A 288,358-nucleotide genomic window follows, 5' to 3' on the forward strand; every position below is an offset into this window, starting at 1 on the left:
AAAATGGTGAAGTGGATGGCGTAGGCGATGTGAGGTACGCCTGAGGCCTTTTCTGACGTCATTATGCATCGATCCAAAGGGGGGGGGGGGGGGGGGGGCGGCTCACTCTCGTGGCCACCTGTTTTGGCAAAAAATAAATGAAATCAGCAGGAACATTTGTGATGTAATTATGTTGACTTCAGTTTCCGACTGTTCCGTGTAGGCCGTTGTTGAGCCCCGGAGAACGGAACCCTCACACCAGCAAGGCCAGCACCGAGCGGGGCAGAGTCCATTCAGCTCCGACAAAGGCCCTCTCCGCGTCCACGGTGACTAACCATCACTTGGCACAGTCATAAAATGTCGACCCCGAGGCGATGGCACGGTGCCCAAACCTTTGACGTGGTGAAGGCCGTCTTCTTGCACTCTTAATCAGCGAAGGCACTTACAGAAAGGGCAAGGATCCAGCAGGGGGCGTCCGGAAGCCGCGCACTGCGCCTGGGAAAGGCGGAGGAGTGAAGCTAATCTGCGCAGTGCACTGTAGTTCGCACGAGGCACCGGCGCCAGTCCCGCTGCAGGAGCGCTCCGAAAACCCAGTTAAAAGATCTGCCGCTTTACGACTTGGGTAAGTCAGTGCTACAAAACTATTATTCCTTAGTTTACGTTACAGGAATTGCTTTCAAGTTGGAGAGTCCGCTCGCTCCGCAGAACTGAAGCCGGTTATTCTGCAAGACGCCGTAGGGAGGATGCTGTGTGCGACTGGACCGTTCCACAGAAGTAACGTCGCAGGACCAGGGGCGAGGAGCGCCCGGCAACCACGTTTGCTGCGTTAGCGGATCTTTAAAACTTTGCGCTTGCCAAGTAGAGTGGGTTTAGATGCTGTACATTGCTCAGTATCTAGCACAGTACTGTAGGATAATGCGCGTGTTGTGTAGCGTTTTGGCTGTAGAGTGGGCCCCCGAATTACATCCAGCCACGGTGCAGGGAAACAATACAGGTGAAGGCTTTGTGACGGGCATACTCTGCCACACGGACATCAGGTGTGGTTCTGTATTAATTAAGGCACCATTGTTCAATTGTAGTGAGCACCCGTGACGTACCAATACCATTTGAGCCTTATTATATTCTCCACTTCTTTTATCTTCTCACGCCCATCTCTTGGCATCTTTCTCACATCCTGTCGTTTCTGGTTGCCATGTCACCTGGGTATTTTTCGTTTATCTTTCGTCACTGCACTCACCCCCCAGTTTCCGCTATGTCTGTCCTCGTGTAACCACAGTCCTTACCATCCTCATTGTGCCTCAGTGTCTCATCCTCTCACCTCCATTCATGGGCGTAGGAAGTGTGGGGGACGCGGGGGATGTATCCCCCCCAGATTTTGGAGGGTGGGGGACACGGGGGACGAAGGTGGGGGGGACAAGGGGACACAATTTCCCCTCCCACATCTATTATTCAGAGGGCCATTAGCGCACAAAAGCGCTACTTATGATAGCCCTATACTGACCATCCTCCAATCTGATGGTAACAGAATGAAGGTGAGTCCGGAGGCCCTCTGCCCTTTTGTTTGTCCTGTTCACAGCTGTGGGCATTAAGGGTGCTCATAAGAACAAAGGGCATGAGGAGGAGAAAAGAGTTTTGGATGATTACTGCCTTGAAGAGGAGCACTGCAGGATGCCTTCAAGAGGAGCTGCAAGACAATGAGGAAGATCTAAAGAGAGAACAGAGTCCCACTCACCCTGATGCCTGCAGGCTAGAAAGGAGACACTGTGAAGCACAATTTTTGTATTTGCCTAAGATCACACCAGTTGGTGAAACAGTGAAGTCGAGATTGAGCCCAGATTTTACCTTTTCATACAACAATTTAGCTATTAGAAGGGTATATTTTTCTAACATTTATGTTTAATGTTTTGTTTTCTAGGTAATGAAGCGCTTGATTACAGCGTGGCTAACAGGGAGAAGCCATATTTCATTTTGGGCCGTTATGCCTAGCGTTATTATTTATGTTGTTGTTATCGTTACATACTTCAGCATATTGAAGTATATTATCTTTTCTCTATCTTTTCTTCACTGTACTCTGAAACAATCTACCCTATGCCACTGCACTCTACACCACTTTTCTCCACTCTGTTCAACTCTACGCCACTGCAATCTATGCTGTACCACTCCACTCTACACCACGCCACTTCAATCTATGCTATTCCACTCTAACCATTGTACACTACGCCCCTGTACTCTGCCAGTGCACTGTTCGCCACTTTACTCAAAACCAATGCACTCTATCCCACTGCACTCTATGCCAATCTACTCTGCACCACAGCACTCTATTCCACTGCTTTCAATGCCACTGTACTCTGCGCCATAGCACTCTATGCCACTGCACTCTGTCACTCTACAATACACCACTGTACTCTGCGACCCTCTAATCTGCAACATTGCACTTTCTGCCACTGAACTCCACGCCACTCTACTCTGCACCACTGCACTCAATGCCACTGTGCTCTGTCCCACTGCACTCTTTTCTGCACCACTGCACTCTAATCTACTCTACACCACTCCACTGTAGGGCACTTCACTCTACTTTGAAATCAGCTCCTCTATGCCACTGCAATCTACACAACTCTACTCTATGCAATGCCAGTCTAATCTATCCTGCACCACGCCAATGTACCCTGCACCACTCCAATCTGCTCTGCACCGCTCTATGCTACTGCACTCTACATCACTATGCTCCACTCTGCAACAATCTACCCTTCACCACTATACTGTACTCAGCAGCAATCTACTCCATGCCACTGCACTCTATGCCACTCTATTCTACTCTGCACCACTGTACTCTACGCCACTCTTCTCTACTCTGCATCACTCTACATCACTGCACTCTACACCAATGTATTCTATGCCACTCTACTCAACAGCACTGCCCTTTATGACACTCTACTCTGCAACACTGCACTCTGCCACTGAACTATACTCCTCTACTCTGCACCACGGCACTCTACTCTGCACCGCTCAACTATATGCCACTCTACTGCACTCTACATCAGTGTACTATATACCACTACACTCTATGCCACTCTACTCTGCATCACTGCACTCCACCACTGCACTCTACACCAGTCTACTCTACCTTTCACCACTCCACTCTACCATGCAACGCATCACTCTATGACACAGCACTCTGAACCACTGCAATCTATGCTGTGCCACTCCACTCTGCTCCCCTCTACTCTTCACCACTCTATGCTACTGGACTGTACGCTAAACCAGTGCAGTATTCGCCAATGCAATGTATATACCACTACACTCTACACCAATCTACTTTGCACCACTGTACTCTATGCCACTTCACTCTAGACCACCCAACTCCACTCTATGACACTTCACTCTGACATTACACTCCATGATACTAGACTCCGACACTCTATTCCATTAAACTCTAACACTTTCTCCACTCTGTAACTCCCTACACAACTCCCTATACGCCACTCCATTCCACTGTATGCCACTTCAATCTACAATACTCTACTCAACGCCACTACACAACCCTCTATGCCACTCCACTATACAACAATGTACTATGTTCACTGTAACACTCTACCCAACTTTCTCTATGCCACTTCACATAACTTACCTTCACTCTACTCCAGTTCACTCTTCCTTATGCCTTTTCACTCTACGACACTCTGCCACTCCACTCTATGACACTCTATTACACTGTGACACTGCTCCACTCTACTACTACTTTATGGCATTGGCGCTTGATTAGAGATTGAGATCTCCATTGATTGCCTTCTCACTCATATGAGAAGTGAGTCCGATTTATCTTCGTCGTTTTGGTTACAAGCACTCTGTAACCCTTTTAACTCAAGCTTAACGAAAGCTTAGGATGATCCTGATACTTGTCTAGGGGATCGAAATATCGTCGGCCAAAGTACCTTGACTTGAATTTGTGATATTGTACATAAGTTGGCATAAGCATAGGTACTATGAGCTAATGACTTCTTGATTCACTATTTGAGTCATTCATTTAAAAGTCGTTGTATAAAAGCTTGTAAATCGTTATTGTGGATGCTAACCTTGTTGGAAAGTAGCCTCTTTCTAGCTTGGTTGCCCCCACATTTGGCCTGTTTGCCAGTGTGTTTGAGTGTGTCTACTGGGATCCTGCTAATCAGGACCCCAGTAGTTATGCTCTCTCCCTTAAATTATGGTTGTTGCATACTGGTAACCCAGTATTTCACCCAAAATTGGCATACTGGTGCCCCCTTATAAGTCCCTAGTATATGGTACTTAGGTACCCAGGGCATTGGGGTTCCAGGAGATCCCTATGGGCTGCAGCATTTCTTTTGCCACCCATATGGAGCCCATGCAAAGGCTTCTACAGGACTGCCATTGCAGCCTGCGTGAAAAGGTGCATGCACCCTTTCACTGCCAGTTACACTGCACCAGGTCACTTATAAGTCACCCCTATAGCAGGCCCTCCAGCCCTGAGGGCAGGGTGCAGAGTAACTGTGTGTGAGGACACCCCTGCACTAGCATGGGTGCCCCCATGACCTCCAGGACCATTTTCCCAGACTTCCTGAGTGCGGGGATGCTATTTTACACGTGTACTTGAAATAGGTGACTACCTGTAAAGAAATGGCTCCCTGTTGCAGTTACCCCCCACTTTTTGCCTGATACTGATGCTGACTTGACTGAGAAGAGTGCTGGGACCCTGCTAACCAGGCCCCAGCACCAGTGTTCCTTCACCTAAAATGTACCTTTGTATCCACAATTGGCAGACCCTGGCATCCAGATAAGTCCCTTGTAACTGGTACTTCTAGTACCAAGGGCCCTGATGCCAAGGAAGGTCTCTAAGGGCTGCAGCATGTCTTATGCCACCCTGGAGACCTCTCACTCAGCACAGACACACTGCTTGCCAGCTTGTGTGTGCTAGTGAGGACAAAACGAGTAAGTCGACATGGCACTCCCCTCAGGGTGCCATGCCAGCCTCTCACTGCCTATGCAGTATAGGTAAGCCACCCCTCTAGCAGGCCTTACAGCCCTAAGGCAGGGTGCACTATACCATAGGTGAGGGTACCAGTGCATGAGCATGGTACCCCTACAGTGTCTAAACAAAACCTTAGACATTGTAAGTGCAGGGTAGCCATAAGAGTATATGGTCTGGGAGTTTGTCAAACACGAACTCCACAGCACCATAATGGCTACACTGAAAACTGGGAAGTTTGGTATCAAACTTCTCAGCACAATAAATGCACACTGATGCCAGTGTACATTTTATTGTAAAAGACACCACAGAGGGCACCTTAGAGGTGCCCCCTGAAACTTAACCGACTATCTGTGTAGGCTGACTAGTTTTAGCAGCCTGCCACAAACCGAGACATGTTGCTGGCCCCATGGGGAGAGTGCCTTTGTCACTCTGAGGCCAGTAACAAAGCCTGCACTGGGTGGAGATGCTAACACCTCTCCCAGGCAGGAATTGTCACACCTGGCGGTGAGCCTCAAAGGCTCACCTCCTTTGTGCCAACCCAGCAGGACACTCCAGCTAGTGGAGTTGCCCGCCCCCTCCGGCCAGGCCCCACTTTTGGCGGCAAGGCCGGAGAAAATAATGAGAAAAACAAGGAGGAGTCACTGGCCAGTCAGGACAGCCCCTAAGGTGTCCTGAGCTGAAGTGACTCTAACTTTTAGAAATCCTCCATCTTGCAGATGGAGGATTCCCCCAATAGGGTTAGGATTGTGACCCCCTCCCCTTGGGAGGAGGCACAGAGAGGGTGTACCCACCCTCAGGGCTAGTAGCCATTGGCTACTAACCCCCCAGACCTAAACACGCCCTTAAATTTAGTATTTAAGGGCTACCCTGAACCCTAGAAAATTAGATTCCTGCAACTACAAGAAGAAGGACTGCCTAGCTGAAAACCCCTGCAGAGGAAGACCAGAAGACGACAACTGCCTTGGCTCCAGAAACTCACCGGCCTGTCTCCTGCCTTCCAAAGATCCTGCTCCAGCGACGCCTTCCAAAGGGACCAGCGACCTCGACATCCTCTGAGGACTGCCCCTGCTTCGAAAAGACAAGAAACTCCCGAGGACAGCGGACCTGCTCCAAGAAAAGCTGCAACTTTGTTTCCAGCAGCTTTAAAGAACCCTGCAAGCTCCCCGCAAGAAGCGTGAGACTTGCAACACTGCACCCGGCGACCCCGACTCGGCTGGTGGCGATCCAACACCTCAGGAGGGACCCCAGGACTACTCTGATACTGTGAGTACCAAAACCTGTCCCCCCTGAGCCCCCACAGCGCCGCCTGCAGAGGGAATCCCGAGGCTTCCCCTGACCGCGACTCTTTGAACCTAAAGTCCCGACGCCTGGGAGAGACCCTGCACCCGCAGCCCCCAGGACCTGAAGGACCGGACTTTCACTGGAGAAGTGACCCCCAGGAGTCCCTCTCCCATGCTCAAGTGGAGGTTTCCCCGAGGAATCCCCCCCCTGGCCTGCCTGCAGCGCTGAAGAGATCCCGAGATCTCTCATAGACTAACATTGCGAACCCGACGCCTGTTCCTACACGGCACCCGGCCGCCCCCGCGCTGCTGAGGGTGAAATTTCTGTGTGGACTTGTGTCCCCCCCCGGTGCCCTACAAAACCCCCCTGGTCTGCCCTCCGAAGACGCGGGTACTTACCTGCAAGCAGACCGGAACCGGGGCACCCCCTTCTCTCCATTCTAGCCTATGTGTTTTGGGCACCACTTTGAACTCTGCACCTGACCGGCCCTGAGCTGCTGGTGTGGTGACTTTGGGGTTGCTCTGAACCCCCAACGGTGGGCTACCTTGGACCAAGAACTGAACCCTGTAAGTGTCTTACTTACCTGGTAAAACTAACAAAAACTTACCTCCCCCAGGAACTGTGAAAATTGCACTAAGTGTCCACTTTTAAAACAGCTATTTGTCAATAACTTGAAAAGTATACATGCAATTTTTATGATTTGAAGTTCCTAAAGTACTTACCTGCAATACCTTTCGAATGAGATATTACATGTAGAATTTGAACCTGTGGTTCTTAAAATAAACTAAGAAAAGATATTTTTCTATATAAAAACCTATTGGCTGGATTTGTCTCTGAGTGTGTGTACCTCATTTATTGTCTATGTGTATGTACAACAAATGCTTAACACTACTCCTTGGATAAGCCTACTGCTCGACCACACTACCACAAAATAGAGCATTAGTATTATCTCTTTTTACCACTATTTTACCTCTAAGGGGAACCCTTGGACTCTGTGCATGCTATTCCTTACTTTGAAATAGCACATACAGAGCCAACTTCCTACATTGGTGGATCAGCGGTGGGGTACAAGACTTTGCATTTGCTGGACTACTCAGCCAATACCTGATCACACGACAAATTCCAAAATTGTCATTAGAAATTGATTTTTGCAATTTGAAAAGTTTTCTAAATTCTTAAAAGACCTGCTAGGGCCTTGTGTTAGATCCTGTTTAGCATTTCTTTTAGAGTTTAAAAGTTTGTAAAAGTTTGAATTAGATTCTAGAACCAGTTGTAGATTCTTAAAAAGTATTCCAACTTTTAGAAGCAAAATGTCTAGCACAGATGTGACTGTGGTGGAACTCGACACCACACCTTACCTCCATCTTAAGGTGAGGGAGCTAAGGTCACTCTGTAAAATAAAGAAAATAACAATGGGCCCCAAACCTACCAAAATACAGCTCCAGGAGCTTTTGGCAGAGTTTGAAAAGGCCAACCCCTCTGAGGGTGGCAACTCAGAGGAAGAGGATAGTGACTTGGAGGAAAATTCCCCCCTACCAGTCCTATCTAGGGAGGACAGGGTCCCTCAAACCCTGACTCCTAAAATAATAGTCAGAGATGCTGGTTCCCTCACAGGAGAGACCAACACCTCTGAAATCACTGAGGATAGCCCCAGTGAAGAGGACATCCAGTTAGCCAGGATGGCCAAAAGATTGGCTTTGGAAAGACAGATCCTAGCCATAGAGAGGGAAAGACAAGAGATGGGCCTAGGACCCATCAATGGTGGCAGCAACTTAAATAGGGTCAGAGATTCTCCTGACATCCTAAAAATCCCCAAAGGGATTGTAACAAAATATGAAGATGGTGATGACATCACCAAATGGTTCACAGCTTTTGAGAGGGCTTGTGTAACCAGAAAAGTGAACAGATCTCACTGGGTGCTCTCCTTTGGGAAATGTTCACTGGAAAGTGTAGGGATAGACTCCTCACACTCTCTGGAAAAGATGCAGAATCTTATGACCTCATGAAGGGTACCCTGATTGAGGGCTTTGGATTCTCCACTGAGGAGTATAGAATTAGATTCAGGGGGGCTCAAAAATCCTCGAGCCAGACCTGGGTTGATTTTGTAGACTACTCCGTAAAAACACTAGATGGTTGGTTAACTGGAAATGAAGTGTGTGACTATGTTGGGCTTTATAATTTGTTTATGAAAGAACACATTTTAAGTAACTGCTTCAATGAAAAGTTGCATCAGTATCTGGTAGACCTAGGTCCAATTTCTCCCCAAGAATTGGGAAAGAAGGCAGACCACTGGGTCAAGACTAGGGTAACCAAAACTTCCACTGGGGGTGACCAAAAGAAAGGGGTTACAAAAACTCCCCAGGAGAAAGTGGGTGACACTAGAAACAAAGAAAAAGAGTCCTCTGTAGGCCCCCAAAAACCAGAACAGGTGGGTGGGCCCCAAGACACAACCCAAAACAAAGGTGGGTACCAGGGTAAGAACTGGGATGCCACTAAGGCATGGTGCCACAACTGTAAACAGTCTGGGCACCACACCAAGGACACTTCTTGTCCCAAAAACAAACCCCAGAACAAAATTCCAGGGGTAACCAGAGTAGCCATGGGAGATGACTCCTCAGATGAGGAGGTCTTCATAGCCTTCAACTGGAAACAGGGCCCAACAGGTGAGTTGGAGATTCCAGAGGGAAGTAGACACTTCCACCACCTACTGGTGAATGGAATCCCAACCACTGCCCTGAGAGACACTTGTGCCAGTCACACTATTGTGCATGACAGGCTGGTGCTCTCAAACCAGTACATCCCAGGTGAGACTGCCAGGGTAAGAGTTAGCCTAGACAGGGTCACTAAGAGGCCTGTGGCTTTAGTGCCCATAGAAGTGGGTGGCACTCTTAGCTGGAGAAGGGTAGTAGTCAGTACAGACCTCCCCCTTGATTGTCTCCTTGGAAATGACTACCCAGAGGTTAGTCAGAGCCCAAGAGAGGAACTGGTCCAGTGCCAGTCCTCTCCCAAGGATTCTGGAAGTCCTGCCTCTGCAGTAAATGCAAGCAGGCCCCAGAAGAAGAAGAAAAGAAAACAGAGTAGGAAGGGTGGACAACCTTTAGCCAAGGTTACAGCAAGCCAAGGAGATTCTGCTCCAGTAGGGGAGAACTCCAAAAATGGCCCTGATAAAGTCCAACCTGACCCACAAGAAGTCCTGGCTAGTCAGGCAACTGTTAAACCTGAGTGGGTGGCTCCTCAGCTAACAGTAGAAAGAGTGGAAGAAGGGTGTTTACTACAAGATGTGGTAACCCCCCACTCTAATACAGCAGACAGGCAACCTGAACCCAAAGAGGCCTGTAACTTAGCCCCTTCCCTTTTAGGTGAAGAGCTAAAGGTGTGGTTCTGGGCACTGACAGCTGTCAGTGGCCTCTGCTGGGTGTTAGCCTTTATGGCTGCACTATCCTTAGCATGGTGGTCTGACCCCATGCCAAATAGCAAGTTAGGCCCCCTGACCCTATTGGTCATGGTGGGGTTACTCCAGCTCTGGGTAACCTCTCTGGGTAAGCTAGGGGTAACCCTGGCCAAGATAAGGTTAGCAGAGGTGGATACCTCTAAGACCAAAATAGAAAGAATGGGTGGAGACATTGAAGAGGCAGACAAGAGGCAATTCAGACTAGGTCCTATCACTGTGGAAGTAGGTCAGTTCCCCAAAGGGAATGACCTGAACAGAAGGATGTAAGGCAGAGTAGGCCCTGCAACTAACCAGCCTATTTCTCCTACTCTTCCTCGCCTGACAGACTAGGAAGACTCTCCCAGCTTGGGCTGAGTCTCCTGGCCTGTGGGCTGGGGGGGGCTTGTGTAAAGAAATGGCTCCCTGTTGCAGTTACCCCCCACTTTTTGCCTGATACTGATGCTGACTTGACTGAGAAGAGTGCTGGGACCCTGCTAACCAGGCCCCAGCACCAGTGTTCCTTCACCTAAAATGTACCTTTGTATCCACAATTGGCAGACCCTGGCATCCAGATAAGTCCCTTGTAACTGGTACTTCTAGTACCAAGGGCCCTGATGCCAAGGAAGGTCTCTAAGGGCTGCAGCATGTCTTATGCCACCCTGGAGACCTCTCACTCAGCACAGACACACTGCTTGCCAGCTTGTGTGTGCTAGTGAGGACAAAACGAGTAAGTCGACATGGCACTCCCCTCAGGGTGCCATGCCAGCCTCTCACTGCCTATGCAGTATAGGTAAGCCACCCCTCTAGCAGGCCTTACAGCCCTAAGGCAGGGTGCACTATACCATAGGTGAGGGTACCAGTGCATGAGCATGGTACCCCTACAGTGTCTAAACAAAACCTTAGACATTGTAAGTGCAGGGTAGCCATAAGAGTATATGGTCTGGGAGTTTGTCAAACACGAACTCCACAGCACCATAATGGCTACACTGAAAACTGGGAAGTTTGGTATCAAACTTCTCAGCACAATAAATGCACACTGATGCCAGTGTACATTTTATTGTAAAAGACACCACAGAGGGCACCTTAGAGGTGCCCCCTGAAACTTAACCGACTATCTGTGTAGGCTGACTAGTTTTAGCAGCCTGCCACAAACCGAGACATGTTGCTGGCCCCATGGGGAGAGTGCCTTTGTCACTCTGAGGCCAGTAACAAAGCCTGCACTGGGTGGAGATGCTAACACCTCTCCCAGGCAGGAATTGTCACACCTGGCGGTGAGCCTCAAAGGCTCACCTCCTTTGTGCCAACCCAGCAGGACACTCCAGCTAGTGGAGTTGCCCGCCCCCTCCGGCCAGGCCCCACTTTTGGCGGCAAGGCCGGAGAAAATAATGAGAAAAACAAGGAGGAGTCACTGGCCAGTCAGGACAGCCCCTAAGGTGTCCTGAGCTGAAGTGACTCTAACTTTTAGAAATCCTCCATCTTGCAGATGGAGGATTCCCCCAATAGGGTTAGGATTGTGACCCCCTCCCCTTGGGAGGAGGCACAGAGAGGGTGTACCCACCCTCAGGGCTAGTAGCCATTGGCTACTAACCCCCCAGACCTAAACACGCCCTTAAATTTAGTATTTAAGGGCTACCCTGAACCCTAGAAAATTAGATTCCTGCAACTACAAGAAGAAGGACTGCCTAGCTGAAAACCCCTGCAGAGGAAGACCAGAAGACGACAACTGCCTTGGCTCCAGAAACTCACCGGCCTGTCTCCTGCCTTCCAAAGATCCTGCTCCAGCGACGCCTTCCAAAGGGACCAGCGACCTCGACATCCTCTGAGGACTGCCCCTGCTTCGAAAAGACAAGAAACTCCCGAGGACAGCGGACCTGCTCCAAGAAAAGCTGCAACTTTGTTTCCAGCAGCTTTAAAGAACCCTGCAAGCTCCCCGCAAGAAGCGTGAGACTTGCAACACTGCACCCGGCGACCCCGACTCGGCTGGTGGCGATCCAACACCTCAGGAGGGACCCCAGGACTACTCTGATACTGTGAGTACCAAAACCTGTCCCCCCTGAGCCCCCACAGCGCCGCCTGCAGAGGGAATCCCGAGGCTTCCCCTGACCGCGACTCTTTGAACCTAAAGTCCCGACGCCTGGGAGAGACCCTGCACCCGCAGCCCCCAGGACCTGAAGGACCGGACTTTCACTGGAGAAGTGACCCCCAGGAGTCCCTCTCCCTTGCCCAAGTGGAGGTTTCCCCGAGGAATCCCCCCCCTGGCCTGCCTGCAGCGCTGAAGAGATCCCGAGATCTCTCATAGACTAACATTGCGAACCCGACGCCTGTTCCTACACGGCACCCGGCCGCCCCCGCGCTGCTGAGGGTGAAATTTCTGTGTGGACTTGTGTCCCCCCCCCGGTGCCCTACAAAACCCCCCTGGTCTGCCCTCCGAAGACGCGGGTACTTACCTGCAAGCAGACCGGAACCGGGGCACCCCCTTCTCTCCATTCTAGCCTATGTGTTTTGGGCACCACTTTGAACTCTGCACCTGACCGGCCCTGAGCTGCTGGTGTGGTGACTTTGGGGTTGCTCTGAACCCCCAATGGTGGGCTACCTTGGACCAAGAACTGAACCCTGTAAGTGTCTTACTTACCTGGTAAAACTAACAAAAACTTACCTCCCCCAGGAACTGTGAAAATTGCACTAAGTGTCCACTTTTAAAACAGCTATTTGTCAATAACTTGAAAAGTATACATGCAATTTTTATGATTTGAAGTTCCTAAAGTACTTACCTGCAATACCTTTCGAATGAGATATTACATGTAGAATTTGAACCTGTGGTTCTTAAAATAAACTAAGAAAAGATATTTTTCTATATAAAAACCTATTGGCTGGATTTGTCTCTGAGTGTGTGTACCTCATTTATTGTCTATGTGTATGTACAACAAATGCTTAACACTACTCCTTGGATAAGCCTACTGCTCGACCACACTACCACAAAATAGAGCATTAGTATTATCTCTTTTTACCACTATTTTACCTCTAAGGGGAACCCTTGGACTCTGTGCATGCTATTCCTTACTTTGAAATAGCACATACAGAGCCAACTTCCTACACTACCTATTCCCAGCTACATAATGGTAACTCCAAACATAGGTATGTTTAGTATCAAACATGTTGGAATCATAACCCAAGGCTTTTGCAAGCATTGGTTGTATGATTTCATGCACTCTGGGGGCTCCTTAGAGCAGTGTTCCCCAACCCCCGGGCCGCGGACCGGTGCCGGTCCGTGGATCAATCGGCACCGGGCCGCCCCACTGTGGCGGGCGGTAAATGTTTGATAATTTTTCCGTGGCCCGCTTGTCACACAATGGGACAAGCGGGCCACGGAAAAATTATCAAACATTTACCGGTCCGCGGCGATAAAAAGGTTGGACAACACTGCCTTAGAGGACCCCCAGTATTGCCATTCCAGCCTTCTGAGGTTTTCCAGGCAGGCCCAGCTGCTGCCACCTCTCAGACAGGTTTCTGCCCTCATGTTGCTTGAGAAGTTCAAGCCCATGAAGGCAGAACAAAGGATTTCCTTTGGGAGAGGGGTGTTACACCCTCACCCTTTGGAAATAGGAGTTACAGGCTTGGGAGGCGTAGCTTCCTTCCCCAGGCCACTGGTAACGCTTTGAAGGGCACATTTGGTGCCCTCCTTGCATAATCCAGTCTACACCGGTTCAGGTACCCCCAGGCCCTGCTCTGGCACAAAACTGGACAAAGGAAAGGGGAGTGACCACTCCCCTGTCCATCACCACCCCAGGTGTGGTGCTCAGAGCTCCTCCAGAGGATCCCTGTGTTTTGCCATCTTGGATTCCAAGTTGGCAGCGAACTCTGGGAGCATCTGAGTGGCCAGTGCCAGCAGGTGGTGTCAGAGCCGTCCCCTGATAGGTGCTTACCTGTTTAGCTGACCATTCCCCATTTCATGGCTATTTAGGGTCTCTCCTTTGGGAGGTTCTTCAGATTCAGATTGCAAGACTCCAGCAGGAATCCTCTGCATCCTTTACTTCACCTTCTCACTGAAGAAACTGCATCTGGACCCTCCAGAAACTCCACAAACTGAAACAACAAAGCAAAGACAACTTCTGCAACATTTTATCTTCAGCTCTTGCCAGCAAATGCAACTGTTTCCCGGTCGTGCATCCTCAGAGGACAGCCTGTCTTCAGCCTGCACCAGAAGAATGGACGAATCTCCCTTTGAGTGAAGGGGTCACTCCCCTGCTTCAGCAGGCACCTCTCTGCAATGATGACCATCTGCTTGGGTCCCCTCTCCTGTTGAGTTGCATGGATCCTACATCACAGGTGGTGGACTGAAGTGGTCCCAATGGTCCTGACGTCCTACTGTCCAACTTTGGTAGAGGTAAGAGCTTGCCTTCCCACGCAAACAGTAACCCTGTTCACCACGTGTTTTTCAGTTGCCAAGGCTTGTTGGCATCCTTCTATGAAATTCTTTGTGCACAATGTAACTCTGACCCCCAGCACTCCTTCATGCAATGCACAGCTTCTTGAGTGGTTCTCTGGCGGTGTGGGATCCTTTGTTTTTGTGCTGCATGGGCCTCCTTTTGCAACTCCTTTGTCCCTGTGCTGGAGGACTCCTGTGTGCATTGGCTGGTCTTCTGCGGGCTCTCTGAGTTGCTGAGAGCACCTTCCTCCTCCTGGGTAGAGTCAACCAGGTCCCTCCTGGTCCCAGGCAGTGCAATTTTCCGCTAATCGTGAGCTTTGCGTGTGCCAAGGTTTGTTGGCGGAATCCAGCGACGCAAACCAGACTGCAATCATCCATCCGGTGTGGGTTATCATCTGCACCAACCAGGAACCCGCATTCCATCTTCTTGGGTGCAGTAGTGACTGTTGTTCTTTTGCACCTTGATTCAGGTTAGCAGGGGCTCCTGTCCTCCCTGGACTCTTCAGTGCTTCTTGGACCTAATCCCATTCTTCCACAGGTCTTTAGGTCCAGGAATCCACCCTTTGTGTCTTGAAGTATCTTCTGGTTCTTGCATTATCTTTTTTCTCGTGTTCTTCTGTGTTCTAGGAAAGTTACTGTGATTTACTCCTGGTTTCCTGGGCTCTGAGGTGGGTTCTATTACTTACCTTTGGTGTTTTCTAATACTCCCAGCGCCCCTCTACACACCACACTTGCCTAGGTGGGAAACCAACATTCGCATTCTACTTTCTTAGTATATGGTTTGTGTTTCCCCTAGGCCCATTTCTAACCATTGTGAGTTTCACTAATTGCACTGTTTTCTAACTGTTTTTATTGCTATTGCTGCATACTAGTGTATATAATTGGTGTATTACTTACCTCCTAACGGAGTATAGTCTCTATAGTATTTTTGGCATTTGTGTCACTAAAATAAAGTACCTTTATTTTTGTAACACTGAGTATTTTCTTTCATGTGTGTGAGTGCTGTGTGACTACAGTGGTATTGCATGAGCTTTGCATGTCTCCAAGATAAGCCTTGGCTACAGCTACCCCTAGAGAACCTGGCTTCTAGACACTGCCTACATTTCACTAATAAGGGATAACTGGACCTGGTATAAGGTGTAAGTACCATAGGTACACAATACAAACCAGGCCAGCCTCCTCTAAACCACTGTACTATAGAGGTTACTTTTTACATTTTTCTTGTAATTGGTGACATTGGGTCATCCAGATAACTTGTGTAATGCCCGAATACCAGTCTTTCTTGATTTCCCCTGTTGATGTTTTCCCACTACATTTGATCTTTTATATTTTGATTGAATAAATATATGAAACATTCCATTTGCATACTACTTTAATATCATTGTTTATGGGAGTGGTGTTGCATTTTAATCAAGGGACCCCTGTTCCTTTAAAGTTAGTTTACTGCTCCATTTCAGGACACTCTACTTACTCCATGACACTACGCCACACCAGTCGATGACACATCATTCTCCTTTATGCCATTAACTTTGAGCCATGCTGAATAGTAGTCTCACTAGGGTACAGCATGGCTAAAACACATTGGCAAAGGCAATAGAACTTGCACAGGTGAGACCTATTGGCTTTGCCAATGCTTGTTTATAATGTATGATCTTCAAGGTGACTTGCAATATCCTTATGTATGCCAGGGGTATTTTACTCCATATAATACATGGTCACACCTACAACTTTCCCACAAACCACTTAAAACCTTAGTGCATAGCTTCTGTCATTCCAAGCTATTAAAGTAGAGCAGAAGAAAGAAAAGCAACATTCAATTTTTTGCTTTAAACAGCTGCATTAATTATGCTCTGTGACCTGATCTGCCTTTTACCTTGGCTGCTAGCTCTGGCAGAAGGCAGTGTAATGTCAGAACTCGACTGTAATAACCCTATCATAGTCATTTTCCGATGTCTTTTCTTTATAATCAGTGAATGTCTTTTCTTTATACGCAGTGACTTGGTGCATCACAAACAGCCATTTCTAAAGAAATTAGTGACTGCAGTTTATACAGAGATTAGAGAATCCATGTTTATAGCCTGTAGCTCCAAGAGCTTCTTCAGTTGAAATGCTCCTAGTTATGACTGATGTGGAGCTGAGCTGCCCAAGATCACACACAGGAGTAGAAGTGTTATTAGAACTATGGTTTCCGAGCACAGTTTACAACTATTGTACCTAATCGCTATTGATCTCTCCAGTGCGGTTCCAATTGGCATGAGGCGAAGAGCATGGTGGGTGTGGGGCGCAAAGGGTATGTTCTTCCTTTTTACCCTCCTACCTTGATTCGCTTGGTGCATGAAGATGCAAGGTTAGTCAACATGTTATTTTCACATTTGAGCTAATTACTTTGTGAATGTAAATAACAATTAAAGATACTTTCAGACTGTGAAAACATGCCTTCCTTTCTCCCTATTTCACTTCCAATATATATGATTGTGTATATTTATCGGAGCCTGCAGGTCGTAAACACTGAGCGATTTGTATAGGGTTGATTGAAAGTCCCCAAGGCTGTCGCTGTCCCCCCCAGAAATGTATTGTCTCCTACGCCCCTGCCTCCATTTGTACCTTATCCCTCATCACTCCTCCATCTCTAGCTCGCATTTTGTATCTCACTTAGTAATCTCATCACTCGGGTTTCTGTGCTAATTTTCTCACCTACTGTCCGCGCACGGCTCCCCCTTCCCCTTTCCTCCACTCCCTATCTACAGCGAACCTCTGAATCTACCGATGACCCTCAGTGGTGTAACAATGATACTATGGGTCCCTATACAGGCCTCCTGTCTGCTGGCTGGGTAATACAATACGGCCAAACTGTGGGGTTCGTTGAGCCTCGGTATCACTGCTCCTGCTGCACTATTTGTAGATACTCCTGTGTATCCCGCTGCCACGTTTCTCCAGTACCCCTCTTACACCCGCCTATCATTCTCTCGCCCTGCATCTTTCTTTCGTTTCTCAGTGTTGGAAATAAGAAAAATGTAGTATAGGTCTCAGAAATTGGGAGTAGGGTCTGGTAGCATAACAGACACGCAGGAGGTGCTGCACCACCAGGAGGAGAGTCATGCCCGTCAGCTATGTATTATTAATTTTTGAAATAAATTCTGCTATCAAATACATTGACAAGGACAAGTGTGAAATGAATGCTCTTCTGGCTTACTTAATAGGCCAGAGAATGTATTTTAAGACAGCTTCAGGTTGAAGGCACCTGTTCCAGAGATACAAATGGAAAGACAAAGCATTTCACGGTAAGAGTTTGGTAAGGCTAATCGGGTGGTTGAAGCACTTGCTGGTGACATTTGTGTGTAGCACCCGGTCACAGGTTTGAATCATCATAAACACCTGTTAGGGTTAAGTGCCTGCTGCACAGAGATGCATTGTGTTAAAGGTAGCTAACGGTAAAGTGTTGTCTGCAGAGTTCCTTCTGTAACCTACAAGTTAAAATCCAGTGATCCCTGCACTCAGTGCAAGCAGCTGCGTGTAACGTACAAGGCACTGAATTCTTAAAGGTTTTAAACTCATCTTTCTTTATTCTGAACCGATGCAGATGAAATGGATTCCGTTGGAATTTGAAAAACAAGTATATTACCAAGTGTCAAAAAATTGATTTGTATAGTGCGTCACATAAATGGTTAGAATACATGGGATTCTGTAATCCCTGTATAAACCTCAGTCACTCATTTCTTTATAATCGTCGACTTGTGATGCACCAAGTAACTGATTATAAAGAAAATATGTTAGAATTCGACTAATAAAAGGTTATTACAGCCGAGTTCTGAGCCTATACCTGCGCCAGAGCCAGCAGCCGAGGTGAAAGGCAGGTCAGGCCCCGGAGCATAGCTGAAGCAGCTGTTTAGCAACGAACAAGGGAATGTTGCTTTTCTTTCTTCTTCTCTATTTTAATATCTTACAGTGACAAGCAGAGAGAACATGTTAATTGTTTGCACTCCTTAGAGAAAAGCTAGAATCTTTCTGCATGTTTCTACACGTTGTGACCTACTGCAGATTTGTTTTGTCAAAAAATGACTTGTATTGAACTGTTTCCACTATCTGTTTGCAACAAATATCAAATAGGTTTTGATGTGTTTGCTTTTGCACTAGAGATTTTATTTTTATTTTTCATGTTTGCAAACATGCTCGCTCTTTAGTATGAAAGATCTACTCTTCAAAGTTTTAAGTGGTTTGTGGGGAAGGTGATGATCGGACCATGGATTATATGGGATAAAGTGCTCCCTGGTTTATATACTAAGGCTATTGCAAGTCACCTCAGAGTTCCATAACCTTATAAAGGAACTCAGCCTTCAACCTTATTCCTCTATATGATTATGGAACTCCTGGGTGACTTGCAGTAACCTTATATTGTACGGCAGGGCGTACTTTATTATGGTGAGAACACACAGGGATAGCTTACACTCCTTCACAACACAAATAGACCTATCTATCTGAAGCCGATACAGTGCTTAAGAATTTCGGGAGCACAACCAAAGTACACAAATATGAGTTTATCACTTGGCAGCATGTGAATTGACATGCTGATTGTATCCTCGTTTCACCTTGTGAGCGGCTCACTCTGGTGGCAAGTTGTGAATATCCAGGTGAGCTCTTTTCATATTCTAACTGCTCCTATCTAATCTACAGTCTAACCGAAAACAATTACTGATTGTTGTTTAAATGAGGCTTTGGCAGTCACTTGAGCTGCAAAGGATAATGAGAGCCGTCCACTTCCTCTTGCGGGCTGCTGTTTAGCACACATTGAATGTGTGCAGGTGCTGCTGCATGTGGCCTCGGTTCAGCACACTGCATCGTGACACAGTATGGCTGATTGCGCTGGGGCCCCTTTAGAACTTGGTTCTTATTTAGAATTAGGTGTCAGGACTAGAATGTAGTGCAGTGGTTCCCAATCTTTTGACTTCTGTGGAGCCCCACTTTATCATTACTGGAACCAGGTGATCCCCACTGAATCATTTGGAATCCGGTGACACTCCCCCATATCTCATTACTGGAAGCCAGGGACCCAGGTCTAAACATAATCAATGATTTGAACCGCAAACAATACACAAAAAAATACAGAAACAAGCATTCATCAAACACATACACAAATTATAACACATTTGATTTACTTTGCAAACAAAATACAAAATATTTGTTTAAATTTTAATAGGAAGGTTGGAGCTTTCCTAATTTCAATTGAAGCCACACATTGTCCATACTATATTCTGTTTGATGCACCTACAATGCTCCCACAAATCAATCTGAGGATAGTTGTTTAATCTTTTAGCTCCAATTTCAAATTCCTTGACATTTACAGTACGTTTTACAATTTTCAATTGTACATTTAATCACTTCATTTATATGCACTTTATTAATTTGTTGTTAATATTAGTTAATTTTCCAAGCAGTCACAGACCCCACTGAGGCTTTGCAGACCCCCAGGGATCCCCGGACCACAGGTTGGGAACTCCTGATCTAGCTGGTTCCTATTCTTCATTCTCCATTTGTTCTACCTGTGCACTCTTCTCACTCCAGCACTTTCTTTCACTCTCTCTCACCTCTGACTATGTCCTTTAACCTCCCTCTCTTCCAGTCCTCAACTTTACATTCACCCACCTTTACTTCTAGTTATTTCCTCTGTTATTTATAACCGTCCACCTCCATCTGTCCAATCTCTGTTTTATTTATAACTCTCCCTCTCTTTCACAACCTTTGGATTTCTTGATGTCCGACTGTGAGTTAACTCCATTCTTTTCACCTTGTAGAGTAACCCACGTTCTCTATATAACAGTTGCGGGAACCTGCTAGAAAGGGAAAAGAGGGTATGGCAGTGAGAAAGAGAGACTCCTTCCAACAAACTGGGTGTTGGAAGACCTGGACTGGACTCTCAAAGTTAAGGAATGGTACAGTTTCACAGTAGTGAGGCATGGCACACAGTTTATCTATCGAGATAGACAGAACCCAGTAACTATGTGGTGATAAACAAGGGTTTCATAATTACTAAAGATTCGCAGAAGATACATGGAATGCTTACCCTGTGACTCAAGGAGCTACACTGTAACTAGACCCCAGGCAGACCAGGAACATTGCCCGAGACCTGAAGTAGGGAAAAGCCCTGTGGCACCTGGAAACCACATTGAGCTAGATTTACAGATAGAGGTAAAAAATAGAACACTAAGGGAACAAACAAAGGTAAGAACAACAATGGTGTGAGATCGATATACAGGTGCAAACTGGTATGACAAGTGAAGGTGTTCAAACAACCAATTTGGACAGACCATAGTCTATATGTCAGATGAACCTTTCTAGGGCTCTGCCCCACCAGAATTTGAGGTCAAATACTGGCCCTGTAGTAGCTAGGGCAGCTTGTCTTGGACCCAACCCAGACAGTCTCTGTGCTGCATGACTGTAGTTTCCATTGCCCCATCCTCCACCTTCTCCACCTATGATGTTAGGATGTTTTCCCAGAGACCAGGCACTCTCTCATCTGCATCAGTCCCTTTTAGGTGATCTCTCTCTCTTATCTAGTTCTGCTTTCGTGTGACCTCTCTCTCCCAGTCTTCCACTGCCATAAAGGTCCTGTGTTAGCTCTACCTTTTCTAGTTTTCCTTTCAGCGAACCTTGTTTCATCTCACTCTTCCACTCTCATTTTCTCACCTTCATCTTTTCCAATGTTGTGCTTGTTGTTGCATTTCTCACTGTCTCAGCTCTCTCCTGCCTGGTTTTTCTCTCATTCTTATGAGATTCTCTTCCAGTTTCCCTCTCGTTTTAATGCTCCTTGCTTTCTGTATGCAATGTTTACCTCTTTCATAGTCTCCCATTTGTTGCTACCTGTTTTTCTGTCCCCCACCTCATATCAGTTCACCTACACCTCTTACAGGTTTCATCGAATTTCTGTCTTGTAGTTTCCTAGTAGCCCCCACCTTTATCTCTTTCATTCTTCCCTCTTTATCTCCTCCATTTTCCCTCTTGCGTATCAATATTCGTCATACTCCCACATCTCTTATCACTCATAGTTTTTCCATTTATCTCTTTCATTCTTCCCTCTTTATCTCCTCCATTTTCCCTCTTGCATATCAATATTCGTCATACTCCCACATCTCTTATCACTCATAGTTTTTCCAACATCTCAGTGTCTAATTTTCTCACAACCATCTTTCACAGTTTCACTCTCACACTTTCGATTTTCCTCTCACCGCCCCCCATAATTCACTCAACTTCAGGTTCTTTCTCCCCTCCACTTTTTCTCACTTGTCTCTGTATTTCCTTCTCCTCTCGCCCACGTAACTGTTATTTCTTCTTTGTTTCTTCACCCTGTTGTCTCACTATATATCTCCACTGTTCCTAGTCTGTCCCAGCCTAACACTGGAAAGCACGAGTTTCATGCTATGGAAAAAAATATCAACAGCCAATTCAACAGGGGGGACCATGAAAGGTGCATGATCTCAAGTCAATGCTTGGGAACACCCAGAGGTGTGGAAAAAATGCACCAAAATACCTGGTTATTGGCATAATAATCACCATTTTGTGCTAAAACTTGCAATTTCCATTATAAAAATAGAGTTTCAACAAAAAAGATAATATACGGAAAATAATTCTATAAATGGAGCCAATAAAGACTGTGCTCAGCAAGTATTGGCTGCCTGAGGTGGGTGGGGCCTATGGTGAGGCCCTAAGGACAACTTCCCTTGTGCAGTGCAAATGTTGGCTGACCACGGCGGGGTGGTCACAGAGCCAGGCTATCTGCAGCCTTGCACATTGCTGAAGGCCATGAGCAGCAGGGCATCACCGTCTGCAGGACCGTCTGTGACCTGTGTCCAACCCCAACTGTGCACTGCTGAATTTGCCACTTATGGTTAGGAACACACGCAACAAACACCACAACTTGTGCCGTCTGCCATGCCCAAAACAACAATGTGCTGACCGCTTAGAAACAAAAAAAGAGCCAAGACAAAAGCGTGTTGGGAGTTATGGTGTGTGTTGTGTGTTACTAACCATAATTGGTGGATTTTTTTCAAACATATATATGTGTGTGTACTTACATACACAGATCTTATAGATAAGAGTTGAGCTGATGTTAAAAAATTCAAGCTGCATGATTGACTGAGGGGGCTTTTTTCAGAACGCACGCTCTGATTACACGACTCAGGGACATGCTCCACTCTCCTGAAAATGTTTTAAAAAAAGGACCAAAGGGGGCAGAGTAAGTATACACTGACCCCATAGGCCTTGTGGGGACCCAAGATGCTATAGTTATTAATTTTTTTGTGTTTGGCAAGGTCTCACAGGACTCGCTGATTTTTTTTTAAAATGTAGGAAGCCACATTTATTTGTATTACCCCCTCCCCACAACTGTTTACATTTAAACAATTATGGGAAGGGGGGCCTGGTGAGGCCCTCTTCCCAAACCAGCTTGTGCCCCATTATTGTTTCTGAGACTGCACCCCACTGACAGAATGATTTACTTGATGCGTCTGATGCTCCCCCTTACCTGTGTCAGGGGATGGAGTATCGCACTGGCTGCACAATACCCTGCCCACCTTCATGTACGCAGGGAAATCATTGATTTGCTCCCTCCAGTCAAGAAGAAATTAATTGTTGTCAGTGCCTTCACGGACTAGGAGGACAGCGACCACATGCAGAGAGTTGGTAGGCCAACAGAGGTCTAAGGGGGGTGCCCGCAGCGGCCACCAACAATGAAGTAAGCTGTGGGTGTTTCGAGAGGCATGGGGCACCCAAAAATAAAATCAAGGGATGCAGCGCAAAAAGAAATAATCAATGAGCAGCAGGAGTTTTTCATTTTTGTATTCACTGAACTCGGCAAGGAGTATCCCTTAATGAGCTTAGTGTGATTATTTGCATTTTTTCCTGCTTTGCGGTGCCCCAGTTTGGGTAGGGCCGCCACCAACATGTTACAAAAGTGTTGTGGGCACTGCAGGGAGTGCAGCCTCCCAGTAATCATTTATTAAAAGTAGCCATATGTTTCCCGGGGTGTATACAACATGACCCCAGATATAGTTTGTGGTGTTTTTAAGTATTCCCAGAGCTGGAGCTTTTGTTCTTCAGCTAACAATTGCAGGGATTCCTCGTGGTTAGTATTATGGTTGCAATATGTGGACTAAGAAGAAAAGAAAAAACTCTGACAGTGCTTAATGCTGTTTAGAAAAAGCATACTTAATTCATCATCATAAATGTATATTTCGGAAAACATTTTCCATAAAACATACATCAAGTAATATATACACAACCGTAAAACCCAGATAAACATGACAATCAGTTCTCAAATAAAAACAGATTTTAAAAAACAGTTAATTATCAAGGCACACACTTTTCTTAAAAGCCACCCTTAGAAACCTAGTCATGTAAAAACAAATATGTTCAGTAGATAACATTTGTAAGAACATAAGGGTGGCGGGCCTTGCTTGCGTAAAATTCATGCCCTTAAAAAGAGGAAATATACATTTGTGACATAATTCACCATACAAATAACAAAGTAAGATCTAATGAAGCGTATTTTGATACAAGAGGTTTTCCCAACAATAAGGGGGAAGGTTCTCCACCACAGACCACCCTTTAGGTAATGCAAGTAGTTGATGAATCAGCCTGAGGTGAATTCAAGTTAAAAGACAGCAATGATAACAATTATTAACTAAAACAAGTATGGCTTACTATACAACTCTTTTTTTAAGGGTAAAAAACACACGCACAGAACCTTTGTGCAATTCATGGGCCACCCTGATAGATTTCCTACCAGTGAGGACATATGTCTTAGTCCAGGCTATATCAAGTTTTGTAATAGAGTTGGGAGCCGTAAACAATTCAAGTCGCTCAAAGGCATGGGAACCCACTCAAACATAGTTTAGCCAAATTATTTTCTTCACATAAGATCCTGAAGGAAATGCCAGTTATACTCAATAACTAGGCTAATCCAGATTGAAAGCCATTTCAGGAGAGGTCGAAAGGCAATTAATTGAGCTATATAGCTCTTCCTTACCTCTTCGTGAACAATAAAGGAATACGTGTCAGTTGGCAAGGCCAACAAGCATTTCCAAAAAAGATTCTCTACCTCCTGAAGCACTGATCATTCTACATACAGCCAGAGTTCGCTGCCATATAAGGCAGCAGACCCACATTTAGTGTCATAAATCTCAGTAAGGTCTGATTCAGTTTGTTCCCAAGCCTGGCAGCGAAATCAAAAAGTGTTTCTATTGTTCTCCTAAAGAGGGACTGTAGGAAGTTGGCTCTGTATATACTATCTCAAAGTAAGAGATAGTGTGCACAGAGTCCAAGGGTTCCCATTAGAGGTAAGATAGTGGCAAAATTAGATAATTCTAATGCTCTATTTTGTGGTAGTGTGGTCGAGCAGTAGGCTTACCAGAGGGTAGTGTTAAGCATTTGTTGTACACACACAGGCAATAAATGAGGAACACTCACTCAAATACTTGACTCCAGGCCAATAGTTTTTATGTAGAAAACTACCTTTTTCTTAATTTATTTTTTGAACCACAAGTTCAAGATTTGAAGTAAATACATAAAATGCAAGGTACTCCACACAGGTAAGTTAGGAACTTTGAATTAGATCAATAGCATACACAGTTTTAGTAAAAATGGCAATAAGCTATTTTAAAAAGTGGACACAGTTCAAAAATCAACAGTTCCTAGGGAGGTAAGGAATGGTTATTTTGTCAGGTAAGTAAGACACTTACAAGTCTAAGTTCCTGGGCAAAGGCAGCCCACAGTTGGGGGTTCAAGGCAACCCCAGAGTTACCACACCAGCAGCTCAGGGCCGGTCAGATGCAGAGGTCAAAGAGGTGCCCAAAACACATAGTTGCCTATGAAGAACAGGGGTGCTCCAATTCCAGTCTGCCAGCAGACTTACCAGGGAGTTTTGTTGAGCACTGGGGGGGGGGAACAAGTAGGCACACAAAACACACCCTCAGCGGCACAGGGGCGGCCGGGTGCAGTGTGCAAAGCAGACGTCGGGTTTTGTATTAGAATTAATGGAGGGACCTGGGGGTCACTGTAGCGGTGCAGGCAGGGAACAGGGGGGCTTCTCGGGCCAGCCACCGACTGGGCTAGGCAGAGGGTCGCCTGTTGGTCACTCCTGCACTGAGGTTCGGTTCCTTCTGGTCCTGGGGGCTGCTGGTGCAGTGCTTGGTCCAGGCATTGGGTTCCTTGTTACAGGCAGTCGCTGTCAGGGGGAGCCTCTGGATTCTCTCTGCATGCGTCGCTGTGGTGATCATCTCGGGCTACTCACGAGGTCGCAGTCGCCTGTGAGACCTCCCTGTGGCGTTAGTTCTCTGGAGCTCGAGCCGGGGGCGTCGGGTGCAGAGGGTAAAGTCTCACGCTTCCGGCGGGAAGAGTGAGTTCTTTGAATATTGCAAGAAAATGGCAAAGTTGTTGCTGTTTTTGAACAGAGCCGCTGTTCACAGGAGTTTCTTGGTCCTTTAGTTCAGGGCAGTCCTCTGAGGCTTCAGAGATCGCTGGTCTCTGTCGGATGCGTCGCTGTTGCAGTTTTCTTTGAGTCAGGAGACAGGCCGGTAGGGCTGGGGCCAAATCAGTTGTCGTCTCTGTCGTCTGTGCAGGGCTTTCAGGTCAGCAGTCCTTCTTGTTTCAGGTTGCAGGAATCTGATTTTCTGGGTTCTCGGTGCCCCTAAATACTAAATTTAGGGGTGTGTTTAGGTCTGGGGGCAGTAGCCAAAGGCTACTGTCCTGGAGGGTGGCTACACTCTCTTTGTGCCTCCTCCCTGGGGGTGGGGTGTGGGGGGGGGGGGGCTCATCCTTAATCCGATTGGGGAAATCCTCCAATCTCAAGATGGAGGATTTCTAAAGGCAGGGGTCACCTCAGTGCAGGACACCTTAGGGGCTGTCCTGACTGGTGGGTGACTCCTCCTTGTTTTTCTCATTATCTCCTTCAGCCTTGCCGCCAAAAGGGGGCATCTCCACTAGCTGGGATGCCCTGGGGTATTGTAACAAAAAGCATGAGCCTTTGAGGCTCACCGCCAGGTGATACAGTTCCTGCAGGGGGAGATGAGAAGCACCTCCACCCAGTACAGGCTTTGTTCCTGGCCACAGAGTGACAAAGGCACTCTACCTATGTGGTCAGCAACTCATCTGGTTGTGGCAGGCTGGCAGAAACTGGTCAGCCTAGCACTAGGAGTCGGACTGGCATTCAGGGGGCATCTCTAAGATGCCCTCTGGGTCTATTTTACAATAAATTCCAGACTGGCATCAGTGTGCATTTATTGTGCTGAGAAGTTTGATACCAAACTTCCCAGATTTCAGTGTAGCCATTATGGAACTGTGGAGTTTGTGTTTGACCAAATCCTACACCATATACTCTTTATGGCTACCCTGCACTTTCAATGTCTAAGGTTTTGCTTAGACACTGTAGGGGCATAGTGTTCATGCACATATGCCCTCACCTGTGGTATAGTGCACCCTGCCTTAGGGCTGTAAGGCCTGCTAGAGGGGTGACTTACCTATGCCACAGGCAGTGTGAGGTTGGCATGGCACTCTGAGGGGAGTGCCATGTCAACTTAGTCATTTTCTCCCCACCAGCACACCCAAGCTGTGAGGCAGTGTGCATGTGCTGAGTGAAGGGTCCCCAGGGTGGCATAAGACATGCTTCAGCACTTAGAGACCTTTCCTGGCATCAGGGCCCTTGGTACCAGGGGTACCATATACAAGGGACTTATCTGGGTGTCAGGTCTGTGCTAATTGTGGAAGGATAGGTACAGTTTAGGGAAAGAACACTGGTGCTGAGCCTGGTTAGCAGGGTCCCAGGACACTTTCAATTATAACTGACATCAGCAAAAGGCAAAAAGTCAGGGGGTAACCATGCCAAGGAGGCATTTCCTTACAGGGACCCTTTGGCCAACATCAAGGGAGTCCATGATCCTTTCTGATTCAACAGGACACTGATATATCAAAAAGAGGAGGCCCTAGAGATTTCCACCCTACAATACATTGTTTTCCACTCTTCGTGGACTTTGAGCCCATGACCATAACATGTGACTTTGCCAAAGTAGTTGATAAGTCGAGAGAGGCCATGACACTCACAAAGGTGTCTAACAAACGTGAAAGACCCAGAGCAGTCCCAGCTTGAAGGACTGTGTTGTCTGCGTAAAGGAAAATTGGGATAAATCTCTTTCCCATGCAAGGTAAATCTAAACTTTCCCAAAGCAAATGGCCTTTGAGTTGGTTGACATACAGTGTAAATAAGAATGGGCCTAACCCCCTTGATTAATAGAAATGAGGTCCGTACAGTTCCCATTCCCAATGTACTATAAACATGCAGCATGTTCAGGTGCAAGTCGGCCAAGAAATTAGTGATGTCAGCATCAGTTCTTAAGGCTATCATCAAGGGCCATAGCTTATTCCTATTCACGCTGTCAAATGATGATGTAAGGCCCATAGACAGCAAGTGGGTGCTACCAGGCCTAGCTACAGGTAATGTATTGATAATTAAATATAAATTCAAAGTCTGATCAGTAGTACTTTTCACCTGCTTAGGACCATATTGAATAGCAGTAAGAATCTGACTCTGCTTTGACCACTCTTAGAGACGAGTCAAGATAAACCTACTTAAGTCAAAGGTTTATTGACAAACATAGTGCTCGTTATTAACAATGAATGTCTTTGAATATGGTCTTGGATTCTGTTGATTTTAATGTCGAATCATAACATTATTGCTGTTTAGTTAGGATGTCGACCCCTTGACAAAGCTGTTGGAAATGGCCCTTTCTGCAGGGTTACGCCCAAACATTTTGCCTTTCTCCTACCATTCTTCTGACTCTCTTTTTGTTGGCTTTAGGACTTTAGGCACTTTACAACTGCTAAACAGCCCTAAAGTGTATGTACTCTCTCCCCTAAACAGCCAACACGTGTTTCGTCACAACTGCACTCGGTCGGCACCCCGAATACACTGTTCTCGCCGGACTACTGATATGGGCGTATTATGGCCTGTACATTTGATTACTTTTTACATCTAGGACCTGGTTGTCATTAGTAAAACTGTTGGATTAAAGTACTCCAGGTCCTTGTGGTGTATGAACACAAGCCGTTACATCTAACGGATTTGACACTCTGTGGATACGGGGGTGACCATTTGATGCCTTGAGAATTGTTGAATTTCGGCCTTGATAAAGTCACGTTGTGACGAAACACATGTTGGCTGTCAAGTATGAACCATCTTTATTGAAGAACTATACAAAAAACATTAATAGAATTGGAATTTTTAAATATATGAACACTTGTCAAAGCAGAATGCATCTGTTTGATATACATTTGAATTCTGGACTCTTTTCGACTGTATTGTGTGCGTTGGTTGTAATATGTAAAAAATATTGTGTATTAAAGAGTACATATCTCTACCTGTGGGGGGCAGGGTAGACAACCATACGGCACCACCGGCAGAATATTTGGATATAAAGTTACCTACCTTGAGCACTTCGGGACACTTATGGAGGTGCATGTTTGCCATTGCCACCCGTTAGTACAGGACATCTTAATTTGTCCCCCTGTTTACAGGAAGTGGCCAGCTGGATGACTAATTGTAAGCTTAAGCTCAATGAGGATAAGACCGAGGTCATGGTACTAGGCAATATATCAGTAGGAAGAACTACGTTTCCCTCTTGATTGTTTGGTAGGCCTCCCTCCTCCCAAAGAGGTAATAAAGAGTCTGGGTGTCTGGCCGGATTCCAGCCTGACTATGGAGCACCAAGCTATTAAACTGTCTGCCAGTTGTTTTGGCATTCTAAGACTCCTAAGAAAGGTGCTGGACCTACTACCTTTTCTAGTGAGAAGACTTATAGTCCAGCGTCTGGTCATATCACACCTGGATTATGGTAACGTCCTCTATCTTGGTTCTCCTCGATTTGTGCTGATAAAGTTTCAAACCATCCAGAATGTGGCTGCTAGACTTCTTAAGAATCTACCAAGGACTCAATTTGCCAAGCGGGCCTTGAAAGATCTCAGCTGGCTGCCAGTAGAGCAGCAGATTCAATTTAAAGCGCTCTGTATTTTGCACAGGTCATATCACAACACTGGCCCTACCTTAATGAAACCATTGGCTACCCCCTACATCCCAGGCAGAGCATGCAGATCTTCTACGGCTCACCTGATGCAAGTGTCTAAAGTGAGACGAGTCCAATGGGGAGGCCCATCCTTCTCTTATCAAGCCCTAGACTTTGGAACTCTCTTCCACTGGAGATATGTTTGCTGTCTAATAAACTGTCTTTTCGTAAGGCTGTTAAATGTGGCTCCATCCTCTGTAACATCTTGTCAGTCCCCTTGTCTTTGGTTTCTCTCTTTAGCGCTGGGAGGCATCTGGGTAGCCATGCGCTTTATAAGTACTAAAAGAATAGAATAGAATGCAACCTCTTCCTTACTAAGGAGTTGTAATAACGACCTTTGTGGTAAGCAAGCATCTTCCTGTTCCGATCTGTCCATGTGAGGCGCTTTAAAAAGACTTGTGCATATTACTGTAGATATAGTCTGTCCTACAAATTTGGTACAAATTTGGGGCTTCGGTGTGAGTGCCTTGCTATACTAATCCCCGGTTACTGATGCCAGTGGTACCAATAATGGTGGGGGCTTTATCATGGATTACAAGTAAGACTCTGAGGATCCCCTTAGAAATGAGGAATTGCGGGTAAATCAATGATTCCTTCATCCGTTACCCCAGTAATTCTTCAGTTTTACTCAAAAGTTGTAACTGCTTTCAGCAGTTCAAAACTCCATGTTAAACAGAACGGATCTACGGCTTTCCAGTGTCACTCGTATTTCAGAACAGGAATAGTTTGGGACAGGCAACTGCTGTTACCGGCCCCACTAGAATTAAGATGGACCATATAATCGAGGCTTGGGCGTTTAGTTTCTGTTCAGAATCCAGGGGCCTGTAGGTGAGGTGTTATAATTTAGGAAGGAGCATTACCTGAGCATTACCTTAGCCAAAGAAGATCTGGAGGCAAGCACTGGCAGACCGTCTGAGTCCAGGTTTTGAAATGCTACTCCTAAATGTGATATTTTTTAAGAGTAGCATTGGTTGACCACCACCTCAGCCAGTAGAAGTTCTAGGTTCCAACATTGGCAGCCACTTGGAGCCTGCTGATTAAAATGGTAATTTGCTGCCAATGGTCCCGTTTCAAGTATGAGACCTTCAGTCAGTAGTGGTTTGTAGCCAATGCTGAGAACTTTGAGGCTGTCATTTTGTAGCCCTTACTTGCACTGCTAAAAGCAAAAGTTCGCTTTCCCGAAAACTGCAGGATCTTGGCTAAAAGTGATTACTGACTGAAGGTGACATACCTCATGTCGCCCACTGGGCAGCTACGTGGGGCCAAGCACTGTGAGACCCTCTGAACCTAGTGTTTGAGATGCTACTTTTGGAAGTAGTCTCTCATAGGGAGCACCATTGGTTGGCCATCAACTCAGCCAGTAGAAACCTTGGATTCAAGCAATGACAGTCCCTCTGAATCCAGTGTATAAAATGCTACTTTTGGAAGTCTTTTGTTTTAGGGAGCAGAATTAGTAGGCAGTCCTGCCAAGTTTCCCATGTCCATATGCGATGTGCTGCTCCAGTCTAGTTTTTTTTCTTTGCATTCTGGCACTTGTTTATCCATTATAAAACAGTATGCAAGCCCCAGGATCCACAGCATATAATCAGGGATTAAATAGCTCATCGCTTATGGACCAGGGAAACTTGCCAGCTATGAGCTGGCTATCACCATGGCCAGGAGAGGCCCTGGATCCAAGCTCCGACAGTCCCTCGAAGTCGGCTGTTTGAAATGCTACTTTAGTAAATGTATTGTTTTAGGATGCACAATTAGTGGCCGTCGTCCGAGTTAGGAGACCCCCCTGGATCAAAGCACTGAGTCCAGTGTTTGAAACGGTGCTTTTGGAAGTGTCTTTTAAGGAGCATTTTTAGTTGGCCATCACAGTTGGCCTTCATTTCAGCCAGTTGAAGCCCTGGGTCCACGTGTGCGGAGCCCAGTGTTTGAACTGCTTCTCGAGCAGTTGTTATCTTTTAGGAGCCGGGGTGCGCTGGCTACGTTTCGCCCACAGAGGCGCTCAGATCTAAACACAGCAGCCGATCAGCGGATGGCAGAGCTTCTCAGGAACAAAGGAAACCGCAGGAGGATTTATCGTGTGTTACTTTTGGCAGTCTTGGCTCTTGGACCATACACACGCCACAATTGCGTAAACCTAGTGAACAAAGAAACGAACTGTCTGGACAGGATGTCGGCTTGTGTGTAATATTTACATTCTCTTTCTTGCGGGCTCTGATATATGTTGTAAGACATATTCCCGTCACCTGCGCTTTCAGAAGCTAAATCTGTTTCCCGCAAGGCCTCTTTTTTTCCCCTCTTTCAACCAAGATAGCGCCCTCTGCCCCTGTCCACGGTGGTCCTAGAAGCCCAACCCAGCCGTTGGAGAAACCGGAATGGAATGTTCGGTGGGACGGCGGCTGAACTCCAGACCGTTTTGGAAACACAAGTAGGCTGACTCGGCCCTTTTTTTCTTATAAAGTAGAAGCATATATATCTAAACTTCCTGCTCTGCTACCCTGCCCCCACCCTCAGGACAATTGCAGCCAGGCCCTGTTCCTGGGTCCTAAGGATGACGTCATGGTTGTCACAGAGGTGGCAGGAAGCGTGAGGTGGGGCCTTCGTATGTAGTATTGTGTTCCTGTATTTATATAGCGCTTCATATCCAAGCGAGAGCTGGTAGCACGGTACTCTGGTCCAGCCAACTCACTTATTCACGTAGCCAGCGAGAAGCTGGCCTAGGACTTGGTACCAGTAAACTGGGTGGATGGATATCGTGGCAGTATGCTGGTAAGTGGCCGGGCAAACACTATTTCTCTACGCATTCGCTTTTATGACTGGTCTCTATTAAGTGTTCCCGTATTTTTTTTACCGTTTGCATACCGCCCGCGTGTACACAAACTCCAATAATCCCACAGTCCCCTCACGCACTCTTGGCAGTATCTTTGAAGACAAGTTTTATCCCATTGGAGACAGTTACAAAGACCAGGGGCGGATTCACGAAAACATATATTCATTTCCGTGTAGAGGTAGTTTTATGTTGTTTTCGCTGTTCACAAAAGTTTCCTACACCTCAAGGACTGCGCCAGTCGCAGCTTTCCAGGCGCACTTTGGCCGTGTCTTTATAAAAACACACAGTTGCAGTTGGGCTATCATTGCGCACTGTTTAGTGGCACCTTATTTGTGCAGTGACACAATATATTTGATTAAAACATTCTCTACTTTTCCCACCTGAGTAAAACCTTACACGCCTACAAAGTATGGGTGTCCACTCTGGAAATACATTAACTGAAGCCCTTGCTTAGACCAAATCACTGACCATTTCCAGAGTGCAAAAGCGTCAGAACAATCTTTGTGAATGGCAACAAACTGACATCTTCTTTTAAGTCTCAGCACTTCTTGAACCTCGATCTCTCTACCCCTTGCGTGAAATTTACTCTAGCATTACGCTTGCGTGGGGGTAATGGTAGCGTATACGAGACCCATGTATTTTTATGCCTGTTGTACAGCAGGGCAGCTGCTGTGCAGCATGGTTGAAATCTTTTTTTTTTAACTCTAAGACGCAGTCAGCGCTGTCCGCATCATAGTGCCGTTTTAATTTCCTTCCAACCAAGCGGCACAGCAGCCGCGTTGCTATACAATATGGCAAAAAACAGAAGAAATTGACAAACCTAATAGATCTTGCATTGGCGAGACCTGCTGTCTTTGCCAGTGTTTGCCCATAAGTGTGAAGAGAGATTCCAAATTAACCTCTAACTCTATACCATGAAGGTGCTCAGGTGCATCCTGGACTCCGTCTTACTCTATGCTGATGGTGAATATTTACCATCTCTGTCGTTTCATTGTAGGGTATAGGAAGTCAAAGACCATGTATGAACCTGAGACAGACGTCTGTTGGGTACCCCAAGAGTGGCGTATAGAAGCTGCTGTTTTCCTATCACCACTGATTAATGAATCAGAAAAATAATCTTGTAACCCGATCTCTCAAATAATAGGCCAAAGGCTTACACATTTCTGACTAAATTCACTTACTCTGGAACAACACGTTTCTAGTTGTCTGAGGGCACTGCAGCAGGAAAGTGCTGTCACGTTGCTTTGGCATCACATGACTGACACTGAAATTGTCACGCTCCTTATTTTTCTGTTAATTAGAATTGAGCAGTTATTCATATTTTTTAGATGAGCGGATAGGTCAGTGCAGCTCATTTAGCAGCCACTTAGTGAGGATATGAGAGGGGGAGAAATGATCTAAGCACATGCTTTGACCTCCTAAAGAGACCTGGTGGGTTGTCTCAGTCGACTTGCAGAAGAAAATGTAATTAATTACCAGTGTATTCATTTCCTTCGAGAAGTGGAACATTGCGAGTACTTGTTGACCCTGGCTTGTCTCTAGTCAGGCTCAGGGCTGGGGTGGTGCCCAATAGGTGAAACCAGTGACTGCAGTGCTTTAAACGGAATATTAGAAGTGTAGGTACTCACTGTGTAAAGCACCTGTTTGCTTCTCAGAAGTCCCTGTACTCTCCCATTACACGCATTGCAGAAGTGCTGGTACTCTCCCATTACACGCATTGCAGAAGTGCTGGTACTCTCCTTATCAAATTCACAGTACCGGACAGTAATTGCCCATTTAAAGCAGGGAGTGACTGGCAGGCAGCTGAACATCAGGCCAGCGCCTGGTGAAAACACTGGCAGGACACCTCGCTGTGGCTTTAACAGTGGAATGGATTGTTTCCACGATGTAACATGTTATATGATTCTAATGATTAATGAAACGTGGACTAATACGTTAATGATTCATGAAAACGACACCTAATGCACGAAGATCATTGTAAAAGTCTTCCCAGGTAGTAAATTACCCAGATTACTGAATTCAAAAAAACGATATGAAGTGGCCAGAGTTGACCGTTATATAGCACTTTTTTATTTACTTTCAACCGCTCTACACAGCAGCCGCGCTGCTGTAAAGGGCAAAAAACAAACATTGACAAAGTCAACAGATCTCCTCAGGGGGAGCTATTGCCTTTGTCAATGGTTGTTTCCCTCAGTGTATAGTAACTGCCTTCCTGACAGACAAAAAAAGCCAACTTCAGCCAACTTCTGAGAGCAAGATGCAATTTTCATAAACGTTCTCGGAAGGAGGGGGTCATGACAGATTGGGGGGACATGATTTAGAGATGAGGGTGTGCTGCACACCTTTATGCTGATGTTCTCTTTTGTGCAAAACAAAAAAATAATAAAATGGATGGGCTTGAAAAGATCGTGTGTGTCAAATCTAAAGAAGGTGAAACCAAAATCCTCTCAAAGCTGTCGGTAGCAAGACTGGCAAAATGAAACCAGCTACCATTGACCAATAAAAACAAAATAAATGAGTGACTATGAAGAAAACCAATGGTAAGTAAAGGGTGGGCTTGAAGCCTTATTTTAAGCTGTTTGTTTTTTCAGAACAACAGGTCTCACAAGTAACAGCATTTTTACTGACTCAGGCCAAACCTAAGAAGCGACCTGTTTTTACCTCCTGAAGCAGTTTTGTCTGGGTGGTATTCTGATTTACTTCTGACTTGCTGCCTTGATTACGTTTCCATAGTTTTGTTAGCTTTTCCTACTATGAGCAGAAGCCCTCTTTGGTGTGTTTCTGATTTTTTTTTTTATGTAGACCATAATTTCTGCAGGTCAAACATTACGGAAAATAGGGCAGAGGAGAAGGCTTGCAAAATACTATGAGATACGCAGGACAACTCACAAGCGTGTTTGTGTTTTTTCCTCTGTCTCCCAACCCCCCTCCAGTATCCCTCTCTCCCTCTCCCTCCAGCTCCACTTTCCCCTCTCCCATTTTCATTTCTGACCACCCGCACAGTGTAATATTTAGGAATTTGGGGGCCACGGGGTAACAAGTATTGTGGGGCCTCTGTTCAAAACAACTTTGACTTTTAGTACGCTTTTCTATTCAAGCCTCATGATGTCACACAGTATTAACTTACATTTCAAGGGCTATGCTAGAGAAATAGAAGTGAGATAGAGAAAATGTTTACTTTCACAGAGGCCCCAGGGAAGGTGGGAGGCCCTGGGCAATTTCCTACTTTGCCCATGCTTTAAAAAGTCTCTACAGCCATATGCAAGTGAGAATTGCTATGAACTGGCATGTTTCCAGGCAGTGTATTTATTTTAAGTGTTTTGTAAATGCGTAGGAAGCAGCATCGCACCTTAGTTTCATGGCCCTATGCCTTCGACCCCACAAGTGCGATATCAGAAGATGTATAGGTGAGGCATGGCTCTGTGGATCAGAGAAGTGGCCTTGCAGTGTTGAGTGGGAGTGATGAGGTCGGGCTTGTATTTAGGGCTTCTGAGCCAAAAGTAGTGTGTTGTGTTTGCTGCTTTCTCTTTTGATGGTAGCCAGTGAGTCTCTTAGAACAGTGGTTACCAACCTTTTGACTTCTGTGGACCCCCACTTTATCATTCCTAGAACCCAGGGACCCCCAGCTAATCATTATTGTAATCCGGGGAACCCCCACAGAGACATTACTGAAAGCTGGGGATCCAATCTGTTGATATTATTTAATTTTCGAAGCTATCGCAGACCCCCCGAAGAGGCTTCGCGGACCCCCAGGGGTCCCCGGACCACAGGTTGGAAACCACTGTCTTAGAAGATCAGTCTCATCTGTTCCATCTGTTGGCATTTGTGATTAATCTGGTTGTAATGTTTGCGTGCTAAAAATGTATCTGGTTGTAAAGTTTGCATGATAAAACAATATAGGGTTCAAACAATAATGTGTGGAAATCAGGTTTGCAGATGTTTATAATTTGCACATTACTAGGTAAAAGTGTTTTAATTTGTTTTGATCGTGTTAAAATCTTTGTTTTCATCAACGCTTCAAAATGTTTAAAAAGTGCTTTCCTAACTACTGAAATATATTTTGAAATATTTTTACAGTTCATTTACAAGCTATTTAAATGTGTAAAAGAGAAAAAATCACATCCTTCAAAATTTCATTTTACACTGCCTGTACCCACCCCCACTCACGACTGTCAGTGCCGTTCACTTTACTTTTCTTTCTCTGACTGAAAAGTTAGAGGATCTTGCAGACACCAATCTCCATTATAAAATAAGCAGTATTTTTATAAGAAGACATAAGCTGACTTTACTGTTTTTAGCACAGCAAATGTGACAAGATAAAAACAAGATTTATAGGCACCTTTATTGTTACTTCACTTTCAGAACACCTGTTCTTTGTCAGGAACTCTCTCCAGACTTGGCCAGTGTGCCTTGAAAATAGCGCGCCCTGAAAAAATCTTACTCACCATAGCATGAATAGGCCCGAGTTATACGTTTTATCGCACATATATACCACAATTAGAAATAACAAATCATGCCACCTTCTAAAAGCGGCATCCATATAGTTGCAATACTATTTTGCATTTAGAAAAAAATAACCAATGTATATCAGTTTAATGTTACAGTACGGGCACTTTGTGGCAGGCAAGTATAATAAGTAGAATAGATACAGAAACCCATTTGAGTTTTAATGCACATCGCAGGAAAATATGATTCTCATTGGTGCACATTAAAGGTATTATTGGCTTAGAATTATTATGACCGGAATGTAGTTTAAACGTACAAGGATGAGTAAACAAAAATATGAGGGATAATTTGTAAAAAGAATAAAAGCATTGGCAAAGAAAAGTACAGTACTAGTCCACCACCCCTGACAATACTGTTACTCACGGTGCAGGAGAGCAGATGGCTGAAGTGTACTGACCCTTTGCACTATGCTGCATGCTGTGATGGATAAAGCCAAATGGAATGACTGTTGAACAGACCAGTAGAGGAAGATGCCTGACACACAGCTCCATTATGTATGTATATTGTCTGTATTTTTATTTCTGATTTTTCTTTAATAATATGGGGTTGAAGAGACAGCTAAAGCTGCTCCTAGGACAGGCCTTAACATGAGAGGCATGCTGCTTGGCGCGAGTGTGGCCACATCACTCATTCAAAAAATATTTGATGGGCGTCAGGGGACTGCTGCCTGTAAATGGCGGCTCTATCCTTAGGGGTAACCAGGGTTGGACCGACTGGCTTATTGGGCAGTGCCTGACGGGCTTGTCTGACAGTTCCATGTTTGGGCTGGTTTTTGGCTGTTTGTGGGTCTGTTGTTTATGGTCTACTGGGCCAGTTTTTACTGTTGAATTCCCTGATAATACTTTAAACATTGCCTGCAACAAGATCAAATCCATGCAGTCTTCCATACCTTGCAAATCATTTATACAGCACTTCTGTACAAGCTATAACTATCCCTGTGAGAAAACATGGGCCACTTGTTTAGCAATCTGATTTGCCAATGGGGCCACTTTTATTTTGGTGCCTGGGTCTGTTTTGTGTCACAGTCCGACCCTGGCTGCTACTGGTGCTCAGCATTGGGCGTGATTGACCTGTGTGCATAGTAGCATATTTACCGGTTAGAGCTTAAAATGGAAATTGTAAAGGTTACAGGTAACAAGCTTCGTCTGCCTACGTTCACTAGAGACCCGCATTAAAACTGAGAAGCATGGACGAGATGGAGCTGGGTGTCATTGGCAGAGGTACAGAAACTGGCAGAGAGTCCACCATGTTGTCACATAGAGGTTATGTGTACAAACTGCGTGATACAGGCAGGAGTCTGGGGCTCAGAGGTATTTCACCTGATGAAAGTGTAGGCACCAAAGAAATCTTGCCAAGGGTGGATTTGTCTGTTTTAAAGATAAGACAAATACCAGATGAACTCCTGTGAAATCTGTAGCCAATGAATATCAGTTCAGTGACGGGGGCTCCATGAAAACAAGCAAGAAGCCAGTCAAGGAAAACAATCCAACTTTGAACCACATTTCTAAGGATACAGTGACAGCAAAGCTCCAACTCCATAGCATAGTTCATATCACCATTCCTTCCATCCAGTAGCATAGCAAGGATGCCATTGGCACTGGTGCAAGCAAGGAAAATGTCCCCTTATTTGCTGTTGGGGTAGTAAAATACAGCAATTAACATGGTTCAATTGGCCATTCAAGGCTTTTGGCCCTGGTGCACTGCATTAATGGTATCTGTGACCCTCCTTCCGTCAGTCTATAATCCATCCTTCCACCCATCCACTCATCCACCAGTTCTTCTGTCTATCTGCCCATCAATCCTCCCATTCATCCACCAATCCATTCATTTTCCCTCCATCAATCCATCCATCCATCCATCCTTCTGTCTGTCCATCCATCTGAGCACTCATCTACCCAAATCCGTTGAAGACCGAGTGTCTTGATTCGTGGATGCCTTGTGAACTTATTGCTGTGACTGGTACCTTAAGACTGCTGATGTGAGTGAGAGGAGGTGCAGTGAAACCAGTTCGCTGCTCTTGTCCCGCTCGGATTTAGAGGAAGTAGCTTGTAAATACCAGACCTGCGTGACGAAGTCCAGACAAATAAGATAAATAACAGTGGTGAGTGATGCAGACCAGACAGCCTTTGTCCTTCAGTTTATGTAAACGTGTTCTGCGGCCTGGACAAAATGCCTCCAGCCAGGAAGGTGATAAAGCCAGGTGTGCCACGCACTCCCCGCCAGAGGGCGGTGCAGTGCTCTGAACCTGTGTTCATGCTCTGAGAGCGCGAGCTTTGCACTTGGAGGGGGCAGTTTCAGGCGCCCCTTTAACAGCATATGTGCAGGGGTGTATTGGACTTTATGGAATTGGAGCTTTCATGAAATAGAATTGTAAAAAAGGCAGCTACTCCCTCCACCAGAGTACATGTCTTGTACTGAGAATTGTTGGTACTCACTCTCTACTAAACGTTCTCCTCTCTGAGAATTGTAGGTGATTTCCACTTCAAATTAAAGGAGTGGGGGTCGCTCCGTACCTGACAATTTAAAGCATGGAATGGGGAGATTTCGGGACAGGTCAGTGCATTTAAACAGAGGAGTCTGATAAAAAGCAATCACGTCCTGGGAAACAGGGAACTCGCCCTAGAGGCTCATACCGCGGAAGGTCTGATTATGCAGAGACATAGTCAGTCAAATGCCAAGTTATGCTGCAAGCCGTGAATAGTTCGAACCCAACCTTGCCTACCCCTCAAAGCACGATACAGATTCATAATGGGCGATTCCAAGACCTTCCTTCGCTTGCAACCGCGCCTGTGTCTACAGTCCATCGCCATTGCTCCGGTTCTTTGACCTATTTCAGGGTCCAGCAGTGGACTGTCCTACACAGGCCACTGACCCATAGTGGGACAGCCTGTGGGACAGTAAATCCTAATCGCTCACCTCATGAGCTCATGCCCCTACGCAGAAATGGCCTCTGCGGTTGGTCTCTGTATTGATGCCTGATTGTCTTCTTGTCAGTGTGCATCAGCGCCTTCTGGTTTCATGGACTCTGCATGAGTACCTGTGTGCCTGTAAGCGCATTGGTAAAATGACTCTCCTAGCGTTGTTTTGAGCCATTTTGTGCACAGGTAAAGATACTCGAAGAATACTGCTGCTTTGGTAGGAACGGGGGAAGAGGAGTTGAAATCTGATGACACTCAGTAAAAGTACAAAGTCCTTGCAGCTAAAGGAGTAATCTGAAACAAAATTGTATCAGATGCAGTGCAGATCAGCGTTATATGTCTCATTTTCTGTTCAGATTCGCTTTAAGGCATGGAGGAAGTGGAACATTTGCCAGATCCCCTACCTTACAAGGACCCTCCTGGTAAAGTGATCTGGACAGTCGGAAATCCAAGTAATAACTGTGCAAAAGAAACAGATCTTTTTTTTTTTTTTTTTTTTTTTTTTTAATCTGGTACCTAGAGATTTACAGAAGGTAGTGCCATGCCCGGCCCACCCAGCTCGAATGTTTGCACTCTAAGAGGCAACTGGTGACAAATCGTAAAATAAATTTTCTATTTCATGACACATCACTTACTCCACCTCACCACTTCTAGCTCACTCCTCTCTCTTTCCTGCGTTGGCTCTCTTTATGAAACGTCCTTGTTGGACCTCACAGCCTTGGGGTGCTCATCCCCTAACTTTTTGCCTGCCTCCCTCCACTTTTCTGACACTGTTTTTGCTGGTTTTAGGACTCTGCGCACTTTATCACTGCTAACCAGTGCTGAAGTGCATATGCTCTCTCCATTAAACGTGGTAACATTGGTTCATACCCAATTGGCATATTTGATCTACTTGTAAGACCCTAGTAAAGTGCCCTACATTGCCCTGGGCCTGTAGATTGAATGCTACTAGAGGGCCTGCAGCATTGGTTGTACCACCCACATAAGTAGCCGTCTACCCATGTCTCAAGCCTGCCATTGCAAGGCCTGTGTGTGCAGTTTCACTGCCACTTCGATTTGGCATTTAAAAGTACTTGCCAAGCCCTAAACTCCCCTTTTTCTACATATGTCACCCCTAAGGTAGGCTCCAGGTAACTTATAGGGCAGGCTGCTATGTAGGTAGAAGTCAGGACATTTACATGTGTGTTTTATATGTCCTGGTGGTGGAAAACACCTACATTCGTTTCCCACTACTGTGAGGCCTACTCCTTTCATTAGGGCTACCCTCATATACTGGTTGAGTGGTAGATTCTGATCAGAAAGGAATAATCAGGCCATATTTAGTATGGCCAGAGTAGTAATACAAAATCCTTCTTATTAGTGAGGTTTGACTTTATATTACTATTTCAGAAAAGCCACTTTTAGAGCGTGAGCATTTTTCTGCACTTAAAATCCACCTGTGCCTTACGGCCTGGCTCCAATTCATGTCTGGGCTGGCTGACAGCTCCCGTGTGCATTTCACCCAGACAACTACAAACATAGGATACTCAGTCACACCTGCACTCATCTGCATACCAATTGGGTCTTCCTGAGCTGGGAGGGTGGAGGGCCTGACACTTACATTTCAAAGGCGAGTGGCCTGCCCTCACACAGTGGAGTGCCAAACCCCCTACTGGGACCCTGGTAGACAGGCTTGTACTGAAAGGGGACCTTGTGCATTTCAAAACCACTCTTTGAAGTCTCCCCCACTTCAAAGGCATTTATGGGTATATAAACAGGGTCCCTGACCCCACCAAATCAGACACTTCTGGACCTGAACCAGCAACCTGTCAAGAGGAACTGCCTGGCTGCCCGAAGGACTCATCTGGACTGCTTTGCTGTGAAGGACTGCTGCCCTGCTGTTGCCATTCCGCCCTCTGACTTTGCTGAGAAGTGCTCTCCAAGGGCTTGGATTGAGCTTTCCTCTTGTTTTCTGAAGTCTCTGGGCTAAAAAGACTTAGGTTGTCATTATGACCCTGGCGGTTTTCCGAACGCTAGGGTAAATGTGGTGGTATCACCGCCAACAGGCTGGTGGTGAGGACCACCACATTATGAGTGTGGCGGGTTGGCCTCTGCCAATCCGCCACATTTCCACCCATACCGCCATGGCGGTATGAACCGCCGGGCTGGAGATGTTCATCTCCGATCCGGCCATCCACAGAGGACCGCCGGCGGTATTAGGAGCCGGCCCACTACCATGGTTTCCACGGCGGTAGCACCGCCATGAAAACCATGGCGGTAGGGCTAGCGGTGACAAGGAATTCCTTCCCTGTCACCAGTAGATGCCCCCCCCAGCAAGCACCTGCCCCCGCACATACAGTCACAGCACCTCCCACGCCCCCACTCACATGGCACCCCCCACCTCCCTGCATACTTGCAAACAGACACCCACACGCACCACGGATACACCCACTCACATACACTTCCAGACACGCATCCACTCACACTCATCCATACACGCATTCACTCACATTCATCCATCCACGCATTCACTTACACATACTCACACACATTCAGGCACACATACCCACAAATATTCAAACACGCATCCTCACATGCATACACACTGACATGCAGGCACGCACTCACTTCAAGGTTCATACACACATTCACTCACACTCATATAACCACGCATACACCACAACACTCACAGTCGCATTCACACATGCGCAGAAACATGCATAAGCACACGCAGACATCACACACTAAGACACGCGCACACAACACCCACCCCCTCGACTGTCGGATGCCCGACTTACCTTGTCCAGCGAGGAGGTCGTCCGGCAGGGAACGGGCAGGGGTGCTGCCACCGCCGGCAGCGCCCTGCCATGCCGTATTAATGGTCTTAATACGGCTGGCGCCGTCCTTCTTGTGGGGCGGTGCAGGTGGTGGCAACGCCAGTGCGCCACCGCACGCCAGCATGGCTACTGCCGGATATCTGCCCAGAGTGTGGCAAAAATCTAGCAGTGCCCATTATATGGCAGACGGAAGACCTCCAGCACTAGCTGTCTTCTGGTGCCCGTGGCTTTCCTTGGAAAGGAAATCCTTGTGCGCCAAAAATCAACGCACAGCCTGCCGTAAATGACGCACAGCCCGCCCTGCAACAAGAAAATCGCAGGACAGCCGAACCGGAACAACGCAGCCCAACTTCCAGAGTGAAGATCGACACAGAGCCTGCTTTGCGACCAGAAATTCGACGCACAGCCATACTGGATTGACGCACAACCGAGCCAGAACTACATAGCCCAACACCTGTAATTTCTTCCCGCATGCCGAGGATTTTCCCTGCATCATCCCTGGGTGCCAAAAGATCCCCCCACATCGCAGTAAGGAACCAAGACTGCGCACTGGAAATCTATGCAAAGCTCCCTGCAGCGTGGAAAGAAATGACTCACCGTCTGTGCCACGTTGGAAAATCCAACACCGACCTTATTTTTCCACACATCTCCTCCTCTGCGGTCTCTGTGTGGTAATTTTGATGCAAACCAGGCACTTTGTGCAAACAAGAGACAACTGTTGATTTCTAAGATTTAAGACTCTTCTTAATCATGCAAAAGTGATATTTCAACTAGTGCTAAAATAATCTTTATAGTTTTGACCTTAATTTAACCAGCTAAGTATCTTATATTTTTCTAAACCTGTGTGGTGTATTTTTGTGGTGTATTCACTGTGTTACTGTATGGTTTATTGCACAAATGCTTTACACATTGCCTTCTAAGTTAAGCCAGACTGCTCAGTGCCAAGCTACCAGAGAGTAGGCGCAGGATAATTTGGATTGTGTGTGATTTACCCTGACTAGGATTGTGGTCCCGATTTGGACAAAGGTGGATACCTCTGCCAACTAGAGAGCCCATTTCTAAAATTCCTCACCTTGGGAATTTTCCTCTCATCTGAAATCCACAGGTAGGTCGAATAAAAAGCAAAATAGGATTCCACCACTCTCAACCTGAGAAATTGCGCAGATCTCCAAGTGCCTTTTGGACTCATTTAAGAGGAACCGATCCCCCAACTTATCCAGATGCACCCCAAGTTTCCAGATCCATCAGTGACATCGCCGCAGATAGTGGCTTTCAACGAAGCCATGCTGCAAATATTTGGCACACCTCTGGCTCCCTTTAGCATGCCTTCAAGCCCGATGACCTGATTAGGCTTCCAGTCAGATTACCAGCAGTGGATCCATCCTCAAAGATGTCACTGCCTCTTCACCTCACTGCAGAGTCTGCTGTGACCTCCGGGGTCAATGTCTAACACAACTCTAATCCCAGAGCCAAGACCCAAGCTGATCCCTGCCATATCAACATAGGCCCTGACACTGCCAGAGGTGGACCCAATTATTTTGTCTGACTCCGAAACTAATCAGACTCAACTCCTACTAAAATTACTTTGTGCATGAGCTCAGTGCTACCTGTCCAACCTCATTCAGACTCAGACAGGATGTTGTTGCTACAAGAAGTCAGCCAAATACACTCCACATTATTTTTGACCAGATTCTGAAAAAAGCCAAAATAGCATTGATGGGGGATAACAAAGGAGACGACAGGGATGATGCATCCCACTATTCTGACAGCAAAAACCTTGTTATGTATTTAAAAGAGGCCAGTGGTTAAGACTGTTCCCCTGACACTGGGTTGTATTCCTCAGTCCCTAAACAGAAGAAGCTTAAGATACATCTTGCTTTGCCTGCTGGTAAATAGGCAAGTGTCTAGATGCCACAAACCTACCATAGGTGACCCTGTCTTCATCATTCACCATCCCATGTCTGAGTGATCCAGGCATCTATGAGTAGAGTGAACCTGAACTCGTACCTTGTGACTCCTCAACCAGTCTTGCTCTTTGATTTGTCAATTTCAGCTGTTTCCTTAGATGATATTTGCATGCATTGTGGGACATTTTCAGAGAGATCTTGTCTAAGTCCCCAGTGAATTTTGCTCAGATCATTTAGGATAGCCAGGATGCTGCAAAATACGTCATCTGTTCAGGACTTGATACTACTGATTGCTTGGGCAGGGTAGTCGGTACCAACATGATGCCTCAGCGCCACGTGTGGATTAGATCCACTGTGTTTTTCCGGTGATGCTCAGGCATCATTAATGGATATGCCATTTGACCTCACCCATCTCTTTGGAGACAAAGCAGACTTGACATCGGAGCAATTTAAAGAAAGCAAGGCCACAGTTTGTTCACCCGACTTTACTGCTTATGGTGTTGCCAGAGGTGGGAAGCTAAGGGCTCCATTGCCACCGCGAACAGTAGTGGTGATAGAGGACACCCTTGTTGGGTGCCTCTAAAGATTGGAAAGGTTTCCATGACATAACCATTTATGCGCAGCCTCGCTGGTGGCTGTGAGTAGAGTAGCCGAATGAGACAAATGTTGGGGCTGATGCCCAGCCGGGACAACAGCGCAAAAAGTAAGGGCCATTCTAATGTATCGAATGCTTTAGCAGCATCTAAAAAAACAGTGTGGTGCGATGGGCCGGGTCCACTGCCTGAGTCACAGCAAAATAGTGTGCAAACTGTAGGATGTGGAACCCACAGGGACGAACCCAGATTGGTTTGGCAGAATAATGGTGGGTAACAATGGTAGTAGCCTGGAAGCGAGCAACTTCTCAAAGATTTTGTTATCTAGATTTATGAAGGATATCGGTCTATAGGAGTCACAGCTGCTAGGATCTTTGCCAGGTTTAAGTATGGGCACAGTAAGCGCTTCTCACAACGACGGTGGCAGCACCCCTCTTTCAATGGATTCTGCTTACATCTCAAGAAGAGGCGGGGCTAAGAGCTCTGGAGATTCTTTGTAAAATGTCACTGTGAGGTCATTAAGGCCCAGGGTCTTGACTCCGGGAAGATCCAGTATGACCTGAATTATATCCTCTATTGAGAAGGGGGAATCTAAGTTTTGTCTGTGCTCATCTTCCAACCCACAGGAGGCATAGTCAGTGTACTGCGCAGTGTCAAGAGTGCTTGTGGAGGAATATAACGAGGGGTAACAGTTTTTCATGGTACAGAGCACCTCTGGTATTCCTGCCCAGCGAGCACCCTCATTCTCTCCGAGCTCCACAATATAATCGTTGGCCCAGGGCTTACGCAGTAGAGAAGCAAACATTTTACCTGATCTATCCCCCTCCCCATAGCGTCTAGCTCATGGCTCTTTTCCTAAGAAGCACACCTCTCAAAGGCTTTGCGTCCTGCAGCTCATAAAATCTCACCTCCAAGTCATGCAACGGCCCAGCAGGAAGGTGCTAGGTAAATGCCCGTTGTGCGTGACAAGGCATACATAACTCTAATAATACTGGGGAGTGGTCCGAGAGTGTACGCGAGAAATGTCTGACCTTGGCTGTGCAGAGCTCTACGTCCCTGATACCTATCCACATATCAATGCGAGACCAGCTGTTGTGTTGATTCATGTACCCTCTCTTAAGTTACCATGCTGCGCAGGCCATAAATCCACCAGCCTTTGCTCAGATGTAATAGTGTTTAGTAGTCTTGCAGCGCATGGGTGCCTGGGTCTGGTGCTACTACTGCGATCTAAGTCCAGGTTCAGGACGACATTGAAATCGCCGCCCCAAAGCAATGTGCTAGGTCCTAACGAGTCAGCAAGGCACCACATCTCCTTGAAAAATTCTGGACTGTCACTATTGGGGCCATACACTCACAGCAACCGGAAAGGTCGGTCCAGTAGAACTCCTGAGAGCATAACATATATCCCTGATGGATCACAGATGACTTTTTTTAGTGCGCCAAGGCAAGCCCTTACGGATAACGATAGCGACTCCCCAGGTGTAGCAGGAATGTGGAGCAGCATAGCAGTCCTCCATCCACCCACATGCAAGCGCGTCGCAGAATCACCTGCATGATGAACCTCCTGAAGCATACAGATGTCAATAGCGTGGCTGCATCGATATCTGTCACATCTTGCGCTTATTATTCAGTCCCCTGACATTCCTGACAAGCATTTCAATGTAAAGGAGGTAACGCATGGCATTCTTGATTCTTAGTGTTTTTCTGTCACCGCAACTTCTAAGTATCGTAGGCACAGAGTGCATGGTAGCACTGAAAGAGGGTTTGGGGGAGGGTAAGGATAGATCCAATGTAGTAACAGTGTCAAACCTATCTGGAGAACCCAACATTCCTCCCATGACCCACGTCAGCCCCCCAGTTGGGCCAAACAGTCATTCCCCACCCAACAAGAACCCACAACAATCCCCAGGACACAGACTCATCCTTAGGGGTGCAGGAGAGGCCAGCTCACCCCACCCTCAAGGGGATGCGTGGGCAGGAGAGATCAAATGAGAAAGAGGCAAGAAGCCATCCGTCGGCCAGCCCGGCTTATAATTCAGCCTTGAATCAACATCACATGTTGTGGGCAGCAAGACCTCTGTTCATTGTTCAGTCATTGTCGCTGAGGCGGCCGCCTGCATCAGCATCTCAAGCCGAAGTCCCTCCGGCAGCTTTCTTAGGGAGGGTGAGTACAAACTGTGTGGCTGATTTGGGGTCTGTGAAAAAATGAAGCTTGCCATTAAGTTGGATCCTCAGCTTAGTGGGATATATCAGGAAATATTTAGCATCGGTTTGGCTGAGCGAGCGTTTAACAGGTAGAAAATCTCCCTGCATTGCCTGGACTGCTGGAGTGTAGTCTGAAAAAATCGTAAGCTTGTTGTTCTAGTAGATCAGTGGGTGCTGCTCCCAAGCCAACCGCAGCACCACATCTCGATTGCGGTAGTTCAAAAGTCAGGCAATGATGGGCCTGGCTGGTGCTCCTGGAGGGGGCCTCTGGCCCAGCGATCTGTGCACCCATTCCACCACCATTACTGAAGAGAGTGCATCAGGGAACAACAACTTCAATGTATCTTCCACAAAATCTTCTATCCAGCCCATGGAGGGGATTCGGGCACTCTCAGGATGCAGAGATTATTTCTCCGGGAGAGAGCTTCAAGATCTTCGTTTTTATTACGGATGACCTCTAATACCTTTTTCATCTGTACAAGTCGCTCCTCGGAGGCGTGCTGGCCATCCTCCAAATCAGATGTGTGGTGCTCGAGTCGTTCAAGCCTCGAATCATGATCATCCACTCTGTCCTTAAGTTGATCCATACGATCAGTAAGGTGGTCTAATTTGGTGTTAATGCCCACTAGGCTTTGCTTTAGATCTATGAACATGGCCTTGAGCAAAGAGGACTGCTTTGCCTCTTCTTATGAGTCAGACACATCCTCCTCCGGCCCCACTCTGTCGAGAGCTCTTGACTTTTTTTGAGGGTCAAAAGACAATTTAGACTGTTTCTGTTCAGATTTTCCCATTTTGTTCAAACCAAAATTGTGCAACGTTCATCAAGGATAATGTCTATAATCTCATTACTCTGACTTGGGATGTCGTGAGCTTCAGGTCAGAGTGACAACCTTCTGACCTGCTTGATCTGCTAGAGGAAGGAGGTCCCGACCCCCACAAACCTTCAATGAATATTGAAAGCAGTCAATCCAGCCACCCTTCCGCCCCCGCACTCCCACTAAAGATAGGCCCCAGAGGTACATGGGGAAACCGGTCCAACTGGTGCACTTTTGCTGCCTCGCCTCATTCAGACCCAGCCTGCGGGGCCACGCGGAACCAAGTCCAGCTTCCTGTTGGGCCAACAGAGGCTGAAACCGATACCAACCAACAGTTCCAGATGACAACATGCTGGCACCTGTACCCTGGGTCCACCCAGAAATCGCGCAGCCGAGTCGGGGAGCAGAGGCAATGCCACCTTTCAGCCAGTAAGACCAAAGGCGCTCTTGGTATGGTCCTCAACTCGATGCAAGGCCTGCAGTCCAATTGAGCCCTCGTCCTACAACAGTTTACAGATTTGCTCATAAAATTATAGGGCCTTCCGCATGTGGCTGGGCCTGATGATGGGAGCAGCCGCCACCTCCCCAGGATGTGAGGAGGTCTCTGTTCTTACTGGGGGCGACCCTCTCCAGGCAGCAACCAGCCACCCCCCTTCTTGTCTCCTGCAGTGCCTACCTCCCCCAAGGCACCCACAGGCCACAGCAATCTGCCGGGCCGCAGTCCGCATCTGACCCCATGGGGAAATGTTCACCTCTGGTGATCCCACACAGGGGGTCCTCCCCGGTTTACTCAGCTTCCGGCTCTGTCTCCACCTATTCCAGCGCAGTGCGGCGAGACAGTCACTTGCTGTGCCTCCTTTCCTCTGCCCCTCGGTCTGCAGTCTCGGGCGCAGAGGGCCTCAGCTCTACTTCTCTCTCATTCACTCCTCTTCGGGGCACAGCAGAGCCCCCTCCAGTGATCTCCAGGCCGGGCCTCAACTCTCTGGCCGTCTCCAAGCAGGCCCCCTCTGCCACAGGCTCCCCATACACTGTCAAGGCCCGTGGCCCTCTCGCTGTGCGGCCCTCAGCACATTGTCGATGTGTCCCGGCAAGGGGACCGGAGAGACCCACAGTCCGCCTGATCACCGCCAAGCCGACCAAGGTTAGGCACTGATCATTCCCAGGTGCCGATGACTCTAGAATGTAAGGGCGTAGCAGGATTACTTTCTCCTGGCCTGCAGAGCCCCGTAAATTGGCACTCATCTTGCAGTCAGGCCAAGCCAAGCCCCCAAGTCCCAGTGGGCTTATCAGCAAGGGAACCTGTCAGATTCCATCCAGGCTTCAGAGGAGAGTGGAAAAGACATACAGTGATGGTTACTTGACCGCAGTTGAATGGGCGGCAGATGCCTTCTTCCTACCCCACCTAGAGCTGATGGTGGTGACAGACACATTACTTCTAAGTTGGGGAGGTCACCTAAGCGAGGGATAGATAAGAGGCGTTGGTCTCTGGCAGGACTGGCTACACTTCATCTTGTTGGAGTAGAAGGCCATTTGCTGGCATTGAAAGCCTTTCTTCCAACCATCAAATGGAGGCTGGATCAGGTTCTTACTGACAACACAAACAACATGTGGTATTACAATGAGCCGGGGGAGAGGGGTGTAGTCCTGAATCTTGTGCCAGGAGACTCTTTGTCTCTGGAGCTGGCTCAGCTTTCAGGTGATTTCTCTGGTCATGAACCACATGGTGGGATCTTTCTGTGCCAGCACGGGGGAACTCAGCATGCAACTTCTAGCAGGTCAAGAATGGTAGTTACACCCGGAGGTGCCATGTGGCTTCTTCCAGCAATGGGAAAAAACATGGCTCAAACTTGTCGCCACCATAGAGAATGCGTAATGTCAGTGCTTTGCGCAGTGGAGTTCTCAAGAAGTCTCTCCTTTGGAGGTGCATTCCACCTGAAGTAGAGCTTGAGACTCCTGTATGCCTTCCCATATTTGCCTCTTCTGCCCAGAGTTCTGAAAAAGATCAGGACCAACCGGACCCACTTCAACCTATTGGCTCCACATTGTGCAGGAGAGTGTGGTACTCAGAACATTTTGAAAAGAGCACATGTTCTCCCATCAGCCTGCCTCTTTGGGACGATGTTCTGTCACAGCAGCAGAGCAGGGTCTTGCCCATTACCTGCATAATCTCAATTTCCAAGCATGTAGATTGAGTGGCAACAGTTGACTGTGTTCGACCTTCCTCCAAAATTTTTGAACGTCATTCTTGCAGCCAAGCATCCATCTACAAAATCTGCTGTGCAGTGGGATAGGCATATATTCTGGTGCAGTTTCCTTAACGGTGACTCATTACAGGGAAGCTGTTAGATGTCTTGCTTTTGTGTTATCTTTAGTGCAGCAGATACTTGCAGTGAGCACTGTTAAAGGTTGTCAGCTTTTTCTACTTTTGTGCATTTACCCGACCAACTGCCCTTGTTTTAAAACAATATATATTATGCATTTAAAGCACAATGGCACAAATATCAAACAGTGCCACACCATGTTACACAGACGGTATAATAGACCACATCATATGTCATGTAGGTGCAATACTAAACAGTACGTCTCATTTTATACTCCAGTGTTCATGAGATTACACACAAGATAAATTCTGAGTGGTTAACAGGAATGTGGTAAGGGCGGCCCATATATTCTCAGGACATGAGGATTCTGGCAGTTCTTCAGCATACAAGTATAGTTGCTCTTTACAGTAGGACATGTACTTGAGCCATTCATGTTTTGTAGGCGTTACTCCTTTGCCTCAGCAACTCACAAACCTTCTCTTAACTAAGCAGCGCTACAGTCATACGTCTGTATGTTGTGGGTTGCAGGTTTTATACCAAACCAAGAAGACATAACTATGGGCAGCATTCAACAAGCTCCAGGGTCATGCCAGACAAAGCCCCTTTGATCTGCACCCAGTATTGGGCAAGACCACACCAGGTGCATTAAGTTAACATCTGGTGCACAGTATTGTACAAACCCAGCCTTGTCCCGCAAGCAAAGCTTATACAATTTAAAAGGGGTCTGATACATTTGATAAAGATATTTAAAGTGTATTAACCTTACTTGTTTAAGTTACCTGTTGTGATGCATTTTCTTAAAGTTTTAATACTTATGTTTCCACCTAATCACCTTGTTGTACCTCAGTGGGTCATTAGTAGGGTTCTAACATTACTTATGTTTACCTATTCTGAGGCACTGCACAACTGTCCTTTGCATCATCTTAGTATCAAAACAGTCTTTCTCACTGCAATAACTTCACCTTATTTGCATGAGTGATCTTCAGGCTTTGACAGACCAATCCCCCACACCACCCTTCTTTCAGACAAATCTGTGTCCATACCAGAGCAGTGTTCCTGCTAAAGGTTGTTACTCCCTTTAACAGTGGACAATCCATTACTCTTCTGACATACTTTGCTCCACCTTATATCCCAAAAAGGGAAAAGAGACTCCATTTTTTGGACATCAAAAGAGAGTTGAGCTTTTACAATCGTTCAAAGGCCCATCAGGAGGACAATCAGGTCCTTTGGGGTTCTCTGAAGCAAAGAAAGACAACATGGTGCAGAAGCGGATCATATCATGATGGATCATTCTCTATATTGAGATCTGCTATACAATGGCTAAGAATCATCCTCCGAAAGATCTGACGGCTCATTCCACCAGAGTAAAGGCAGCGACTACTGCATTGAGAAGCGGAGTGCCTGTCCTGGATATCTGCCAGGCTGCTACATAGGTATCAGTTTACACATTCATAAAGTACTATTGCCTTGACTTTCAGGTCCACTAGAATGAGCATTTCGCCTGTTTGGTCCTTCAAAGCTTTTTGGTCTGAGACATTCCACAGACCCACGACCTTGAGAGTTACAGCTTTGGTATCACAAGGTGAGGAATTTGTGGTTAGAAGTATCCATCAGAAGAACAGGTTACTCACCTTTGGTAATGCTCTTTCTGATTAATACTTTATCTAACCACAGATTACTCTACTCCCTGATCTGTGGAATGATCTCTTTTTCCATGCAAGGAAAGGTCTCAATCTAGAGATTTGCACACTGTCACATTTAATCAGTTACTAAGCTTCATGTTTGCGGGCGCACAGTCAAGAACAAAACTGACTTCATCAAGCATGATTGACACATATGTGGTTCCAGTGTCATTTCTAAGGAGGGATGAAGCTAACGCAGAACTGCACAGCGTCACCTACAGGTGCCCTAGGCCAGTGGTAACAATAAGCTCCTGATCCAATCTGGCACCCAGATGTATTTGCAAGGTGAGGACTCTGCAGTTAGATAGAGTATCCGCCAGAAAGGTCTTGATAACACACTCTCCTGGCACAATCTGGAATCTGAAGGTAAGTAACTTATTTGTCTTGCCCAGGACCCAAAAAAACTATAAATGGGACTGAGTCTATTAAAAAAAAAAAAAAGTTTATAAGGAAAGTAATTTGCTTTAGAGTCTGTCACTCACGATTAATTGTCTATATAGACCAAAATGCTCACATGAAACAAACACATAAGGCCTGACATTATAAGAGGCACAAAAACACCCCCAATACAAATTCTATCCGGGCACAGCCTCGTTTTTATTTGGCACCACATTATAAGTTTGTGATGTATAATGGGAAAAATGTGGGCAGACAGATTTTGATTCTTACTTTGTGTATTGTATTAACCCTTCTGCACAGTTTTCTCCAAGTTGAAATTGCAATCTGAAAAATCACAAGCGAGCTGAATTAGTGTTCATCTCATAATTGGTGAAAATGTATAAAACTGGTGCATAAAACATGTATGCCCAATTGTTCCCTTTTCCCTCAAATAAGAAAGAAGAGTTAGTACATCCCTAGTTTCTCCAAACTCCGCGAGCAGGCAGTAACACGGGTATTCACCTTAGCAATCTTAAATTCCCTTCTTCCACAATACACAAATAAACCTTAGTCCAAGCTTCTACACTATGTTTCTCAAAGCATGGAATTAAAATCTCAAATGCTTTTCTCTACTTGTTTGTCCTCCAAGGTTGCCGACATTACTTACAGTTTAGCATTCAGATCACTTCTAACGCCAGATATATTCAAATAGGGAATCGTGTTCTGTTTTCTATAAACAGTTCTCAAATTTCCTTCCCACGCTCCCAGTAATTTATTTTCCTCAAGACTGAGTCATGTTTATGTTTATGAAATCAGCCAATTTGAAATTATACTCTGGCTTTTAGACTAGTGTCACATTAAACCGGGAATGCTGTCCCGTTTCCAAAAAGACTATTCACCCTTAAACAAATTATTAACTGGTCCAGGGAACAGCGGTCTTCTCTCATCTTTCTTGCAATCTTTCACGATCTGCATATTATTACAAGGCACTGAAATCCTAGCCCTTCACTGTCTGTGAGACAACGGTTGCTCGGAGTAGAAGGATATTAAATCCATTAGACAACGTATCCACATTGTTATCATCCCCATATTGATGAAGATGAACTATACTCAGTAGAGAATTTAATCACAGACTGCTTATAACTAGAGTGTAATAAAATGTGTCTTCTCTAGTGTCACAGCCACTCTGACACAGTTGACCCTAACTGGACTTGCAAATATGATTTTGAGCATCACATCATGCTCTTTGTTTATAGAATGCCAAGATAGTCCCCTGATTGGATAATTGTCTTATTAGGGGAGGTACTTCAATGCCCATGTTTAATTTCAGACCTCTGTTTACCGCTAATAATATTATTTAGTATTTCATCCTCACCCTGTCTTCTCTCTCAAACACTTTTGATCTTTGAGATAGCCTTCTGTCTTGCCGTTATTTTCAGTGTCTGTTTGCACTGTGTTGGTACCAAATGGAAACCTATTGTGGTAATTGGATGGTCGTCAAAAATTGAAAGATAACTAGTTGGCACAGTCTTTGATCCCTGCTTCATTAAAATGCGACAGAAACAATATGTTTATGACCGAGGAGTCAGAGCCATCTATGGGACACACCCTGTTTGCCACTCAACAACCAGCTTCCGGGAGGTTGGAGGCTCCATTTTATTTAGGAGAAGCATTCTGAAGCAATGTCACAATTGTTATGTCTGACGTTAGCCAAGACCTTTTGATTTTACTAAAATTATGAGTGATATACTTATTTATAGGGGGTTCAGACAGCCTTCTTCGTTATTGTGCCATTTTTCTTCTGCCCACTACAGAATAGGGTAGTGGGTGAGAGACAGCATTCTGCCCTTCCACACTGAGCACAAACACACACAAATTAGCTGCCTGCAGTGGCAGGAACTACTATGGCAATGCGTGGCAATGTGTGCTTTTTCACACCAAAAAATAATTTTGCTGTTAGCCAATGTCTTTTAAACCTTACAATGACCCAGCAGTTTTCTCCGCAGTGAAGTTTAACAAAGCCAATGACGAAACAACTATTGGCAAAGCCACAAGGTAGGCAGCCAATGCCACACCTATTGCCTTTGCCAATGCTTGTTTCTTGGTATCCACAGTATGGCAGTACCAAACCGGGTAAAAAGCAAATAATGTGGCTCACCTTTTGTTTAAAAACTCTCAGCCTATTCGGTACATCGTGTTTTTTGTTTACAAAAACAATCCTCTGCATGGGTGGGGGGAGGGGGTTGTGTTTGGAAAACAAACAAGCAAACAAATATCTATAAGCCCACAAAGGTGCTCTGACATGGGGGACCAAGTGACATTATTTTCACCACAACTGCTCCCGTCTTGTATGTCCTAACAGTTTTGATGAAAAACAGTGTCCTTATTTGGGGTGCAGTTGACCCCTCAAAACCAGGGGCCCTGGTCCTACAGCACCTGCTGTATCCCCAGCAGGGAGGTAATAGTGCAAAAACTCCCAGGTACAAAAAAATGCACCCTGTATCAGATGCGTTCTTTCATCCAATGTACTACTTGTGTAAAATATGGAAATTAACGCACACAAGTAGAATTTGAAGGCGTTTACATGTGCTGTTACCTCCAGCATGTAGTTCTAGCCAGGGCCTAGTGGTAATTACTGCACAAAAACCACTGGAGTTTGCGGTATTTGCATTCATCTCTTAATGGACACAAGTGTAAGAAGTATTTGCAATGCAATAGGTCTCACATTTGCTTGAGTTAGATCTATAGGCATTGCAAATCCATAACTGGACTTTTCTTGCCACTTGAACTGGTCAACCCTGCCTCATAATTTCGTCTTTTCCTGACATGTAAATCCAGTGACCCTGCATATAACTAAAGCACTTCCATTTACCTTCTTCCTCTAACTGCAGCAAAAAATTAAAATGTTGCCATTTAACATCATAATTTAAATATTTAAATCTATATTTAAGCAATAGTTGGACACAAAAATCAAACAGACTTAGATACAGCAGTATTGTATAAAGAAGAAGGTTGTTTTCTATAAATACACACACACAAATGGGTGTGTATAACATATATACACTCTAATCATATTAATGATATACACACACAGGTGAATATGCAGTCACAGAAAGTCTCCCGACAATGATGGCTCAAACAGATGTACAGCCACACTTCCTCTAAATGCATTAGTTGCTCATATAAAAATATACTTAATCCATTTACGCAGAATATACAGTAAATGTTATAACGCCCACCGGAATTACCCCATGAAAATGGTACAAAGGGCTTCCACAGGAATAAGACAGAAAGCATTAGGTGACATGCAAAACAGTGAAGACAGTGGAGTAACACAAGGCGATCTGAGCAGAATTACTGAAAATAAAGAAACACAACTTAGTTTGCAGGCAAGCCTCTGCACTTGCTATTGGGATGCAAAGATCCTTATGGAGTCTCCAAAAAAACAAGCCCTTGGGGAGAGTTGAGAATATGACTCCACTACCTCGAGTTGTGTAAACGTCTGAACAGAAATAGGAAAATAAGGTTGGAAAAGTATTTTCTCTTATATTGACAGAATGAAAAGTCTTGCAAGTGTTCTTGCCTCACATTTCAACAAAGCTCTAATGAAGTTAACTATAGCAGAGCAGCCTGAGAAGATTTGTGGCCCCAATAAATGAGATAAATAATGCCATTTGTGCGGATAACGGGAGGGGCCCTGGAGAGACTCCAGATGCCAGGCTGTGCAAGTTTCACATCATTGCTTCTAGGTTTAGCTACATTCTACAAGAAAGGGCGCTGGGCAGTGGTAAAATAACATTTAAAAAATGAAGCCTATGAACCACTTTTTGTTAAATATTAAATGGTGGAGCAAATGTTCCAGGAGCCATAAGAGGACAGCACAGGAATAAAGCCAAAACAGTGTCAGCAACATGGGACAAGGTGGTGCTGCAATAAAACACAGGGAACTACTAGCCTAAAACACCTAAAGTGAAAAGGCAGCAAAAAGAGTAGTACTTCACAGCAACAGATAAAGAAACCAAAGTAGAATAATACAGTAGTTTGTCACTGCTCTGAAAAAGAAAAAAGAAGGGAGAAAAAGGCAGAACTGACCACTAGCGAGCAAGAATTTTTAAAGGACCCTGCTACCAACAAATAAAATTGCTTTAAGCCATTATAAGTATTCTAAAAGTATATACAAGGTCGAACAATTATGCTTGACCTAAAAGTGGACTCAAAACCCGGGCATCTCATTTTATATTTTGAATTCAAGTCAAAATGAGCCTGAAAGGTTTATTGAAAACAACTGGCCACCCTGGATTCTCATCTTCTCTGTGTGGTAGGTGGCTTTCACCATTTATAGGGGGCGGCCTCACAGCTGAGAAGCTATTTTTAATTCTTTGGGGAATATTTATAAGCCCCATTGCTGCACTGCCCTGCACCACGGGGAAAAGGCAGAAATGCACCGTATTTACAAGCTACAGTACATTTCTGTCCTTTCCCTCAGTACTGGCAAATTACTGCCTAGTGCCAACGCTGAAACCCTTGTATCATAGTGCAAGGGTGTTTGCGTTGTCAGCAGGATTGGCTTCTTCCTGCACACAAAAAATTCAGAGAGACATTTTTTTCTGTCTTAAAGCAATGATGAGAAGATAGGATATTTCCCTCCTTGGGAGCACCCACTGCAACGCCCATGGTAAGCCTACCTTACGCAGTGTAAGGCAACGCAGTGACTTGTGCTGCGTTGCCTTACAGCATATCTACAAGGCCTTGAAAAACACTCAAAGTGGCTTTGCATGGCCTTGTATATATGGGTCTGCACTATGCACCGCCGGTGTGTCACAAAATGTGAAGTAAGGTTGTCGCATGGGGCTTCTTAATGTGCCCTTAATATATAGTGTCTACTTTGACTAATAACACTCTCCAGTCACTTCCCCATTATGTTTTTTTCTTTAACCTTAAAGCCCATATATCACACTGAGAAATCCTTCTCAAGTGTTTTCTTTTCATTTTGATTTTGACATGGCTTAAGAGAACAAGACTCCCGTCCAACCTTTTGCTTTTCACTCCAGGGTCGGACTGGGATGGAAAATAAACCAAAATAAAGTAAAAACAGCCCCCCATTCATGAACCGGGTGTGAAAAAGTGACACTAATTTACAGATCACAGCAACCTTTGATGGTCCTGACCACTGCAGTTTGGCAGTTCGACTGCCAAATTAAGGGTTTGGCGGTCAGACCACCAAAGGACCGCCAACTCCTCCGGGAACAATGTTCCCGATGGGCTGATGGTGGTCCAGGTCAGAATCAAACAGGTAGGTGCTGAACTCAGTGCAGACAATGAGCATTGCAAGGGTACTGGTGCACCCTGCGGGCGGCACCATTGCCACTGGCTCTGTTACGAGCCGGCAACACTGTTACCACCACTTCCCCGCTGGGCTGACAAGTGGAAACCTTGGTTCCCCCCTTCAGTTCAGCGGGAAAGTCGAAATGGGCCCAGTGGGTAGGTAGCCAGTATGGCAGCAACCTAGCCATCAGCAGTTCGGCGGACGGGTCATGTCGTACGCTAAACTCATAATCAGGCCCTATGTCTAATGTGTACTGTCCACTTCAGGGTGGTCTATTATTAGGAGGGTCTTTTAATTTTTGTTAATCCCTCCTCACTGCCTTGATATGCTGCTCAGGATATCCAGTGGATTGCATTTCTTGTTGGCCAACACAGGCCCCAAATGTTCATTTTTATTCTCATTTTGTAGTTTCATGCAGTAGAGAATATGCTCAACAGGCACTAATCAGTCTTCTCTTTTCAGTCAAAGATCCGTGGTATCCTGGCATTTGTAATTACATATTTCCTGTTGTAATTATTGGACCAAAAATGCCAACATAGATAGTGCTGTTAGTTAAAAAACAGGACTGGTTGAATATATCACACAAGTGGACACCGACTACCTTACAACTGTGATAGTAGAGAGGGGATTTAAGGATATAAAACCATAAAGCCATAAATGGACAGTCACACTTGTCAGTTCTTGGCATGGTTTCCTCTGTCTTTTTGCTTCTCACCTTCTGTTTTCCATCTTGTGCTGAATTTCGTTTTTTGCTGGCTTTAGGACTCTGGGTACTTTACCACTGCTGACCAGTTCTAATGTGCATGTGCTTTCTGTCTAAAATTGTATGGGTGATTGGTTTATCCATGATTGGTATATTTTATTTACTAGTAAGCAATGTTCCCTCTAATTTTTTTCCACTGTGTGCGGCAGTGTAAGGTCTCTGTGCGCTGCAGGCAAGGATACGCGTGCCAAGAAATTGACCCTTCACGCGAGCGCAGCGCATAACTACCAAGATCAGGCATTAAAAGGAGGCTTCCATTGGTTACAATGGGCCTCCGTGTGCTTTGCAGGATTAGCGTCAACATTTTTTATCCTAATCCTGCAAAGCACTGGACTAGCATATAAAATCCTGACACTAGTCCACTAACTACCGCCATGGTGCACCGTATTTTGAATATGATGCACTCATGGTGGCATTAGAGGGGGCGCTAAAGGGGGCAAGCAAAGTGGCACTGCACTGTGTGCAGCACCAATTTTTTCAAATATGCCCCATAGTTCTGTTTTTTGCAGCAGGCATATTAACCCTCTATGCTACTTTATGTTGAGTCAAAGCAGCCACTAGGCAAAACTCCCATCTCTCTCTAGCAAGAACATTAATCACAATAGGCATGTTGACATTTTAATTGTTTCTTGAAGGCTAAACGCACAAGAAAATTTTCAGCAGGTGCTTTTAAATCGCAAGTTTTGGAAGTTTTTGCTAAACACAGTGCTCCCCAGAGGTCAGGTCCCGGTGATGTTGCACCGCTCGCACCGCCAAAAGCCGGTCCTGTGTGTGATTATAGAAGGCTCCTCACAAAGGGCCATGCTTTGCAGTTCATTTACAAAAATGTGAATTCAGCACTTCAGCTAACTACCTGCAAAGTGCATATTTGACCCAGAGTAAATGGCAGTACTCGCAATGCACTTTCTCTGGTCATGGTGCAGCTGCCTTTCATCAGGATGTCTGGGCATCCACTGTGTCCTCCATTTGTGCACCTTTCCCCTGTGAGCTATTGCTGTATTAACATGGAGCAGCTGAAGTCACCGGCTTGGAGCCAGACCAGCTGCGCTTTGCAGGGCTTCTCTAATAGTCCAACACTGCCGAATCCTCCTTTGTCTTCATTTAGGCGCACGGAAAGGCGTATCAGTAATCATGCTTGTGAACAAAAGCGACCGTCCACGAAAATTATTGTCGCTTTCACAACGTGGATTCAAGGCTGGGGAGTCGTCCACTCATCACCAAAATGTGGTGTGTACCTTGCACAAATTCTAACACACCAGAATGATGACCGTAAGGTAAGTTTATTGTGCGCGTCCCCAGAGCAGCTCCACTGGCCTCTCACCAGCTGCCAACTGCTCTCCTAACTTGAACAACAATAGTTTGAATGTTCTGTATTCTACATTCCATCCCAGAACATTGGCAAGGCATATACATAACACAAGTGCCAACATTTCAATAAACCTAAAAATGTAATTTTATTTATCTAGTGCTAAATGACTTCTTGCTTGTGTAAGTCTACACGCTAATACAACCATCTTTATAGAGTACAGTTTTACTTCATAACCTCTGGTCATCTTTTAACGTTTTCCCTTTATCTGTCATAATATCTCTCAAATCCAAACTAATACGGCATATGTGTTTACACGTACATGCTTTCATTTGGAGATCTCCTCGTGCAGGGATTTCTCCTCGGGTCCTGCACTGCCGTTTTGTTTTCCTGATCTGCCGCGAAGAGAGTGACCGCGTTTTTGCGCTGTTTCGTTTTTTAAATGTAGCGCTGCCATACGGTTTCACTCTCTCGCGTGTGGCAGGCAGAAATGTGCGCGCTTGGCAAACAGGTCTGCGCGGTGGGGGAAGGGGGGGGTGCGCGCGCGCCCGCGCGCGCACCTTACAGGGAACATTGCTAGTAAGTCCCTAGTATCGTCTGCCCAGGGCCTGTAAATCAAATGCTGCTAGTGGCCCTGCAACACTGATTGTGCCACCCACATGAGTAGCCCTGTAAACATGCCTCAGACCTGTAATTGTAGTGTCTGTGTGGGCAGTTTTAAACTGACATTTCGACCTGGCCAGTGCACCCACATGTCAGGCCCAAACCTTCCCTTTTACTACATGTATTTCACCACTAAAGGAGTCCCAGTGCAGCCTCATGGCAGAGATCCGTGTATTTAAAAGGTAGAACATGTACTGGTGTTGTTTGAATGTCCTAATAGTAAAATACTGATGAATTCATTTTTCACTATTGCTAGGACTAGCCCTCCCATACTGTAACATGGGGGTTGCCTTGAAATATCCTTTATGTGTAATTTCCCATTGGGAGCAGATAGAGATTTGGAATTTGGGGTCTCTGAACTTTAAAAATACATCTTTTGGTGAAGTTGGTTTTTGAACTGAGATTTTGAAAATGTCAGTTTTAGAAAGTGGTCATTTTCTTGCTTAACCATTCTGTGACTCTGCCTGGCTGTGCAATACACCTCTGGGTCAGGATGACAGTTGGGCTGTGAATTCACTCTAGACAGTCACACAAAGGGAGCTGAGGTGTGCCCTGCATATCCTGGTGGGTTTTTCTGTGATAGAATGGTGGAAGGAGCTGACACTTGCACCTGAAGAGGACTGTGCCTGTCCTTGCACAAAGCAGTTTCCAATGCCCTGTAGTGTGTCTTGGGCCAGGTCAGGGAAAGGCAGGATCTTGTGCACTTCTCTTTGAAGTTTTCCTACTTCAAATACAGAAATGGGTATATATACTGGACCTCTGACCCCACAAATTTAGAACAGTTCTGGATCGAGGACATTCTGCCAAGATGAAGAGCTGGATGCTGTAGGAGGAACTGCCACTCTGCCTGTTGCTTTGTTGTGCTGGCCTGCTGCTTCTGTCCTAGGAAGGAGTGAAAGGACTGGACTTTGCTTTCTACATCATGCTTTCCAAGGTTCTCCAATGGCTTGAGTTGAGCTTGCCTTCTGTTAAGAAGTCTCAGGGTCATCAAGGACTTCATCTGCCAGCATCTGGGCTTCACTACTGAGAGCCCTGTCCTGCCAAATGGTGCCAAATCCAGTCTGGGCCCTTGAAGGAGATTTATGGTGCTACAAAGAGAATATCCAGGCATCGACTCACTGCTTCATTTCGAACCCACGTGTCACTGGAAGGATCTGACGCATCACCGCTGCCTGCACTGGAGCATGGTCCCCGCTTGATACAATGATCACAGTTTTCAACGCAGGCCCCAGCTTTTTGTTGCAACGTGTCAGAAGAGCCGCTGCTGCATGAGTTTAGAGCACTGCATCACTTAAGTCCATGACGCACTGCCCTGACTCTGACGCAGCATCAGCTTCATCGATGTGAGATCGTTGGATCGCGGCGTGACTTCTGCGCATCACTGACGCATCATCTCTAGGGGCCATTTTCTTTGACACTGCATCGCAGTAAGAAACCGATGCATCGTGCCACGAACGATGCATCACCTCCCCTGTGGCAGTAAGGAATCAACGCATCACCTCCCCTGCCTTGCAGTAAGGAAATGACGCATCACCTCCCCTGCAACAGTAAGGACCAAAGCATCTCTGGCTCTTTCAACGCATTACCTCTCCTGCGGCCCACATCGTTTTATTTTTTGACGCTTCTCAATGACTTTGCCTCAGTCAAACGATTCATTGATTTCAAGGAACTGCAATTGCATTTAATCTTTTAAAAGTGATATCTTTTGTGTGTGTATGTTGGATTTTTGTCGTTTGGTCTTGTTTTACTCAGATAAATATTAGCTATTTTTCTAAACTGGTATGGAGTACTTTTGTGGTGTTTTAACTGTGTTACTGTGTGTGTATGTGTGTATAAATGCTTTACACATTGCCTCTGAGATAAGCCTGACTCCTTGAGCCAAGCTACTAAGGGGGTGTGCAGGGGGTTTTCATAGCTGTGTGACTCCCTCACCCTGACTAGAGTGAAGGTCTCTACTTGGACTGGGCACAAATCACTGCCAACTAGAGACCCCATTTCTAACCAGACACAGTGGCAGCTTGTACTATTAGAAGGGAAGGGGCGGGCGAGCCTCAAACGCACACATAAACTCTCACACTCATGCATTCACACATGCACGCACACACACATCCATTCACAACACTCACTCCCATTTATTCATGCCCACACACACCAAACATTAAAAATAAAATCATACTTATCTGCACAGCTTTGACTTTGAGATCCCATGAGGGTTAGAACTGCTGCCTTCCCTCAAAGGCTGACTTCAGATTAGCCAGTGAAGGAAGTCAGCAGTCCCTTACTCGTCAGAGAATGGAATGGGGTCAGTGAAACTGCTGACCGCACCCCACACTGTGATGATTTGTCAGTGGTTGACAGTCGACCCTGGGCACTTCAGGACTTAGAACTGAAGTGCCACAGGTCTGAGGCAATCAGTCACACTCCCACTTATTATGAGGGGGAGGGCCTTGAGGTGGTTTGCCAGGCTGAAGGGTTCATGCCCACAGGCAGCTAGGAGCGCACATTTATTGCATGCCTAGCTCCTGGCTGCCTGACCTGAATATATATATATGTTTGTCAGGCTGACCTGTGCTCAGCCTTGCAGACAGACACTCTATATGGTGGCCAAAAGGTGAGGGCGTGTGACCCCCCAGCCCACTAGGATGGTCCATGGCTGAATGGACAGTTCTTGCCCTTCCCCGTCATCTCCCTGCACCATTTGTCAAAGCAATGGAGCCCTTTTGATGTCAGTGAAAACAGCACTCATTGTGGCAGTTGTCGAGTACCCAGAACCTGCTTCTAGGTTTCTGACATTCTGTCCCCCATACTACTGCTGAGTCATGTCTTCTAAGAAACCAACCAACAATGGCTTAGATCAAAACAACATTTAACATTTTGGAGAGTTTATCCACTGCATTTCCTAAAACTACTGCTAGCAGCCGTTCATTAGTACAGCCTTAGGGCCTAATTACAAGGTTGGCGGTCCACAGACCGCCAAACTCGTGGTGGCAGTCGGACTGCCTGACTGCCAGATTATGATCCTGGCAGTCGGATTGCTAGGAGACCGCTGCCATCAACAGGATCAGGAATCCTGATACATTGGCGGCGGTCGAAGTCATGGTCTGGCACTGCGATGCTGAGTTCGGCACTGCTGTACTGACCATGACCTTAGTTTCTGGTCCCAGCTGTGAAAAGGCTGGTGGAAAGGCAGTGCTGGGGGCCACAAGGGGGGCCTGCACTGCCCCGGACCATGCCATCGGCAGTGCGCCCCCCGCCAGCATTCTTGAAAGGCGCACTGTCTGCCTTCTGAGGGTGCTTGTGTGCGATGGAATTTGCTTCATAACACAATGTTTCCGCTGGTCAGCCTAGTGGAAACATTGTGATACGACAGTGGTTAGGCCGCTGGCTTGACAGATGCTTCACCACTGCTGTATTAGAATTTAGGCGGTTCAGCGGCCGAACTTCTAATCAGGCCCTTAATATTATTAACTGAGCTAAAGAACAAACAATATTCCATATGCGGACGCAGGATGCAATTATATGACAACTTTTTGATTTGTTAATTTTTATATGCCTTGAATATAGCACTTATTTATACAATGAGTATGAAAGGGATAAAAAGATATATGAAAGAGACATTATAGATAGGAAAATCTATAAAATGTTGCTCTAACAAGTATTTTTTCATTTGTTGAACGAGATGTCTCAATGACACTGAATGGGGTTCAGGATCAGGGGCGATCCAACCTCTGTAGAAAGCTGGACAAAGTATTGCATTGTCAATATAGAGAGACCGAAATATTGGAAATAAATTGTGATATGTAAATATTGTGGTGCAAGAATATTATTTACCACAACATAGTTTTTGGAGTTAACCCCTTAGCTGCTGGGCCTTTTCACCCCCAGTGCTGAGCCCTTTGTTGGCTATTTGGGGTAGTTTGCGCTTAAGCCTTCATAACTTTTTGTCCACATAAGCTAACCACGCAAAATTTGCATCCTTTTTTACCAACATCCTAGGGATTCTAATGGTACCCAGAGTTTGTGGTCTCCCCTGGAGGAGACCAAGAAAATAGCCAAAATACAGTGAAAATTTCGTTTTTTCCCCAAAAAATTGAAAAAAGGGCTGCAGAAGACGGCTTGTGGTTTTTTCCCTGAAAATGTCATCAACAAAGGGTTTCTGGTGCTGAAATCACTATCTTCCCACCTTTCAGGAACGGGCAGACTTGAATCAGAAAACCACATTTTTCAACACAAATTTGGCATTTTACTGGGACATACCCCATTTTTACTATTTTTGTTGCTTTCAGCCTCCTTCCAGTTAGTGACAGGAATGGGTGTGAAACCAATGCTGGATCCCGGAATGCCAAACATTTCTGAAAACTAGACAAAATTCTGAATTCAGCAAGGGGTCATTTGTGTAGATCCTACAAGGTTTTCCTACAGAAAATAACAGATAAAATAAAAAAATATTGAAATTGAGCTGAAAACAACAGCCATTTTTCTTTATGTTTTACTCTGTAACTTTTTCCTGCGATGTCAGATTTCCAAAAGCAATATACCGTTTTGTCTGCTGGACTCTTCTGGTTGCGGGGATATAAAGGGCTTGTAGGTTCATCAAGAACCCTAGGTACCCAGAGCCAATAAATGAGCTGCACCCTGCAGTTGGTTTTCATTCTATACTGGGTATACAGCAATTCATTTGCTGAAATATGAAGAATGAAAAATAGGTATCAAGAAAACCTTTGCATTTCCAAAATGGGCTCAAGATAAGGTTTTGAGGAGCAGTAGTTATTTGCACATCTCTGAATTCCGGGGTGCCCATACTAGCATGTGAATTGCAGGGCATTTCTCAAATAGACGTCTTTTTTACACACTCTCTTATATTTGGAAGAAAAAAATTTAGAGAAAGATAAGGGGCAATAACACTTGTTTTGCTATTCTATGTTCCCCCAAGTCTCCCGATAAAAATTATATCTCACTTGTGTGGGTAGGCCTAGCGCCCGCAACAGGAAATGCCCCAAAACACAACGTGGACACATCACATTTTTTTGACAGAAAACAGAGCTGTTTTTTGCAAAGTGCCTACCTGTAGATTTTGGCCTCTGGCTCAGCCGGCACATAGGGAAACCTACCAAACCTGTGCATTTTTTAAAACTAGAGACCTAGGGGAATCCAAGATGGGGTGACTTGTGGGGCTCTGACCAGGTTCTGTTACCCAGAATCCTTTGCAAACCTCAAAAAGTGGCTAAAAAAACAAGTTTTCCTCACATTTCGGTGACAGAAAGTTCTGGAATCTGAGAGGAGCCACAAATTTCCTTCCGCCCAGCGTTCCCCCAAGTCTCCCGATAAAAATTATACCTCACTTGTGTGGGTAGGACTAGCGCCCGTGACAGGAAATGCCCCAAAACACAACGTGGACACATCACATTTTTTCATAGAAAACAGTGCCTACCTGTGGATTTTGGCCTCTAGCTCAGCCGGCACCTGGGGAATCCTAGCAAACCAGCGCATTTTTGAAAACTAGAAACCCAGGGGAATCCAAGATGAGGTGACTTGTGGGGCTCTGACCAGGTTCTGTTACCCAGAATTCTTTGCAAACCTCAAAATGTGGCTAAAATAACACGTTTTCCTCACATTTCGGTGACAGAAAGTTCTGGAATCTGAGAGGAGCCACAAATTTCCTTCCACCCAGTGTTCCCCCAAGTCTCCAGATAAATATGATACCTCACTTGTATGGGTAGGCCTGGTGCCCGCGACAGGAATAGATCACACAACGGTCAATGTTGGTCCTTAAGTGAGGCAGCTGTTGACCCTGGGGTGATCCATTCCTGACGCAGCCACTTAGTGTAGGCACTCAAGTGGGGTAGTGTTTCTATCAGGACAGGTGAGGAGTCACTGGGTGGTAGGAATTTTGTGGATCCCAGCATATTCCTGTATTTTGTGTGACAGAAATGCGAGAAAAATAGAGTTTTTATTCACCTTTTCAGCTTTGCAGGGTATTCTGGGTAAGAAAACTTTGGGGAATCCACACAAGTCACACCTCTGTGGACTCCCCCGAATGTCTAGTTTCCAGAAATGTTTGGGTTTAGTTTGTTTCTCTATATGGCCGCCGAATCCAGGACCAAAAACACAGGTGCCTGCCTTATAAAACCAGTTTGTTTTGCCATAGATAATTTTGATGTCTCCACAATACGATTTGGGTGGTGGAATTTGGGGCTGAACTAAATTGGGGAGCTCCCAAGAGAGCACTCTCTCTCTCTCTGCTTGCCGCCGCATTCACCTGCTCTCTGGGTTGGGCTAACCCACTATTACCCAGTTGCACAAACAGCTTGCGAAGGGACAGCAGGACTGTCCTCATCACCTCCCTCATAATGTACTGGAAGAGGAGTTATCGAATGGGACTCCTCCGAATGAAAAATCACTCCCAGAGTCTGCATCATTGTCCTATCCCTCAGATGCTGTCTCAGTATCTGATATCTCAGTCTCTGATCCTATGTCAGAGCGGTCCTCTCTAACCCGAGTGCAGGCAGCAGTAATCCATCAAGATGCCATCTCTGCTATTGGCTAAACTGTTGCTCTAAAACACTAGCCTACGTAGACAGTCAGAAAATCGATGGTGTGTGTGAGATACGTGCAACAGTAGAGGCCACCTTACCTGCGCTTCTTCCCTCAATCAGCACGTTCTTTCAAGACACTCAAAAAACACCTTGTCACATACCATTCGTCAGTCTTTAGCACCTCCTGCGCCCAGTCCACCAATCATTATTGGTGCTCCCACTCCCTCCTCCTAGGATTCCCTTATTACCACCCAGCAAAAGTGCCCTTCAGCTCTCCATAGCCGCCCTCCACCCCGCACATACATTTCATTGGTATTATAGCGCAGGTAATGGCTGACTTTACTAATGTACTCAGCTATTTACATAAAATATAGATTTGCTCTTTGCATTAGGCATATAAACCTTCTGCGCTTCTTTATGGCACTAAAACTGCCACTAGACAAGTCTGACCCTTTTCCCCCCAGGGAAACCACACACATATTGACAAAAGTGATATATATATGACAACCAACCACCTGAAACTCAACTCAAGCAAAATCGAAATAATCCTCTTTGGCCCACACAAAAACACCTGGGACCCGTCATGGTGGCCCACCACGCTAGGCCCTGCACCCACCCCCGCCAACCACGCACGCAACCTCAGCATCATCCTAGACTCCTCCCTCTCGATGACCCAACAAATCAATGCTCTCACCTCCTCATGCTTCAACACACTCCGTATACTGAAAAAAACATTCAAATGGATCCCCACAGAGACCAGAAAAACTGTCACTCACGCACTCATCAGCAGCAGACTTGATTACGAAAACGCCCTCTACGCCGGCACCACTCTAAAACTCAAGCGCAAACTACACGCATCTAGAACTCAGCAGCACGACTCATCCTCGACCTCCCCGGACACGAACACATCTCCCCACACCTCAAATCCCTCCACTGGCTCCCCATTGACAAAAGGATCACCTTCAAGATCCTCATCCTTGCACACAAATCACTCCACAACACAGGCCCTGCCTACCTCAACGAGAGTCACCTTCCACACCCCTACACGAAACCTCTGCTCAGCTGACCTCTCTCTCACCTCTGCCCCCCGCATCAAACACACCACCACCGGGGGCAGATCCTTCTCCTACCTTGCACCCAAAACCTGGAACCCCCTCCCAACCCACCTTCGCAAGACCCAAAACCTACTTCTTTTCAGGAAGGGCCTCAAAACCTGGCTTTTCGAACAGTGAACCTCCCAGCCCCTTTCCCGCCCCCCACTCCCCCGCGCCTTGAGACCCTCACGGGTGAGTAGTGCGCTTTATAAATCTCTTTGATTGATTGATATATATAGATCTATCTATATATCTATATATAGTTCTATTTTTTTTTTAGTTGTTGTATGGTTCCTTGGGGGCCAAAATGGCCCCAGGGAAACCCTATAACATCTAAAAAAAACAATATTGCCCCCACAGGGGGTCACCCTGCCCACGGGCGACCCCCTGTCTTTTTATTTTATTCATTTTTATTTATTTTAGGCACCTACCTTTTTTTTTTTTTATAAAATATGCCCCCGGGCGGGGGGCGGCCCGTTTTCTGAGGAGGCCGACCCCCCCAAGTGAAATCCCTGGCGTCTAGTGGTGTTTCCTGGCCCCCGATCGCAGCACAGCTGCGATCGGGGGGCCAGGAAACCTGAAAGTGTTTCCTGGACCCCGATCGCAGCACAGCTGCGACCGGGGGCCAGGAAACACTTTCAGGAAGGCCTCGTAAGAAAGGGGAGACTCTCCCCTTTCTTACGAGGCCTTCCCAAACGTGGGGAAGGCCGTTTTCCCCATCGAAGCAGGAAGCGGCTGCAAGGCTGGTTCCTGCTTTGATGGGGAAAACACCTTTGTAACGTCAGCGCGCCTCGCGGCCCGCTGACGTCACAAAGGGTTGGGTAGGGGGCGGGGGGGACACGGAAGCTTCCGTGTCTCCCGGGGAATAGAAAAAAATAATAATAAATCCTCGGGTGCGACGCACCCGAGGATTTATTAATACCCTTCCTGGTGTCGGCCACTGGTCGTGACCCGCACCAGGGAGGGAGTGTGGGCGTCGGCCAGTGGCTGACGCCCGCACGTAAAAGGTTAATATCATTTTAAATTATATCAGTGTTTTTTAATATTGTCTTCAGTAAAACAGTGGTTAAAATGTTTTTTTAAATTATTGTAATGTGCTTTAGTAGATATAATAATAGATTGTGTTACTGTGTAAAGATCTTTTTAAACATAGCATGCACTTTTAAGTGATAGAATTGTTTATTCAATTTTTAATAGTAATTTATAGTGTTTTAGTGGGTTGTTGAGTTTGTTCGGGAATAGGATGGGGAATTAATTGAGTAATAATTAATTATGAATTACTTAATACATTTTATTAAAATATATGATTTATATTTACTATGTAAATTATATAATATTGATTAATTTTTGTTATATGGTATTTGTGGGCTGTTAGGTCTGTAGGAGTATAGAGTGGGAAGTTAATTAGGCAATAATTAATTAGCAGTTAATTATTAATTGGTAATTATGTAATTGATTTTTAATTATGTAATTTCTGGATTACTTGTTTATTTTATTTATATTTTATTTATGGGCTGCTAGGTTTGTAGAGGTCTAGGTGGGAAGTTAAATATTAATTAACAATGTATTATTAAGGGCCAGATGTAGAAAGCTGTTTGCATGGTGCAAACTGTGGAAATCGCAGTTTGTGCCATGCAAAAAGCCTTTTGCAATGCACATTCACAATTTGTGAGTCGGTACCGACTCGCAAATTGTGAATGCGACTCACAAATAGGAAGGGGTGTTCCCTTCTTATTTGCGACTCGCATCGCAATGCAGAATTGCTTTGTGACCATGAATGCGGTCGCAAAGCAATTCGCAGTTACCACCAGTGTCCCACTGGTGGTAACCCATTCGCAAAAGGGAAGGGGTCCCCATGGGACCCCTTCCCCTTTGTGAATTTTGCCAAAAAGGGTTTTTCAGAGCAGGCAGTGGTCGAATGGACCACTGCCTACTCTGAAAAACCGAAACCAAACGGTTTCGTTATTTTTTTTTATTTTGCAACTCGTTTTCCTTTAAGGAAAACGGGCTGCAAAATAAAAAATAAAAAAATGCTTTATTTAAAAAGCAGTCACAGACATGGAGGTCTGCTGACTTCAGCAGGCCACCATCCCTGTGAGTGCAGGGACTCGCTATGGGGTCGCAAAATGCGACCCACCTCATTAATATTAATGAGGTGGGTCTTTGCGACCCCATAACGAGTCGCAGGCGGTGTCTGAGACACTGTTCTGCATCAGGATTTGCGATTCTGACATTGCTACATCTGGCCCTAAGTGTTTATTATTCAAATGAATTTTAAATATGTAAACTATGGAATACTGCTTTATTGTACTTATATTTTAGTTGTGGGATGCTAGGTTTGTAGGTGTACAGGGCAGGAAGTTAATAATTAACTTAATTATTTGTAAATGTATTATTTAATTGAATTTTTAGTATGTAAAATATGAAATACTTATTTATTTTAAATATATTTAAGTTGTGGGCTGCTAGTTTTGTAGGAGTTAATTAAGTAAAAAATAATTATTTAATTGATTTTAAATATGTGAATTATTGAATACTTATGTTTTGATAATGTTTTAGGTGCAGTCTGCTAGGCTTGTAGGGGTGGTGTGGGAAGTTAATTAATAACTGAATAACAATTATTTGTTTATTGACAACTATTTAAAAGCAATTATGTTAATTACTCAAAAAGTTTTATTTTTTATATACATAAACATTTTTCATGTTAATTCATAATTTTTATGTTGAGTTTAATTATTTTTCTACATTCATGGGGTTACTCATATATATATATATAATCTGTTTGAAGTGAAGTACTTCCCCCACTCTTGCTTAGACTGTAGTAGGACCAGTGAGATTAAACCTTTTGATGTCCAACACTTTCTCTACTGTTGTTCTTTTTTTAAGTGGGAACAGTATATTTCACTCCTCCGAAATCCAATGCTTTTGCTACTGTTGCACAGACTAGAGTGGGAACAGTAATTTTTACCCCTCCTAAGTCCAGTACTTTCCCTACTATTGCTCTTTTTGGAGTGGGAATAGTTAATTTACGCTTTTGCTACTGTTGCACAGACTGATGGTAGAATGGTAAATATCACCTCCCCGAAGTGCAACACTTTCACTGCTGTTGCGCTGTTTGGAATGGGAATATAAAATTTAACCCCTCTGAAATCCAACACACTTCTTACAGTTGTTTAGACTAGAGTGGGAATAGTACATTTCAATTAACCGAAGTCCAACCATTTTTTTCTACTCTTGCTTAGAGTGGAGTAGAAATAGTAAATTTAACCCCTCCAAAATCCAACCCTTTCCCTGCTGTTGCACTGAATAGAGGAGGAATAGTAAATTGAACTCCTCCGAAGTCCAACACTTTTATTACTATTACAATGACTTGAATAGGAATAGTAACCCTAACCGTTCTGAAGTCCAACACTTTTCCTACTGTTTCATAAACTAGAGTGAAATAGTATATTCAATATTCTTAGACTCCACTAGTTTTTATAATATTAAATAAAATGATTTTATGTCACGTTATTTGTATTTATGTTTCAATTTATTTTAATGTTTAGAGTATTTTTAATAAGTGTGTTTTTGAGGTTTAAAATGCTGATTTTTTTTTTTATATATTACTATATTTTTTCTTATTGAATTGTTTCTATTAGTTTTATTGCATATATTTAGTAACATAATTAATAAAGAATCCGTCTAGCAAGGTAAGATGCACTCTAAGATGCTCACCAACAGTTTATTTACTGATAAACACCATGGAAAAGTGCACAGGAAGTGCAGACAACCCCAACGTGTTTTGGCAAACTGGTCATCTTTGTCACAGGTGGATGGTTGCCACCCCCTTACATGGTTTTAAAGATTTGTGGAAAATATACATTGAGGCTGCATATAGAAAGCAAAAACAGACTTGTTGGGAGGCATTTGAATCAACATGATAAAGCAGCTGTTTTGCAACATGGTTCAGTACCATACATGTGTTTCAATATTCAGTCACATAGCACAGCATAGAAAATATACAGTTCATGCCAAGAACATAAAAAATATTAACAGATCGTCTGCAAAACATTAAATGAATTACCAAATGTATTTAAAAAAAGAAATATTATAAAATCCCCAAAAAGAAAACTTAAAACATATATATATATATATATATATATATATATATATATATATATATATATATATATATAGATATATGTTTGCCTTTTTAAGCTAGTGGGATATCCTGGCATATACATTTCTCTATTTAATTGCAAGACTGCAAGATGTGGAGCCTGTCATTATCCAAACGTATCCTAAACAAATTTGGAATCACTCTGGTTTAGGAAATAGGGGATTTCTACAATACGGTAAATTTGATAACATGGGATTGTGTAATTCAGCAACTGGGAAACCAGAACTCTTCACTTTGTTTTAGTTTTAATCAAATTAGCAGCTTTCTAAAGAGCAACTTCATAGCAACAAATGCGCCCCCTCAGCTGCATCTTATAAATGAAACTAAATTGACAGGTGTAGGGAATTGATACCATCTGCTATGCCAGTATACTAATCAGAAATCACTACATGAGCTGCCGCAAAAAAAAAAATCTGGAAATAAATTGCAGATTCATTAGTAAGGAATGGCAGTTTCTCAGTGAGTTATGACATAGATCATTAGGAGCCGCAAATTTTAAATGTATGGCTTTCTTATCCAGGTGCTTAGCATACAAAACACCCCTTAGGCTACATCGGATGTTCCCATCCATGCTCGATCAGTGCTTTAGGCATTTTGCAATGGGGAGTGGTGGATGGGTCCATAGTTTTTTTGATAGCCCTAGCCTTCGACTATTCTGGTGTGAGGTTTTCCATGCAATCAGGCGTAGTGTTCGGATCAAGATCTCCTAAACCCCGATGTTAGTGCTGTTTAGGTCTTCGTATGAGGTGTGTCTCCTGCAAAAATACCAGCAGTATTTTATATCAATTGCTGTAACAGTGGCCCGCATTCTGGTCTTTTAGGGTTGGAAAACAGCAGAGGCTGCATCGTACCATCAATGGGTTAGCTAACTGAAAAGGTCGCAAATGTTTGAAGACGCCTTTGCTAAGAGGGCAGGGGCTGTTATGAAATTTGAGGTGATATGGATGGCCTTTTCAGACCTTTAGCTCCTGCTGCCCCTGCGCCATTTTTTCTACGTATTGTTTAGGTTTAGTGCGCCTTCTGTAAGTGCTACAGCTCTGGCTCATTTCATAGAGTAAGCGGGCAGGTTTCCTTTGGCTGGAGCTACAGATTTTCTGTGAATTCTCAGGTCTCAATTTTTCTAATTGCTAATACAAAGTTATTCGTTGAAGTTGCAGCTATTAGTATCTATGCCCAATCTTTTTCATTTTTTTTATTCTGAAATGTGTTATATTATGTTGTGGTTTGCTTTTCCAGTACTGATGCATTTTAACAATACGTTTTTTGCTGCTATTTCTAATTGCCTCACGGGGAGATGGTGTGATCCAGTTTCAGAAGAAGTTTTGCAACATGGATAATGACTGTTTTTGAAATGTTCTATATTATGTTGTGATTTGTACCTTTGGCACTGCCTGCATTTTAATATCAAAGCTTCTCCTAGCTTCACTGTTTACACTTTAAGGTCAAAGCTTCTAATGGTTCAGGGGCGATGTTCCGTTCTCATTCTAGATACTGTTTCTCATTTAGAATGTGCACTTTCAGCACTGTTACATCGTAACAATAATTTTTTTTCAGCCATTTTCAACTGTCTTGAAGGGGAGGTGGTCTGATTCTGCTTCTGATAATGTTTCATAGTGATGGTTTCTATCCTCTTAACATTGGTGATGCTGCTATTTGAGCAACTGCCCAAACATGACAATATGAAATGTGCTATATTAAGTTCTGGTTTGCAATTGTGGTACTGCTGCACTTTATTATTAGGTTTTTGTCATCCTTCTAAATGTTTTGGGGGAGATGTTTTGTGAGTGTATTTTGTCGCTTTTTCTTGCTCAACAAAAATAAACATTAAAAAAACAGTGGGGAAATCATTGGATTTCTGAGGGATTACATTTACTATTTTCACACTAGTCTGTGTAACTGTTGGGAAAACATTGGGCTTCAGAGGAGTTACATTTACTATTCCCACTCCACTCTGTACAACAGTAGGGGGAGTGTTGGACTTCAGAAGGACTTCGGCGTGATTAAAGGCATTGTGGACCTCGTAGTTTGTATAAAAGCCAAAACAAACAGATAACATGAATATAAAAAATATATTTTTGTAACAAATCATGATGGTTATAAGCACATAACAGATTATTAAGTTGAGCTGTTTGTTTTGGCTTTTATACAAACTACGAGGTACAGAATGCCTCATTATGGGCAAAACGGACTCTCCACTATTTAATGAGAATAGAAGGAGGACTCACTGACCATGCGCAGGACTCTCAATGAGTTGAAACATGTTAGTGGTGGCTGAAACATTCTAATAAAGAAATTATATTGGGAACTTTTGGAGTGCTGTGAATAACTTTTATATCTATATATATATTTAACAGTTTACATGATTATCAAGCAATTTATTAATTAGCGATTAATTATTTGTTTTTTAATTAACTTCCCACTCTAATCCACCACAAACCTAGCAGCCCACACTTAAAATATAACTAAAATAAATCTATATAACACAATTACATAATTAACAATCAATTAAATAATTATTAATACATTAATGAATGATTGTTAATTATTCCTTACTTAACTTCCCACTCTATGCCCTACAAGCCCAGCAGCCTACACCTTATATATAACTTAAAAAGACAGTTATTACACAATTTACAAAATTAATAATCAATGAAATAATTTATAAACTAATAATCAATTGTTAAATTATTTATACGTAATAAACCTTCCACCCTCTACCCCTACAGCCCTGCAGGCCAACATAATATATGACTAAAAATATAATTAATACACAATTTACATACTTAATTAATTAAAAAAGTAATAATAAATTAATAGTTAATTATTACTTAAATTCCGACCCTGTACCCCTACAAACCCAGCTACCCACTCCTAATATGTAACTTTAAAAATATAATTATTACACAAATTTCATAATTATTAATCAATTAAATAATTAATAGTACATTAATACTTAATTGTTAATTAACTATATTTCATTAACTTCCCACCCTATAGTGCTGCAAACCTAGCAACCCACTATGACACTATAAATTACTATTAGCAGTTAACTTAAGAATTATAAATCACTTAAAATTACAAACTATATTTACAAATATTAACAATTATACAATCAATATTTTTTAAACTCAATTAGCATTTACAGCACAGTACATCAGAAATATTTAAAGGACACACGACAAGCATACCACCAAATGGCACCAAAGTGAAACATTCCATCAACTCCTCCCTCATCATTCCTGCCCCACCACCCATACAGGCTACATCATTTTAGGTTTCATGTATCGCATCCAGGTTTCCATACCACTCAACCTTCTACTATTACCACCTTGCAGTAAAATGGTGCCCATTTACTCTGCTCAGGGATATTGTTCCCCCTGGGATCTCAGACATGCAGCCCACCCAAACCATCTATACCGCTGGAACCCCCAGGGTCCTCTCTCTTGAGGGCATCATCTCTCAGTCACTGGGCTCTTTGTCTTGCCAAGGGTGCCAAATCCTTTCAACCTCGTGAGGGGATCCTCTAAATCTATATGCCAGCTCCCCCAGCCACATAAACCAACTGAGATTTGATTCTCATTCCAGCAGTGTTGGCAGGACTGGGCTTCCCCACAACCTGGCTATGTCTCTCCTTGCCACCACCCAGCCTACATTGTAAAAGAGCAGAGCATACCTCTTCAAGGTTTGCTCCTCCCAGATACCCAGTGCCACAAGCTGAAGCTTAAGCTCAATATGTATCACCACCACCTCTGTTAGCTGTGACTCCAGTTGCTCCCAATACTTATGAATTTGCGGGCATTATCATAGTGTATGGAAGAGTATACCTCTCTGACCACTGCTTCTCTGGCAGAGGGCAGAGTCGCATCTCCCCAATCTGTGTAGGTGTTACCACGAACAATAACAGGGAAAGTGGGCAATGCTGCCTTGTGCCTCTCCTGATCCTTACATCCCCTGACATCACTCCATGTACCTTCTCTTAGGCAACAGAGTCTTGGTAGAGCAATTTTACCCATCCCAGAAATTAACACTAAATCCCATTTTCTCTAAAACTGCCCCACAAGTATGTTCATTCCAGAGATTCAAACACTTTCTCTACATCTAATGACAATATTATCGCAGGCTCCTGAATCATCCCACTGCACACCAAACAGCCAAATACCTGCCAGAGATTGTGGTGTGTTGCCCTGTGCGGCATAATGCCTGACTGGTGTGCCTTCCCCAGGGTGTCCACTTTGCGCAAACTCTTTTCCAGGTGGTTGAGTGTCTCCACAATCTCTGAATCTGAAATCTTCGCTTCTATGGCATCCCGGTCCTCATCACTAGGCGTGGGCATCAGGAGATCCGGGACAAAGACAGACAGACCCTCTCAATTGTCATGAGCATAGGAGCTATGCACTTCGCTCACGTGGGATACCGCCACGCGAACAGTGGCCACCGGCGTCTCCACCAGGATTCCATCACCAGCCTTTAGACCCCTTATCCATTGCTGCCCCTCATCAAGTTTCGCAAGTCAGGCCAATAACTTTGCGGCCTTGTCACCAAATTCGTATATTCGCCCCTGCCTTGCCTGAAAACATCTGGTATTACTCTTGGGTCTTCTCAACTTCAGCTGCCTGCTCTAGAGATGGGCCAGCAGTGAACGCAGTCACGGACTCAACTAATTTGTTCACTAGGGCCACACATTCTCTCTCCCTTTTCTTGCCAATGTTATGGGGTATCAGGTGGCACTGTTTCATCATCTTGCAGGCCTCCCAGTGTCCAACACCATAGGACACTGTACTCTTATTTTAATCAAAATACCTAGTAGTCTCCGTAACCAACTGTTTCCTAGTACCCCAATCCGTGAGCTCCCAGGGATCGCATCTCCAGCCTCCTCTTCATGTCCTGCCAGGCCCCTAGAATGCCATCATCAGTGGGAAGTGATCTGAGATTCCCCGTGGTAGATATTGCACTGCCCCCCAGCTGGTGCCCAAGGAGTAATAGATAATCTATTCTGGAAAGGAACCTCACAGCATTGGCTGCATACGAGAACTGTCTGTGGTCTGGGTGCTGCTCACGCCACAGGTCCGTCAAACCCATAGACCCCAGAAATATCACCAGACGTGTATCCACCTTCAGAGGTATCTGGGACTGCGTCACTCTGTCCATGTCCCCACTCACGGTCAAATTAAGTTCCCCCTTAAGCATTGTGAAGGCATCCGTTTCTGCTACCAGCCAGTCTCTCATATGCATCAGGCCATTAGTTTGCAGGTCATGTGGGACATACCAAGAAACCACTGTAAAGGGGAGCCCATTCCAAGTTTCAGAGGCCGCTGCCGTGCACCCATCCTGAAAAGCCTATGTCTTCATCACCTGTAACGGGACTGACCTGAGAAGCAGAATCCCTACTCCCCTGGACCCCCCTCAAAATTTAGCATGTACCACTAATAGAAAGAGCCCTCCCTTAAAGAATGTACATCTGTTTCCGACTGGGGGGGGAGGGGTTCCTGCAATAACACTATCAATAGGGGATATCTGGATAAGAATTGTGTTACCACAGCTCTCTTGTCACTAGTGCCCAAACCATTATCATTCCGTGAAAGGACCCTTTGGCCCACCACTTTCCATTCCTGGGATTCATGCCCTACCGGGTCACTGCACCACATTCTGAGACATTTATACCTGATAGAATAAAACGTTGCTCCCATTACTGCTGTAAAACTGTAAAACAACCTCCCCCCCACCAACAAAAAACACCCCCTTCCCCACATCCTCTCGGGTGACCTCAAAACTACCCCACCATCCCCAATGCTTGAGGTGCCTGTCGCCCTCCTCAAATAATTCGGTGAACAGTCCTGTCTGAGAAAATCATTACTGAGATCCAGGGGCAGTTGGCAAGCAGCATCCTCCAACGCGAAACAACCAATCAAGCAATTAAGTCAGCCATCATGGGCTGTCACCACAGGAAGCTCCCACCGCCTCAAATTCTTCCACAGTGGCAAAGGACCCCCTGTCTGTGGTGTTCTTGTCAGCATCATTGTTCACCTCCAAAGTTGACCACCAGTTCCACACTGACCAAGCTTGGCCACCCTGTATTTCAGCCACCCCCTTCGCCTTGTCCATTTCAGCTTTGGTCTTGGTGGGGCAGCTTCCGGCCTCTATTGCTTTCACTGTCTTGGCCTCTGTGTTGTCCAGCTGCCCCTGCTGTTTGACCCTGGGAGATCCTGCACTCGGCATCTTTTTACCTCCAGCCAGTCCCAAACTTCAGCTGCTAATCCAAAGAAATGGGAGCCCTCCTAGTCTGTGAAATGGAACTTGGCAGGAAACAACAGTGCATATTTAAGATCCAGGGGCCTCAGCTGTTTCTTAACTTCAAAATACGACTTCCTCTGCCTCTGGACCTTGGTCGTGTAATCCGGATCGATTTTTTTTATAAATATTTTACTGAGCAAAGAAAATATGCAATATATAAATAGAATACGAATGGCTTAAAATATCCCGAAACTAAAGTCAAAGTGTTCACAAACTTAATCAGTGCAGCATATTTTGACAGTAAAAAACATATCTCGTAGCAAAGTTTTTGACCAGATTCCTAAAATACAACATCAGACAAACAGATGATGCGCTGAAACCCCGAATCCTAAAATCCCACAGTTAAATAAAAGTGAACATGTGCTTACGTGAACGAGTGCTCACGTAAACATGCACGAGTGCTAGAAAAAACAATACTCAAGTGCTGGTCTGCTAGAAAAAAAGCATAGACCTAATACCACCTTAAAAACAGAGACAGACGGGGCTAGGAGGGTAAGATCGTGAAAGGTCCCGATACTGTCTGTCACTGTAATACTAAAGTGAACCTGTGTAAACGTGCCAAAAAATAATAAGAGAGAATAACACCGTGGTGCCGAAGTTTATACTATTCCACTACCACTCCGGTAGCCCTGGCAATTAATACAGCTCCATCCCCACAATTTACAAAAGATTGAGCTAGTGCCATTATGACTGAATTCTCTTTAGGACCCCCACCTTTTTAGCATATGTCTCCTCAAACCTTCTTGTTCTAGACATTTTTTTTTTTAAAGTCTTCGTATGATGAGACCCGTTTTGTATGCTGGAATTGAAGAATCTGTGACCACGCCACAGAAAGTGCAATTGACAAAAATATTTGTGCTGGTTTACTCACTTGATTGCCCTGTGTTTGTCGAACAAAACCAAATAGAACCAGCGATGGCTCCCACTCTATGCCTACTCCCGTCCCAGCTAATGGCTGAAGAAAGATAATGCAAAAGGGCTCCAGCTTTGGGCAGGAGTAAAAAAATATTAAACTGCGCACCTCTTACTTACACCGAAAGCACTGATCCTCTAAAGAGCTAAACATTCTCTGGAGGGCTGCAGGGGTATAATGTGCCATCCACCGAGATAAGGATGACATTCTCTTAGTTTGCTGCTCTTAAGGCTTAGTGGCCTAAAAAAGAGATCCCTTTCCGGTCATCCTCAGAAAACCGGCTTTGCGTGGCTTCACCAATCTTCTCTAGGACAGATGTCAAGTACATCCATCCATGCTCCTTGATTGCGTAACAGCCTATGCCAGTTCCCTATACCTAAAAGGTTAGACCTAAAAGGCTAGACCTAAAAAGCGCCTACAACACAGGGTGTGTTTCTAAGTGGGGATCCAAATAATGGGATCTCAAAAAAGGAACAATCTGCTGGTAACTAAAAATGAATCGCTTACATGAATCACCTCATTGTGCAGAAATCTCCTTCCAGGTCATACATTTATCATGGAGTAAAAACTGTCCTAATTCCTTTAACCCAGAGTGGTACCAAAATTTAATGTGTGATGAAGAAAGTTGCAAGCCCGCATACCTGGCCTCAGGAGTGTAAAACCTGATAAGATTTTATTAGAACGACAAACGGGTACTCCAGCCCTATATTAGCTTATTTCTGTTTTTTGGTAATGTCGGGATCTTGATGTAGATGAAGACCAAAGGCCTTGAACCGGCCACCTGCATTATTACGCCTAAAAAAAATGTGTTAAACATTGCTCCTTCAGCTAATGTTCTGACCCGAATATCTAAAAGAGCTGCCTCATAGTAGGTCTGCACATGGGTGAGGGCCAGCCCGCCCTGTGCGGTCTCTAGCTGAAGCACTGAATACTTCACCGTAGGTGTTCTACGTTTCCATACAAACTGTCTAAGCATTGTGTCAAGATCGCTAAAAAATCTCTTAATTGTTTTAATGGGAATATTCAAAAATAAAAATAGTTAAAGTGGGAGAAAGGACCGCAGCTTTAAAAGCCTCCCACACAGAAAAAATTGAGGCAGTGCCACGGTTTAACTAAAAGCAGTCCCGCATAAACTGCAGCATATTGGCAAGCCATGCCTCATCAGATAATAAAGACCGATCCAACTGCCAACTAGGCCTCGCATTCCTTGATTCAGCTACCTTAAACATAATGGAGGCCACGGAGTGGTTGGAGAAAGAATTGGCCCATATGTAATAACCGAGCCTCTCAATACAGCGGGTAACCAAAAAAAACATTGATGCGGGACGCAGTGTGATATAGTTCTGAAAAACAAGTAAATTGAGTGATATTGGGATGATCACACCTCCAAGCATCAAATAGAACAAAATCATGCTTAATTACATCTGGGACCTTTTTGTATTTGGTTTAAGTTGTTTTTGCGACTTTTTCGAGGTGTCCAAGGCAAAATTCTGGATAAAATTAAAGTCTCCCGCCAAAACCAGGGGCCCAATAGCTCCCTTAGCAAACTTGTAAATCTGTGATAATGGGTCTGGGTCATCAGACAATGGACCATTAACTTGAACCTTCAACCATAGCCACTTACCCTTGGACGTGCTAGTCAAGGCCTTTCCCCAAAAGGATTCTCACCTCCTTTACTGCCAGACCTGCAGAAAAAAGGTTTACGCATATTTTTTAGGAATATGAATTTTTTGGCTGTTAGTCTTAAGATGAGTTTCCTGTAGGAATATAACATGTGGACGGAAAGCCTCTAAGCAGGTTAACACTTGCTCATATTTCCGTCTGTTTGAAATAACCGTTTATAGTACAAGATATACATCTAATTTCACATCCTATTACAAATAGCGTCCTGTTTTTAAAAAGCGACCTTGCACTGATCTTTGCTCAGTAACACAAACCTATACTCAAATCTGTTCTTTTTATAGTATGTGAACCCCGCCCCCCCACAAATCCACCCAAACTTGAAATAACAAAGAAAGAACATAAAACACAAAACAAAAAACCCTAGCAGGAGGAGAATTACTCACATTACCCCTCCTACAATATAACACCTTGAACTGAGTGCCACGGCTTGCACCCTGTGGCGACTGTGACCCCCCTCATGCCATAGAAATACATTTTGAAGGGGGGGGGGAATCCGACCAGTGAACTTTAAACAAATTAGCCAAGCTAAATCTCTAAGCAAAGCTAAACTAAATTAAACACAAGTCAGCATCAAATCTTCTGATTAGCACCTTAAGGTCACACATTGGTCAATCTCAAAGTGTGTGCTGAAACTTCTATACCTCCGCAATGCTGATGAAATGCGAAGGTTGCCCCCTGGCCAAAATCCGAGAATTAAAATATATGCAATTAATAACCCAACCAGACAAACAGAAGCATGATTTAGTAGGTAATCATAAGTCATAGGTAGCCATAAGTTCTGAAAACCTCTGATTGATACCTTAAGTTACCCACTGGGCACATTGAAAACCTCATGCAGAAGCTGCTGTGTCTCTGTGACATTGGTAAAAAAATGTAAATGTCCCCCAGCCAAGACCATTAGTTTGGAATGTTGCACGATTGATGCTTGCAATCCCCAGGCCTTAAATGAGTGCATCAGTTTCAAAAAGTGTTTTCTTCTGCAGGCTACTGAAGCAGGCATATCATAAAACATGCGACATTAGGGGATCTCTGATGTGAAAAATTGTTTGCGATGGATAGCCTCTGCCAACACCTTTTCTTTGATCCGATAGTTCATGAAATTCACCAAAATACTCAAAATAGTGCACAAGAACTTCTCTCCAGGAGAGAATTGGGGCAGCACACAATGGGACTTTGTTATCGATAAATCCCCAGAATAATCAGGAAGGACCTGGGATCTGATGAAGGAATCGACCCACTGAACAACTTGCTGGCCCTCACAATCCTCTGGAATCCTGCAATACGCAAATTGGAACGTCAAGAATGGTTTTCATGCTCCTCAAGCTTGACCTAGAGAGACAAATTCTGCTTCTCAAGCTGGATGACATGCTTTTAGATAGATGAAACTTGGCCTTCAAGTTGCAACACTCTGGCCTCCGCCTCCTTGAGATTTTCCGTAAACAGGGACTTTGTCTCCTTGATTTTTGCAAGCCTCACATGCAGAGAAGCCACTTCAATGACCTGTGATGCCTTGAGATTCCTAATCTCATTGTGTATCATATTGAGCAAACTTTTGGATAGTTTGCATAGTTACTACCTTTTCCGAAGAGGGTTGAAGCTGCACCTCCTGCTGGTCACACCCCATGATGGTAGGCGCAGACACCTGAAGGATTGTAGCCTGAGGACCAGTCAGCTGTGTCTGTAATACGATGGGGCTTGAGGTAGAGGCTGATTCTATCTGGAGGGTAGCTGGTTGCATGGGTTCTGTATCACCAGAACTCATTTCCCCCTTGAAGAACAGGGGATAGTCTTCAGCCTTACCAGCCTGACTAGCCTCGCTGGTAGTTGGTGATCCAGAAGCTAAGAGAGAAGGAGAACCAGCTGACTCTCTAGGGGTGTTAAAGGAGTCTGTACTTTTAACCTTTGCCTCTGCCATCAAGGAATCCTGCATTGGTCCCACTGGGGAGCCCATCCCCTGCACTGCAGCTCTGGCACCTTCCCTCACCTCCTGATGACCCGATCGCTGAAGGACATCTTCAGGACTAGAAGGATTAGAGGGCATCTTGGTCTTCTTACAAGAGTGTGGGCTATGATTTGCTCTTGTAACAAGCTGCTCTGCCAAATTATTGTTTCCTTGGATCAGGGTGGAAGAATCCAGTCTTTCTGCAGTGCCCTCACACATAAAGGGGGTCATTACGAGTGTGGCGGTCTCAAGACCACTAGATTACAGCCCTTAGACTGCCAGGGAACTGCCAGCTCTGCCAGGATCATGGATCCTGGTGGCTTGGCGCTGGCAGAGACTGTAATCTGCAGATTACTACTTGGTTCTCTGCCAGACTTTTTGTGGCAGTAACACCGCCATAAAAAGGCTGGCTGAGAACTGGTGCAGGGGGCCACAAGGGTGCCCTGCACAGCCCATGCACTCGGCATGGGCAGTGCAGGGGCCATCCTGCCCAGCACCCTCGCAATGTTCACTGTCTGCTTTGCAGACAGTGAACATTGCGAGAGCTCTGCTGCACCATGCTGGCTACAGCATTGTAGATGGCTCGATGACGGTTATTAAACCTGTTTCCCTCTAGGCCGGCGGTGGAAACTCAGGTTTCCGCCGGCCGACCTAGCCAGAAACCCATAATGACTCCGGCGGTGAGATCGACGCGTAGGCAGTGGCCACCCTGTTGGGAGTTTGGCGGACGGACTTTCCTGTCCGCTAAACTCGAAATGAGGCCCACAGTGTTTCCTCATTCCTTCTTTTAAAAAAAAAATATATATTTCTCTTTTTTCCTTTCCCCCCCAGCTCCAGTCAAAAGGCAGCAAATATCATAACAGGGGATGCTGGGCTGCAGCAAGCTGTAGAAAGCCCCATAGATGGGAAAATAAAGTGATACAGGTGATAACTTAGGCAGTAAGGGACAGACGGCAGGCATGTCCTCAGGAAGTTAACCAAACTCATTCAGCTACAGTCACCAATTAATTAATACTGGACAAAAGGAGCAAGAGGGAGTTCAGCAACGCAGTGTCTCTTCCATCCACCATAAGCATCCATGATAAGTTCAGCCGTTGCTCCTCTACGCCTTGTTGCACCTCAGTTAAAGCCAGAAAGTAAATGAATGAATAGCCTGAGTATGCCAGAGATGTCTAACTCTCCACAAATGTTTTAGGGAATCCCCAGCATCCAGTACCATAGAGGAATAACTGAATAGGTCCAGGCATTACTGCCAGGAGACTTTCAGCGCGCTTCAAATATTAAGCTCCTTCAGTGCGACCTTCCATGTGCTTCAGGGACTTCAAGACTGCAGAAACCAGAGTGGAGCAGAGCCAAGACAAATTAGGCTGCCCTGCCTGCATTGCCCCTGTTGCCTGCCGCCTCTCACTTGCCTTTTACCTTGTGGCTCATATCTCCTCCAGCGTGCCTCCAAACTCCAAACTCCGATCTCCTGCCTCATACAGCCATTTTCTCTGTTGATAGCCCACCAATGCAGCAGAGGCAAGTCTCTTTGCAGCCTATTAGTGCATCCCACAGTGTCTTCAATCGTGCGCGGCTCAGGCATTCTAGCCCAGAAGCTGTCAATGCATGTCTCGGGGAGAGTACCAGTTACCGCCTCAGCAGTGGAACATGCAGGATCCGCCAACTGCTGGCCCAGGACCATCGATCCAGATAGATGTTGAACAGTCCACCATCTAGCTGTCAAGGCCATTGAACCCTTGCCACCTGCAGGATGTGGTTCCAGTCTCGGAAATTCAGGAGCTGCGCCACAATGGCCCGCGAGGAGGCACCTGGGACCGAGGGCCATCCCGGCACCCTGTGCCTCCTTTCCGCAGTAAACCGCCTTGATGGTTTTCCTTCCGCCACGCCCAACCAGTCTTCAACATACAATGCAGTGAACAGGCCCTCTGCCCATTCCAGAACCCCCACCAGGCAAATGTTGCTTCAGCGATAGCGACCTTCCAGGTCATTCAGTTTCAACTCCATAGATTATACAAACAATAATAACACATAAAATTAATATATGAACTACAACACATAAAGATAATTGTATAATTATATTTTTATGACTATAATATTAAAAACGATAATAACACTGATATTCTTGACAACGATATTACTACACATTAAAAGTCGGTATTCTCAACAGAGATATTTCTGCATCACAATATGTTTGTATCACAATGTTTTTTTCCTGTTTTTTCTGTAACTTGATATTTAAAACTCAATATTTTGTCCAAATAGTATGCTAGGCAAAGTATTTCAGTTTAAAAGGAGACATGTAGCTTAAAGAGAAATTGAAAAAGCACCACTCTCAGCTTCCCTCTTTTGTACTAACTGTTGAAAGTGTGTTTCTACAAGTCATTTTACAAGGTTGTTACACAAATATGATTTATTATCAAGTGTTTCTAACAATATATTCAAAATAAAGAAGGAAGAATAGAATGAGAAAATAAACTTTATAGTAAAACATCCAAATATTGTTATCTTTATCGTTGTAATTCTTTTAAAAATGTGCATATGGTACTTTTTGAAGTCATGCATATTTTATGAAAAATTCTACATTTTACACCACTGGGAGCCATTGGTATGCCATTGTCACTGACAAACCAAATTTTCAAAGGTGCAAGTTATCTAATGTCAGCTAGAAATGCAAGCATCTCAGTGCATTAAAAATCAGTGCTTATAATATGACTACATCTGAAGCAATTTTGATCCATTTCGGCTTTTAAAGCCAAAGGTGTTGTATTGTGAATAAACCCACTATATGTTACACTCCACAGTAATTAAATATAAATTCCAAACAAAGGGGCATATTTAAAAGGTCCTTGTGCCACCTTAGCGTAATTTTCTTTACGTTAAGGCAGTGCTAAGGTGGCCTTTTTCCATGCCATGTTTACAAAGTGGTGCAATGCATGTATTGCAGTACTTTGTAACCCCTTGCGCCACACTATGCCTGTGCCAGGCATAATGTATGCAAGGTGGTGTTCCGGTGCTAGGAGGCCCGCAAAAATGGCACATATTATAAATATGGTGCAAACATGGTGTTGTTAGGTGCTAGTGGGCGGGCGCAGAAAAAGTGGCGCAAAAGCTCTGATGCACCACTTTTTCTTAAATATGGGCCAAAGTTTATTACTAGGAGCCTGTACAGTGCGAGTATACTGTATTTGCAGGTGACCGCCTGAGGACGGAGAAATGGGGGTGGTGTGGGTCCAGTGAAGGTGCAATAAAACAATTATCTTGTACACAGATGTATACAAAATTGCCAACTCATTTCTTGCTCGTAACATTATATCAATGTCTACGGGAATCATCGTAGCACGTTTTACAACGTATAAAGTAATCTACTATCAAAATGATGTTATGAGAAAGCAGGCAGGCATGGGCATGTGTAGAAAAGGAGGAAGCAACATGTTCAAACACAGTTGCGGCGTGCGGAAGGGGCGGGGTGGCGCGCAGGGGAAGATGAAATTTTGTTTAATTTTTTTTTTAAATAAACACTTACCTTGCTTGCCGCCACCGCACCGCTCCATCCGCTTCTGTGCTGCAGGCACAGGCTCCCCACCTGCCCTGTGGCCAATCCTGCTGCCTCTCAGAGCAGCATCAGGATTGGCTGGGAGTGCCGAGCTAGGGTGCTCCCAGGCAGACTGTGCATGCTCTCTCCAGCCCGGCAACTGTGTTGCTAGGCTAGAGAGAGCCTACTGCGCATGTGTGTTTGTCCGGCCTGAGACGGCCAGCCAAATGTACATGTGCACTGAGGGGGAGTGCACAGCACTCACTACTTGTCACCCCTGTGGGCCCACCCCTTTACAAGAAAACAATAATAAACACAGTTTTGTCGCTGCCACTGCTGGCGGGGGCAACACTCCTCCGCCCTAATGGAGGAGTTGCCCCTGTTCAAACACATTTTTGGTTTAACGTAAGCATCACATGACCAGTCTGCAGACGTCAACCCCAACAGATGGATCCCCATTCCCTGTGTGCTCAGATGATAGTTTTCAGTTCACCTTCTAAAAGAGCAGTGTGGGTCACAGTCTCCATTTTAAACTAAGAAGGCAAAAAAGGCATAGCTTGTTGTGGTTGATTCAGGTCAGGCAGAGCAACTGACCTCCCCACAACTTTAAATGTAAGTTAATTAAAATCATTACAAATCTTTGAAGGTGGGTTCAGCTGGAGGGGGACAGCAGCTTTCATATCTGCTGTGGTTTTGGGAACTGGTTGAACTGTTCACACTTGAACCAGAAGCAAGACTGACTAGTCACAATCAGGGCTTTATGTGGACCAGGTCGCAGACCTGGTAGTAGTTCAAAAAGGATATTGAAACAAGTCCTTTTGGGACCCTATATTCATGACCTTAACTTCAAAGGCAGAAATATCTATTTTTGAACAATGAATGTAAACATCTTTAATGTAATCCCTGTCATCAATTTTGTTCATCTTTATATTTAACATGTTTGATTTTATGTTGCATTCCCTAAGAGTGTAACCTAGTTCCAGGATTCTGTGCTTTTGTATTTCTTTTCGTGTAGGCTACTTCTCTTGCATATTGCATACTTTGAACTGCTTCGCCTCTAGGTGTTTATAGGGCCATGACTGACAGCTCTGGATTTGAAGCTAAAGGAAGTGTGAACCTATCACAGTGCCCGTCGGTGGATCGAAATGGTGTTCAGAATAGATAATCATCCAATTCTTGCATACATGCCAACGTTTTAGTAAAGGAAAGTGGGAGATTTGGAAATTATGAGAATCCATTTTCCCCTTTGCTTCTTGTTGAAGCAGAGGCAATTGTAGGCAGGAGACAGTTAAAATCAAGCCATTTTTGCTACTAACATCAGGAGTCTCCTGCCTAAATCGGGTCTGTTGGAATGAATGTTCTTGGCCTCTCTGAAGAGCGCAGAGAGACTTGGTCACGTATTCCAGTTTCTATTGTAATCCTGTACAATTGTGTAGCGGTGCATAGCTGTCAAGAAAGTCGAAAGTAAAACAAAACACAGTGCTTATAGGTGAGTGGGTTTGTTGTGTATTTAGGGAGTGGTGAAGTGAAGAATATGTCAGTAAGTGCTTTCAGGAGAGTATGAAAAGAGGGCGCTGAAGAGGAAAGATATGAGGTGTAAGATATGCAGATGGACAATATTTTAACAGTAAAAGGGTGCACATATCTAACATAGAGTGAGCAGAACAGAAGTGAAAGACACTCTGAAGACCACTACCCTTTCCACCGGCCTCAATAATGTTTAATTCACAGTCTCAAAATTTCAGAATTGAAACATTTTCTAAATTATTTACAACAAAATTATGGTTGTTACTCATTTATCTTAAACACCTAACAACAATTAACGAAGCCAATAGTCTTGGATGGTTTTAGGTGTATGTTGGTTGTATTTTAGCTGGATACAATAACAGAAAGCTCAGAGAGGCACAAAAATACCATGTATCGGGTGGCATACTACAGAAATCACAGAAATATAGTTTACGTCTATAATGCATGCCCTTAATTACACAGGCAATGCCATTTTTAGAGACCCCCTACTTTTTTCATCCCACTTAAAGCTCTGGTCACAGTCAATAAATGTGTCCTTGCAATCCATTATACTCACCCGCACGCTTCTCCAGGGCTGCCTTTGAGAACGAGAGACGTGATCTCTCTGATTACCCACAGTGAAGGGTGGCCCCATCCAAATCTTTTGTTTTGGGACTGTGTCAGTTTCTTCAGCCAACACTCTAACCTCACCTTGATACTCAACTCCTTTAGTGCACATCTTTGCCCTGTATATGCCAAGCGAATGTTCATTATCTACACTGAGCCGGCCCACTCTCAACCAACCAAAAGCTGCTAGTGGTCTAGCAGGCAGGAATAGTAAAGTGTTATTTGGAGCCTTGGAATATGTTGTGGCATATGGAGCATTTGAAGTAGTCAAGGTACAACTCCCACTGGCATGAGTGACAGCATTTGAATTGATTCAATTTCTTCACAATCCTGCCTCACCTCTGCCCCTCACCAACATGAGGCCCTTGCTCTTGCAGCAAGGTGCCCTGCAAGATTCTTGTTTCCTTGGGTCAGAGCGGAAGAATCCAGGCTTTCTGCAGTGCCCTGAGACATAAAGGGGGTCTCAAGACCGCTACATTACAGCCACTGTGGTTAGACTGCTAGAGAACGTCCAGCTCTGCCAGGATCACGGATCCTGGCGGTGGCGGAGATCGTAATCCGCAAATTACTACTTTTTTCTCTGCCAGCCTTTTCGTGGCAGTAACACGGCCATGAAAAGGATGGTGGAGAACAGGCGGAGGGGGGGAACAGGTCCAATGCACTGTGCATCTGGCCTGATCTGTGCACGTGAGCAGTTCTTGGCCTGCCACTCCTTTCAGTAACAGTGCTGATGCTGTATTACAATTACAACGAGAAATTAAAAAATAAGCACCCGCATGCCAAAAATACTGGTCCACCACCTAATCAAAACTGACCCATAACACCCTAAAAACAGTTACTCAGCTGGTACTGCCAGATAGGCCAGTCCAACCCATTAAACTCAGCCATCCTCTCTGCCTTAGCCACTTAAACGGCCGCATGGTGCCTTTCTGCCAAATCTACATTTTTTATATCAGAGACTTCCCTCAGTTTCTTAGTTTGAGGAGTGAAATCCTATGGTCCTAAATTATTGCCAGGGCTCAGTCCCATGCCGAACTGATCAGTGTGGTTTCATTTTTTTTGTTTCTTGGTCTTGGCCAAACTGCTTTTATGCATATTGGATCACTAGATGCTCTCATAGGTAGGTCCACTCAGGAAGAACAGTGGATAATGAGGCTCTACGTGCGGAAGCGGAGGAGGAATGTGAATGTCTAGTTGCAGGCACTACCACCCCATGTGGGAGCAACTGGAGCTGCTTGCCCTGGGCTACAATCTAAACTGGGCACCACAGTTCAGCTCACAAGAGATCTAGGAAAACAAGGCCTGAAAGTGATAATATGATGTTAGAATTAGCAAACGATGTTTTGCAGGACCGGCCTGTTGAAGCAAATTTGTGGGTTCTTCATGGCCGAGTTGCACTGCCATGTGTCACTGTTGCTTCTGTTTTAAATGAATAGTATTGTGTGCCTTGCTCCACAAAATGTGTTAGTTGCACACTGAGGTTCTTATCTTTTTAAATATTATAGATTAGCTCTGATTGACTTGCGTTGGCGGAACAGTGTCAGGGATACATTAAAGAAGTGGAATAGGAAGGTCTATGTCAGCGCTGAGGTGCTATGGTAGAGCAGTTTCAGGGATGTATTAATGGAGTTGCATGGGCTACTTCATGGCAGATTTGTGGTGCATTACAAGCGCGGTGTGTGGGTCTCCGATGCTGAATTGCAAATGAACTACATCTCGGGAACTAGGTACACTCGCCGAGCAGTCTATAGGCATTAGTAATCTTTTGAGTATCGAGGAGCAGGTGCCTATGAGATGGCCAGGGCCATGTGAGCAGTGCAGGAGAGGGCAGCAGTGTGGGAAAGGGAAAGTAGTGGTAAGTGGAAGAGAAAGGGAGGCACGGGGTACAGACAGTGTTCAATGTAAAGTATGCATAAAATAGACAGAGTCCCAGGATAGATGTAAGTCATGGGGGGGGGGAGGAAACGGGTGTGGAAAAGGGGGGATGTCTGGGGATTATGGACAGGGGAAAAAATGAAGACTTAAATAATAAGTGTAAACAATTAAAAAAACCACCCTCATCTGGCACAGTATTGGTTGTGGGGACTTTTTCCTTCAGATATCACAAGGCCTGTGACAGCCCTAGGTGCCGGTGCCACATATGCCCTTTGACTTATTTTGCTTTCGATGCGATTCAACGGGTCGGACTGGTTTATGGGGCAGTCTAACAGTGCCCGAAGGGCTGGCCCAAGAGGTCAGCGTGTGGGCCTTTTTTCTGGGTATTTGTGAGCTTGTTTTATTGCCTGGTGGCTTGGGTCTTACGGTAAATTTCGCTGGTGTTATCACAAACAAGGCAGCTGCATCAAGGTGTCCCACACGAGGGCTCCAAATGGCAACAAACTGCCCCAAAAAATGTCCTGGTTGCTAGCGGAAAGGAAGTGCCAAAGAAGGAAAACGGACCTTTTGCCCGGGGCTTCGGAAATCCTTGCAGTAGAGGTACGTATAATGCTATCTCATTAGTCAGACAAAAAAGGGTGTGAGAAAGGAAAGCCAAGTCTATCGATGAGGAGGGGCGGGAGGAAGGGGAGGTAGGAGGTCTGAGGGCGGGGCCGCCCCCTGCTCTGACTTCCCTTTAGCTGACTTTTCAGGGCTGAGCCAACCCTTCCTCTTCAGAGAAAGATCTCTCAGGTGTGCGAACTGGAGGCGGAAGAACCGAGATGAAGAATTTACAAAGGTAGGCGACATTTCTTATTGCGTGCTGAGTAAAAATGCTTCTGCATTGCCGAGGGTGGGCTTTTGATCTGGATGTGAATATTTCCATTTATTCGTAGTGTTGATATTATGTGGCGTTCCTTTTTCATGTTAAGATTTTCGAAGTACTGCCACTCTTATCCAAGTTGATTTTCGGTATGCTTTACAGGTACCGAACTCAAGATGACAACTCTTTCCAGTAGAAACTTTACCCATACAATACTAAACAAAGTTCGGATCAACAATTCTAAAAGACATCCCTGAGGAAAGGGAGGGTGAACAACCAAAAGTGAAAAATATACGAATATATTTACTTACACAAAATGTAAAATTGAAAGACAAAGAAGTAGGAAGAAGGCGAACGGGAAAGGAAATGTTTTAGGAACGACAGTCGTTGCTGAAAAGGGATGATTTTAGTTAATCTGGGAACTGGAGAAGTTGAGCGATATTTAGAGGTGCAGAGGGGGGAGGGGGGGGGGGGGGGGGGGAGAGGTGCCCGCAGTTTCCAGGTCTGAGTTCTGCGAAGCCTGGCTCGGCCTTTCATCCATTAAACTGCTAGCTCTACATTTCATCCTCCGGGCGTCTATAAACCGAAAGCATGCATTTGGGGGATATTGTACAGCACTGTGGCGAGGCAATGGGTCCTGTAGCGAGCGCTATGTTAGTTAGTAATACCTGCGACTAGCTGAAAATGTTCCTCACATGCGGTTGTGTACTCAAACGGAGGGCGTGCTGGAAGCTAAACCCGCTGCTACCAGAATTAATGTATGACGTGACGTGGTATTCAGGGCAAGGGTCGCATTGAGCTCAGTCTAGTGCGCACCTCGCAAGACCCACCATCTCGTTGTGTGTATGTGGATGATCATGAGAGAGGAGCTCAGACTTGGTGCCCATATGATACCAGGCCTTTCAGCAGACATGTGCAGTGCTAATTGCAGAGCGGGTGCGCGGACCCTCAGTCTCGTGTTTTTCATTTTCCAGTTGCATCTCTGGTCCGCACAGATGTTGCCGCAGTATATCGTGGTTGGATTGAAAACCATTCAAACGATCTAAATTTAGAATGTAAAAAGCCGGGTTACAAGTTCCAGAATACAGTTTTGTGTTTTGAAATGCCAGGGCTGGTCGAAGGTCGCCTGCGGTTTTATATCCACTTAAAATCCTTCATATCGGCACATGGTGAGGGCGCACCCAGTGCAGCTGGCTCACCTCGAGCCCGTCTGGGCGAAACAAGCTCCAGCACGTGCATCTCATGGCGTATGAGCAGCCCACTACTTCCGGTGCAGCCAAGGAGAGCGCGTGCACGGGTGAGGGAGCCTCCTTCACCCCACCACCACTCCCCGATGACGGTGGGTGAATCAACTACGGTGCCTGCCGCCCCCTGACAGGACCCGCAGGCGGTGGTGGTGCCGGTAATTCATTAACCCCTTATGTTTGCGTTCTGTGCTAATAGATTATAAGGACAAAAATATATACTGCTCCATATAATGGATGCCCCACCCTGTGCGTGTGCTTTCCATAACACACACATTGCCTGTAAGCCAGGGTTCAGTGACCCCACCCCGCCATCCACTCCCTTTTCCTCGAATTTATGTTCTTCCTGTGCCTGCTGACCACAAGGAGCAAAGCGTATAAAACCTATGACCTCATAGAATTGTCTTTAGACTCTTGCACTAAATTTCCACATGTCCAGGAAAAGCTGTTTGTGTATTTTCTGTTACACGTTGCACAGGACATTTTCCATATTTTTATTTCACATAACATACAAGTATTGCGGTATTTTCATCCTTCTTAGAAGGAGATGCTTTAGGAGGGCTGTAGGATCTGTAGTTTGAGAAGGGGCGGTGTTGGAGGAGAATGGCATTTTAAAGGTAAGGAGTACTTTAAGGATATAAAACGTACTTTAAAGTTTGGAGAACAGAGTGGATCACGGGGGGTCGTTTTTAAAACGGCAGGGTAGTGTGTGAATTTTGGTGATGAAGTGTGAGAATAGAGGGTTGTCTGAAGTAGGAGTAGTTTAAAGGTGTTGGATAGTTTGTGTACGATAGGTCAATATAAGGTAGAGGTAGTAGGAGAATGTAGCAGTTTGACTGTTGAAGGGTTCATTAGAATTGTATATAGTAAGTGATGTAGCACATTCTACATTCAATACACTTGTGAGGAGATCTACCAAGATTCACGCAATGCGACGATGCCCAATACTCTCCAAAGCACAACCAAAATTAGCATAGCATTGTATTTGCTGCGCTTTGTGCTACAATGCTGGCATCTGCCACAAAAAGTCAAACAACTCTGTTATCCTTAACAATAAATATGAATTTACATTGGTAAAGAGGCAGAGCAAGTAATGCATTGCATGAGTTTTGTAACCGGAGTAAACCCTCGAATACACTTCTTTCATACAGACGTCGACTAAGGGTAACTAGAGTACAGTGTGTATTTTTGCAAATATTTCACCTAACGCGTTTTGAAATATATGGAATTTCCCATTGTCTGTTTGTACTGCGCTGCACTGGAGTGCATGAATTTAGTTTAGTTGAAATGGCTTTGCTTGGAATTCTAGGCCTGTCAGTTGGTTCCTACCCCACTACACCCACTTTGCAAGAATTCTGAGGGATTTTGTGTTACGTGACTAGAATCAGATTACTCAGCATTATGTTGCATATATTGCAATTTACGGAAAAACAAAAAAGTAAGATGAGGGAGGTTGAATTCCAATATCAGCGAATGAGATCAATTTTAAAAATCATTGTATATTTAAAGGGAAGTGGCAAGGGGGATAGAAGCTGGCACGGTGACATCGAAGATTTGCTTAGGTAAGATGGGTCATGTTGAATGTGGGTTAATTGGATAGTGGGGAACTGAGTGTTGGAGTAGTAGATAGAAGGTAGGGAAAGTTTGAAATATTTAGAGGGCAGGAGGGATGGTTTCAAAATGTAGGGTTGTTTGGGTGTTGGAGAAGACGTTGGAAGGGAATCATTTACAACTGCAGGTAATTTCAGCATTGGAGGGGTAGTTTGTATGAAGGTGGGATAGTCTTTAGGAGGGGTGAGTCTTTGCTAGAAGGTAGTTAGAAAGTGAGGATAATTTGATTGTACGCAGAGTTGTTTGACAATAGGGAGTATTTTGAGGGAGGGGTAGTGTAAAAGTATGTGCAGCATGAAGATTGGGTAGTTTTAGTGTAGGAGACCCTCGGAAATAGCCCTTTCTGCAGGGTTATCCCCGAATGTTTTGCCTTCCTCCTCCTATTTTCTGACCCTCTTTATGTTGGCTTAAGGACTTTGGGCACATTACAGCTGCTAATCAGTGATAAGGTGCATGTGCTCTCTCCCCTAAAACTTGGTATGTTTGGCTTACACCTGTTTGGCATATTTATTTTACCCATTAGTCCATTGTAAATTAGTGTATCATATACTCAGGGTCTGTAAATTAAATGTTACTAGTAGGCCTCCAGAACTGATTGTGCCATCCCAGGAGTAGCCTTTCAAACCTGTCTCAGGGCTGCCACTGCAGTGCCAGCGTGCAAAGTTTACTGCCACATTGACTTGTCATTTTAAACTATTTGACAAGGCCTAAACACCCCTTTTACTACACCTACGTCACCCCTAAGGTAGATCCTAGGTAGCCCATTGGACAGGGTGCTGTGCAGGTAAAAGATAGGACATGTACTTTTATGTTTTCCATGTCCTGGTAGTAACAAACAGCCTATTTTTGTTTTTTATTGATGAGGGGCGCTTCTCTCATAGGCTAGCATTGGCAGTCCCCTTATATACTCTTAAGTGGTAATTTCTGATCTGAAAGGAGTAATATTGGCATGTTTGAAATGGTAGTGAGAAATTCTTGCTTACTGGTTTAGTTGGATTTTACATTACTATTTTAAAAATGCACTTTTAGAAAGTAAGCATTTCTTTGTGCTTAAAACTCTGCTTTGCAGCCTCATTCAAATTCACGTCTAGGGCAGAGGGACAGCTAATCTTTGTGCATACTTTCAGGACAGTCACAACACAGGAAAGGCTGGGTGTGACAGGAGAGGCATCTGTATCCATCTGCATACTGACAGTCTTCCTGAGCTGGGAGAGCTCGTTCACACCTTACCTGTCAATGGTCTGTGTCCTGCCATCACACAAAGGGCTGATTTACCCCCAACTGATGCCTGGAGCCAGGGTTAGGTTGAAAGGAATTGTGTTACACTTGAAAGGGTTCCTTTGAAGTCACTCCTTAAGTACAGGGGCTCTGACCCATGTTTGGAGAGCACTTTTGGAACTGGATCCGAACCTCTGTCAGATGGACTGCTGCACTGCACAGAGGCCTCATCTGGTCTGCTCTTCTGCTGTGCCCTGCTGCCTGCTACTTGTTGTGTGGCCTAAAAGACCCATTGGATTGCTTTTCTGCTTGTTGCCCTGCTGCCAGCTGCTCCCTGACTCTGTTCTGCGTGGATACTGTGGTACTACTAGGAGGGATCAACATTAGGACTGCTGGTCTGGGTGTGCTGGTCTCCCTGCCTACCTTGTGTTTCCCCTAGTGTTCTCCCAGGGACCAGCATGGGGTTAAGGTCCCTTTGTGGCTCCCTAATTCACTGTGTGCCCCAGCGCATTGCCCGGAGACTAAAATGTGCTTTTGAGACTAGTGCATGGTGAGCGCTGTTCATGATAGTTTTTGTGATCAGGGTCGGCTTTTTGAGGACTGTAGCACCCACATCCACGTTTAACAGGGGTGCACTCTTTACTGTTACTCAGCACAAGTTATCTTGTTTTCACTAGCAATTGGTAAGCACTCCATTCTTGTTTTGCACAAGTGCGCGCGCCACTATTTCCAACTCATGTCCAGGGTTTCAACCCTCCCCCGGGAGCAGTTTCAAATGGGACACCGTGTTGCCCCCCCTTCCGCTGAGGGGAAACGTGACATGCAGGCTTAGGGGGAGAGGTGCCGGCATGATGCACCACCTCCCCGAACAGCATCTCTTGGCTGGGGGTCCGAATCCCCCCTCAGTGAAGCTCCTCCTAACACGGTGAACGTGGAGAGCACGTCTCACACAGTGTCAGGCGCAGAGGATGGGTCATCGTCCCTGTGCCCCCCGGAGCGGGAGGAAGAGACCAGTGCCAGCCATGGACCGCCAAAGCTGCTCCAACCACTGGAGACCAGCTCTGTATGGTCCGCCTGTTTCTCTACTGCTGTAACTGCCAGGCAAAGAAACAGCCATCAGACCCCTCTCCCTTCCCCCTCTTTCCCCCGGGCCTTGTCAGAACCGTCATGTGCACCCTCATGGGCAGCCCCATATTGGTTTTTCATTCCTCCTCACCAGTTGCCAGGAGTACTTGGATGAATCTCTGATTGGGATCACGTTCCCGGTGCTCACACTCCTCGCACCACTTCTGGAGTATTGGCTTAACCTTGATTCAGCCACCCGGGGACATTATTTTTCACGCAGGAGCCCGAAGATATTCCCCCTACTGCAGTCTCCGTGTACACACCCTCCCCTTCCATTTTGACATACCTTGTGGGTGGGCATCCCTCACTACCAGGTGACGCGACAGAGGTTCAGATCGGGCTACTTCTGAATATGTATGTAATAGGTCTGCAGGTGCTGCTGTGCCCTACGTTTATAAGCCTCATTACCATATAAAGTTTAATAGGTCGCAGGAGCACTGCACCCTATGTGTTTATTGAGATATATGGTGATTCATATATTTTCTTGCTGTAACCTAACTTTTGCATTTCATGCTCTGATACTACGAGATATGTGATGTATGATATTGTGAGTCTTGCACTGCCATGAGCATGAGGGCTGACCGGTTTGCATAATGTGCACAGTATTTATGAAAAATGTCATTTTGGTCTATAAGTGCAATATACAATATATTGTTATATAATAGTGTGTGGAGTCTCTTTTGTGGTGTATTTATTGTTTACTGGTGTGATTGTGTTTCGTGAAAGCTTTACACATTGCCTCTGGGGATAAGCCTGACTTCTCTGTGTCAGGCTACCAAGGGGGTGAGTACAGGTTATCTTTGGTGTGTAACTTACTTGCCCTGACCAGACTGGTGGGTTCTGCCTGGCTTAGGTGCATACCCTAGCCAACCAGAATCCCCATTTCTAACAGAGACTTGGTTTTGGTGTTTAATGCAGTTTGTTTGAGAAAGGGTAGCTTCAAAGGGGAGGGGTTGTTTGAAAATAGAAGTGCAAGCTTGAAGGTAAGAGTGGACAGTGTGAGGATAGATTGGGTTATCTGAGGGATGGGATAGTTTAAGGGCAGCACCAGGTGAAAGCGCATTAGCCATGGCTGTGTCTTCCTGCTTTTTTTAACGGGTTTTAGCCACGCTGCAAAGCATCCCGCTGCTCTACCACATGGCTACAAAACATCGCCAATAGCTCTCATAGGTGAGACCTATTGGTTTTGTCAATGCCTGTTTTTCATTACTGTGTCAGTTCAGCAAATTAGGTCTGTGCTGAAGTGGGCACTTACCGCTAGAGCGTGAATGTGGCAAACAACACCTGTGTGTTCTTAGGAACACTCGCATGAAAAGAGCGGGGCGGTATGAAGGTGCAAAGACCTTGACATCATTTCAGCTGCCATCAAGAGATTTTTATGAGTAGAGACAGATACTTTGATATTAGGTTTCACATTCAATTACGTTGCTTTCTAAACTTTCAGGAATATTTAAATTAGGCTACTCGGGTGCTGTTTTTTAAGTATTAAATTGAGAAACATTACTAAACATTTCCACTGTTCCTTTCGCAGATTCCTTAGATTATCCCCTCCTAGTTCACCTTTCCTCCCCACAGAAATGTGAAAATATTTCTGCAGATTTTCACATCTTTTTTGCAAACATAGGACTGGGACAGACTGTCTCTGATGATCCGCGGGTCAGATTCACCTTGTAGCCTGGGTAGGTAAAACTGCATTTTTCACATTCTACTGCATTCTCTGGCCTGACACTCCAGTTTTTTGAAATGCTTACGGAGCCCAGACAGCCTTTAGGAGCTCTCACACTACTATACTATCATGGCCTTAGCCGATAGACAGTACGTTGGTTTTGAATGCTTTCTGCTGGGCAGGAGAGAACAGTAGAATAGTTACACTGCTCTCCCCTGCGATGGGGGAAGAGTTTCAGGTTATGTGCAGCTCCTGCGGCTGAGGCAGTGGGTTGACTTTCACTGCCCTCTTATGGGGACTGGGTAGACTGTAAGGCTTCCACTGCTCTTTGGGGAGGCGTTAGTGGGGAAGTGGTATGGCTTTTAGTGATCGAGTAGGTGGGCTTTGCTGCTCCCTTGAGTGGGTTGCGGGCGTTGCTTGGTTTCCTCTGCTCTGTCCTTGGGGTTGAAGAAATGACTTCCTGCTCTCTTGTTGATTAGGGAGGAGGTGATGCCTTCCATCTCCCTATCGCTTGGGGGGTAGAGGGGGGAACACATTTTCTCGTAGGGGGGTGGGGGGTAGCTATCACACAGTGCTTAATTTGCAAATAAAAAGGTGCCGGTGCTCAAAGTCCTTCTCTTAAACCCGACGCTGCTGCAATTAAATATGTGAACATGGAATACTGAGGCGACGTAATCCTGAAGCCATCTCGGGCCCCTTTAATCCATATAAAGCCCCTTCAGCTCACTCTTGCAGCTTTCTGCTTTCTCCCTTTGTGACGCTTTTTCGTTTGTTCCCTTCATCCATCTTTCTCAAACGTGTCTTTGCTCGCAGCAAATGCTTGAGGCAGAAGAATAAGCCACGGCCCGCAAAAATAAGTGCCGGTGCTCAGCACCGGACACAACAAGCACAAATTAAGCACTGCTATCACATCTCTTTCCTGAAAGGGGGTTACATTCTTCCACCACTGCTCTCTCCTGTTGGGAAGCGGAGATGTTGTTCATCTGTCCAGAAGGTAGGAAAGATAGCTTCCACTGCTGTCTTATGGCGGGGGGGGGGGGGGGGGGGGGGGGGGGGGCGGGTGGAGCTGGCTTCTACTTATTACCCCTGGAGGCAAGGGGATGGCGCCCACTGCTCTTTATTTTTTTGGGGTGAGGGCAAGGGGGTGATGTCCACTGTTCTGTCCTGGCTGCTGGGAGAGACGGCTTCCACTGTTTTCTCCTGGGGAAGGGGTATATGTCACTGCTCAGTGCTGCGTCCTGAGGGAGGTGAGATGGCTTCCACTGTTCTCTTGGGAAGTGAGATGACTTCTAGTGCTCCCTTCTTGGAGGAGGGCTGCAGGGAACGTCATCCACTGCTCTGTCCTCGAGAGATGCGAGATGGCTTACATTGTTCTTCCACAAAGTGGGGTGCCTTCCTCTGCTCTCCTGGGAGAGGGGTGGGATAACTTCCACTGCTATCTCCCGAGGGCTTTGTGAGTTGGAAGGCTTCCACAGGTCTCTGTGCAAAGGAGCTAGGCGCACATGAACTAGCAGAGCCGATGTGCTTAGATGACATGTACCAGCAGTATACAGGAGGCAGGTGCACATAGTCAGGTGGTGTTGAGCTAGATGGTGGCTTAAGGACAGTCTCTAGCGCTTGAAACACATAGACAGGCTGTGCACGCAGCAGAAGCGTGAGCCATGCAAAGTGTGATGAGTTAGGAGCGCATTCTGGAGAGAGCATAGGAGGCGCTTTGAGCACCTGAGCAAACAGTGTGAAGAATGTGATGCACATGAACAAATAATGGATGATGTTGTTTTTGGGTAACTGTTACCAGGCTTTCCCTGGGTTTGGATTTGGAACAGACAGTACCATGCGAGAGGAGTAGCAAACTAAAGAGAATAATCCGTAACAGTAACCCAGAAACTTTGCTTCTGTTATGGAACACTGTCAGAAAACACTGCTTTGATTCACTAGAAGAGCAGACAATCTTTGTTTCTAAACGTTTCACACCCTGTCACTTCCAGACAATTGTGGACAGAAAAAGAATGCTCTGTGATCCCCACTCTGAGATCGTTCCCTTCCACCATTTTCATCTTCACAAATTGCTTTCCTCATAGATTCCTTTAGTAACACATTTTTTTTAAGTGCTTCCAATTCGGCTTGAGCCAACCATGCCTTCCTCTCCAATATCTCCCTATCCTTATTCTCTTTTTTATATCCTTTATACAACTATCTTTATTACTCTGTTACTTAAAAAAATGATCTGTTTTTATAGTCCATGGTACTAACTGTTCCACACATGTTAATTAACTTTTATCCAGGTACTTCTCTTGCGCACTGCTTGATTCAGTTTGCATAAGTGCATATGCATTTTCACCAGGCCTCTAGCACTGTAACGCTTGTATGTCCTTACTAACGAATGTGGCTTACTTTTTGGACTTTTATCATCAAAATCGTCTATGATATGTTTCTAGCTATGCTGGGCTGCAAAAAAAACATAGGTTAAGACTTACTCATTTTGTGTGTATGCATAGTATTAACAGTCTGTTTAAGATCTAATCGTCGGCCCTTATTTTCAAAGAATACTGTAATCTGTTTCATTGATATTTTTTCATTGTTTTTGTTGCAACGTGTGTGCGTTGTTCCTTGTTATTAATGCACAAATTGTTTTCCAGTATGTTTATTTATATGTCCTTTAGAAAGCTGGCCTGGTGTGTGGTGGGTACCTAAGGTACTTAAACCTTATACCAGTCCTAGGTCTCCCGGCTTAATGAAGTGTAGGCAGTGTCTAGAATCCAGGCTCTCTAGAGGTAGCTGTGGATGAGCAACCAAGGCTTATCTAGGAGACATGCAAACTCATACAATACCACTGTAGTCTCACAACACTTAAACACATGAAAGAAACACTCAGTTGTACAAAAATAAATCTACTTTATTTTTGGTCACACTATACCACAAAATACTAGAAGGGCAACCCACCAATAGTAGGTAAGTAATACGGCTAATATATACACTAGTAGACAGCAATAGGCATAGAAAAGGTTTAAAAAAACAGTGCAAATGCAGCTAGACAATAGTGACCCCAGGGGGAGCACAAACCATATACTAAAAAAATGGAATGCGAACACAGGGCCCCCCACCTAGGTAAGTGGAATGTGTAGATGGGAGCTGGGAGTACTAGAAAACCACAGAAGTAAGTAACACAGTACCCCCAGCGACAAGGAAAGCAGTAGTAAATCACTGAAATTTCCCCAAACCGCATAAAAGGAAGAAAAAGAAGAAAATAAAACACCCAGACAAGACTGCAAGAAACCAGCGGTGGATTCCTGAAGAGGAAGACCTGTAAAGAGAGGGGACCAAGTCCAAGAGTCACAGTGAAGTCCAGGAGGAGTAGGAGCTACTACCCACCCAGCTGTACTTGCAGGAGTTGGTCGACGGTGATGAAGATCAGGACAGCACTGCAGCCCTGGAGCCAGAGAAGAGATCCTGAAGAATGCAGAAGATGTCCTACGTTGGAATGAAGATTGCAGATGGGTATCAGTACAGGAATTCCACTGACAAGCCTTGGCAAAGGCAAACTAGTGGTTAGTGGAAAAGTGGTGTTGCTGGAGACCAGCCAGGAGGGGGAGTCAGATGGGACCCTCAGCGACACAGAAAGTCCACAGGAGCGGAGGCAGCATCCACAGAAAGGAATCTCACGCCGCAGGAGAACCAAGCAGAAGGCTGTGCGTCGCAGGAAGGAGTGCTTGGAACTGGAGCTACATGTCACCTGAAGATCCCTTGGAGGAGATGCAAACAAACCTTGGCAGCTACAAGAGAAGCAGTGCACAGGGGAACTGTCTTGCATGGGAAGGCAAGGGCTTACCTCCACCACAGTTGGACAGCTGGCAGAGAGGACCAAGAGGACTACTCCGGACCCCCATGCAGGATCCACGCAGCTCAAGATGAGGGGAGATCCAAGCAGCCGGTCATCATTGCAGCAGGTGCATGCGGATGCAGAGGAGTAACTCCTTCACTCCAAGGGAGATTCCATCTTTCTTCTAGTGCAGTCGGAAGACACACCGCCCTCAGGGGATGCACACCAAGTGAAAATGTTGCAGTTGCTGGCAGGAGCCCTGGAAACAATGTTGCAGAAGAGGTCTTCTTCTTGGAAGCAGATTGTGGTGTCATGTAGGGTCCAGTCACAATTCTGGAGGCCAGAAGTCGAAGTGCAGGTTGCAGAGGAATCCTGCTGGAATCTTGCAAGCCAAATCTGAAGATCCACCCAAGAGAGAGACCCTCAATAGCCCCGAAAGGGGGATTGGTCACCTAACTAGGTAAACACCTATCAGGAGGGGGTTCTGACGTCACCTGCCTGGCCTGGCCACTCAGATGCTCCCAGAGGTCCCTGCTAACCTTGGATTCAAGGTGGCAGAACCCAGGGACCCTCTGGAGGAGCTCTGAGCACCTCCCCTGGGGTGGTGATGGACAGGATAGTGGTCACTCCCCTTTCCATTGTTCAGTTTTGCACCAGCGTAGGGACTCACGGTCCCTGAACCGGTGTGGACTGGTTTATGCACAGAGGGCACCATATGTGCCCTTCAAAACATACCAGTGGCTTGGGAAGGCTACCCCTCCCAAGCCAGTCACACCAATTTCCAAAGACAGAGAGTGTAACCCCCCTCTCTCAAAGAAAATTATTTGTTCTTCCTTCCTGAGCTTGATCAGATCAAGCAGCAGGAGGGCAGCACCTGTCTCAGGGATGGCAGCACCTTGGGCTGCCCGGAAAACACTGGAAGACTGATGGAAGCAATGCTGGGGGTTTTCTAAAGAGCCCCCAGAGTGCATGGAATCATACTTCTAATACTGGCAACAGTATTTGTGTATGATTCCAGTAAGTTTGATACCAAATATGCCCAGGTTCAGAGTTACCATTATGTACCTTCATTTAGGTAGTGACCTAAGTTCAGTACATGTGTAAAATGGCATCCTCGCACTCACGAAGCCCAGGAAAATGGATCTGAAGTTAGTGGGGGCACCTTTGCTAGTGCATGGGTGCCCTCACACACAGGTACTTGAACACTGCCCTCTGGGCGACTTAAAGTGACCTGGTGCAGTGACCTGTAGTGAAAAGGGTGCATGCACCCTTGCAGGTCTGTAGAAGGGTTTGTATGGGCTCCCCATGGGTGGCATAATACAAGCTGCAGCCCATGGGTATCCCCTGGTGCACCAGTGCTCTGGGTACCTAGTTACCATATACTAGGGACTTACAGGGGGGCAACTTTAGCAACACAAAAGGATGGTGAACGGCCTAGCAGTTTGGGCTGGACTGTTCCCATGGGGACAGGGTCAAGACTGATTTACATATGGCTGGGTCCAAACTGGGGTGACGTGGCGAGCAAAATAATGATGGATTAAACCCAGATCTGTGACTGGGGTGAGTGTTTAAAAAGTTTCAACACTCCGTTCATCATTTTATTTTGTTTTGTGATGTAACTTACATGGGGGCACCAGAGTGCCAAATGTGGGGTGTAAAACCAATTTAGAAGGGAGAGAGCATAATCACTGGGGTCCTAGTTAGCAGGATCATAGTGAACACAGTCATAAACACTGACAGCAGGCAAAAAATGGGGGGTAACCATGTCAAGAAAGAGGGTACTTTCCTATATGTCCCTTATAAGAGCCTCACTACAAATACTGATGAAACAGCATGATTTTGATGTGGAAATGCTGGAGCCTCTCTTAGCAGAGCTCTGTAGTCATGTAAGAAAAGACTCCGAATGTTTCACACACTTTTCCATATTTTATTTTGAAAGAAAACAATTCTTCAAAAAGGCCTGCTTGGCTTCTGTTGCCTCAGATCAATGGGTGCTAAACTAAATACAGCTGTGAACCCGGAGCTGCTTCCAAAAATCTATACATAGCCGAAGAAACCAGTGGAAGATGGCCTATGTGTTTTTGCAATTTCAGACGGTTTTAAATTTCAAATATCTGTAAAACGTGTTTTGAATCTTTTATTGCACAAAATGCTGCTGTCTAAAACCCCAGATTTCACAAGGATGCGTGCAACGTGGAATATTTAATTGTTTTCTGAGAGATATGGATTTCATCATCATAATGACAGACCCAAAATGACTCTGCAGTGCTTCAGCCCGACAGAGCTACTGGGGTTAAACAGCATTTAGTTGGTAAGCGCTAGTGTTCAACAGGTGCCTGGTTCAGACCCTTTGATCAGATGCCAGGAGTAGAAGGGTAATAAATGCTGTAGTGTTGACCATTTTTATGAAGCTTTTTGACACTAAGGTCGACTCATAGAGTGAGTTGGAAAGATGAAGAGTGGAAAGGAGGGACATGGAACGAGGAGGTTCCCCAAAACACATATTTCTTGCGGGTGGAGTGGCAGTGTCCGGTTTTGGATATCTGATTGATGGGTACGAAAAAGGCGACGGGCAGACGTGGAGGAAGGGGCAGACACTGGTGGTGGCGGGAGCTGGGTAACTGAAGGAGGAAAGAACCCGTTAATACGTGGGAGTGTATGAACAAGTGCATAGATTATGGGTATCTATAAACCAAAATTGTATTATCTGATGGCTGTTTGGTGGCACATTTACAAGCCCGCAGTTTCCGGCGCGCTCGTATTCTGCTGCCTTAAGGAGCGTCTTTTTTTTTTATCGCCCATGCTCTCCTCAGGTAGACCGCGCACGTCACAGGACGAGCCGCAGATAAACGGTGACCCCGGGGGGATCTCCTGATGACTGAGACCTGGTGGGCCGGGATTATAATTTAATCTGCCGCCCTGTCCTTCTCGGGCTAATCCCTCACGGCATACCCAGACTCTGGGCCGGCGAGTATCGACCTTCCGTCACTCTCCAAGATACAACCTCGCCCCCTGGGAGGGCTCCGGGCACAGGGTGGAAACGCCGAGTACGTGGAGTCAGGTCGAGACTCATAGGTAGCGGAAAAGTTACTTCATAGTTGTAGATTTTATTCACCGCTAACCGAACTGCATTACTGTTTTTCACTATTGTGTTGGCTTCAGGAATGTACGTAGTACTGTGCGCCATCTGAGGGACAAGCGTAGTAATTTTGGAATGTCAAGGGAGTTGGGGATGATTTTTACTTTCACATGATTTTCTTAGTTTGGAGAGGGATTTGTAATTGTTCTCAGAGAGATCCGATGTTACAGTTTGCGATGATGGTTGGTATCGGGTGGATTGTTTTGAAATACGACAAACTTCTCTAGGCTAGGCTCTTTGGCTGTGCCACTGTGCTGTAACAGTGGCTTGTGTGGGTGGCCAAGGGTATAGAGGTGACCCTTAATCAGTGCTTCATTTGTGCTTGTTATTTCCGATGCTGAGAACTGGCACTTATTTTTGAGGGCCGTGGTTTATTCTTCAGCCTCAAGCATTTGCTGCCGGCAAAAGACAGATATGGCAAAGACGGAGGAGGAGAAAAACGAAAAAGCGTCACTAAGGGAGAAAGCTGCCAGAGTGAGTTGAAGGGGCAGCGAGTGGCTGTGAATGGATTGAAGAGGCCGAGATGGCTTCTCCGAGATGGCTTCAGTATTCCGTGTTCACACATTTAAAACACAGCAGCCGTGTGTTTCCGTTGGGCACCGGCACCTTTTTATTTACACATTACACTGCCCTTAGTGCGTCCGGCCGTTTGACTCCCTGTCCTGCTGGGGCCCCTTCACCCCACTAATTAAACCACCAGTTCCCCCTGGGGTATCAAGTGCCACTTTTCAGTTTTTTTTAAAATAATAAACAGACCAGCCGAACCACCTCCAAGTTTCTAAAACCCATTTGGGCCCATAAAGTTTCTTTGACGTTATTGTTATGAGGCAGTGTGAGCAAGAGGCTGCACTTTTTTAAAGAGGCAGTGCAAACATTTTTCATCCTCGCAGCAAGCAAGCAAAGTTGTAAATGGGGTAGTAGCAGCACTTCTCAGAATGGCGGCTATACAGTTAACGTGACAGTACCAGCACTTCCTGTTGTTTGGATTTATTGACTGCACTTTACAGTGGTGGAGCCAGTAGACTTTTGGGGCTGGGACTGGTGCTCCTGGGGCAGTAAGCATTGGAGCCCTCTGCCTACATTTGTGTTCTTGAGTCCTGCACTTCATGGGTGGAGCCCGTGCGATTGGCACTTAAGCATAGAAGTAACAGTGGAGTCAGCGTCGATAGCACAACGTGCAAAAAGAGCTCTTTGAGGACTAGTATTGACCCATTGATTGGAATGAAGAACTTGTTTTGCAGTTTTATGCTTCTGGTTAGTGCACCTCTCACCCTGCCCTGTAAGTAGTTGACTGATTGGTTTTATATTGCCATATTACGTATCTACAAATACAATTATTATCTACGTTTTGTTATACATTAGACGCAGAACTGTCACTCGTGCAAAGAGGAAAAACATTGAACCTTAGGCTGGAGGCCCTAATAACCTTGTTTTAACAAGGCGTCAACAAACATTTCCTGCTTATTTTGGTGCTGTTCAAGGACCTACTACCACTGGATACACATTATGCACTGATTTGTCTGTTGTTGCTGGCAGTCCCAGTGCTTAATTTGTAAATAAAAACGCGCCGGTGCCCAAAGCCCTCCTCTTAAACACGCGGCTGCTGCAATTAACTGTGGAAACACGGATTACTGAGGCAGCGCAATCCTGACGCCATCTCGGGCCTCTTCAATCCATATAAAGCCACTCCCTGCCCCTTCAGCTCACAGTAGTAGCTTTTTACTTTCTCCCTTTGTGACGCTTTTTCGTTTTTCTCTTCCTCTGTCTTTCGTATATGTGTCTTTTGCTCGCAGTAAATGCTTGAGGCAGAAGAATTAACCCCTGCCCTCAATAATAAGTGACGGTGCTCAGCACTGGAACAAACAAGCACAAATTAAGCACTGGGCAGTCACCCAACATCCACACAAACGGGAAGGGGCGGGGATAGGGGGCGCTAAGGTAAACAGGTAATTTTGAATTAGGACATTTAGCACATATTTTAGATTCGGATTTGTATGCCGTAATAGTACTATTTTTACAGAGTACAGTAATAAACGGACCAAAGCCAAATGACCGCCACTTGTCATCGACAGCAGACGAAAATGCTGCCTCTGCGCCTGAAAATTCTCTTAATGTATAACTGCAGGAGAGTAATCCTTCAATAAGTTTCGAGATGTAACCTGCATCACCTTCTATATCGCTGGCTTAAACAATGGCAAGTGTTCCTTCCCAGCAGGGATTACTCTCTGATATCCTTGATCAATGTAATGGCCAATTTTAAGCTATGCCAGTGGACAGCTTCGTGAAGGGCAACCTCCACACTTGGTCAGAATGCCTCGGACAAGACACCCCTGAAAAAAGCCAGCCTGCTTTTTTTTGACTCACAGCATCAATACACTGCTCCCAGTAAATCTGCCGCTCATTGCACTACTGCACCTTATAAGGCTTTCAAAATAGAATATGTAATCTAGGGAGTGGGAAAAATAGCCTCTAATTGCTTGTCGCTGTGTGAATTCCAAAGGTCAACCTCACTGGTTCATCAGTGAAAAGCCATGGTAAGACTAAGGGCCTGATTACGTTGTTGTCAGTCTGACCATCCGACCGCCAATACGGCGGTAGGGGGGCAGCTGCCAAGCCGGAAGCCTCACCACCACAGTATTATGATCTTTCCACTGGGCTGGCCTGCGGAAACAGTGCATTGGTTGTGGCCTTGGTTCTCGGGGAGAACCGAGGCCAATGCCTTCACACAGACGGTGCCTCCAGCACCCTCAGAATATGCACTGTCTGCCATGACAGACAGTGTGCATTACAAGGCTGCTGATGGGGGCATGGGCAGTGTAGTGGTCCCCCTGTGGGCCCGTCCCTGCCATTCTGTTGGCCTTTCCATTGCGGGGACCCCACCATTGAAAGGTAAGTCTCGATCAGCACGGTGGTGCCCTGAAAAGCATGGTCACTTTCCCATTCACAGATTAGCAGCTCTGTTGACCATTGCTGGTAGCATCTCATTTACAGCTCAGTGGATGTGCTGAAAAGTGAAGGTACTAGACCCAAATGAAGTACTGGTATTTCAGAATCAGTTTCAAATATACTCCTTTTTAGGCTAACGCTACCATAGCAAGGAAATAAAAAGACAAAAATTAATTGATTTACAACGTAATGTTTTAACCGCTAGTTTATAGCATAGATATATTGAAAAATCAGTCAATTATATAATTTAATACACTGTCAGTCATAAGTAATAGTAAAACCTTTTACATAAAGTAAATGAATTTACTAAGAAACAAATATTACCCGGGTCTGAGCCTCAGTACTTACTCAATCAGAGCCAAAGCCATGTACTTATTCGTTAATAAGATGCCAGATTCAAATTTGATAGTGGTTTGCTCCGAAGAAGCAGACTGTAACAGCACAAACCTCTCAGTAGCAATTACTTCAAAGAGCCCTCCAATAATTTTTTCATTAGATCGGCCAAAAATTGGCATGTCCATATTAGGGGCCTTATTTATACTTTTTGTGCAAAACTGCACTAAGGCAGTTTTGCCCCAAAAAGTTTTGCACCAGCTTGCACCATTTTTTAGCACCAGCTGGGCACCATATTTATGGAATGGTGCAAGCCGGTGCAAAGGGTAGGCTAGCTTTTAAAAAAATGACGTTAGGCAGTTTTGAGTCAAAATAAATGAATCTGACCAGATTAGCATCATTTTTTGATGCTAAGGGGCATATTTATACTCAGTTTGCACTGAATTAGCGTCCGTTTTTTAAAAACTCTAATTCAGTGCAAAACTAACTCCATATTTATACTTTGGTGCTAGACCCGTCTAGCGCCAAATTTATGGAGTTAGTCATTTTTGGGAAGTGGAAACCTACCTTGCCTTAATAAGATGCAAGGTAGGCGTTCCCGTGCAAAAAAATGACTCTATGGCCTTAACACCATATTTTTACTCCCATGTAAAAATGGTGCGAGGGAGGAGGGGTCAAAAAATGGGGCAAAGCAAGCTTTGCCCCATTTTTTAAGACCTGGGTCAGGGCAGGGGTTAGGGGACCTGTGGGCCTATTTCCATGGTGGAACACCATGGAATAAGCCCAGAGGTGCCCTCCCCAGGCGCACCCACACCATAGGGACTGCGGAGGATGGGGGACCCTATCCCAGGTAAGTACAGGTAAGATTGCATTTACATTTTTTTTTTTTTAAGTGCCATAGGGGGCCCTGAAATGGGCATGGTAGGTTTAGCACCATAAAATGACGCTAATCTGGTTAGAGTCATTTTTTTTTTACTCTAACCTGCCTAACGTAATTTTTTGGTGCTAAACCCTCTTCTTCTATACTGACAGCCCCACCCGACTAAAGTCATTTTTTTTTACTCTAGCCTACCCTTTGCACCGACTTGCACCATTCCATAAATATGGTGCCCGGCTGGTGCACAGAAATGGTGCAAGCCGGTGCTAAACATTTTGGTGCAAAACTGAGTTAGTGCAGTTTTGCAGCAAAAAGTATAAATAAGGGCCAATATTTTGTAAGTTTGCGCCACTTTTGCGTCATAAAATGACGTTAATGCGGTGCAAAAAAAGTTTAAATCAGGGCCTTGGTGCTAGATGGGTCTAGCACCAAAGTATAAATATAGAGTTAGATTTGCACCGAATTAGAGTAAAAAAAAATGACGCTAATTCGGTGCAAACAGAGTATAAATATGCCGCAGAGTATAAATATGCCCCTAAATATGGCGTTAAGGCCATAGAGTCATTTTTTGCACGGCAACGCCTACCTTGCATCTCATTAAGGCAAAGTAGGTCTCCACTTTCAAAAAATGACTTTAACTCCATAAATTTGGTGCTAGAGGGGTCTAGCACCAAAGTATAAATATGGAGTTAGTTTTGCACCGAATTAGAGTAAAAACAAATGACACTAATTCGGTGCAAACAGAGTATAAATATGCCCCTAGATGCTTACTCCAAGCAGAGGTAACGCCCTGATATTTAAATGACGTAGCCTAAATCTAAGAAACCTGACTCGTCAATAGGCCATGGAGCCGAAGAGCTGCCATTGGGGAAGCAAGCTGCTGCATCTGTCATTCACATTGGCATACGCTGCCAGAGTAGATAAAACATCAATACCAGCAACGAGTTGTATTACCTTGATGTTATCAGTTATGGCCAATTTGTTTGCTGCTTAAAGGTAAACCACTAATGTGCCACATCTCGTTCAGTTCGTGTATGCGTACAAGACTTTAGTAACAAGGACCTAGGCCAAATAGGCAGCCAAAGAGACTGAGAAGCTCTTATTTTAGGTGATTTGCTGAAGCGTTAGCTTTCCAATGCGCAGGATAGGCTTATTTAAGATTACATTGATAGGACACCTACCAAACTCTAGCCTGATCACGGGCTGTAAAACTCCCATTCTCAAGTGAAACAGGGATCTTAAAGAGACACGTTATATGGCGTTCAACTGTTGATTACCTTCACTATTAAAGGCAATAGCTGCAGACATTAGGGTGGCATCAAATTTAATAGAGAACGCAAGCAGCAGTGTTTCAGCAGATAGCCCACTAGATCTCCAGGAAGAAGATTTTACTCTACTATCAACTGTATTAACTTTATGGTTAACCATTAACAGTTGTTTTACCCAGTTGTGCACTGGAGTAAAAGTGAAGCCTAAATTGCGATAATCTTTTACCAACTCCAGGAAAGCACCATTGATAATCCAATCAACTTTTGTTCTGTTTTTGCCATTTTTTGTGATTTCAGTCTTGCCTAAATTCGGATGTAAGAAATAGACTTACAATTATACTCCTGGTCTATCCAAGAGATGTAAACCAACTGTATTTTTCCAGTATGACTGTATCAGTCACATATATCATCAGTGTTAGTGGGTGGTTGCCAATCAAAGAGGGATAAGGTCCCAATTCAACGACGGTACCAGGTAGGTCAGCTAAATAAAGGGTGAATAAAGTTGGTGCATAACACCACTCTGTTTAAATCTCTTCATAGAATAAAATTGTTTGGTTAATGCTGGCCCTGTAACTTAGCACACCTTGACCTCCTTGTCTGACTGAAATGCTTGCAGGAGTTTTAAAAGACATGCATCAATTACTACGTTCACAGTTGTCATCTGCTTACCTTATGAAGAGAGATGCATAACCTATTGCACAGCAATATAAATTGCTGCCTGAGTTGTTTACCAATTCTGATGTGTACGTTTTATATTGTTAATGCTCCTGCCTAAAATGTGATTGGTCTACAGAGTACAGGTTGTTGGGTTCAATCATAGCATAAAGATGTTTTATTATAAGCTTAAAACATAATTTCCTTTCACAGCAAAGTTGTGCAATCAGGCGGTATATGGGAGGACACGGTTTCCAACCTTCTTTGTAGAGTGGAATGAGATGGATACCTTCTCAGGAAGATGGAATATTTTATGTTTTTTGCAATTTTTGTAATTAAGATACATCATTAAGTGTTAATAGAGCTTCTGGTCTACCAATCGGACCTGGGGCACACCAATACTTTGCCTTGTCAAATCCGTTGTGATAGCCATATATATTTAAAAATAACTTTGAATCAAATGGTGCACTGTGATTCCTAGTTTGAAGCACTGGAAGATATCCTCCGCTGCTCTGCCTTTCATAAGGGCCATCGCCACAAAGCTTACAAATTTAAGGGCCTAAAAACGAGTACAGCGTCCCATTGACTGCTGTAGCCGCGGTGGCAGTCGGACTGCCGCAACCTTGGTGGCCTGACCGTCACATTACGATACTGGGCGTCGGTCTGCCAGCACACCGCCACCACCGCCAGGATAAGAGATCCTGATGGGTTGACGGCTGTGGAAGTTGTGGTCAGCCCGTCTCTACTTTTACTGAAAGTACCATACAGTTTATGAGCATGCCTGATGGGGCAAGCTCTTCCCAACAGAGAGGCTTTTCTTTTAATGTGGTATTAGCGCTTGTCAGCAGAGCTACTTTGATTTACTGGGACAGGTAACACATCTTCTCTATGGTTTATTGTACTTTTAATGGGGCGGGAAACCCATTTACCTACAGCTCAAACAACGTAAGAACTTCACAGCAGGGCTGCCATCCCTTTATTAAAATAGTTTATAAATTTATCCTCAGGGACGCTATACTTGTAGTGGAGCAATACACCTACGAGCTAGTAGGTCTAATACACTTGTTAACAGGACAACATCAGCACTTCACCAAGTGGCATCTCAATGTTTACTAAGATAGTAGCAGTATTTCTTTGGGGTAGAGGATTCTTGGGCTCCTTTCTACACCCTCAGTACGTTAAGCTGGAGGGTTGGCTCATTGATGTGTCGCGTACACCATGAATAGCCATAGGCTCGAATCACGACAAGAATGATTGAACCTTCCATCCGTCTGAGATCTGTAAACTGAGTACCATTAAACTGATTAACATCTTTTATGTATTGTGCTGACAAACAGCAGAGGTGAACTTCGAAATGCAACCTTAACGACATTTCAAAAGCTTAAGAGCGGGCATCTCTTGATGAATAAAATCGTTTCAATTCTGATAGTCACGATCAGCGACAAGAAGAGGGGCGGGGCGTTTAGACCGCGCAAGGCTGGCTTTATGTTTTTGATATGGAGGTCGTGTTTTTCTCTCCTCCTCATTCAATATGAAACTGCCCTTGACATCGCTATTAGAACGAAACAGAGGAAGTGATAGAGAAAGTGGCAGCAGTGTGAGACGTCTGCCCATTTCCTGCCAACCAGTTATACCCAGATCATTCAGGCTTCCCAGCTTCACCCTTGCATTTTCTGCACTGGTACTGGGCACCCTAGTCTTTTTGTTGAGTTGGTTTACTATTTTTGCTAATTTTTCTTCTGCTGACATTTCCCGTGCTTTCTCTACCCTTGTGTGGAAACGCAATTACTATTCCCACTCTCGAACCTGCCTTATTTCATTTTGTAACAGCCAAAGCACTGCACTGCTCCAAACATATTGCATGACCATGTTGTTCTGCGCTGTCCTTTTTGGAAGTGAATGAGTTCCTTGTGCCTCCAACCTGCTCATTCTGTTGCAGTACCATCCTCTTTCTTCTATTCCATACTCTTACAATACATTCCGTTCTTATTTTTCTAACATCACCGTTTCCATCCCGTCTCACTATGCCATATTCTTCCCACTTTCATATTTCCCATCCTTCACATTCTCATCCACCTATCATCTCCGTCGTTATATGCTTCTGCCCTTAATGTTCTTATAGCAACCATCCTGCCCTTTTACATACCCACATTCTTCCCATATCTGCCCCCTTCCATTTCTCATATCCCCATCCTCCCAGTTCTCATATTCCCCAATCCTTCCTGTTCTCATATCGCCATCCTTTCCATTCTCACAACCTCTTATCCTTTGTTACATCCCTTATCCTTCCTGTCCTCATATGGAACTGTCCTTGCAGATCTCATATCCTCACATCTGCCCTCTTTCTCATATAGTCTGTTCTTTCCTTTCCTGTATATCCTAATCCTTGACCTTTCTCATATTTCCATCCTTCTCATTCTGATATCCCCCATCCTTCATCTTGACACCCTATCTTTCCCGTTCTTACACTCCCCAGACTAAACTTTCTCATATCTCACTATAAATCCATTTTATCATATCTACCATCATCCCTGTTCTCAAATCCGAGTCCTTCCCTTTCTCATATCTCCAGACTTTCTACTTTTCATCAATCGTTAACGTTCTGCTGTCCCCATCTTTACCCTTCTCATATTCCCCTGTTCTGCCATTCTCATTCTCTCCATCTCATGTCCCTAATCCTTCCCATTCTTATGTCCCCCACCATCCCCCTTCTCATACCCCCATCCCTTTCTTCTTAAATGCCTCTATACTTCCTGTTCTTATACTCCAATATCCTTCCATTTCTCATTCCTTCCATCCTCCCTGGTCTAATATCACACTTTTCCTGTCCTTCCCTATATGATATCCCCATCCTTCACATTCTTATATCTCCCCATCCATCCCATTGTCATTTTCCCCATCCTGCCCTTTCTCATATACTCCCATTCACTTATTCTCATAACCCCTGTCATCTCGTTCTCATATTCCCTGTCTCTCCCATTCATATATACCCCATCTGTTCCACTGAATACCCTCTGCATGCGTCCTTTCTCATATATTATGTCACTTCTATCCTTCCCTTTGTCCCATCCCATTTTGTTCCTCTTTCATATCTCATATCGTTCCATTTCACAAATCCCATCCTTTGGGTTCTCATATCCTCAGGCCTGCCAATAAAAAAAAAAAAATATCACCATGTGGAGACGGGGCGGATCTCCATGGCGAGAACTGCCTGTGAGGCACTGCTGCCCAGCCACACCCTCCACAAATCTCCTTTGCTCGCCAAGAAAAAAAAGTTTGCTTAGGCTGACACCGATGTCCTGGGGTGTATTAGAGCCTCCAAAGACGAGCTAGAAATCCACAGTGTGCATGGGTTTTCAGTGCACCTTCCCTGCCACTGTGCGATATCGGCCATTGAGAAGGGAACAAAAATCGTTTGACGCACAGCGGCATTGGATGAGTTTGCAGGTCTGCAGCCTTCCTATTCTGATCTCATCCTAGCCATCTCTTTCTTGTATCTCCTATCTGTTCAGCTCTCATATCCTCCATCAGTGGCCGAAATGGGTGTGCTCTGTGGGGCATTACTCCACCCCAGTCTACCCCACTCCACCCCAATCTACTGCAGTCCACCCAAATCTCCCCCACTCTGTTCCAATCTACCCCACTTCACTCCAATTCACTTCAATCTACCTCACTCCAATGTACCTCAATCCAATCCGCTCCACTCCAATCCACCCAACTCCACCTAATGTACAACTTCATTCCAATCTACCCAACTCCACTCAACTATACCCCAGACCAATTTAACAAACTTCACTCTAAAGCCCACTGCAATTTATCAAACTCCTCTTTACTGTTGTCTTCCCCACTTCACCACAATCTACATCACTCCTGTCTGACACAACCTGCCCAACTCCACTCCAATCTACCACACTCCAAGCTCCCCCACTCCACTCTAACCACACACCACTCTTCCCAAGGCCACCCCACTCCTTTCACTCCCATCTATCAAACTCTACTCAAATATACCCCACTCAAATCTACCCCCACCCAACCCCACCCAAATCTACCCTATTCCAGTGTACCCCTCCCCACTCCAATCTATCCCACTCCACCCAATCTACTCCACCCCACTTAACCCTTCCTCCCCAATCCACCCCACTCCAATCCAACTTATTCCAATATATCCTCTTCTAATCCACCCTGTCTATCCCACTTCACTCTAATCTACCCCACTTCACTCCAGTCTATCCCACTCCACTATTTGCCAGTCTATCTCACTCCACTTCAATTTCAGCTCCACCCCAATCTATACAACTACAGTCCAATCTACCCCACACCAATTCACCCATCTACCCCACTACAATCTATCACAGTCTACCACACTCCAATCCACTCTACCCAATTTACCCTACTCCACTTTACTGCAATTTACCACATGCCACTAAAATCGACCCACTCCAGTCAAATATAAACCACTCCACACCAATCCACCCTACTCCAATCTACCCCACTTCTCCCCAAACTACCTTACTCATTGGAGTGAAGTTTTTGCAGTAGCGTGGTAAAGAGTGGAGTGGCGAGGGGGCATAAATGGGAGGGGTGTAGAGTGGAGTGTCGTGTTGTGTCATAGAGTGAGTGACACAGAGTGAAGTGGCATGTTTTAGAGTGGAGTAATGTAGAATAGAGTGGCGTGGTGTACAGTGGAAGGGAATAGAGTTGGGAAGTGTAGGGTGGCATATCCATGGTGTGGTAGCTCACTGCCATTACAGAGAGCACACTTTCAATTGAAATGACAATTACATTTGCAACAAAATATGGTTTGACAGCACACATACGATAATGTGTGCAAATGTCATTACCGAGTGTATTGATGTATTTTGATCATATTAAAATATTTGTTTTCACCACACTTTAGGATTATCAAAAAACATGCTTCATTTGTATTAATTCTGATATATTCCTAAACATCAGCATAATTCATTTTTTTTGTGTGCTAGGAAAAAATTCATACACCCTCTGCTCTTACATGACTACTTAGCAAATTGTCACAAAAATTCTCTCATTTTGGAGTCAGAGAGAGAAAAGTAAACACCAAGTGCTCCCGGAAGGCAGAGGCTGACATGTGACCTCTGTCTTTAAATACACAGCAAATGTGACAAGATAAGAAAAATATTTAAAGGTTTGTTTACAGAAAGTGAGTTTGTGGAAGAATACAGTAAACAAGGTTTCGACAACGGGAAGGATAAACACAAGCTGGACAGCCTAAAACAAATAAAGCTTGCAAATAGAAAGCCAGACTATGTGAGTTACAAAGACAAAGCCAATTGTCAGCATTGAGCAGAATGCATTCCCAGGGAGGCATTCAGAATGCCCTCAAGAAGTTGTAAGCAAACTAAACATTTCAACCTTAAAATTGCACTTTGTACAGTTTGGGACTTAATAAAATCTAAATCTTTCGAAGTACCTTTTTTAATTTTAAATCTTTTTGAGCATTTTGTTGCACCTATGGTGTGTGCAATGCTTTATCAAATAAGGACTTGCATATTTTTAGCTCTTTATGTCACAAACTTGAACCTCGTGGAACGAAACATACACAAGTCACAATTCTCCACTGCACCGACCAGGGTTTAGTTCTGTGGTCCTCTGGTTACAGACACAGACCTCTGCAATGCATTACCTAATAGAGGTTTCATGATGTACGGTAGCTTAATCTGCATTTATTTTTCATTTAAGCCATTTAAGCTGTGCCTTATTTTAAATGTAGTTACCTGAAAGTGAAAGACTGAAAAAAGTTAAAGAACATAATTAGTTTTTGCTGTGCCTTTAGTCCCCACCTCGCACTCACTCACCCCGCCCCCATTGCCTGCAGCATTACGGTTCCCATAATTTTCTTAATGTACTTCCACCATTGTCCTATATCATCTCCTTTCTCATACCCTGCTCACCTAACTTTTCTCATACCCCTATCCTTCATTTATCTCAGTTTATTTACATTTATGTTACTGAACTTTTTGTCCTAGGGCCTGTGGTTCAGTCTAACGTTGGACTGGCCTATAAGGCAGTCAGGCAGTGCCCAACGGGCTGGTCTGACAGATCAGTGTGTGGGCAATTTTTTATGGCCAAGTTGGCTGGTTTTTAGATTGAGTCTAGACCGCGCTTGCTCTGTCACTTAGCAACCTGTTGTATATGCTTTTTGGGGTTCAATCCATCCATTGCTTTTCATTTGTTAGTGACCTTAAAAAATTCTTTGCTTTTCAGTAGTTAATATTTCTTCTTTGTCCCACCTTTTAGTCAATTGTTAACTCCCATGGAGCAGTGCCACAAGACTTGTACCATTCAACTTGTCCCATTTTATATCCTGGCTCAGGGGCTGTTTTTACATTTTTCAACAGGCACTTCCCACAAGTGTGCACATTTTGTTTCCATTGCTCAGCGCGGCACCCGCTTCACAGCTGTGTTTCCATCTTCCCTTTGAGTTGGCCCACCCTCCCAGCACAATAAATGAGCCCGGGAGGCCAGATGTTGTGCTCAAGAAAGCCTCTGACTTTTACTGAAGTTTTTATATAGTGTGAAACCGAAGGGGTTGGAGCGCTTTACACAAGGACACATTCATTTTGTATAGGGACAGGAAGTTTGCGTGATTTGCTGAGAGTCACAGGATGTTCCCCTGCTTGCTGTTTGTAGCCGTTTTCTATGGCATTTGCTCTTTTCTGATTGTTGTGGTGAACAAGATTGTGCCTACCAGCTATAGATGAGGCTCGAGTCAGGGATGTTGCACAAGACCAAGAGTTCTGCCAGCACTGTACTTTGGGCTCCTTTTAGGAAGTTGAGTGCCTGCAGCAGTCGAGCATCACCTGTTGCTATGTCCCAAAGCATGCCAATCTGCAACCAAAGCAGCTTGCTACCGACAGGATTAATCCATTCCTTGCTCTAGTGTTACAATGACTGACCAGCTCCAGGATATTGTAAACACAGCTGAATTGGAGCGACAACCATTACTCTGGGTAATGGAATTATTTGAGATTACTGATCCTGCCCCAGCCTCTCTGTGTGCATTAGAGTTTTGTGCGAGGCTTTTACAATAATAAAACAACATTATTTATTCTTGACAAATATCTTTTTTTGTTTCAATTACAAAGGTACTACGGCAAGTGGCACTTATTAGGCTTTGCAGCACTCTTACAGAGGTGTTCTGAATGTCTATCTGTTCTTTGCACACGTTGTCAAAACAACACCTTTTTAAAATGAGGTATAGAGCCATTATCATCTGACATAATGAAACATCTTAACCCCCTGGAACTTGATTTTTCTGGGACTTATTCATGGGTTCTACGAGTATTCTGAGTCTTTTAGAATTAAAGGTCTAACTTTCCTTTCCTAGTTGCCCTTGTATTGTGTAGGCCACAAATGGAAATACTCTTTTTTATTCTTAAAATCACATTTAACTTGTATTTGGAAAGCAGAAGAGGGCGTTAGCAATGAGTAAACAAAAATACTTTGCAACAATGAATGCTTCCACTTGTTGCACAGAATGCTGGATTCCTGGTTTATCTTCTACCTTATCTGTGTGTCAGAAGTTAACCACATTGTTTAGTACAGCTTGCAGATATCAGATAAACATGTTTACATTGATGACATTATTTATTTTTGCACTGGGAAGATTGAGTTTGAATCCATCTCCTCCTGCCCTGTGGCTCATTCTTCTTCTCCCACCCACCACCCTGTCCCTGTTTCTTTCCTCCCCTCCCACCCCTGTTTCTTGTCTCCCCCTCCCACCCTTGCCCCATGTTTCTTCTTTACTCCCCTCCTATCAGTCCCTGTTTCATCTACCCCCTGACAGACAAAAGTAAAGCTCTATGAGGCAGCCAGCACTGACCATTGCATAACGTTTTTTTACCAGTCCTCTTATCCACTCCCATCCCCCCACCCCTTCACATCCCTACCCAACTGCCAAATTCAATAGCTCCTCCATTGGCGAGACCGATTGGCTTCCTATGCTTTTTACTGTTGAGTTCCCTGATATTACCACCAGCATTGCATGCAGAAAGTACAAATGCATGCAATTTCCCACACCTTGCAAAATACCTATACATTGTCTTGTCTTTTCAAGTTCAAAACTGTCTAGATTTGTGAATGTGGGAGACCTTTTAGGTTGCAGCTGTCTGGTTTCCTAAATACATCTTGGGGACACTCAGAAAGCTGACCTAGGAATGCATTCTGCCCAATGGTTGCCAATTGCTTTTTGGTGTGCAACTCTTTTTTTCTTGCTTTCCATTTGCTGGCATTATTTGTTTTAGGCAGTCCAGCTTGAGTTTGTACCTTCCTTTACTCTATGCCACTACTCTCTGTGCCACTCTACTCCACTGAACTCTGACACTGTAGTCTGCAACACTTCGCTCTTCGCCACACTGAACTCTGTGCCACTCTACTCCACGCCACTGTAGTCTTCACTACTCCACTCTACGCCACTGTACTCTATGGCAATATACTACCCTGCAGCACTCTATTCTACTTTTCTCTGCACCACTACACCACTGCACTTTATGCCACTCTACTCTACGCCCCACAACTCTACTCTGCACTCTACGCCACAGCAGTCTGTCACGCAGCTCTACGCCACTTACCTCTGCATGACTCAACTCTACGTCACAGCCCTCTGCATAACTCAACTGTATGCCACTGCACTCTACACCACTGAAATCCATGCCATTCCACTCTACTCTGCTCTACTCTACTATGCAACACTCTAATCTACGCAACTGCAGTCTAAAACGCTGAATTGTACGCCACTGAATTCAGTCTCAATACACTCTACGCCTCTGTACTCTGCAAAACTCTATGCCAATGTACTCTACACCAGTCCACTCTATTTTATGCACTCCAGTGTATGCCACTCCGTGCAGCTCCACACTACTCTACTTCAATACACAGCACTCACTGCCACTGCATTCTACTCCTTTCTTCTCCATTTCACTCTGACACTCCACACCACTTTCCTCTATGCACTAATGTTTAGCCATGCTGAACAGCAGCCACAGTGGTGTACAACATTGCTAAAACCCGTTGGCAAAGCCATTAGGTCTTCCATAGGCAAGACCTCTTGGCTTTTGATTTTGCCAGTGGTTGTTTAGCTATCTGGTTTGCTAACAGGGCCACCTGTATTTTGGTGCCAAGGCCTATTTTTTTGTCCCAGTCCGACCCTGGTTCAGCCCTTGCAACTCCAGGCCTCTTATTTCCCAGCTTGCATGCATTGGCATTTCTAAAGTCACTGTTGAATTGACTCCTCAACTCAAAGTCTGAATTGGAATATTTCATGTTCTCCCGTGGGTGCCTTTTGTTAGCCACTGTGACTGTTCAACATCTGTCATCAGTGTGTTCTACTAAGGATCGAGAGTTTTGGAGTTCAGAATTCTGCTGAGCCTGATCAGGGCTTGGATGACCTGGGCTTCAGACCTCTACAGACATCTAGAGCACTTGGGGGACTCGCTTGTGAGCCAGCATCTGATGAATTCTCCGGTCATCCTTTCTTAACGTGTGGATCTAATACCTGAAAAGATAGTTCTTGCATTTAGTGGGTTACAGCTTCTTGTAGTTCCCTATGGTGGCAGAGTCAGCCCTTGCTCCAGTGCATCCTGGGCAGAATCAAAATGTGCCGCACCCGTTGCCACTGGAAAATTAATGGAGGCAGTAGGGGGTCCTTTTTACAGGTCAGTCTCTGGCTGACTACATCAAAGCAGTGACATGCCGCTGATTACAAACATACTGCATCATGCCCAACTCACCTGAATCTTCCACAGCGTAGCTCCCTAGCAGAGGCCACCCCTGAAGGGGGCCTCGAAGGCCTTTGACTAGTTCTGGCCCGCTCTCGCAGCTCCATCAAAGGGGGGTTGACCCCCCAAACTCCCTGCATGAGAGACAAATGCACCTACCGCACCAAGGTTGGCGCAAAAAGAGTTGGGCCAATAGGCACACAGGTGATTTTTGAACCCACAATGGGAGGGACATCGAATACACCCCAATAGGACGGTGGGGATCATAAGGTCATAAGCACTACCCCTTGCCATATTTTGGCTTCCACAGAAGCAGGGACAGCACAGTGCACAGGGGGTCAAGAAGATATCTGTTCACTCACCATGCCATCTGGACCTGCTTCTGCTCACCGCCATGTTCTTTTACACCAGTGCAACACAGGAGGCTGCACTGGCAGAGGACCACTGCACATACCAGTGATGCGACTCTGCCGGCAAAGAGCATCCACGCCAAAGACACTGCCTCCCCCTTCATCACTGTCACCAGGGTGGCCCAGGAGCAGAGGATTGCTGCAAGCAGCAACGCAAATTTGTGATTGCCATCATTTCATGCAGTGACCCAGAATGCTGCCAGGGCAGAGAACTGCTGAGCAAGGCAGCAATGGGAATCTGCCCCGAGGGAGGAAGCCAGCGGTCGGAGAGCAACCAAGCAGGGGATACCTGCTTCCCCCCTCTTAATGATTACTGCAGCCAGGGTCCTGGGAGCAAACAACTGCTACAGGAAGTGACACAACTCTGCTGCCCGGAAGCGTTGTCAGAGAGTCCCGGCCCTGTCCATAGCACAGTGGCGAGCCCATTAAAGGGGATGCACCTCGCGCAGCACAGGAGGCAAGAATAAACAAGTTTTGCGACACAGCAAAGGTTTTTTTTTTCAATACATGACTCTTCCCAACCTTGCCAAGGGTTTTTGAAATGCTTAAGGGGTCCCTGTTTGCAAATGTGGTGGCCCCGCCAACTGGTATAGATAAGTGGCAGAAATTGGTGCAGGCTTTTCTAATGCAAGGGTTCAACTCCTCCCACTAGTGCTAAAGTGTCATACGGTCATCTTTTCTTCAGCTACGCTTATACCAGCAATCCCATAATAATAAAAAAAAAACCACCAAACAGCTATTGCATGAAGGCCTGAGGTAGTACTAGTGTCTGAATGAGCACTGCATCATATTATCAAGGACAATTGTAGAAATAGGCCTACCTGGGAGAGCAGTTGTTGGGTGGACTAGCCTTACACCATCCCTAGTGTAAAGTGTACAGTGCACCGGGAAGAGGAAGTGCGAAGAAGAGCCGGGGATGTCCCTTTTAGGGTGATGTGACCCAGCTCCTCCCTGTGAGTACTGGGGCCAGCCCTTGCGTGCCTCGTGAACAAGACACACAGCGACCGCCTCGCTTTGAAACTACACAGCACAGACACACAGATACACAGCATGGAACACAATGACCAGCCAAATGAGATGCTACCCAGGATGAGGCTGGTGGTGGAAAAGCATGGAAAAGACTGGTTATGACTCATTCTGGGCAAGGAGATGGAAGAGGGCACTGTTAACCAGTCCTAAAGTGGGTCATTGGGTGCTTTGTGTGACTCACAGGACACGAACACTGAACCAGAGGTGGTGACAACACTGAGGTAGGGATGAGAGCAAGGCGCCAAAAAAAAGGCATCAGGAAGGGGTTTTGGGAGGCCAGACCCACCACCTCCAGCCATTCTAGCGACGGCGGGATCCAACAATGAAGATAGGGAGAAGACAACTAATAGTGAGCAAATAAATGCAATAATGAAAGAATGTTTGAAATCCTTTGCACCCATATTATTTAGTGGCACAAGGGCAGGCTCCCTCACCAGGGAACACTGACATTTTTTCCATTAGCAGGGAGGGGGCAGACTTTCATGGACAGGGCAAAAGGGTTCACCTATAGCGCCATGGGGTGGCACAATAGGTAGCTGTGCATCTACTGCGAAAAACCTGGTTGCGGGGGGCCAAGGGGTGGAGGCTTACACAAGGCTCTCATTAGGGCAACCGTCCATGATTGACAAAGCAACAGGGCTGGAAAGCCTCAGCTCCTTGGCAGTGAAAGAGAAAAATTGGAGAACATTATTTATCAACATTTCTACGCTAATAGAAATACAGCTAAAGGGTCTGGACCTGACTGTTTGCGACAAGAAGGCAGAGGATAAGCGAGAAGGGAAGAGAGTGAGGAAGGAAATTTTGACTTCTGGTTAGATGCAGGGAAGGCAAGGAGCCATTTTGCACCACCCACTTCAAGGGTATGCAGGATAAGTCCAGGTCATTTTACAAGCCCAAAGCGTTCCACAGCCGGAACACACCTAGGGATGGGGGGACAGCGGCAATTTGCTAGAAGTATGACACTGACAAGTGCACATGGGGAGCAATTTGCATGTTTAGGCATGCCTGCTCAGCCTGCAGGGGATCACCAAACCTTAGGGTGCAGGTGCAGCAAGCATCACACTGACAAAAGAGAAAAGAAAAAGGAGCACTAGTAGGGACAGGAAGGCTGGGGTGGGGCACAAGTGATGGGGAAGTTTTAGACTAGGCAGGTCCCCCATTAACACACAGCTACTCAGAAGACTAGCTAAGAATAACCCAATAGAGAAGATGCTGCCCTGCTAGTTGAGGGATTTGAGAAAGGTTTTAAAATTCCATTTCAGGATGCCATCCTGGGGAGCAGTGGGAAGAATTTTTAATCTGCCTGGGAACACCTAGAAGTGGTGCAACAAAAGATCAAAAAGGAGGGAGACCTAGGTTGCATAGAGTCCCCTATTACACCCTTTTCCCTAGGGCCTGGCAATTGCATCCCTCAGGGTAGTACCCAAGAAGGAGGTGGGGCAATTCTGATGGATACAACTACCTGTGGATTCCTCACCTCATGAATACTCCCATGGCGCCAGCATTCGACGGAAATCTTCTTACTAGTCTCTGCACGTCGACGAGGACGTCACTGTCTCGCACGCGACGCCGTCTGACGTCATACAGGCAATAAGAGGTCCTCGACGACGTGCGGACGTCAGTTCCCTTTTTTCCGTGCATTCGAAACGGTTATCTTCGAGGGAGCAACTGTTACTCTTGCGGTTACAGTGTATATCTTGCTGCGTACTCTTTCTCTGTGGAAATAATGTCGCAGAGAAAGTCTGGATTTAAGCCTTGTCGTGAGTGTGGAGGCAAGATGTCGGTGACGGATCCTCATTCCGATTGCCTTTGGTGTTTGAGCTCCGACCACGACGTCTCGACTTGTGATTCGTGTCAGCGCATGAATCCGAAGGCCATTAAAGAACGCGAGGCGAAGCTGTTTATGGCCAAGTCAAAGGAGAAGCATCACAAGAAAAAGTCTTCTCCAAGACATCGGCGTCATTGAGACTCCCTGCGCCGTAGAGAATCTCGGCGTCATTCAAGGGAGGCTCGTTCCAGGTCTCCGGATCGGCGCCGGAGGACATGGGAGGTCAGCCCCACGGTGACGCCGCATCCTTCGACGCCGTTGCTCTCTCCGACGTCTCCAACTTCGCCTGGACAGGCGTCGGTGATTGAGGTATTGGAGCCTCAGGTGTTTTCTCCGGCGCAGACGCCGAGGCCGGCGTCGCCTCCGAGTCAGGCACCCCAGTATCCGGCTTTTCCCACCCCTGGAGCCGATAGTTCCGCATTCTTGAATGCGATGTATGCCATCTTCCAACAGATGGCTCCAGGGGGTGCTCCGGCTGGGCCTTTGGCCTTTTCTTTGGGTGATCCTGCGCCTCTTCGGCCGGCACCCTTTATGCCCTTTCTCCCGTTTGGGAACGTGGGCTCGGCGCCAGTGTCGGCGCCGGTGGCCGCTCCGATGGCTTCGGAGGGATTGGCCCCAGGGATTTCCATCCCGTCGACGTCGAGATTTCGGCCTGTGACTCCGGTGGGTCCATCCGTTTCATCTGCTCTTCAGTCGGCGCCGAAGTTACCTGTGGCGCCGGATGCGGCGTCGGTGGCTTCGGAAGATCGGCGCCGATCTCCGACTTCGGCGGAGGTGTTGTCGACTCCGCGGATTGAGCAACGACTGCATTCAAGGAGGCGTGCTCTCCGGGTACTAGAGGAGCAGGAGTACCAACGAGCCCTAGAGGAAGGAGAGCTAGAGGACTCGGGTGATGGGCTGCGTGGACTGGAGTCGGCCAGTGGGCTGGACACTTCCCCTGAGTGGGACCTTTCGTCCCCGGGGGAATATACCGAGGAAGCTGCTTCCTTTCATACAGTGGTACGGAAGGCAGCTAGTTTTTTGGACCTGCCTTTGCCGGTGGTGGAGGCGAAACAAAACCTTTTGACAGAGGTGTTGCATCCGGCCTCAGCCGCGGCGGAGCCTCTATTACCTTTTAATGACGCTCTGCTGGATCCGGTTTTAGAGGTGTGGAAGAAGCCGGCATCTTCCCCAGCAGTCCACAGAGCCGTGGCCAGGAGGTATCGGACGGCTCCAACTGATCCTGGTTTCCTATCTAGGCACCCTACGCCGGAGAGCTTGGTTGTGCAGGCCTCCTGTTCGTCCAAATCAGCGCCTGGTTCTTTCCCGACGGTGCCTGGGGACAGAGACTCAAAAAAGCTAGAGGCGCAGTCGAAGAAGATTTTTTCGTCCTGCAGTCTGGCGTTAAAAGCCACTAATGCGACCTGTATCCTGGGGAGGTATATTCATGCTCTGATGGATGACATCTCCTCTTCGTTTACAGAGCTTCCCCAGGGTCTTTTGGATCTTGTCTCTGATGCCCAGGCTGCTGCGACCCAAATTATCCAGACGGGACTGGATACCACCGACTCGGTAGCCAGAGCAATGGGCACAACTGTGGTGGAAAGGAGACAGGCCTGGCTACGTAACTCGGGCTTTTCGGCAGATGTACAGTCCACATTGTTGGATCTCCCGTTTGATGGGGACAAACTGTTTGGGGCTAAGGCTGATTCGGCCTTGGAACGTTTTAAGGAGAGCAGGGCCACGGCTAAGTCGTTGGGACTCCAAGCTCCTTCTTCCACGGCCTCTTCCAGATTCTTCAGGAGGTTTCGTGGATTTGGGCGTGGCTCTTCCTCCTCTTCCTTTCGGGGAAGATATCAGCAACCTGCCTCTTCCCACCCCTATAGATCTTTTAGGGGGAGGGGTAGGGTCCGCACCAGGGGAGCCTCTCAGCAGCACTCTGCCTCTTCCTCATCCTCTGGCGGGGTGCAGCAGGGGAAGCAGCCTTAGGCTTCCACCATTTCCCACTCACTCCTCTCCTGTAGGGGGAAGATTACAGCATTTTCTCACCAAATGGGAGACTGTTACGTCGGACTCTTGGGTTCTCAGTGTTGTGGGAAAAGGCTACACCCTTCCCTTTCGGGAGTTTCCGCCCCTCATCCCGCCCCGCCCTTCGTATTGTTCACAAGAACACCTCCTGTTGCTAGAACAGGAGGTGGAAGTCCTCCTTTTAAAGGGTGCGGTGGAGTTGGTCCCGGAGCAGGAAAGGGGTCAAGGAGTTTACTCAAGGTATTTCCTGATTCCCAAGAAGGATGGTCGTTTGAGACCAATTCTGGACCTGAGGATCTTGAATTGGTTCCTCAAGCAGGAAAAGTTCAAGATGCTGACCCTAGCACAGGTGCTTTTGGCGTTGAACATGGAAGACTGGATGGTGTCTGTCGACTTGCAGGATGCTTACTTTCATATCCCGATACTCAAGTCACACAGGAAGTATCTCCGGTTTGTGGTGGGATCGCAACACTACCAGTTTGCGGTCCTTCCGTTTGGTCTTACTTCAGCACCTCGAGTCTTCACGAAGGTGATGTCGGTGGTTGCGGCAGAGCTCAGAAGGAAGGGGATAGCAGTATTCCCTTACTTGGACGATTGGTTGATCAAAGCCAAGTCCCCGGAGCTTGTGTTGCGTCATCTGCAGTCAACAACCCAGTTGTTGTTCGACCTGGGCTTTTCGGTGAACGAGCCCAAATCTCACCTGGAGCCCTCTCAGCGCCTCCTGTTCATAGGGGCAGTACTGGATACGACATTGGGTCGGGCCTTTCCTCCGCCTCAGCGGATTCAAGATATTCAGGATTTGGTTCCAATGTTTCGAAACGGAGCGGTAGTTCCAGTCCTCAAGGTCCTTCGTCTGCTCGGTCTTTTTGCCTCCTGCATTCTGTTGGTCACGCATGCTCGCTGGCACATGAGGGCTCTTCAGTGGTGCCTCCGAAGGCAGTGGTCTCAACACAGAGGGGATCTAGAGGGTACTGTCAAGATCTCCAGAGATGCTGCTGTGGATTTGAAGTGGTGGATTGCAAGCAACAATCTTTCACAAGGAAAACCGTTCCAGCAGTCGCCACCAGTGGCCACAGTCATAACGGATGCTTCCACTCTAGGGTGGGGAGCTCATCTGGGGGATCTGGAGATCAAAGGTCTTTGGTCTCCAGAGGAACAGATTTTTCACATCAATCTGTTAGAGTTACGGGCTGTACGTCTGGCTCTCAAGGCCTTCCTCCCTTCCCTTCGTGGTCAGTCGGTACAGGTCCTAACGGACAATACTACCACGATGTGGTACATAAACAAGCAGGGAGGAGTGGGGTCGTACCTTCTCTGCAGAGAAGCTCTTCGACTATGGTCCTGGGCAAAGGACCATCGGATTTGCTTGATAGCAAACCATCTGGCCGGAGTCTTGAACGTGCGTGCGGACAGTCTCAGTCGCCACTTCTCGGCAGACCACGAGTGGCGTCTCCATCCAGATCAAGTCCGTTTAATCTTCCAGAAGTGGGGGTTTCCTCGGGTAGATCTGTTCGCCACTCGAGAGAACGCGCATTGTCCGTTGTTCTGCAGCCTTCAGTATCCGATGCAGGAAGCGTTGGGGGACGCGTTTCAAATGACCTGGTGCGGCCAGTTGCTTTACGCGTTTCCTCCCATACCCTTGATTCCTCGAGTATTGAGGAAGATTCGCCAAGACCGGGCTCTAGTAATCGTAATAGCTCCGGATTGGCCAAGGAGGGTGTGGTACTCCGACCTTCTCCAACTCTCAACGTGCCCGCCGCTCCGTCTCCCTTTCAGGGCAGACCTCCTCTCGCAGTCGCAGGGGCAGGTTCTACACCCCAACCTCCAGAGTCTGCACCTACATGCCTGGAGATTGAACGGGGCAACCTGAGTTCCTTCTCTCTCCCGCCTGAGGTAGTGGATGTTATATTAGCGGCCAGGCGACACTCCACTAAATCTATCTACGCTAATAGGTGGTCTAAATTTGTTGCGTGGTGTGGAGAGAGGCAGATTGATCCTTTACATGCTCATCTATCGGACGTTTTGTCTTTTGCTCTATCTCTGGCGCAGAAAGGTTGTGCAGTGGCTACCATTAAAGGTTATTTATCGGCCTTGTCAGCCTTCATATGTCTTCCAGACCAACCATCTTTATTTAAATCCCCTATTGTTATCAGATTCTTGAAAGGTCTTCTAAATCAATATCCTCCAAAGCCATTCGTTATGCCGCAATGGGATTTGTCCTTAGTCCTGACTTTCCTTATGGGGTCCCCTTTTGAACCTATGCATTCTTGCCCCTTGAGGTATTTGGTTTTAAAAACAGTCTTCCTGATAGCTATAACATCAGCAAGGAGAGTGAGTGAGTTGCAGGCCTTATCAGTAAAACCCCCTTATACAACTTTTTATGGGGATAAGGTGGTGTTGAGGACCAAGGCTGCTTTCCTCCCGAAGGTTGTTTCACCCTTCCATTTGGCTCAGGCAATTACTTTGTCCACGTTCTATCCTCCGCCTCATCCTTCCAAAGAGGAAGAAAGACTGCACCGTCTGGACCCAAAGAGAGCGTTGAGCTTCTTTATCGATAGAACAAAGGATTTCAGGCTGGACGATCAGCTGTTTGTTGGATACGTGGGCAAGAGGAGAGGAAAGGCAGTCCACAAGAGAACACTATCCAGGTGGGTTGTTCTTTGCATTAAAATATGTTACTCTTTGGCAAAGAAGGATCCTCCTGAGGGCATTAGAGCTCATTCCACCAGAGCTAAGTCGGCCACTTCGGCCTTAGCCAGAGGTGTTCCTGTGGTCGACATCTGCAAGGCCGCAACTTGGTCGTCCCTTCACACTTTTGCAAAACATTACTGTTTAGATTCTGAGGTTAGAAGGGACGGCCATTTTGCACGGTCAGTGCTGCAGGATTTCTTGGTTTGACCATTTAGGCACCCACCGCCGGGCGTGGTACTGCTTTGGGATTCTATTCATGAGGTGAGGAATCCACAGGTAGTTGTATCCATCAGAAGAACGAGTTACTTACCTTCGGTAGCGACTTTTCTGGTGGATACATTAGCTACCTGTGGATTCCTCACGGTCCCACCCGCCTCCCCGTTGCCTTTATGGTCTTGCCAAGTAATCCTTGAGTGCGCTCCTCTTGATCTTTGAGGGTGCAATAGATGTATATATATAATATATTTATATATATATGGGTATATGTGTATATATCTTTATGTATATACTTGGTGTGTGTATATATTTTAAAAGAGAGAGTTTTATATATATATATATGTACATAAAAAGATTTACAGTTATTCATACAATGTGGTGTATTTTTACAATATAATGGATGTTGCTTTGTTCTTTCATTGCATTGCCTGGTTGTTCTCATGCACGTAAAAAATGATTGGTACTGACGTCCGCACGTCGTCGAGGACCTCTTATTGCCTGTATGACGTCAGACGGCGTCGCGTGCGAGACAGTGACGTCCTCGTCGACGTGCAGAGACTAGTAAGAAGATTTCCGTCGAATGCTGGTGCCATGGGAGTATTCATGAGGTGAGGAATCCACAGGTAGCTAATGTATCCACCAGAAAAGTCGCTACCGAAGGTAAGTAACTCGTTCTTCAGGCTCATTCATCACCTTTCCTTCCCAGAGGTGGTGTCAGTAAATGATGGGATTAGCCCAGAGGCAGCATTGGTACACAATGCCATAGACCTAGTAAAGGTAAACAGGTAGGAGTTCCCTCATGGCAAAGGCTGATATTGAGTCTGCTTTCTGACTCCTCCCAGTGCTCCCTGACAGGTTTCACCTGCTATATTTCCAATACAATGTAGAGATGTATTTTGACAAGGCAATGCCAGTAGGCTGCTCAATATCCTGCTCATACTTTGAGCATTTCAGCACATTTCTGGAATGGGCTCTACATCGGTGGCACCTGCAGGGAGGCAAACTACACTACCTTGATGACTTCTTGTTCGTGGGGCAGGTGGGGACAAAGGAATACGGGGACACACTGAATGCTTTCCAAGACCTTACCAGGGAGTTAGGGTGCCTCTAGCAGCAGACAAGACAGTGGGTCAGATCACAAAGCTAGTGTTCCTAGGAACTGAGCTGGACTCAGTGGCCTGAACATCCAGGTTACCAGAGGACAAGGTCACAGAGAAAGGGTGGTGATTGAGTCAGTGTGCAGCAAAGACAAGGCAGTTGGCAAACTCAACTTCACGGTTCGGGCCATACCAGCTGGAAGGATGTTTGCAAGACGTTTAATCAGGCTGACAGTGGGCTTGCGAGAAAAACACCACCACGTTAGGCTGGGGGTAGGAGTAAAAAGGAACTTGACCATGTGGGATTTCTTTTTGGCCCGATTCAATGGATTCCTTATATGGAAGAAAGAATGGTAACAGCCAAACAGATAGTCCTGTTCACTGATGCGACTGGCGGCCATAGTTTTGGGGCAATACTGGGAAGTGAGAGGTGCACAGGGCAGTGGCCGGGGAGATGGCATGAACTGGGCGTGACCAGGAATATCACTTTTCTCAAATTATTCCCCATAGTAGTGGCCCTGACAGTTTGGAAGGACAGGATGAAGGATATGAAAATTACACTGTGGTCTGATAACCAGGGGTTGGTGCAGGCAATAAACGGGGGTATGACCAGCTGCCCTGATATACTGAGATTGTTGAGGTGTACGGTTACGTTGCTGCTAGAGTTGAACCTTGACATTAGGTGTGGTATGGCCTGGGAGTGGAGAACTCACTGACGGATGCGCTCTCTTGTTCCCTGATGAGCAGGTTCAGAAGGCTAGTACCACACGCCGAACAAAAAATGACACCTTTTTCATAGGGACTTGTGGGAGCTGGCAAAATGGACCTATCAGTTCTCATCAAGCAGGCCCTTGCACCCTGGACCCACCACAGCAAGGTGTTACAACAAATATATGAACACACAGATGCAGGTGGGGGGGGTTGAAGTAACTGAGAGACCCAGGAGCCATGGCTAGAGCATTGGAGTGCTTCATCGAATGGGCCTACTTAAAGAAAAGTACAAAATCCTGGGCTTAAGCTCATCTAGCGGTAGTGGCCTATTTCTCTACACTGAGAACAGACAAGGACCCCACAGCCTTGCATTACATCAGGACATCCATAAAAGGGTGGAAGATCCTACAAGGTAAGAGGCAGGACACAAGGAGGCCTACAAATCTTGGCAAACTGACCCAGGTGGTGGACGCCCTTGAGGGAATGGTGGACAACCCCTCTGAGTTTACCTTGTTCAAAGCGACCTTCACTACAGCATTCTTTGGGGCATTCAGGGTAGGTGAGCTAGTAGCCCCAGTTAAGAAGGATGCAGGCTCTGTATGCCCGCAAGTGGAGGACGTCCGATCAGGAGTGGAAATGCTTGAACTGCTACTTGGGAGATCCAAAATGAACCAGACTGGCAAGTGGACATGGGTGCAACTTCACTGCATCGAGGTTCCCAGATACTACCCTGTTTGATGCCTCCTCAACTACTTGGCAGTGCGGCATACTGGGTGGGGGTGTTCTTCATGCATGATAATGGGGAACTGTTGAGCAGATTTCAGTTCACAGCGGTAATACACAGAGCCTTGGGGTAGTTGGGCCTCCCACCCTCCATATTTTGTTTCCACTTGTTTAGGATGGGGCAGCCAAAACAGCAGCGCAGCATGGGATGCCCAAGGCCGGAATTAAGGAAATGGGCAGATAATGCAAAAGCTATGTGAGGCCTCAACTGCTGTAACCAAATGGTGGGGGGCATGTTCTGAGAAAAGCTGATGGATGTGTAGTGACTTTGACAGGGGCCTGGCCCAGGTATGTTTGGGTGGTCAGGCACTTATTTATACATAGGAAGTGGGTGTGGTGGACCCACAGGGGTCTCAAACAAGCTGGGCAGCTGGAACCTATGAACATGAAGTGGTGGGGCTACTCTGGGATGAGCTTGGAACAACTTGCAGTGACACTGGGCAAACTATGAGCATCAGCTTCAAGGTACCTTGACATTTTAATTATACATTTGGCAGGCAACGACCTCATACAGTTGGGAAGAACAGACCTACATGACTTGCAGCTTAGGCTAATGGAGGTGGCGAGATCGTTTGGCATCCCCACATTAATTTGTTTGGAGATCATTCCCAGGCTCACATGGCTGGGGGCCTTATCCAACTGAGCAGTTGACAACACCAGGAGAAAGCTGAATATCGCAGTCAACAACTTTTGCAAGGCCAACGGCCTGGAAAGCAGCACATGCCCAGCATTGTACGCATCCCATGGAGTGCACCTGCCAGAGGAGGGGATGAGAGTGTTCTGGTCTAACTTATGGGTAGCCGTGGTGATGGCGGGGTGCGTATTACAAAAATATATATAATTAAAGAAATGAATGACCCCAAAAGACACAAAAGGTGAGCTGTCTGGAGACATGAGCCTCTCACACTGCATAGCAGTATGGCAGAGGACATTTGTTGGCAAGGCATTGTGCCAAAGGAAGACTTAGGTCAGTGTAAGTGGGGCTGACGGGCAGCCGAGACCCACTAGATGGATGGCCGGGCACAAAAAACTCACAGACAAGGTTGAGTTTACAGCAATAAAAAGCTACCTCCCTCACAAGAAGAAATAAACCAACAGCAACTTGATGATTCCCAAAAGCGGCATGTATGACTGTATTAACCCTGATTTATGACCTGTGAAATGTGTGTGATTTATGACCTGCCACTTTCAGATGATTTATTATACTGTCACAATGATTGATGATGTCTCAACATTCTATAACACGGTGAATTTGATTTACGGCCTGTAATATTGATTTATGACAGGGCAGTGTGGTAATGCATGCTAACTAAATGCGTCCATGTTATTCCCACAAATTAACAAGGAAACATGTCTCAGGTGATCAATGTATTTAATTGTCGATGTAAATGTGATATGATGCACATGCGTGGCCTGTAGTGGGCACGTGCAAGGGTCACAGCAGAGGCCACCCCCAAAGGTGGCCTCGAGGGCCGGTGCCATAACAACTGCCAGAGACCCGCAAGGACCAGTTTGAATGGTCCTGGGCCGCTTTGGCGGCCCTATCAAAAGGGGGGTGACCCCCCCCCATCCCCATGCACGAGAGGCGAGTGCGTCAACCACACTATGGTTGGTGCAAAAGGTTTTGGGCCAGTGGGCACGCGGTGATTTTTGAATCCTTAATGAGGGGGACATAGCATACACTCCACAAGGACAGTGGGGATTATAAAGCCCCTTGCATATTCTGCCATCCAAGGAAGCAGGGGAAGTGCGCCGATGCCAAGATTCACCCACCCACACCCAACATCAGCACCTGTTGCAGTGCTTGCAGTAAAAGGGGGAGATCTGTTTGTTAAGCATGCTCACGGCAAGGCGGTGTGCCAAAGGAAGGGGGGAGTAAGTGGAGCACGGCATTTACAGTCCACACCCGCCAGACGGACGGCCAGCCACAAAAAAACTCACACACAAGGTAACAAGCTGAGCCTAAAACAGCAGTAGAAATAAACCAACAGAAACTTGATGACCCCCAAAAGTGGAGTGTATGATTGCATTAACAACAAAAAAAGGCGTCATAAAGGACGACAAGAAGATGACAGGACTGGGTGGACAGAAGACAGCCCTGATGTATGATCTGTCAAACGCGTGTCATATATGACCTGACACTTTCAGATGATTTATGATACTGTCACAGTGATTGATGTCTCAGCGTCTTAATGCAATGCGAATTTGCTTTATGGCCCTGTCAGATTGATTCATGACCGTGCAGTGTGGTCATGCATGCAAAATAAAATGCGACCATGTTTTTCCCACAAGTTAACAAGGAAACAAGTCTCATGTGATCAACTTCTTTAATTGTTGATGTAAATGTGATGTGATGCGCGGCCTGGACTGGGCCAAGTGCCGGGGTTATCAAGCTGGTGCCAAGTTTTTGTGATTGGGAGGGCGTGTTGGTGTGTTACAGCAGGGGTTAAATGTATATGGTGGGGAACAGAAGGAGGCTGGTAGGGTGTTAAGAACAGCTATTGCAACACCTTAAAAGTGAGCAGAACAATTTTAAACTGAAACGCTGGAGCAGAGGTAAAGGGACGTTGCTGTGCACAGGACTTAATACAGAGAACTTTGTGAGCCCCTCTGAAGATTGGCGCCCTGGGCTTGGGCCCAACTCGTCCATGACAAAAGCTGGCCCTGCCTAGGAGCAATGAGAAGGGCCGTAAGAAAGACTGGCCCTGTGGGTTATTATATTGCTCAAATCACTTTCCTTCCAGGCTGCTTTGTGCATTGAATGCAGCTGGCTGTATGACACGTTCAACTTTCTACCGAGTTCATTCTTTCGTGTTCTCTATCTGCTTTCAATAAGAGTGCTGTGCACTGTCCATTAAGTGTGCATCACATGTTCCATCTTTTAGGCCGCCTCGCTCTATGAAGCAAATCACATGGTTTCGCCAACAATTGTTTCTTTAGACCTTGAGAGGTCCCCCTTATAAAATGTTGACAGTCACGAACATATCAGTAACTTCCAATTACTTCTGACTGGAGAAGCAGTGAAATCCGACCATTGTGTGTTGAATGCTATTTTCGCTTGGACAAGCATGTGCAGCCTAATGTGCTCACATGTGGGAATATCGCCACCTTGTGGCTAGGTGCGACCCCTATTGTTTAGATAAAACGGGTCTACCATTGAAACGCCATGTTTAATCCTCACTTTTAAAGTTCCAGCTTGTGTCAAGATACCATATTACACCTAAAAGTCTTACAGGGATGGGGCATGTCGCGGGGCGAACCCCAAAACGTGTTATCAGTTTTTAATGTCCCAAATAATTTTGGGGACAAATCGTGCCAGTTGGGGATTTGTAGAGATATTTGGTCAGTAAAGGAAGAAAGATTTAAACACCAGTGTCAGGGGGCTGTTTGATGGATAACGTCTCAGGGCAAGTTTTTTAAACATAAAATAACAAACGATACATTCTAAAACCTAGTAGCTTTAGTGTAAACTCAAATAGTGTCTTTTAAAGGACTTTTTTTTGGCCAGCAACAAAGACTGAAACGTGAGCTAAATTTCTAATAACTTGGGGGGCTATTAATAAAAGAAGCAAAAATACTGGCCTGCACGTACATTACCTTCTATCTAGAATTCACAAATGTTCACCAAAGTACGCATGTAAAGCTGCACCAGACGCTAATTTCTAGGTTTCCACCTACGAAGGTCATGTGACATACCCATCGGGATTCTATTCCCACCTTGCAGAGTTCGCCATAGCAGAGAACTCTGCACAGGGAGGCTAGAATCCCCTCAGCAAAGACGCTTTTTTTAAATGCAAGTAAAATAATTTCTTCTTGGAGAAAATCTTTCACCTGCACCGCCACCAGATCTGGAGTGATTCATTCCCCTTTCTGTCCTAGAAAAGCATTTACACCAGCGTTCAGGTAGAGTAAAAATCCTAACGATTTCAGTATTGAAAAGAGAATGAAAGGAGTTTGTGAAAGCCTACAAGGTTCACGCTTGTGAAAATGCCCAAACTTCCAAGGCTCACCACACCTTAGGATACCAGTTTTCCTATGCTTTCAGTGTGGTTTGAGTGTGGTTTGTGGGTGCCGAGAACTATACACTTGTGGCAGAGATTTCTGCACACTAAAATAGATTTACTTTCCAGAAATTCCTTTCTGAATTAATGGCAGGCTTAAACAGGTAAATGATTTGTAAACTTATAATTATGCCTGAATTCACAATTATAAATGAGAGCCCTGTTTTTTATTAGGGTCCAGCCTGGGAGTGCATGCGCATGGGCATGCGTTTTGTATGCAAGAAGCTATTGTGATCAGTAAAGGGCTTGGAGCCCCCCTATCGCTCACCATTTGTTGGTTTGCGTGGCACTCTTCTTTACAGCCTCGTAATTCGTCAAGGCATGTCTGTCATCATTTCCGTTCCTTGGTGTGGAGCAGGGATCAAGCAGTAATTGTTTTCAACATAATTAGTGCCCGTGCTCTGCTCCTAATGTGATCAGGGTACTATTTTGTTCTAAATTTGAGTGCCCCGCAAACAGAAGGCTTGTGACTGGCAAACACATGCCCAGCAGGCACAAAATTGCAAAGTTTAATTTTTAAAGCTAACTTTATTTTATTTGGCTAAGTCGTCTTTTCTCAGTTTCCACTTGTGTTATTTGTTTGTTTGTTTTTGCTGATGGGCGCTGTTGTCAAAACATGACAATTAACTTGTTCTAAATATGCGAATGCTTGTTAGGTCTGGCATTAGCAAAGACTTTTTGACTTTACCAAAATTATATATGTAATATATTTACTTTTAGGGCCTTTCAGCCGGGTCCCTCCACCCATTGATCTGTTATTGTGTCATTCACATTGTTCTTCTGCACAGTACACCCTACTGCATGGGGTGCTGAATTAGCCCACTTTAGCCACTGGATAACTTCACAGTGAGTGACAACATTCTGCTCTTTAACCAGAAGCACATTCTTACACAAAGTAGTTCCCTTCAGTTCCAGAGACTACTATAGAAATGCATGTTTTTTGAGACCCAAAAATATTAAGCTTTTAATTAATACTTTTTTTTATATTGCCGTGGGTATGGCAGCTCCACCATCAATAAAGTTTTACAAGAACCATGACAAAATAAAACAAGCATTGACAAAGCCAAACGACTGGCAGCCAACACCAGAACTACTGTATTGAAACAGACGTTTTACAGTTTCTTAGCACTCTAAGAGGGTGCAACAATTTTGCCACTTCAGAGCAGTGTCACTGACAGATAATAATTTCACGAATCAAAACATTAATCAATGTATTGGCATTGGAAGGGTGAAGGTTGAGTGAAATTTACTGGGATTATAATCTTTCACTTCAGTTCACACATCTCTGAAGCAAGTCTATAAATCACTGAGCTTTTTTACTGGCTGTATTGCCAGGTTGTGGTTTCCTTTTGAAGGCTTGAATTTAGAGCACTAGACCCTCATTCTGAATAGCCTGTAATTCCAGGTTTAGCCAGTAACAGGAGGTACTTGCCAGACTGGAAATTCTGAGGAATTGAGTAGTGTCATCTGTAGTATTACGTCACATGAAATAGCGGATGGTTCTGAATTAAAATTCACAGGGTCAAACCATAAGGAATGTGTTCCTGAAAAATGTCTTAGAATTTCCCAATTACATGCAGAACCTGGTTGAAAAAGCATTTCCATTTTCCCCCCTTTCCATTGCGAATAAATTGTGATCCCACAGTAATTCTGCATTTTACAGTTACAAGCAGTTGCGGTAATTTCACAACAGAATTAGTGAATCAGCGGTCCTTCAACTTCCAACTAAGAAGGCTCTCTGATCTCCATAGTTTTACCAGCTCTGGTTTCTTCTCTTAGTTTAGAATATGATGCTTTTTGGATGTTGTTAAAGCAGTAAGATTTTATTTAGTGATACAGTGGGAATTTTTGAAAGCCCAATAAAAGGGGGTAAGTCCTCTTTGTCAGCTTTGGACCATTGGATTAAAGACACAATCATATTTGTTTATAGAAATGCAGGGTGTAACCTCCGAGCAGATGTTAAGGTTTGACTTCAAGAGGGGTAGCTGCTTCATGCACAGAATGGGGTGATGTCCCAATCTCAGACATTTGTGCAGCAGCTACTTGGCAAATCCTTTCACGTTTGTGAGTCGCTAGAGGTGAAATTTACCCACAGTTCTCAGTTGCTGTTTGGTACAAGTGTGTTGCATCCTGTGGTGTACCCTAATTTCTTCTTCTCGCAGGTTTATGTAGTATGGATTTGAAAAGATTTTGAAGCAGATAGTAACAAATTATGAAGCATGATTCCTGTTTTCTGCATGTTTTTCTTCAAATAAATTATTTGATTTGGCATTCCTGCAGTAGTTAGGAACTGAACAAGGAGCGTCAAAAATCAAAATCCCTTTCCCCCACCCAATACTTTAAGAGGAAGACACAGAGAGCTTGATGTAATCAGGATATTTCTAGAGCAAGGCTTTCCAACCTTTTCTATAGTGAGAGCTACTTCTGATCAATGAAAATAGTCCCGAGCTACTAATGACTTATCATTGTTAAAGTAGTGACCACAATAGATATGACCACAATAGTGACCACACCTTGCAGGATCATAGTAGTGACCACCCAAGTGTATATAGCAAATTAAACTATACTTACGTATATATACTTTCCTTCATAATGTTGAGGTTGTCAATATTCGGAATACCTAAATATATTATGATAGAATACCGACCACCCCAACGCAGAAGACAGGGCTACCAACATAAAAAGCCTCCATGTGATGAATGAAATATCAACAGCAACAAGTGGCCAGTGGCACAAACAGCTAACATACTAACAGCTATATAACTCCCGAACACACATGAATTATCATTCAAATAGCAGCTTTACATTGAAATACGTTTTTTAATTTGTATAAATTTTTTTCAAATATCAGGATACCACTCTCTCAAATTACACAATTTTCAATCAAATATACCCCTTTTCCTTTTAAGCAAAAACACTCCAAGAACATCTGTGTTTTTAACACCCTATATGCCTGAAAGAGTGGGGCTTGCAAAATGACAAATTTCCATGTCACTTTGTAAATAGAGAGGGGAGGACAGGTGATTATATTTCAAAGCCTGAAGGTTGTCACAGTGTCGAATTTTCCATATTGTTGACTTGACAGTAAAGCTAAAACAATAAGAGGTGGGCAAGCCATAGAATTAATGGGACTGGCCAAGTCAGAGCTGAGACAGGGGACCAGCTTCACCTTAAGAGCAAAAACACATGCTGAGCCGGCAACAAATGTCACACGGTCCATACATTTTTCACTTTCATTCTGCCTCCATGTGGCTAACTGCCTTGTCTTTCTTGTTCGATGTTTCCGATTTCTCGCTCCTCCTCCTTTTCTGCTTCTCCCGCTGCCTCTCTTTCTTCTTCTCTCACTCTTTCTTCTTTTTCTAGCTGGCAGCGTCGGCTGACCCTTCCGTGACTCTGGGCAAATCACAGGGACGCAGAGGCCCGTTTACTTTCTTTCCCCGCTTCTGCCTTCGCGACCTCCTGAGACCATGCTTAGTATGGGCGGTGCCGGTGGTCCTTAATGGCAACCCAGGTGCAGCAGTGCCCTTATTGCTGCTAATGAAAGCCCCTCACTGATGGTGTCTCAGTTACATGTCACTGCAGGCAATGCGTGCAGCGAAAACGTGTCCAAATATGGTGCTCGGCGTTGTTATGCCCCTTTTCCCTTCAATAGTTAATAAGCAGACCTAATGTTTTTCCAAACATATACGCCTGAGGAAACGTATTGTCTCATAACCGCAAGGGTGTCATGTTAAGTGATTCACCCTGTCTGAGCCCACGGGCTCCCTGCATGAGCAGGGACAGGTTTTTTAGATGAATTTAATAATTTGGAAATGAATTAAGAAGAATTTTGGCTGAATGGATAGAAATCCTGTCCCTGGGCTGCGTCTGCTCTTGTTGTAGGCTTGGTTTTGCACCGTCTTACCTTTTCCTGGTGTACAGGAAAGTTGAAGGGTTGAATCAGGACACAACGCCCTGGCGTGTAGGGGTGAGGGGTCGCTACCGTAACGTTGGGGGTGCAGGTGAGGTGCAATGTAAGAGTTATGTGTACAAGCGTACTGCGATAGCATGTTGCTGTGGGTGAGCAGATAGGTGAATCGGCCGAGCTGTGTTTTGGCCTCTGAACAAGAGGTGAGGCAGATCACATATTAGATGCTTTTAAATAGTTGACTGTGGCACCTTAGCGCTGCTCCTGTGTAATAGCAGCAGGTGGTGTGTATGTTAAGACAAGGGTAAATTGGCAGAGCTTTGCTATTTGAGGATTGGCCGCGCCTGTGTGCGCCTCCGTGCGTGCGACATGTGTCTATAATGGTGTCTGCCTTTCCGTACGTCTTGCTGCACTGGGCGAACCCAGCAGCAGTGCCAGAGAGCCCGGAGAAAGTATGTTCCCATGGCCCGACCTTACGCCTATTTGTAACAATTTACTTGACGCCTGATAATTCTTATCCGAATGTTCAAATCCTGCTTGTACACCTACGGCAGGTAAACCACAGAGAAAACGTGTGTGTAGATAATCATAAAAGTTGCATAACTGAGTTTAAACGCTTTGGTCTTGTCCTTCTCTTTTCAGTCACCAGGCCCAGGCGATTTGCGATATCTAGGGAGTCGTGATATCTAAAAGGTCGCGTGACGTCGAAGCTGCCGTAGGACGTGGAGGCAGTTGCGTGATGTCAAAGGAGTCGTGTGACGTCTACAGAGTCGTGATGTTGAAGTAGTCGCTTGACGTCGACGCAGCTGAGGGATGTTGAAGTAATCGCTTCACGCTGTACGATGAGGAAGAAGGCTGGAAGTGAGTGCAACGGGAAGGGCCCCCTTCCAAAGGCCAGGGTCGTCACCAAGTTTACAGAGGTATGTGCCCGTGGCATGTGGATTCATAGGATCACAGAGTCGGCCTGTGCCTGAACCAATTTCTTGGTATTCTCAGTTCAGATTTCATACTGCCCTTCGCTCAAAACCACCATCGCAGCTGGAAGAAATGAAATCCTGAATGGCAGTCTCAGTTCAGTATAGCTGACAAGTATAGAATAGGCGCGGAGTCACGCTTCGCCTTCTGTCCTATGATTAGAGGGACTGGTGCATCTGAAAGGCCAATCAGTACTGCTGTTGAACCGCGTGCTACTTGCAGGGCGGTACAGCCGCTGCATTGTCAGACGCCTTTTATTAGGTCCATATGGTATAACCGAGTCAGACAAGTCAGGTGTTCCAGGCGAGTTCAGGTCCACGCTGGGCCGCATTATTAGGCCAACAGTTACAGCTTTGTAGGAGGCTTTTTAGATATGTATTTAGCGGCCTGATTTAGCGAAAGGTGGCAACAGGCATCAAACAAGCATTGGCAAAGCCAATAGCTCTCACCTATGCGAGAGCCACTGGCTGTGCCATTGTGTTTTAACTTCCAGCTGCTATTCAGCATGGCTAATAGTGACGTAAAGGGAATTGGAGTGTAAATGTAAAATGTAAATTAGCACTTGTATAGCGCACTACTCACCCGTTAGGGTCTCAAGGCGCTGTACTCATACCGCTATGGAACCCCTCCTGGCTTTTCCCTGTGAGGCGCCCACTCCTGAGCACCCCCAGGGTGAAGCCAGGCATCCAAGCGCTGTTGGGGCCGTTGTGGAGATTAAGCAAGCTATTGCCCAGAGTTGCAGAGTGGGACCCATGAATTAGATTAGGCACCGAGGCGAGAGTTATCTGGTCAAGGGGAATTGAGCCCAAGACCTGCCGAAGCGGGACTTGAACCCTGGTCTTGAGCCAGATCTCTGCTTCAGGGTCTGCCGCTCTAACCATTGAGCCACACTTCTCCACGAGTGGAGTGGCGAAGAGTGGCGCAGAGTTGAAAGAGTTGAGGGGAGTGGAGTACAGTGGTGTAGAGTGGAGTGGCACAGAATGGAGTGGCATGGAGTGTCAGAATGGAGTATCATAGAAAGGAATGGTGTAGAGTGGAGTAGCGTAGACTGGATTCACAGAGTAAAGTTGAGATGAGTGTCGTAGAGTGAAGGAGAATGGAGTGGCGTAGAGTGTCAGAGGAGAGTGTTATGGAGTGGCATAGGGTGAGGTGTGTAGAGGGGAGTAGAGATGGAGTAGAGTGTTATGGAGTGGCTTAAAGTAAAGTGGCATAGATAAACTGGTATACAGTATCATAGACTAATGAAGTATAGTTGTGGAGTGGCATAGAGTGGAGTAGTGTCATAGATTGTGATGGGGTGGCATAGAGTGGAGTAGCGTGTAGAGTGGAGCAGTGTAGAGTGGCGTGGAATGGGATAGAGTGGAGTGTGGGTGAGTAGAGTGTCTTGTACTGTCAGAATGCAGTAGTGATGTGTAGTATAGTAGAGTAAAATGGCGTAGAGTCTAGTAAAGTGGCATGGACTTTCGTAGAGTGGCATAGAGTGGAGTAGTGTTGTAGAGTGAACTAGGGTGTCAGATTGGCATGGGTTAGAATGGTGTATAGTGGATCAGAGTGGAGTGGTGTAGAGGGGAGTTAAGTGGAGTGGCGTAGTGTCGTAATGATTTCTGGGAGTTTTAATGTTGGCTTGTTACAATTAGACTAACCCAGTGATTTGTAAAAGCGAAGCACATGACTGAAACATGGCGTCAGTTGAGTAGCAAGGATGTGATGACCCGGGGGCAAGCAAGAAAAAGGGCAATTTTGACTGCTTTTGGGGACTGTGCTGCCGCAGGTCCACCCAAAAACAGCAGACCTGTTCTTCTCACTAGTTAAGCTTGCCTAGTTAGTGTATATCCTAAGTGGTTTGGAGACACCCTCCGCATAACCAGGATCCAGAGCGGAAGCAGCCATATTGGATGAAGGAATCTCCAGCCTACCTTAGGTAATAGTTCTACCATGGTGAGTGGCAAAGTTAACGCCAGGAAACATTATTATGAAAATGTTAGTGGATGTTCAGGAAAATAAACGTTTGATGCCTTTAACATACTAGAATATTCCAAATGCCACATTGGGGACATTACTATATACCCTCACTTCGAGGACTTCCATACACCAACATCTGTTAGCCTGCTTGCGGCTTAGATTGAGGGTCAGTGGAGATTTTCCACCAAAAGGAGAGGAAATCCAAAACACTAACAGACTACCCTAAATATCACAGATTTCTAACCTCTGCCTTGGAGTAGGTTGAAAGCCCACTATTGGGTGGGAAGGGAACCTACAAACCAACCTCAAAATCGGGCTGAAAGTGGCCAAATGATGTGGATGGACTCTTGTTTGCGTGTTATTTTCAGCTTCTATTTTGTATTTATTTTTATGATTCAACCCTGCCAGCGAGATGTAGTCATAGCTTTTGCGTCTTAAAAGATCCCAGTGTTGGAGAGTTGGAATCCAGTGCGTCACAAATTTGTACACCTTTATGGGTCTTGTAGTGGTAATTTACATACTTGTCATGGAGCTATAATCTGATTACTTTAAAGTCCTGGCATTTGTTCACTTATGATACCGCTTTTTAGGCAGACTGGTCCTTGACTCCTGGCCGGAATATCTCTGCAGTGTTTACGTGTTCCTGGTGTATTTTACTGCAACCTTCCAGCTTGTGCGAGTACTTAATTGTCAACAGAACTATGGTGAAGTGTGTACACCTTCAGGAATCCGAAGTCCTGCGACCCCTGATGACAGGCTGCGCAGGAGGCAATTGCAAGAATGTGAGAAAGAACAGAATGTTTCTTGCTTTAGAGCAGACCAGAGGGCAACTATTAACCGAACGAGCGTGTTATTAGCCTGCATATTATAACAAGTTCAGAGTGCTTGGAAATCCGGACAAAAGCGCTGTCACTTCTATATGCTCTGCAGTCTGTCCTCATCCATTGCGAGGTTTTCAACCCGTGTCTGAGACAGAGAAGTGCTAGTCACCAAATTCACACCATGTGCCAAGCTTGAGTGGAGCCTGGCTTGGTCCTAAGAGCCCAATTGCGGGCCATTTAAAGACAAATTATGTGAGTGTGCAACAGGTGACACGATAAGGATCAATTCATTTCAAAATGTATTTATTTTTTGACATTTCTTAGTGTTTCTAAGTATTTTTTTAACACATACGATTAGATTGCTGCATAATGTTCTAGTTGGTAAAATGTCTAATTTATATAACAAATAGAAATATGTATTTAAGATTTCCCTGAGGAATTGTCACAAATGATACAAGAGGCAGCTTTATTTCATTGTGAAATTAAAGATAGGAGCCAGGATGAGTAAAACGTTTTGCTCAAGATCTCACGTTTTTAGGTCGAGCCTAGGCAGTGCGCATGTGCTGTCTCTAGAGATGTTGTAATCTACATCTGTGGGCTTGCACCACGCCCATCTCACGCCCCCATCACTTATATTCATTCCTTAGTCTGCCTTTCAAAATTTCCTTAATTTCGTAGGTAAATGCTTTTACTTGTCTCGCATTTAGGCTGCTTTGTTACCACCTTGGAGACTGACCCAAGTATATGGATTATTGCACGATTGCCCATGTACATTAATGTGGCACACTACTTTTTCCTTTTGCCTCGCTGCTTCGCTCTGCAAGGCCGTATGTTGTTTCTTCCTCTTCCTTGTTTTGGGCATGTAGCTGTTTCTTTGTTGTGTCTGCACACAAAGGCTGCAAGCAGGAGGAGGATTCCTTATTTTTATTTTTTTATTTTTTAAAGTTTCATATAGCGCAAAATCAGTCAAAGGAGCGCTTTACATGAGTACGTGAAGTTACATACATCGCAAACTCGATCTGAGGAGCGCTTTATATGACTAGCACTGACAAGTTTAGCAGTTGAAAAATATACAAACTGGAGTTTTTAAATCATAAAAAACACAGAAATCCTCAGGAAAAAAACAGACATCCTCAACGTGGCTCTCTCGCCACAGCAGGAGAGCCTATATTACAATATTCACTGTACTATGGAAACTCGCCCCGTAATACTCTTTTTGTGTAGGTCCTCTCTTGGTCACCACAGTAGGTTGGGGGATCCCAAAATAGTAACCTTTCCCGTCATTCAATGTCTTTAAGTTCTCTCATAGTCTGAACGTTTGTTTTACAGCTGGGAGTAATTTGTATTTTAAGGGCCTTGTTTGTAATAGTATTGCCTTAGGCTGCTTCCTGTCACTTGAGATATCTCACTGCGGTATGAAGTCACACTGCATCAGCTATGCAGCACCCAAGTGTCGCCTCATAACTCCCCAGAAGTCTCTCTGTGCACGTCCATTATGCCTCGCTGAGATCACAGCCAGTGTCCTGAATCGGGCTATCAGCTTCCCCTGCTCAGGGACTCCCCGCCCAGGCACTACCCTCCTTGTCAGGCTAATGTATCCATGTGAAGCACAGTACCTCTCAGGGTATTTGGGGCCCGAGAGTGACCCACGGAGGACAAGGCAGATGAGAGACGGGGCAACAGGCAATCAAAGTATGTCCATGGGTGGTGGTGGAGGGAAGGGCACCACCAGGCCCTCTCCAAACTCAGCAGCCTCTCCACTCTTGAAGATAGGGCCGTTCCTAAAGTCTCTGTACTCCCTCAGGTCCACAGAACGTTGGCCCGGGCCGGCGCACCCTCATCTCCATTCTCAAGATCCAATTTTGCCACGCCGAAATGCCCCAGGACTACCCCTCCAGGTCCGTGGCACGGCTCTCTCCCCTCTCCACCCGGCAACACCATCCAGTGTGTAGTCAAGTCTCTGCCTCAGGCACCCACTGTGCCTCAAAGGCTCGCCGAGGCTCATCTCCTTCACCCTCACCTCCGTAGACCTCCTCTTCTCCGCATATACCCGTTTGGTGAGGTGGGTAACGTTGCAGCAGGCCCCTTGGTCTTGGCCACCTTGTCACACAGTGGCAACCTCCCTCAGTGTAGTCCGCTCACTCGCGTCTCGCACTAGCAGGGGATAGGGAGTCCGAAACAAGTTACAAGCAGGATGAGCGATCTGCAATCACCCGGGGAACTCAGGCGTCGCAGATTAACATTGTAAAGGGCGGATTATTGGCTGGATAATTAGAGCATTTGAGTTAGGAACATAAGGCCAGATGTAGCAAAAAAGCAAATTGCAACTTGCAATTTGCGAGTCCGTGCAACTCGCAAATTGCAAGTCGCAATTCGCTATGCAGAAAGGTGTCTCAGACACCTTCTGCAACTCGCAATGGGGTCGCAAAGACCCACCTCATTAATATTAATGAGGTGGGTCGCAGTTTGCGACCCCATTGCGAGTATGGGCACTCACGGGGATGGTGGCCTGCTGGAGACAGCAGACCACCATGTCCGTGACTGCATTTTAATAAAGCAGTTTTTTTTTTCTATCTGCAGCCCGTTTTCCTTAAAGGAAAACGAGCTGCACTTAGAAAAAATACCGAAACCTTTTGTTTCGGTATTTTTCAGAGCAGGCAGTGGTCTATAGGACCACTACCTGCTCTGAAAAATTATTTTTGTTTCCATTCACAAAGGGGAAGGGGTCCTATGGGGACCCCTTCCCATTTGCGACTGGGTTACCATCCACTTCAAGTGGATGGTAACTGCGATTAAGCGGTCGCAAATGAAATTGCATAGCATTGCGAGTTGCAAATACGAAGGGAACACCCCTTCCTATTTGCGAGTCGGAAATGCATTTTGCGAGTCGGATCCGAGTCGCAAAATGCATTTCTGCATAGCGGAGAGGCTTTTGCACCTCGCAAATGGCGTTTTTCGCCGTTTGCGAGGCGCAAACCCTTTCCTACATCGGGCCCATGGAGCTTCCTCACATTGCAACCGTCATGGTCTGCACGAAGCCACATCCCACATCACAAAATTGTTGCTGGAATTATTCCGATTGTAGGTTGAATGATCTGTTTTATTATCATAGCCTCTCTGTAGTTTTAACCTAATATTTGTTCCCTTTAGTTGCCTCAGTGGTTGGGCAGACGAACTGTTGAGCTCAAGTCATGTCCCATCAGTAGCTAAGCTGTGCAAGCTCCCTGGCACACACCCCTTGTACATATGTACCAGAATGCTTGTGGAGGCTAGTAACTGAGTGAACTAAAGGGCAGGCTACATTAGGCAGACGTAGCTGTCTGCCGTCAGCGCTAATGAATTCCAAACTATCAAAGACAAGGAGTTTGGTGAACGGTGATATTGTGCATTCAAAACATTGTTTGTTGCAGATCAAGCGTCTACAACGTCTTTCTGATTTACAATTTCAAGCGTATGCAATAATGGTGCCACCCAGTGCCGTAACGAAACTTGAGGGGGGCCCCCACTCCGAACTCACTCAGGAGCTCTCAGGCTAGTGTAGTGTACTGAGGGGGTCATCAGGAGCTCAGATCCCGCCCCCCCTCTGGGACTATGGGGACCTTTGTTACGCCAGTGCCTACTTTGTATATTGTAGGCAAGTCTGATTCGTTGGCTTTGCAGTTTTTTCTGACCAAGGTCCCCCATTTTTTTAAATGGATTGAATGCCATGCCTTTCTTCTAGGATTTGGGTCAGTCACTGGTTACTGGTTGTATCTCTGATGGGTACTGTCACCCACCTCTTACCCGAGGCTTCTGGTGCTATTGGCACTCCATTTGAATCATCACATACCTCCTTTATGGCTTTGACACGCCAGAGGTAGCAAGGCCAAACAGTCAAGGCTTATTCCATGAGCTGATAATAAGTTTGAAATTCATATACAGTGAGAAAAGTAATTACACAAACATTCTCAATTTACAGTAACTGCTTTTATTTTACAAAAGGCTTTAGTTACAAGTAGGTAAAGCCGAGCAGTTAAAACTAAGCACAACAAGGGAAACCAAAAAGGTCCATGCATGTCCCAGAGCTAATATTTGACCCTGAAAATGTCTGTATCGCTTAGGTAATTTGAATCACGAGCACAATCATTGACAGCATGCTAAAGTTTATTGTTCTGCCTTACGGGTAGCACAGGGGACTATGCCACATAAGTTAATTGAAATTCAAGCAATTCATTTCTCACAGTGAATATCCTCAGCTATTTCTGTGGCTGCCTTGCAGTTCGTCTTGAAACTCTAAGCTCACGTTGGTTGCTCATTAGACCTGAGCTACTGCACCTGTAAGAACACTTTACTCAAGTAGTCCACAAGCTAAAACAGAACCGGATGCCAGCCCACAAGTTTAAGGGGATGCGACTGGTTATCATAAATTGAACTAGACAGTGGGGCATATTTCCAAAAAAGGCGTTGCATCAGCTATGATGCGCCACTTTTCTTGAGCTTCCCTGCACCCCCCATCACCAAGGTGGTAACATATTTACAGTACAGCCCATGGCGCACGTTAGCACAATAATGTCAACATTTTTGACGCTATTGTGGCACATTGGTTGACTAGCGCCAAACATTTATGGTGCTAGTCCAGCAATGTGTGGGGAGGCCCATTGGAAACAATGGGAGCGTCACTTTAACGCCTGCCTTGGATAAGCGTTAAAAATGACAGGAAAAATGGTGCAGTGAAACCTCATAATTTTCACTGTGCCATTTTTCTGAGCCTCTCAACAGGGCAACGCCCCCCTTGCATACATTATGCCTGGGGCAGGCATAATGTCGTGTTAGGGGATACAAAGTGGTTCAATGCTTGCATTGTGCTACTTTGTAAATCTGGCGCGGGGAAAAGGCCTTCTTGACGCTGCCTTAGCGTAAAAAACTATGACGGTAGGGCGTCTAGTTCTTTATGCATGGTTAATGGGGCATTGAGAAAGTCTGGTTTACGGTGAAGTGGCAGATTGGACAGATTTCAGAAAGATTACTAAGGCTGCAATAGGTCTGACATCCAAGTTCAGGGCATAATAGTGCAGCATTTTGTGATTGACGGTCAGTCTAAATGTTCTGAAGGACCACCCATGAAACTGGGGGCTACTCTTTGAATCAGTTCTCTCCTGGGTGGAGATGAGTAGAGCACAGTTTAGGATTTGGATCTGTCTGATCTTTAAATCACTATTTCTCTGGAACCATATGTCATAGGGTGATAGGTCAGACATTTACAGAATTATGGCCATCAGCCTCAGTCAGCAGAGCAAAGATGTGATCCTCTCTGTTATGAGAAGGGAGATAGGGGCTTCTGTAATTTCAGGCAGGTCAAAGCGAAATGCAAGCTCATTAACAGCCACATGTCTTTAATGGTGCCAACACTTTCCCAACCCTTTGGTTATGCAGGTGTTTTGTCAGTGAGGGCAGTGCCAGCTGGGCTGCAGATCCAGATAGCTGCTTGGCAGTTTTACCACTCAGTCTTCCTCTATGCAGAACTCAGCGAGTGCTTGCAGTCAGTTTAGGGCACCATTCCTCTTCTCTTTGACAGTTCATCAGCTTGTTTTCCAGGGTACATACAGCTGTAGTGCTACTCCAAGGTTCAAGAGTTGATTTCTGGAGCAAGACCACGACCGACTTCGAGATGGCTGTTCACTATCTGGAGTTGTTGCGCAGAGGGCAACAAAACATTGGACTATAATGTGGTCCAAGTGATGCCCAGTCACTGAGACTTCTTTTGGTATTCTGTGAATGAACATATTTTGTTTTAATCCAAACTTACTAGGAACAATACCTTCCAAGTCTGGGTCCGGATGGGACATCTGTTACTCCTGGCGCTGCAAAGATTCTTCGGAAGATTGAATGAATATAAAATACTGGTTCTAGGAAAAAGTAATAGCATGCCTGGTCAAATCATCAGTTAGACATAAATAGACCCTCTTTCATGGTTAGAGTTAAAGGGCCTTTGTCCTTGCACCAAAAATTCAGCCGCCACTAACCAACAGTTTGTCTATATCCTGGATAGGGGACAGACGTCATGTCAGCTATGGGTGGGTGGCACAATTTGTGTGGAACCCTGTTCATAAAAGCCTTGTGCTCCTGTCTACATAACCTTCAGACAGGGTAGGCTAGCAAGCAAAAATTGGTGAAGTGACAACATTTCTCTAGCAGTGCGAAGCCTTTTTTCACAATAAGGATGAAGGCATCTAGGGTTGTGAGCCTATGGCTCCAATGCAAAAGTGTTGACATATTTTGTGGCATCTGGCCACATTAATTTCTGGAATGGCATACAAATATGGCTCAGTCAGCTCTTTGCATTGTATTGTAGTTATAATTGAATACAGCTTCATAGCGTGATGAGTCCTGAATCACGTTTGTGGGTTGGCATCGTGCTACACCATATGAATGTGCTGGGTTGGAAGGATATTGGTTTGCTGTGTGACCTAAGGAAAAGCTTTTAGGTGTTGTCCTTGATCACCAGATTAGTGCTCTTATCCTAACATTGGTTGCTGTGCTTAAGCATGTAGCAGAGTGAAGAGGAGTTGAGGGATAGAACATCTGAGCTTTTTTTTGTTTTTATGTCTGCCTGTAAGTGTAGAGTTGTGAGTGTGACTTATGGGTGAAGTGTTTTGGTGTGGTGCTTGATGAGTAGCGTAATGCATTTCTCCTGTCGCTGCAGTCATGTAGCTGCTCTTATGTCTGGTGGACTGAAGTAGAGTGAGTGACAACTGAATATGTAGTGGTGCCTACCATCCTTGTGGTGGAAATGATTTTCCCAGTTCTCAGATGGGTTTGGAGTCCTCTGCTTTTAATACTTTCCTTGTGTGGGCAATTAGATCTGTTTATTGGTCAGTGTGGTTGTTCATCATCTATTTGGGAATACCCAGGTCTTTACTGACTTTATGAATTCTAAATTGTCACAGACATTTATTGAATTGAAATTTTACATTGCTGCATCTGTGGCGAATGGGGTTCTATCAGTGTTTCTTCTTGTGAGGAGGGCAATTAGCTGAATTGCTTCGCTAGTCTGTAGGGTTCTGTTGCGTGAGTAGCATTGGAGATTTACCTGATTGAAGCATTAACCCTTTGCATTGATAGCTCTGTAAGCCTGTGAGAGTACCTTGTCAGTCCAGTGGAAATAATTTGCTATGCCAAAACCACCACTGTGTATGAAGCGCAATACAAAAAGCAGATCATATCAATGTGTTCTTTACACGCTGACTGTCTTTGTCCCTCCAGTACGTTGGCTCCTTCCCTGTGGCAGACTTGGAACCCCAGCAGAGAGTGTGGATGGTGGAGGAGCAGATTCAGTCACTGAAGGTCAGTAGTTGAGTCAGGGGAGTTTGTGGTAAAGGGAAACAGATTTTCCACAGCTGGTTAGATGGTCAGAGTTCTGGAGGCAACACTTGCCATAAAGAATGTCTTTGGTGGAGATTCGTGTAAAACCTGACATTTCATTGCCATTGCTGGACATTCAGCTCACAGCTGAGAGGCCCAATATAATTTCCTATTCCAGTTTTACCTCTTCTCCCTCAGTCAGAGAGGCCCGGCAATAGTTCTAAATCAAGCTCCTCCTCCTTCTGAGAGGCCCTGCATCTCTTCCAATTTCAGAAATACCTCTAATTGAGATGTCATGGGATAGCATATGTCAAAACAGGCTATCCTCGTAATCCGTAAGGATGTTAGTGACCAAAAGGTTGTAACCTGTTCCAATGAGCAAAGACAAATTTTCAAGAAGACTCCCTAAGTGTAACGATAGTGAAAACCAGTAGGGCTGTTTATGAGTTACCTCATTGAAGTAGCCAATAATCTTGTCACAAGACAATATGTCAAAGTGCCAAACCGTGATAAGTCCTTACTCTGAAGTCCATCACGTTACAAAACGGCGGACATCGAATGTAGAGTAGAACTCCTCTATTGTCTTGTGACAAGATTATTGGCTACTTCAATAAGGCAACTCATAAACAATCTTCTTGACATCACTCGAGACCCTGAATATTGCAGTCTATGTTGGTGCCTTTGTGACATTACCATTAGCCTTGAGAAAGTCACATTGATGACGAAACACATCAGCTGTTGAAGATCTGTATGAGATGTAAAAAAAAAAAGATGTTTCTCACACACAGCTTTCTATGCATCCTTACTATAAATGGGATTGTCTATGACTTGCAAATTACTGACCTAATTGTGTGTGGATGGTATTTGTTGTCTAATAGTTCATATTAGTCTCTTGTAGATTAATAGACTATAAGCTCTGGTAGTAGGGCTGTCGTTATCTGACCAGCAGCAAGAAAACTGATTGTTTTGATAACAGTATTTCCCACTACACTATTTGAATTTCTCTTCTCAAATATATATTTTTTGTTTTAAAAAAGAGGCATTTCTAAATGCAAATAGAAGTATATTGTTGAATACTATAAGAGCCGATTTTCAGCCTTAACTTAACTTTGCTCCCCCTTTTCTAAAAGGAAAAAAGTAAGGAAAATGAGGGCTTGCGCTTATAGGTGAAATCACTCAAATGTTCATTGCTTCCATAAAGAATCTCAAGAAGAACTAGGATTACAAGTCACTTACTTTTCCTTCCTTCCTTGTTGATGTTGTATGAGAATCCTGTAAAAATGGACATGCAGGTCCAGCTTCAGCTGGCCATTGAAACTATTTGGACCTCATAGCTATTTTGAAAGGTCGAAACAAGACCTCCCTCAAATCTACTTTGATGTGGTTAGAATACCCAAATGACTGTTTTTTCCACTTTCCCTACCTCTGATATACTATCATAAGCATGCACTCTGTAAAGATGTACACCCGTAATCTAAACACATTTATTATTTCTTTATCTAAACATGGTTATCATAGGGCTGTACATAGGTAATAATAGAAGTCAAAAACATAATCAGTGGTTATCAGCAGATACAATTCATCATGGTAGAACGTGTTATATTTTAGCAGTGATAAAGTGTGGCGAAAGAGTGGTGGAGTATGATGAGGTGAGGAAAGCAATATTTGCTGTAGTTAAAGATCAGATTTGGGGGATTGTCCGCTTTGCTCAGTAGTTATGTTATGTACATTTTTGTAGTGCTTTCTACTATTTGTATTGTCAACTTTTGAGACCCAGGATGGGTGGAACACCCTCATAACCTATTAATGATCCCAGTCACAGTAATGCAGATATTTTATCTTCCTTTCTGTCACCAACCTAGCAGCTCTCTGTTGCTGTGGGCAGTCCCTGTTTGTAAAGCATTTCTGACAGACAGCCTAGTAAAAGAAACTCCAAACATTCTGCTAAAAATGAGAATAGAGGGTCGCTTGAGACATGGAAGTTTGAGAATTTAGGCACATCTTACATTGACAACTTTCTCCATTTCTCAAAGGACTGCCTTCGTCGGCGACCAGTCATTCTAAAGTTTAGCCTCCAAGGAGTGAAGATGTACAGTGCAGCTGGAGAGGTATGACTATCACTAGACTACTGTTTTTGGTACTCTAAATGTTTACATTATTTTCTCTTTCAGCTGACCTTGTGGAACCATTTCTGATCAATAAACCCCTGCTCTTGCTTAGAATGCAGTAGGAATAGTACATTTCACCCCTCCGAAATCCAACGCTTTCCCTACTGTTGCACAGACTGGAGTGGGAATAGTAAATTGTATCCCTCCAAAGTCCAACACTTTCCCTCATGTTGCACTGTTTGCAGTGGGAATAGTATATTTTACCCCTCCAAAATCCAATATGTTTCCTCCTGTTGTCCTGTTTAGAGTGAGAAGATTAAATGTCACTCCTACAAAGTTCAACACTTTCCCTACTGTTGTGTTGTTTGGAGTAGGATTAGTAAATTTCACCCCCTGTCCCCCTAAGTCCAGCACATTTCCTACTGTTGTACAGATTGGAGTGGGAATACTAAATTTACCTCTAGTCCAACACTTCCCCTACTATTGTTTAGACTAAAGTGGGAATAGTAAATTTCAGCCCTCTGAAGTCCAGTGCTTTCCCTACTGTTGCTTAGATTGGAAGGGGGAATAGTAAATGAAACCACTCCAAAGTCCAACACCTTCTCTGCTGTTGCACTGACTGATGAAGGAACAGCAAATAGGAAATCTAACTAGTCCCACACTTTCCCTGCTGTTGCATAAACTATAGCGAGAATAGTATTTATAATATTCTTACACTCCAATAGTTTTCATAATATGGATACATACATTTTATAGTATTGTTTTATTTTTTATACTTAATAATATTTGTTTTTATTTTTAAATATATTTTGATGTTTCTAGTATTTTTGGTAAATGCGCTTTTCTGGAGTTTTCAATTTTTAATATTTTATTCATTGGCTACATTAAGTGAGGCCTAGAGGGGTGGAAGGAGATCATGCCTGTTTGTGTGGACGAGTCTTGTCTTGAGGTTCCTTTGGAAGCCCATGAACGAGGGAGAGGTTCCGAGGTGTTGCAGGTTGGTTGTCCCGGGTCTTGGCTGTGAGGTATGAGAAGGAGCGTCCTCCAGTTCAGACCTTCTTGATGTGAGCTCTTGACTGGGACGCAGATTGAAGGTGTCTGGTGGGTTGGTCGAGGTTGAGGGAGTGGCTAAGGTACACTGGACTGGTGTTATGGAGAGGTTTGTAGGAATGGGTGAATAGCCTGAATGCACATCTTTCCTGGACTAGGAGGCAGTGGACATAGTTGAAGTGTGGAGAGATGTGGTTATTTTGTTGGCAGATCAGGGTGAGTCTGGTAGCGGCATTCTGGGTGGTTTGGAGGCAGCATAGAACATGGGCTGGAATTCCGAAGTAGAGTGCGTTTCTGTAGTCAACTCTACTTGTGATAAGGTCCTGGGAGACTTTTTGTCTGTCTGGTGTTAAGTGAGATCCACTTGAAAATCTTGCGTAGCATTCGCAGGATGTGGAATCATGATGTGGCAACTGCGTTGATCTGTCTGCTCATGGAGAAGTTGATGTCCGGGATGGCCTGTGGTTCTTGGCATGTCTGTAGGGGTGTGTGGGAGGCCAAGTTCGGAAGGCCACAAGAGGCATCCCAGGGGGAGTGGTTGTTACCGAAGTTAAGGACTTTGGTTTTGTCTTTGTTGAGCTAGAAGATGCTGAGATTATATACCACACTGGCAAGATATTTTGGGCCCCTTTGTCTCATTCATTGATACCTACTGTGGAACTGGTGTCAACCGTTGTGTTTGTATTTCACTTCCTTAACAAGGCACCGACATGCAGTAGTAGACTTGTGGCACAATACACTGTTGTGATTGGCTTGAAGGATCTCAAATTGTTGATTAGCCTGTGTGAGACCTGTTTTGGTATTTTGCATGATGATCAAAGTGGTACTCTTGTGCTGTGCTCTGCAACTGTGATTGGTAGTGGGGTGAAGACGTGTGCTTTATATAATATACAATACGAGTTAACCAGCAGGAAACTGGGGCTGGAAAACAATGACGAGGTGTGTTCTGGTTCATGACTATTAGGCCAAAAATTAACATTCTATTGCCCCTACTTCAAATATGATACAAATAAGAGTAACCCCATGAATGTATAAAAATATTGAACTCTTAATATAAAACATATTAATTAACATAAATTGTAAATGAATAAAAAACCTAAAACATGTAAACAAACATAATTACTATTCAATAAAAAAGGATTATCAATAATAAATATTTATTAATACATTATTAATTAACTTCCAATCCTACACCCCTACAAACCTAGCTGCCCACAATACAATATAAGTAAAATAAATATTTCATAATTTGAATAATTAACAATCAATAACTAATTGTTAATTATGACTTAATTAACTTCCCACCTATACCCTTACAAACCTAACAGCCTGTCAAAAAACATATAATGAAAATAGATCAGTATTACATAATCTACATAACTATCAATCATATAATGTAATAACATTTATTAAATAATCCTTAATTATTATCTAATTAACTCCCCACCCTATCCCCCCAACAAACCGAACAACCTTCTACATTATAGATTACTAATAAAAATGAAATAAAAAATCGAAATCACCTAAAATTGTAGGCCATAATTTAAAAGGGATTCATAACATTGATATAAACAATAGTAATACATAACATTAATATATCAACTGAAACACAGTAAAATAATTAAAAAAACAATATTTTTTATATTCGTGAAAACAATATTAAAACATCAATATTATTTAAAACTATAAAACTATTCAAAACCATATGACTTACCCCAAGAAATTATATTATTTTGTTAATATTTGTGCATCATAATATTTGTGTGTCTCATTTAATTTCCAATATTCTGTCTCCCGATATTTTTAACTCTGTATTTTATCCGAACAATGCACCTCCTTCAGCAGAGGTGTTGCTCAGAGCAGCCATTACACACACGGGGGCACTACAGACAGTACAGCCTTTCTGCACACAGCTTAGCTTTCAGAAGCTAAATTATTAGCATTCACAGTGGGAGCTCTGCCACTGCAGTCACTTTTATTGATGTGAAGATGTGTCATGATGTTGGATTTTCCCCATCTTTTGTTTTGCTCAACCTGTAATTGCCCTTGCTGTAGTGTTGAGGCACTCCTAAAGCCAGGAAACACTGGTGACATCATTACGATCAACCAGCCTTCCCTTAAGTTTGTCATTTTATAGAGAAAGGCTGCTTCAGCCAACACGATTTAGCATGTAATAACGTGCAAATGAATAAACATAGAGCATTACCATTTGAAGTAAAAAGGGAACCTTTGAAGTAAAAGGGATGCCAGTCTAGTGGCTGCATTACACAATTGGGAACCAGGAAAATTGTGTGATCAATCCCAGTTTCCTTGCTCGATTAACTGTTTGATTCTAGGTATTTTGCTCCATCTGTAATAACACCCTAAACCAAATATCGGGGGCACATGGCACCTGACTTGCCTCACTTGGTTTGCTAATGGCATCGTCTTCAGGGCAGAAGGTTTCGTTTCAAATTTCATCTATAGAAACTCACTTCTAATAATTGCCACTCAATATACTTATGATATGATATACTAAAGTGACACATTCCTGAGCCTTATCCTATATTTACATGATGTTCGTGGCATGATTTACATGCCAAACATTTTAATGGCTTGGCTCATGCTCCTAAAGCCAAGCCAGACCTCTTGCTCGGCTCCAGCTCAGCACTATTTGTTAATTTTTTGACTGTCCCACCTCTATGAATCAGTGCTGCTATGTCACCAAGAAAGGGTGTACCTCCCTGCGATTCCCTCAACTCACCTGGGTTACGCAACACCACTCCAAAGCAGTGGATTGCCGGTTGTTTGTCTTCTGTCTCATCTGCGTTCCTTTGCATCTCCACAGACTCAAGAAAGACAGGAGAATGCCACTGACACTCTTTCTATGTCAGTGAGGGTCACATCAGAGCCATGGGATTCCAGGCCTCGCTGACAGTTTTTCGTTCACTGAACCACTTGCACAGAATGTGGCTTAAAGAGTGTAGGGGAGAGAAGCTGCAGAGGGTGGAAGAATGCCGAGTTTTGGTGGTGTTATTGCTAGATGGGTGGTGTCTCAAGGGTGTTCTGAGATGGTGGCAAATGCTAGGAATAATTTGCCCTTTTGGGAGGGGAAGGGTGGTGAAGGTGGGTGGCAGGACACTAAGGGGGTGATTCTGACCCCGGCGGTCTTAGACCGCCGGGGCCAGGGTCGGCGGGAGCACCGCCGACAGGCCGGCGGTGCCCCGCAGGGCATTCTGACCGCGGCGGTAAAGCCGCGGTCAGACCGGCAACACTGGCGGTCTCCCGCCAGTGTACCGCTGCCCTGTTGAATCCTCCAAGGCGGCGCAGCTAGCTGCGCCGCCGAGGGGATTCCGACCCCCCCTACCGCCATCCAGGAACCGGATGGCGGTAGGGGGGGTCGCGGGGCCCCTGCAGTGCCCATGCCACTGGCATGGGCACTGCAGGGGCCCCCGTAAGAGGGCCCCTACAAGTATTTCACTGTCTGCTTGGCAGACAGTGAAATACGCGACGGGTGCAAATGCACCCGTCGCACCTTCCCACTCCGCCGGCTCGATTACGAGCCGGCATCCTCGTGGGAAGGTCGTTTTCCCCTGGGCTGGCGGGCGGCCTTTTGGCGGCCGCCCGCCAGCCCAGGGGAAAACTTGAAATACCCGCCGCGGTCTTTTGACTGCGGCGCGGTATTTTGGGGGCGGAATTCTGGCGGGCGGCCTCCGCCGCCCGCCAGAATCAGAATCACCCCCTAAGTAATTTAATTTTATTTTCAAAGCACAATTGGGGGTAGGGACTGACAAAATGAGGGTAGGGTGTGTATGGTTTCCCCCTTGTTGTCTCTTCCCCTCTGTTGTTTATCCAGAGGATCAACAGCTCAGACTCTTGGCTTGACAGTAATGGACCACATATCGACCACAGATGCTGCAAATTTACAATACTTTTCTTCACGCAAAATGAGATGTGTAGGACCTGTGGAGGGCATGGAAGGATGAGGCTGAGGATTATATTTGAGGAAAGCTGTGAAACGTTGAGGATATACCACTAATCACTTTTCAGACCTGAAGGTCCGTCATGTGGCGATGATATATGCAGCTGGGCAGGTGGATTCGGGTGTAACCTTTTGAACATTGGCAATATTGGCTTTATTTGGGGGGAAAAAGAAGAATCTTCATTGGTCTCTGTATGTTTAAAATCTAATCTAATTTTTCAAAGTGCTTAAAAATGCAACATTTTGTAATCATTTCTAAAAGTCCTTGAAGTGAACTCTAAAATGTATGTGCATTGGGTTTTAATTCCCATCAGGTTTTAGTCCTTTTTAGTAGGCACTATTATGCGACTTTTTCAAAAATTCCTTGAGTGGAACCCACAAATCCCAATACACTTAAAAGTGAGTTTTATATTCTGTCATGTTTTACCAATGATACCAGCTTTCAAAATCCATATTTTTTTATACATTTTTTTCTGAAAGATTCTTTGATAAACAGTCCCTTCACATTATCTTTAAAACCATTTTACTTTCTGTAGCAATATTACAACCCCCTTTTTAAAAAAATGTGTTAGTCCAACACATTTTAAATGCACCCTTTATCATTCTATAATGCTCTAGTCTAGAAAATGATATTAAAATGTAACCATATTTTAGTCAATGTTACTGGCCATATGCACTTTTAGAAAGCCTGCACCCTACATTCACAATTGATATTAAAGAACAACAAGCCACAAAAAGATTGCAAGTAAACCTTCTGTCATTAAACAATGGTTATTAATTTGTTAAGGAAGAGTTAGGTAGTGACTAAGGTTCAGTGTGGTCCTTGGCCAAAAAGCCAGTTGTTTGCCCCTGTAGAAACCATTGTTAGTACCCCTGCTAAAAATAACCATTAACAATAAATTATTTTGTTGCCCTTCTGTGAGTGGTTTAAATGTTTCTGTCACCTGAAGCCATGACAGAGTGGGGTTGTGTTGGATGTTTTTCTATATTTCCTCCCTTTGGGGATCATTTGACTCTTTAATGCTGTTACAGATTTTTCAAGCTGTTCTTTTACACTGCAGACTCTCCTAATGGCCCATGCACTCAAACGCATCTTCTGTACTACATGCCGACCAGCAGATCGCCAGTTTGCTTTTGTAGCTCGAAATCCACAAAGTCCACCTCAGGAGATCTTTTGTCACCTCTTCATTGGTAGCCAGCCTAGTGAGGTAGGTGACTAATGTTTCTGTATGTTTTACATGAAATCCAATATATCTTATACATTGCATTTGAGTTGCTCCAAAACATCATATTTGAGTGTGTAAATCTTGGGCTGTATCCTATCGAGGTGACTGTAATTTCATTCGACCTCGAGGCTCTGACTCGGAACAAAGAGCCAAAGTTGGAGTTAACTCCCGGTTTGCATTTCTTAAATAGCAAATTTTAAGAACTCGCTATTTAAGAAATTCAAAATGGGATGTATGGAAATTGCAAATTTTAAGAAATCGCTATTACCGATTTGCAATCTCTATTACCGAATCGCAATTAGGGAATGGGACTCCATTCATCCCTGGGGGCCTGGAGGCCCATAGGTACGAATGGTCTTGCATTACCTAATTATTGAATTCCAGTTAGGAATTCGCAAATTAGGTAGCGCAAACCCCAGGCTGCTGGGGGCCTAAGGCCCCCTTTGATGCACCCCAAAAAAATATTTGCGGGCATGTGAAGCGCACACATAGCCTAGGGGCATGTGTGCTCCACTTATCATTTTTAAAAATGCACTTATAATGCATTTTTAAAAATTGTACATGCTTACCACCAAATTGGATTCGGTGGTAATTCCATTTCCTAAAAATGCCCAGTTTGCATTTAGGAAATGCTTGATACATGTGCTTTGGAAATCGCAAATAGGAATTCCCTATTTGCGGTTTCCTATTTAGAGAATCGCAACTTGCGATTCTCTAAATGGGGTCTCAATTTTTGCGATTCCTTAAAATTGCACAGCAAATGCCTCAGGGCACTTTACCACTGACATCCAGTGCTAAAGTGCAAGTGATCCTATGTAAAATGTATGTGTAATTGGCTTTCCATGATTGGCATATTTGATTTACTAGTACATCCCTAGTACAGTGCACTAGAGGTGTTCAGTGCCTGTAAATCAAATGCTATTAGTGGACCTGCAGCACTGGTTGTGCCACCCACATCAGTAGCCCTGTAAACATGGCTCAGACCTGCCACTGCAGTGTCTGTGAGTGCAGTTTTAAACTGCCAATTCTACTTGGCAAGTGTACCCACTTGCTAGGCCTAAACCTTCCCTTTTTATACATATGTCACCAATAAGGTAGGCCCTAGGTATCCCCATGGGGAGGGTGCAGTGTACGTAAAAGGTGGGACATGCAGTTATGTGTTTTACATTTCGTAAAAGTGAAATACTGCCAAATTCGTTTTTCACTGTTGCAAGGCCTATCTGTCTCACAGGTTAATATGGGAGGTGCCTACGCATATTAATAAAGTGCAGATTCCCTTAGGGAGCAGATGGAAATATGGAGTTTAAGGTCTCTGAGCTCACAATTAAAAAATACATCTTTTAGTGAAGTTGGTTTTTAGATTGTGTGTTTGAAAATGCCACTTTTAGAAAGTAGGCATTTTCTTGCTTAAAGCATTCTGTGACTCTGCCTGTTTGTGGATTCCCTGCCTGGGTCAGTTTGACAGTTGGGCTGTTTGCACCTCTCTCTAGACAGTGACACAACAGGAGCTGGGGTGTAGTCTGCATATCCTGGTGAGCCATTTGTGCTAGGAGGGAGGGAAGGAGTGGTCATGTACACCTGAAACGGCTGTGCCTGCCCTCACACAATGCAGTCTCCAATCCTCTGGTGTGTGCCGGGGCCTGGCATGGGCAAGGCAGGATCTTACAAACAAGAGAGACTTTCCTTTGAAGTAGGCCTACTTCAAAGGCAGAAAGGGGTATAATAGCACCCCAAACCCCTGAAGATTAGATCACTTCTGGCATCAAGAGGAACCTCTGCCTAGGAGAAGGGCTGAAGAGCTGAGGAGAAGTGCTGCAAGTCTGTGACTGTGCTTTGTTGGGCTGTTCTGCAGTTGCTGCTTCTGCCTGTGAAAGAGGACAAAGACTGGACTTTGTGGTATATTCCTGCTTGAGAAGAATCTCCAAGGGCTTGGACAGAGCTTGCCCCCTGTTCCGAAGTCTCAGGGCCATCAAGGACTTCCCCTACCAGCACCTGGACTCTCTGCTGAGACTCCTGCACTGACAAGTGGTACCCTATCCAGTCCCTGGGCCTTTGAAAGGAGAAGCTGGTGAAAATCCAAGAAAACTGACTTCAGACGACTCTGGGCCGAAGCAGCTGCCGAATCCCATGACGCCGCCTGCAACCGACTCTGTGGTCCTCGCTGGAGTGCGATGACCCTCCCAGGCCCGACACCGCCACAGCCCCACCGAAGTCCACGACTCCGTGGAAGTCACCACACCACATCGTGACTGCCGGAAATCGACTCCGCCTGAAGTGCGTGGATTCAACACTTTGCACTGATGCCTCCTCACTTCCACCGCTCCGTAGCAAGGACCCGATGCCTCTTTGTGACGCATCAGCTCCTTTGCCCCGCAGCACCGGAACCGACACCACCTCGTATCCAGCAACTTGTTTTCACACTTTACTGAGGTACTGTACCTGGGGGTCTGCGTGACTCCATACCCGGCGCCTTTGGGGGTCAGATTGTTGGGAACGACTCTGTTACAACCCCGTGTTATCACGTCATCTTAGCATTTTGTGTTTCTAAGTGCTGTTTTTTTAGTTTAATCTTGAAAAATTCATAACTTGACTTGTGTATGTCGGTTTTTTGTCATTTTGGTCTTATTTTGTGTAAATAAATATTGGCTATTCTTCTAAACCTGTGTGAAGTCATTTTGTGCTGTTTTTACTATATTACTGTGTGTTTGGTTAAAATACTTTACACCTGGTCTCTGAAGGTAATCCTGCCTGCTCGTGCCAAGCTACCAAGGGGGTGAGTGGGGGTTAGCTGAGGGTGATTCTCCTTTACCCTGACTAGAGTGAGGGTCCTTGCTTGGACAGGGGGTAACCTGACTGCCAACCAAAGACCCCATTTCTAACAGAAATGCTTCTCCCGCTAATTAAAAAAAACAAAAAAAAACTTCCCTGCAGGTCCACCCATCCCTCTCCCTCACCTTTCACCCCACACTTTGGGCACCACATACATTTACTACTTGTGCAGAGCATGTGATAAATGTATGCCGTAAAACCAAATAGAATAGGGTATTCTTTGGGGCTCCACCTAGTAATTCCCCATTCCATGTACCTTTACTCTACTTGTGCGATTGTACTGTGCGGAAACAGTAAAACCACCACAGTACAGTGCAACTTGCATTTAGGGCCTTATTAGGTTTTTTAATTTGTACTCCAATTTTTGTATCTAGTTTGTTCCTTCTCAGGCACTTTTGCTTTTCTTTGGATGGCCTTTTTTCTGATGTTGTTAGACCTCACTTTAAATAGTCTTCCTTTTTTAGCATCATTACCAGGTAGTATTTTGAGGAGCTAGGATCTGCCTCACTGGTTAGCTCATATTATGAGGAACTCATTATGAACTTTTTTTTAGTTGGTAGATTTTGGGTCACTTGTTTGTTTGCTTTTGGAGGAGTGCTTATTGGCTGCATATAATTAGAAGTATCAGGATCCACATCACAGATTAATTATATTGCATAGAGTTGGTGCTTTCATCATTGGTTGGTTGTTTTTCTATAACTTTTCCTCATCCTCTATTGTAGGTTGATAGGAGTGTATGAATTTTGTCTAAGTGATTTGTGTTTACAGGATTCAACATCTGCATAGTTCATTGGTTGACTTAGTATCAGGTTTGGCAGTTGTGTAATATATGACTCTGATGCATTTGCAGGGTTGATTAGCTGTCAAATTATCCTTATCCTAAGTGATGGTTTGAACGAATATCCAATGCATGCATTGTCCTTTAACAAGCCTGCTTGTACATTTTATTGCATTAGAATTACATTATTGAGTGTCTAGACGTTTCTATCTTCTACATCAGCTTGATGAGAGTTTTTTAGTGTTATTTCTGTTACATGGGTTTTGGACCTTTCTCTAGTTGATTTATGTTTTGCATCAGTGTTTGTTTTTCAACTAAAACAGTATCTCTGTCCTGCCTTGTTAAGGTCCAAGTCATGAACCTGTTGCTGTGCCGCACCTTCCAGCTCCATTATCTCTCCACCCACCGTGAGGAGCAGGAAAAAACATTGAAGAAGCTACCCAAAGTAGAGCCATTCAAGGCTCCAGTAATTGTTCGAGAGCCGCTAGACCCAGAAACAATCTCACCTAACGTCAATGCACTGATCTCCTTTCGCAGGCTCCCATTTACAGGTGATGTGAATCACTTTGAGATCAAGGTAAGAAGGCTCTCCTATGTTTTTTCTCATATATTTATTTTCTTTAGTCTCATTTAACATTTCAGAAGCCCTATCATCAACATCACTTTGAGGTCTAAATATTACCCAATGGAGTAGGACTGTGGGTACCCCTAGTTCAGCCACCTGTTTCTAATGGATGCATCTCAATTTAGATAGACAGAATACTTAAGCCCGTAGGCAGCTTTAAAGGCGAACACTAGTCTTTTAAAGCCCCAAATCATTATCCAGCAAACTTGATTTATAGACGTCAATTTAGATATTTATGGGTTTGTTTACTATGTGTAGATTTCAAAGTAATAGTATTCATAACTGATCTTTTAACAAAGGCTAAAATACTGAGGTCTCAAGGGCTTGATAACCGCTTTTAGTATTACTCAAGCTCTACTGAACTTATTTTATCGACTCGAATGAATAGGAAGATAAGTCAGGAAGATGAAACGTATCCAAATACAGTAAGTGACCTGCAGGGTCTAACAATCACTGGCATCAACCAAGAGCTAAAGAACAAATCCTACCTTTCTATGAGGCATTGCTTTGGAATTGTGTCACTGAGATAGCGGTGGATTTTAAGTTCTGGAAACAGATCCTGGACACAGCTTGTATATGTCTGAAGGTAGTATGCCTTGACTCTGAAGGGCAGAGCTTTCAGACTGTTTCACACATTCACAGTGAGTCTAATTGGGTTGTATAATGGAATAACGACTGCCTTAACCATGAATTCCTTTACAACGACTTTGGAACAACGTGTGCGTCTTTACAATGAAAGCCGTCACAGCAACTTTCTTTTACCATGAATATGCCTTTACCATGAAAATGTAAGTATTTTACAGGTGATTATAAACCCTTTTAAAATAAATGTGTATATGCATAATGGGTTTATATTTACCTTTAAAATACTTATCTTTTTGTGCTAAAGGCATGCATGGTAAAGACAGACGTGTGGTAAAAAATATTATAGGTAAGCATTAATCATATATATTACCTACTGGTAGTTATAGTTAGAACCATGTTTCCATAGGAAAAGCGTGTTTTGACTTGCCTATATCTTTGGCGCCGATTGATGGATCTTCACAAAATGTTCCCATGTAAGTGTGCAGGTAATTCTTGTTGTGCATGGACATTTTTGTGTGAAACCTGTCAAACAGGGGCTGAGAAAAAAGGAGGAAGGTCAAAAAAGTGCATTTCCATGTTAATTCCCTAGAGTTTTGAACCCAACTACAGCCCGAACCACTGAACAGAATTACACCAAAGTTCGCAGAAAGCTAGAGTTTGTTTCACAGATGGTGTTTTTTGTTATTTGGTGTCAATCCATTCAGTAGTTTTCGAGATATTAAAGGAAAAATAAATTTGTATAAGGCAGGGGTTCCTTCATGGTGTTTTCACAATTATTGTGGCAAATTCACAAATGCACACAACAACAGAAATGCTGTGATTGGCTGGCTGCAACTTGAGCAGAAATTTGCAGCTGCCATTTTAGGTAACCGGACACGGTCCCCAGGGATGAAAATTAAAATCAAAAGTACTATAATGGGTCACGGTAGAGGTACCCTGACCACAGGGCTGGAATATAGAGGTCTTTGATGGACCCCTGATGTGTTTAATATTTTGAAAATCATTTTTTTTTATCCACATGCAATATTCGTGAATTGATCACAACCGTCAGCGCAGCCCCACCCTTCGTATACCCGCTCAGAGACTCACATATCCACTTTCAGACCCACTCAGGCACCCCTCACAGACCCCCTCAGCGACTCATTCACACACTCACAGACCCACTCAGACACTGGCATACCCACTCACAGACTCATTCTCCCACTCACAGACCCACTCAGACACTTACAAACCCACTGAGACACTCACACACCTAGTCACAGACCCACTCAGTCATGCACCCACTCACACATCTACTCAGTCTCAGGTGCCCACTCACAGACCCACTCAGAGACCCATGCACCTAATCACAGGCCCACTGAGGTACTCACACACACACAGACCCACTCAGAGACTTATGCATGCAGGTTTGGGTGGTTATAGGGGGTTGGCCACAAGGCCTGGCTGGTGGTTGCACTAACATATAGTAATTCATATTACTTTACATTTACAAAAACATAGAAATTCACTGAAAAAAACAAAGGTTACAGGAATGTTATAGTTAGGAAATAGAATTAAAATAATACAAATTCACTTAAAAAAAAACAAAGGTTACAGGAACGTTATAGTTAGGATTTGAATTTACTCGCACAAAACCATAGATATTCATCATTTATAGTTACGGTTAGTTCAAGTAACTATAACTCGTGCCCCAAAGGTAATTATAACTTGAGCCTTCGCCATGCACTGCTAATTACCCCATATATTACATCACTCATGAAATTTTTGATAACATCATTGATAATATCAATGTAACATTTGCCGTAAAATTATTTAGCAGAAAACTGTGCATGGCAGGGGTGTGAGTTATAGTTATCTTGGGGCACGTGGAGACAGGGCCAGAGAGCGGAAACTCGCCCCGAAACTGGTTTTACCTTTCACGTGTTGTCCCCAGGTAGCCACACAGGGAGAGTCGTGCCATCTTAAAGGAGGCAAGAATGTGGCATTCTGGGTTAGCCAGATGCCTCACATCACAGGAACTTTGTCACTAGGTAGGAGAGAACCCAGTAACCCATCGGCTAGTGACCACATGGTCCCCTAAGGGTATTGTTCTGGAATAATCATGGCACCCCTGGCACGTTGTCCCTCAGCACTCACTGGACTTGGAAACTCCACAACAAGGAGACCACACTCTGAACCCGTTGGAAGCGCACAAAGTGAGTCTGCAACTGCTGCACTTTGGTCTAGTGGAATTTGGACCCTGTTCTGAATGCCTAGCTTGTGGAAACACTGATGCTCGTCCCCAGTTCAAAGCAGTCTCTCGAGGGGTCAGTTGACTGGCCCCCAAAACAGCACTGGGGACATTAAAGCTGAAAGAGACAAGACACCTCTGGTAGCCTCGCAGGAGTCTTGCCACTACAGGACACCGGGCTTCCCCAAGGACAATTCAGAGATAGCCAAAAGATGCACCCGTGTCTGCTGGACTTGTGAGTGTTGATTGTGACTGCGTTCATCACCAAAGACGGACACCAGCCTCCACCAAAGAAATGCCCTGTGACTGCTGTGTTACAAAAGCGTAGGGTCTGCATCAGCAGTCCTTGGAACCCTGCATAGGGGACTTTGTGGGACCCCGAATTCTATGGACAAAGTCACCACCACTCACTTGTGGACCAAGGACTCAACCGGACTTCACCCCCATAGTCCGCACAGCATCAGTATCAGGTTTGAGTTTGCATTCCTCAGCATCAGGACCATTCCATTATCGTCTATGGTGGTCATCCTGTAAAGTTTGGATCTTGCTCAAAAACACTCTGGTGGCTAGGTAATTGTTCAAAGTATCCTCTCTGGCCCCCGGTTCTTCAGGACTTGGTCGCCCAACTCGGGCCGGAGTTGCTGAACTAACTTTTCAAGCTTCTAAAGCTTTTGTTGATCAATGCTTGTTTGCGGGTGATGCTAAAGTTATTTATTCCTTTGAAATTATATATCTCTGGAACTCTTGGTGGATTTTGAAAATAAAGGCGGTCATTCTGACTTTCCCGCTGGGTCGGCGGGCGACCCCCAGAAGGCCGCCGGCCCAGTGGGAAAGCCCCTTCAACAATGAAGCCGGCTCCGAATGGAGCCGGCGGAGTTGAAGGGGTGCGACGGGTGCAGTGACACCCGTCGCGATTTTCAGTGTCTGCTAGGCGGTTTTTACCGCCAGGACCAGGATGGCGGGAAGGGGGTCGGAATCCCCATGGCGGTGCTGCGAGCAGCGCCGCCATGGAGGATTCTTTGGGGCAGGGGTAAACCGGCGGGAAACCGCCGGTTGCCCTTTTCTGACCGCGGCTTTACCGCCGCGGTCAGAATTGCCCATGAAGCACCGCCAGCCTGTTGGCAGTGCTTCCTCCGTCCCCGGCCCTGGCGGTCCATGACCGCCAGGGTCGGAATGAGGCCCAAAGTCTCTAAAGATTCATAAAAATTGAATCTATTTTTCTAACCTGGTGTCTTGTTTATTCCGTGTCCTGTGACTTTCTTATTCTGTTGTTTGGTATAGTTAAATGCTTTACACTTTTTTTTCTTTACTAAGCCTTACTGCTTGCAGCCAGAGCTACCTAAGGTTGACCTTAAGTAAGTAAACATACCTGACTGGACCCAAGATGGTATTTGTGAGTGTACTGCACAGTAGGGCTACACAGCCATACCATATAGAACACTCCAAATCCTTACAAGATTTAAACAGGACAGCAGGGTTTTTACATTTTTGGATAGAGGTACTGGTTTTGTCAGGGCAGCAGGACCAAATAAAGGGTCACATAGCTCTTTCTGTGTCACTTCTTCCATCAGCAGCGTCTTAGGCTTGTATTTGCAGTGCCGTGCATGTATTCTATATTGTTTTCTCCTTTTGTATGTTTAATGGTCAGTAGGATCTGGTCAGTGATTGGGCAGTTTGCCTTTGTATGTACTTGATTAAATATCATTTGTCCGTCAAGCCAACTCGAGAGTTCTGAACTTTACTCGTGGCGACTTAAGCAGTTTACGACAAATAGTACCTCTGTTTTAGTGTAATTGAGGCAGATGTCTTCTTTGTCCCGAAATATTAGTTAACTGATAGTTAATTTCTTGTTTATGTGTATCCTTGCCCATTAAAACATACTAAAGAAGAGGCAATAATGACATTTAATCGTGGTCAAAACATCCTTGTTGTACAAATAAAAACGTAACAGAAGACCACGTCTGTTCCGCTACTTTATGGTGAACACAATTACCTCAAACTGTTGAGAGTTCCTAAAATTGGGTTTATATTCACACTCGATCCTCCTTTCTCCAAAATGCCTTATTTAATTAGAAAATTTGAAGTTGGCTCTTTCTTTCACTTTCACATGTGGCCTGGAGCAGGTGAAATATTGTCTGGGGGAGGCAGGTAGCATGATTATGGGCCTGCTGTAGTCTTAGAAAAAGATTATTTGGGAGGCTGATGTAGAGGCGATTGCAGTAGTCAATGCAGGATGTCACCACTGCGAGTATGATGTCAATTTTCTGTGTGAGGTGAAGGAGGAGAAGGACACCTCGATACTGGCAGATACGGTGGAAGGCAGATATAGAGACAGTGTTTTATTGACGTATGGAAAGACTGTTGTCAAGTAGCACACCCAGTCCAGGGTAAAGGAAGAGTGTCGGAGTTGTTGGTGATAAAAATCATTAACAGTCCATAAAGTTTCCTATAGTAATGTCACGGACGTCATTTAGGGGTCACCAGGGATCGCAGCTGCAACCCCTGGCTTGCCCCTTGCGACCCCTGGTACTGCTTTCGTGACCCTTGGCCTCAGAGGTGGCAAAGTCAGTGCCAGGAACACAGTGACAGCCCGTTCTTATAGATGTCGTTTGGAGCTCCACTCTCTTTGTTTCTCTGTGTTTTTTATTACACTAATATTGAATAATGGTTCATTATTCAATAATAGTGTAATAAAAAGTGGGGTACAATTAGCTGGAATATGACCTTCCCTGATAGCTAGGGTAAGTAAAAATGCTTTCGAATGCATGTGGTGTGCGTGGTTACGGGTGAATGTGTGTTTTCATCAGAGAAAGAGCGTGTCTTAGTGTGAATGCATGTGTTTGTGTAAGCATGTGCGTGTGAGTGAAACTGAAGTTCAAAGGGCGTGTGATGTCACTTCTGCTACACCTGGCATTTTGGTGAATTGATGTACTTGGACATCTAGACCTCGGCCATATCCCGCTGTGTCTATGCTTTAGACACAAAGTGGATGGCAGATCAATAGATGACCTGCCGACGTTCCTTTTCCCTCATCTTGCTTGCATTGTCTCTTCCTTATCTAACTTCCAGGTCTATGAACTGCCAACCACAATCTAATCCTACCTTTACAAGAAGCTAGTAAAATGCCCAATACCATTCTTTGTCATTTTATTGGGTCGCCTTTTGACTTTTTCCGCTTCTTAGGCTGTATACCATGTGCCTACCTTTTGTTATGGTTTAGGTCTAGTGACCCTACATTTTTGTGGACGCTGCTCTAATTAATCCTAAACCGAAGGGGTCTGCACCTTCCTAGGTAGTTTGCAGCGCTTAACAGAAAACAGAAAGAAATAAAAGGTTTTCAGAAATATATTCCATACTTCAGGATGAAATTTACAGTAAAACCCCATCCCTATGTAATCATAAGCAATTGGTTACATTCCTTTGTTTCTGTCTCTTTTTTAAATGCTTTGTTTTACAGTTTTTTCAGTGCGTCTTAATCTGAGCTGGTATTCTGTCTTGTGTTGAATTAGCCTAGACAGTGTTCCATTTTTTGAGACATTTTTTTGATTGTTGCTGCATCTTCTGTATGGACACAACAAAGTTTAATAATGTTTGAATGGTGGTGAGTAAAAACTTTGGAGTCACCTTTTACTAGGAGGAGTGTTTCTGCAGATTATTAGAATAGATTACGGAAGCCAACGTAGTTTACTTTCTTGATGAGTCTAAACATAGGTTTGTGTGGGTAATACTTGCTGGTGAGAAGGAATGTGTTAGAGACTTGGTTCATATTTTCGAGCGTGATCAGGCTGTGATTTGTCGAGGTGAGCAGTAAATCAGTGCTTAATTTGTAAATAAAAACGTGCTGGTTCCCAAAGCTCTCCACTCAAACAAGCGGCTGCAGTAATTAAATGTGCAAGCACAGAATACTGAGGCAGAGTAATCCTGACGCCATCTCGGTCCTCTTCAATCCATTTAAAGCCACTCCCTGCTACTTCAGCTCACTCTTGTAGCTTTTTGCTTTCTCCCTTTGTGACACTTTTTCTTTTTTACTCTTCCTCTGTGTTGCCTATAATGTGTCTTTTGCTCGCAGTAAATTCTTGAGACAGAAAAATAAGTGTCGGCCCTCAAAAAAAAGTGCCGGAGCCCACACCGGAAACCATCGGCTCAATTTGAGCACTGCAGTAAATAAATATTTAGAGGAAAAAATATGATGTTAATTCAGTGGAGTTGGGACACTTGTACCGTGAATTGTACCTGGGAAAGCGATTTGTTTTGGTAAGTCTAAGGAGTTGCTAAAAAATAATGTGCATTTAGTAGTGCACAACACCAGTGTTTAACGCTGCAGCATGAGGACAAGAGCCACAGGGGGTCTGAGCAGCACTGTTGAGAACACATTGATGCAGCATTTTGTTCTTCTTGTGCACTCTTAGCAGTAGATATTGCAACGGTCAGGTCCATTCTCTCAGATAACTGTGGAGTTAGGAGAGCTCAGCATTCCCATTGTGATGATACAAGCAGTAAAACCCCAGTTTTGAGGAGAATCCTGTGACAGCAGCCATCATTACTATAATTTGTATTATTATTTGGTAGCTTTATAAAACGTGAAACTTCCCCAAAGTCGTTAGACTACTTCACAGTTAAAGGAATTACAGAAGTACAATAATAGGGCATCAATAAACATACGTACATAGAATCACTGCAGGTGAAAGAAATATTTACAAGTATTAGAGTACTGCGTAGTAAATGGTCAACTTTACATGTAAGTCACTGTAATGATGCACCAAGACGTAGCTTTACAAGAGATCATTGCAGCTACAAAACATATTTACAAGTGAGCAGTAAAAAACAAGGAGATGAGTTCACAATAAGGAAAACGTACAAAGGAAAGGTGGGAGCAGGGAAAATACTTTAAAAGTTGTGGTAAGAGAACTTATATAAGGAGTGAGTTATAAAATTCATACAAAAATACTGAAAATGAAGACAAGGGCAACGACTGAGTAAGAAGAAAAAAAATTGTAGAGAGCAAGAGCATTGGTCTTGGGAATAGAGAGAGAAAGCAAACGATAGAGAATAAGCAACGGTAAAGAGAAACAGAAGCTACATTAAGAAAGAGTAGCGAACACAGCAGTATTCAGATCAGAGTCCTTGAGCTGATTCGGGGAGGCTTTACGTACACAGAGCAGTTTACTTTCTTCATGTCAGGTGACAATGGCACAGGTGTTTCTCCTCATTTGAGTTTGGTCCCAACCCTCTTTCGCAGGACGATGCCCTTGGTCCAGCCTTTCGCTAGGCCGTTCCACAGAACCTCTGCTTGAAGTCAAAAGTGAACTTGAATATTTTACAATATTGCTCGTAGAGGCAGCTGGTGTTTTTAAACAGTGGCAGCTGATAATGGCAGCAGTATGGGGGAGTGAAAGCAATGTATTTACCCCTGGCTATTGCATTTGTGGGGTTGTTGCTTCTGTCAAGTCACAAGTCGACCTGCCCAAATGGTTTGTTCACATGAGTTAAGCACAAATAGCCCTCTCCTCTTACGTTGAAGGTTTTGTTAATCTGAACAGGACACACAACTACTTGGCTACAGTGAGCTGAGCACGAAATAAGCAAGGAATGAGCAGCTCAGGCATATGCAGGGAGGTAGAGAACTACCTAAAGGCCTATACTATCTAACATACCTTTCATGGGTCTAACATGTACTCGGTGCTCCCAACCTCAATCCCTCATGTACACCACACCATGTTATACACACACCTCACACTGTAAGGGAAGTGAGGAGTCCAGTCATGACACACTTTAGAGATTAACCAGAAGCCAGTAGGCAGCCATTCCAACTTGGGGTGCCATTAAAATGCCTGTACTCTACAACATTCATTGAATTGCCACCAACCATCAGTCGTGCCATGACCTTGGCATGGGGGTGGTAGTCACTCGTGTTAAAAGTCATCTCACTTTAGGTGACCAGAGGCAGTGTGCTTGGGCACAACCTGTACTAAAACATCTAGAGCATTTGCCAGGAGAGTCATTGCACAACTTTCTGTGCAGAATAAAATCTGAGACAAATGTTGAAATGAGGAGGCTAAGTAGGGAATTACTGTGCCTTTGATTTTCAACCCACAGATGTTAACAATTTATGTTTAATGGCCGAATTTTAAAACAGTTTATAGTCTCTTTGCTGGCATTCTCAGTCAGCTGACTGACCTTCTTCAGGGAAGGTTATAAAGCTTTAATTTTCACAAGGCCCTCGGCACGTTGTATTTTTAGTTCTGTGTTGATGACACATGAGATATTTATCCTCATCAGAAATCTCTGGGAGGATGATTTCCCCTCACTGTGATTACTAGTAAGCGTAATAACGTGTAATAGATTATTCATTTGGTAATGTGGAATGTGGCTTTAATAAAATCGCAGTAGTGGACCTCTCTGAAAAGACTTCTGCTGATCGCCCCAGGTAGCTGTAGCTGACGTCTTCCCGTTCTCAGTGGTTCAGCAGAGTAAAACACACTTGGAATGTAACTTAAATCTCTGTTTCTGTTTATTCCTCAGTGCTATGTAAAAAATTCCAAAAGCATATATTTTTGCAGGGGGACTCCTGCTTCAACAGTGTGCATGTGAAAGGATAATACCAATGCATACATTAAAGTCCTCCATCAAGAGAATTTTGTGTACCATTGTTTGAACACATAGGACAAAGTTGAGGATTTCAATGCAGAAAGTGGTACAGCAGTTGACCCCTGCTATAATGGGAGCAAAACGATGTATTGCGATGATTGTCATGCTTATAACCTGAGTGGAAGAAAGAGGTGTTAAAGAAAAGTGGTGTCCACATAGACCTTAAGGTCTGTTAAAGTGATTAAAATGTCTATACCAGTGTTGGAAGTACAAGTTGTGGGGTCTTGAAGGCCTGTTTGGTTATTTAATGCATGATAGCGATAAGTGTTCAGAAAGAAGACCACTTCTGACAGTGTGTCACTGCAGTGTTTGGGATTTGATGTTTATCAGGAAGATAAGGCTTGTACACAGCCACATTGTAAAATCTTCCTCCGGTAGGATGTTAGGGAAAAAGTGACATCTTGATACTTGCCAATTCATTAGCTTTTTATTCTCAACCTTATTGGAATACAGTGTCATCCCTTGAAAATCCTTGATGATGTTAATATTATCCACCATGGGTAACATCCTTCTGAGGAAACCCACAGAAGTGAGCATTAGCAGGAAAGCAAGTCCTTTCTTTTCTGGTTCTCATTTTAGGAAGAAAAGACAGAGCGATACAGCAGGAATAGCACCAGTGACTCAGCACAAGAAAATCCTTTCGGCTCCCTCAACTTGGTGCGGAAAAAGGCAATCCGCAGCAAGGTCCTCCGTTCAGGCGCCTACCGTTGTCACAGCTTTGAAACCCAACAACATTATGATGGAGACGTTTGTAAGTAACTATGTGTATATACTGAGAACCCTGTCATGCTTCTGTGAGTTCTTTTAGGCTCAGTGCATTGCTCTTGCCTTTACGCTGTAAGGAGAGAGATGTGAACAATGCACTGGTACTGTGCCCAATCTTCCATACTTCTGCTGTGAAGGCTGTCATCAACACACTTTACTACCATGCAAATTATTTTCTACATAAATCAACTGATGTTTAAACGATTATTATAACTTTTTTACCACCACATCTGTTCCCTCGCCAGAGGTGGGGCAAGAAGGGGAGAAGCTGTGAAAAAGGCAAACCGATCAATTTATCCTGTTCCCTTTCTGAACAATACCATTTATTGACTGAACCAGTACAATTTATTTCTGATGGTGAACAGTGTATTACTCCTTCAATTCAGCAGACACTGCCATCACTCTACAAGCATATGTAGGCAGTACCTCCCAGTGCGGTCACAAAGCAGGTTGAAGTTCTTAATCCCATCAGAATAAAACCCAGAGAAAAGCAGTTGTGCTGGCATAACAATAGACAGTCCTCGGTCATGAGCATCAGTGTGCACAGTGCTAGTGCGCAGGTTCTATTGTTCATCCAGTGCAAAGTGCCTTCATCAGGTGTTCTTCTATCTAGAAACTGGATGGTACGTAACATACCACAACATCCAAAGACCATAAACACAGGATATGCATGGCAAACACTCCTTTGTTCTGGTGCAAAATCTGTAGGTGTGATCTGCAGTTCCTCTGGGGAACACACACCATCTGTATCATTAGGAAAAAGCTACCCAGATAACAGCTGTGGATCATGCAACACTAACTCTGAGTCACAGGCATACTTATTGAACCTGATCATTCTGCACTATTGCCCACCGGTGCCATGCAAAAGATCTACCAGATCATTTCTGGTATCTGTATAAGTAGGACCCTGCACCCATTCTATGCTGTTCCTCGAACTTCTCATACACAGATCTAACAGCTTTCTCATGACCAGGAGGATGTGACATTAGTGTGCCTTGCCCTTGTGGTGCAGGTCATGGAAGAGGGAATCACAGCGTTGATAGTGGCAGCTTAAATCTGGGCATGTGCCTGGGCCAATGGGGTGAATAGTGGTGGGGTCATCTCTGCATTGCTGACTTCAGCAGTTAACATGTCTCCACAGAGCTGCACAAGCTTGAAAATCTCCTTGAGTAGGCTGGCAAAATGCCATGTATATGCAGCAGGGGACAAGACAGAAAAACCCAAATGGTATCTTGCTCTTTTTTTGCATTACCAGAAGAGTACTTATGCCAGAATACATGTGCAGTCTCCCTAGCCCCGTTTGCATGGGTGAGCACCATATACCATCTGCTGCACATGGTACACTTCTCCACCAAGTTAATTTGTTGTGCAGACTGGACAAACCAGGTGAATAATGGATCGCATGTGCAATCCTGGAATAAGCCAGAACACCTTCATGATCTGCGGTCAAACATGACGTCAGAAAAATCCAAACCAAATTTAGCTATGTCTATAACCACAACAGAATAACTGCTGTCTGTCCACTATTCTATGTTTTTTTGTCATTGAAACCCCACACTTTGTACTGCGGTAGTACAGAGTTAGACAACATTCCCAAAGTAACATAGTAAATACTAATAAATACAAATATTGTCTCTGAAGTCAGACTTAAAGAGTGCACCTCTTACCGCTTACTAAATTCTGAGTCTGAGCAGTCTGTTTTTGTTCCTGGTTACGATGCCACAAGATCTGGATTGGTTTTTATGTCTCTTTTTTTCCCTACAGACCGACCAAGTTGGGTGACCCCTGCTGTAGGAGCCTGCAGCTGTGGCAGTACAGCCCACCTGCCAGAGAGTGAAGCTGCACTCAGTGAAGCCGTCTGGTCTTTTGCCGGTATCCGCAGGTTAGTTTCAGAAGACCTTTTATCACATGCACTAATGTGGCAAAACGTAGATCGGAAGTGGGGGGCTTGCTCCCTGGGAAGTTGAAGAATAACTAGAGAGTTGGGATTGAGGTCAATCTTAGTCTCTGTTTTTTGTGAAGGGTATGCACAGACTTGAGTCCCATTCTCACTGCATTGAACCTAAGCAAATACCGAACTGATGAGGGCCAGCAAGGTTGAAAGCTATCAGGTATTTATTCTAATCCAATGTAGGCGGGACTGATCCTGACATTTCCTGGACTGTTCATGTCGGAACAGGAGCAAGGCTATTTGCATATGGCTGGTCCCTGTCTGGGCTAGTATAGTTGGTAAAATAATAATGGTCTGGAATTTGTATGGAGTAATTATCAGGGGTTGAGATTAATTCAAGACTTCCACCCACCACCCTAAATCTTTAACCATATTCTTGTATTTGTTGTGGGCTACCCCAGTGAAAGCAGGTAAAGAAACTGGCAGCAAGATAGGAGCTTGCCTGCATTTCAGAAATGTCTCGATAATACATTGTTTACAGAGCATGATGGAAGAAAAAGACACCCTTTCACCCCTGAAGTCTTTTGCTGATGCAAGCAAAATAGTTCATTTTATTACAATCACATTATTCAATGCTTTAAACAACAAACTAGGAGCCTACTTCATTGAGCCTGCTCTACTAGAAATAGAATTGTGGATCAGCTGCCTATCTAGCTGTAATTTACAGTTCATGTGTGTACCGAATAAGTACTCCCTATACCTCCCAGAGTGGGTTTTCCCCCACAAAGTGTCTTCCTGGTCTTTCAGGTGATTGAAAGACATACATTAGAACAATTATTAAGGCATGGCTGACAAAGGTTCAAGTTTGTTTGGACTAAAACTAGGCCCAATGAATATAAATATCTCCTGTTATTCTGTAATAGAGCATACACCTTGTTGATTTACAATTAGAGTACTGGGAATTTGGATTTGAACAGAAGAGTGTAGTATATGATGAACAAAGTCCAGTTCCAAGTACATTATATTCTAAAGTGAACCCATAATATACCTTACCCAGTGCAATGGGGCTAAGATGCTCAGTCCTCTTTGAGATGACTCTAAATGATGCTCAAATATATCTCCAATATAAAGCATAAGAGACATCTTGATGGAACCGTCATCAAGTCCCATAGGGAGATACTGCAAGAATACACAGAATGGGATACCATGCACTGTGAAAACATAAAAAATGTATTATTGATTAAAACGTTAGCTGCACATGTGATAGTTTATAAATCATGTATTGTTTAGATTAGGATTAACCGAGACTGACTTCAAAATATCTTTTTCATAGCAAGACAATTTACTTCTCAGAAGGCAGAAAACATAAGAATTTTATTTTGTTGGAGAACCCCTTTAGCACTTAGATTGGACACCCTTATTTTAGCATTAGGCCCGTGGCCTGAGTCTCTCACATTCATGTACAATTTTATTAGTTTTCCTATTTTTTTTTTTTAGCAAAGTCTGCTTTTAGCTAGTTGTGTTTATTTTTTTAAGTTCACGCTCACATTTTATTAGCCAATATACAACATGTACGCTGTGCCTTATCCAAGGTTGCCTTGTACGGTACATGATATGCCAACTCGTATTGCCAGCCCAGAAGCCAGTTCCTATCCACAAGACAAGTCATTACATCGGGACTGTTCTCTGAACGCTGTATGGGTTATTGCATGAATAACACATAGGCCTAAGGAGGGTAGATGACATTCCTGTCATGACCGTCCTGGTACACGTAAAACACTACAAACAGCATTGCTGATCCTGGCGCACTCCAGACAACAGACTAACCCCTGCTATCCTATTCAGGTATGGGGTCAGGGTTACTCACTTAGATCAGTACAGGCAGAAAGGTTGCAACCACTATGCTCTTAGATCTAGACATAGGGTTTCAGCATGAATCTTTAGGCTTTCTAGAATCATGCAAAATGGTGTGGTTGTTTATCTTCTTTAACTCGGTTGTAATTATGAGTTCGATGGCATCTGTCGCTGTAGATACACATGTTGTGCATTGCCCGCCATCTGGTGTTGGGTCGGAGTGTTACAAGTTGTTTTTCTTCGAAGAAGTCTTTCGAGTCACGGGACCGAGGGACTCCTCCTCCTTGTCTCCATTGCGCATGGGCGTCGACTCCATCTTCGATTGTTTTCTTCCCGCCATCGGGTTCGGACGTGTTCCTTTCGCTCCGGGTTTCGGAACGGAAAGTTAGCTAAATATCGGAAAAATTACGTCGGTATTGTTGCGTTCGGGATCGGCTTAGATAGAATCAACACCGAATCGAAGAGTGAAGAGCTCCGGTACCCTTTGGGGTAGTTTTCGATCTCCCGTCGGGGCCTGGTCGGCCCGACCGCATGTAAAACAACGCTGATGGAACAGACCCCGTTCCGTTTCTGTCCTAAATGCCACAACAAATACCCGTATACAGACCAACATTTGGTCTGTAACCTGTGCCTGTCGCCTGAGCACAGTGAAGAGACTTGCGAGGCCTGTCGTGCGTTCCGGTCCCGAAAAACACTCTGTGACCGTCGAGCCAGAAGACTGCAGATGGCGTCCACGCCGACAGCTCACCGAGAGTTCGAGGAACAAGAGGAAGAAGAAACCTTCTCGATCCATGAATCGGACTCCGAGGAATTCGACGACCAAAAAACTGTGAGTAAGACGTCGAAGCCAGCACACAAGAAAAGTGACAAGGCCCAGGGGACGCCACTGCCACCAGGCCATGGCTCGACCCATAAATTTGGTGACCGACCATCGGCACCGAAAAAGGGCGAAATAGTGCCGAGATCGTCCGACTCCGGTCGAGACACCGGCACGCAGCCTTCTCGGGACCGAGAAAGTGCTGCTGAAAAACATCGACGCCGAGATAGCGGAGCCGAAACTGCTCGACGCAGAGACAGAGGCACCGAGGAAGATCGACGCCGAGAGGGTTCGACTCCGAAAAAGAAGAAGGTCACCTCGGAGCCGAAAAAGAGTACAGACAGGGTTTTGGTGCCAAAACGACCCGCAACCGACCCAACTACCGGTTCCTATACAGAGGAGCAATCACTGTCCTCTCAGATGCGAAAGCATAGATTTGAGGAAGAGTTGCAATCCACCGAAGTGGACCACACTCAGAAACGTATTTTTATACAGGAAGGAACAGGGAAAATAAGCACCCTTCCCCCTATTAGGAGAAAAAGGAGACTGGAGTTTCAGTCAGACCAAGCACCACAAACAAAAATGGTGAAAAAGGTAACTCCGCCACCTGTAACTAACGTTTCACTGGCACAAACTCCATCACATTCCCCGGCTCACACCACCATGAGCCAAGGTGACCAGGACCAAGACGCTTGGGACTTATACGACGCCCCAGTGTCGGACAACAGTCCAGAGGCGTATCCTACAAAGCCCTCACCACCGGAAGATAGCACAGCATACTCACAAGTGGTGGCTAGAGCAGCAGAGTTCCACAACGTGTCCCTACACTCGGAACCAGTCGAGGATGACTTCTTATTCAACACCCTCTCCTCCACCCATAGCTCCTACCAAAGCCTGCCTATGCTCCCAGGAATGCTTCGGCACGCAAAGGAAATCTTCAAGGAGCCGGTCAAGAGTAGAGCAATAACACCAAGGGTGGAAAAGAAATATAAAGCACCTCCCACAGTTTTCAGCACCTCACAGCTGCCACCAGATTCCGTCGTAGTAGGAGCAGCTCGCAAGAGAGCCAACTCCCACACATCTGGGGATGCACCACCCCCAGATAAAGAGAGCTGCAAGTTCGATGCAGCCGGAAAGAGAATCGCAGTACAAGCTGCAAACCAGTGGCGCATCGCTAACTCTCAAGCACTACTTGCGCGCTATGACAGAGCCCATTGAGACGAGATGCAACACCTCATTGAGCATCTACCCAAAGAGCTACAAAAAGGGGCGAAACAGGTGGTTGAGGAAGGACAGAACATATCTAATAATCAGATACGCTCCTCTATGGATGCAGCGGACACAGCTGCAAGAACAATTAACACATCTGTGACTATAAGAAGGCACGCATGGCTACGAACGTCTGGTTTTAAACCAGAGATACAGCAGGCAGTGCTCAATATGCCATTCAATGAGAAACAACTGTTCGGACCAGAAGTGGACACGGCAATTGAGAAACTCAAAAAGGACACTGACACTGCTAAAGCCATGGGCGCACTCTACTCCCCGCAGAGCAGAGGCACTTACAGCACCTTCCGCAAAACAACCTTTAGAGGGGGGTTTCGGGGTCAGGCCACACAAGCCAGCACCTCACAGGCAACACCGTCCAGCTACCAGGGACAGTACCAAAGGGGAGGCTTTTGGGGCCAATACAGAGGACAATTCCCTAGGAATAGGGGAAAATTTCAAAGCCCCAAAACCCCTACAACCAAACAGTGACTCACATGTCACTCATCCCCTCCACACAACACCAGTGGGGGGAAGAATAGGTCAGTATTACCAAGCATGGGAGGAAATAACTACAGACACTTGGGTCTTAGCAATTATTCAACATGGTTATTGCATAGAATTTCTACAAATCCCTCCAAACATACCACCAAAAGCACAGAATTTATCAAAACAACATTCAGACCTTCTGGAAATAGAAGTTCAAGCATTATTGCAAAAGAACGCAATAGAACTAGTACCAAAGACACAAATAAACACAGGAGTTTATTCACTGTACTTCCTAATACCAAAAAAGGACAAAACACTGAGACCAATCCTAGACCTCAGAACACTAAACACCTACATCAAATCAGAACACTTTCACATGGTCACGCTACAAGAAGTGTTACCATTGCTAAAGCAACAGGACTACATGACAACCTTAGATCTCAAAGACGCGTATTTCCACATACCAATACATCAGTCGCACAGGAAATACCTCAGGTTTGTATTCAAAGGAATACATTACCAATTCAAAGTATTGCCGTTTGGTTTAACAACCGCACCAAGAGTCTTTACAAAATGTCTAGCAGTAGTGGCTGCACACATCAGAAGGCAGCAGATACACGTATTCCCGTATCTAGACGACTGGCTAATCAAGACCAACTCACTGACAAGGTGCTCACACCACACAAATCAGGTCATACAAAACCTCTACAAACTCGGTTTCACCATCAACTATGCAAAATCACACATTCTGCCGTGCAAAGTACAACAATACCTAGGAGCCATAATAGACACATCAAAGGGGTTAGCCACTCCAAGTCCACAAAGAATTCAAAATTTCAACAAAATCATACAACGCATGTATCCAACACAAAGAATACAGGCAAAAATGATATTACAACTCCTAAGCATGATGTCCTCATGCATAGCCATTGTCCCGAACGCAAGACTGCACATGAGGCCCTTACAACAGTGCCTAGCATCACAATGGTCACAACACAGGGTCACCTTCTAGATCTGGTGTTGATAGACCGCCAAACATACCTCTCGCTTCTATGGTGGAACAGTATAAATTTCCAAGACCCAGTGCCACAATACGTAATAACAACAGATGCTTCCATGACGGGGTGGGGAGCACACCTCGATCAACACAGCATACAAGGACAATGGGACGTACATCAAACAAAACTGCACATAAATCACCTAGAACTGCTAGCAGTTTTTCAAGCACTAAAAGTATTCCAACCAATCATAACTCACAAATACATTCTTGTCAAAACAGACAACATGACAACAATGTATTATCTAAACAAACAGGGGGGGACACACTCAACGCAGCTGAGCCTTCTAGCACAAAAGATATGGCGATGGGCAATTCACAACCACATTCGCCTAATAGCACAGTTTATTCCAGGGATCCAGAATCAACTTGCAGACAATCTCTCTCGAGATCACCAACAAGTCCACGAATGGGAAATTCACCCCCAAATTCTAAACACTTACTTCGAACTCTGGGGAACACCTCAAATAGACTTATTTGCAACAAAAGAGAACGCAAAATGCCAAAACTTCGCATCCAGATACCCACACAGGCAGTCCCAAGGCAATGCCCTATGGATAAACTGGTTAGGGATATTTGCATACGCTTTTCCCCCTCTCCCTCTCCTTCCATATCTAGTAAACAAATTGAGTCAAAACAAACTCAAACTCATACTGATTGCACCAACATGGGAAAGGCAACCCTGGTACACAACACTGCTAGACCTATCAGTAGTACCCCACATCAAATTGCCCAACTGGCCAGATCTGTTAACACAACACAAACAACAGATCAGGCATCCCGATCCAGCATCGCTGAATCTAGCAATCTGGCTCCTGAAATCCTAGAATTCGGACACTTAGACCTTACACAAGAATGTATGGAAGTCATAAAGCAAGCTAGAAGACCATCCACTAGGCACTGCTATGCAAGCAAATGGAAAAGGTTTGTTTGCTACTGCCATCATAATCAAATCCAACCATTACACGCATCTCCAAAGGATGTAGTGGGTTACTTGCTACACTTACAAAAATCAAACCTAGCTTTCTCTTCCATTAAAATACACCTTGCGGCAATATCTGCATACCTGCAGATTACCTATTCAACTTCACTATTTAGGATACCGGTCATTAAAGCATTTATGGAAGGCCTTAAAAGAATTATACCACCAAGGACACCACCCGTTCCTTCGTGGAACCTCAATGTTGTCTTAACAAGACTCATGGGTCCACCTTTTGAACCCATGCACTCTTGCGCAATACAGTTCCTAACCTGGAAAGTTGCATTTCTCATCGCCATCACATCTCTACGGAGAGTAAGCGAAATTCAAGCGTTTACAATACAAGAACCTTTTATCCAAATACACAAAAATAAGGTAGTCCTAAGGACCAATCCTAAATTTTTACCAAAGGTTATTTCACCGTTCCACCTAAATCAAACTGTAGAACTACCAGTGTTCTTCCCACAGCCAGATTCCGTAGCTGAGAGGGCACTACATACATTAGATGTCAAAAGAGCACTAATGTACTACATTGACAGAACAAAAAACATCAGAAAGACTAAACAACTATTTATTGCATTCCAAAAACCTCATGCAGGAAACCCAATATCAAAACAAGGTATAGCCAGATGGATAGTTAAGTGCATCCAAATCTGCTACCTTAAAGCAAAAAGACAGCTGCCCATTACACCAAGGGCACACTCAACCAGAAAGAAAGGCGCTACCATGGCCTTTCTAGGAAATATTCCAATGCACAAAATATGTAAGGCAGCCACATGGTCTACGCCTCACACGTTCACCAAGCACTACTGTGTAGACGTGCTATCCGCACAACAAGCCACAGTGGGTCAAGCCGTCTTAAGAACCTTATTTCAAAATACTTCCACTCCTACAGGCTGAGCCACCGCTTTTGGGGAGATAACTGCTTACTAGTCTATGCACAACATGTGTATCTACAGCGACAGATGCCATCGAACTGAAAATGTCACTTACCCAGTGTACATCTGTTCGTGGCATCAGTCGCTGAAGATTCACATGTGCCCACCCGCCTCCCCGGGAGCCTGTAGCCGTTCGGAAGTTAGCTTAAGCTTTGTACATTTGTAAATATATTATTTAAACCTTAAATAGGTACATACTTATTCACTCCATTGCATGGGCACTATTTCTACAACACAACTCCTACCTCACCCTCTGCGGGGAAAACAATCGAAGATGGAGTCGACGCCCATGCGCAATGGAGACAAGGAGGAGGAGTCCCTCGGTCCCGTGACTCGAAAGACTTCTTCGAAGAAAAACAACTTGTAACACTCCGACCCAACACCAGATGGCGGGCTATGCACAACATGTGAATCTTCAGCGACTGATGCCACGAACAGATGTACACTGGGTAAGTGACATTTTAATTACATTACTATGTTTCATTTGCCTTATTCGTACAGGCCATGTGTTTTACACAAGGATGCAATTGCTTCAATAAATGCATTGAAATCCAGATTGCATCTTGTGTCCTGCCTTGTCTTGTGTAAGTAACTGAGTGAAAGGGGTATGATTTGTTTCCACAACTTCCCTGAGGAGTCAGAATGTCATGTTTAGCTTGCCACAAATCACGAAAACCAGAAAGGGAGCACCCTGCCTCACACTGGTTAAGCACATGCGGGCCAGTGAGTGGTACATAAACCTGAGAATACATTTGGAAGCATTTGCAGCAACCCCACAGACAAAGCTGCTCTCAGCTGATGAAGTGCTGAACCCAGAAACACGTCACCAGAGATTTACAGCACTTGCTGCACCTACTAAGTTGAAAAACTACAGTTTACTTTATGGATAAAAAATTAACTTTGACTGCATTTACTGTGATGCATTGGGGTGGACTGCAGGCTGGAGTGTGAGGCAGGGTGCTCCCTTTCTGGTTTTCGTTGCCACAAATCACCTCCTCCTTGATTTGGGGTTTGGTGGGGCAACGGCTGCTAGCCAGGAATTAGTCCGACAGCTTCCAAACAGTGTGGGGTGGACTGAGTCGCCCACATTCAGAGGTGCTGCAGCCCTAAATATGCAATCTAATTATTATGATAATAGGAATCGCACAACAATTCAAACCAGGAAACATATTCTCCTGTGTCCTTTCTAAAAGTTTTTATCAGAAGCTGGAAGGATCCTCCACAATTTGAATGTTCACAAAGCCCTAAAGTTTTACTCTGGTTTTATAAAACCTTTCCAGTCTTGAATAGGTTTTTTGTTATCATTAGGGCCCTAATCCAGCCAAAACGTCTTCTAAAGACCTCACTGAGCAGTCTATTGTATCATAGACCATTATACTGTCAGTGGCAACCCACATGCAGTATACAGAAACGTGACAGATGTAATGATTGAATTAATCTCAGCCACTAGTAATCACCCAGGCTGCATCCCAGTCCATTGTTATTTTGCTGTAGATGGTGCCCAAACTTGGGTATACCTGTCCCACTTAAAGCAAAACACTAGTAGGGGTCTCCAACATTTTCTATAATAAGAGCTACTTATATTCAGTGAAAATCATCACAAGCTACTAATATTATTAGAGTTGGTTTAGTGACCACATCAGACAACATGACATTAATGGCCAATATATACAAGATTACAAGGATTAATTATCTCACTTTATCAGCATGGTTGTCAACAGTAATGTAAAAAAAAACGTTGTCAATATGGAATGGGTAATACATATTCTCAGCACCAAGGTAATAATATTCGTAACATGTCTCTCCAGCACTGAATGATTTATCACTCAAATATCAGTTTTAAGTATATTTTGTAAATTGAGTCATTTTTCCCAAACATCAGTTTATGAGTTCTGAAAATGCACACATTTTTGTCTCAAAACACACTTTTTCAATTTAGTTATGCATATATTCATTCAGCTAAGAAAACTTCTAATTTAGTAGGCTGGGCTCACAGGAGATCCACTTACAGGTATGTGGAGAGGTACAAGTATCTCACAAGCTACTTGTTGGAAAAGCCTGCACTAAAGTATATAAAAAAGTGATGGATTAAATGTTTGATTAAATCTCAGCCACCAGTAATCACTCGGGCTGCACCCCAGTCCATCAATATTTTGCATGTCATGCAACCTCAGTTTGGACCCAGCCATATGCAAATCATTCTTGACCCTGCTCCAGGGGGACCAGTCAGGCTTGAACTGTCAGGCAAGGTCCTCCCTGAACTTAGATACAAGCAGCCCAAAATGCTTGCCCCTGCACAAACCCTCTTTTTACACATGGATTGTAATTGCGAATACCTTAGTGATTAACGCACCAACCACAATTTTCCCCAGGTTAATACCAGCAGGCCAAACCGGCTGAAGATTATTAGGTTAAAAATATATTCTGGTATGTGTAGGACTTTGTGTGGATAACACCAAATTCTGCATACAGTTCTTCATTTTTTAGAGGAAAGCTTGCACTTTGTGCTTCTTTCCTGCTGGAACTACTGTAATATTCAAGGGTTCAGGATTGACAATGTTGTCAAAGCGCTAAAAAACACTTTGAGTAGATCCTTGTATTTTCTCTGATCTCTGCATCCCCTTATGGATTTCAAGATTATTTGAAATCTTCCCACAAAAAAAAGGTTAAAGGGGCTGTGAAAGAAAAGTAAGTGCAGGTTATTTATTACCTTGACAACACTTATGCAGTTAGATTCACACAGTGCTACTTCCTCCATTCGCTCATGGAAAGAAAAGAGGCTTAGATATGGAAGTGTGTGGGTGGGTTCAGGGTGACAAGCCACTTGCAGTGATCCCAGATTTGTAATTGCCACTGGTTGCACACTGCACAGAGATAAATGTGCCCTCCCTGTCAATAAGGGACATTTCACAAGTCTCGAGGAGGAGAAGGAAGAAGGGCTTAGCATTCAACAGTGATTACACACTCCTGACGGGGTGTTTAAGGCTTTCATTTAGTGCAGAAGAGCATCCAGTGCATAGAAAGAAGAATGATTTATGTTGTTTCTTTCCTCCACAGAGATTCAGGAATCTTGCTGCTGGGGAAAGATGCTATAGGTGCCTTCTTGATGCAGGCAGTATCCGGTTCCACAAACAAATGGACATTAACTATTAGGACCCAGTGTGGAGTTGTTCCTTATCAGATCCTTCAGACGAGTCATGGAACATACTGCTTTGAGGTGAGAGTGACACAAGTGTGGATGGCTTAGGGAAGTTGAAAGGAATGTGTGGATGGGGCAAGGAGAAATGTAGTACACTTTGTGTGAACTTAAGTGGTGAGATGGTTGAATAAAGTAGATGAGGGTGTCTGAGGTGAGAAAATGCATGTGTTCTGCTGAGTAAAGTGAGGATGAACAAGCTGAGAGGTGGAGGGAAATTGGGTGAGGCAAGATGAGGTTGAAGGGAAAGTCCGACTGATGTGAAGAAGGTGTGCAGGGAGGTCAAGGTAGAAGGAAAGGTTAGGTGGATTAAATGACGTTGAGGGAAAGCGTAAATGACTGGATGAGTGCGAATATACAAGGAATGTGTAGGTGAAGTTGGGGAAGTGTTAGTGAGGCCAAGAGAGGTAATGCAGTGAAAGTGCTAAAGAGGCATGGTGTTTGACAAAGTAGAAGGAAAGTGTAGGTGAAGCTCAAGTAAGGGGGTGGTGAAAATAAAGTGTATTGAGGTGGGCTGGATAAAGTGGAAGAAAGGTGTGTGAGGCAGGCTGAGCATTCAGAGGAAGCCACTGTTGCAGCTTTGATTTTCTGTCTGCCTCTTCAGATATAGTGATTTGTTCCTGACAGGAAACTGGTGTACTGTTGTGACTACCCTGCATGTGATGCAGCTTAAAGATGAACTGATATAGACTTGAAATGGGACCAAGTGTTGGGCAATCAGGGCTGGAGGGATGTGGTCTCTAATTCTGAGGTTTTCATCTGGGGTGAAGGGTTTGACTTTTCACAGAAGTAATAGCTTGAACCATGATGTTAGGTCTGTCTTAGTGCAGTGGGTCCTAAGTTAGAAGTTGCACTTGAGGATGAAGCTGTGCAATTTGGTGGTTGTGGTAAGTTGTGTAAATCTAACTTCATATCAATGCGCCATTCTTGTATTTGGGTTTTCCTGGTGTTGCTGGCTTGGAGATGAATTTGTATTTTAGTTGGATGTAATTTCAGGTACATGTCTAAAGCCTAAGGATGTTGTTGATGGTGAAATCAGATAGAATTGATTGTCATCTGCTTTTTGCTGAATTTTAATTCTGGGGTTGGAGAGCTTCAGTCTGGGTAGGTTGTTGAACAGATTAAAGATGGCCTAGGAGATGGAGACCCATTAAATTCTACAGGTGACTGGAAGCCCTTGAAAACCTTACCCTGAGGTAGGAGAAGAAATAGCAGAGAACTGTTATGAAGTTTGTGTTCTTTGCTATGATGTTAGGCAGGGCACTGTGCAATGGTGTGGATTGCCGCTGAGAGATATGAACCCTGCTGGCCGAGATCTCCCTATGCTAAAAGTATAGGAAAAAGTAAACCGTTTATTAAACTTGAAAAAAATTGAAAACATATTTTATGTTAAATATTAATGTAAATGAATTTTATAGATATTTTTAACTGTAGAACAAAAATTTTAAAAACATGCTAGAGTAGTAACTTTATTTTGAATTAAATGTGCAATACATTCAAATATGTTAAATTAAAATTATTTTCTGAAGATTATATTAAAAATAATCCCACCAAAAGTAAAAAAATAAAATAATATATATTAAAAATATTGAAAAAGTGATGTATATAATTAATTAAAAGTCATTTGATTATAGTTTCACAAAAATACATGTTACATTATTGAAGTTGAATAATGTTGTTACAGTATTATAAAATAAATGTTTTATTTTTAGATTTGTTTCACATTTAATTACACTTATTTATATTTTTAACTAGTTTAAATAATTTAATGTAACATTATTTCATATGCTGTTTTAATTTAAATCCCTATCTCCATTATTGTCAGTAGGAGGGTGTTTTAGTGGCTATGGTTGGCTTGACTAACTCTAGGTCTGAGATGGAGTACGGTTACTTCTCTTTTTGGTACTTTCTTGGTTTAAGTAACTTTAGAAGTGCAGCTTATGCACGGACATGGGTCTACTCTTTTGTGGGTGGGTTAATGCCTCCTACCTTCCTCTCTAAACCCATTCTTACTCCTCACTAAGCCCCTCCCATTTAGGAGCAAGTATGCCTTTTTCTAGCTGCTCCCCCTGGTCCCTCACACATTTACTACTAAATAAGTCATAAACATGTGAGGATTTGGCAACATTGAGATCTGGTCTTGTGTGTGTGGTTGATACTCTAAATAATGTTTTTTTTGTTTTGTTTTTTTCTCCTTGTCTCATCCTCCTTCTGTCCCCCTGTCATATGCAACTTACCCAGTATATCTTATTTTCTCATCTCTTTCCCTCTATCCTTTCCCATCAAAACCCACACACATCAATCTCCAACTTCCTGGGGTGCTTTCTTCTCCAGCTACCCCCCATCACCCCTGCTTCTGTGCCTAGTTTTGTGTCAGACACCAGATATGACATGAAAGGCAAACATTTGGGTCATGCATAAAACGAGTAAATAAATGTAAGACTGCAGTAAGCTAGTGACAGAGGAAAGGAAGGAGGCATTCGTGAAGCATATTTCGATTCTTTAAAAGCTCTCTTAGCCTTACATTATATGAAAGGGACTCCTCAAGATGAGAAAAAAATGACTGAGCGATTAACCAGTGTTTGGCCATGGCATGTAATATTATTTTTTTCTTTTGCCCGTTTTTAGCATTTGAACGAGGAGTTTGCTAGCCTGGCCTCTCTCGTGGCCCATCACTCTGGGAAGGAGAGTGGACTCTTTCAAAGCCTTGTTTCTGGGCGCCTCAATCCCTCTTACGAGGATCAGGATTTGTTGGGCTGGAGCTGGACTCAAAGGACAAACCTCCAGGATAAACAGAAAATCATCCAGGAACAGGTGGCACCAACAGAACTGGCCAGCTAATGAAGTGGGGCCCTGTCCCCCTGGAAAAAGGCAGGACATCTTAGTGGATGCCAGGTGTATGATTGAAATGTTCAACACAGTGTCCTCTGAGCTCAAATGTCTACAGAAGACACTTTTGAGGATTTTGTACCTGAAGTCAATGTGTCACCTGTAATGAGGTGATCTATTGCTGTTACTATCCAGCAAAATGTACAAGACCTATCAAGAGTGGTGTCAGCGCTGATGTGACTGAAAGGGAATTTGTGTCATTGCATAGGGCATGCTGGAGCATGCCACAATAGCAGATTAAATGACTATGATTTCAGTGACCTTTAAGGCATTTGTGACCAACTGTTCATTAACTCTGTTACTAGCACCCACTCAGACGAATCCGCTCCCTTCTACAACATACTCAAGGGAACAGAGGTACATCTCTTAGCTGTGTTCTTTAAAAGAGTTACTTTAGGAACATACAGAATTTTAGCGGTTCATGAAATGACTAAAGGAACGCTAAAAATGTAGGATAATCCTATGTTTTGGAAGGTTCACAGTAGCCACCTTATGAAGGTATGTGTTTGCAGGAAGAAGATTATTTTTTGCTGTGAACATAAAAAGAACTTTGCTGTGTTGCAAGAAGTTCTTGCGCTTTGCAATGAGGGTCTCATTCCACCGGAGGGACTTGAAATAATGTTCTGAATTTTGAAGTTAAGACTGGATGCTCTTTATCAGGAGCTGTAGAAAGATGATCTGTATCAAGTGGCTATGAAAAGATTATCTGTAGCAGATACATTAAATGGTTTAAATAGGTGAACAGTGGAAGAGTGATATGTATTATTAAGATGCAGAAAGGTGCTCTACATATGGGGTACTGTGGAAAGAGGTTTTGTAATGTTGAACTGTGAAAAAAGATGTATTGTGGAACTGCCGATAGATGTATTGTTTTGTGGCCGTGTGAAAAGAGTTCCTGTGCTGGAGATGTTGGAAAGGAGGTTTGTGTCGAGAGTACTGCGGAACCTGCTGTCCATCAGAAGGGCTATGAGAAGAGGTTATGGGCCGCAGTGCTGTGATAAAGTAATTAGTATTGTGAGACAATGGAAACGTTTTTCCACAGCAAGGAGGTCTGGTTGATCTGTATTATGTAACTTTAGAAATTAATGTTTTTTTCAAGGGGATGTCCTTTAGACAATGGTTGCTTCAGTGAGGATAATTGCTGGGATTTTTAAGTGCTCATCTCACGGTTCTTTGGATTACTGGATGGCAGGTGTTGGCAAAGGTTTCCAGTAGTGTAACACAGCTTTCAGTTGTGTACCACTGGCTCAATGGTGAAGCATCCTCTTGTTAAACACGTGAGTTGAGATTCAAAACTGTTTGGCTAAAGGCCTTCATAGTTAAGCAGCCAAGTGAATAAGGCACTTCTTTAGTTGTCCTGATCAATGATCCACCTCCATTTGGTGTGTGGCATTAGCAAGAAACATGACAACCCAATTGAACTCTTTAAAATGGAGATTTCCTCATAGGCCTATCTACCAATGGCTGGAACTTTACTACTATCAAGAATCGCAATGGCTTTCGGTCACTAGGTCACTTTATCCACATTCTGGGATACCTTAGCATCTTTATTTTTCTCTTCCTTTGTGCTCATGTGGAAATGTGTTCTTGCACGTTGGATATGTCCTTGTACGTTGCTTTAAATGAAAGCAGGCATCCCACCGAGCAGGAGTTTCTGCTTTAGGAATATAGATTTTCCTTTCTACTTTAAATGAAAATCTGGATTGTCAGACACGGAGGTGAGTGCTTTGCTTATCATTCTTTAATTGCCAACGGACAGCAGCAAAACCACAAACACCACTGAACGACCAGAAACTGTTGAAGAGCTGTCAGTAAAACAACAAAGACAGAACAGTCTCAGCCAGTCCTTTACTCCATGAGCCCTACTCCATGAGTCCTGCAGCACCACTTCTATCTTTGCTGATGACCACAAACCCACCTTTTTCCTTTTAATGAACACACTGAACAATCTTTGGAAGCTTCTCAAGCATACATTTTCCTGCCTGATGTTTTGGACCCACTCAGAAGATCTCATCTGGGTGAAACATAGGAGGCTCCTGTTCAGGCTAATCTCCATGTGTTCCATTTTGTGTGCTGCTTCGCACCTTCTTGGTGCGATCAAGAGGCCTCCGTGGTCTGAGGACTCTGAGTCTAATGCTTGGCAGGTAAAGGGACAAATCATTCTCAAGATGCACCCTCCGTCTGACCAGAAACCCTCCTGGAAGCAAGGCATCACATCCTCGCGGGAGGAATTGGGCTGGTGCACTGGGTGCATTTCCTCCTTAGCCAAAGGCGAGAGTTGGAAGCTTACTCTGTTGTTCATTAAGGCTCTTTGTAGCTTTTCAAAAGGCGATTCACCCTCTTCCTGGACTTCTCCCTTCCAGGCTATGTGGCATCTGTGAGAGCTTGTACGGTTGCAATTCAGTAGATTACTCCTTTTTTGTGGGTCTGAAGGCTCCATGTAACTAGAATTCTCAGGCCTTTCCTGTGATCTATCCTGACCTTGTGCAAATGTACTGGAAGCACTACTACTTTTTTTGGACTGGCTCAATAGATGTCAATATCACTGTAACAATCTCACCTTTGGGAAAACTGTCTCTGGCATCATGACGCATCAGCCCTTGAACACAGGTTCATTTTCAGGGGTTAGCAGCAGCCTAAACACCTTCAGGCAGCTCATGCACTGTTCACCTCAGCGGGATATGTCTAGGGCCTCCTGCCTGCTGAGGCACTTTACCCTAAGTCACCTTGTATTTGTATGCAGGACAGTGGGCCCTCAGAGCAAGGTTGGGTGAAGCCTTGTGGATCTCTGAATGCATTGTGCAGCTGTCTGAAGTTTCCCTTTATTTCTGTGTGCTGACAGAAAAGTAAGGATAGAGGGGCCTTCAACTGGTCACAGCAGGCACACACTCCAACATGCACCACTCCTTCGCTTCAATTTGCATTCATTGACAGGTGAACAGTTGGCCCATGGTCTCTATCACAGTCCCATTTCCCGAGCCACTAGCTATTGTGCAGCACCAGGCACCTGAATACCCCTTCAGTCCCTAAGGGGGAGAAGGTGGGGATGAGAGTGGAAAGGCAGATAAGTGAAATGCACTGGCAATTAGGAATAAATGAATAGAACTAAGGCCCATATGTATACTTTTTGACGCAAACCAGCACTGGCTTGCGCCAAAAATATTACCGCCATTCCTATGCGCCATGTGGGCACCTTATTTAAGGAATGACGATAGCTGGCGCTGCGGACTGGTCAGAGTAAAAAAAAAATGACTCCAACCAGGCAGCGCAAGCGTAGGGGAAAATGGGGGTTGCGCGTCAAAAAATGAGGCAAGTCAGGTTTGAGGTCAAAATCATGGCAGGATAGGAGTCATGCCCCCTTGCCCAATGGCCATGCCCAGGAGACTTCTGTCCCCTGGGCATGGTCATTGGGCACAGTGGCATGTAGGGGGGGCCCAAATTAGGCCCCCCCAAGCCACTTTAAAAAAATAAAAAAACATACTTACCTCTACTTACCTGGGATGGGTCCCACCATCCATGGGTGTCCTCCAGGGGTGGGCGAGGGTGGCAGGGGGTGTCCCTGGGGACAGGGAAGGGCACCTGTTGACTGCTTCCATGGTCAGAGACCATGGAAGTGAGCCCACAGGTCCCTTAACGCCTGCCCTGACCCATGCGTTAAAAAACGGCGCACATCAGGCTGTGCGCCGTTTTTTAAGGCCCGTCCCCTCCTGTGCGTCAAAATGACGCAGGAGTATAAATAAGGCGCACAGGCCTTAGTCATTTTTTGGGCGGGAACGCCTACCTTGCATGTCATTAACGCAAGGCAGTTTCCCGCATCCAAAAAATGACACACACAGAGGAATTTTGACATCCGTGGGCTCGGGCGTCAAAGTTTAAATATGGGGCAGGGTTTGCGCTGAATGTGCGTCAACATTTTTGACGCACATTTGGCGCAGAGTATATATATGCCCCTAAATTTGTAAATCACACTACTATTCAGAAACTAAGGGGCAGATTTAAGAGCCCCTTGCACCATCTAAACGACACAGCATCATTTTTTCCGATAACTGTGGCATTAGAAGGCCATAAACGCTGTGCCAGATTTACAAAGTGGCACAATGCATGACACCACCTGGTAAACCTTTGCACTACATCATGCGTAATGTATGCAAAGGGGGCAGAAAAAATGTCACAAAAAAAAATCTAAGAATTTTCTTTGCGTCATTTTTTTGGACACTTTTAACACTTGCTCAGAGCAGGCATTAAAAGGAGGCTTCCATTGATTTCAGTGGGCCTCTGGGTGCTTTGAGGGATAAGTGTACAAAAAATTGACCCTAATCCTGCAAAGCACCGAACTAGTGTAAAAAATTCTGATGCTAGTTCCCTAACTACAGCTATGGTGCGTCGTATATTAAATACGGCGCACACATGGTGGCATTAGGTGGGCGCTAAGAGGTGCAAGAACAGTGGTGCTGCACTAGATGCAACGCCACTTTCATAAATCTGTCCCTGAGTATATTAGCACTATGAGTCTCATTTTGGACTTGGAAGAGGCAGATCCACATCCTAAATCAGCTGGTTTCCTGGCCTTCCAAATCCACAGTTCCTCCCCTGACCATTTACTGGTGAGGGAACTGCCATGCTTCTGGCAGCAAAGCCTCTGCCAGATCGGCCCTCAGTACCCATTGACGCTGAAACCTGTTTGCCACAAAACCACTGGGTTATATTAGTAGAAGTTCCAACACCTATTTAGCCCAGGGTTTATGCAACTGGTTTTTCATGCTTAGTTCTGCGTTGTGGGGTATATTGGCACGAAAAGGCATAAGTACCACGAACAGAGCACAAAATCCTCCATGCTTGTCATGGACCTCAGTGTATCACATGAATATTTTTTTCTTAGAAACAAATCCCCAAGTGGGCCTCAACAACATGGCTGCATTCAATTTTGCCGAATAGCAGATGCACCTTCAGTAAAATGATCTTGACAAAACGATCTCACCAACACTGTAGTGACCTTTGAATTGGTTGGGTGTTCTCCTGCCAGCAGGCGGACACAAAGCTGAACGCAAGTACGGGAAACAGGTAAAATGAGGGTTTTCAGATGACTAGAAAATTATTGCTCGTCTCCCTGAGAATGGTAGTCACGGTTGTAATAATGGAATAGGCACGTCCACCATGTTGGGCCAGAAACATTATGGGGACAAGAAAATAACTGATGAAATGCTTGAACCAGAAACTGGTCTCTAAAAAAGGCATGCCTAGTACTGTATAAAGCCCAATGGTACTTTCAGAGCACATTATGCGGTGCATACTTTAACATACTGAACCAGAGACAGTCGAGAGAGATCAAGCAGGAGATAATGTGAGATCTTCTGAGCAATAGGATTATCCGAGATGCTGAGTTGTTGAATTAGATACTGTCAGGAACTAAGATATAAGGAATTACAATAAGCTTGTAACATTTCATTAGGGTTAAAGGATTGTATGTGGAACTTTAAGTAGTAAAAAATAGATAAACTTATTAATGTGATCCTTAAAAGAAGGTTTAGTGTTAAATATTGGACGCAGGTTGCATGCAGAATTGACTGGTTCCTGTGTTGTGCCAAGATGACAAAGCCATCAGTCACCTGTTCACATATTAGAGGATTTGTCAAAGATGTTGACTTCCGTCTTTTTAAAGTTTAATCTAAGAGAGTTGGCATTCATCTATATGTTAAAGGATAGCATGCAGTCGTTGAGACACCATTAAGTCAAATAATCAGGTGGGTGACATCAGATTGGCAAAAAATGTGAGGCCAAATGAGCAAACCAGAGCAACCTGTATTGTCACCTCAAACATGGCAAGGTGTAAAGCCAAGGCCAGTGGCACCCTACAAGAGAGGTCTTGTATTCTGATCTGAAGGGAGAATAAGATTGCCTGAGAGAGGCTGCTTAGAAAGGAGCCAATCCACTCTAGTGATCACTCTCACACTTCCACGTCCTAGATCCGCTTGCAGAGGATGGAGTGAGAGATCATGTCTACTGTACTGCCAACAGATCCAGGTTCTCTAAAACCATATTGAGATTAATCTAAGAGATGCTAGCTGATCCCCAATAAAGACACAAGTTTGTTGACTGCCAATGCTTTCAGTTATTCTTAGCAGGAAAACGGAGGAGGGAAATGCATCAAAATAGCTGGGTAAATGCCAGGCTTTTTGAGAAGCCAGGTAACATCCCCACAAGACACGTTTTATAAGTTGGGTTAGGCATAGACAGGTATTTTGAAGCTTAATGATTTACCTAATGCGAGGATGGCGAGGAGAAACAGTACTGATGAGCAGAGTTTTCATCAACTAAGTACTTATAAAATGTGCAAGAACAAATTATAAAAAATGTGCAAGATCAAATTGTTGACATACTAAAAAGCCTGTAATGCATGCTATGCTGTTATTCCAAACAAACCATCTTGCCGTCCCAAGTTGTTTCTCCTGCTGTCAGCAACAAAGAGGAGGTGCTGCAGGAAACATGAATCAAAGAACAGATGCCCATATGCCGAATTGTTGAAACTGTTAACTACTTCATAGTTTTTCTGACAACTCGTGCCAGGGTTACTGGGCTATGCACACCTTCAGTTTGCTACTCTCACCTAGTAACTAAAGAGGTTTAAGAATGATGCTCACTTCCATTTCTGTTGTGAAATAAGGGCACGACAGATGCTATGGGGTGCCAAATGCTGAAAGAAATGAGCCTTGAACAGGAACATAAAGTTTTTGACATTGTGTGCACTGGAGCGAAAAACATAGGATCAGCGTGTGGTTCTCATTCACTTTCACGTTATTTCCTCTACCTTGTATTTGTTAGAAGTTTATTTTAAAAATATTTTTATATGTAAAGATGTAGTGCACTTAAGAAATAAAGTTTATATTTTGCAAATAACATTCTTATTGTAGGTCTGCAGTTATTTATCAGATATACCGTTTCAAAGTTGTTGTTTGTACTTTGTGGGGAGGGTCAACATTTTGGGATTGGGTACGATTAATTGTTTGACTATATCTCTAAAACACAAAAGGATCCTTAGTCAACATGACTACGAGTAAGTTCATAATTTAAAGTAGCCTCAAACGTTCTGAAAGGAGAACCATCTAAACGTTTTCTTTTATATTTAATTGTATTGCTTTTTATACAGATCAAGGCAAAGGCAAAAACCCTGGGTGGTGATGATAGCAGTAAGCCAACAACATTTATCAGCACCCTATACTGAAGAACCATTCAAACTTAACTTACAAGTGAGCTTTGAGGGTCAGCAAGTGAAGACTATCGGGTAAGGGTCTTCATCGATGAGTGAATTCTAGCGACACATATTGTGACAAATGTTAACTTTTTATCTTCAATACTGCCAGTCTTCTTTAGTATCTCGAAAGTAACATGCTTCACTACATAATCTTTCCAAATACATAAAAGAAATGCTTAGTTATCTTCTTAGTGTCCATGCCATCTGTTTCTGTGTTTCCATTACATGATCCATTTATCTAGCTTCACGTATTGTTCTTCCACATTTTCTCTGTGTTTAGTCTTCAGGCTTGATCTTTACTATCCAGGCAGCTCAATCCACGGGGCTTTTGGGGATTTATGATTGCTTCTGACCTTTAGGGAGGGAGGTAAAATGGATTACTGGAACCAGCATAGATAAAGCTGGGATTTGTAGTCGACAGATTGGACCTATGCAGAGGTGCCTGCTATGCCTCCCTGCTCATGTAGTCTCAGCCCAGTGAATAAACGTAACCGTGTTCCTGAAACATTTAGGCCCATATTTATACTTTTTTAGTGCCGCATTTGCTCCACTTTTTGATGCAAAAACGGCGCAAACTTGCAAAATACAATTGTATTTGCAAGTTTGCGCCGCTTTTGCGTCAAAAAATGACGCCAATGCGGCGCTAAAAAAGTATAAATATGGGCCTTAGACCAATTCTACAACATCTCAGCCGATATTTTTTGGAAGCCTACAATATTCTGAGCACCAATCAATATGGTTTCTGTTCTAAGCATACCAGAGAATCTGGCATTGAGGCTATTTTGTACGATCTAATAATAATGACACACCAGGATAATACTGCTCCTGTGGTTCTCCTAGATCTGTGTGCAACGTTTTTACACAGAGCCTATGGCATTTCATACTCAAGCTATCCATCACCCACCCTACACATCCTCTTTTAAATTAGCCATGCACCATGTCCCAATGGGGTTATTTGTTCATCCATCCAGTCCTGTTTAATTTGTATGCCACTTCTTAAGCTAACCCTGTTCGATCTAATGGACTTTCCTTCATGATTTATACCAATGATACTCATATTCTGATCTTTCTGAATTCATCAATGGCTGTCTTTCTAGCTTACTTTACTTTTTGTGTATCAGAGACAGTTAAATGGATGCTGTACAACTCTTTCATAATAAACACAGAGAATTCGGAGCTTCTCATAGTGGGCAAGGGCCCTTCCACCTGGCACTCTCTCTGGAGGCCAATAGATCGAGACCCATCTCTAGCCTGTTACCCACCGATAGGAAGCTGGGTTTTTAATTTGACCATTTGCTCAATTTCTCTGTTCAAAACACTATAATCTTTTCCTCCTGTTTACACCACCTTCATTTACTCTGCAAAATCCCCGTTTTCTTGCCCCAACTGACATGACAAACAGTAATGCGGGCAGTTTTTCTTTCATGACTGGACTATTGCAACTCTTTTACTCGGGTCTCTCATCCTCTTCTATTACTAGATGGTCCAGAGTTCAAAATGCAGCCATCCAAGTTCATTTCTACCTGCCAACCAATTGCTTCTCTCTAAATACAGGGCCTTTGTTCACTGGCTCTCGATTTCTAGTCGCATTAAGTTCAAGACACTTTGGGCCCGATTTAGATGTTGGCGGGAAGGCAACTCCATCACAGCAACAACAGAGTTCCCTCACGCCAACATAGTGTTCCGCCCGCCTAATTTTATGTCAGACTGACTGTCTCCGCCATGGCCGATCTTCTCTGACGGCCCTGGGAAGTAAGAGCCATCAGAGAAATTGCCACATGTCCGCCCACCCAATTTAGATGGGCGTTCGCGTACCCATTCTTTTACTGTTCCGTACCACTAGAGGTGAGCAAGCCAACAAATTAACGGGAAGAGCCAAGCCAAAGCTGAACCAAGGGTCTGGCTTGGATCTTAGAGCTCATATATGAGCCGAGCCCTAAAAAATGTGCTATGTAAATCATACACCCAACATCACGTAAAATATAATAAAGTCTCTTCAAAATTGAAAAAAGTTTATTCATATAGCATATGGAAGCTTTGACATTTATACAGCCTATTATAGCACTGCAGCGAAAGGTACTTATTAAAAGTGGTAGTTTTTAACCATGAACCTTTAGTGAACCAAAAGGCAAGACGATTGTCATGTAAGCCATGTACTGGCCCAGGTAATTATAGAGTAACATTCCTTATGTTGAGGCTTTTTTTACCTCTTTGTGCACCTTTCGTAGTTTTTATATAGTGCAAACTTGACTCAAAGGTATTGGAATGCTTTGGTGGAGCGCTAGAGGGCCTGGGGCAAAATGGCCGCACCGTAGTGCATCTTTGCCAGCCGGGACCATCAATCTGACCATAATCCTACCATCCGCTGCCTCTTTTACAAATGGCACCACTACATCCGTGTTTAGCCATTGCGGGGCGCTGGCAGGAAGCAGTTTGTGGATCTTGTGGCACTGTGCTGCGAAGAAATCTGACCCAGTCTACTGGGCATGTGTGCGAGGCGGCGCTGTGGAGGATCGTGGGCCGAGCGGCCTGGTGAAATGGAAACCACATAGATGAGTGCCCAGAGGCAAGAGGTCGAATGAAGCAGTCTGTACTTCTGATCGACCTCTGCCAGGGGGTGTTACTCCTTTGGGGCGAATGCTGCTGAGCCCCCGTCCAGCCTGATGTGGCTGCCCTGCCAGGGAACCTCAAACAGCTCATAACGGAGAAGAGTCTCAGAGCGCGGTGGTAGACTGAAGAAGACCATTGACAGACCTGCGGTGAGTGGCTGCTGCCACGCGCGCCTGGGCATCAAGAACCCCAGGCAGCCGAGGCTGTGTGATGTGCACAGACAGTGCAAGATAAATACAGGCACCGAAACTAAGCTGATGGCTGGCCTAGTAGACGAGAGGGGCTCCACTGGCTTAGCCGAGGCCTGAAAATACACGTAAGTTGCATTTCACAAAACTCCAGGGACCATGACATATACACAGATCATGATCAAAAGCATGTGGCAGGTAAGGAGACCTGGAGGTTGAATGGACAATACCAGTGCTTATGGCGAACCTGGCAGTCTTGAGGCGCTATAGACATTTAGCGTGGCCTACTACTAACTGGAGAACATCTTGCATTGGTAACAGTGTATGTTGCTGAGGGGCTGCCCTGCCACAAAGCTCAGGCACCATAAGCAGATGCGTGGGCACTGGGCACTGGGCACTGTGGGGGTGCTGCACTGTAAGCATAAATCGATACCAACACGACCTGCGATGGAGGCGCATACAGGCAAAGCTTTGCACAGGCTTGAGAAGCCTGTGGGGTGAATTGCAGATTATATACGCCCCTACTCCTTGAACAACATAACAGGCCACTGATGCTGAGAGCTAATGTTATGAAGCTGGGGACGCAGCAGTACAAAGGATACTGAGAGCACAACGCCCAGACTGAGGCCCCAGAATACATAGTCTGAGATGCAAACTGACTTTGGGAGCAGCCAGCCTGCCCCCATACAGAACAGTGACACCAGGGTGTGGCCATGAACCTTCCCATACACTAGACAGAGAGGTGGCCCAACCCCTGCGACACAATGGGGAAGACAGACAGGAGCCAAAATCGTTTGACTTTTGAAACCAGGAACTCCTCCAAGGCATTGCAGGATGCTGCATCTGGTCATGAGCAGACACCAGTCATGCCTGGAATCCCCACTCTGGAATCTACATTACTGACGATGCAAACCACTTTCAATCCATAGATGGGAAAATATTAGCCTTCAGTCTCCATATGGATCATATGTCAACTAAATTGGACCAGCAATTGACGAGAATCACAGAGGCGAAACGGAGCTCGTCAACGGAAGGCAATTTACAGGCAATCAACATGAAATGCCTCAATATGGAAAAGGTTCTAGCAGTGATACAAGCAAATAATAAAGATCTTTAAGCGAGATAGCGCCGAAGCAATCTGCTGATAACGGGCATCCCTGAATCAACAAATACAGGAAAGATGGAGACAAATGTGGAGACAATACTGACTATAATACTTGCCATAGGGGTTCTGTCACAGCTACTTGTAGCAGAGCGAGCATGCTGCTCAGTAATGGCGCGGCCTCCCCCTGGTGCCGATCATAGCAAAGTTACTAAACCATCAGGCCAGAGACACAGGGCAATATTTATACTTTTTGACGCACAACTGCTCCAACGCAGTTGTGCGTCAAAAATGTTAACGCCGGCTAACGCCATTCCAAAGTGCCATGCGGGCGCCTTATTTATGGAATGACGTTAGCCGGCGGAGCTGACTGGTGTGCATCAAAAAAAATGACCCACACCAGGCAGCGCCGGCGTAGGGGCAAATGGAGCTTGGGCGTCAAAAAATGGGGCAAGTCGGTCTGAGGCAAAAAATCTGCCTCAACCCGATTAGCGCCATTTTTTTTTACTCCCACCCTCCATTGACATGACTCCTGTCTTAGCAAAGACAGGAGTCATGCCCCCTTGCCCAATGGCCATGCCCAGGGGACTTCTGTCCCCTGGGCATGGTCATTGGGCATAGTGGCATGTAGGGGGGCACAAATCAGGCCCCCCCTATGCCACAATAAAATGTTTAAAAAAATACTTACCTGAACTTACCTTAAATTCCCTGGGATGGGTCCCTCCATCCTTGGGCGTCCTCCTGGGGTGGGCAAGGGTGGCAGGGGGTGTCCCTGGGGGCATGGGAGGGCAACTCTGGGCTCCTTCCGAGCCCACAGGTCCCTTAACGCCTGCCCTGACCAGGTGTTAAAGAATGACGCAAAAGCGGCTAGACGTCATTTTTTTTTACCCGCCCACTCCCGTGCGCCATTTTTGCACGGGAGTTTAAATAAGGCGCACATGCCTTGGAGTCATTTTTTAGACGGGAACGCCTACCTTGCATATCATTAACGCAAGGTAGGTGTCCCGCTAAAAAGTGACGCAAACTCCAAGATCTTTGGCGCTAGACGGGTCTAACGCCAAAGTATAAATATGGAGTTAGCTTTGCGTCGGATTTGCGTAAAAAAAAACGACGCAATTCCGGCGCAAACAGAGTATAAATATGCCCCACAGTACTTTCGAATGGAGCAGGAGAAGCTATCAAGGGAACCAGATCCCATTCTACTCGGATTTTTGCAGTGGGGGCCCAGGCAGCCCGCTGCAAATTTCTGCAAGTAATAAAAGCAACTGCAAAAAGGCTGAGATACGTTACCCTCTGTGTGGACTACAAGGGAAGGCAGAGTATCTTCACCACTCCAAAAGCAGGGAAGGAATTTCTAAAAAAAAAAGCTATCTCCACACAAGCGCAAATGGGCCAAGAACAAACATGTTGAGGCGGAAGAATTGTGAAAACATGATGTGAAGAGCAGCTTTCTAAACAGCCTGGTGGAGGCTGTGTCTTCCTCAGCACTGTGGTGATGGAGATGTGAACCGCCTCTTACAGCCCACCTTCACGATGCGACTAGGAGGCTGCAATGGTGCAACACTATTTTTCCCAGCCTTTTCTGGTCACCTAGAGGACCTGGCTGCCTGGCAACACCCCCCCAACCCCGTGCGGGAGCACCCCGAATGGTTATGTTAAGTAGAACTTTGTTAGATAAGACTATCTGCTATACAGTGATATGTCATTTATCTCCTATTAAGATTGGGAATGTCTTTAGCAATGTTGAAATGCTGGAGTGGAGGGGTTTAATGTTCGGTTTGTTGCTGCACTGTGTAATTGTCAACAACACTGTTGTTAGTCATGTACACAATGCAGTGCATTGGGTTTCACCCACCACACCACAAGTGCAAATGACACTGAGATGGCCAGGCTAGGGGGGGCTGGTAAATCTTAAATCTTGGAACATACGCAAGCTTAATAACCCCTGTAAAACCAGGTTGGTTCTTAACTACTTAGGTAGGCATGATATACACATTGCAGTCCTCCAGGAGCCTCATGTAATACCAACAGCTGACCAAACGGTGGGCAACAGCTGGGCTGTATATAGACTAGCATTGCTTATTCATCATACGCCTGCGGTGTCCTAATTCGAATTAAGTGTGGGGTCTCTGTGACCAGAGGAATCTGACAGATATAATGGTATATACCTTTTGTAAATCATCCATTGTGGCACAAATTTACAGATGAAAACATTGTCACCGTTTTCTATTTAGTGCTTGTTGGATGTCCAAAATCCGAAAAATTTTCATTGTGGACCAACCATGCAGCAAAATATGGAAAATCCAATAAAGGAAAAAAGGGTAAGACGGAAACCTATGCCTTTTTGCAAAGTGCTGAAGATACTGAGTTTAGAAATAGTGGCCATTTGTATAACTCTGAATTTGGTGTTACCCCCTACTGTCATGTGATTCGGAGGGCATTTCTTGAGCAGAGCTTACATTTAGAAGCCCAAAACGGAGAGAAATTCAGTTGATAAAAGCAAATATTCTACTATTTTGTGTTCCAATACTTCTCCCGATAAAAACAGTACCCTACTTGTGTGACACGATAGGCCCTTCAACGAACACTGTGACATCAACTTTTCTCATGAACATGTACCCATTTTGGCGATGAGGGTAGCTGTGGTATTTCAGCCTAGGCGCTGCCTCCACCCAGGGAAGCCTACTACACCCTGACAGTTCTGAAAACTAGACACCCACGGAGGTCCAGGGTGGTGTGACTTGCATAGATTCCACTACATTTCCTTACCCAGAATGCCCTGCAAACTTCAAACTGTCGATAAAATTGTGCATTTTCCTCACATCTCCAATAGAAAGTTCTGGAATCTGTGAAGTACCACACAATTCCTACCAACTATCATTCCCACACTGCTCCAGCTAAAAATGGTACCCAACTTGTGTGGCTGGGCCTATGGTCGGTGAGACGTCAGGCCTCAAAAATACATGGACACATCACTTTTTTTGCCACAAAAAGTGACCCATTGTGGCAATCTAAGTGGCTGCAATAGTTGGGACTTGGCTCGGCGGCCACCCAGGAGAACATACCGTACACAGACATTTCTGAAAACTAAACTATGGTGCTGCAGCTCTCTCCTTTTGTGCTGGTGCTCAAAGAGCCTGCCTAGCACCACATGCAGCTTTGCACCATAGTGCAAAGGTGTGTGCATGATGTCTAGCATACGTTTTATAACTGAAGGTAGCTTCCAGTACAAATACTTTGCTTGAACTAACTTTAAAACATTTCCCACATCGTATGTGGTGTATTGTACAGTTAATTTACAGCTACTTTCCAGAGCAAATAAAGTTTTGTCTTGAAAAGTGAATACTATAGCAACACTTTCTGCTGGTTTTCACCACTGATTGTGACTTTACACCGGCAGAAAGTGTTTGTAAACATGGCCTAAAGTCCCTTTTATCAAGGATAGCGCAAATCTTGTTCTGATGCAAACTGCTGAGGGTTGTTGCCCACATCATTTTTGCTACATGCGAATTACCTTTACTAAAGTAGCACCTGCGTTAGACAGCCTGTTCTTCAGGTTGGTGAAACCGTGTCACATATTTCTGGTGCTATGAAGCTGTTCAGTTTGTTAACAGTTACGAGTGTAGCCTGGCTAATTTGGTCCATCATGATGCTCTGCTTGTGTGAGTGCTGGTGTGACTCTCTTCTCACCCTTGAAAGCCAGTCTTTTCTCTTATTTTATTTCTAACAGATAACATGGAAAAGATACTGCTTATGTACTTACATTGAGAAAGCGCTTGCCATAGAAAACTACTTGGATTGCACATTAGAAACACAATTACTTACAATTATTACAATATCATTTTACAATGACATTTCGGATCAGAAAACTAAAATTAAACATTGAAGTAGTGCTATTCTATACCAATAAAAAGCCCAAAATATAATCGGAGAAAAAATTAGTATAAATAAAATTACATAAAGGAAGATGCAAGCTGCAATAATTGTACTACTCTACAACTCTCCATTGTTGTATCCGCTGACAGCCAACGTCATGCTTCATCATTGACAGCACACCTCAGACATTACTGCCTTCCCAAAAGAACACCATTTCCAATATTTTATTTAAGAATGTACTCTTTATTGTTTGTATAAACAACTAAATGTAGAACAAATCATTGACGTCATAGACCATTACTCTCCCAGTCAACAAAGTGGATTTAAGTGCCCCCTAACACTTTCGTGGCCGCCCGCTGTTCAAGTTGCAGGATGTAGCACTCTGCTCTCGCCACTGTATGAAGCTTTTCAATGCAGCATTGCACACCGCAGCGCCACCACACCGACACTGCCAGTTATTAGTGGGCAGGAGCGCAGTTCCCGCCCCCTTGAATCTGCACGATGCACATTGAGAACTCTGTTGTACCAGTGCATGCCAAATGTGTGTGCCTAAAAATACGTTTAAAAAAAAATAAAGGTTTTCAAATCATAATGAGCAATAACTATAGCTATAACCTCCCAAAAACTTAAATTGACTTCTCAGCTTCCTCCCATCAACACCATAAACCTTAACGTCATAAATATTCTCTGCTTGTGTCAGGATGTGAATGCAGACGTGATAGCTTTCATGGCGCCGTCAGGGCCCAGAAACTTCCATAAGATCATACATTGCACTAGAACAAAGAAATTGCAAACTCCCTGCTGAAGGCAGCCGGGTCCTCAGTGATTGGTCAGCAAGTAGGGAGTGTCAGGGTGGTAGGGAGTTGGGCTCTTGCACATAATTGGCGGTATTCATGTTTTCACGATTACACTGTTTTGACCTACATGCTTATTAACAGCCTTCCTTTTTAAGCAAAGCGCTAAAGAGAACTACTTTGTGTCACTTTATTTGTTATGGGGTAGTATTGGCTCATATGATGTGGGGGCAGTTTCCGCCCCGCAGTGCTTGCTTTGCATCTTTTTTTTTCAGGAGTTTCATGATACGCCTAGCACTGAACCCAGGAAGACTTTTGAGTCAAAAATAATTTTTACCACAGAAGGCGATGAACGCTATTGTTTACATTGTTTGCATTGTGTAAGTGCCCTCACAAAACCGAAGTTAATCTGTCAGGATAAACAAAGACTCCTCCAGGTCTGCATCCTGTCGGACACTCCAAGGCCTGTTCTGTGCTTGCCGTACAGTGTCCCGGTATAGTGAAGCATGTCTCACACATGGCCACTCACTGGTAGATCCTTGTAGCAATGCAGTTAATAAGCAGCTAGTATACAGGAATGGCGGGAGCGTGGTCCAGGTTGTCTCAAGGAGTCAGGCCTACTTTGGGAGGAGGAAGAGAAATCCATCACCTCCGCTCTGCTGATTGATTGCGTAAGTCACACAGCAGAATCCCTGACAATGAACAACCTCCTCAAGCTGCTTGATCCATGGGCTCCTGAAACTTGAAATATCAGGCCAAATTGTCCCTATGTCAGTGAAGCTTAGAAGAACACTGTCATATTCATCAACCTCCAAGCCACATCCCCGCATTAAGGACCGACATTGAAGAATGTGACGTATCAACGTATGAAATGAAGGGTGTGATTTACACTTTGGCAACTGCCTTGTTCACCAAACTCTGGCCCATATTTATACTTTTTTAGCGCCGCATTTGCGCCGCATTTTGACGCAAAATGGCGCAAACTTACAAAATACAATTGTATTTTGCAAGTTTGCACAGTTTTTGCGTAAAAAAATGACGCAAATGCGGCGCTAAAAAAGTATAAATATGGGCCTCTGTCTTCACACTCTATTTAGAGTCAGGTCAACTGTCCATCTGCAGATCCCCCACTGGCTCTAGCAACACAAACCTTACTCTGACAGTGTGATGCAGCGCTGGCTGTCAGAGTAAGGGCATCATACCACATGCCATATTTAGGGCAAAGGGTATGAAGTCCTTTTTCAGAGGAATCCCTGGTGGTGAAGAAGAGAAATATAGAAATAAGGACCCCTGGCACCCATAGAAAAAACCCCTGGATTTGTGGGTCATTATTTGTTTTTTTAAAACAAACTCCCACTTTGAGAGTTTGTTTTTGAAAAACAAAAGTTAGGTGGACAACCATAAAAAATGACAGCACCTGTCCACCAAACATTTGAGACCTTCAGAGAAACCACTGTGCCCGTGGTTCCTCTGAAGGTAAAAATATCTCCCCTGATGGACTGGAACCCAATTATGGTAGTGGATATAATGTCTCCAGCCACCCTGAGGGAGGGCGGGCTGCCTCCCAAGCCCTAAATCAGACTCAAAATACTTTCGGACACTTGTTCTTGATATAACTGTAAAACTCTTCTATTGTTGATTAAGCTATGATCTTATAACATCAAGCCTGTGCAATCAGCTCCTGCTATTTGCACAGTATGGTCCAACATTACAGTGGAGAATTTTAACATGATTCGTGCAAGGCTCTTTTTTTACTTGCTGCTCATTACCTAAGTAATACTACACTTCTTAATGGCTGTATCTCTACTATAAGCGATACGTTTTGTAAGCGTAGGACTGTGTTCCCAAATACTCTTGACCATCTCCACGTTCAGTTTTCTCCAGAGCTTGCTACAGTTAAATCTATTTATAAAAAACATGAAGGACCTGTAGGTCATAGCTACATTACTGAGTTTGAGGCTACTAACCTCGGGGGCAAAAATTACACAAACTCACTGCTTACTGTGCATGCCAGATATTAACAATTCTGCAACATCACTGATCCAAAATAATTAAGGTCTTTGCTAGCACCAATAAATTATCTAATCTGTATTGCATGAGGGTTTCCATTCCTCCTCTTGGATCTGTGTACTGAATTATCTGTTTCGTATTCACCAAAGTGGATTTGATCGGCAAAACCTTTTGCTCTAGCACTACAACTGCCTTCACCAATTCTTTCGTGGCTGGTACAGCACCAGGAGATTTAACCAAGGATAATCTGCTCTCCGCTTGGGACAGTATTGGCTTTAGTCCCTGGATTAAAGGACAGTGTTGTAGAATTTATCAGATCTCTAGGCCGCTTTAAAACTCAAGATTTTCTTCAAAGCCGGTTTGAACGTTGAACTCCCCTGCTGATCATTTTCTTTAAATTTGCTTACCTTGCTAAAAATTGAAATGATTCATTTGGAAGTGAGATCTTTCCCGTCCCTAGGGGTAAAACCACTAAACAGTCTTCATACTTGTCTTTCCTTACTAATTAGTTGCCTTCCTTTTTTGCAATCAACAGAAAATAAAGCTGTACTCTGCATGTGAACTGGTTTTTCACTTGAGTTGGGGATTAGGACATAGGCACCCATTTTGTGGGCAACAACGCACTTTATAGAACTACTTTTCATTTCATTATGTCACCATAGTATAATTTCACTGCCCTAGCCAAATGATTTCATATGACAATCAATGACCTCAATTTTACATTTCCAAGTAAACGAGCCACAATTACTCACTAACATTTGGGTGTTCGCTTTACTTTGAACTTCAACTTATTGACAGTGTACCTGAATCCAAACGAATGAAGGCTTGATGCTTCATCTTCCATTTGCCTCATCATCTTTTTTAAAAACTTATTCAACACTTCTGAACTTTGCTTTAAATATGTTGGTGTGAAAAACACTTTATTGGATGCGTTTTCTACAGCTGAAGCAATATCATCTGCTAAAATATTACTTCAGAAATTAACGCTGAACTACATTTCTTCACAGTAACTAGAGTACAATCTTTGTCCAAAAGTACTCATTACCCCATATTTAGGCCTGACAATTAGCCAATACCTTTTGTTTAACTAAAAAATACTTCACAGATCTAGGGATTTTCGCCCATCTTTTTCCGTCCATTAGTCTACTCTTGTCATTCTTGTTTTGCCTCAGCCCACCATAGTACATATCATCGGGCACAAGGTCATCCCTTTCAGCTATTTGCTTACCTGCCGGTGAGTGAGAACATACTGGTCTCTGCTCACAATACATCCTCACAAAAAGTAGTTCACCTACCTATCGGGGATACTTGTGCAGAGTGGGGATTTACATTACAAAAATATATCTTTTCACTTTTAGACACTTCTTGTTTTACTTACACAAGGGATCAGCAATGTCCCCAACATTGCTACCAGCCCACTGTAGTGTTCTGTGTCTTCATACAAAAATCATTCATAAAACAGGCACTGGCAAAGCCAAAAGTTCAACAGCCAGCATCTGACCCAGTGGGTTTGCAATGCTTGTTTTGTAATCTACCCCAACCAAAATAACCGTACTGACTACAAGCTCCGTTTTTGAATGCCACAAAGTCCATGCTTAGTCCTTCTTACCTTTAAAGAAGTCTCTTAGTTTAAACCTAAAATAAAATGTAAAACGGAACACTCAACCACAGAGCAGACCTAAGTGTTATGTGTATTTGTATAGCGCACAACTCACCCTGAAGGGTATCCTGGTGCTAAAGCAGGAGCTGTATGGGCTGAGCCAGGGCCAGCACTAGGTGAAGGGTCAGGACTTCACTTTCTTGCAGAATTCAAGAACTAAGGAGGAGGCTCGGATGTGCCAGGGACAGGTTGTTTTAAGCTTTAGGAGCGAGGTAGGAGAAGGCACAATCTGATCCGGTTCTGCGTATGGGGGTGGTGTGTGCATGTAGGCGGTGGTAGCTGGTAGGTTTGTGGAAGTTTATGGAGTTCCTAAGGTATGTGGGGTCAATGTTGTGTAAGGCTTTGTATGTTGAGCTAGTTGAAGTCTTCCAGGTGCTGGGTGGGAGGTTGAGGGTGAGCCTGGCCCCTGAGTTTTGTATGGTCTGGAGTCTTCTGGTCAGATGAGCGTTGATACCAGCATAGAGAGTGTTGCCATAGTCCAGCTTGCTGGAAATGAGGGCTTGGTTGACGGTTCTGCAAGTGTTAGTGTGAGACCATTTGAAGATCTTCTTGAGCATCTTAAGTGTGTAAAAACAGAAGATGGACAGCGAATGTGTTCACTTAGCCAGTCATGGTGAGTTGGTTGGTGATTACTGATTAGTGGTATATTGGAAACTATCTTGCCATTAAATGTTCACTTGAAAGTTAAAATCCATAGCCCCTTAAATTTGAAATTTAATTTCCATAGATTTTTACGAGATATTTTGAAAAGTACAATAACCAACAGCATGAAAGACAGTAAATGACACACACACATTGATACATATTCTTATTTTGGTTATAATGGTAGACAGCATGGTCTGCATGAAACATTGATAAATTAAATATAAACGTTGTCATGATGATATGTTCCATAATTAGCAACATATACATTTTAGATTTCTGCAAAATAGGCCTCGTGATGTGACAAATGATTGACAGCAAGCTAGTAACCATGTGGGTTTATCAAAACTGCCTTGTGGAGAGTGAGGTAGGTTCTGGTTGGAACACCTTAGTATCGTCAAGATTTGTGAACCTGGTAAATAGGGGTGATGAGATCCTTGAGGGCTTATGAAGGTGTATATGTTCACTCGTAGGAGGTGTATCATCGGTGTGCATCACCAACAAAGCAGATCAAACTAAAGGGGGTTGGGGGCTGCAGTGAGATTTTAGGAGTATGGGTCTTGGTGCAATAATTTAAGTAGCAGTTTCAGTGCACAGCCATGTGGAGGGGATGCTGCTGTTGTGGTCCAGTATCTATCTAGGGTTCACCAGACATCATTCGAGATCTTGGGATTGTTTGGGGAGTCATAATTCATGCCCACTGTGTATGATGCAATTGGAGAACGATTGCCATTCTGATCAAATGATTTACACTGCAATTCTTAATAAAAGGTCTAACAGGGCCATAACACGGGGCTAGAGATTTAGAGACGAAAGAGAAGCCCAGGGACCTAGGGAAATCATTGGAAAGTTTAAGGAAATTGTTGTGTTGAAAAGATCAGATAAATGGTTTTGAATCAAAGTCCAGTACGACTTTAGGAGGCGGCAGGTAAAGAACATGTGTTTCTGTGAGCCGCTCGACATATTGCAATTCCAACAGGTGTAACTGTCTCCAAGTTTCAATTTGTATAACCTAGCAGTTGTCTAGTGAAGGAAGTTCATGGTAAAAAATGTTGATTGTGAGAGGGAGGGTGTGATCTTAATATATAGTGCTGTCTTGCCTATTTTAGACCAATTAATATCTGTGATGTATTCAGCATTCCCAGGTTCTAGGTGACTGGACTATTTGCATTTGAGTGAAGATTTTATCGATGGGTAAAGTCTGGTTATGGTTTTATATGTTTTTGAGGCCATATGTCCTGAGGACTGCCATGCAGTCAGACGTAAGGTAACAATTGGGACTTCATCATGTTTGAATTTAGGTAGCTGGGCTTTGAATTGTAGAAATCTGTAGAAATCAAAGTTGGGCAGGTTGTATTATCTTTGAAATTCAGCAAAGGAACGTGGGCTATCATTTGTGTCGTATAAATCTCTAATAAGAGTTACACCTTTTGAAGTCCACAAGGTAATAAGACTGTCAGTAATATCAGCCTTGAGTCTGCGGTTATGCCAGACTGACCTAACGAGTTATGGATTGAATTTGGCAATATTTTATCTAATGAGTTGAGAGCCCTTGTAGTATCAGTAAATGTTTATTGAGACTTTGAGTATTGGATTTTCGACATTGTTATGATAGAGGGGGTGTTATAGTGGGACTTCAGTGAGCGTTCTATAGCAATCCAGTGTGGGTGGATGCGCAAATCGGTTAGCATTCATAGGGCCCCTTGTGTTGCTAAAAAAGCCTTTTTATATAAGTCCCCATCTGGGATACTGTAACCCCCATCTTCGAAGTTTAATCTAAGTGTTTTAAACGAAAGTCTTGCTCTTTTGCCACTCCAGAGGAAATTTGATGTTATTTTGTGTAGCGTTTTGAACAAGTTTGGAGAACACTTTATACGTAACATGGAATGTTTTCAATTTGGGTAGTCATCATTTTGAGCATTTGGAGTCTGCCCAGGATGAGGTGTGTTTGGGAGACCTGGAGGCGGGAAGGTTTTGGACATTGGAGAAGGTTTGGAATTCATTATATTTCACTGTTTCAGTTACGTCTTTGGTGAACCATATCCCCAAATATTTAAGTACTTTGGGTTGCCATTTGAGTCCAGAGTCTTCCCGGTGGGCGGGTAGGCAATATAGATTAAGAGGGAAGACCTCTGTTTTGTCTTAATTTAAAGTGTATCTAAAGACCCTGGAGAAAACGTGGATAATATTAGTGATCGCTGAAATCGTTTTCTCAATAACATCAGAAAAAGTGAGGATGTCGTCGCTATATGCATTCATTTTGAATGACTTAGTGCTGAATTGAAAGCCCATAATATCAGGTGAGGAATTAATCATTTGGAGTAAGGTGTCACTAGAAAGTAGGAACATCAGGGGAGACAGAGGAAATCTTTTTTATGTACCCTGGTGTAGGTCAAAAAAGAATTATAGTGCTCCGTTTGCACTAATATTTGCTTTGGGATTATTGTATAAAATACCCTGACCAATACGGATTACTTTCTGGACACTTGTTCAAATTTGTGCACGATTCACATTTTTTGTAAAGTGAAAAGCTGTGTTTTTAACCCCTTCTGTGCCGCGGACGTAGTGGTTACGTCCCGCGGCACAGTGCTGCTGTGCCGAGGACGTAACCAATACGTCCTCGGCACACAGCCCAGAGGGAGCGCTCTCGCTCCCTCTGTCTGCTTTCCCCCACCCCCCAAAGTCAGGGATGGAAGGGGAAGCCCTTCCCCTTCCACCCCCGACCCCCCCCACCCCCCCATAATGACGTCAGCGTGCGATCGCGCGCTGACTTCATTATGGGGTTCTCGCCGCACAGGAAGCCATTTGCTTCCTGTGCGGCGAGAAAGGAAGAGGTAAGAATCTCTTCCCGGTGGGTGGGGGGCTTTGTAGAAAGAGGCACCGGGGAAAAGGAAAGGCTTTTCCTTTCCCCCGGTGTCTCTTTGAGCATTCCTGCTGCCCGATCGCATTGCGATCGGGCAGCAGGAATGCCCACTAGACACCAGGGATTGTTTTTTTTTGTATATATTTGCCGATTTCGGCTTGCAGGGAGCGGCCCCTTGGGCAAGGGTCGCTCCCCTTTAGGAAGCAATTTCTTAGGCCATTTCTGCCCCCTTTGGGGGCAGATTGGCTACTTTTCAGCCAGATCTGCCCCCAAGGGGGGCAGAAAACACTGGATCACCAGGGATTTATATATTTTTTTGCATTTATGTGTTGGGGGGTGCCCCCTTGGGCAAGGGGCGCCCCCCCCCAAGGGGGCAGAGAACTGTTGGCCTTTTCTGCCCCCCTTGGGGGCAGATCGGCCTATTTTTTTTAGGTCCATCTGCCCCCAAGGGGGGCAGAAGCCACTTAGGCACCAGGGATTGTGTGTGTAGTGGATGGGGGGGGCGCCCCCTTGGGCAAGGGTCGCTCCCCTTTAGGAAGCAATTTCTTAGGCCATTTCTGCCCCCTTTGGGGGCAGATTGGCTACTTTTCAGCCAGATCTGCCCCCAAGGGGGGCAGAAAACACTAGATCACCAGGGATTTATAATTTTTTTTGCATTTATGTGTTGGGGGGTGCCCCCTTGGGCAAGGGGCGCCCCCCCCCCAAGGGGGCAGAGAACTGTTGGCCTTTCCTGCCCCCCTTGGGGGCAAATCGGCCTATTTTTTTTAGGTCCATCTGCCCCCAAGGGGGACAGAAGCCACTTAGGCACCAGGGATTGTGTGTGTAGTGGATGGGGGGGCGCCCCCTTGGGCAAGGGTCGCTCCCCTTTGGGGGGCATGTCTTTTAGGGCCATTTCTGCCCCCCTTGAGGGCAGATCAGCCTATTATTTTTAGGCTGATCTGCCCCAAGGGGGGCAGAAACCACTAGAACGCCAGGGATTTTTTTTTATGTGTTTATTTTTGTGGGGGTGCGTCCCCTTGGGCACGGGGCGCCCCCCCAAGGGGGGCATTGACCTGTTGGCCATTTCTGCCCCACCTGGGGGCAGATGGGCCTATTTTTGTAGGCCCACCTGCCCCCAAGGGGGGCAGAAGCCACTTAGACACCAGGGATAGTGTGTTTGTGTGTGTGTTAGTGGATGGGGGGGGGCCTTGGGCAAGGGTCGCCCCCCACTTTGGGGGCACATGTACCCAGGACATTTCTGCACCCCTTGGACACAGATCAGCCTATTATTTTTAGGCTGGTCTGCCCCCAAGGGGGGCAGAAACCACTAGAACGCCAGTTTTTTTATTTTTATTTGTTTTATTTTGTGGGGGGGGGGCGTCCCCTTGGTCACGGGGTGCCCCCCCAAGGGGGGCATTGACCTGTTGCCCATTTCTACACCCCCTGGGGACAGATGGGCCTATTTTCTTAGGCCCACCTGCCCCCAAGGGGGGCAGAAGCCACTTAGACACCAGGGATAGTGTGTGTGCGTGTTAGTGGATGGGGGGGGCCTTGGGCAAGGGTCGCCCCCCACTTTGGGGGCACATGTACCCAGGCCATTTCTGCACCCCTTGGAGACAGATCAGCCTATTATTTTTAGGCTGGTCTGCCCCCGAGGGGGGCAGAAACTACTAGAACGCCAGGGATTTTTTTTTATTTGTTTATTTTTTGGGGGGGGCGTCCCCTTGGTCACGGGGTGCCCCCCCAAGGGGGGCATTGACCTGTTGCCCATTTCTACACCCCCTGGGGGCAGATGGGCCTATTTTCTTAGGCCCACCTGCCCCCAAGGGGGGCAGAAGCCACTTAGACACCAGGGATAGTGTGTGTGTGTGTTAGTGGATGGGGGGGGGCCTTGGGCAAGGGTCGCCCCCCACTTTGGGGGCACATGTACCCAGGCCATTTCTGCACCCCTTGGAGACAGATCAGCCTATTATTTTTAGGCTGGTCTGCCCCCAAGGGGGGCAGAAACTACTAGAACGCCAGGGATTTTTTTTTATTTGTTTATTTTTGTGGGGGGGCGTCCCCTTGGTCACGGGGCGCCCCCCAAGGGAGGCATTGACCTGTTGGCCATTTCTACACCCTCTGGGGGCAGATGGGCCTATTTTGTTAGGCCCACCTGCCCCCAAGGGGGGCAGAAGCCACTTAGACACCAGGGATAGTGTGTGTGTGTGTGTGTGTTAGTGGATGGGGGGGGCCTTGGGCAAGGGTCGCCCCCCACTTTGGGGGCACATGTACCCAGGCCATTTCTGCACCCCTTGGAGACAGATCAGCCTATTATTTTTAGGCTGGTCTGCCCCCAAGGGGGCAGAAACCACTAGAACGCCAGGGATTTTTTGTATTTGTTTATTTTTGTGGGGGGGCGTCCCCTTGGTCACGGGGCGCCCCCCCCCCCAAGGGGGGCATTGACCTGTTGCCCATTTCTACACCCCCTGGGGGCAGATGGGCCTATTTTCTTAGGCCCACCTGCCCCCAAGGGGGGCAGAAGCCACTTAGACACCAGGGATAGTGTGTGTGTGTGTGTTAGTGGATAGGGGGGGCCCTTGGGCAAGGGTCGCCCCCCACGTTGGGGGCACATGTACCCAGGCCATTTCTGCACCCCTTGGAGACAGATCAGCCTATTATTTTTAGGCTGGTCTGCCCCCAAGGGGGGCAGAAACCACTAGAACGCCAGGGATTTTTTTTATTTGTTTATTTTTGTGGGGGGGGGGGCGTCCCCTTGGTCACGGGGCGCCCCCCCCAAGGGGGGCATTGACCTGTTGCCCATTTCTACACCCCCTGGGGGCAGATGGGCCTATTTTCTTAGGCCCACCTGCCCCCAAGGGGGGCAGAAGCCACTTAGACACCAGGGATAGTGTGTGTGTCTGTGTGTTAGTGGATGGGGGGGGCCTTGGGCAAGGGTGGCCCCCCACTTTGGGGGCACATGTACCCAGGCCATTTCTGCACCCCTTGGAGACAGATCAGCCTATTATTTTTAGGCTGGTCTGCCCCCAAGGGGGGCAGAAACTACTAGAACGCCAGGGATTTTTTTTTATTTGTTTATTTTTGTGGGGGGGGGGGCGTCCCCTTGGTCACGGGGCGCCCCCCCCAAGGGAGGCATTGACCTGTTGGCCATTTCTACACCCCCTGGGGGCAGATGGGCCTATTTTGTTAGGCCCACCTGCCCCCAAGGGGGGTAGAAGCCACTTAGGCACCAGGGATAGTGTTGTGTGTGTTTTTTTTTTTTTTTTTTTGAGGGCTGTCCCCTTTGGCAAGGGTCGCTCTCCATGGGGACACACTACTAAAGGTATTTTCTGGCTTCCTTGGGGTAGACAGGCCTATTTTATTAGTAGGCCCATCTGCCCCTATGGCAGAATCCACTTAGGCACCAATTTCTAAATGTTTGATGGTGGGGTGTTTGTCAACTGAAGAAGTCTTTGCATTTGTGATAAAAAATGTTTTCCTCCTTTTTGTTCTAGTTCAAAGCTTTTGCTTTATTTGCTGTGGCTCCTTGCGGTTTTGGCGGTGGTTGACCTGCAGTTTGCACAGTTGCATGGTTTAGGTAAGTAAAAACAATTTTCTCCAAAGGAGTATTGTTGCCATGCATGCATGACATGTTTGTAGGGGGTGTACTAAATACAGGATTGTGTGTGAAATTGTCCTTAGGTTTGTGCACAATGATATTTGTTTTGTCTTATTTCTAATTTGCCTTTATTTCTTTATTTTTAGTGGGATATCATTGGTGATTGCTGTGTAGTAGCTGGTGAATCAAGCTTTTTCAGGCAAGTGAGCGGTATAGTTTTTGAGTTTATAACTCTTACTAACAAAGCTACACTTTGTTACTTGTCTTACACAGTGCTGGTTGTTGGTGGTGAATTTGTCCAGTTAATTTTAGCAGGAGAGATCATGGCTAGCCGCAGGATGACCGCTCAGCAGGTGGTTGGTATGCTTTTTGAGTCACAGTCTGATCATGACTATGAGACGGACTCTGCATCTGAGGCAGAGGAGGAAGTCAGAGATTCTGGCAGTGATGTTTCTCTTGGAGGGGAATCTTCTGATGATGAAGCCACACTCAGTGCAGATGAGGGGCCTGTTTTAGAGGAGGACATTGATGTGCCAATAGTGCAGCAACCTGGGGCTGAAAGGTTTCCCGTTATAAGACCTGATGTCTGGGTTGCCCCAAACATGGAGCAGCCAGAGTTGCCTGCCTTTACTGGTCTCCCGCGGTGTAACGCCAATACAGAGAACTTTATGCCTATCAATTTCTTTGAGTTATTCATGGATGATGTGTTTTTGGAAGAGATTGTTGAGCAGACTAATTTGTATGCGGAGCAGCATTTGAGGGACAACGCTGCTAGACTTAGGCCACACTCTAGAGCTGCCCAGTGGATTCCCACAAATTTGGAGGAGTTAAAAAAGTTTTTGGGTTTGACTTTTTTGATGGGGTTGATAAGGAAGCCGTCACTGGCTTCTTATTGGTCTACTAGTCCCTTGATGGCAATAGCTATATTTCCAGCGACCAACAGTCGTAATCGGTATTTGCTTCTTCTTAGGATGCTGCATTTTGTTGACAATGCATTAGCCTTGCCACGAGATCACCCAGATTCTGACCGTCTTTTTAAGATTAGGCCTATCCTTGATCATTTTGTAGATCGGTTTTCGGAGGTCTATGTTCCAGGCAAAGAGATAAGTGTGGACGAGTCTTTGGTCCTCTTCAAGGGTCGTTTGGTTTTTAGGCAGTACATTCCTAGCAAAAGGGCACGATATGGAATTAAATTGTATATGCTGTCTGAAAGTAGGACAGGATATGTGTATAGTTTCCGTGTGTACACTGGTAGGGATTCCAATATTGACCCCCCTGGTTGTCCTCCCACTTTTGGAGTTACTGAGAAAATTGAGTGGGATCTTGGTAGACGACTGTTCAACAAAGGTCACCATTTGTATGTAGATAACTTCTACACTGGTGTGCAATTGTTCAAGGAATTGTTTAGAGTGGACACAGTTGCTTGTGGCACAATCCGTTCTAACTGGAAAGGCTATCAAAGGGAGCTTGTCTGTAAAAAAACTTGAGAGAGGACAGTGCTGTGCCTTGCGGAACGAGGAGCTGCTAGCTTTGAAATTTTCAGACAAGAGGGATGTCTACATGCTAAGTACCATCCATGATGAGAGTACTTCCCCTGTGACTGTTTGGGGCCAGGTTGCTGAAGTGCGCAAACCTGTGTGCATTTTAGATTATAATAAGCACATGGGAGGTGTAGATAGAGTTGACCAGAGGTTGGAACCTTATACTGCTATTCGTAAGTCTTACGTTTGGTATAAGAAGTTAGCACTTCACCTCTTCCACTTAGCAACCTTCAATGCTTTTATTGTGTTTAGGGATAGGGCTCCAGAGTCAAAGATGACATTTGTGAAATTTCAGGAGTCAGTGATAGAGAGCCTTATTGTGGTGGAACAGGCCAGAGTTCCTAGAGGAGCAGTGGTGGAGGATGTGGCTAGATTGAAAGATCGCCACTTTGCTGAGCACATTCCTCCCACACCCAAAAATGACTTTCCAGCTAAGAAATGTAGAGTGTGTTTTCGAAGAGGTATCCGGAGGGAGACTCGAATGTACTGCCCAGATTGTCCTTCAAAGCCTGGGCTGTGTGTCAGTGCTTGTTTTAAGAATTACCACACCCAGAAGAATTTCTGGGAACAACCATGAGTGTAAACTCATGTCTGTTTTGTATTTTCATGTGTTTAGTTTCATGGTTAGCATTTCTGTCATGTTCTTAGTTAGAGCTTTTGTGTTTGTAGTTTTGTAATTCTTTCTACTTAGTTAGGGGTTCCTCTGTTAAAAAAAAAAAAAAAAATGATGCCATTGTGGGTGGAGTGGGGCTTGGCTGAGAGTGTACATATTGACTTGCTGTTGGCTACTGCAACACACTGCCAGCCAAACACCAGTCCACACACTCCCATCAGTTGGTGTGATTGTTGTATCAGGCATGTGGGCATATGTAAGTGATGGGCCCTTGAGTGGCGCTCTCTGTCGATGTGAGTGTTGTAATGTGCTGGGCCCGTGGCTGGCGGTGTGAATGGCCTTGTGTGTGTCATGTATGAAAGTTGTGTGAATGGACTGTAAAGCGGTTGGTGCCTTGTCGCGGCTTTACAGCTCACGAGCTGTGAGTCATTGGTTCAGTTTTTTGCCTTTCAGTTACTAACAGTGCATTTCATTTTTGTGAAAGCTCTTGTTAGTAAAATTTGATCCACTGAACCATCACTCACCCTCGTGCCTAATCCAACCAGTATGTGTGGTAAAAATCACAAAACCTGCTCCGCTGTAATCAGGCGTCGCAGCACACCTGTGACACGCTAGGTGCCTCAGGTGGGACCCCGATGATGAAGCATGCCACCAACTTGGTTGGTGGGTGAGGGGTCTTTTTCACATAACCTAACTGTGTTTCTTTTCAAAATTTTAGTGTTTGGCACATCACGGACGTATGTGGGCACATCAAAACGATATATTACAAAACTACCTGTGTTTGGGGGGGAGAGGGCACCTATGTTTTTGGTCCTGTGTGCGGCCTTCATCTAGGGAAACCTACCAAACCCAGACATTTTATAAAACTAGACACCCCAAGGAGTCCAGGGAGGTGTGGCTTGCGTGGATCCCCCAACATTTTCTTACCCAGACTCCTCTGTAAACCTCAAAATGTGCTTAAAAAAGCATATTTTCCTTACTTTTCTTCGTAGGATCACCACTGCAGCACAAAATTCCTACTCCCCAGTGTTCCCCTCAGCCTCCCAAGTAAAATGACACCTCACTTATGTGGGTCCCCAAAGCAGAGTCAGTCTAAAGATGTATAAAAGAATATGTCCTTATAAACTTGCTGTGCTATCCCCTCTATCTCTACAAGTTTTGGGCCTTATTCTGTTGCAGGCACCTGGCCCACCCACACAAGTGAGGTATCATTTTTATCGGGAGACTTGGGGGAACGCTTGGTGGGAGGAAATTTGTGGCTCCACTCAGATTCCAGAACTTTCTGTCACCGAAATGTGTGGAAAATGTGCTTTTTTAGACAGAATTTGAGGTTTGCAAAGGATTCTGGGTAACAGAACCTGGTCCGAGCCACACAAGTCACCCCATCTTGGATTCCCCTAGGTCTCTAGTTTTCAGAAATGCACAGGTTTGGTAGGTTTCCCTAGGTGCCGGCTGAGCTAGAGGCCAAAATCTACAGGTAGGCACTGTTTTCAATGAAAAAATGTGATGTGTCCACGTTGCGTTTTGGGGCATATCCTGTCACGGGCGCTAGGCCTACCCACACAAGTGAGGTATCATTTTTATCGGGAGACGTGGGGGAACGCTAGGTGGAAGGAAATTCGTGGCTCCTCTCAGATTCCAGAACTTTCTGCCACAGAAATGTGAGGAACATGTGTTTTTTTTAGCCAAATTTTGAGGTTTGCAAAGGATTCTGGGTAACAGAACCTGGTCCGAGCCACACAAGTCACCCCATCTTGGATTCCCCTAGGTCTCTAGTTTTCAGAAATGCACAGGTTTGGTAGGTTTCCCTAGGTGGCGGCTGAGCTACAGGCCAAAATCTACAGGTAGGCACTTTGCAAAAAACACCTCTGTTTTCCTTCACCAATTTGGCTGTGTCCACGTTGCGCTTTGGGGCATTTCCTGTCACGGGCGCTAGGCCTACCCACACAAGTCAGGTATCATTTTTATCAGGAGACATGGGGGAACGCTGGGTGGAAGGAAATTCGTGGCTCCTCTCAGATTCCAGAACTTTCTGCCACAGAAATGTGAGGAACATGTGTTTTTTTAGCCAAATTTTGAGGTTTGCAAAGGATTCTGGGTAACAGAACCTGGTCCGAGCCACACAAGTCACCCCATCTTAGATTCCCCTAGGTCTCTACTTTTCAGAAATGCACAGGTTTGGTAGGTTTCCCCAGGTGGCGGCTGAGCTACAGGCCAAAATCTACAGGTAGGCACTTTGCAAAAAACACCTCTGTTTTCCTTCACCAATTTGGCTGTGTCCACGTTGCGCTTTGGGGCATTTCCTGTCACGGGCGCTAGGCCTACCCACACAAGCGAGGTATCATTTTTATCGAGAGACGTGGGGGAACGCTGGGTGGAAGGAAATTCGTGGCTCCTCTCAGATTCCAGAACTTTCTGCCACAGAAATGTGAGGAACATGTGTTTTTTTAGCCAAATTTTGAGGTTTGCAAAGGATTCTGGGTAACAGAACCTGGTCCGAGCCACACAAGTCACCCCATCTTGGATTCCCCTAGGTCTCTAGTTTTCAGAAATGCACAGGTTTGGTAGGTTTCCCTAGGTGGCGGCTGAGCTACAGGCCAAAATCTACAGGTAGGCACTTTGCAAAAAACACCTCTGTTTTCCTTCACCAATTTGGCTGTGTCCACGTTGCGCTTTGGGGCATTTCCTGTCACGGGCGCTAGGCCTACCCACACAAGTCAGGTATCATTTTTATCGGGAGACGTGGGGGAACGCTGGGTGGAAGGAAATTCGTGGCTCCTCTCAGATTCCAGAACTTTCAGCCACAGAAATGTGAGGAACATGTGTTTTTTTAGCTAAATTTTGAGGTTTGCAAAGGATTCTGGGTAACAGAACCTGGTCCGAGCCACACAAGTCACCCCATCTTGGATTCCCCTAGGTCTCTAGTTTTCAGAAATGCACAGGTTTTGTAGGTTTCCCTAGGTGGCGGCTGAGCTACAGGCCAAAATCTACAGGTAGGCACTTTGCAAAAAACACCTCTGTTTTCCTTCACCAATTTGGCTGTGTCCACGTTGCGCTTTGGGGCATTTCCTGTCAGGGGCACTAGGCCTACCCACACAAGTGAGGTATCATTTTTATCGGGAGACGGGGGGAACTCTGGGTGGAAGGAAATTCGTGGCTCCTCTCAGATTCCAGAACTTTCTGCCACAGAAATGTGAGGAACATGTGTTTTTTTAGCCAAATTTTGAGGTTTGCAAAGGATTCTGGGTAACAGAACCTGGTCCGAGCCACACAAGTCACCCCATCTTGGATTCCCCTAGGTCTCTAGTTTTCAGAAATGCACAGGTTTGGTAGGTTTCCCTAGGTGGCGGCTGAGCTACAGGCCAAAATCTACAGGTAGGCACTTTGCAAAAAACACCTCTGTTTTCCTTCACCAATTTGGCTGTGTCCACGTTGCGCTTTGGGGCATTTCCTGTCACGGGCGCTAGGCCTACCCACACAAGTCAGGTATCATTTTTATCGGGATACGTGGGCGAACGCTGGGTGGAAGGAAATTCGTGGCTCCTCTCAGATTCCAGAACTTTCTGCCACAGAAATGTGAGGAACATGTGTTTTTTTAGCCAAATTTTGAGGTTTACAAAGGATTCTGGGTAACAGAACCTGGTCCGAGCCACACAAGTCACCCCATCTTGGATTCCCCTAGGTCTCTAGTTTTCAGAAATGCACAGGTTTGGTAGGTTTCCCTAGGTGGCGGCTGAGCTACAGGCCAAAATCTACAGGTAGGCACTTTGCAAAAAACACCTCTGTTTTCCTTCACCAATTTGGCTGTGTCCACGTTGCGCTTTGGGGCATTTCCTGTCACGGGCGCTAGGCCTACCCACACAAGTGAGGTATCATTTTTATCGGGAGACGTGGGGGAACGCTGGGTGGAAGGAAATTCGTGGTTCCTCTCAGATTCCAGAACTTTCTGCCACAGAAATGTGAGGAACATGTGTTTTTTTAGCCAAATTTTGAGGTTTGCAAAGGATTCTGGGTAACAGAACCTGGTCCGAGCCACACAAGTCACCCCATCTTGGATTCCCCTAGGTCTCTAGTTTTCAGAAATGCACAGGTTTGGTAGGTTTCCCTAGGTGGCGGCTGAGCTACAGGCCAAAATCTACAGGTAGGCACTTTGCAAAAAACACCTCTGTTTTCCTTCACCAATTTGGCTGTGTCCACGTTGCGCATTGGGGCATTTCCTGTCACGGGCGCTAGGCCTACCCACACAAGTGAGGTATCATTTTTATCGGGAGACGTGGGGGAACGCTGGGTGGAAGGAAATTCGTGGCTCCTCTCAGATTCCAGAACTTTCTGCCACAGAAATGTAAGGAACATGTGTTTTTTTAGCCAAATTTTGAGGTTTGCAAAGGATTCTGGGTAACAGAACCTGGTCCGAGCCACACAAGTCACCCCATCTTGGATTCCCCGAGGTCTCTAGTTTTCAGAAATGCACAGGTTTGGTAGGTTTCCCTAGGTGGCGGCTGAGCTACAGGCCAAAATCTACAGGTAGGCACTTTGCAAAAAACACCTCTGTTTTCCTTCACCAATTTGGCTGTGTCCACGTTGCGCTTTGGGGCATTTCCTGTCACGGGCGCTAGGCCTACCCACACAAGTGAGGTATCATTTTTATCGGGAGACGTGGGGGAACGCTGGGTGGAAGGAAATTCGTGGCTCCTCTCAGATTCCAGAACTTTCAGCCACAGAAATGTGAGGAACATGTGTTTTTTTTAGCCAAATTTTGAGGTTTGCAAAGGATTCTGGGTAACAGAACCTGGTCCGAGCCACACAAGTCACCCCATCTTGGATTCCCCTAGGTCTCTAGTTTTCAGAAATGCAGAGGTTTGGTACGTTTCCCTAGGTGGCGGCTGAGCTAGAGGCCAAAATCTACAGGTAGGCACTTTGCAAAAAACACCTCTGTTTTCCTTCACCAATTTGACTGTGTCCACGTTGCGCTTTGGGGCGTTTCCTGTCGCGGGCGCTAGGCCTACCCACACAAGTGAGGTATCATTTTTATCGGGAGACGTGGGGAAACGCTGGGTGGAAGGAAATTCGTGGCTCCTCTCAGATTCCAGAACTTTCTGCCACAGAAATGTGAGGAACATGTGTTTTTTTAGCCAAATTTTGAGGTTTGCAAAGGATTCTGGGTAACAGAACCTGGTCCGAGCCACACAAGTCACCCCATCTTGGATTCCCCTAGGTCTCTACTTTTCAGAAATGCACAGGTTTGGTAGGTTTCCCTAGGTGGCGGCTGAGCTACAAGCCAAAATCTACAGGTAGGCACTTTGCAAAATTTCCTTCACAAATTTGGATGTGTCCACGTTGCGCTTTGGGGCGTTTTCTGTCGCGGGCGCTAGGCCTACCCACACAAGTGAGATATCATTTTTATCGGGAGACGTGGGGGAACGCTGGGTGGAAGGAAATTCGTGGCTCCTCTCAGATTCCAGAACTTTCTGCCACAGAAATGTGAGGAACATGTGTTTTTTTAGCCAAATTTTGAGGTTTGCAAAGGATTCTGGGTAACAGAACCTGGTCCGAGCCACACAAGTCACCCCATCTTGGATTCCCCTAGGTCTCTAGTTTTCAGAAATGCAGAGGTTTGGTACGTTTCCCTAGGTGGCGGCTGAGCTAGAGGCCAAAATCTACAGGTAGGCACTTTGCAAAAAACACCTCTGTTTTCCTTCACCAATTTGACTGTGTCCACGTTGCGCTTTGGGGCATTTCCTGTCACGGGCGCTAGGCCTACCCACACAAGTCAGGTATCATTTTTATCGGGAGACGTGGGGGAACGCTGGGTGGAAGGAAATTCGTGGCTCCTCTCAGATTCCAGAACTTTCTGCCACAGAAATGTGAGGAACATGTGTTTTTTTAGCCAAATTTTGAGGTTTGCAAAGAATTCTGGGTAACAGAACCTGGTCCGAGCCACACAAGTCACCCCATCTTGGATTCCCCTAGGTCTCTAGTTTTCAGAAATGCAGAGGTTTGGTAGGTTTCCCTAGGTGGCGGCTGAGCTAGAGGCCAAAATCTACAGGTAGGCACTTTGCAAAAAACACCTCTGTTTTCCTTCACCAATTTGACTGTGTCCACGTTGCGCTTTGGGGCATTTCCTGTCACGGGCGCTAGGCCTACCCACACAAGTCAGGTATCATTTTTATCGGGAGACGTGGGGGAAGGCTGGGTGGAAGGAAATTCGTGGCTCCTCTCAGATTCCAGAACTTTCTGCCACAGAAATGTGAGGAACATGTGTTTTTTTAGCCAAATTTTGAGGTTTGCAAAGAATTCTGGGTAACAGAACCTGGTCCGAGCCACACAAGTCACCCCATCTTGGATTCCCCTAGGTCTCTAGTTTTCAGAAATGCACAGGTTTGGTAGGTTTCCCTAGGTGGCGGCTGAGCTAGAGGCCAAAATCTACAGGTAGGCACTTTGCAAAAAACACCTCTGTTTTCCTTCACAAATTTGGATGTGTCCACGTTGCGCTTTGGGGCGTTTTCTGTCGCGGGCGCTAGGCCTACCCACACAAGTGAGGTATCATTTTTATCGGGAGACGTGGGGGAACGCTGGGTGGAAGGAAATTCGTGGCTCCTCTCAGATTCCAGAACTTTCTGCCACAGAAATGTGAGGAACATGTGTTTTTTTAGCCAAATTTTGAGGTTTGCAAAGGATTCTGGGTAACAGAACCTGGTCCGAGCCACACAAGTCACCCCATCTTGGATTCCCCTAGGTCTCTAGTTTTCAGAAATGCACAGGTTTGGTAGGTTTCCCTAGGTGGCGGCTGAGCTAGAGGCCAAAATCTACAGGTAGGCACTTTGCTAAAAACAGCTCTGTTTTCTGTGATGTGTCCACGTTGTGTTTTGGGGCATATCCTGTCGCGGGCGCTAGGCCTACCCACACAAGTGAGGTATCATTTTTATCGGGAGACTTGGGGGAACATAAAATAGCAAAACAAGTGTTATTGCCCCTTGTCTTTCTCTACATTTTTTCCTTCCAAATGTAAGACAGTGTGTAAAAAAGACGTCTATTTGAGAAATGCCCTGTAATTCACATGCTAGTATGGGCACCCCGGAATTCAGAGATGTGCAAATAACCACTGCTTCTCAACACCTTATCTTGTCCCCATTTTGGAAATACAAAGGTTTTCTTGATAGCTATTTTTTACTCTTTATATTTCAGCAAATGAATTGCTGTATACCCGGCATAGATTGAAAACCCACTGCAGGGTGCAGGTCATTTATTGGCTCTGGGTACCTAGAGTTCTTGATGAACCTATAAGCCCTATATATCCCCGCAACCAGAAGAGTCCAGCAGACGTAACAGTATATTGCTTTCGAAAATCTGACATTGCTGGAAAAAGTTACAGAGTAAAACGTAGAGAAAAATTTATGTTTTTTTCACCTCAATTTCAATATTTTTCTTTTTCAGTTGTTATTTTCTGTAGGAAACCCTTGTAGGATCTACACAAATTACCCCTTGCTGAATTCAGATTTTTGTCTACTTTTCAAAAATGTTGCGGTTTCTGGGATCCAGCGTTGGTTTCATGCCCATTTCTGTCACTGACTGGAAGGAGGCTGAAAGCACAAAAAATCGTAAAAATTGAGTATGTCCTGTAAAATGCCAAAATTGTGTTGAAAAATTGGGTTTTCTGATTCAAGTCTGCCTGTTCCTGAAAGCTGGGAAGCTGGTGATTTTATCACCGCAAACCCTTTGTTGATGCCCTTTTCAGGGAAAAAACCACAAGCCTTCTTCTGCAGCCCATTTTTCCAATTTTTTTGAAAAAAACGAAATTTTCACAGTTTTTTGGCTAATTTCTTGGCCTCCTTCTGGGGAACCCACAAAGTCTGGGTACCTCTAGAATCCCTAGGAAAAAAAGGACGCAAATTTGGCGTGGGTAGCTTATGTGAACAAAAAGTTATGAGGGCCTAAGCGCGAACTGCTCCAAATAGCCAAAAAAAGGCTCGGCACAGGAGGGGGAAAAGGCCTGGCAGCGAAGGGGTTAATGGTGCTAGCTTTTCGAGCACAGTACTGCCCAAATGCCAACTTTGGAATTTGCTACATTTCCCACATATCCATATCTTTGTTTTGGCAGTAGCTATAATGAGACTCCAAGGCAAAGACAAGGAGCCAGCACACATTATTGGTTTCATCCTTTAGTAACCTTACTACACTTAGCAAGTGAGGTATCACAAGGATATTTCACTGTTGTAGAAATATCAAAATGAAAGGGTAAAAGAGTTTCCATCACTGATACCTAGTCAGCTTAGTTTAGCCAGGGCCTACCTCAAAATATTGAATGAATGAACTGCCATTTGTACAGTGCAACAGCTGCTTCCAAAGGAAGTGTCTCAGCGCAAACCAAAGGTGAACATTTCCTTGGCCTACAATATTCTGGAGAGGAAGGTTTTCAGCCCCTTTTTGAACACAGCTTCCGAGTTGATGTTTCAAAGTTCGGACAACAGCTTATTCCACAGCTTTGCTGCAAGTAAGAAGGAACGAACAACCCTCATTTGCAGTCTCTGGCAACATAAAGCAGTCTCTAATTGGGAGTGCAAAGGGACCCATTTTTGTGGATTGCTCTAAACTCTAAAAGTGAACAGCAAGGCCTCAAGGTTGATCCTTTAATTGATTGGCAGTCAACGAAGTTGCTTTAGACTTGGGCAGATGGATTGCCTCCTAGTGCAGTTAAGAATCAAACGTGCAGCAGAATTCTGAACCATCTGTATTTTACCTATCAGACCAACAGATATTTTTGGCATAATCTAATCTAGAGGTCACTGGAGCATGCACAATCAATTCTTTGTATGGGATTATATGAATTTTAGCCTTTCCACATCAACATTCCAGAATCCTCAGACCCTTTCCATCATAATGTGAACCATGTCATGTTATACGATGTCTCCAACGTGACACATATGCCCCGGTACAAGTTTACATACCTACCGTCACAGCATATCCCCTCTCATTTTCTTATCTACTGCAGTGCCATAATCTTAGGGTGCCATTATCCCCTGGGAGGAACTGACATAAGCGTCACACATTTCTAAATCCACCTAACTATGTGTCCTCAACTGATTATCATCATTATCAAACAACTGCTCAAACCCTTGCCTTGCAGATCTCAGATCTTGTTCCAACTCATTGGACTGTTGACATGTGACCAACCATCATCTCTTCCCTTACAAGAAGTGCTACACCTTGCCATCACTTAGCATAACCGGTTTGCAAAAAATGTTTTCTACAATTGATGGTTGTGAAAATCGATTCTGGCTCTTTCTTATAACACCTCTTTTCACTCTTACCTTGTCACCCACTTCTATATGTACAGGCATACTCTTGTGCTTGAAGTCCTAATGCTTCTTACACACATTTTGCACCTGTGACAATCTTTCTCTCACCACTTCCAGTGACCAGTTGACCCGTTTAGCTGCCTTCAACCAACCCACATTATCTTTGGACATGTGTGTTCTAACTCACATCAACTCGAAAGGACTGGACCCTGTACTCTCTTTCTGGGTAATCATTTATGCCACACTCTTTTGATCAGTTCTTTTCTCCACGTCAGACTATTGTCACTAGCCTACTGGATGATTCCTTTTATCTCTTGGTTGAACCGCTCCACTGCACAATTACCTGTGGGGCTGTACATGGAGGTGGTTTTGTACGAAATTCCATTTCTCTGCAGGTAGGCGCAAAAACATTCTGAAGTGAACTGGAGTCCATTGTCACTCAGTATGCATTTAAGCAACCCCTCTTTCAAAAAAGACTTTGGGCCTAATTTAGATCTTGGCAGAGGGGCATACTCTGTCACAAACGTGACAGATATCCTGTCTGGCGTGTTAAAAATCCCATTATATCCTATGAGGATCATAATACGGCGGAAGGGATATCCGTTACATTTGTGACGCAGTATTCCATTACCTGAGATCTAACTCAGGCCCCTTGTCTAGAAATATAACAATATTGCTAGCTTCTGCTTTTTGCACAATCTCTAACTCGGGCCACTTGGTGAAATGATCAATCATAACTATTGTATAGACTTGTTCCCCATGTTCTGACATGGGTCTCTTTATATCAATACTCACCCACTCCCAAGGCATTCCCGGGCTAGAAATGGGATGTACTGGTGGTCTGAATATAGTATGGGTCTTGTCCAGATTTTCACCTTGTACACAATTCCTTACCTTCGTTTCAATTTCCATATCCAAACCTGCCCACCAATGCCAATTTTTAATTCTGCTATTAGTCTTGACAATACCTAAAGGTACTTCATGACATAACCCTAGGATCTTAGTTCTCAGATTCTCGGGAGGGACAACCTTACCCTTCCTTATACCCAATCCATCTTCAACAAATAATTTGTGTCTCAACTCCCAATAAGTCACTAATTCTTTCCTTACTAATTTCTTGTCCTGCCAACCCTCTGTGATCATCTTATTCTCTTCCACACAAATCTTATACCCTCCATTCTCCATTAGAATACCAGGAGATTCCTCAGTTGTGCTCACAAGGCAAAATTCCTTTTCCTGAAATGTGTTCCCACTCACTTCTCTTGAAAAGACATGCAAGTTAAATGTGGTGAAGCACTTTATAGACCTTTGATAATTAAGGCTTTTGTGAGAGGTCTATGGTCACTACGTAGAGTGACTTTTTCTCCCTAAATTTACTGTTGAAAATGTTCAAGCCCCCACACACTGGCAAGTGATTCTCATTCAATACCAGAGTATTTCTCTTCTGTGGGGGTCAATGAACAATAAGTAAATGCAATGTTATCTTCTTCGACTAATCCATTCTTTTGTGAGATGACTGCACCAGTTCCCCTACCAGTAGCATATGTGGTAACTATATTATGTAAAGTGGGATCAAAACTTTGTAATGGAGGAGCATTACAAATGTCTGCTTTTAGAGAGAGAACTGCATCTTGGCACTTTCAAATTTGTTCTTTAATTTGAGTAATTGTCTAATATGATATGTTTTTGAAGAAAAATCTCTCACACATTTGGAATAAAATTCCACTACACCTAGGAAAACACATATTGTGCCTTTATGCTTGGGTATGGGTATTTCTCAGATTGTCTCCAACAGTTTCTTTTTAGGTTTAATGCCTTTGCCAGTAACCTTATGACCCAGATATGTGACTTGTCTCTTGACAAATTTACATTTGCTGTACTCTGCTTTTTGCTCTAAAATGCTAGTACCTGTGCTAACCTCTGATCATGCTTGTCTCTGGATCTTACCATCACTAGTATGTCTTCTTGGAAAAATTGTAAATTCTTTACATCCTTGAATAACACATGTATTAGTCTTTGAAACATGGCGGCATGAGAAACCAATCCAAAAGGTACTCTTTTAAACCTATAACAACCAAAAGAAGTCACAAAAGTGCCAAAGCTCCTACTGTCAGGGTTTAATGAGACATGGTGATAGGTAGCTCTCAGATCGATAGTCGAAAATCATTCCACACCTTTGGTAAGGGCCAACATTTTATTAATCCTTGGCAGCGGGATTTGATCCACTAGAATGTTCTTGTTAAGATCACTGAGGTCTATGCATAACCTCAACTTTCCGTTGGCCTTTTTTGCCAATACTAAGGGTGCCCCCCCCGCTCCGATGATTCAATGGCTTAATAATCCCAGCACATTGTAATCTCTCTAGTTCATTCCGCACTTCAGCCTTCAAGGAAAAAGGTATGTTTCTGACTTTGTTTTCAGGGTTTTGTATTTTGTTTCAACTGTATTTTATGTCAGAACCCTTTAAGTTTTCCCATGCTTCCTGAAAATACCTTGGGAATTGTTTTAGAAATGTACTGACCAAAATCCTCCTTTGGTTGAATTATTAGCACCAGTTCAAAGCTATCAGGATTCAAAGTTATCCCTAGTTTGCCGTGGTCCATCCAACCAACACCGGTGGTCCTGTTACTGAAATATACAGTTTGCCTTGGGCTTCTCTGTTCTATGAATGTAAACAATAATTTCTTGTACCCTACCATGTCAATAGGTTCTCAAGGAAATATTGTGATTGAAATATAAGGTTGTTCCAATTCTTCTCCCAGTGGAGGTACACATTTTTCACCCCACAATTAGTTATTCACAATAGTTTAGGGTGAATCAGAATTCACTACAATTGAAATATCCACCTACCAATAAACATTTCACATACTGGTTTCTTCTTTTTTTCCCACACACACCTATATTAACATCCAGCACATACATATCTTCAACATTCAATGCACACATATTTAACTCCACATCTTCTGAAGACCTTGACAAACTTTCATTTTCTTGGTCAACCATCTTCACTCTGCCCACTGATTTTTTTCTGACAGACCTCGTACAAATGCCCCACAATCCCACATTTAGAACATTTCTGTAACTTCCACACTGATAACACCTCTTCATCAAGGAAGTTTACGTGGCAGCTTTCTTCTCCAAATCAGCCTTCTCTGAACTTTTCTTTACCAAAGACACTTGATAAGATGGTTTAGAGTTGCTTATTCTAGCCACTACAGTATCATCATTCTTATTTTTACTATCTGACTGTATGGCCTTTGCACATTTTCCTGTCAGATCTGCTCTTTTGACAATGTCAATGACATTCTGGAGAGGCAATTCACCTTTGGCCCACAAGTTATCTTGAATGTTCGTATTAGCTGCCCCATCACAATTTGGTCTCTAATTAATTCACTGTGTAGGTCTGCAAAAAGACAAGTGAGGGCGAAGTTTTTCAGTGCGGATACAAAATCCTCAATGTACTTCTGTCTAGATTGTTTTCTTTCGAAAACTTGTAAAGATACACAGCTACGCATATTGTTGGTTTGTAATAATTGTCCAAATCCTCCAACACATTTGAATATACATCCCTTTGCCTTTCCAGACTCATTTTTTTTTATGAATGCAATTATACACTTTCAGAACCCCCAGGCCTAAACAATGGAATAGTATTTTATTTTATTCTTTTTGTCAGCTGTAAGTTCCTCGTCATCTTCAAAAGTGGAAATATAATTTTTGGAGCACTTGCACCAGTCCTCCCTTTATAATGTAGGTTCTCCTGAAGCCGACAGGAATAGCTGCAGCGGATAAAGATTCCATATGTTCCCAGATGCCATAGTTTCAGCTAATGTTACAAGGTGGAAATAGAAAACCACAATGACTAACGTGCCAGAAAAAAATTGTATGCACTTAAGCCATACTGGGTGCTCTAATAGCATTGTTAAGTCACAAAATGTAAGTTTTCATTAGTATTGAACATGCAGATAAAAGGCTGTGTGAGCTAGAAAATACACACTGTACCAGCACTGAAATCACTGTTCCTATGTGTTTACCTTTGAAAGCGTACGCATTCAGCAAACGGTAAACCTACGTTGTTTGAAAGGCCCGATTCCTTTGGCCTTTATCCCTGCCATTAGTAAAGAAATCTGATTCCTTAAGCCATCCGATGATGCACACAGTAAACAAAGCAAATCCCAAACCAAAATGGCCTCTCCTCTCATGTGATGATGCGCTCAGTGATACCTACAGAGACGTGTTAGGAGATCCGACTTGCCTGTCCACAGCTTGCCTTATGGTGGCGTACGTGCGCTCCAATAGGATCCAGCACTGAGGATGGGAAGCCCATTGCAGAAACTGGTTTGAATGCTGCACTTTCTCACTGTGGTCTACAATTCATTAATCTAAAAGATTTTTTTTTCCTTTTAAAGTCGAACTCCTGCACACCAAATACATTGTTTCACAAACAGTAGATCAAAAGTATCACATGCCGAAAGTGCCTTGAATTGTAAAACAAGTGGTAAATCCTTGAAGCTACATTGCACACTGTTCACAGTGTGTCGGTAGTCGTCGCCAATTTTATAAAGATGATTCCCACGTGCATGGTGGTTTCTATCTTCTTTATTCTGTAGTATATGTTCTCCGGACACACACAAGGAGGAACAGCAAAGTAACATCTCACCCTGGTTTTCCACTAACGGCTCCTACTGCTTTCCAAATCAACATTCCAGAATCCCCAGACAGTTTACATCATAATACGAACTATCATATTATACAGTGTCTGACAGGCGACACTCATGCCCCAGGTACATGTTTACATACCTACAGTCACAAGAAATTGGAATTTACTTTACTGAGGACTGGCAAAGCCAAGAGGTTTCAGCTCTAAAAGGCCGAGCTATTGGGGGTCTGAATGTGTGTATAGTACATGTGAGCTGAACACATTTAGGTGTCTGGGTGAGGTCTGGTTGTGGGAGGATGTTCATAAAGGGGGCACAATTGAAAACTCTGGAGCTGAGGCTGGAGGCAGTGTAAGTCAGTGGAGTGGGCCTGAACAGTGTTAAGATCACATGGTTAGCCAAACACTGGCCTCTCTCCAGTGTTACCAGAATTACCAATTCGAATTTACAACAAAATCATTGTTGTTACTCATTTACATCAAACTGCTAGCAAGCACTCAGAAAGCCAATCGGTGTATGCTTCTTACAGGCAAATTGATGTTGCTGTATGATGTCTGGGTACCATAGCAGACAACTCACAAACAGGCAGGTAAATGCTGGCAAAGCAGCATGCTCTTTAATACACTCAATTGTAGTTCACATGTTCTAAGCTACAACCTTAACTCCTTAGGCCACACTAGTGTTAAAGGCACCCCTTTATTATCCCACTTAAAGCACTGTGGTCCACAATAGATCTACAAATTATGATGATAGGAAATTGGAGTCTTTTCTAAAACTTGTGGAGAAGAACAAAGGAGCAACAGCTTTGTTCCTCTGCAGTACTCAATCGGCAGTAACTCTGGGAGGGCAGGAGCACAGCAGGTGCTACACATTAGATGGGGGAGTCATGCCATTCAGGAAAAGAAAAGAGAAGGCCCCCATCTCCTTCACTATAAAACCCCAAATGGTAATTGAAGGTCCCGGGAGTGTTGGTGCCACGGTGCCCTTTTAGAAGTGAAGTTACAGTGTTTGTTCTCCGGTAAAGGTGATCCAAAAGTTGTGGTGCATTTTGTGGGCATGGCATTTGTGGACATGGCATCCCCTCAGGATGCCATGCCCACAAAATACTGCCTGTGGCATAGGCAAGTCACCCCTCTAGCAGGCCTTACAGCCCTAAGGCAGGGTGCACTATACCACAGGTGAGGGCATAGCTGCATGAGCAATATGCCCCTACAGTGTCTAAGTCTATTCTTAGACAACTGACTTGGCCCCAGCCCTATCGGCCTGTCTCCAGACTCAAATAACCTGCACAGCGATCCATCTGACAGGGACCAGCAACCTCTGAGGACTCAGAGGACTACCCTGAACCCAAAGGACCAAGAAACTCCCGAGAACAGAGGCACTGTTCAAAAATTGCAACAACTTTGCAACTTTAAAACAACTTCCAAAGAACTCTCTCTTCCCGCTGGAAGCTTGAGACTTCACACTCTGCACCGGAGGACACAGGTACTTACCTGCTAGTTGACTGGAACTGGAGCACCCCTGTTCTCCATAGGCGCCTATGAGTTTTGGTCCCTCCTTTGACCTCTGTACCTGACCGGCCCTGTGTTGCTGGTGCTGTGATTTTGGGGTTGCCTTGAACCCCCAACGGTAGGCTGCCTATGCCCAGGAGACTGACAGTGTAAGTGCTTTACTTACCTGAGAAACCTAACCAAACTTACCTCCCCCAGGAATTGTTGATTTTTGTAGTGTCCACTTTTAAAATAGCGTATTGCCATTTTAACCTTAACTGTGTGTACTACTGTTTTAAATCAAAGTTCTCTACTTACCTGTGTGAAGTACCTTGCATTTTATGTACTTACCTCAAATCCTGAATCTTGTGGTTCTAAAATAAATTAAGAAAATATATTTTTCGATATAAAAACTATTGGCCTAGAGTTAAGTCTTTGAGTGTGTGTTCCTCATTTATTGCCTGTGTGTGTACAACCAATGCTTAACACTACCCCCTGATAAGCCTACTTCTCGACCACACTACCACAAAATAGAGCATTAGTATTATCTAATTTTGCCACTATCAACCTCTAAGGGGAACCCTTGGACTCTGTGCACACTATCTCTCACTTTGAGATAGTATATACAAAGCCAACTTCCTATAATAACAAAGATTGTTATTCACATCTACCTAATCTGTTTAACATCGGCTAACCAGGGAGATGGTGCAGGATAGCTGCTTCCCAGGAATGGCATTGGCAGTGGTAAATATACATAACTATCAAAGCCAGATGAGGTGAGTTTGTTCATTAACTACTGATATGTGATGACAAATCAATTGTTTAGCATTAATGACATTGCCATCTCCTGGATTGCTGTTAACAGCTGCTTAATCAGTGCTACAAAATGCAGGGCTACCTATGTGAAGCGGAGTGTGCATTTTTAGGTTAGTAAAGAGGGATGCATTGTGGGATTCGTAGTGTTTCATGCTCAACATGCTTTACGTGTCTTTCTGAGTGCAGACGTTGGGATGATGTTAGTGGGGTGGTGTGGACATGCAGGGGAATGGGTATAGGTGGTTAGGGGAATGGGGGTCAGTGTGCGGTGGGGTGATTTGGGGAGTGATAGGAGGATGGGGATGCATGCGATACAGGTGTACTTGGTGCCAGAGGAGTATAGGTGACTTACCGGTTTCCAGTCCTCCGATGATTTCACTGAGACCCCCGGGTGCAGGATTGCTAATACCTTGTCCTCCCATGATGTAAACTCCAGGGGAGGAAGCGGGTGGGCCCACAGCCAGTCTTTATCACAGCAATTTGGTGCCTGGACGCCATGGAACGCACCTTACCCCTAAGGTCGTTTAACCCCTTCCTGATGTCCTCCCTTCTGCGATTGCTTCCCACTGAGTTCACCTTCTCGATGATCCTCCGCCGTAACTCAATTTTCCTGGCAATGAATGTCTGCTGGACCTGTGCACCAAACAGCTGTGGCTCTACCTTAACGAGTTCGTCCACCATGGCCCGCAACTCCTAATATGTGAAACGGGGGTGCTTTTGTGGGGACATAGTGATGTGTGTATTTTGTGCAAATATGTTGTGTGATGCGTGAGGGTTGTACAGGTGGCCGTGGTGAGTATGTGCAGTGCGTTCTCCAGAGTGGCTGTGAGATGTGTGGTAATTGTCGCTGCAAAGGATTGTGGGTTGTGTGGGTGTGTGTTTTATAGTGGTGTCTATGGGGGGGTGTGGCGTGTGTATGTGTATCAGGTGTGTGGTATTCGAATTGCCCAATGTGGTGTTTGTTGTAGTGGAGGTGCTATTTTGACCACGGCGGTCCGCACCACCAATAGATTACCGCCGTTGACAGACTACTGTGCTGATTTGTGGGTCATAATCTGGAGGGCGGGATGTTGTTGGCGGGGTGGTAGGATGCCTCTGTCCCGCTGTCTTTCGGCCTGGTGGTGTCGGATTTGTGGCTGTTTTCTGGCAGATTTGTTTTTGTGACTGTAATACGACAGTCAGTTTACCATGTACGCAGTGGTATTTTGGCAGGCGCTGGCACAACGGTCTTCAGAAAAGACAGCCAAACTCATAATGACCACCAATGTTTTGGAGGGGAACTAGTCCACACCTGCTCAATACAGTAGGATACAGAAGCCCTGCTGAACAGTGGCCAGGGAACAGTAGTCACAGAAGAAGGAATACTACTCAGTGGTAACCAACCATCGTCTCCCTGTGTGCCATGCAGCTGGCTTAAATTGGCAACCAAGATATTGTAAAAATGGAGGCAAGGCTAGAAGAGAGGATATGGTTACCTGTAAAAGATCAGATGGTGTCTCAAGAGAAAGAAAATGGTCCCTGTGCCAAGCTGCAGGATCTCCAGAAAGATCTATGCCCACCATCAGTGAACCACTGAGCACAGTACCGAGCGGTTGACACAAAATAGACTTCTGCTTACCCCTGGACTGGAGACAAAGTCTTGTATTCAAAGATGAACATTCCCACCAGCTAAGCCCCAGTATGCCATTAACACAGCTGCTGAAGCAGTGCTTCTCCAGCTGGCGAAAATGTTAGCAATTTGAGGATTTCCCACAGAACAGACAACAGCAAACAATACCTGCCAAGGGAAGGCATCCAACACTGATTCAGAATGCTCCATTGAACACATGCCAATAGTAAAGCTGAATGCTTTATGAGATCATTATACAAGGACAATGGGATTAGAATGGAGCAACAGTGGGCATTCTTCTAGCGTTCCAAAGCTAAAATGGGCTACATAATCAGTGAGGAATTCCTGCTGCACCATCCTGAATGCCATCAACCTCTTTACTATGAGCTACCAAGGACGCAGCAGGAGTGTAATCATCAAGCTGGTGATAAGGAGTGACATCTTTGGACATAGATGCAGATGACTGTAGCTTGATGCTCTGGGGAAGATTCAAGATGCCACTAAAGACCCACCATATGATCGTGACTGACGGAAAGTGAACCGTATTTACCTCCAGATGGGGAACTATACCATCTGTCAAAAAGAGTCACATATGACGGATCTATGCTACCCAAACACCGGATGATCAAGATCCCCTGATGACAGGAAAATGAGGTTACTACTGCTTGGGAAGGGTCACACTCCTCTAAGATCCTGGCAAAGAGGTGCAGGATATTACCAGGTCTTCCTGGGCACACATCCCACCCGAGTTGAGGAGAAGTACCAGGGAAGATTCCTGCTCTCGTGTGGATGTCTCGTGCCTGTCTCTCGTCATCTGTGTGGCATTTATCTTCTGCTCCCTCACCTTTGCCTAGTAGAATCTCACAAGAAAGTACCCTCCTCACTTCTCTTCACAGCATGAAAACATCCCATCATAACTGATGTGTGCTTCTTGGTCAGCGGGTGTATAAACATGTGAAACAACTTTCAGTTTTGCTGCAAATACTCACATCGACTCTGGGCGAGCGTGGTTAGATTCACACAGACCAATTTTGCATCAACTATTAATTCCTGGAATTTGTGGTAGATACCCCTGTCTATTACCCGAAACAAATGTGTAAATTGGGAATGCTTCTGCAAGGAGAAACTGGGTAAAGTCATAGGGTGGTATGATCGCCACCACAGAGAGAGAACTGGAAAAGAGATATTGACCGGTGTAGGTAGCAAGGATGAAAAGTATGTATATAGTGGCAGAGGATGCCTGAAGAAACATAACAAGATTTTAGGGGCGTATGAAATTATCTAGTTTCAGAATAGGGAACTTTTTGATGGTCCAGTTCAAACACATGATTTTGATATATATGAACATACTGATTATACATGTCCAAGCTGGGAAACTGTTGAAGTTATTTGCAGATGTTACATAATTGATTCTTGTACCATAGAACTGATGTTGGAAACCTAATGATTCTTAGGGACTCATTAAGAGTGGGGCGGTCCGAGGATTGCCACACTTGCGGTGATGGTTCGACCCCCGAGCCCTAGGCGGTCCGACCGCCACATTATAACCTTGGCAGGCAGATCCGCCAGGGGGTCGCCGTCACTACCAGGAACATTGTTCCCAATGGGCTGACGAAGGTCTAAGTTGTCCTCAGCCACAGCGGTGCTAAACTTAGCGCCACCGTGCTGATTACAATTCAGGTTTTCACCAGCCTGACATGGGCAGTGCAGGTGCCTCCCTGCCCAGCACCATCGGACTGCGCAAGGTTTGCTTTGTGGACAGTGTGCATCCTGATGGTGCTGGTGTGCTATGATATTGGCTTTGACTCCATTAAAGAAGCCGAGACCACTACCGTAGCACCGTTCCCGACTCTCAGCCCGACAGGAACAGCGTAACATAATGTTCCCGCACGTCACCCCGGTGGGAACATTGTAATATGCTTGGGGGGAATGCCACCGCCAATGGCGGTGGCATCCTCCCTGCAAGTTTGACGATCGGCTTATCCGACCGCCAAACTTGTAATGAGGCCCTTAGTGCTGAATGTACATTTGATCTTGCCCCATTGTTTTCATTAACAAAACAATAAAAATATATATTTTTAAACCCTCCCACTGTTACTTTAGTCAAGGCACAGAACACTAGAACCAATAAACCTAATATTTCATTGCTTCTCTTCCAAACCTCCTCCCAACTTTGATCATTTTGTTTCTGAATATTTGTAATTGCGATCAGGGAGGGTTGGGACAGCCCCAATTTATCCAAGTATGTTCAGGCTTGTGGTTTGGAGCAATAAGCAACTGCTGTAACCATTGGTTATAAGGTTGAGAGGGTATAATCAGCTGTGGTTTAGGAAGAGGTGAGTGGAGGAAGGATTACTGTTCCTGCCTTCCTGTGGACATATGTTCAGGGTCACATCTGAAACGCTATTGAGCAAGTTGGGTGGAAGCAAAGCATTAGAATGGAAAGCCGAGGTGCTAGAACAATTTTCAGAGTGGGGACGCTGGCATCAATTTTACATCATAGAAGTTATTGAAATTGTGAAAAATCCAAGGATCATTCAAGGAACGAGTATAGCAAATGAATCATGGCCACTAAGCATGAGAGTGGTAAGGGTGTGGCCTGTAGTCAGTGGTGCATTTTGGTGTACACTGATATACAAATATTACTAAAGCATGATGTGGTAGCACACTGTCATTTGCAGACAGCACATTTCCACTGAAATTTGCCCTGACACAGAGTTTTCCTGATAAAACTACATAGTGCACAAATAATAATGTTTGGAATTTGGTTTTGAACAAACGTACTATTTGCTCATCACCAAGTTAAATGCTGAAATTAGGATATACGACAGCAACTTTGTGGCTAAAGATTTTATTTGAAGATGCCAGACCAGAGGAAAGCGACGACCAGCACTTCACAATGACCAGTCATTTCAATCCCTATGGAACAATCCGCACACCATGATTCCATGGAACCATAGTGTTCTAAACCCAACACATCCTATCCCTTTAAAAATAAAAAATAGAACAGAACAAAATGAAGGAAAGAATGCTCATAAGCAAAGATGGATGAACAATGTAAACAAGTCGTTTACAAAGGAAGTAAACAATAGAACACAGTCAGGCAATAAAGGTAACATGGACAGGATTATCCAACAATATAACCTTTAAAATGGTCAGGCAAATGCCTGGAAATAATTTAACCTGCAGAACGAGAGAACCATGCAGAACGTGCAGTTTGTAAATTACCACTGGCACGGACAACTCCCATGCAATCACGCACTACATCAAACTTTTCATCTGGAACAAGTGCCACCCTGTCTTTGTTCCTGACACGACCATCACTTTTACGCACTGCATGGGACATTACACGTACAACGTACACTGGAGAAGAGTATCCCTAGAATCTCTCTTTGACACATGTCCAAGTTTTGTTTATCATCACCCAACAACTCAGCCTCACTTTCAACCCATCACCATAACCACCTTTGGCTAGATAGTCAAGCATCCCTCCATTGTTCCTCAGAAATTGCACCACTCTTCATTCCCAACACTTGATGCCTGGTACACACTACAATTTCATCCTCCATCTGACACTCATCTACATTAATCAAAGGCATTTGAGGCAGACAATCTGCTACCACATTAATTTTACCTGGCACATACTCCACACGATAGTGGTACTCTTGCAAATGGTATTGCCATTCGACAACCCTAGGCTTACTCTATCTTTAGTAGTGAATAAATCCACCAAAGGTTTGTGTGCAATATCAATGGAACACCCCAGACAAATGTTTTAAAATGCTGAGTACCCATCACAGTGCCATCATTTCCTTCTCAATGGTAAAATAGGTTAACTCTGACCCATGTAGTGCTCTAGAAGCAAATGCAATCACCTCTTCCCTACCAAATTCTCTCCTGTAACAACACAGCTCCCAGCCCATCATTACTGGTATCTGTGATGATGATGTTGTGATCAGAAGCATCAAAAAGCCGAAAAGCTTTACAGGCAGAGCGCCAACAATATTTGACTTAATTGTATCTACTGCATACTGGCACTCCTCACTTCAAACATACATGCTCCCTTTTTTAAGTAAGTCTCTTAAGAGTGCAGTCTTTTGACAAAGTGGAGAACAAACATGGACTAATATTCCACTTAACCGAAATAAGACTTAAGCTGCTCCTTGTTCTTGGGACTTGTATTTTTTTCGATGGCTTCCAAGATTTTCAACTTCAGTTCTACACCCTTGACACTAATATGGTGTACAAGGTAATGTACCCCATTTGCTGCAAACCTACACATGGCATGTGACATTAAACCACTTCCCACAACAAAGAAAGCACCTTTGTTAGACACTCATCACGTTCTCTCACATTACCTCAAAACACCAGAAAATATAGCACCCCATGTGGTCCTGGAACATCGGCGTCATTGGCATTTGAAAGACTGATGATGCTGACACCGAGCCGAAGGGCATTTGCTTGTGACAAAACACTCCAACAGGGGTGATGAATGAGGAGAGATGGCAGGAATCTTTGGTGATATGCGGCAGACCTATCAAGTGTGATAAACACAACTCCCCCCTTCAATGTGAACAGCATCTGATAATGGGTGAATGTTTGTGATCTACCCATATGTTGTGATACAAATCGTGTACACACACAACCTCAACATGTGGTCACTTTTGCGAGATAGAACGATCAAAGACAACCATTCCGAACCTTCAATAGGATCAGTAATATCAAGATCACACAACTGGTTTACTTGTTCTGAAATTAACCCCTCAAACACAATGGTGTCTTGCAGACTTTGTGGACCACAGGTTTGATATCATTCTGCAGCACAATCTTGTGCTGAAATCCATGTAACTTGAACAGATGTTTGTTAAAGGCCTTCGGAAAACAAGTGATCCACCGCTCACTGGACGATGACACACTCATGCAGTTCTCACTGACACTGACACTGAGCAAACAGGACTTCGATATAACTCAATCAGGATGATTAGAGTCCAGAATTATATCTAATTCTCCTTGATTATCCCTACTAAATTTCACCAATACTAGGCTACATATATTAGAGCTGTAATTGTTTTGTTCTTAAATTCTAACTGTCCATCAAATTCGGTTTTTGCCTTACCAAATGCAAAAATCATTACAGAGGATATTCTCAAATCAAGAGGCTGACATTTCTTAAATGCCTCTGACCCAATGATTCTAAATGGAGATCAGAATTTGCCATTACCTGTGCTATGTTACCATTCAGATGCACATCACACGTTGGAGATTTTCTCTTAATATTACATACAAAACACCACAATATTAACATCACAGTTGTTACTCTGAGCCCCAACATTAGTTACACTAAGTACAACATGACTGTTGTCTCCGCTATTGCTAGCCTCCTCTATATTGAACACAATAAGTTTGGTGATGTGACAAACACTCCCAAAATTATCTTTCATTTTGCATTTAAAACATACTTGGGATAAGGAAGGGCAGTTTTGGGCTGAAGAAGTATGTTTTTTACTGCTACATCTTAAGCACACTAAAACATTTTTCCCAAACAAATTGTCTTTTTGTCAATCCCGTTGACACTCAGATTTTGTTTTCAATGTGATCCTAGTGTCTTTTGTCGGGATCTTTCATTGCCCATTAGTAATCTCATTCCCATTCACTTGGTCAGTAGCAAAATACAACTCCTTAAAAAAGCATCCAAATTCTCTATTGCTTTTGCAAGGGTGATAGCAGTCTCAAGATCTAAGTTGTCACTAGAAAGCAACTGTTCCTGAATTTTCCTGTTAGAAGTCTTTTAAATGAGCTGATCACGAATTATCTCATCAAGCATGTCACCATAATTACAGGTGAGAGCCAAAGTTCACAAAACAGAAACTAAATTATCAATGGATTCCTCTGGTTTCTGAGATCTTAGTAAGAATTTATATGTTTTTAGTACCACATTCCTACTAGGCGAAAATCATTTGTCAAATGCCTTTACTCTTCTACGCTGTACATTGATGCTTGTTCACCATTTTCCAATTCGTGACAGGGAATTCTTAATTCTATCAATGGTAAAGTTTTTAAAATAGATCTGCCTTCAGATACTAAGCAATGTAACAATAAGGGTCATATTTAAGTAAAGTGGCGCTGCAATGTTTCTTTTCTTTTCTTGCACACCACTAACACCACTGTTAGAAATGGGGACTTTGGTTGGCAGACAGGTTACCCCCTGTCCAAGCAAGAACCCTCACTGTAGTCAGGGTAAAGGAGAATCATCCTCAGTTAACCCCCACTCACCCCCTTGGTAGCTTGGCACGAGCAGGCAGGCTTAACTTCAGAAGCAATGTGTAAAGTATTTGTACCAACACACACAATAATACAGTGAAAACATTACAAAATGGACACCACACCAGTTTAGAATAATAGGTAATATTTATCTAAATCAAACAAGACCAAAACAACAAAAATCCAAGATACACAAGTCAGGATATGAATTTTCAAAAGAATAAGAGTCTTAAACCTAAGAAAAGAGTGAGAATGCTGTTGTTACACAAAGTACCTGGTTAGCATAAAAAATAAAGCCGCACGGGCAAGTGTGTGTCGGAAAAGGGTAGCGATGTGTCGATTCCTTACTTGCAAGTGTGGTCGTTTCCTTCTCCGGTCGAGTCAGTGATGCGTCGTTTTTCTCCCCTGCAAGAGAACGATGCGTTGATTTCCAGATGGGGCACCTCGGATCCGGGCAGAGTCGGGTTGACTTGGATGCCCAGGGACGATGTGTTGAAAATTCGGTTGCACAGTATCGGAAAACCGCGCTGCGTGGGGTTTGCGTCATTATCAGCCTCTGTAGCCGGGTGTTGTGCATCGTTTCTCCAGCTGCGATGCGTCGATCTCCCAGCCGCGATGCAGGTAGAGCGTGGATCTCAGCTGGAAGGCTGGTGGCGCGTTCTGTGCGTGGATTTTCAGTTTTTGTCTGCCAACTTCACCTTTCAAGGGCCCAGGAACTGGATAGGGCACCACTTGCCAGGGCAGGAGTCTCAGCAGAGAGTCCAGGTGCTGGCAGGGGAAGTCTTTGATGGCCCTGAGACTTCAACAACAGGAGGCAATCTCAGTTCAAGCCCTTGGAGAATCCTCTCAAGCAGGATAGCCCAACAAAGTACAGTCACATGCAGGGGCAGCACTTCTCCTCAGCTCTTCTCCTTGGCAGAGGTTCCTCTCGAATCCAGAAGTGATCTAATTTTCAGGGGGTTTGGGTCCACTACTTATACCCCTTTCTGCCTTTGAAGTAGGCAAACTTCAAAAGAAAGTCTCTCTTGTTTGTAAGATCCTGCCTTGCCCAGGCCCCAGACACACACCATGGGGTTGGAGACTGCATTGTGTGAGGGCAGGCACACCCCTTTCAGGTGTGAGTGACCACTCCTCCTCCTCTCCCTCCTAGCACAGATGGCTCATCAGGCTATGAAGGCTACACCCCAGCTGCCTTTGTGTCACAGTCTGAGGAGAGTTGCAAACAGCCCAACTGTCAAACAGATCCAGACAGGGTATCCACAAACAGGCTGAGTCACAGAATGGTTTAAGCAAGAAAATGCCTACTTTCTAAAAGTGGCATTTTCAAACACACACTCTAAAAACAACCTTTACCAAAAGATGTATTTTTAAATTGTGAGTTCAGGGACCTTAAGCTCCAAATTAATTTCTAGCTGCTCCCAAATGGAATCTGCACTTAAATAATATTTGAAGGCACCCGTCATGTTAACTTATGAGAGGGATAGGCCTTGCATAGTGAAAAAAAAAGTAGCAGTATTTCACTGTTAGGACATATAAAACACATTAGTATATGTCCTACCTGCACTGCAGTGGCAGGTCTGAGCCATGTTTATAGAGCTACCCGAGGGCACCACAACCAGTGCTGCAGGCCCACTAGTAGCATTTGATTTACAGGCCATGGGCACCACTAGTGTACTGTACTAGGGACTTACTAGTAAATCAAATTGGCAATCATGAAAAGCCGATTACACATACAGTTCACAAAGGAGCGTTTGCCCTTTAGCACTGGATAAAAGGGGTAAAGTGCCCAGAGTATCAAAAACAGCAAAAACAGAGTCCAGCACACATAAACAACCTGGGAAACAGAGGCAAAAAGTTAGGGGAGACCACGCCAAGGATGACAAGTCTAACAGCCACCATGTGTGCGCTGTATTTGAAATACGTCGCACCATTGGGGAAGTTAGGGGACTAGTGTCAGAATTTTTTACGCTGGTCCCGACCTATGCAGGACATTTGAGTCATTGAGGACCATTGTAATCAATGGTGTGCCTCCTTTTAACACCTGCTCTGAGCAAGCGTTAAAAGTGCTGAAGAATATTTCTTTGTGCCATTTTTTTGGCACCCCCTTTGCACACAATATGCCTGGTGCAGGCATAATGTAGTGCATATGGATACAAAGTGACGCAATACATGCATTAATCCACTTTGTAAATATGGCATAGGGATTTTGGCCTCATTGTGCCACATTAGTGTAAAACAAATGATGCTAATGTGGCGCAAGGATGCACTGGGGGCTCTTAAACATGGCCCTAAGTCTCTCATTACAACATAGGCGGTAACTACCACCTACCGCCATGCCGACGGCCACCAACATACCGGTGCCGTGGCTACCAGCTGTCTACACGTATCATGACCGCCGACTGTATACCACCAGAATGCTGGCGGAACACCACCGACGGTCATGGCGGCGGATGGCGGTAAGGCGGCGCTGCTGACAGCAGCACCGCCACGCCAGCAAAACACCACCGACCGTATCATGACCAGTGATAAGGCCTGGTGGTATTTTGCGGACCGTCTCCAGCTGGAGGACCCCCTGCAAGCAGGTAAGTCGGGTTCTCCGACAGGAGAGGGGGGTGTTGTGTGTATGTGGGGGGGGGGTGTATGTTTTGGAATGCGTGCATGTGGGTGTGAGTTGCGTTGAATGCGTTCGTGAATGAGTGATTGTGAGTGTTGTGTGTTGTGAATGCATGTGTGTGACAAGGTATGTTGGTGTGTGTTGCGGTGTGTTGATATGTATGTGTGCATGCGTGGGTGGTGGTGGGAATGCGTGTGTGCATGTGTGTATAGGGGTGCATGCGCGGGTGTGTATATGTGCGGGGGGCAGGAGAGGAAGGGGGAGGGGGTAGAACTCGGGGGAGAGGGGCGGGGGAGACCCCCATCAGTGCCAGGGAAGGAATTCCCTGGCAGTGATAGTGCCTACTGCCATGGTTTTCGTGGCGGTAAGTTTGGCACGAAAACCATGGTGGTAGGCAGGGTCATAATCCTGAGGGTGGGATTGTGACGGCCGCCGGGCTGGAGGCCAAAGTCTCCAGCCCAGCGGCCGTTACCACCCTGGCGGTCGGTGTGTTAAAGTGGCGGTCTTTGATGGCGGTTACCGCCAGGGACAAAATCCCATTTCATTTACTGCTGGCCTGTTGGCGGTATTAACGCTGCCTTAACACCGACCGCCAGGGTTGTAATGAGGGCCAAAGTATTTTTTTCTTATTAGTGTATGTGTCACCATCCAAGACATGAGTGTAGGCCTCAAAAGCTTCCTTCCAATGTGCCGATTCTAGTGTAGGTTTGGCAGGTACTGACAAAAAATGGTTGCGGAAATGATATAACTTTCATGGGGAGGTTATGAATGGTACGGTGATATATTTATATACATTTCAAAACGTAAACATGCAATAGAAATCTCCATTGAACTGTTGAACTGTTAAAATACAAATAATGCGTGAAAACATGATAAAATGGTATGTTCAGGTGTGACATCAACCACATAGGAGGTTATGCTGCTCACACAAGGAAAACTGGCAATCTGACGATCAGGGCGGAGAAAAGCTGGAGGCAAATGACCATCTGGTCCATAGGCAGGTAATGGCTCAATCGCTCATCACCACTGAAATGAGGACATATTGCAGCAGCACACTGAAGCATTTATTTGAAGATACCGGAACAGAGGTAAGCGACCAACAGTACCTCATGACTACTCATTTGAATCCCTATGGAACTATCAGCAATCCATGATTCCATAGATCCAGGCTGTGCTAAACCCAAAAAGGTTTTCTGATTTGTTTTGATCCTTTTAAAATTTTAATTTCCATCACAATTTGGAATTTCATTTTTTTTTATTTCATCTGTCCGTTCCTAATTTCTGATATATTTTAATATATGTGATAGTTGTTTTACAGGCACTGAAATGTTGTGTGTTAGACATCCCAAGCCTTTCATTTCACACTCTCTGTACCCTAGAAAGACTGTCACATAGTTTACTTAACAAGATTCTCTGACTTTGCATCAGAGAAAGAAAAAGTGAACACCAACCTTGTTAAAAGAATAAGAAGCAATTTGTCAGAAGACACAGAGTGACATCTGACCTCTGGTCTTTGAAAGCACGGCAAATGTGACAAGAAGGAAAACATTTAAAGGCAACTTTATTATCCATTCACCTCTTGAACCTCAGTATGGTTATTTTGAGGGGTGCAGCAGCCCCTCACCACATCCTAATTACAGTGCCATGGTGGAAAGAGTGAGATTTGGAGAAAAGTATTTGAAAGGGTTGTAGAGCCTAGGCAACAGGTCGCTAGCCTGCCAACATAAGACTGCTGGTAGGCTGGGCGAGAGCCTGAGTTGGTGAAGTAGGTTTCTGGGGAGCTGGTGTCCACATTATCACCGTTCAGGTTGAGTGAGTTATGCTATGACTGGTCATGCAGGGTGAAGTCAGCTGCCAGGCAGGGTTAGAGAAATGTGTCAACTATTACAATGGTAGCAGTGGAGAGGAGAAATGCAATAAAAGATACACAGTGGAGAGAAGAGATGCAATAAGCAGTATGGCTAAAGTATGTTGTTTACTGTGGAGCAAGAAACTGCACTGATAGCATTGTGGTACTGCTCACCGAGCTGACACCCTGCTACCAAGGAGTGCAGAAAGATTGAACGGATGCAATCAACAAACAAGATTAAATGAAATTGAGAAGGGATCAAAGTATATATATGGAAATGAACGAGTCCATTATTGGAAGCACCATAATAAGCTAAAAGTAGTTTGTCTAGTGAGAAATTAATAATCCTTGATTGGCATATATTCTTTTTTCTTTAGTGGGAGGGCCTTCAGTTGAGTCACTGGTTCTAAGTGGGTAAAACATAATAAGGATGACTTTTCTCATTGAAAACCAAGAATAAAAATGTAGGTACCTGTTTTTTCTGCTGGACCTCGGTTCTTTAGCTTATTGAGGATTTGCTATTAGTTTCAAGCTCAAATGCCTTAGGGCAGGCATGGTAGGAGTTTGTGAAGCCTCTTAGGAGTTCTATGTGGGGTGGGTGAGAAGGCAGGAGATGGGCTAGGATGTCAACAGCCAAGGGATGGTGTAGTGATATTCAAAATAGATTTTATTGATGGGAGTTGCCTCTGGTGATAACGGAGGATACTTTAACAGTAAGTTCCTCTGTGGTAAGTCATATTGGGGATATGGCCCACAGCAAGAAAGATGGGTCATAGTTTATTGGAGGGTTCCCTCCATAAGAGAGAGGTGAGGGGTAGAGCACGAGGTAACTGACAGTAGAGATTTTGTAAGGAATGTTGAGGGCAGTCTGAGAGCTGTCACTCCTAGTAGGAAGGGGTGGAGTGCTATTTAGACTGTGCCTGGTAAGGATGTTCTAAGGATCTTTCAAACTACTGAAGTAACTGGTCTATATGGGCAGTAGGACTTTGAGGATGGCAAACAAATGTGATAGAGTCATTGATTAGTGTTATTGAGGAAATCAAATATAGGTCAGGTGGGGTTTGAGGAGATGGCAATAGCGAGGACTGGGAATGAGAATATATGTCCTTGCCTATCATTTCATGATGGTGTCCTTATGCAATGCAAAGTAAATCTACCACTTTGAAAAGTATTCTCAATTCCTTTATTTCTTACTTCAACCCTTCACAGTGTCTCTCTGCCCCCAATTTTTACCTCTCTGTCATTGTTTCACTATAACTTCTATTCTGTCAAATGAGCCAACTTTCATTCTTGCACCCCTTCTTCTCTCTTCCAAAGACATCTCAACCTCAGTCTATCACTTACCTCCTCTGCTGACTTATTTTATGCTTTAGAAATGTTCACTTCTTTCTCTGTGACACTCAACTCTCTCTTTTCCAGCTGTCCTTCATTGACTTTATTTTTCCAGTTTGCCTATTAAATCCACCCCCCCTCTCTCTCTTTTCTAGTCACATCTATGAGAATCCAAAGTACTGCTCCACATGCACCAACCTCACCTGGAGACACTATCTGTTAGAACACGTCTTTATAAGGTCTACCACTATTTGCATCTTGGCCTGGGAAGGAAATGTATTCTATTCCTAAAAGGATATGTCACATTTTCAAGCGTGTCTGGATGCTCCTTAGAAGCTAACTCTGTATCCACAACAAAGCTATTTCTTACAATTGTAAGTTCAGAAAGGATGGTTATTTTGTAGGAGCCCGAAAGCACCCCCAAAAAGAATGGAAAAAGTTGCCCAGTAGTATCTAGTAGTTGCACACAGAAATCATCCATTCCAATTCAAAGCTAAGGGCCTGATTTCGAGTTTGGTTGCCGCTATTGTGTCGGCGGCAGTCAGACCACCCTATTACAATGCATGCGGTTCCATAGACCAAAGGCCGCCACGGTGCTGCCGGCACAACCAGGCAGCGCAGACAGCCACGAGAAAGGCCAATGAGGCTGTCAGAGCCACTGTTACCGCCGGACAGATTACGATGTCTTCCGCCAACATGATTGTAGCAGTCCAACCACCACGTCCCAGCTGGCTGAAACTGAGGCATAAAAGGCAAGAACTCACCTGCGGGCAGAGTCACACATCTTGTGCTGCCAGGGAGATCCTTCACGTACTGCTGCTGATAGATGGAGCCCAAAATCAACGCTGCCATGGACACACTCAATGATAAGACAAAACACCTACTGATGTCCCCAAACTCAACAGCAAATCAATGTGCCACCATCATCCTGGTAGGGGGGGCAGTGCTCTGTGATCAAAGTATGATTTTGTGTGTTCAGGGACGGAGTTGAACACAATGTATGACCTAATCACAGCATCATGACACCCCCTTTAGGCAGGGCACTGACACTGCACCACTACACTCCACAAAACCAGAAGTGTGACCTTCCTAGTTTCGGGGACAGTGAAGTGTACATTACATTGTGCCACACAACAGCAAAACCACATCAATATCACGTCCTACTATTTGAACCGACACCCTCACAATGCACACATGCCATGGATTGTTGACATATTGAAGACACATGTATGGATGTGTGAATTAACCCAAACAAACACTGCTTCCATGCAAAATCCCTAAAATGGACCCACTGATATCACCCACATTGCAAGAAAATGGAAGGTAAATGGGATACACAATTTTGTGGGAGAAAATCATCCAAAGCTAACAATGTAAACAATACCTTTAGACTATGGATTGCAGCATCAGGGGGACCCCAGGAAGGATGCAGTCCTGGGACACATTTCACTTTGCACATGCCAATGACACACTATTTGCACAGGACTGGGCCTTCATGTATCACAGGGACAACCAATTGTAGAACCAAGTGCCATGCTTATGTGCTAAGTGTGTAAGTGCAAGTCAAGAAAGCAAATACAACAGCATGGATCATACATGTAGATGAAGTAGCTTGAAGCTACACACATGAAAATGGACACATGGTCAGTTGAATGTATAGGATGGTAGCACAATTGTACGCTCCCCCATGTGTGGATAAACAAAACTCTAGGTTACACATATTATACGAATGTCTAATCTACATCAGGGGGACAAAACTCCAGAGTAATGAGAATTAAAGGCCACTAGCCAGTCCATTAGAAAGACTCTGCAAAGTGCTGTGCACCAGCTTGACTCTGATCATTGCCAAAGAACCTCCACAGGAAGGGGGATTAAGTGGGCATGCAGGCACCTCGGAGATCATCCTTGGGTGGGGTTGGATTTGGGATGGGTGGATTTGGGAGGGGTGGGCTTCACTTTGGGAGAGATGGACTTAACTTTGGGAGGGGTGCTTAGCATTTGGAGGGGTGAGCTTCTTCGGGGTGGGAGAGGTATGGCTGGTTTCAGGAGGGGCAGGTCCAACAGGGGAAGACTTGAATGTGGAAGGGATGGGTGGGGATGTGGGTGGGGCCCTTTTGGTTTTGGGAGGGGGTGGAGGTCACAGGGGTAAGAGCAAGGTAAAAAAAAATGAAACTTTCTTTGTGAAAACGGTAGGGACTTAAGAAGGAATTTGGGGTTGGGAAGTTGAGGAAGTGGTTGTGTCAGCTGTGTGTGTTGATGCTGCTAGTGTGTGTGTCTCAGGTATGTTTGAGTTTAGGTGGGGTCTGTTCCGTGTGTGAGTATGGGTATTTGCATTTCTTGGGGCTGTGAGGTGCTAGGTAATGTGGAATGGTGGCTGTGTTTGTGGGTGTTGGGGTGGTGGCTGAGTCTGTGGGTGTTGGGGTGGTATCTGGGGGTATGGTGTGTGTGGTGGCTGTGTCTATGGATGTTAGGGTGATGTCTGGGGGTATGGTGTCTGTGATGTGTGAGTCTGTGGGTGTTGGGGTGGTGTCTGGGGGTGTGGTGGCTGTGTCTGTTGGTATGGTGTCTGGAGGTATGGTGTCTGTGGTCTGTGGGTGTTGGGGTGGTGTCTGTGGGTATGGTGGGTGTGGGTCAGGGGGACGTGGGTGGTATCTGTGGGAATGGTGAGTGTTGTGGTGTGTGTGAGTGACTGTTGGGTGCTTGCATGCCGGTGTGTCTTGTGGTACTTGTTTTATGTGTGCTACTCATGTGTGTGTTGAGGTGAGTGTATGCAGCTGTGTCTGTGTGCTTGGGACTGGTAGGGGAATAGGGGATTTGGATGGGGAAGAGGTAGGTCAAGAAGGGGCGATTCTGATGGGTGGAAGGCTGCCGTCATTGAGGAGGCCAGAGCCTGAAAAGATCTCTGTAGACCAGACATGGCACTATGAATGCCTTCCAGGTACGCAACCATCTGCTGGAGCTGGCTGCCCTGCACCTGGATGGCATTCAGAATGGCAGTTTGACCCATAGAGATACTCCTCAGGAGGTCAGTAGTCTCCTTACCCAGGGCAGCAGGAGTAACGGGGGCAGAGGTGAGGTGCCTGGGGGCAAAGGAGTCGCGCACCCTCTTGTGTGAGGGGGCACGCCCAACTGGGTGGGTAACAACAGGGAGGGTGGAGAAGGAACTGGGGGTGGCGGACAAGGATGGAACAGGAACAGGTCCTGATCGGGCCACCATCACTAGGGAGTGGCAGTGGAGGAAGAATCTGAAGATGATCATGTGGATCCTGTGTCTTCTGTGGCACTAACCTCAACCTCTGACAATATAGTTCCTAATACCTCCATGGTGCGCCATATCATAAATACAGTGCATGCATGGTGGCATTAGGGGGAATACAGGGGACACAAGTAAAGTAGCACTGCATTTGGCCCTTGGTTCGGCCCTGACTGCCTCTGTTTGCCTGTGCTGATATTACAAAGACAAATAGGGTCACTACATGTGCCTGATCACACTTGAATAACAGCTGTGATTAGCAAACATTACCATAATGTACAGTAGCCCCCTTAGCCACAAGCGCCAGCAAAGTAGCTGTAACATTTGCAACACCATATGCCTGCATGCTACATGAACTGTGAACAGTTGCCCACAGGACATTCAGAACCATAGACAACTCCAGTTGCATGGGTGAAGATGTGCATTCACAATACCCATGGAGCAGGTAAGAGACCTTATCACCTTGAATGGCTTGCCTGATGTAGGGTCCCTCAGTAACCTGTTGTCACAAAATAGTATGGAAATGCCAAGTTCAGTCTCATAGATCCCACACAAGATCATGAATCCAGCTAATCTTCATATACCCAATACCACATCATGTTGAAATGATGGCTGAATATTCCTGTAACTGGAAGAAGGTGACATGGAAACATCCATGACTACACACTTTTGGAGTCATCTGCAGAGTAACCCATTGTCCTGATCATGGCCTACACTGACTAAGCAAGCCCACTGACACCAGGTAGCCCAGGCTCAAGCAACATATACTGTGATATGAGCCACAATGAAACAGAACACATCACTGTGGCCTTTTGAAGGGTTAAGTCCTTGGGCCTGACTAGACAGACATATGCACATCGACTCAATGCATAGAGTCCCTACAGGCAACTACCATAATACAGACTTGACCCTAAGATTTAAGTGAAAATGAAAGGGCTGCCATGGGTGGCACAGAACGTTTCTTCCCTGTGCATGTGTGGTATGAGGCTACCCAGTGTAACCTCATACCACTTCAGGGTGGGTTTGCATTTCACGAGCAGATAGTTGCGTTGGCCAAATCCATGTTATGGACACGTGTAGACAACCATGGGGGTCACATTTGACCCTTTTGAAGTTTACAGCTGTGATGTGTAATGGTTGTAATGTATTTCCAGTCATAACTGCTTTGTCACATGATTTCGTAGCTATACATCATATATGTGGGTGTGGACACAGTGACTAATGCTCCAACTCATGTAATTTCAAAAATATGTACCATGGTAGAGGGAGAAGGTGACAACCTCCAGTATACCATCCAGTGTCAGACCTTCAAACTATGGAAGAATGTCAAATCATCAAACAGTACTTTCTGAATAGGCAAACAAGATGGACTTATGTCATCAGTTTGAGCCAGATCTGATGCCTGAAAAAACTAATCCAACACGCATACCACCCATTGTTTAACTCATGGCAGAATTACACTTTCTGGCCAAAGGGACCCTTCCGATTTACAGTAGCCATATCTAATGGTATGTCCCAACCTATGTTCAGTGGTGTGTTAAGAGACAGTGATGAAACACATTGACAGCTACATCAGGTTCCCCAGACAGGAGGATTTAGCCAGTGGGAAGCCTGTCTTCAATGGTTTTGCTTGCCTCCCACATGTGGTGGGAGCCATTGATGGCACACATGTTGCCTTGATGTCACTGCAGGCCAGTGAACAAGTCTATCGCAATATGAAGCACTTCCATTCTATAAACGGGCAAGCTGTCTGCCAGGTTCAGCCCATGTTTCCTTTGTACTGCGGAACAGCACCGTACCCCAGCTGATGTCACAACTTTAACCAGAGAGGGTCTGGTTGGTTGGTGAGTCACATCTGTCCTGATTTTGTGTGTGCAATGTCCGGTGCTACAATCAGGGAGTGAGTGACTCATTGTGGCATTTGTCTCATTCCTAAACAGGCAGCTTAGCATATCCAAACCGTCCTTGGTTATTGACGCCGCTGAGGAATCAAACTACACCAGGGGGTAATTCCACTTCAATGAGGCCCATGGAAGCCCATGGCAGGCAGTGGAGTGAGCTTCTGGGCTCCTGAAGGTCAGATTTCACTGTCTGGACAGGACTGGGGGAGCCCTCCTCTACTCACCAAGGAGAGTGTGTCAGATCACGGTGGCATGCCGAATGCTCCATAATATCGCTCTGCAGAGGAATATCCCTGTAGACAGTCCCCACAGTATAGACACTCAGGAGAGGTAAATTTGGGTTTTTGAGGTAAGTATTTATTAGTAATTTGAAATAAGAACTGATGAAAAGTCAGTACGACGTTTAGCGCCAGTTTCTTCTCTGGAGTGGTGAATATCTTCCTTCTTATCTGTGTCCCTTTTCTTCCTTTTCTCTAGGTGGCGTACCGGATCGTCCTCATCAGGTCCCGGATGTGACATACAAGAAAAAGGGAACACATACCGCTGGTGAGTGGAACGGACGCCTTATACCACGTCTTCTACTTATATGTTTTACTGGGGAAAAGGTTTAAGGAGGGGGGGGGGGTTTTATGTGTGATATAGGTGCCAGTGAGGACTTCAGGGCTTGTGTATATTCCGTACTTTACCCTTTTGTGCTCTCCCGGTGCTCTCTAAAGTGCCCTTCTCTCCTCCCTCCCCTCACCCTGCCTCCCTCCCTTCCCCAGCGTTTCTCCCCTTTTATTGTGCCCCTCGGTTTGTCCAGAAGGACCGTACCTTGTAGAGCCACGACCCTCCAGGGTCGTGGCTGGCTCTGTGGAGGTCCTCTCGTCGGTCTGGGCTGGTCTCCCCTGCTTCCGGTCGGGCGCTGTTCCTCTGGGTTCGGGTTCCGCCGCTTCCAGGCCACTGGGGTCCTCCTCCGATGTCCTTGTCGCCGTCTCTCTCTTCCTCCTTAGGTTCGCCGTCGCCGCCGTCGTTCTCCTTCCTCTCTTCCTTCCCGGCTCTCTCTCTCTCGACCGGAGCTTCCGTCTTTTGGCCGCCTGGTGGCCAATCCGGAGCCTCCTCGTCACCGGAGGTTGCCGAGGCAACCTCAGGACGCTGGCCTCGTTGCGGACGCGTTTCCAGGGGAACCTGGGAACGCGGCCGTAGCGGTTCCGTTTCTGCCGGTTCCCCGCTGTTGCCCGGGGCGGCCCGGTCACACACCCTTCCCCAAGAACTGTCCTGCTCCAGGACAGGCGAAGACAGAGGAAATCGGGACAGATAATCAGCGGGGGCCTGGTGAGATCCAGGGACGTGCCGAACCTGAAAGGAGAATGGTTGCAGTTCAAGGAACCATCGCAGTATCCTGGAGTTAGAATCTTTATGCGCAGCCAGCCACGTAAGAGGAGCGTGATCCGTGAATAGTATAAACGGCCGCCCTAGGAGATAGTACTGCAAACAGTCAATGGCCCACTTGATAGCCAAGCACTCTCTCTCTATAATTGGATAGTTACGTTCCCGGGAAAACAGTTTTCTACTGATGTAGACCACCGGATGGTCAAGCCCCTCGCTATCTGGCTGAGTCAGAACCCCTCCAAGCCCAACATCCGATGCGTCAGTGTAGAGGTGAAACGGCTTTGTAAAATCTGGGCAGTGCAGGATGGGATCGGAGGTTAAGGAAACTCTCAACTGTTCAAAACTCGCGTTTTGCGTCTCCGAAAAAGGCAAAAGTCGATTGGGATATCGTTTAGTGAGTAGGTCCGTAAGAGGTGCTGCTAAGGTGGAGTAATGTGGAATGAAGCGCCGATAATAGCCCACTAATCCTAAAAAGGAGCGTAATTCCTTTTTCGTGTGTGGAAGAGGGGCATGTAAAATGGCATCCACCTTCCCATTTTGAGGTTGTAGTGTACCCTGATTAATCCGATATCCCAAATAGGAGATGTCGGTTTTACCTATCACACATTTCTTGGGATTGGCCGTCAAACCAGCAGTTTGAAGGGCTTGGAATATTCTCTGTAGGTGTATTAAGTGGTCCTCCCATGTTTCACTAAATACGACTACATCATCTAGATATGCAGCGGAGAATGCAGGATAGGGTTTTAGAATCCTATCCATCAACCTCTGAAAGGTTGCAGGGGCTCCATGAAGCCCAAAAGGCAGTACTGTGAATTGATATAACCCGGACTGGGTAGAAAAAGCTGTTTTTTCTCTATCTGGAGGAGCTAAGGGAATCTGCCAATACCCTTTAGTTAGGTCGATAGTAGACATGTATTTTGCTTTCCCTAGTTTTTCGAGAACATCGTCCACCCTAGGGATGGGATAGGTGTCGAATAGGGAGTTTGAGTTAAGTTTGCGGAAATCTATGCAAAACCTGACGCTACCATCAGGCTTCGGTACTAGGACAACCGGTGAACACCAGGGACTAGTGGACGGTTCGATGACCCCTAGGGATAACATTGTTTTGATTTCTTCTTCGATTATGTGTTTTCTAGCTTCTGGAATACGATACGGGCGTTCTCTGGTGATCTGCCCGGAGCTTGTGCGTATATTATGGTGAATTAAAAACGTCTTTCCTGGTTTCTCTGAAAAGAGTGGTTGCCATTGTTTTAAAACCTTAAGGGCTTGTTGCTTTTGCCCTTCAGGTAAAGTATCGTCTACTATGGGTAGGGTACTTTCAGTATCGGGGTTGGTAGGGTAGAACTCGATATCTAGGGTCTTGTCGGGACACACAAACTGACCCATTTCTACGGAACGTTCAGGTTGTGCGGGGGTCTCCCATTTTTTTAGCAGGTTTACATGATATATTTGTGTTTTTATTGGACGGGAGGATATTTCGATAAGGTAGGTGACAGGGGAAACTGCTTTGATTACTCGATATGGGCCCTGCCATTTGGCCAGGAGTTTATGGTCGGAGGTGGGTCTCATTATTAGGACCTGGTCCTCGGGTTGGAAAACCCGTAGTTTACTTCCTTTGTCATAATAGGACTTTTGTGTTTGTTGGGCCTGTTCCAAGTTTGCGTGTACGTCGGTCCATAAGCTGTGTAGGTGGTTCCTCAATTTTTTCGCATATTCTAACAAAGGAGTCCCTGCTTCCTCAGCCTCGGCCTCCCAGGATTCTACCGCCATGTCTAAAAGGGAACGAGGTTGGCGTCCGAAGACCAACTCAAAGGGGCTATGCCCCGTGGATGCTTGCTCATGTGTCCGTATGGCGTACAACACTAGGGGTAACTTTTGATCCCAATCCTTCCCTGTCTCATTGATAGTCTTTCTCAGCAGGGTTTTAATGGTTCGATTATATCTTTCGACTAATCCGTCCGTTTGAGGATGGTAAACGGAGGTTCTGATCTGAGCTATCCCCAATGTTTTACACACTTGTTTCATTAAGGTGGACATAAAAGGGGTCCCCTGGTCCGTGAGGATTTCATGTGGAAACCCAAGACGAGAAAATACGTTAATCATAGCTTGGGCCACTGTCTTGGTTGTCATACTAGTCAGGGGAATGGCCTCTGGGTATCGTGTAGCATAATCTACAATGACTAAGATGTAGGTGTGTCCTTTTGACGAAGGAATCAAAGGTCCCACTAGATCCATCCCTATTCTTTTGAACGGGATATCGATGATGGGAAGGGGTAGGAGAGGCGCCTTCCTAGGCCGACTAGGTTCGGTTAACTGACAACGGGGACATTGGGCGCAATACCTACGTATGTGGGCGTACACTCCAGGCCAATAAAACCTTCTGAGCAAATATTCCTCGGTGTTTTCTCTCCCAAAGTGTCCTCCCCCTGGGTGATTATGAGCTAGTGTAAGAACATGTTCCCGATAGTGGGTAGGTACCAGAAGTTGGCGTTTACGTTCTCCCCGTCGTGTGGTAGTAACCCGATATAATAAGTTTTTTTGCACTATAAAGTAGGGACCCACCTCTTCTGTCTCCTCTGTTACTGCCGACCTCCAGGCATTGGTAAGGGAGGGGTCCTCTCTCTGTTGTTGGACAAAAGTACTAGGAACTTCATGAATTTCTGCCACTATCTCTCCATAGGTGTTGTCACCTTTCGTCTTCCGATAGTCCCCTTTTCCCTGTCGTTTCTCTCTTCGTGACAACTTTCTACGATATAGCGGACACTCAATATCACTCTCTGAAAAAGGTGCCTCTCCCCACCAATCCTTAGTTTGTTTGCTATCTCTGACGTAGTCTAATAGTTCTTGGAAGTGGATGTAGTCTGTCCCAATGATACATTCCTCGATTAACCGGGGCATTATCCCCACTGGGAGGAAGTCCTGATAGGGTCCCCACCTGATCTGGAGTACCTGTATAGGATACTGGGCCTTGTCCCCGTGTATGCAACATATAGATACCCATTGTTTCTCTTCTATATCATTATTTATCAAGTCTTTCCTAATTACTGATTGGCTGCAGCCGGAGTCAACCAGGGCATATACACTTTTCCCGTCCACTTGTATCATCATTTTAAATTTTAGGGCGCCCTTCCCAGTACATAACACCCTTCGCCTTGTCATCCCTATCTCCATTGGTTCTCCCATTTCTTGTTTCTGGGGACACATACGTGCGATGTGTCCCCATTCGCCACAACTATAACATTGGGGTCCCATGGTAGGCGGGCCTTCAGGAATCCTACGTGGTACTAGATAGTCGGGTGGACTTTTTACAAATGTCTTTGGGGTCGGTAGAACTGGTTTAATGATACTTCGCGTGGGACAGTTTCTGACATCGGTGGATCGATGAAAAGCACAGGCCAGATCGATGGCCGTCTCAGTATCCACTTTTGGGTGTTGTCTTATCCAGTGTTTTGTGGATGGAGGTAGACCATCTAGATATTGTTCCAGTATAATGGTTTTGATGACTTCCTCCCGACTATCTCCAATATGGCCTAACCATTTTAATGCTAGATCCTTCACACGAAAATAAAAGGTTCTAGGATCTTCGTTGGTGCCCCATTTAACTTTACGAAATCTCATCCTGTAATATTCTGTGTCGTGACCCACCCTTTCTAGTATACTTGTTTTTATGTCTTGATAGGGGTTGACACCACCTGGGTTAGCGGCTTGATATGCTGATTGTAAGAGACCGGTGAGCAGGGGGGCCACATATTGTCCCCATTTATCTTCTGGCCATAGGGCGGAGGAGGCTACCCGTTCAAAGTTGGTGAAAAAGGATTCCGGATCCTCTCCCTCCTGATACTTCTGTAATACGGAACTAGGTACATTCGGATGTACCTTACTAGCGGCGATAGTCTCCGTTAGTTTTTTCATCGCACTTTCATGGACTAACTGGTTGTTCGCCAGTATGGTCGCCTGGCTCTTCAGAGCAGATTGTAAGGTTTCTCGGTCTTCTTTGGCCTCTCTCTGTTGGGCCTCCCATACTAGTTGTAAGTGTCTTTGCCCTTCCGCTAGTTGCTTAATCACGGTCTCTAACGATGGACTCTCACTCATTGTGTATACTGTCTGGACTGTTTTATGGAGAGGGATTAGAAACAAGATCCCACTTCTGACACCACTGTAGACAGTCCCCACAGTATAGACACTCAGGAGAGGTAAATTTGGGTTTTTGAGGTAAGTATTTATTAGTAATTTGAAATAAGAACTGATGAAAAGTCAGTACGACGTTTAGCGCCAGTTTCTTCTCTGGAGTGGTGAATATCTTCCTTCTTATCTGTGTCCCTTTTCTTCCTTTTCTCTAGGTGGCGTACCGGATCGTCCTCATCAGGTCCCGGATGTGACATACAAGAAAAAGGGAACACATACCGCTGGTGAGTGGAACGGACGCCTTATACCACGTCTTCTACTTATATGTTTTACTGGGGAAAAGGTTTAAGGAGGGGGGGGGGGGTTTTATGTGTGATATAGGTGCCAGTGAGGACTTCAGGGCTTGTGTATATTCCGTACTTTACCCTTTTGTGCTCTCCCGGTGCTCTCTAAAGTGCCCTTCTCTCCTCCCTCCCCTCACCCTGCCTCCCTCCCTTCCCCAGCGTTTCTCCCCTTTTATTGTGCCCCTCGGTTTGTCCAGAAGGACCGTACCTTGTAGAGCCACGACCCTCCAGGGTCGTGGCTGGCTCTGTGGAGGTCCTCTCGTCGGTCTGGGCTGGTCTCCCCTGCTTCCGGTCGGGCGCTGTTCCTCTGGGTTCGGGTTCCGCCGCTTCCAGGCCACTGGGGTCCTCCTCCGATGTCCTTGTCGCCGTCTCTCTCTTCCTCCTTAGGTTCGCCGTCGCCGCCGTCGTTCTCCTTCCTCTCTTCCTTCCCGGCTCTCTCTCTCTCGACCGGAGCTTCCGTCTTTTGGCCGCCTGGTGGCCAATCCGGAGCCTCCTCGTCACCGGAGGTTGCCGAGGCAACCTCAGGACGCTGGCCTCGTTGCGGACGCGTTTCCAGGGGAACCTGGGAACGCGGCCGTAGCGGTTCCGTTTCTGCCGGTTCCCCGCTGTTGCCCGGGGCGGCCCGGTCACAATCCCTTACATCCCTGATGAGGGGGAGCCTGCGATGCCGACGGGTGAAAATCATGAAATGCCAAATGAAGATGATAGTGGTGAAGAGGAAGGAGCTGACTTGCAAACAAGATCTCATCAACAGCTTCTTCTCATGAGTGTAAATATGTCATGAGATGTCATGACTCTGACTGTACAATGAATTGTAGTTGTGAAAATGTGTGGAGTTTATTATTGGTAATAGTTAGGGAGCTGATGCTAAAGCAGAATCTGCCAAAGGGTGCTTGATCATGTAGCTTTTGACACATCCACATCTTGATGATGTTGCTTCATTTGTGTCAGATTTTTTATAATGTACTTTGTTCTCCAGAGGCTTGATGTGTGGCTTGTGTCTTAAGTATGGTTTCATAACTATACTCCTTGTTTTGTTCTTTGTTCAGGTACCTTCACCATGACACCTTCATGTGGGCATTTCAGAGTTGTGAGATTGGCAGATATATGATACTGTTTGGACATACAAAGTGGACATTGATTGTTCCTGGGAATGTAGGTCACAGACATTGGGTGTGCAAGACCTGTGCCAACACAGCTTGCGCAGTGATAGGGTGGAAGTTTGGCAGACTCCTTTAGACTTGTTCTTTGTCATGTGGTGGCCCTGATGCATCATGTGGTCAGAAAATATGTAGTCCTAGGCCAAATGCATGTTAGTTTCCCTTCACATTGGCTAAACACTCTTTTTTGTATGAACTGTATGTGGCTGTTGATGTGTTTCATCATTGATGGCCAAAGTGCCTTTGCCACATCACTGACATTTGTTTGTGTCATACCACCAGATGCTGAAGCACTGGATTGTAATGACCCTGTGATGAGAAATTGTCGTACTGTCATCTGTCAGAGTCTTTCATTATATGATGTTGGTTTACTTTTGTGGGGTAGGTGATATGGCTCCAGCTGATTACACCATCCACTTTACTATTTGCCTATCACAAAGGACAATGCCTAATAAATCCATTCCTTCCATGGTCTGGAGGTCTGTACCTTTCAATTTGATCATTTATCCTGTATGATTCAATCATGTATGATTTGCTATGTTTCAGACATGGGGGGTCATTCAGTCCGCGGCTTTGGGCAAGTGAACACTGGGCTGGTGTTTGGAGTTAGAGCAACAGGGCTGGGAGTTGTAGTCAGGTCACTCCCTCTACTTCCCAACTCTTGACAAATGTTATACTCCCAGGTGAGTTAACTTCATTTGTGAGTACACACGCAGGTGTCTTTGGGCATGTGAACACTGGGCTGATGGTTGGAGTTAGAGAAACAGGGCCCATTGGGCTTTGCAGTCAGGTCATTATCTCTACTTCTCAACACTTGACAAATGTTGGGTATTACATATCTGTTAGCAGACCGCATTTATGTTGGAGCATACATTTACATGTTGAGACATACAATGAGTCCTGGGATGAATTTTTTATCTTGAAACACTTACAGACACCATGCCAACTTATGGCATGTGATGGGCCTCAGTAGTTGTGATGTTAAGCCAACAATACACATTGACAGTCTTACATCCCTGCTACTTTGGGTATTGAATTTTGATAGAGTCAATGAACAACACGGTGGGAAAAGGTGAGCTGTCAGCATGCATGACATTGCAGTTTAGCAGCAGTTTTTGTGTTGTAACTTACCATATTCTGCTCCCCAAGGTATTCCTGTTAAGCCCTCAGGATGGAGGATGGCCAAGACCTTCTCCTCCAAGGAAAGAGTTGTAACGGAGCACTGGGAAAGCCACCGCCAGTCTTGTTAGCCTCCATCTGTTGCCTGGAGGACAGGGAACATATCTTGCTCATCAGGTCGTTCCACCTCTTCCAAATGTCCTCCTTTGTGCACAGGGTGGTTGGTGCCTTTAGCATTCACTGAGAGGAGTGTGGTGGACTTGGGCTCCAAACAATTGTGACTCTGTTGTTATGATTTCATCCACCATGATTCTCAACTCATCCTCTGAAAAACGTGGATTTTGGGAATGTGACGTGACTGAAAATAAAGTGGGTGACAGTGACAAAGTAAACAAACAAAGTGATGTTTGGGACACAAAATGAAAAAAATAGTAGGAGTGTTTGTACGGTGAAAAATGGGATATGCAAAAAGGTCTGCTTTATATTAAAAAAATTACAAAACGTATGGTGGTCTCTGTTTTGCTCTGCTGCAGTGAAGATGTAAACGATCATGGTCTGTGAAAGGGTGTGTTTTACATTGTGATTTGCAGGTGTGCCAGCTGGGCCCATAATTGTTGTTGTTTTTAAATTCATCCAATGTGCACTTGTCTGTTACTTTGGTGAACACGGACCACAGTGGTCGACCGCCATTGGCTAACCGCCGCAAGGGGACAGCCACATCGACTTTGTGTTTGTAATAGGCTTGGTGGTTGGCCATGGTGCTGACGACGCCAGAGTACGGACCACCACAATAGCAGACGGCTGTGCCGCTGGCGGTATGCACTTTGGCTTGGCAGGCGGAGGTTCTGCCTGTGTACTTTGTAATACAGCTGTCTGGGGACTTCCGGCACAGCAGCCTTTTTGAGACCGCTGTCTTGGGAGTCTGGCGTCCCGACCGCCAAACTCACAATCAGGCCCTAAGTCATTAATGGATCTGTGGAAAGATGCAAAGACATTTTGTTGTTAATGATCATGATCATTTCAGACCTGCTCATGAGGGCCTCATTTACTTATTCAATCATATGTGCTCTCTGCATCTTGGATGGAAGGAAAATGCAACATGGTTTTAGATCACCCCCCACATGAAGAGAGATTTAATGAATGTATTAGTGAAGTAACTGTACAATCAAATAGAGGGCGCAGTAGTGAGTGATTGGCGCTCCAATTTCAAAAAATGTTTTGGCCTTATATAAATATGTCACCACGGTGCACAAAACTCAGGTGTCCACCCTCCAAAATCACCTACACGATATACCCACTTGGGATATCTAACAATATATTACAGCGTAATGGCACACATGAGATATTTAAATTTTTAATACATCAAAAAGAAATCTCATTTTAAGTAAATGCCTATCTAACATTAATCTTATCTAATATAACACAAAAACAGTAGTCTTAGTGTGAGTCCAATAGACTTTTATCCATCATGTATCCTTCTCCAAATTATTATCCAAATCAATTGTTCAAATTCACAATCACAAAATTGGTCCAATTATCCCTTTCATTTAACCATCAAATCCAACTTGCTTGTCCGTCGTCAACACATCTGGGGGAGTACCCCTGGGATTTCCTCAGGACTTTCTTGTCATTAGAGTTTCATCAAACAATCCCTAAAACAGTATTATCATGTGTTATAAAACAATTCCGACTAGACAATATCTGTGACCTAATCAATTAAATTGTGTATCTACCAAGTAACCGGGTGAGAACCACGCTACAAACCCTCATTTTATTATTTCTGAGTGTTACCTTTTAACGTGAGCCTAAATGAAGGGTTTGCTTATTTTATCCTCATTCAAGTGTGAATTCTTTAATAATTCATATTAAAACAAATAAGTGCAACCATCTTGTAAGTTATATTACAGTGAAACATATTAAAGAAAGTGTGTATCTCGCTCCTTATTGTCTAAAAGAAGTGAAGTAACTGTACCTGGTTGTCTTGGCTTTAAAGCAGACCCATGCACACGCCATCCTATCCACATGATTTTACTGATTATGGGTAGAGATGTGTGTGCATGAGAAGAATTTGCATCTCCAGTTACCATATAGTTTGGCTGCTGAAAGCTTTGACATGACCTATCAATTCAAAAGCACAATATAAAGGCAGGCATGGACAGCAACCACAAACAAGGCAATCAGGATTGACCACTTAGTGCCTCACTATATTTTCAAATATATTTTCTAGCACACCAGAGGTTTCACACAAACGTCTGTAGAGAAACACATACTGTATGGTCTTGCATATCATTCAGGAGCACTCTCCCTGAAACAGCAAATCATATATGCACCTGCAAGGTATTAAAAACTCTGTGCTACTCTGGCAGGGTTGGTATCAGGTTTGGGTGGGAGGCAGTTGCCTTAACCCATCATGCCATAAAAGCAGCAAATTACACGCAAGTGTATTGGGATTTTGTTTTTGTGCCCCATCCAGACCAAATAGATTGTAACTGGATCCCATATGATCTTTGTCACGGCATTGGCATACCTTCCATGGCAGAAGGAAAAAAGCAACTGGTGAGCTAAAGTCTAAGCAAGAGGAGGCCTGGCCTGAGTGTAGTTGTTGCTGCAGCCATGACCAGTCTCTTTCTAGGTTTACCCATGGTAGCAGTTGTAAGCCAATGTTAACATACTGTACTGGGCTAGGGTAAAGCAAATAACTCATCTAGAACTGATCCAGCCTCTGCCAAAGAAAAATGCTGTGATTGGCTTTAGCATTCCAAACTTAGGGGCAGATTTAAGAAAAGTGGCACTGCACTTAGTTTCCTTGCGACCCCTTAGAGCACCCCTACCGCCACCATGTGTGCGCCTTATTTTAAATACGGCACACCATGGCACAGGGTAGCGGGAAATAGTGTAATCTTTTTGGTGCTATTGATAGACTCTGCAGGAGTAGCGCTAAAATGTTGGCACTACTCCTTCAGAGTACATGGGGCCCATTATAGATAATGGTATGTCCCCTTTAAATGCCTGCGCTAAGCAGGCGTTAAAAGGGTAAAAAAAGAATAGCACAAGGAAATCTCTAACGGGGGACTAAACCCCTTGCATACATTATGCCTGGTGCAGGCATAATGTGGCACAAGGGTTTACTAAGTGGTGCAATGCATGTATTGCACCACCTTGTACATTTTGGCGCAGGGAAAATGACACTTTAGCACCACCTTAGCATAAAAAAGATGCTATGGTGGTACTAAGTTTGGCGCTGGGGGGGGGTCTTAAATATGCCCCTTAGGGTCTAATTACGAGTACCGCAATCCTACTTGTGATGGGGTTCGGACCACCGCAACTCTGGCAGTCCAACCATCACTTTACAATGCTGACGATCGGACCACCAGCACACTGCACCACTGCCAGGATCAGAGAACCCGACAGGTTGTCGGTGTGCAAGTTGTGGTCAGCCACGTCTGTGCCGGATTCGGCACTGCTGTGCTGATCATGACTTGCCTTTCTGCCAGCCTTTTGATGGCGGGGACCCCGCCATCAAAAGGCTGGCAGAAAGGCAAGGACAGGGCCACAGGCAACCCCTGCACTGCCCATGCCTATAGTCTATGGCATGGGCAGTGCAGGTGCCCCTCTGTCAGCCCCCTCAGAATGCGCACTGTGTTCCAAGGCAAACAGTGCTTATTCCGAGGGTGCTGAGGCACTGTCTATGTGATGGCAGTGGCCTCGTCTCTCTGAGGGAACCAAGGTCAATGTTGCCACACTGTTTCTGCAATCATCATAATATGCTGGTGGGGAAGCCGCCAATTTGGTGGCTGCCTCCCCACCGCCAAGTTTGTAATCGGGCCCTTACTCTAGTATGAGGCGCTTTCCTATTAATCAAACTGTGTATAGTCATACAGAATGAGGCGGTCATTCTCTTGACCAGTGTGAGGTTATGTTAACCTGAGCCTTAGGCTACCAATTAGAACCTCGAAACACGAGGCATGCACTTGACTCGCATTTGGTCAATGGATATATTCTTTCTAACTATCTCATTTTCTTTGGGTTTACATTCTTCCCTAATACACTTGTACCTCCGCTAGCATATTTATACTTCTCTAGAGCAATAAGCAGAACTATATACACCCTTTATTTACATGAGTAAAAGACAGAACTGCTTTAGTTAACATTGGCAAACACCCATGCCATTGTAGCTCAAACACTGGCTGTCCGCTAACTGTCAAATAGGAATAAAACATTATATTTACTTTGTGAACTGATCTGTGGTTAAAGCATATTTACAATGGTAATTTGTGAGTTGATAAAATTAATACAACTCTCATGCTTCAATGCATTTTTAGCTATCAGCTATCTGCGGCTTGTGATGGATTAGAAATGTCAACATCTCAGGTGTTTACCTGTCAGTAATAAATCGTACAAACACAAGGCAATAACACATATTTATAATAATAAACCCATGTCTCCTAAGCAGGTTATCTGTGACTAGACGTGCTTTCTTTCTTACCAGCCAACCCTATGGCCCATATTTACCAACACTTTGTGCCAAGTTTGCTTTACTTAACGCATTAATAAATACAAAATGTAAAGTTGGGATTCGCTATTTTGAAATGCGTTGGAAAGTTTCCTAAAGTAATGCAATGTTGCGCTATGTGCTGGTTTGCGTTACTTTGTACCAAGGGGCGTTCTAAGGGTGGTACTGCAGCGTTACCATGCAATCACCCTAGAATTTGACTTAAATCCCTATTTACAAGCCTTTGTAGACAAGGATTTGCACCAAAACCTTATGCTTCCTTGAAGCATACATAACAAGAAAAAATGTTTTCATTTCTCTTTGTTTTTCTTACTTCGCGTGTGTGCTGTATTGTACAGCAGACATACATTTGCAGCAACATGTTAAAGGGTAGTTTTTGCTCTGAAGGAGTTTCCTTCCAGTACAAAAAATATTCCTTACACCAAGCACACATGCTGGCACTATGGTGCAAGGGTCTGTATGTTTGCACATGGCAGCCTAAAATGCCCCTGTGTTCCTATGGTCCAACTCTCTCATCCCTTGGAATGCCCTTTTGGTCCAAATGTGGGTTATCAAATGGCAACCAGACGACATATTAGCAACTATAGATATGGTTAGTTTATATACCTCAATTAAACATAAAGATAGTATTGGGGCAGTATAGAGATGCCTATCCATACGATCAGTACACCTCCTAGAAAGAAATTAAATGATCATACTATCTTCAACAACTAGGGACCACAATGGGAGCTCCTTTTGCTCCACTGTACGCCTGTATCTTGATGGGTGAAGTGGAAAGATACTGGCTGTGGAAGGAAAATACAGAGGATCTCTCACAACACAGTATATTCTGAGGTCGATATATTGGTGACATTCTCCTTATCTGGCAAGGTCAAGAGTCCTTTCTTTGACAATTTCTGCATACTCTTACACCCAACAAATGGGGAGTTGATGTGACCTATCAAAGCTCAAGAAAATCACTTGAATATTTGGATCTTACCTTCTACATTGACCAAAATCAGTTGGATACTCACTTCCACAGAAAAGAAACAGCTGCTAACTCTATCCTTCATGCAACTAGCTGTCACCCACAAAGTACAATACGAAACATTCTAGCAGATGAATATAGATGGGCCAGGTGAAATTGTAGCATTATGGAAGACTATGAGATACTGGCAACAAAAATCACCGAACGTTTAGGCAGAAGAGGATATAACAGTTCAGGACTAATTCATACAAAAGAACATTTTGCCAAAATAGACCATAAAGATATTTTAAATAAGGACAAGCTCACCACAAACCAGACATCCATTTGTTTCATTACTCATTATAACAGTGGTCATCAACACATTCGCAAATTGCTTCAAAACAATTGGTATTTACTCTCAAAGAATCCTTCAATCTCACAGAACATTCAATCTTTTCCACAGAGGGGCTTCAAAAGAGCACCCAATCTTAGAGATAAAATATGGTCTTCACTTTGCCAAGATATTAAAACAACTAAACACTTTTTGAAACAAACTACAGGCTTCTATACCTGTACCAATTTCTCAATTTGTAAACTGAGTCTGTCTAAATCAAAAGAGATTGTAATCAGTAATCAACATTTTACAATACAAAACTTTATTAACTGTGAAAGTACTAACATAATATATCTTATCACTTGCCCATGTGATAAGGTCCATATAGGAAGTACAACTAGAGCTTTAAAACTAATAGTACAAGAACATTACCGCAATATACAAAAAGATGACTTGAGACTCCCATTGGTAGAGCATTTTGTAAAATGTCCCCCCTTTACATGGACCTTTAAATTCTGTGGTCTCCTAAAACTAAAACAACACCCCCGGGGTGGAGACCTTGAACTGAAGCTGCGATAATGTGAAAGCACCTTTATTATTCACTTTGACACAGTTCGACTTGTTCTTAACAGAGATGTAGTATGGCATTATGGGCTCCTATAATTAATTGAAAGATGCAGAATGGCATTACTGGCTCCTCTAATGAGCGTTGAACAACGTACTCTGTTTATCTTGTGGACAATGTAATAAGAATTCTAAGTTGAGCGGGAAGATATAGACAATTTCTGGTTTTATACATGAACATGATGGTACCTATATCATATTATGGATAGAATGCAGAAACTAGAATCCAATATTTTAGCAGGAAGACATAGACACTATCCAGTCGTACACATGAATATGTCGGTACCCACAGAATGTTATATCTAGAACCAGTATAACTTATGAGGGATGGTAATTATTAATGGCGTCTTTTCCTTCGTAATAGATGATATTCTAACACCATACTGTTCTTGTTACAATTATCCATCATGGTCTTTAAGTGTTAGGGACCCGTATATATATAACTAATGTTGGACAGTACCCAGGACTATTATGAAGGGATGGAAAACAAATGAATATAGGCAGACACTTTCATATGACACTAAGATCAAATACTGTCTGAGTGGTTTCCTCTCTTCTCTACCACATAGTATCATTTTTCGTTTTTTACTTTCATTGTACTTGAACATCATATCTCGTTATAATTAATCTCCTGTCATGACGGTAAGAACAGGGATCTTTAGTGTCCGATCTCAGGGACACAACAATTAAAGTAGGACTATGCTTGTCACAATGGTTAATGCAGGACCGGATACCAGGTACGGAATGCTAGGGTAAAATACTGGGGTTTATTGTTGTAATTTATAGCAACTAAAGGATGATATGTGACCCGGAAGTCTCATTTTCTCTTCCTATGAGCTTATACCTCTAATTTCTATTTAATTTTGCAACCTTATTTCGCTTATAATAGCCTTTCCATCATGGCCGCCAATAATACAAATCTGAAATGATCTTCTTTTTGGGCCATGATAATAGAAGTAGGACGGTGGGCTCAGGCCATAACAAGTATGGCATTGGACTAGCAAGCCGAGTTACCAGGAGGGATTTAGCCCAGAATATTTCTTGTTCGTGCATGACATTATCGCGTTGCCAAAACTGGTGAGTGACCCGATGAAACGGGCTCATAATCTGCAAGTTCCTCTCTTTGGTTTACAAGCTAATTTATTCAACCAGCCCGATAAGTAGTCCATAGTATGTTTTGATTTCAATCACATGACTTACCATCTGGGAAAGTCTGTAAGAATGCACCTTTTAGAGACTAATTATAAATGCATAAACAATGGCTTCACTTGTCATTTACGCTCACTTACAAATTCTGAAACGCATGTTTATTAATGGATATGAATATGATAATGTTAATTGATTGCTATTTGTGCATGATATACTTCCACATCTTTCTAATAACACATTGTAACATTAGACTATTATTGCATATATCATTTCTTACATAGACTGAGTGTACTGACCAGTTAATATGCACTTCTAAAGAAATTGTTTTTTTCTGGTGATTATTGATAGGTATGATATGTTTCTAATTTCTGCCACCCTTTGGTGTCATAGTAACATAATAGCATGCAGTAATGCACCCAAAGTAAGAATTGTCATTAACATGGACTGTAATTATACTTTGCCAGCACCTGTCCTACTAATCGTTTGCATGTTTAAGCTTGTATGAGTCACCTACAATAACTGAAGAAAATCAAGACACAACTAATCTCTTTGGGATTCTCCCATATCTTTTTCACAAGTGGTGATATATTTAATCTTGTCTTCCAATTTTTTTTTGTTGTTGCTTATTTTGCAGTGGACATACTGGGCATATCTTGGTACTTTTCCCTACTCACTGACACCATGGAAAATGCATGAGATCAAATTTGTTTTTCTCAATGGCTTTCTCTAAAACTGACCTCGTCGTTATATTTTTTCAGCCTTGAAAAAGCCCCAGGTAGATAAACCCTAGAGGGCGAAACACATGCCGGATTTCTGACCAAATGTGCACCAATAAACAGCCTTTGGATTTACCACTTTGACTCAACATGTTAATCCTTCAATTCAAAATCGATATATGATACAAGATTCGAACATTAAGTATTTGGATACACTGTGGGTTTTTCAATCTTCTATAGTTCTAAAAATGCCCCAGCGAAGGGAGAGAGGAAAACAGCACCATATCTTTGTAGATATAGCACTATTATTCTCTCTCCCTTGAACACAACTCAGTGCAGAAACTTTACTCTTGTATTTGGCAGTCAAACAGTGGTGCTGGATTTAGGGTGCAGGAGGTGCTACAGCTCCGCCTGATAACACAGAAGCAGTCCTATGTATAATGAGCTATAAAGTGACCTATACAATATATTCTGTGTTTACACTTTACTTTTTTTTTTTCCAGAAATTTGCTGACCTTTAACAGTTGTTAAAGGTCAGCAAATTTCTGGAAAAAAAATAATATTTTTTTAACAATGAGATCTGTGTTGACGTTACGGTAAAGTGAGGGTGGTATGAATAGAGAAGGCCACCATATGCTAAAGGTCTTGCAGCACACATGCAAACATATGCTTAGTTTAGAAGCAGAATATTAGTATCACTGCAAAACATAGCAAGAGAAATGGAACGAAAGCCCATACTACCTTCATCATGAAGTGTGATGGGAGAAAGCATTTTAGAACCACCATTAGTACTTCCATGTATGAAATGTTTCCTATTTCCATATCAAACATGCAGGGTTTTGAACTTCAGTTCACTGTATTTTCTGACACTGAAGGCAAGCCTGCAGTATCAATGCCATACAATTTCATTTATATTCCTACTAATATAGTTGTGCTCATTTAGAGTGTCATTTGAATGTGTGTGTAGAAATAGTCCACATATATTACTATCTGAGTACATTATGGCACTCTTTCTGAGATTACCAATAACAATGAAAAATGCTACCCACCAAAGTGTTACAGATTCTAGCTGGTATGACAGTTAATGGCCATTACAACATTTGGGCCTGGAATGGGAAATTACATATGGGTCATGAAATTGCCAGGTCAAATAATGCATGCAATACTCATATTACGGTCTCCTTTCTGCACCCTTTCTTCACCTGTTACCATCATGGAGAAATTGTGTGCAGTAAAGCAATTTGTGGCACCAGAAGTGTTCATGCACCTGCTAAAGCCCATAATTATGCCGTATGGTAATTGTTCCAAAAATGTGGCATCATCACAGAACTTAGAATGAGTGGCTATGGATTTAGCTGTAATGAAGACTGTGTGTAGCAAATGTACTATTTGCATGACAAAGTAAAACATATCTCATCATGCAAAGACCATGCTCCACTCACTGTAAGTCAAAATATCGATTACAGAAACATCATGCTACAAAAGTATAGTGACTAAAATATCGAGAGACAAAATATCAAGAAGATAAGTGCATATAAATATGTATAGATTTATTATTCTTAACTTCACATCAATATACCTTGAACATATTCGCTGTTACAAAAACAGAAACAGGCTGTACATGGCTTCCTTCTTGAGGAACACAAATTAATACATTTCAGCTTGACAAGTAAATAACACAGTGAAATGATTTTTATTTCACTTATTTTTTCAAACAAAAAGACAACGAAGAGAACCATGCACATAGAAAGCTTGTTCATGTAATTCAAAAGCACATTTCTGTCTGCACCTTGAAAGGAATGTCACTGCAGGCTGACTAGGCAGCCCATCCATGTCAACTGAAGCCTGGTTATGACAACTAAAACATAATTAAATTAAGTATTAATTTATTTTAAGTAAAACGTGTTCACTCTTTTCCCCTATGATTATTTCTGAATCATCACAAAGATCATCTCCACAATTCTCCTATACTGCACTACAGCAATACTTCAATAATTCTTGGCTTCTTTGATTTTGTCTTCTCCAAGGCTTTCAATTCATTTAATCATAAACTCTGGCTTTGAGGTCATCAAGTTCAACCTCTTATCTCTTTCTTTTTCTGGCTGTCTTGTTCTTCCCTTCACAATCACATTTCAAACCACAAATAATTTCTAAAAAGTTTAATATTAGAAGTAGACCAGTTATATTCAATGTTATTATTATTAGTGGTGTTTGTAATTTCTTTAATAAACCACCACCTACATTACCAAATCATTCCCCAATCTTTACAATTCCCTTTCCACTCTTTCTAAACCATGAACTAACTGTTTCCACACAATAACCTTTCCCAAGGTTTTAGCTTCACTCGCAATACTAGTTACATGGTTAATATATTTAAATATTTATAAATTTCCTTGCTGTTATCAGGAGCAAATATACAACACTAAAGGACCTTAATTACACAGCAAACTTCACCTTCATTTGTCAACAATTTGTCCAGAGCTAATCTATTTTGTATTACCATCACACAAACAGGAGCATTTTAGAAAATGCACCTGCAGAGTTAGTAGCTAAGTGATCCACCAAAGTAGACAATTTTGTTTTCTTCACACCATTCAAAGGCACAATAATGCTAAATAACAAGAACCTATCCAGTTACTTGGAATCCTAGAGTAAGCTATTTTACCACAAATGATATAAGTATGGATCATCAACCAACGTATTGGGGGTCATTAGGAGTTTGGAAGATGTAAACATCTGTCTGCCAAACTCCCAATGAAGAGACCGCCATGGTTCTGGCGATCACCCCACTGTCCCCATTATAACTTTCACACTGGGCTGACAGGCAGAAACCAAGGTTTTGGCCAGTCAGCCCAGTGGGAGAGGTGCGGCAGCATTGTTCCCGGCTCATAATTGAGTTGGCAGCAATGCTGCCGCGCGCAAGTTGTACCGGCACCCTTGAAATGCGCACTGTCTGCAAGCAGACAATGCGCATTTCATGGGTGTTGGGTCCCTACACTTGTTCTCCGCCAACCTTTTTATGGTGGTGAAACAGCCATGAAAAGGCTGGCAGAAAACAAGGTTGTAATCAACAGAGCGGTGCTGAGTTCAGCTCCACCAGGCTGATTACAACCAGGACCGCCATCAGCCCGTTGAGATCTTGAATCCTGGCGGGGACGGCATTGGTGGTCGGCCCGCCACAGCCACGGTGGTCCGACCGCCACGCAATTCTGGTGGTTTTGTGACCGCCAGACTCGTCATCCGCCCCAAAATCTTTAATAACTTTATAATTATAATTATACACAATCGTTCCACCTATAACTAAATCATCCACTTTGTCACATTTCTCTTGCATCATACACACAACAATTTTTTTCTCCTGTGAAATCCTAACTCTACGATGCACTTGTGAATTTCTGAAATTATTATCAGCTTCCTCCTTAGCTGTATCTCTATTGCTTCTGCAGCATTCACACCAATTCTCACCCTATTCATTATATATTCTCTAATAAAAATTAAGCTTTACACTAGCTAGTTGAAACACATCCCTCTCATCACTGCTGTTAGTTTTGGAATAATAGAATGTAATGGCTCTGTTATGTTTATTGGTAACATCCAAATTTGCAACCTTAGGCAAGTTATCAATACTAAGATTATAATTACTTTGAACTCTTTGAAGTGATTTTGTCCTAACAAATTAGAAACATAAGCACTACAAGAAAGACCATATGAAAGAGGAAGATGCAAATATTTACCACAGTCTGCAACAGAAGAGAGCAATTAAGTACCACATTTTCAATTTGACAAATTCACAATCACCTCATAGTCACTGAGCACATTTACATAAGTGTTTTATTCAAAATTTCCATTTGCATTATTTCTATGATCCAATCTTCTAACTCTAGTATTATTACATTGTACATTATTTTTTAATCGAACTATATATGCATCAAATTTTTCACACCTAGGCCCATATTTATACTTTTTGACGCACAACTGTGCCAACCCAGTTGTGCGTCAAAACTTTTAACGCCGGCTAACGCCATTCCAAAGCTCCATGCGGGCGCCTTATTTATTGAATGACGTTAGCCGGCGCAGCTGACTGGTGTGTGTCAAAAAAAATGACTCACACCAGGCAGCGCCGGCGTAGGGGAAAATGGAGCTTGGGCGTCAAAAAATGGGGCAAGTCAGGTCTGAGGCAAAATTTTGGCCTCAACCCGATTTGCGCCATTTTTTTTAATGCCCAACCCCCATTGAAATGACACCTGTCTTAGCAAAGACAGGAGTCATGCCCACTTGCATGGCCATTGGTCCCCTGGGCATGGCCATTGGGCATAGTGGCATGTAGGGGGGCACAAATCAGGCCCCCCTATGCCACCAAAAAAATACGAAAAAAATACTTACCTGAACTTACCTTAACTTCCCTGGGATGGGTCCCTCCATCCTTGGGTGTCCTTCTGGGGTGGGCAAGGGTGGCAGGGGGTGTCCCTGGGGGCATGGGAGGGCACCTCTGGGCTCCTTCTGAGCCCACAGGTCCCTTAACGCCTGCCCTGACCCAGGCGTTAAAAAACGGCGCCCATCAGGCTGGGCGCCGTTTTTTAAGGCCTGCCCCCTCCTGTGCGTCAAAATGACGTCACAGTATAAATAAGGCGCACAGGCCTTAAAGTCATTTTTTGGAAGGGAACGCCTACCTTGCATATAATTAACGAAAGGCTGGTTCCCCCTTCTAAAAAATGACGCACATGGTGGAACTTTGACGCCCGCGGGGTCGGACGTCAAAGTATAAATATGGTGCAGTGTTTGCGCCGATTGTGCGTCAAAAATTTTGACGCACATTCGGCGCAAAGAGAGTATAAATAGGCCCCCTAGTGTTTGGACAAAATATTGAATAAAAAATATCAAGAAACTAAAATATTGTGTCAAGAATATCCTGGTGTCAAGAGTATTGTGGGCAGAAATAACAAAGGTGAGAATATCTTTTTAAGTGTTGTTTTTTATTATTGTAAAAAATATAATTTGTTAAATTTTCAGTGTAAATGGTATTGTTTTTTATGTTTATTTTGTGATGTTTTGGTATAGCATTTACTCAGTTTTATATAGTTGTTACTTTTTGTTTCTAATTAATTTATTGCAATTTGTAAATATTATAAACAATTATTAAACTATTAATTAGAAGAGTTTTTTCATTGTTATACATTTTATAATGTTAGAGGAGTGGAATGTCGGTTTTATAGGGGAAAAGGGTGGGGAGATTTTTAAAATATGTTTGTTTTAAGTTTAATATAAAATTAGGTTTATCAGTTCAAATTAGACTTTTTAAATGAAATATACATTTTAGAATATATATCATTTTAAAGTTAATATTTTTATTTTATGAGGAAATAATAAAAAAATATTAAGAAAATGTTTTATATTTGAAAACGTTTTTCTTTTATAATAAAAAAAAGTGCAATCTTTTATGTATAGTGAAATAGAATATACTACAGGTTAATGTGCAATGTTTTTATTTTCACAAAACTAACAATTTTAATTTTAAGTTAATTTTGTAACAAACTATTTTTTGTAATTATATTTTATTCGATTTTGTCAAAAATCCCTTGTTATCATTGGGTAATGCTTTACATTTGTCATTCCTTAGGGCGGTTTTGTTACTGGCTTGGACATCGACCTTGTTACATGGCTAATTGCACTTTTGCCGATACTTTTGACTGCAAGCAAACTTCTTTTTCCTTTTGTGCGTCTCTTCACACTGATGCTCATGGCGCCAGTGGCGGTTTGAATTGACTCGCTTATGTCAACTGTTTTACTTTTAATTTCCAATTTATGTGGCCAGAAAAGTCCGGCCAGGAGTTTACAGCGCCAATAGCTCTAATTTGAGCAAATGCAAGACCCATTGCATTGCAAATGCTTGTTTATATTATGTGGTCATTTATATTATTTAAAATGTTTAAATATTTTATTTTTCTGACATTTTTTATGTATTTTAAATAATAAAACAAATTATTTATTAATATATATTAGTTGTTGAGTATTCATTAATGGTGCATTAATTAATACTTTTTAGCTTTTTATTTATTCTTAAAATTGTACATGTATTTTTATATATTTGATTAAAATAGTAAATTATATGTTACTTTGAGTAATATTGTTTTAATTGTGTTGTAGAAAAAGTAAAATGATTGTTTTTGTTGTATAATGTATAGGTTTATTATTATGTCTTCTAAATTAGTATATGAAAATGTAATTTCCATTATTCTCACTGTTTTAACAGTTTATTTTTCTCTGTAAGTTGGCTGTATTTTGTTTGTATGTTTTGTTATTTGTTGCTAATTATTCATGTGTTATGTTAAGTATATTTTGTATTTGTTAAATAAAACATATTTTTAATTATTATTGTGTTTTACTTAAAAAAAAAAAAATCCATGTTCATTTTTTAATATAAATTAGAAATGTTTAATTTTTTATTTAATATTATATTTTTTGTAGTGTTAAAGATATAAGGCCTGATTACAAGTATGGCAGTTGGACTGCCAGTCCGCCACAGTGAGGGCCGCCAAAAGACTGCCATGTTGGTGGTCATACAGACTGCCATATTACGAGTTACACAGGCCGGACTGCCAAAAGCAAGCCAAACAATTCCACACTGCCAGTACCGTTGAGGACGGGAAATAGGCGGTCCGACCACCAGTATCAACAGCCTGTCAACCAACCACCTAACGTATTACAAGTCAAAAGTCACAGTGGTGGACACCCGTGAAGGTCTGCCAACGGTGGTCCAAGCCACGGCGGTTCATGCTCAACACAGTAATACATAACACCACATTGGATGGATTTGAAAACTACACAGCTGACTCATATTGCCACAAATACTGACACACCTGCAAAGCACACCATAAAACACACCCCATCACTAAGCACAATCCTTTGCATCTACAATGCCAAACACCCAAGCCAGAGCACATCCAAAAATTACCAAACCATAGATTAATCACCCCAGCAACTTTCCCTAAGCACATATCCCACACCCTCAACAGACTCCTATTTCCAGTCACATCAATTTGCACTTCCCAACCCCATTAACTCACCGCCACCTGTTCATTTCTCACCACTTATTTTTTAATCCCCACTATGTCACCCCAGAAAAATTCCTATTGCACTGAAGATGAGTTAAGAATGGTGGACGATGAACTCATAAGAGTAGAGCCACATTTATTTGGAGCCCATGTCCATCACATTACTATCGCCAGGGAAATGTGGCAAAGAATAGTCGAGAGAGGGAATTCTGTAGGCTCCCCCGCGCACCCGCGCACAAGGGACAACATCGGGAAGAGGCGCAACAACCTCAGGGGGAAGGTCTGTTCCATTGCATCCAGACAAAAGCTGCAGGTCCAGGAGACTGGTGGTGGTCCCTCCTCCTCACTTACACCTCACATCCTGGGAGGAGACGGTCTTATCTATCCTGCATCCTGAGGGCTTGACAGTAATACCTAGGGGAATGGAGTCTGGTAAGTCACAATACAAAAATATCTCACCAAACTGTATTGTCATGCATGCTCACTGCTCACCTTTTGCCACCTTCACCATCACCCCACTCACCAGCCCAGTGTCCACCTGCATTTAGACCCTGGTCTGGCATCCCACATGTGAAGTAGACACACCTGGGGGAACAACATCTCTGTATATTGTGTGTAGTACAGGGATTGACAGCAATACAATTCCCAGCAGGCACTGTTCTACAATTACAAAAATCAGAACAGTGTATCCTACTCAACATTACCTTGTTTGTCAACTCCCCATTGGAGTGTAAATACTGGAGAGGATTACATCTGTATAGTGTGTGTGTAGTACAAGCACTGACAGGACTGCTAAGGCCAGGAGGCACTGGTACTGTCACTCCACTGAGCCAACACAGTGGCCTCTGCTCCAACGACCCTTGTCCCTGAACTCCCCATTGAAGTATACCTACCTGGAAGGATGACATCCTTATAGTGTGTGCGTGGTAAAGGCACTGATAGGACTGCTAAGGCCAAGCGGAACTGGTACTGTCACTACAAATACTAGAACCGTGTCCCCTTTCCTAGAGACAGTCAAATCTCAAATGATGTGTACTCACTGGGGGAGTTGCCATCTGTCAGGTATTGTGAAACAGTGAGAGTGACAGGTCTGCAACTCACAGCAGGCAATGCTCCCCTTACTACAAACTACACAACTGTGTCCATCCTCAAAATACACCTGTGTGCCAAATCATCATTGAAGTGTACTCGCCTTGGAGGAAACCATCAGTGTAGTGTGTGTTATACAGGGAGTTACATGGCTGAAACTCACAGGAGGCTCCATTACTGTCACTCCATATACCAGTCCAGTGTACACTAGCCAATATACCCTTATTTTGGAAATTACACATGAAGTGTACACGCCTGAGGAGATAACATATAACAAGTGCATGAAGTACAGGCAGTGACATGACTGCTAAGGCCAGGAGGCTCTGTCTCCCATAATTCAAAACACAAGCCCAGTGTGCCTATGTCCAAATATCCTTTTTCGTCAACTTGCAATAAAAGTGTACTCAACTGAGAGGCTGACCTATGTACCACGCTACAAACCCTCATTTTATTATTTCTGAGTGTTACCTTTTAACGTGAGCCTAAATGAAGAGTTTGCTTATTTTATCCTCATTCAAGTGTGAATTCTTTAATAATTCATATTAAAACAAATAAGTGCAACCATCTTGTAAGTTATATTACAGTGAAACATATTAAAGAAAGTGTGTATCTCGCTCCTTATTGTCTAAAAGAAGTGAAGTAACTGTACCTGGTTGTCTTGGCTTTAAAGCAGACCCATGCACACGCCATCCTATCCACATGATTTTACTGATTATGGGTAGAGATGTGTGTGCATGAGAAGAATTTGCATCTCCAGTTACCATATAGTTTGGCTGCTGAAAGCTTTGACATGACCTATCAATTCAAAAGCACAATATAAAGGCAGGCATGGACAGCAACCACAAACAAGGCAATCAGGATTGACCACTTAGTGCCTCACTATATTTTCAAATATATTTTCTAGCACACCAGAGGTTTCACACAAACGTCTGTAGAGAAACACATACTGTATGGTCTTGCACATCATTCAGGAGCACTCTCCCTGAAACAGCAAATCATATATGCACCTGCAAGGTATTAAAAACTCTGTGCTACTCTGGCAGGGTTGGTATCAGGTTTGGGTGGGAGGCAGTTGCCTTAACCCATCATGCCATAAAAGCAGCAAATTACACGCAAGTGTATTGGGATTTTGTTTTTGAGCCCCATCCAGACCAAATAGATTGTAACTGGATCCCATATGATCTTTGTCACGGCATTGGCATACCTTCCATGGCAGAAGGAAAAAAGCAACTGGTGAGCTAAAGTCCAAGCAAGAGGAGGCCTGGCCTGAGTGTAGTTGTTGCTGCAGCCATGACCAGTCTCTTTCTAGGTTTACCCATGGTAGCAGTTGTAAGCCAATGTTAACATACTGTACTGGGCTAGGGTAAAGCAAATAACTCATCTAGAACTGATCCAGCCTCTGCCAAAGAAAAATGCTGTGATTGGCTTTAGCATTCCAAACTTAGGGGCAGATTTAAGAAAAGTGGCACTGCACTTAGTTTCCTTGCGACCCCTTAGAGCACCCCTACTGCCACCATGTGTGCGCCTTATTTTAAATACGGCACACCATGGCACAGGGTAGCGGGAAATAGTGTAATCTTTTTGGTGCTATTGATAGACTCTGCAGGAGTAGCGCTAAAATGTTGGCACTACTCCTTCAGAGTACATGGGGCCCATTATAGATAATGGTATGTCCCCTTTAAATGCCTGCGCTAAGCAGGCGTTAAAAGGGTAAAAAAAGAATAGCACAAGGAAATCTCTAACGGGGGACTAAACCCCTTGCATACATTATGCCTGGTGCAGGCATAATGTGGCACAAGGGTTTACTAAGTGGTGCAATGCATGTATTGCGCCACCTTGTAAATTTTGGCGCAGGGAAAATGACACTTTAGCACCACCTTAGCATAAAAAAGATGCTATGGTGGTACTAAGTTTGGCGCTGGGGGGGGGTCTTAAATATGCCCCTTAGGGTCTAATTACGAGTACCGCAATCCTACTTGTGATGGGGTTCGGACCACCGCAACTCTGGCAGTCCAACCATCACTTTACAATGCTGACGATCGGACCACCAGCACACTGCACCACTGCCAGGATCAGGGAACCCGACAGGTTGTCGGTGTGCAAGTTGTGGTCAGCCACGTCTGTGCCGGATTCGGCACTGCTGTGCTGATCATGACTTGCCTTTCCGCCAGCCTTTTGATGGCGGGGACCCCGCCATCAAAAGGCTGGCAGAAAGGCAAGGACAGGGCCACAGGCAACCCCTGCACTGCCCATGCCTATAGTCTATGGCATGGGCAGTGCAGGTGCCCCTCTGTCAGCCCCCTCAGAATGCGCACTGTGTTCCAAGGCAAACAGTGCTTATTCCGAGGGTGCTGAGGCACTGTCTATGTGATGGCAGTGGCCTCGTCTCTCTGAGGGAACCAAGGTCAATGTTGCCACACTGTTTCTGCAATCATCATAATATGCTGGTGGGGAAGCCGCCAATTTGGTGGCTGCCTCCCCACCGCCAAGTTTGTAATCGGGCCCTTACTCTAGTATGAGGCGCTTTCCTATTAATCAAACTGTGTATAGTCATACAGAATGAGGCGGTCATTCTCTTGACCAGTGTGAGGTTATGTTAACCTGAGCCTTAGGCTACCAATTAGAACCTCGAAACACGAGGCATGCACTTGACTCGCATTTGGTCAATGGATATATTCTTTCTAACTATCATTTTCTTTGGGTTTACATTCTTCCCTAATACACTTGTACCTCCGCTAGCATATTTATACTTCTCTAGAGCAATAAGCAGAACTATATACACCCTTTATTTACATGAGTAAAAGACAGAACTGCTTTAGTTAACATTGGCAAACACCCATGCCATTGTAGCTCAAACACTGGCTGTCCGCTAACTGTCAAATAGGAATAAAACATTATATTTACTTTGTGAACTGATCTGTGGTTAAAGCATATTTACAATGGTAATTTGTGAGTTGATAAAATTAATACAACTCTCATGCTTCAATGCATTTTTAGCTATCAGCTATCTGCGGCTTGTGATGGATTAGAAATGTCAACATCTCAGGTGTTTACCTGTCAGTAATAAATCGTACAAACACAAGGCAATAACACATATTTATAATAATAAACCCATGTCTCCTAAGCAGGTTATCTGTGACTAGACGTGATTTCTTTCTTACCAGCCAACCCTATGGCCCATATTTACCAACACTTTGTGCCAAGTTTGCTTTACTTAACGCATTAATAAATACAAAATGTAAAGTTGGGATTCGCTATTTTGATATGCGTTGGAAAGTTTCCTAAAGTAATGCAATGTTGCGCTATGTGCTGGTTTGCGTTACTTTGTACCAAGGGGCGTTCTAAGGGTGGTACTGCAGCGTTACCATGCAATCACCCTAGAATTTGACTTAAATCCCTATTTACAAGCCTTTGTAGACAAGGATTTGCACCAAAACCTTATGCTTCCTTGAAGCATACATAACAAGAAAAAATGTTTTCATTTCTCTTTGTTTTTCTTACTTCGCGTGTGTGCTGTATTGTACAGCAGACATACATTTGCAGCAACATGTTAAAGGGTAGTTTTTGCTCTGAAGGAGTTTCCTTCCAGTACAAAAAATATTCCTTACACCAAGCACACATGCTGGCACTATGGTGCAAGGGTCTGTATGTTTGCACATGGCAGCCTAAAATGCCCCTGTGTTCCTATGGTCCAACTCTCTCATCCCTTGGAATGCCCTTTTGGTCCAAATGTGGGTTATCAAATGGCAACCAGACGACATATTAGCAACTATAGATATGGTTAGTTTATATACCTCAATTAAACATAAAGATAGTATTGGGGCAGTATAGAGATGCCTATCCATACGATCAGTACACCTCCTAGAAAGAAATTAAATGATCATACTATCTTCAACAACTAGGGACCACAATGGGAGCTCGTTTTGCTCCACTGTACGCCTGTATCTTGATGGGTGAAGTGGAAAGATACTGGCTGTGGAAGGAAAATACAGAGGATCTCTCACAACACAGTATATTCTGAGGTCGATATATTGGTGACATTCTCCTTATCTGGCAAGGTCAAGAGTCCTTTCTTTGACAATTTCTGCATACTCTTACACCCAACAAATGGGGAGTTGATGTGACCTATCAAAGCTCAAGAAAATCACTTGAATATTTGGATCTTACCTTCTACATTGACCAAAATCAGTTGGATACTCACTTCCACAGAAAAGAAACAGCTGCTAACTCTATCCTTCATGCAACTAGCTGTCACCCACAAAGTACAATACGAAACATTCTAGCAGATGAATATAGATGGGCCAGGTGAAATTGTAGCATTATGGAAGACTATGAGATACTGGCAACAAAAATCACCGAACGTTTAGGCAGAAGAGGATATAACAGTTCAGGACTAATTCATACAAAAGAACATTTTGCCAAAATAGACCATAAAGATATTTTAAATAAGGACAAGCTCACCACAAACCAGACATCCATTCGTTTCATTACTCATTATAACAGTGGTCATCAACACATTCGCAAATTGCTTCAAAACAATTGGTATTTACTCTCAAAGAATCCTTCAATCTCACAGAACATTCAATCTTTTCCACAGAGGGGCTTCAAAAGAGCACCCAATCTTAGAGATAAAATATGGTCTTCACTTTGCCAAGATATTAAAACAACTAAACACTTTTTGAAACAAACTACAGGCTTCTATACCTGTACCAATTTCTCAATTTGTAAACTGAGTCTGTCTAAATCAAAAGAGATTGTAATCAGTAATCAACATTTTACAATACAAAACTTTATTAACTGTGAAAGTACTAACATAATATATCTTATCACTTGCCCATGTGATAAGGTCCATATAGGAAGTACAACTAGAGCTTTAAAACTAAGAGTACAAGAACATTACCGCAATATACAAAAAGATGACTTGAGACTCCCATTGGTAGAGCATTTTGTAAAATGTCCCCCCTTTACATGGACCTTTAAATTCTGTGGTCTCCTAAAACTAAAACAACACCCCCGGGGTGGAGACCTTGAACTGAAGCTGCGATAATGTGAAAGCACCTTTATTATTCACTTTGACACAGTTCGACTTGTTCTTAACAGAGATGTAGTATGGCATTATGGGCTCCTATAATTAATTGAAAGATGCAGAATGGCATTACTGGCTCCTCTAATGAGCGTTGAACAACGTACTCTGTTTATCTTGTGGACAATGTAATAAGAATTCTAAGTTGAGCGGGAAGATATAGACAATTTCTGGTTTTATACATGAACATGATGGTACCTATATCATATTATGGATAGAATGCAGCAACTAGAATCCAATATTCTAGCAGGAAGACATAGACACTATCCAGTCGTACACATGAATATGTCGGTACCCACAGAATGTTATATCTAGAACCAGTATAACTTATGAGGGATGGTAATTATTAATGGCGTCTTTTCCTTCGTAATAGATGATATTCTAACACCATACTGTTCTTGTTACAATTATCCATCATGGTCTTTAAGTGTTAGGGACCCGTATATATATAACTAATGTTGGACAGTACCCAGGACTATTATGAAGGGATGGAAAACAAATGAATATAGGCAGACACTTTCATATGACACTAAGATCAAATACTGTCTGAGTGGTTTCCTCTCTTCTCTACCACATAGTATCATTTTTCGTTTTTTACTTTCATTGTACTTGAACATCATATCTCGTTATAATTAATCTCCTGTCATGACGGTAAGAACAGGGATCTTTAGTGTCCGATCTCAGGGACACAACAATTAAAGTAGGACTATGCTTGTCACAATGGTTAATGCAGGACCGGATACCAGGTACGGAATGCTAGGGTAAAATACTGGGGTTTATTGTTGTAATTTATAGCAACTAAAGGATGATATGTGACCCGGAAGTCTCATTTTCTCTTCCTATGAGCTTATACCTCTAATTTCTATTTAATTTTGCAACCTTATTTCGCTTATAATAGCCTTTCCATCATGGCCGCCAATAATACAAATCTGAAATGATCTTCTTTTTGGGCCATGATAATAGAAGTAGGACGGTGGGCTCAGGCCATAACAAGTATGGCATTGGACTAGCAAGCCGAGTTACCAGGAGGGATTTAGCCCAGAATATTTCTTGTTCGTGCATGACATTATCGCGTTGCCAAAACTGGTGAGTGACCCGATGAAACGGGCTCATAATCTGCAAGTTCCTCTCTTTGGTTTACAAGCTAATTTATTCAACCAGCCCGATAAGTAGTCCATAGTATGTTTTGATTTCAATCACATGACTTACCATCTGGGAAAGTCTGTAAGAATGCACCTTTTAGAGACTAATTATAAATGCATAAACAATGGCTTCACTTGTCATTTACGCTCACTTACAAATTCTGAAACGCATGTTTATTAATGGATATGAATATGATAATGTTAATTGATTGCTATTTGTGCATGATATACTTCCACATCTTTCTAATAACACATTGTAACATTAGACTATTATTGCATATATCATTTCTTACATAGACTGAGTGTACTGACCAGTTAATATGCACTTCTAAAGAAATTGTTTTTTTCTGGTGATTATTGATAGGTATGATATGTTTCTAATTTCTGCCACCCTTTGGTGTCATAGTAACATAATAGCATGCAGTAATGCACCCAAAGTAAGAATTGTCATTAACATGGACTGTAATTATACTTTGCCAGCACCTGTCCTACTAATCGTTTGCATGTTTAAGCTTGTATGAGTCACCTACAATAACTGAAGAAAATCAAGACACAACTAATCTCTTTGGGATTCTCCCATATCTTTTTCACAAGTGGTGATAGATTTAATCTTGTCTTCCAATTTTTTTTTGTTGTTGCTTATTTTGCAGTGGACATACTGGGCATATCTTGGTACTTTTCCCTACTCACTGACACCATGGAAAATGCATGAGATCAAATTTGTTTTTCTCAATGGCTTTCTCTAAAACTGACCTCGTCGTTATATTTTTTCAGCCTTGAAAAAGCCCCAGGTAGATAAACCCTAGAGGGCGAAACACATGCCGGATTTCTGACCAAATGTGCACCAATAAACAGCCTTTGGATTTACCACTTTGACTCAACATGTTAATCCTTCAATTCAAATCGATATATGATACAAGATTCGAACATTAAGTATTTGGATACACTGTGGGTTTTTCAATCTTCTATAGTTCTAAAAATGCCCCAGCGAAGGGAGAGAGGAAAACAGCACCATATCTTTGTAGATATAGCACTATTATTCTCTCTCCCTTGAACACAACTCAGTGCAGAAACTTTACTCTTGTATTTGGCAGTCAAACAGTGGTGCTGGATTTAGGGTGCAGGAGGTGCTACAGCTCCGCCTGATAACACAGAAGCAGTCCTATGTATAATGAGCTATAAAGTGACCTATACAATATATTCTGTGTTTACACTTTACTTTTTTTTTTTCCAGAAATTTGCTGACCTTTAACAGTCGTTAAAGGTCAGCAAATTTCTGGAAAAAAAATAATATTTTTTTAACAATGAGATCTGTGTTGACGTTACGTCAAAGTGAGGGTGGTATGAATAGAGAAGGCCACCATATGCTAAAGGTCTTGCAGCACACATGCAAACATATGCTTAGTTTAGAAGCAGAATATTAGTATCACTGCAAAACATAGCAAGAGAAATGGAACGAAAGCCCATACTACCTTCATCATGAAGTGTGATGGGAGAAAGCATTTTAGAACCACCATTAGTACTTCCATGTATGAAATGTTTCCTATTTCCATATCAAACATGCAGGGTTTTGAACTTCAGTTCACTGTATTTTCTGACACTGAAGGCAAGCCTGCAGTATCAATGCCATACAATTTCATTTATATTCCTACTAATATAGTTGTGCTCATTTAGAGTGTCATTTGAATGTGTGTGTAGAAATAGTCCACATATATTACTATCTGAGTACATTATGGCACTCTTTCTGAGATTACCAATAACAATGAAAAATGCTACCCACCAAAGTGTTACAGATTCTAGCTGGTATGACAGTTAATGGCCATTACAACATTTGGGCCTGGAATGGGAAATTACATATGGGTCATGAAATTGCCAGGTCAAATAATGCATGCAATACTCACATTACGGTCTCCTTTCTGCACCCTTTCTTCACCTGTTACCATCATGGAGAAATTGTGTGCAGTAAAGCAATTTGTGGCACCAGAAGTGTTCATGCACCTGCTAAAGCCCATAATTATGCCGTATGGTAATTGTTCCAAAAATGTGGCATCATCACAGAACTTAGAATGAGTGGCTATGGATTTAGCTGTAATGAAGACTGTGTGTAGCAAATGTACTATTTGCATGACAAAGTAAAACATATCTCATCATGCAAAGACCATGCTCCACTCACTGTAAGTCAAAATATCGATTACAGAAACATCATGCTACAAAAGTATAGTGACTAAAATATCGAGAGACAAAATATCAAGAAGATAAGTGCATATAAATATGTATAGATTTATTATTCTTAACTTCACATCAATATACCTTGAACATATTCGCTGCTACAAAAACAGAAACAGGCTGTACATGGCTTCCTTCTTGAGGAACACAAATTAATACATTTCAGCTTGACAAGTAAATAACACAGTGAAATGATTTTTATTTCACTTATTTTTTCAAACAAAAAGACAACGAAGAGAAACATGCACATAGAAAGCTTGTTCATGTAATTCAAAAGCACATTTCTGTCTGCACCTTGAAAGGAATGTCACTGCAGGCTGACTAGGCAGCCCATCCATGTCAACTGAAGCCTGGTTATGACAACTAAAACATAATTAAATTAAGTATTAATTTATTTTAAGTAAAACGTGTTCACTCTTTTCCCCTATGATTATTTCTGAATCATCACAAAGATCATCTCCACAATTCTCCTATACTGCACTACAGCAATACTTCAATAATTCTTGGCTTCTTTGATTTTGTCTTCTCCAAGGCTTTCAATTCATTTAATCATAAACTCTGGCTTTGAGGTCATCAAGTTCAACCTCTTATCTCTTTCTTTTTCTGGCTGTCTTGTTCTTCCCTTCACAATCACATTTCAAACCACAAATAATTTCTAAAAAGTTTAATATTAGAAGTAGACCAGTTATATTCAATGTTATTATTATTAGTGGTGTTTGTAATTTCTTTAATAAACCACCACCTACATTACCAAATCATTCCCCAATCTTTACAATTCCCTTTCCACTCTTTCTAAACCATGAACTAACTGTTTCCACACAATAACCTTTCCCAAGGTTTTAGCTTCACTCGCAATACTAGTTACATGGTTAATATATTTAAATATTTATAAATTTCCTTGCTGTTATCAGGAGCAAATATACAACACTAAAGGACCTTAATTACACAGCAAACTTCACCTTCATTTGTCAACAATTTGTCCAGAGCTAATCTATTTTGTATTACCATCACACAAACAGGAGCATTTTAGAAAATGCACCTGCAGAGTTAGTAGCTAAGTGATCCACCAAAGTAGACAATTTTGTTTTCTTCACACCATTCAAAGGCACAATAATGCTAAATAACAAGAACCTATCCAGTTACTTGGAATCCTAGAGTAAGCTATTTTACCACAAATGATATAAGTATGGATCATCAACCAACGTATTGGGGGTCATTAGGAGTTTGGAAGATGTAAACATCTGTCTGCCAAACTCCCAATGAAGAGACCGCCATGGTTCTGGCGATCTCCCCACTGTCCCCATTATAACTTTCACACTGGGCTGACAGGCAGAAACCAAGGTTTTGGCCAGTCAGCCCAGTGGGAGAGGTGCGGCAGCATTGTTCCCGGCTCATAATTGAGTTGGCAGCAATGCTGCCGCGCGCAAGTTGTACCGGCACCCTTGAAATGCGCACTGTCTGCAAGCAGACAATGCGCATTTCATGGGTGTTGGGTCCCTACACTTGTTCTCCGCCAACCTTTTTATGGTGGTGAAACAGCCATGAAAAGGCTGGCAGAAAACAAGGTTGTAATCAACAGAGCGGTGCTGAGTTCAGCTCCACCAGGCTGATTACAACCAGGACTGCCATCAGCCCGTTGAGATCTTGAATCCTGGCGGGGACGGCATTGGTGGTCGGCCCGCCACAGCCACGGTGGTCCGACCGCCACGCAATTCTGGTGGTTTTGTGACCGCCAGACTCGTAATCCGCCCCAAAATCCTTAATAACTTTATAATTATAATTATACACAATCGTTCCACCTATAACTAAATCATCCACTTTGTCACATTTCTCTTGCATCATACACACAACAATTTTTTTCTCCTGTGAAATCCTAACTCTACGATGCACTTGTGAATTTCTGAAATTATTATCAGCTTCCTCCTTAGCTGTATCTCTATTGCTTCTGCAGCATTCACACCAATTCTCACCCTATTCATTATATATTCTCTAATAAAAATTAAGCTTTACACTAGCTAGTTGAAACACATCCCTCTCATCACTGCTGTTAGTTTTGGAATAATAGAATGTAATGGCTCTGTTATGTTTATTGGTAACATCCAAATTTGCAACCTTAGGCAAGTTATCAATACTAAGATTATAATTACTTTGAACTCTTTGAAGTGATTTTGTCCTAACAAATTAGAAACATAAGCACTACAAGAAAGACCATATGAAAGAGGAAGATGCAAATATTTACCACAGTCTGCAACAGAAGAGAGCAAGTAAGTACCACATTTTCAATTTGACAAATTCACAATCACCTCATAGTCACTGAGCACATTTACATAAGTGTTTTATTCAAAATTTCCATTTGCATTATTTCTATGATCCAATCTTCTAACTCTAGGATTATTACATTGTACATTATTTTTTAATCGAACTATATATGCATCAAATTTTTCACACCTAGGCCCATATTTATACTTTTTGACGCACAACTGTGCCAACCCAGTTGTGCGTCAAAACTTTTAACGCCGGCTAACGCCATTCCAAAGCGCCATGCGGGCGCCTTATTTATTGAATGACGTTAGCCGGCGCAGCTGACTGGTGTGTGTCAAAAAAAATGACTCACACCAGGCAGCGCCGGCGTAGGGGAAAATGG

General features: G+C 44.5%; 1 protein-coding gene across 4 annotated transcripts; it reads left to right on the forward strand.

Annotated features, from left to right (window-relative positions):
* Positions 1–484: 484 nt before the first annotated feature.
* SH2D5 (SH2 domain containing 5) lies at positions 485–196,177 on the forward strand. 4 transcript variants are annotated; one of them, XM_069240028.1, is made up of 11 exons: positions 485–601; positions 36,899–37,022; positions 140,283–140,560; positions 150,641–150,721; positions 152,773–152,847; positions 158,920–159,066; positions 163,038–163,268; positions 173,359–173,530; positions 175,309–175,426; positions 185,893–186,052; positions 188,660–189,662. In XM_069240028.1, the coding sequence occupies exons 3-11, from the start codon at positions 140,483–140,485 to the stop codon at positions 188,870–188,872; spliced, it is 1,275 nt and encodes a 424-aa protein (XP_069096129.1). In that variant the 5' UTR covers positions 485–601; positions 36,899–37,022; positions 140,283–140,482; the 3' UTR covers positions 188,873–189,662. The 4 variants fall into 4 exon arrangements, with proteins under 4 accessions (XP_069096129.1, XP_069096133.1, XP_069096128.1 ...); XM_069240032.1 differs by lacking the exons at positions 485–601; positions 36,899–37,022; positions 188,660–189,662 and adding exons at positions 91,140–91,223; positions 196,065–196,177; XM_069240027.1 differs by lacking the exons at positions 485–601; positions 36,899–37,022 and adding an exon at positions 91,140–91,223.
* Positions 196,178–288,358: the final 92,181 nt, after the last annotated feature.

This window comes from Pleurodeles waltl, chromosome 6 (assembly GCF_031143425.1).
Source record: "Pleurodeles waltl isolate 20211129_DDA chromosome 6, aPleWal1.hap1.20221129, whole genome shotgun sequence".
In the NCBI taxonomy this organism is placed as follows: domain Eukaryota; kingdom Metazoa; phylum Chordata; class Amphibia; order Caudata; family Salamandridae; genus Pleurodeles; species Pleurodeles waltl.

What these genes read in the sequence shown, in the direction of transcription:
- SH2D5 (XM_069240028.1), top strand. Translation starts at nt 140,483, where the DNA reads ATGAGGAAGAAGGCTGGAAGTGAGTGCAACGGGAAGGGCCCCCTTCCA. An exon ending in ACATTATGATGGAGACGTTT is followed by an intron (nt 173,531 to 175,308) that starts GTAAGTAACTAT and finishes TTTTCCCTACAG; the next exon opens with ACCGACCAAGTTGGGTGACC. An exon ending in TCTTTTGCCGGTATCCGCAG is followed by an intron (nt 175,427 to 185,892) that starts GTTAGTTTCAGA and finishes TTTCCTCCACAG; the next exon opens with AGATTCAGGAATCTTGCTGC.